The sequence below is a fragment of the Macrosteles quadrilineatus genome, unplaced genomic scaffold (genome assembly GCF_028750875.1).
Source record: "Macrosteles quadrilineatus isolate MER2022 unplaced genomic scaffold, UCM_ALF_1.0 Scaffold_1__1_contigs__length_201487025, whole genome shotgun sequence".
Classification (NCBI taxonomy): domain Eukaryota; kingdom Metazoa; phylum Arthropoda; class Insecta; order Hemiptera; family Cicadellidae; genus Macrosteles; species Macrosteles quadrilineatus.
The window spans coordinates 20,748,124-21,036,481 of NW_026542594.1; the positions used below are offsets into that span (position 1 = coordinate 20,748,124).

General features: G+C 36.2%; 3 protein-coding genes across 6 annotated transcripts; 2 read left to right on the forward strand and 1 right to left on the reverse strand.

Moving 5' to 3' along the window:
- The first annotated feature begins 20,708 nt into the window (after positions 1 to 20,708).
- LOC129004872 (GATOR complex protein NPRL2) lies at positions 20,709 to 95,259 on the forward strand. Its single transcript, XM_054433561.1, has 10 exons — positions 20,709 to 21,224; positions 38,711 to 38,802; positions 40,709 to 40,865; positions 52,885 to 53,014; positions 54,558 to 54,694; positions 55,970 to 56,067; positions 58,987 to 59,117; positions 64,066 to 64,235; positions 75,892 to 76,058; positions 95,124 to 95,259. Exons 1-9 carry the CDS (start codon positions 21,111 to 21,113, stop codon positions 76,048 to 76,050), a joined length of 1,188 nt encoding a protein of 395 aa, XP_054289536.1. The 5' UTR covers positions 20,709 to 21,110; the 3' UTR covers positions 76,051 to 76,058; positions 95,124 to 95,259.
- LOC129004850 (uncharacterized) lies at positions 77,079 to 171,928 on the reverse strand. 4 transcript variants are annotated; one of them, XM_054433533.1, is made up of 11 exons: positions 171,847 to 171,928; positions 160,265 to 160,432; positions 155,670 to 155,836; positions 139,540 to 139,642; positions 135,147 to 135,296; positions 108,616 to 108,774; positions 95,127 to 95,333; positions 94,439 to 94,634; positions 84,790 to 84,938; positions 84,485 to 84,635; positions 77,079 to 78,102 (listed from the first exon to the last, which is right to left on the reverse strand). In XM_054433533.1, exons 3-11 carry the CDS (start codon positions 155,693 to 155,695, stop codon positions 77,951 to 77,953), a joined length of 1,293 nt encoding a protein of 430 aa, XP_054289508.1. In that variant the 5' UTR covers positions 155,696 to 155,836; positions 160,265 to 160,432; positions 171,847 to 171,928; the 3' UTR covers positions 77,079 to 77,950. The 4 variants fall into 4 exon arrangements, with proteins under 4 accessions (XP_054289508.1, XP_054289525.1, XP_054289499.1 ...); XM_054433550.1 differs by having other exon boundaries at positions 84,481 to 84,635; positions 171,430 to 171,910; XM_054433524.1 differs by having other exon boundaries at positions 171,430 to 171,909.
- Positions 171,929 to 185,493: 13,565 nt separating this feature from the next.
- LOC129004877 (elongation factor Tu, mitochondrial-like) lies at positions 185,494 to 275,499 on the forward strand. Its single transcript, XM_054433574.1, has 12 exons — positions 185,494 to 185,844; positions 200,632 to 200,687; positions 211,648 to 211,825; positions 214,969 to 215,135; positions 215,671 to 215,811; positions 216,618 to 216,667; positions 226,397 to 226,491; positions 238,952 to 239,065; positions 244,503 to 244,607; positions 244,843 to 244,994; positions 268,908 to 269,053; positions 275,161 to 275,499. Exons 1-12 carry the CDS (start codon positions 185,805 to 185,807, stop codon positions 275,357 to 275,359), a joined length of 1,443 nt encoding a protein of 480 aa, XP_054289549.1. The 5' UTR covers positions 185,494 to 185,804; the 3' UTR covers positions 275,360 to 275,499.
- Positions 275,500 to 288,358: the final 12,859 nt, after the last annotated feature.

Here is a 288,358-nt window from a genome sequence, read left to right on the forward strand (position 1 = left end):
AAAAAAAACAATGTGATGTGAAAGTTATGTTAAGTTAATCTTACACATGTTAAGCAGTGCGAATTTACTTAAATTAGACTCCAAATTCATATAAAACATCTATACATTGTTATTTTCTTATTGTTTCCATGAAAAAATATCAATAACATTATTTTCATAACACTTAAGACACCTTAAAATCAAAAGTAGAGCCTGAGGTGATGCAGCAATGCGTTTAGAATATTTTGTTATTTCTATAATCATTGACATAGTTTTTGAATAAATGATATTTGATAAATTTTTAGATTAAATAAACCAACCACATAATTGTATGAAATATTATATTAAATTTCATTGGATCAGCTGTCTTAAAATGTGAAATATGCAATTTGGCAGTTCTTCTTGTTTACATTGAAATGTCAAAGCAAATGTAAACATTGTGAGTATTCTCATTGCAGCCATGGAGACCAATCAATATTTACTTTTAAAATCCTCACCTCAGAAACTTTAAAGCCAAAGGGGCAAAGCCCAGGGTCAGTATGGAAGTGTGAATAGTCCTATAATGGTCCTTGGTATGGTAACTATATTTTTGTAAAATTTAAGCCCAGTTGGTTCAGTAGTTTTTGCACCTATTAGTAATACACATACAGAAACCATTAGATTTTTATATAATAGTATAGATATAGATAACTGGAGGTAGCCTACCTCCAGTTATAATTTTAGCTCAGTGGTTTGTGGCAGGTAGCACTGCCATGGCAGAAGTCTGTCGCTGAAGAAAGCGTGTCGCTGATTTTGTTAGGTTGGTATAGCAGCAGGCTTTTTCATCCAATAACATGGCTTCTATAACTAGGTTTGCATAGCAGTGAGTTTTTTCATCCAATAACATGGCTTCTTTATAACTCACACCTCACGCAAACATGGCGGCTGGCGACACGCATCGTTGACATTCAGTGCTACCCCCAGTTAGAATTATAGCTCAGTGCCACAAACGTGTTTTGTCGGAAAAACAATACAATGACAGTACAGCGCGATGTCAATAATACAATACCTTGATAAAACATGTATACACGTTAAAACTAATTGATTCATGTATTTTAATAGGCATTTGAGGCTGTATTGTACATTATACGTAGCTATGGCTTCACAAAACGCGTTCAGTTAAAACTCCTAACATAAAAAGTGCATGATCTTTGATCTTTTTCCTAAGCCCATCAAATCAACTTTGAGCTATTATAATGGTAATATACAGCGTGTAGAATATTCAGTATTATTAAATTATATACATGTAAAAACATCATTTTGCGCCGTATTGTCATTGAATTGTATTTCTGACATCCCCGCAAAACACTTTTGTGGCGTCCGCAGGCGTACCAACACATATCTATTACAATTCGAAAAAGCGCCGATGAAAAGACTAAAGAGCCGCTAACTTCACGACGGTGTTTAACATCTTCTGCTATTCAGCTGTTCTGATTTTCTGTCTGATGTTTGGTTTGTGTTGTTTATTTTGTTTGTCGGTCGGTCCGGTCGACTCGACTTGTTCCTTGCATCGATGTATAATTATAACGAGAGGTCGTCCAGTGGTCGAAACTCGACCAAAAATATGTAATGTAAACTTACTCACTTCTCTATTTTCACCCCACACTGTAAATAAAACATGTGATTGGAGTTTCTTCCATTTGTTTTGATTTTATGTTTATATTTCGTTGTTATTTCGTCACCAGCATGGCAACGCATAAGATCCATGTTAATTTTTTCAAATTTTTTAACTCATTTTTTGTGCTTATCTTTGAGCCTATTTAAATTTATAAAGGGATTCTGCACACCTACAGGAAAATAGCTTTCTAACGGTATGCGTAGATTTACCCCACGATAAACACGAGCTGAGAAAAAAGGTTTTAAAGAAACATGCTTGCCTATTAATATATACGAAAGGTCGTCCAGTGGTCGAAACTCGACCAAAAATATGTAATGTACTCACTTATCTATTTTCACCCCACACTGTAAATAAAACATGTGATTGGAGTTTCCTCCATTTGTTTTGATTTTCTGTTTATATTTCGTTGTTATTTCGTAACCAGCATAGCAACGCATAAGATCCATGTTAATTTTTTCAAATTTTTAAACTCATTTTTTGTGCTTATCTTTGAGCCTATTTAAATTTATAAAGGGATTCTGCACACCTACAGGAAAATAGCTTTCCAACGGTATGCGTAGATTTTCCCTACGATTCACACGAGCTGAGAAAAAAGGTTTTAAAGAAACATGCTTGCCTATTAATATATAGATAGATAGATAGGATAGATAACTCCCTGGATTGCGCGCTCAGGTTGAAGTAGGTATCGAAAAACGGTCCGCCACTGCCTCGTTCTGTTTCTGTCCGCGAGGAGTGGGGATAAAGGCATGGTATTTACTCAGGGGAGGTATAGAAGAGGCTACGATGACAGCTGTGGGCTTCTTATTAGCTGAGGGAACGCCATTACCGTAACAATACGAGCAGAAGCCATCGGCCTCGGTGGTCTAGTGGTTAGCGTGCCAGACTGATATGCTGGAGATCCATGCAGTGGTCCGAAAGGCAGTGCTCCGAAAGGCACTGGTTCGAAAATCATTTTCGGACTACTGCCTTTCTGAGTACTGCCTTTCGGAGCAGTGCCTGACCATGCTAAATCTGTCGGACCAGTGCCTCATCTTTGTATTATTTTCGAACCACTGCCTCTCGGACCACTGTCTTTCGGAGCAGTGCCTGAGCGTGCAGATTGTTTCGAACCAGTGCCTTAGCAATGCATTCTTTTCTGACCACTGCCTTTCGGAGTAACGCCTGGGCTCCAACATTGGTTGAGGGAGGAGCAAGAACCGAAGGCGGAGACCCGTTGTAGGGGAAGGAGGGGTGTGTCAGTGGTGGGCGGAGTCAGAATGCCACGGTCATTGACGAGACCTTCTCTGGAGGAAATAACCCAGCACCACCACGCCATCCCGAGCGCTTCCGAACCATAACGAATATAGCCGAGGTCCGAATATAACGCATTGTGTCGTCTGCCTGGAACACAGAGCAAAGAATCTGGAATCGGGACAGCGGAATTGAAATCGGAACGAAACATCGGAGCGATTTCTTCCAATCCAGAGCCTCCTTTGAACACTGATAGAACTAGATTAGTCGTTTAATGATGTTATGTAATTAATTATAAACTATTTGCAGACCAATTATTAAAAGTTAAAGAATCCTATGTAAGCCAAACTAATCCTTTAATCTTCTTCAGTATATATTTATCCTTTTAAAAAATCTCCTGGTAGGCCTAGTGTTTTCTGGAAAAATAAATAGTGAATTTCAATCTACCTATATTTAGGCAACAGTTTTACAGTAATTTTGAAAAAAAACGTTATAGTTAAATGCAGAAGGCTATGTGGAAATAAATTATATTTTACATGTTCAGACACAATAATAACAAGTAAGTCGATTTTTCGTAAACATACCCCTTATTTTAATTAGGTACTGTTAGTTTTCCTATCCATATAGTATTATCTAAATTTAATTATGCCAGTTGTATAGCTCATTCCGTCTGATGTTAACATTGCTATTATTTTTTTAGCATCTTCTTAATTGAAATCAATGTGGCCTATCCAAAAACACCAACTTACCTAAGATTAGCAATATCCTATTATTAGAATGCTACGGTAATAACTTATTCTCTTTTGGGAAACTTGCTAAAATTATATCCAAGTGTTGGTATTGATTACTATTTATTAGATCTCGTTCGTTTGTTTTTTAAGATAACAATACATTATAATTTAATGCTCCTGCTTGAAAAGAAAACTTACAGTTACGTTACCTATAGGAAGGAACTTAGCATTTCATTTATTCCCGTAGGAATTAGATTATACAACACAGTATGAATAATATTGATGATGAATACTGTAAGTCTTTTTATTTCGGTTGGTCGCCTACGTTTAATTCCTTTAAAGACTAATAAGTAATAACTGGAAACATAAGATAGCAAATGAGAGACACCATAGCATAATACCTAACCAAATGCCAAAATAAATATTTAAGTTAATTAAGTTTAATTCATTATAGGCTACTTTGAATCCTCAAATGAAACTTAATTGGATGCTAGTTTCAATGAGTAAAGCGATTGCTACTGCTACAAGAAAATGAAGTAAACACATCTAAATACATTTTAACACGTTCACTGCTAATGACGCACATGTGCGTCATAAGTATATTAGCAGATATATAATACATGATGTATATAATTACATAATATATTTTAATCCACAATTTATAGTATAAAATTTATTTAATTAAAGATATATTGTCACTCAATTAACATGATCATGTTAATGTTTATGTTTTTTAGCCATTTATAAAAGTATTACATATCATTAGCAGTGAATGTGTTAAAATGTAGGTAGGCCTATTCAATCAAAATTCAACTCCCTTAACATATGTAAAACATAAATAGTTGTTAGGACAAAAAAAGTCCTCAAACAATAACAAAATTCGAATGTTAAAGTAAACGCGTAAAGTAAATTAATAAAGTGAATTATAATTAGAAAACTGAGAAGATAGAACAAAATTTGACACTCTCTCTCTTCTAATAGTAAGGGGCTGTCGTCAAGATGCTACCCCGGCAACACGCCACCATCTAGAAAGTCGAAGTGTTGGGTTGACTTGTCCGGCCATTTAAGTGTCATAGCAACAGTATAGTAATTAATTATAATATATAGTACATTGTCGTTCTGTCCGCCAGTAATTTTAATACGGGAATATGTTTGATTTCTTCATAAACCCCTTTGTACTGCCGTTGATTATGGACGCTAACTGACAACAAGTGCATGTAATACACCATATATAAAAAGGGAACGTGATCCACATGATATTATTTCTTTGTACAGAACAGTTACTAAGTTGTTTTTTTTTTACTACTACCCTCTGTAGTGTTTCCAACTTAGGTTGGGCGTTTGTGTATTGTTAGTTGTAATGTGTTTTTTTTTTCACCTGAAGACGGGATCAGATTCCAGATCCCGAAACGTTGTGTATTGTTTTTTACATTCGTAATGGAAAATGTCCGCAATAAACCTTTGAACAACATTAACTCACCATCACCAACAATGAACTTCAAACAAAGAAAATTGATTTTATTCACGTAGTAATGCCACGACCCTCTTGGAAGTGTTGGGTGGACTTGTAGGTAAGCATTTAAGTGCCATACCGACAGTATTGTCATTAATCATAATCTATTGTACATTTTCGTACTGTCCACCAGTATTTTTAATACGGGATACGCGGTAATGGGAACACCATTACCGGAAAGATACGGAATCCATCCATCGGCCTCGGTGGTGTATTGGATAGCATGTCGGGCTGTAAAATCTGCAGGTACCGGGTTCGAATACCGCTGGCAGCACCAACTTTTTTATCAAAAGTAGTTTTCATATCAGCAAGTTTGGTTGGTTTGGTTAAGTTATGACGGTTTAATTTCATAATTAAAAAATTGTAAGATTAATTTTATAATTTTTCTTAATTTTATAATTAACTAATAGTAAAGTAAAAATTACGCGCTGTGTTCTCTACTACAACACTGTTCACGGAGGAATTTTGAACTAAACTATGACGCCATCGTTGCCTCACTTATACTTCCCGTAAGTCAGACCCCTACATTTAACACTTGACTTATGATCCTGCACAGATGTAGCATAGCATTGACTTTGGAATGGATTAAAATGCTTGCCCACTCAATATTGCAAGCAGATAATTGCATTTGCATTTACGATACCCAACCGGGGACAGTTCTCTTAATCATTTCTTTTAATAATTATCTACAGCCGAATCAAAAGCATAAATCTACTAAGGGACATGCAGGTGAAATGTGTGCCGGTGCGGCACCGTAGCGAACGCAATTGGCATTCAAATATGGTATCATTGTTATCTGATGAATAATAAAAGAGCAGCGGTGATTGTACTACGTTACCCCGAGATTGGACGTAGTTCCCTGAAACACCCAAAGGTAGCAGCACTGCCTGGATCAGTAGTAAGTGGCTTGAAGAGAGCCACTTACTACTATGCCACTTTGCCACTTAACCAGAGAGCACAGTGTGCTCTCTGCACTTAACTACTAAGTTGGTTCTATGACATGCAATAGCATTAAAAAGTTATAAGGTTTACCAACAGGGTGCAGCACTATAATCTTTTGGGAGTATCGATCGAGCATCCCCGGGCGGGGACATTACGCATTCCTGCGGATATCCTGGGATATCCCAGGTTGACCATAGGACTACTATGGGATATCTTGCATATCCTGTCACAATATCCGTGGGATGTCCTGAGGAGAAAGTGTGCTGTATGGGTGTGACATCAGTCTCTTTCTTGGGGGAACACCGTTACCGCAACGATATGGAGCTTGGCTATGAGCTTCGGTGGCGTAGTGGGTACCGTACCTGGCTGATAATATTATAGTTGCCGGTTCGAATCACACTATAGTCTATAAACTTTGTATCGAAGATTTAGCTTAGAATCTTAACTGTACATCTTTTGTTGGAATTTAAGGTATTTATAATTTTATTCTATGAACAGAATGATTTTTCTATTAGTAAACCTTCATTAGATTTTTCCTTTATCAGCAAGTTTGGTTAGGTTATAAGACAGTTTAATTTATAATAATTTATAATGATTTTATTTTAGAACAGAACTGTTTTTTTCGATTAGTAAACCTTCTACCGATTTTATGTTGTGGGATTTTTATTCGGAGATTAAACATGTTGTTATGTGTTAACATATTATTTTTGTGATGGTTCTACAGGGCAAACCCTTAGAACTAAAGATACAGACGTCAATAAAAAGATCAAGAAAACAAAATTCAGGAAACTTTCAGAAACATCCAGTTGTGTCACCTTTTTCTGTTTAGATTGTAATAATAAATCATAGGTCGTGTATTCAGCAAAATTAACATAAAATGCATTAGTATGCTACTAATTGCAAATATATTATATACTTGCAGAGTACCCGTCCTTCGTACGGGGTCGGCATATAAATATAAAATGCTTATTGCATTTATACTCAAGCTTTTCGTTCACGGTTTTTTGTTGCTACTTGGTAAAAATTTGCTGTTTTCATAAAAAAATTAAAAATAATAATAGTGCTGCACCCTGTTGGTAAATCTTATACATTTTAATGCTTTTGCATATCATAGAACCAACTTTTTTAGTTGAAACAGATGAATAAAATCTGTAATTCCCTTTAAATATGAATACTCATAAGGTTAACATGGGGAACTACAGAGCCAATATGGGGCGGAGCCCGAAAGGATTTTTGAGATAAGAATATGCCTATATGTTAATCGGGAATGTGAGCTATTATCATGCCATATTTCAGCCCAATCAATCCAGTGGTTAATGCTTGATTGAACTTCAAACAAACAAACAAACAAATAAACAAACAAACACACAAACTTTCACATTTTTATAATATTAGTAAGATTTTTTACAACAATATAAATTTAAGAGATATATAATCACTTACTATAGCAAATTTATGATTGGATATTTATGCATGGGCATTTCATGATATTTATTTGGCAACATATCTTAAGTTCTATAGAGGTTGCATAACAAATTTGCATTACTCTGCAAATTAATTTGCATTAGAATAATTCCTTCACTAAAAACATTTGCGATTGAAAATATATCCTGGGGAGTATCCCCGATGTCAACTGCCCCTGGTCCTGGTCCTGGTGGTAGCGTAGAATGATTGAGTGAAGTGAGAATGAGAAGTGACTAACCGACACTGTCGTCGCCGCGCCAAAAAGTAGGGGCATGTCAAGAGGTAGGGGGGACGGGAGGCTGCTCCCACTCCACACCTGTATAGCTCCGCCCATTCGCTGCGAGGGGGAACCACGTTTCGAAGCAGTGCCTGACCACGCACATTCTTTCGGACCAGTGCCTGACCCTTGCATTCTTTTCTGACTAGTGACTTTCGGTGTTATAACTTTCGGAGCAGTGCCTGGATGCACATATTGTTTCGGACCAGTGCCTGGATGCACAAAATGTTTCTGACTAGTGACTTTCGGAGTTGTGACTTTCGAACCAGTGCCTTTCGAACTTATGCCGTTCGAAGCAGTGCCTGACCATGTAATTTCTTTCGGACCAGTGCCTTTCGGAGCACTGATTTTCGGACCACTGCCGCGCTCCCATATGCTGAAGGTCCTGGGTTTGAATCCCGCTAGTAGCATTAACTTTTTGTCCAAGAGTTTTTCATTATCAGCAAGTTTGGTTGGTTTGGTTCGGTTATGACAATTTAATTTGATTATTAAGTCATTATAAAATTTTAATTGAGCAATTTCTAGTTTTATTTAATAAACAGAATTATTTTTTCTATAACTAAACTTTTGTTATATTATGTCATTATCAGCAAGTTTGGTTAGTTCGGTTAGGTTATGATAGTTTAATTTTATAATTAAAAAATGATAAAATTAAATTTGAGGCATTTATAATTTTATTTTATGAACAGAACTATTTTTGCGATTAGTAACTTAAACCATAGACTAAGCAAACCTTCATTGCCAAAGTGCTCTCTACTACAGCGCTGTTCACGGAGGAATTTTGAACTAATGCCTCAATCGTACCTCCCCTAAGTCAGACCATAGATACAACTTACTACAGACCCTAAAGGCATGAGCACAGCGCGAGCCTTTCAAGACCGGAAAATGCCGCGTATCTGCGCATGCGCAAGTAAGCGTTATTCGTAGCACTTGTAACAGCTGCAGCTGTTTCAGAAAATCACACTAGTATCTTCACTGCAACTCTTGCAACAATCTACTTGAAACTGGAACGGTTCTCCCGCACTTAACTCCAAACCATTTAATTACTGTAACTGAATGAAGAATTTTACAGATTATGTTTATGTATGTGTTACTTTACTTACTGTAACCTCTGGCACCTCCTTTATTTTATAAAACAAATTTTAAGTAACTTGGGTGAGCTACGTTACCGTTATCATCTATTCATCTATCTTCATTGTACCCAAACATGTTTTCCAAAAGAGAAGATCCCAATTCTCATTTCATTTTTAATGGTCTAAGCTTTTTGAGAATTATTGGCATCTTGCTTACAATGAAATTTATAACAAAATGTAAATGTTCAACAACGCTAATACATAATAATTTATTTTATTCACTAGCGCTTTCAGAAACTAGGTTTCAATTCAAAAGCGCTAGTGAATAAAACAAATTATTTTATTGGCCTTGCCTTGTTGAACATAGCTGGCTTATTAATTGGAATACTTCTGTACTTCTCGTCCATAAACTAAAAATATACTTTTCCACATAAACTACAAAGTACTCCAGTGTTATTGATGTCTTCCAATCGTATTTCTCAGAATCTTCGCATTGAAGAAGGAGCACATCATCGATAATAAATGACCTCCGCAACACAGCAGCAATCAAAATCTATCAATAACATTAACCCCAACTTCAACTCAGACATAACTCGATCATAACATAAAGAATAACAAACGATATGAATAATAATTATGAGGAACTATAGTTGCAGTTGCAGTGCAGTCAAGATAAATACTACGACAACGACGCTAGTTAGTGGTTAGTGACCGTGACTTTCTGAAATAGCTGCTGCTACGCCACCAGTTACTAGCGCATGCGCAGAAGCGCGGCATTTTCCGGTCTTGAAAGGCTCGCAGCACAGCACAGATAAGGGAAAGGGAAACAAAACAAAGTGTCAGAGTCAGACCCTCCTTGTTGTCGTCTGTCGATTTTTTCGCGAGCGTTTCAGGGCAGGAATTGGACTAGCCTACTGCGCATGCGCCAGAAAGAACCAATTCAGTTGTATTTGGTCTTCAACGAGTCGACTCAGGAGTCATAACTTACTAGTTCAGTTCAGTTTCAGTTCTGTTCTGCTGTTGCTGTTAGCTACCTCCGTGACGATTGACGACTTGAGTCAGTCATCTCTGTCACCCCCATCATCCGTTGCATTTTAAGTACCTATTCGGTACTTAAATACTAACTATGGGAATGGACTAAAAATTGAGTTTTCCCATTTTTTACCCTAAAAACATTGTTTTTTGTATTTTTCAAGATATTTTGTGATACTTGACAAAATTAATAATTTAAACTTAATATGTTCCGAATACCATGAATAGATGAATATTCCAGAGTACTTTTCCAGAATATTCTGAGAATGTTCTCCAGATTTCTAGGCTATATAAAAATTTTCTTTTGGCTAATTGGCTTCCCCTTAAACAATTCTGTTCATAAAAATTTAAATTAATATTTACTCCAATTTTTTATATAATCTTTAAACTTATCTTTACCTTTACACGTTCCCATAGCACATAGTACATTTTTATTTAATCTTAAATTATTTCTTCAATTTCAAATTAGCTCAAAAAATATATATAATTTTTAACAACTCGAGTCTACGCACAGACCACTGAGGTCCATGTAGACTCATTTCCATTATCTATTACTGTACATTAGTTATTATTCAAGCCGGAGCAAACATTCAACTAGTATTTTAGTTTTTATTATTATAACTTTATAAATTTAATATTACTAGAATTAATTACGTAATCATTTTACTCTATAACGCTTCAAGACTACATATATTTGTATTTTATTTTTAGAAAAATTGTAAATGTTTTATATATTGTGGAAATAAAACTGATTTGATTTGATTTGATTTTTCTTAGAATATTTTTTATGAATGATCTGAGTATATTCAAGGAAATTGCCTGGGATGTTGAGAATGATCTCAAACATTTTAGAAAAATTCCAGGAAATCCTATTATTTTTCATGTTGTATTTAAATGTTATACGGTATATACAAGTGAGTTAACAAATTTTTAGATTTTCTCGAATTTGATGTTGGCAGATATTGATTGCAGTCCATGCCCTGGAATTTGAGTGGAGCAGAATCATTGCAACTATAAAATAAATTGAAATACCATCCAGAGAAAATATAGGAAATAAGGTCAACGATATTTGGTATCAAATTAAACTTACCAAATTCAAAATAAGAGTTTTTGGAATTTTTAACATACTTCAACCTCCTTTGTTTGAATAATCTTTATGTTAGTCTGGAATTTTCAGATTTTATTTTAGTTCCTTTATACATTTAAACAGACCAATGCATCTGCAACTATATGCATGCAACTTAACGATTGCAATACAAAAACACCAATAAATAATAACAATGGTATATAAAAAACTGTTGTGTTTACTATTTTATATTTTTGAAAGTGCATAATATGCAAATATTGACTAGGCCTACATCAGAACTTATGTTTAGAAACAAAGCAAAAATAATTAAAAGAAGTATAAAAATAGTTATTTGTGCAACTAGTGAGAAAAGTGAGCAATTGACTCACTCGAGAGAAATCCTTACTCACGAGCCGTAGGCGAGTGAGGAATGGTTTCTCGAGTGAGGCAATTGTACTTTGAACTCGAGTTGCACATTATACTTTTCCTACAGTTACCATAAAACAAATAAATTGGTCTTAAGTTTCTTCAAACATAACCTATTTTTACACAGAAGTGAACTTTTAATATAACATTTAATGTGAAGTGACAAATACAACAGTACAACAGCTGACCAGCTGATTTACAGCCAGTGCTGCCAACGTACTTCGCGCGCATACGACGTTGCCTGCATGTTACACGCTCACTATTTCGTGCCTTCACGTTGCAAATCTGGAGTGAGACAAAGTAATTAGAGTGAGACAATGTCAACATTGTCTCACTGATGAGCGAATTGGCCACTTTGCTTTCTCAAATCAGTGAGAGAACATGTACATTGTTAGGTAACTGTAGGAAAAAAATATTACAGCTGGAAATAGTGGCATTGTAAATGATCAATATTCAATTTTAATAGTTTATGTAGAACGTTTATTTTAAAACATATAAAGTAAATCATAAACAGTGGTAATTTATCACAACAGTCCGTACTATCACACCTCACACTAATAACAAAACATTTTTAAGTCTTCAATCAGTTCACCAGCACCTCAATCAATGACTCTGTAACAAAAAAACTCTGTTTTAGGTTAATTTAATAAACATGGGCAACACATTCAATGTGAAGCCTACAGCGTAGTTCACACTAGTAAACATATTGTATGTGGTACTATGGGGTTATTGCATGAAGTTTTGGCTGTTATTTTTTTATTCGTGTCACTATAACATAGTAAAATGTACAGTACAATAGACTCCCTCTTATCCAGACTCTCGGGACCGAGGTCAGTCCAGATAATGGGTTTTCTCGTTAAACTGACGTCCCACAAACTCATTAAAACTGACCGTTTAAATGCATGCTGTATATACAGTATTTGACTAAAATGTAGTAGAGCATAATCACTGTTCTCATATCCTTAACACAAGAACAGTCGTTTCAGTTACGCTTACCTCCCACTTCCTGCCGACCTAGTCCGGTTAAACCGATGTGCTGATAAAAATTGCCCGGTTAAAGGCCTATTTTGCTTGGAGCGATTGCAGCGATAGTCGCGTGGCGATAATCGCTCCGCGATAGTAGCCGGGCACTGCTCTGACGGAGTTTGCGTTATCCTGTTTTGCTTGGAGCGACTATCGCAAGAGTCGCTAGCTACAGTCGCGGACCACTGCCCCGGGGACCAGTCTGAGCGATAATCGCACCGCAACTGATGTGCAGAACCTCAAAACAGTGCAGTTCACTCAGTAGGCACATAATAGGGGTTAAATTAACCATAATTTACTTTTTGTTCAAATTAATTGTTCTATTCATGTGCTGTTACGATTCTACTGTTTTGGTTATATTTCGTTACACATTAATTTCATTTTCTAAATTAAATTTTAGTAGAAACAGGCGACTTGTTTAAATTTGTTAAGGTAATTTACGTCTATTCAAATTTGTTAAATATAAAATGCTTGACTGTTCCAAGTTGTTATGTGTTATTTACGTAGTGTGGGCGTTAATACTGTGTCAGTTTTTGTATGAATATTTTTTTGTTTATTTAGACTCCAGGTTTTATTTTCCGACATTCATGTACTCTTATTGATATCACTATTTTTTTATTTATATGAATATATTTTTTCATTGATATCACTACAGTTTTCTATTTATGTCCTATCTAGTGACCTCTAGTGATACGTATTCCTCCCTAATCCTACGATCGTCCATTGATACTTCCACTAGGGTCGAGTGGAGCCTCGTCTCCTAAATCCTCACCGAGGAGACGCTTTAATGATTTACAATTCGCACTCATGACTTCACCATTGTGAGTGTTGATATTTACGAAAATCAATCGCTCTAAGCAAAACGGCCGCCTTGTCAGCTATAGTAGCTGAGCGATAATCGCTGTGCGACTATCGCTACAGTCGCTCCAAGCAAAATAGGCCTTAAGAGATGTAATTTCCACCGAGTGTTGTCTGGTTTAACCGATGTCAGGTTAAAAGGTGTCCGAATAAGAGGGAGTCTACTGAACCTTATCATGGCTATTAAACATAGTAATAATGTTCCCTAAATATGCAGCAAGGAAAATCAATTTTACTTAGCCTAAATACAAAGTGAAGAAGACTGATTCTGAAAATTACATTGCACTGCAACATAAATGTTATGGGGTAAAGTTCTGCAGAGAAACTTTAATGTATTATACTATCCTATCAAATTTTCAGTTTCTATAAATTAATAGGCCTACTGACAATAGCTTCAAATTTATATAAAATATATTGATTAAGAAATAGGCCTGCTTATTAATCTGTTAGCCTATGGGTCTTTTTAAAAAGAGGACCACCCGCCAATCTTTTACAGACCATTGCGGCGTTTAGGTTATGTTAGCTTATAGGCCTACCACATAGAAAAAAACCACGCACCTGTATGAGTCGTGCATGCAGGACAGCAAGAGAGTCAGAGTGGTGGGGAAAGACACCTCGCCCCAACGACTTATCCCCACCACTGCTCCAGGCCCTTCCCCACCATCACCCTTCACCCCTACATGCGCGAGACAGCCATGGTTCTGCGCCGGTTCTTTTGAAAGTGGTAGGCCTATAGTTTATAAACAAACAAGGTATCATTAACAAAACGTTTAGCTTTTTACTATAAGCTAAGTTACTCATGAAAAGACACGACTAGGTATAATTTGGCGCTTTTGACAATCAGTTTTGATAGAAAACTGTACAACACTAACCCAACCCAATGATGATGCTATTGGAACAATTTGTATTTATTTAGGTGTTACCTGGTTTTTATTAACATAAACTAAACCAAACTGAACTAACCTTGTTTAACCACCACAGCACAGTGTGAAAGTCTATTTGAAAAGAATCTATGGCTTTAAATATTCATATCACGATACAGAACCTTTAATACTCAAAACAAAAATCGGAATTTATATCGCAGGGAATAATTTAAAGTACTATTTGTATAACGAACTGATATTTCACCCAATATATATTGAAGGTATTGAAGGTACTGATATTGCAGGTTCTCTAAAGGACTTTATTGCAGTTCTTAATAGCCTACATTGTTTATAGTAAAACATTCTAGCATAAAATGAAGACTGTAAATGTATTGTTATTTGTTTCATCAAAATTACCCCAACTAAAGAATAAATTGTAGGCCTAGTTATTTTGATCTTTATAATAATAATATGACCATAACAACCTGTATAATGATTTTTACATCACTAAGTAGAGGACAGATTGTTTATTCCTAAGAGTAGGTAACGGGACAACAGTTTTTGGCCGCTACAAATAACTAGCCTACAATTTAATCGTTAAAGAATTATATATAGACTACCAGCCGTGCTGCGGTTGCCATGGTTACGGCGCACACCGCTGTAGTTTACGTAGCGCGTACGCCGTAACTACCATGGTGCTCCAAGCGGTGTGCGCCAGAACCTATGGTAACCGCAGCACAGCTCACGGTCTATATTTAATTCTTTTTGTCTATGGTATAATGTAAAGAATGGGTACTTTCCTGTTAAAGGGAACATTTATTATAGATAATTTCTTTTCGAATATCAAAATTTTATTTTTCTGTCCGTTAAACAGCCATTCCCCATTCCTTTTCTGTTATTACACGGAATTTTGAAACTGTAACATAGCCTATACAGCAAGTTTGGTTACTTAGTTATGTTATAACTTAGGTTAGATTAGCTTAAGTTAGTTTGATTTTATAATCCAATAAAATAGGCTATTACATGTTTGCCTAAACAAGGTTCGGCCTACTTCTAAATTAGTAGATAATTTAGGCCTAAATGTGTTTGAAGATAACAGAAGGAATAAGTTATGAATCGTGAAGTAAAACAAAAATATTGATAAGCTTATATCGAAAAGAAATCATCGATAATAATGAATGTTCCCTTTAACAGGAAACTGCCAAAGAGTGAGAGACCCAATATAATATAGTAACCTAAGGGCAGACTTCCATATCTGTTGGCACTAATATCGAATGAGTACTTTTTATCGATATATCGAACAATCGATAGGGTACTATAGTGTAGGCCTGTCTATCGATAGCGGAACCTAGCCTTGCCCTACGCCAGGGTAATGCAAAGCCTAGCCAAGGCCTAAGTTATTTAAATGTTAGTTAGTTAGCCTACACATTTAATTGGCTTAAGGACCATATTTAGTCTACGGCCAAACAGTTAATGGTTACCTTTACCTTTACCTTTACCGGTTCTTCATCGTTGCCCAGCCATAGCTGGATAGATTGCGTCAAATGAAAAAATTAAAACTTTAAAACTTTGTCTATATACACTATATACAAGGCGGTGGATCATGATGTCCAAACTGAGTCAGGGGTTTCAAAAAATTCCCTGATGGAGTAGAGGGGCCTAGTCTTCAACTCCGAGACATGTGCGCAACAAACGCTTTCACTGGCAGGCCTCTGATCTCAGCACTGAGACTATTGTACAGCTTTATGGCCATAGTGGGGAAACTGTTTGCTGTCTTACTGAGCCGATGGGATGGAAGGTCAAGTTGGCTACGGTTACGGGTATTGCAACTATGGAGGTCACCCCTTGAGCTAAAATCATTTAAGTTTTTCTTTATGTGTACAACACTGTTTAAGACGTACTGGCTGAACAATGTCATAACTCCCAGACGCATGAAAAGAGGTCTACAGTGGGCGTCAGCTTTGCTAGAAGTTACAATTCTGAGTGCCTTCTTCTGGAGTCTGAAGGATCTCCTAGAACCAGGTGCATGACCCCACAACTGCAAACCGTAGTTCAGATGACTATGGAATAGACCATAATAGACTGTCAGTAAATACTGCTCGGATATCTCCAGCTTGATTTTGTGAAGCAGAAAGATTGTTTTGGATAGCTTGTCGTTAAGGTGGGATATATGGTCTTCCCATGAGAGCTGGCTGTCCATCCAGAAACCTAACAATTTGACACACTGTGAGTCTTCGATGGGAACTATGTTTCTTTTTAGGGTGCAGATTAGGTTTTGGGTCTTAGAACCATTCAGCTTAAGCTTATTCTGCACAAACCAATCCTTGGCAGTTGCCATGAGAGTCTCAGAGTCACTTTGGAGCAGGTCCAGTCGAGAATTTCTGGATATCAGGGTCGTGTCATCTGCGTAGAGGAGGGACTTCCCATCGCATCTCAGGTCATTGATGTAGATGACAAAGAGCAGAGGGCCTAGGACAGAGCCTTGTGGGACGCCATGCTCAATATGCAGTTCTCTTGAGAAGGCACCTTTAACAGAGACCGTTTGACGTCGATTCCTGAGATAGCTCTCAAGCGATTGATAGGCCATACCTCCCACGCCATATGCTTTTAGCTTGTCCAGCAAGATTTTGTGGCTTATGACGTCAAACGCCTTACTAAGGTCACAAAGCGTTAGCTGCACGTAATCCCTTTCCTCAAAAGCTGCAGTAATCTTGGAGACAAGTTCAGTCACTGCTGTCACAGTTGATTTAGAAGGGCGAAAACCATGTTGGGAATGAGAAAAAAGGGAATTTGATTCAAAAAAGTCCATCAATTGGTTTTTCATTACTGTTTCAAATATTTTCCCTAGTATAGGGATAACTGATATAGGCCTGTAACTGGAAGGACTTGAGTGTTCACCTTTTTTGAAGACAGGCACAGTTTTAGCCCTCTTTAGCGCATCAGGAAAAATCCCATTCTGTAGGCAGTAGTTGATTAGAAATGTCAATGGTTCAACTAGGGTAGTAATCACAGATTTTAGTATTATGGTAGAAACTCCATAGATGTCCTGGCTGACCGAGTTGGAAAAGCTGCTAACTATCTTGAGAATGCTATGGGTGGTAGTTGGTTGCCAGTTATTAAAATGTGAATTTCTGGCATTTGTTACCATGTCAGCTGGATTGACATTCATATCGGGTATTTCCTTAATTATGTGATCGACTGACTCTTTGAAAAATGAGTTAAAGTCGTCTGGAGATATACTGGAAAAAGGGGAATCCTTCCTACCCTTCCTAGAGGAGTTGACCAGATCCCAAGCAGCCTTGCAAGGGTTATGAGATTCAGATATTAGTTTTTCATTACCTATTTTCTTAGCGACAGTAACCTCTTTCCTATACAACCTCTTAGCAGCTAGATACTTGTCATAAAACTTAACCTTTAGCTCAACATTTGGAGCTGTCTTATAAAGATCAAAAAGAAAGCAGATACGATTTTTTAATTCAGCTAGTTCATGTGTATACCAGTCTGTGGGTTTTGAAAGTTTTTTAGGCTTAGAGATGGTTGTGACCTTTTGGCCTCTTTTCACCACAACTGGAAAGGCTATGTCAAACTTATTTATAAATGTCTGGAAAAATAATGTAAAAGCCTCCTCAGGGTACAAAGTAGGGAAGTCAAAGTTCCTCCAGTTTACATGATTTAACATTGCTGAGAACAGTGCCAGGCTAGCATCATTTATGTTACGCTTTTTAAAACTATAGTCCTTATACCAAGAAGGAGTCTGAGGTTGATGACTTACCATTTCAGTGGACACATTCATTAGGACAGCACAGTGGTCGGCAACAAGGGGGTCCACAACACTTACTGTGTACGACTCGGATGGTAGATCAGTCACAACGGTATCGACACAGTTGTTTCCACGTGTTGGTTCTCGGTTTCCTAGGAATAAACCATAACTGTGGATTAGATTTAGAAATTCAAGCTCATGGGCATTTCTGTAATTTAGGTGAATATTAATGTCACCTAAAAGGAGGATTCTAGCTTTTAGCCTGCTAAGATACCTTAGGCAGTCGTCCAAACGTGTAAAGAAGCCATCGAGATTCCCAGAGGGAGAACGATAGATTGAAACAATGATCCAGTCCAAATCAACAAGGTGCACCGCAGCCAATTCCAGGTCCATCTCTACACAAAACTCAGATAGATCCACATTTCTACATTTAAAATCTTTATTTACACTATTTACATAAATAAGCGTGCCTCCATGAATGTGCAGCTGTCGACACCATACGCTTTGAAGACTCAAGAATTCAAGTTTCTTATACCAATCATGCTCTGAAGAGTTTAGCCAGTGCTCACAGATACAAAGAATGTCAGGTTTATGCTGAAGTACAAATAAGGATAGTAGGTCAAATTTAGTCCTTAGGCATTGAACGTTTACGCTAGCAATTTTAATGTTAACAGAAAGTGTGCCAGGCTTAGTCTTATTTAGAATATTTACATTAGGCCTACTTGAAATTCTTACCTCAGTAGAACTAGGGTTAGGGGTTAGTTCTTCTGTTAACCTGTTTGAGGGGCTTTCCTCCTGTAAAATAAAAAACGTTTTACAGCAACATTCTTAGGCCAAAAGGCTGTTTCAAGCAGATTGTCCCTAAGTTCAAAGTCTGCACCAATTTTGAAACTGCTGTTTATGCCTTTTGAGTCCAGCTTCTCTACAACAAAATCCCTTTGAGGAAACTTTTTCTTAAGAAAGTCTTCAACATTAGAGGAGGATGTGTCTTTATTTACTTTACTAAGGTGAAACCATGCTCTTTTAACACCACAAAGCTCATCACCTCCTGTACCAACAACAACTTGAATATCCCTGGCTCTAGACCCACCTTTTGCCCTAGTTTCTTTCCTATTTTTATCATAGACGTTATGCTTAGGTTCAGATAGAGTAGGCCTACCTGCAGGTTGTTTTTGCACTTGGCTGAGAGAGGCTAGGTTCTCATTGTCAGATGAGGTTAGGTTGGGTTCTTGTCCAGGTTTCTTCTTTTCATAAAGGCCTACAACAGATTGCGCCGGCTTACTAGCCTTATGTTTTTTCGATTTTTTCACAACTTCATTCCAGGGTGTTTTTTGTTGTTCAATAAGTGAATCCACAATCACGATGTCACAATCCTTTTTAACCACAAGAGGTGACAGTTGGGTCATAGATTGTTTTGGACCAGATGACAGATCGAGATCCGAGCTCGAGCTGTTATGTAGGTTGTCAGATGTTTCCGCCTTTCCAAGGTTGTCAGCTGTAGGCTGATGATTTTTTGTTGTTGTGTCGTCCGCAGCTTCCGGTTGATTGACAGACAATTTTTGCATGCTTTGATCTAACCTCAAAGTTGACTCAAAAACTTTATCGAGTTTTAAATTTATGGCTACATTGTCATTTGAGAGTCCTTTGACGATGGAAAATAATTTTCCTACCATATCATGCATGTTGAAATAGTCTTCAACAGAGAACTCGTAGTCCCGGGCTTTTTCAATGCGGCCGGTACAGTCCTTACACAACCACTTGATAGCTTCATGAAATTTGTTTATAGCGTTATAATTTTCTTTGCTGATGTTCACACAGTTTATATGGAACCATCCACTACAGAAACCGTCACAACATACTGCATCTTCATCCTCCAAAGTCACTTTTCCACACACCTTACATTCGGAATCATTATCCACCGCCATCTTGCAGACCCCAATCAAACAGGTTTACAGGCTAAAGGTTTAAATGTGTCAACCTAAAGATTAGGCCTTTATACAACTCACCCAAGGGTTTCTAATATGAAAGTTACACCGCTTGGTAGCTTATTTTGTAAGTGCCTTTTACCACACAGCCTAGACAGTTCTTATATAATTGTAAGATTCGTCCTTTTGCAATGTTTATGGGAAATGTCGGTAGTCCTAACCATGTGACCCTACAGGGGTACAACAGTTTCTTAACTGGGCTACGCTAATATCGATTGGAACTATCGAATTGAAATATTGATTAATAATCGATATTTTAAAATATAATGTCTATTATAAAATTAATCTATCATAACCTAACCTAGGCTAACTAACCCAACTTGTTGATGGTGAAAAAATCACAGTTTACTAATCGAATCGATAGTTTCAATCGATATTAGTGTAGCCCAGTTAAGAAACTGTATCCTTGTTGTATTTGGACAACACTTGGAACAAAACACAACAAACACTTTTAAAGACTAGGCCTACAGTATAAAAACTAACTTTAACTTACAAGGGTGCACGGGGATGGCACGGTAGAACGCATAACAATAAACACTCTTTTATACACTTAAATCCGACTTCAAAACGATACTTCGATAAAACCTCAAATTATTAAAAAAAAACACAGCTTAAAGACTTTGAAAACTACAATCGCTGGGGCACGGCAGGAGCAGACAGATGAGATGACATGAAAGAACCACAGAACGAACGACAGAAAACAGAACAGTAAACAACTCTTTTGCTTCAATTGTGTGAGAGTCGTTCATTTGAGATCAGCTCAATTTTACGGTTTGCGCATGCGCAGTAAGCTAGTCCAATTCCTGCCCTGAAACGCTCGCATTTTTTCCAAGGGTTAGGGTTTGGTTTTGGTTACGGTTACGTTTAATGTAAGGTTAAACCATTCTGGCTGGGTTATCAAATATCAAAAATCAATGTTTATCGTCTTTGTTAACAAATTGAGCAATAGGGTTATTCTGGTTTATTAATTCGTGTGAAAAGTATTGATGATTCCAACGATTAACTTAAGTATCAAAACAATATACAAACAACCTAACAAATAAAATAAATAAGAAGCTTAGGTCTAAGTTAAATGCATTAATCATGATTTAGTATTTAATTTCCCGTCTTCAATCAAGTAACTTAATTGTTATTAACAAAGTCTGCTCTATAGAAAATATTTTTTTTTTATAAGCCTTTGGGTAACTTAACTGGTATTAGGACTAGGCCTAAGTTAAGGCAAAGTAATAGAATGGAGAAGAATCGCAATACTTCTTATTTTGAAGGATGTGGAAGAGAAGGCCCAATTAACTGCATATTTCTGACGGAGTTTCATCACACGGCTGGCCCAAAAATTACATGTCAGGTATGTTATTAAATTATTAGGCTTTAGGCCTATACAAGAAATATACGGTACATTCTAGTTTTAATACACCTCAGTTATAAGCTTGTGGGAAGTTGCAATAGCCTACGTTGGAAACAGCTTATCCGTTGGATACTAAGCTAAGCCAATCCACACTGAGTCAGATCACTTTAACCTGGCAGAGGTCGCTCTTGATTGAAAACGTGAGGAGACGCACACAGTCTTTTCAACCGGATACACAATCAAAAAACCATATTTCAGTAAGTTTAGGCCTACATTAAATTTTAATTGCTCAAAATCGTAAAAATTATGTAAAACATTGATAACTTATAATTTAGGCTACAACCTTCTGAGATTTATGCATTTTAGGGTTTGCACCCAACTTTCGGTCATAGAATTTTTTTTGTTTGAGAAAAAAAATTGAAAAGTGCTACGGTAAGGAATGATATAGGCCTAAGTTATTGGCCCTCGATCGTAAGAGGAATTGAAAGAAACCATCGCTGTTCCGAAACAACAACTGAGTCAACTGATATGCCCATTCAAATTCACATGATCCAAAGTCGCGCCGGCACAATATATCATTGCAGAGTAAGAGACTCACAAGGATATAAGTTATCATCGCATAGCATTAAAAGGTTGATTTCTGTTTTTATCTACTTTAAATTCAACGCTGATTCCAAAAATGAGGTTCTTTTTCCACGGTAAACAACCATCAAAATAGGCTACTACCAAAATGACCAAAAAACATTTTTTCCACATGTGGGTAAGTTAGGCCTATGCAAACTAACCGGAATAACAAGCAGATCACTAATATATGCAAGCTCTTACTTGAACATTGGTCTTACTTAGGCATGAGGTGAAGGCAGGTCGAGGTTTATTTATTTATTTATTTATTTATTCATTCCGACGGCAATCGCCATTTTACAAAATAATACATTGACAAGATTTACATGCAACAAGATAATAGGCCTACAATAGAAAACATCAATAAATGAGTTAGAAGTTTGGTGGTGGTGGTGAACAGTTTGAGTAAAATTGCAACTGCTATGTACTATGAAAAGAAAGTTAATTTATGTTTTAATGCAAATTTTTATTCTGTAGCAAATTATTGTGAGTTAGTTTTTTTTCAGTGAAACAAAACAAAAACAAATTAATGTAAACAAAGTCATATGATAAATAAAAGAAATTAGGAAACAGTTGGTTGAACACAGCACCTCTCTCCTAAGTTTTAGAATCACATATTCATTCTTGTAACCGGTTGTTTTTTCCTTGAGCTTCTTCTTAAGACAGGGTTTGAGGCTTCACCGTTTGGTAGAGGAGCTAGAGGTTTTTTAAAGCGAGCTTCATCTTCAGTATGGTTGTTAAACACATGATCATTTGCTCCCTGAAGTTCTTCGAATTGTAGACCCTAGAGGAAGTTTGATATTGATAAAGTAGTCCCTGTCGTCCTTCTCACCGCTTAAATTTGAACCAACCGATCTTATTTGATCAATGTGTCTCCTGTAGGTGGAATTTACAGATTCAATATTATAGTGGCACGTGCCCAGTTTTTGTAGAATCCTTCCAAATCTCCACTTTTGTGGCGTTCCGTAGATTCTAAAAGAAACAAGAGTCTCCTTCTTTAAAGTTCCTCCCATAAGATTGTTGGATAGTCTGGTCATTTGTGCAAGTATTTGAAGAGTTAAGAAGTGTCAAATCAAGCCTTGACCTCAATGGTCTGCCGATGAAAAGATGAGCAGGTGTTAACCCTGTAGTTGCATGAGGTGTTCTCCTATATGCCATGAGAAATCTGGCAACCTTTTGGTTAAGGGTACCAGGTTCATCTTTCATAGACCTAAGGGATTGTTTTAAGGTCTGAACATATCTTTCGACCTGCCCATTGGTAGCTGGATGATATGGAGCAGAACGTTTATGGGATATGCCATTCAGTTCTAAGAAGTTTTTAAATTCTTGAGAAGTATATTGTGGACCGTTGTCTGAAACCAAGATATGTGGAATGCCAAAATTGCTGAAGAATGTTCGCAGGCAGTCTATGGTTTTGTTTGTAGTTGTAGAATTCATTGGAATAACTTCTGGCCATTTACTGTACGCATCCACAATAATTAAAAAGTAGCTGTTCATAAATGGTCCGCGAAGTCAACGTGAATTCTCTCCATAGGTTTTTCAGGAGCAGACCATGGATGTACAGCTACTTTGGTTGGATCATTACGATGCTCTTGACAATTTTTGCAATTTCGAACCAATGTTTCAATATCATGGTCAATATTTTTCCACCAGACATAGGAGCGAGCTAAAGCTTTCATCCGAACCATACCTATATGTGCTTCATGAAGTTCTTGAAGAATTTTGTTTCTTAATGATTTTGGTATTACAAATCTATGTCCTTTAAATAAGCACCCCATTTGATAGCTCCATTTTGATTCAGTGTCTCTGAACTCACTTGAATGGTTTATGAGCTTTCCTTCATTAAGAGCTTCATAGATGTCTGACAGTTCCTGATCTTTTTGAGTTTCTTCTGCTATTAGTTTGCTTGAAACGGGAATGGTTTGGAGTTGTTGTATTTCAAAAACATCAACGTTGTCTATTTGGTTAACATCTAGGCAAATATTTGAAGGTAAACGGGATAAGGCATCTGCGTTGGCATTTTCATCAGTAGATTTGTATTTGATGTTGAAATTAAAGGCTTGGAGGAAAACAGCATAATTTTGTAATCTAGTAGCTGCTAGAATTGGTATACCTTTTTTGTCACCAAATATATATGTCAATGGTTTGTGGTCGGTGAAAAGAGTAAAGTGATGGCCATACAGGAAGTAATAAAAAAGTTTTACAGCAAAGTAGATGGCTAATGCTTCTTTCATTATGACACTGTACTTCATTTCCGAGGAGTTTAATGTTCGTGATGCCATTGCAATAGGTCTTTCAGACTCATCCGGATAAACATGTGAAAGAACGGCTGAGATGCCATGCTGGCTTGCATCTGTAGCTAAGATGAGTGGTAAGTTAGGATCAAAATGAGTAAGAAATATGTCTGATTTCATTTCCTCTTTAATGTTTTGGAATGTTCTTTCACAGTCCTCAGACCAAAAGAATTTCGTAGATGACTTGGTGAGATTTATAAGAGGATATAATTTCTCACTTATGTTTGGAATGAACCTTCTGTAGTAATTAATCAGACCAAGGACGTGTCTGACTTCATGTATGTTTGAAGGGCGAGGCAAATGGTCAATAGCTTCAGTTAGTTTTTGAGTTTTGTATATTCCTTTGTTGCTAATTTTATACCCCAAATACTCAATCTCATTTACCATAAAGCTTGATTTTTGTCTATTAATTCTAAGATTGTACTGCTTGAACCTCTCAAATACCTGTTTTAAACGGCTAAGATGTTGTTCGTTAGTGGTGCCTGAAACAACTATATCATCATAAAAGACTTGTACCCCTTCTATCCCTTCAACAACTTTCTCCATTGCTTTTTGCCAAATAGCAGGAGCTGCAGGTATTCCGAATGGTAATCTATTATATTGGTACAAACCTCTGTGTGTATTTATTGTTAACAAATAACGATCCGACTCTCTTAAGCCGGGTTTACACGCTCCGATAAAACATAACGACTTGTCTGCAACGACTAATCGTTACGTTTTGTCGTAAGTTGAGCGGACCATTTACACGTTCCGTCTTTTTCTCTAACTTTGGCTCTCAAACCTCTACCAGATGTATCTTGTTGTGGAGTTAGGTTCCCTGTATATTTGACGATGGATGAGTTGTTTTGTTCTGTTTATGTTATTTCTTTTGCAACAAGTTTCAAGAGGAAAAGAAAACCTAGAAGTAAGTGGTGTTGGCATTGGCTACTGAAAAAAACCTGTTATCTCATGTGGAGTTCTAAAGGAGTTGAGGAACGAATTCTCTGACTGGAGGAACTCGAGGAACTACAGTAATAATTTAGGTTTGTATATACTTCATCCGCACCTGCTCCAGATTTGAGGGATCTGTTAATGTTCCCCAGTTCATTTTTGTACACTGTTCTAAACGAATTAATTTTTTTACGACAATTGCCATGTCTACAGACGGGTCAAGTTCTTTATATTTAATGATTAATTCTACATATGCCAGGTCTTTCTTGTTCCTGTCAGAATAGTCGTTTTGTTTGATTTGCCATAAACAAGGTAAACTCAACTCAAACAAATTGATCTTGTATAGATCAATGAACTCTATTAAAAAGTAACGAGAAGCTTGACGTATGTCTGACATAGTGCAAAATATGACACAAAACGGTAAAAAAAACACTACACAGTCAAATTATACCACAGCGGTTAAAACAACAGTACTACACAGTACAATTAATTACACACAGTTAACTGGACCAACGCGACATCGGAGGGTCTACAGGTTGCAACGATGACTGAGTCACCGTTTACACGCAACGACTTGTCGCTACGATCAACAGAAAATCGCTACGATCTACAGAAATTGGTGGAAATTTCCACCAACCTTCCAACCTCACTCCAACTCAGACAAAACGTAACGACTTCCAGTTTACACGTTCCGTCTTGCATGAACGTTTTGTCGTTGCAGACAAATCGTTACGTTTTATCGTAGCGTGTAAACCCGGCTTTATGGGCATATGAAGAAAAGCCTCCGATACGTCAATTTTACTGTAGGTGATACTGTTACCAATTTTAGATAAGATTTGTTCAATTGCTGGAACTGGGTACTCAGGGACAAGAAGAGATGGGTTGAGTGTGACTTTGAAATCACCGCACAGTCGTATGTTACCATTGGCCTTTACTATTGGAACTACTGGTGTTGCCCAGCTGCTGTAATCTACTTTAGAAATAATACCTTCTCTTTCGAGTCTATCAAGTTCGTCATTCACTCTAGGAATGAGTGCAAAAGGAACTGATCAAGCTTTCTTAAAAACTGGTTTAGCATCAGGTTTTAAATAAAGTTGTGCTTCCAATCCCTGAAGTTTGCCTATGTTTTTAACAAATAGGTAATTTTCATATTGTTTTAAAAGATTTTCCAAGCCCAAGTTATTTTTGGAACTCAGTTGGTTGATTTCTTGCCAGTCAATTTTTATTTGTTTCAACCAATCCCTACCAAATAGAGTATCACGGTCTCCTTCCACAATGTATAGAGGTAAAACTTTGGTCTGTCCATGATAGTTAACTTTTACCATAGTTTTACCTATTGGAGAAAAACAGTGTTTATTGTAATCTCTGAAAATAACATTGCTTGGTTGCAACGGTCTGTGCCTTGGAAACATTCTTTTAAAGTTATAGTGCGACATGATTGACGCTCCAGACCCAGTGTCAGTGTTAGTGTGTGTGTGTGTGTGTGTTATAGTCATTGTAGTTGGTCGGTCATTAAGATTAACTTTTAGCAAGATCTTATCATTTGAACCTTTGGAATTATACAAAATATCAACAACATTATGTGTGGGATCATGGACACATACTGTGTTGGATGTTAGATTTAACTCTTTGTGTACAGCTTTAACATTTTTAGCTGTAGAAATAGTTCCAAACTTTTTAGTTGGTAATTTTATCACTGCATTTGGATTTGACAAACATACTTTAGCAATATGACCAATTGTTTTGCAATAATTACAAAAAGTGTTGATATGTGGACAAGGTGTTGTATGTGATTTTCCACATCTGTAGCAAACTTTATTAGGATGGATGTTGTTACTTTGTCAACTCCAATTGATATGTTATCACCACGGTGTAGTGTTGCTGCATCCTGGTAGGCTTTCTCGAGTGTAGTTGCCAGCTCCAGAGCTTTGTCCATAGTTGAGACCGATTCGCTTATCAATTTGGCTTGAATCGCTTCATTTCTCAATCCTTGTATGAACTGATTTCGTAATGCTGTGTTAAGAAAATTGCCAAAGTTGCAGTATCTTGACAATCCTTTCAATTCTGTTGCAAAGTGCTGTATGTCTTCACCTTCCTGTTGACGTCTATTGTGGAATTTGAAAGCTTCTGCTACTTCGTTTGGTGGTGGTGAAAAGTGTTTGGTGAGTTGTTTAATTAATTCTTTCCAATAACATGTAGCAGTGTTATTTTCTTGTTTTCCTCAGAAATATTGTTGAATACAAAAGCTATTTCTAGTCTTTCTAGGTAGCTGTTCCATGTTTCTTCATTATCATTGAAGGGTTCAAAAATAAAGTTCCTCGTCGCCATCTGCTATGTACTATGAAAAGAAAGTTGATTTATGTTTTAAAGCAAATTTTTATTCTGTAGCAAATTATTGTGAGTTAGCTTTTTTTCAGTGAAACCAAACAAAAACAAATTAATGTAAACAAAGTCATATGATAAATAAAAGAAATTAGGAAACAGTTGGTTGAACACAGCAGCAACAGTTACAACATTGTGAAAAAAAGTAACAATAACAAGAAACAGTGTAAATAATTAACATCAATAACAATAACAAGAAACAGTGTGAATAATAAACATCAATAACAATAACAAGAAACAGTGTAAATAATTAACTACAATAACAATAAGTGTGAATAATTAACATCAATAACAATCAGTAATCATCAAAATGACAACATTGTAAATAATTAACATTAATAAATTTACTATACATAACAATAATAGACTATGGCAATAGATAACAACATAATAAACTGTGAAAAAGCTAACGTAACATAAAAACAAAACTATATAACAAAAGGATGGATCTGGAGGGAGAAAAACTATGATAGAATGCTGACAACAAGACATTTCATCACTTAACACTGTTGAGCGTGTGGCCCTCTAAAGGCACCACCAAGGAACTCCAAGAGCACAAATCCCATCACTTGACACGAATCAGCACTTCACGGCACCCAGCATGTGGCCCTTTAGATGCACCACCAAATAACCAACACTGATAGAGAGCGGAGAGGTGTCAGTAGAGCAGCCTGTGGACATCACGTCTGAACGATGCTGGTGATGGCCCAAAGAAATCCAAGTGTGGGCAGACGTCTTCGCTAAATCTCAGCAGTCTGGAGATTCCGTGTTGAAGGGTATAGTTCGTGGGCTGATACCTCCTTCTGAAGACAGCTCTGGATCGGGTTCCAAACTTATGCGGATTGGTGGGAGTGCATTAAATGTTTTGAAGTTAGGTTAGATTAGGAAGTTTAAGGGTACTTTCCTGTTATCTGGTACCTGCGAAAAAATTCTTTAACCACAAGTACAACTTTGTCGATCCAGAGTCTGGAGCACATACCTTACTACCGTTTAGGTTAGGTTTGGTTAGGTTAGGTTAGGTTCGTTTACTTACAATACTCATGTTATTGATAAACTAACCTAACCTAACCTAACCAAAGTACAACCAGGTACCAGATAACAGGAAAGAATTTTTTCGCAGGTACCAGATAACAGGAAAGAATTTTTTCGCAGGTACCAGATAACAGGAAAGTACCAGTTTAAGTGTAGGGTGGGCCTAGAGGTTATAGTCTAATTTTGTTAATTTAATTTTGAGGGTTGTTAATTTTGTGTTACATCAATGTTATTTTTAGCTATTGGAGTCATAGTCGGTTAAACAACGAGGATACGATTTCAAAAATGCTAGCAATGTTTTTAAAAAGTGCTCGCACACTCCTCTTGCTGAAACGTCCATCCAAGCGTTACTCAACTAAACAAGTAAGATATATAAAGTTATATATATATAGCCTACCTAACTTAATTTTCCTGTGTCTATCTATGCCAGTGGCATTTTTAAGGAAGTTCACTGACAACTTTTAAGGGAAGGCGGTCCCAACCTATAAAACTTTTGTGGATGTGCCAGTGCCGGGAATCAAACACATCCCTCTCTCACCAAAGTCAAGCATTTTCAAAATCGTATCCTCGTTTAACCAACTACTCCTAGCTTTTAAAAACAATATCGATGTAACACAATTAACAACCCGGTTGATTATAATCTACACTCTAACTTACCTAATCTAACCTACCTTCAAAGGACATGCAGTCATTAATCCATATAAAGCATGGCCTGCCCTCCCCTCATGCATTTTCACTTATAAAAGCGATTTATAGAATTATACAGCAAATTTGGTTAGGTTTGGTTGGTTTAGAACAGTTGGATTTTATAATCAATGCTTATTTTTTCGCTTAATATTTTACAGTTCAAAAGAGCTACATAGTGGAATCTAAAGCGCAATAATTTGCTATTAAAATTCGGGTAATGATGTAATTGACTGGGGAGATTTTGACGTTTTCGGGTTATTTGAAGAGTTACCTGTGTTGAAAAATTATCGACTTGTGTCCTTGTTGACTTTTATAGTCCATCTAAAATATATGGAATGAGTAATGTACAACCGTGTTGTGGATCATTTGGAAAATAACGATTTTTTTGATGACGGGCAACATTGTTTTCAAAAAGGCAAGTCTATAACTATTGCTTTAATGGATTTTCAGATACTATAATTGACGCAGTTGATAAAGGAAATAATAAAGTAGACCTAGTTGGTATTTTTATGGACATAAAATACTTATTAAATATATTGCAAAATCTGGGTATTACAGAATGATAGGTATATAGCTACATACATTGGAAACAGAACAGAGGAGATATTAGATGAGTGGCAAATGCGTTGGGAGCAGAGTGTTTTAAAATGTTCAATGTTAACGTTTTAAAGGTAAACGTTCGGATACATACCTAACATCAAAAAAAGACTGGAACAAGATTGGGAGATGGGCCATTATGAAACAGGCGTTTGTAACAGGACATGGACAATTTCAAGGCGAATTTGTGAAGATTTCACATGGTGGAAGAGGAGGTATGTAGATGTGGAGAAGTAAAAACCACAATTCACGTATTTATAAATTGTTCACTTTAGGAAACAAATAGGAGAGAACAGGAAAAAGTCTTCGATAAGATCTTATCTAGTGATGAGAAAATAAAACATGATGAGTGACAAGGAAACGATTGAGACGTTTAGAAAAGTAGCTCGGGAAGTAGGAAAACCAGAAATACATACAGGTGTTAAAATAAATACTTCCGCTGCAGCAAACCTGCCGACTAAGCGAATTTCCATTTGTCTGAATTGATTTTCAGTTAAATATATTTTAATAACATTAGGTTTAGCGAGTACCTAGGTTTGCTGCTACAAGGAAACTAATAAAGTGTGTTTTTGAGTAAAATATTGATAGCTTAGTACAAAATAAATAAATTTGCCAAGTTTGATCAAAATATATTCATAAACAAGCAAACTACAACATTTGACAATATTCTCCATAAGAATAACATGGGAATTTTAAATTTACAATTTTTTTAATGTTCTCCGTTACTAATAATCGAACAAAAATACTTTTATATACTAAATTATTTGTTTTTTTAAGCTCTTTAAAAAGGTCTAAAGAGAAATCGGGAAATTTTGTGTTTTGAGGGTCAAAAGTGAGAAAAACCAATTTTTACCCCATAAAACCCCCTGTAAAGCCCCGTTCCCATGGTCCGATCGTGCTGGTTCGCGAACTCATTCAAGTTTATCCCGCTTTACACCTTTAAACCAAATTTCATCAAAATCGGACAAAAATTACTCAAGTTATCGCGTTCACGGACGTATATATATATATATATATATATATATATATACAAGTCTATATATATACATATATAAAAATTTGAACGAATAGTGTTTTTGGCCTCTGGGGACATCAAAATGAAAAAGTAAATCGGTCCCGGGTCTAGGTCTTACCGTGCCACCTACGGTAATAGCTACTTCCCTATAGGGAAATTCGCTAATAAAAAAAAGAAAGAAACAAAAACTAAGAAAGAATAGGAATGAAAACTTGCATATGAAGGGGAGAGGAAAGGTTAGAGCGCATCTCAAGGATCTCTATCGCTCAGGGCGGTATGGGAAAGGGAGTCGTGCTGTTAGGCATTTGGACACATAAAGTGTCTGGAAACCTAATGGGGCTATGAGTAAGGCTATTTGTAGAAAACACTATACACAATAAATGTTGATTATATCGATCTGTTATGTACATCTTGAGTATTTCAATAATCTTTGAGTCAAATATTTTTAAGTCATCAGAAATTATGACTGTTATTCGTTTTAAAATAACGCCTGCAATACTTAGCAATTGCTCGAATTTGAGCAACAGGTACACTAGTCAAAATTAATTCATTTGACAGTCTGCTTGTTTACATTTAAACATTGTGAGATTGTACTTTGTTACCATGGAGACCAATCAATATTTACTTTAAATCTCTCACCTCAGAATTTTGAAAGCCTGTGGGGCCGAGTCCTAGTTTAATATCAAAGGGGAATAGTTCTATATGTATCATCGGTAGCTTCATTTTTGTCCAATTTGAGTCCAATCGGTTAAGTAATTTTTGAGTTTATCTCATACAAACACACAGACTCACAGACACCACCTCTTATTTATAATAGTAAGATAGATAGATTAATAATTTATTAGTGTTAAATGAGTCATCAACAACATTACACATTTTTTTATCAATCAATTGTATAACTTATATTGGAGTGATTAACACAATTTATTATATATTCAGCCTTTTTGAACTTTTAGTTTTAGTAATACATTTCATTTAATCAACAATATATTGTAAAATGAATCTTTTCAAATGAAGCAACCTTTTTTAATTAAATCAAACTCAACAAAATAGGCGCGCACACACAAGGCCATGACAAACATCAAGACAAAATGTTTTTATATATATCAGAGAATATTATGTCACAAAATGAAGGTTTTTTTCTGTTTCTTAATCCTACTTTAATATAGCATATCTAACAATGTTCAATAAAGTAAAAAAAAAAAAAAAAAAACTAAAATGTACTATCAGCAAATTTGGTTTACCAGAGGCTAACTAAAAGTGAAAGGAGATAGATCGGGAATAGTATTTTGGTAAAAAAAATTTTGATTTTGTTCCAGAGAGAGTACTTCGAAGCTCTTGGTAGAAAGGCAGTTAATTTTTTTAATAAAGAAGTTCTCCCTTAGTTTGACTTCAGTAGTCTCATATGTTTAATTAGCTTAAGTGAATAGGCTATGTAAGAATGTATTTAATTCTTAATAACTGTTACCATACGGAAAATTAATGCGAAAGGTTATGCTAGCCCGTAGTGAAGTCACAACTTTAGCCGGTTCGTAATAAAACTTAAAAGTATGTCGGGTGAAGCCGACGGGCAACAGCTAGTGAATAATATAAAGTTAAAACTATTTTTCTTTTATCTTATCAATCTATGACTTCTCTACTTTCAAGAATCTGTAGCGAATCGCTACAATAGCGCAAGTCACGTGACGCCGGTGCACGCGCAGTCGGTCCGGCAAGCACGCGCGACAAGCCGTCACAGTAGTACAGTAGTGTGACCGATCAACTAGTCCGGATAAGTAGTAGCATAAGAATGTCTAGCTAATAGATATAGGGGTTGGGGAAGGGTGTAGGCCAGGGCAAACTTAATTTAATTATGTAATTTATTAGGTTCTTGAATGGTCGTGGTCTGGCAATCAATATCACAAATTTAGAACTCACATTTGCTAAATATAGTTAATTTTCACGAATTAGAATAAGTCCAGATATATATATATATATATATATATATATATATATATTTCTTTATTTATTATATTATAATTAGATATATTAAAGAACATAAAAGCTGGCTGTGATAGGCAGCTAAGGTAATATTGTGCACTTTGACGAGGTAGCTAGTTTCCTTGTAGTAGAGTTGAGCAACGACAGGAAATGTGCGTGATTTGGTAGTGGTTAGAGGAAGATTTATAGGGCCCAGCTATCTTCATTTAGACTCATACTACTCCACATCATCACATATTGGTAGCAGAGCGTTAAGATCCGGCCAAAAATGCAATTTTAACAGAAATAGAATAGATTAAAACGTGTCTCAGACCAGCCAAGCGCTTTGATCAGACAGGAAATGGACAGGCTACAGGTCGGCACCACGTGGTGACCTGGGACGCATGAGCATGCATAACTGGACACGTTGTGAAATGTGAATCAGTATCATTCAGTTTATTTTATTTTCAAAGGAAATTTAAAATCGTTTTTGATGAGAATGTTTCAATTTCAAAGTAGAATAAAGAGAACCTTGATGATTTTTTATTAATATTTTACAAAACCAAGTTGATGAATATATTTAAATGTATTTATGTAGTCACTCACGAGTTCAACATCAAGTCTGAAAGGCAATAATTAAACTAAATATACCTCGACGACAAGCCGAATGAGTGTTTGATGAATATTTCTATTACCGAAAGCAAATATTAGGAGTCAAAGTGCACTTCAGTATAGTTTACAGGCCACGACCAACAAATCATAATTTCAAAATTGGGGGGAATTTTAATTAATTTGTATGTCACCTCCCCAACCCCAAAAAGTCATAACCCTCCCCAAAATTTTTATTTCATAATTTTACAGCCAAAAAGGGTACAGCAGTGAATGAATTTGTAATTTTAAAACGTAGTCTGACATATTTTAGCTGTAACTCATCACCTTAATTTAAGTTGTGTTTAGAATTTAAGTTGTCCAGCAGAGTTTTGATATTTGAGGTGGGCTAGGGAAAGTTGAGAGTCCATGTCATTAATGGGCCAGACAGACTTAGAAGATAACTGGAATGTTAGATAGCAGAAGTTCAAAGATAAAGCGACGATTTAAAGCCAGATTTGTTATTTCCAAGCAAACATACACGATTTAAATATACATTACACACAGTTATTACAGGCTCATCTTAAGCAAAAATACAAATAAATATATGAAATAAATATAAAAACAGAAAAACATTTAAAACGTAAAAAAATATTAATATACTACGTAAAACAACTTACAACTTAAAACAACTTTTTACTACGTAAAAAAAATATTTTATATTAGATGTCAGACATAAAATGCAATACAGTTTTTAAATTTTACAGTTCACAAAATTTTATTCACTCGCAGCAACCTTAAACATGCAGGCCCGCCACTACAAACAATAAAATTCCGCATACCGACACACCATTATCCTACTACACGCAGCAAGCCAATTTTTCTAACACATGTTTTAAAATGTAGGGATGACATACATTTGAACAATTTAGGGAATCAGATCTTAGTCAAACATCATTAGGCAAAATTCACACCCTTTTTTTAATAATTTCTCCCTCTCTTATTAAATTACAATTTGCCCAGCCAAAACTCTTCCCACCTGTTTGGTAAAATAGTTGATACAAAAAGATTTGTTTAGTATTGAATTTTTGTTTGGATAAAAAAAAATAGTAGATCAAGGCAAGATATCCAATATTTACGATTGGGAAACAAAACCCACAGGGGTATCATGGATACGAGAATTTGATGCGCAAAGCGCTATTCTACAGTGCAAGAAGTGGGGCTTAACCCCAGCCAAGACACTGGAGGAGAATAGGGTCATCCTAAAAAACGCGGTGACAGCACAGGTGCCAAGTGTACCAGACACACCAAAACCCACGGAACAAAACACACCCATCTTAGCGGAACAAACGGCCGAAATTATTAAAATCACAGCCCAAGCCATAGGTTACGCTCCTTTCACACTATACGATTTCGCTCGTGCGGTTATTAATCATATTTGTTGTAACGCATTGGAGCTTATGGCCCCTTTCACATTATACGATTACCAACCGTGTACGATTTTCACCCGCGTAGCGACCGTAGGTGCACACGGTTGGTATCCGACTCCCGCACAAGTAAAAATCGTGTCTACTGCTAGTGGCCATGTGACCATATGGCCCCTTTCACACTACACGATTGTAGTCGTGCGGGAGCCCTCCCCAAGTGCAGTTTGTTGCGTATAGTTTTCAGATATTTTGCGTTTACAGTTGTTTAATTGTTTAATTATTGAGTTGAACTACCTGTGCAAACCGTATTTTATTATTTAGTTTTTGTTATTTATTACAGTTTTGTCTATATAGTTAAAATTATGAATGTGATTGATCTTGAAGCTTTAAACGATTCTCTTAAAATCCGAAAATAGTTGAAAAACGTTTCTTCATCATTTCTCAGGTCTTGAAATAATGTTTTAAACATCCCCACTTCCTCACGTCTCAAATTTAAATAAGACTATTATTAAATTTATTTTTCTCCTATAAATTATCAAAGTAGCAATAATTTCCTCGCGATCCATACTACTTAAAACTTTCCACTGAAATGTCAATGAACTCTGTTCTAGTGGAGTGGGGGTTAAGATTTTTTTAATCGTACGATTACAAATCGTATAGTGTGAAAGCAACAGACCCACGATCATCTGCCCGTACGATTAACACTCGTACGAGCGAAATCGTATAGTGTGAAAGGAGCGTAATTCGATCGCACAAGCCTTATCACAAAACAAACCTGTAATACAATCAATTCACACCCACACAAACCCGAGATTAGTTGACGATCTGGCGTCGAAAGCACCCAATTGCGACGGCACTGACACAAAAAAACCCAAAACCACCCAAAAAAAAAAAGAAAAAAAGAAAATAAAACAACCCCACCGGGGGATGTTGTAGCGAATCGCTACAATAGCGCAAGTCACGTGACGCCGGTCGTGGTCTGGCAATCAATATCACAAATTTAGAACTCACATTTGCTAAATCTAGTTACTTTTTTCACGAATTAGAATAAGTCCAGATATATACAGGGTGAGTTTCTACTGACGCCCATAACTTCGCCAGTGGATTCCATTGATCAAAATGAACAAAAAAGTTGCTGTAAACCCTAGTTCGATTCCGAACCGTTTAGTCGTAATTGAAAATTTTGCGTTTTCTAAAAATATTGGACTTTCTGTCACTATTTACTTTATAAAAATAAAACCAATTACTCTAGCGATTTATATAAAAAATAATTCAAACGGGCATTAAATTTGCTACAAAACCAAGGTTACATGAAAAAATATTTCATTACATACATCGGTTCCTAGCCGAATTAAAGTAAAAAATATTGTATAATAGTTATTTTGTTTAAGTTTTAAGACCCCTTTTTCTTACTTTATTCTGGTGCCACACATTGTCCAACTAGATTAAAAACTTCCTCATTTAATAAGCTTTAAATTGATATGCAGTTTTAAATTGTTGTTGGTAGAAATTACAAAAAAACTACTATGAAACTAAATAAAAACTAGGTTTACAAGTAAGGGTATTCTTATTTTAATAATGCGAGGCAAATGAACACAACATTTTCATACAGTTACTCAATGGTTACTTTGCATTAACAAATTAATTACAAGCATTCAGAATAGACAATGTTTATTGCTACTTAAGCAAGTTTTCGAAATGACCACCATTTTGTCTGATGCAGATGCGGACACGTTTTCTCAACTCTCTAACAGTCGCATTCAAGGATTCAAGTTTACCGTATTGCGTAGTCGTGCAGTAGCTGTGACAATTCGGTTTCTCACTTCTACGGCTGATTCCACTGGCGTCCGATAAACCTCTTGTTTAAGATACCCCCAAAAGTAATAATCCAATGGATTGAGGTATGGTGACTGAGGAGGCCAGGCAACGGTTCCACCTCTTCCTATCCACAAGCGGAAGTTGTTGCTTAAATAGTCATGTACATTGAGATTGAAGTGCGGGGGTGCGCCATCAGCTTGGTACACAATGCGATCACGCAAATTCAATGGAATGTCCTCCATGAGTTCTGGTAGGATTTCAGTTAGGAACTGTAACTAGTCATCTCCACTAAATAACTAACTAGTCTTGGAGGAAGGTCAAGATATGGTCCAATCACTCGATTTCCTATCAGTCCAGCCCACACATTTACCTTGAATCGTGACTGACTCCTAGATTCGCGACGAGGTACGGATTATCGTCAGCATAGTGATGCTCATTGTGGAAATTAAAGACTCCATCTCTCGTAAACGAACATTCATCAGTCCATAAAATTGTTTTCAGGAAATCCCTGCGGTCATGTTGCCGGATCCACTGACAAAACTGGAGCCTCTGAGGTGGATCTCTCGGCTCGAGTTTCTGGACGCGTGTGAAATGAAATGGGTGCAACCCCGCTTTTCGTAATAGTTATGACACAAATGTTTGAGATACCCCAAACTCACGGGCTAATGTCCTCGTACTTATCATTGGATCTGCATTTACCCGTTCCAAGACAGCCTCTTCCAATCCGACATCTTGTATAAAGTTTCCAACTAAGCGGTCGTTGGTGGGAAACTTTCCATTTTCACGCAAACACCGGTGGACGCGAATAAATGTTTTTCGATCAGGAATCCTCCTGTCTGGAAAGCGTCGAATGTACTGGCGAACACTCTCAGACGCATTTCCGGAACAAAAACCATAAACATAATGCATATCATCATATTCTGAACTTGTGAAGGGATCCATAACGTGAAAAATAACAAACAAGCGTTTTAATCTGACTAGGAAACCAAATAACGTTATTTACTATAGCTGATTTAGACTTGCTAACAAATCATAACAATTGAATCAGCTGATTTGAACCAGTACGATTTGAACCAAGACATGTTTTTAATATTAGAGTTTAATATTAGTAGTTTTGTTACCTTGCTAAAACCAAATCGGTAAACCGGGTTTTACTTTAGTTTGATGGTAGTTTTTCTGTCAATTCTACCAACAACAATTAATTGCATATCAATTTAAAGCTTATTAAATGAGGAAGTTTTTTGTCTAGTTGGACATTGAGTGGCACCAGAATAAAATAAGAAAAAGGGGTCTTAAAACTTAAACAAAATAACTATTATACGATATTTTTTACTTTAATTCGGCTAGGAACCGATGTATGTAATGAAATATTTTATCATGTAACCTTGGTTTTGTAGCAAATTTAATGCCCTTTCGAATTATTTTTGATATAAATCGCTAGAGTAATTGGTTTTATTTTTATAAAGTAAATAGTGACAGAAAGTCCAATATTTTTAGAAAACACAACATTCTCAATTACGACCAAACGGTTCGGAATCGGACTAGGGTTTATATGAACTTTTTTGTTCATTTTGATCAGTAGAATCCACTGGCGAAGTTATGGGCGTCAGTAGAAACTCACCCTGTATATATTTATTTCTCTTTTCACTATATTATAATTAGATATATTAAAGAACATAAAAGCTGGCTGTGATAGGCAGCTAAGGTAATATTGTGCACTTTGACGAGGTAGCTAGTTTCCTTGTAGTAGAGTTGAGCAACGACAGGAAATGTGCGTGATTTGGTAGTGGTTAGAGGAAGATATATAGGGCCCAGGTATCTTCATTTACACTCATACTACTCCACATCATCACAAATCGTATCATATTATAAATGTGTTCATCCTTAGAATAGCTTAATTGAGTTGATTAGTGTATACAAAAAGTAAAAACACAACTAATTTGACCCAATCCAATCCACATTATCAAATAGTTATAAGCCCTAATATTTTTTATTACATTGTCAAATCCTATTAAAGATAACACAGTCTTGATTGGAAATATCACTAATATTAATTAATATATACAAATTTACTTTAGAGTAATAGAATAGTAGGCCCTACATCTTAACTTAACTCTAAAAAGTTTATATTTTTAGGTTCCTGAAGATTATATTCCTAAGGACACGTTTGAGGCTGTTAGTGTTTATATAATTCCCAAAGCTCAACTACAGCGAAGTACTCTGACCATGTAAGTTTTCTGTATAATTTAAGTATTATTATTTATTATTATTATTATTATTATTTCTTTGTCATGAGAGCCGAAGCCCCCTGACTACGTACCCGGTACCTATCGTGAGACATACCCGGGCCCCATGATGTAGGCCGAAGCTTACGCATCAACCTTTAGCACATCATGGGCGGATGACTTAAGGTCATCAGGCTCGCCGGCTGCCGAAGCAGACCCTTCGGAAAGAGGGTTGCCCCTCAATCCTAACCAGGGATTCCGGCTGCTTGTTTAAGCGTCACTCCATCTGGGTTCCACCAGGTACAAGCCCTAGAGGACCATAATGGAGCGCCCCGACGCATTTAATGCAAGCAACACTAGGGACCAATCTATTCCCTGACAGGCAGAACCCGCCATCATAGCCAGAAGGAAGGGGACCGTCAGCACGCTGACGGGGGAACCCCAACCTCCCATTTACACCACTACCCGATCGAGGCCTTACCCAGTTGCTGGGAAACCAGAGATAACCAGAGCGATAGATCCCCAGATACCCCTGGCGGGCTCGGACCCAGCACCCGATCTACTTCGTTTGCCCGTCAGACCCAACATCACTGCCAGGCCATCAGGGTTTCCCAAAAGGAGGCAGGTATAGAAGTGGGACCCACCCGGATGAACCTATCCACCAGAGGTGGCGACACCCTTGACTCAATTGAGGTTCCGGGAAGAACCCCCCACACTCAAGATAACCATACCGTCCGTGCTCAGAGACAGGGATTGGTTTGCATAAGTGCCTACAAACCGTTACCCTCACACTGCGGAAAGTTACGTTGCCCTTGAGTGTCCCCGTGAGCTACAGGTACTTGCCCGTTTTCACCTCCAGGAAAGGCTACTTCCAAAGTCGAGGATTTGCCACACTGAATGCTGGTCGCACACAACAAGCAGGCCGAAACCCAAAGAACCACAGACACAGGTAGGTTAGAGAATATGATGCACTTCCATCTCTCCTAGAGCTAAACACCCCTCCATCCTGGATAAAGGAATGTCACTGGGACCCAATGCCCAGTCGTCCATGTCTGTGGCCTACTTGAAAATGCCGATACCAACACCGAGCAGTTACCTCCCCTTTGGGGGCTAGGTTTTTCACCTCCCAGGACGAGGCTACTTCCAAAGTCGAGGATATGCCTCACAAAATGTCAGTCGAACACAACAGGTAGGACGAGCCCGAAGAACTCAAGTCACAACCACAGTTACAGGTAGGTGAGGAGAGGCGGAATTAACGGCGTCACTGAGAGCTAAACACCCCCCCCCCCACCCTGAATGGAGGGAGTGTCACTGGAGGCTCCCCCTAAGGGGCTGGCGCTTACCAGTCGTCCATAACTGTGGCCTACCTGAAGTGCCGGGTCTGACACCGGGCAGTTACCTCCCCTCTGGGAGAGCTAGGGTCCGCGTGGTCGCCAGGCCACGTACCCACGCAAGCATGGGCCCCCTGCGGGATATAATTTAAGTATGCCGTGATTAGTTCAAGCATCATTATATAGCTAACCAAAGGAAGATGTAAATAGGAATATTTTTGTGCGAAAAGAATGAATCGGCCAGGAGACTGTCGTTACACAGTTGGTCATTCTTTTCTTATTAAAAAGTATTATACCAAGTGATTTACACCAGAATTAATTATGTGTGTGCTACATCGGAAATAGTAGCTTGTAGAAATTAAATATTACAAAACAATAATATTTCAAAATTAATTAAAAGTTACCTATTTAATAACATTTTTAAATTAAATTTTATATTGCAGCTTCAGTTGAGTAACACACTCATTAATTTATTAAGTTACTTTTATTGCTAACATTAATGTTTTTAAAGCTTTTGACTAATTACATAATCTTACCAAATAGAAATAGACATATGATTTTTATCATGATTGTTGCAGAACTGTTTGGAGTCTTAAAATCTTAGGATTTCCTGTTCGCATTGACAACAAGAAGTATGCAAGAAATGCGTTTTACTTCAATTTGTGTTTTGTTTTTGACTCTTGGGCACGAACGGTCCAGTATGAACCATTGGTGAAGAAGCTCTCTGAGTATCTAGTAAGTCTGTTAAGTTTTATTTGTTTGATGCTATGACCTAATTTATTGTCCCTTGCTATGAGAGCTTCCAAGTCCTAGCCCAAAATAATCTCTTACTGAAATTTTAGAAATTTTAATGAAGCAAATTCTTTGTCACATGTAAATTTAATCTGTTGGCACTCAATACACACCCAAGAGTTGATGTTACGGTCGGTTCACTTAATGAAGCCATATTAAAATTTTATGACACACTCCAATTATCAACCAAAGAGTTAGTAAAACTCTCCCCGTTCCTGGGATTACTGAGGAGATCATTGGTTTAATGGCTCGGTGGGATTCAGTCCATCCCAGAGCTAAAAGAACTAGGGACCAGGTGCTTATGGCCCAATATCGCCAGCTTAGAAATCAAGTAAAATAACGTTTACACAATTCTCAACTCCACTTAGATAGACTTAGGCCCGATTTCACCAAACACTTAAACCGCCGTTAAACCAAGCTCTAACTGCAGTTAACTCTTAACTGACGAAATACTTTAATACTTTCCTTTGAAATGGCGACCATACAAAGTAGGTACTTTAAGCCAAGTATGAATGGAGATGAGTGTATGATGAGTGGCGCGATCTTGTAGTCTTGTTAGTGACTAAGGCCGACATATTCCTTAGACACAGCTGTTAATTAATAGCCCATACAGCTAACGGCAACTAAGGGATCTACAGTTTATAGTGGAATCCGAACCACTTTTTTCCGTATGAATTGGTGTAATTATCAGGATAGTACTGCGGATAGTCGTAGAACTCACCCGTGCGGACGTTAATCCACACCAGGGAGTATCGCATCCACAGTGGATGCCTATAAATATCCACAATTCGTGACCTCCTAGTAGCTGGATTACAGGACGACGCCACCCGTCCCAGTCTAGGATTTCACCACTCACCGTTAGAGGTAGTTTAAACTTACTCGCCGTAAGTTTTAAGTTTATATGGAAATGCCAAATGCAAGTAGAGCATACGATACGAATTAGCTTTTGAAAGTGATAATGATGAAGATTAGCCTATGTTGTTCGCCGAACTTGGTGGATAAGAGAAAGGGTTAATGATTTTAATAATTAAGGCAAAATTAATTTTATTACTAGATATGAATTATCAAAAAGTTTTGCCTTTTTCTTTAGGTTATCCCACAAGGTTTTTAGTGAAGGCGTATGTGACGTGCAATAGCATTGAACTGTTAGTGTTCGTTTTTGTTATTTGTTTGTCTCGTTTTGTGTTTTTTAAGACTTTATGACAACCTCCTAGGAGCAAAAAACCACGTCTAGGCTTGACAATGACACCATAAGTGTGTCGAAAGCGGTAGCCATTAAATCTACCAAGGATTACGTTGGCAACAAGGTATTTAACCTCTAGATTATTGACAAGGAACAACCAGGGCCGGATCTAGACAATTTTTGAGTGGGGGCAAACTAAAATTTGCCGCCCCTCCCCCCCCTGCAGTCTGCTGGGTGGGAAAATAATATACCCCATCTGAAAGCATTCGGAAATAAAGTTTTATTTATCGGTTAAGAAATAGATCAGTTATAGTTTTTCAGGTAGCAAGGCTAATAAACGTTTTTAATGTTCATAAATTGGAAAAACCAATTTTTACTTTCTCCCCTTATACATAGTACAGTACCTATTTCGATTCCTCTTCCTATTCATAGGAAGTTTTTTGGGGGCGCCTGTCGTGACGTCGCGACCTGTGGACCCGGGGTAGCGAGTCCACAGCCGCATAGTGCTCGCCACAGCGACCCGCTTATCTCTCCCCCCTCCCCCATCCTACACCCTACATTGTCCACCGCTGATTGTCTCTCTCGCTCCTTATCTCCATATCCTAAACACCTGAAAGCGGCGCACATCAATGCCCAGTCTTTGCGTGCTCACATTGATGAGGTTAGAGAAATCTTTTATCCTGGAAACTTTGACTTGATTAGCATTTCTGAATCCTGGCTTAAGCCGAGTAATCATTCAAATGAGGTGTCTCTCCCTGGATATGTGCTGCAGCGAAATGATAGGATTGGTAAACAGGGCGGTGGCGTTGCGGTGTATATCAGGGAGGATTTAAAGTTCAAAACTATTTTTTCTTCACCATCGGAGTACTCGGCTGGGCCAGAATTCCTATTAATTGAGATTAGTTTATCTGGAGCAGATGCGCTGTTACTAGGAGTGTGCTACCGCCCACCAAGATCAGGGCATCTGCTCAATTTTGAAAATGCCTTGCTTAATGAAATGTTCAGATACAGTCATGTTTTGATCATGGGTGATTTCAACACTGACTTACTATCATCGACTCATAACTTTGAACACAGACAGCTGACTACTTTGTTTGAATCATGTAACCTAACTGTACTTCCACTCGATCCCACACATCATGTTGCCAATTCTGATACCCTCTTGGATCTAATCGTAGTGTCCAATCATCAAGATATCATTCACCATGGGCAGCTTCCAGTCCCTTCAATATCCAAACATGACCTTATTTTCTGTGTGTACTCAATCAAATCTCCTAAGCCCAAAGCAAAGCTTATTAAATATCGGGATTTTAAAAATATGAATGTTGCACAATTCATGTTAAACGTTCAACAAACTCCGTGGCACTTCATTCAAAATTTAAATTCCGTCGATGAAATGGTTCATGAGTTAAATTCTTCCATATTAAATCTCTTTGACAAACATGCTCCCATCTTAACAAAGCGCGTGACAAAAAGAAGGCCTGTTCCATGGATGACCCCTGAAATCAAAGGTTTGATGGCTAAACGTGATAGCTTAGGTATAAGAGCTAGGCACTCCAACAATATCGAACTAAAACAACAATATTGTAATCTTCGTAATCGAGTTAAACAGCTTTTGCGAAATTCCAAACTCAGATACATTCATGCACTTTTTGAAAATCAAAAACAGCCATCGAGAGTTTTATGGCGCAAAGTTAAAAGTCTTGGGCTTGGGAAACAATTTGATTCTCAACCAGTACACATCCCTCTAAATGAGTTAAACGTTTACTTTTCTTCTAGCAGTCAAAATACCAATCAGCACAAAGTCAATAGTTACTTGAATGAATTAGTCAACTCTCCAACCCCGCACCTGGGATATCCTGAGTTTAATTTCAAACCAGTTATTCAGTCTGATGTTTTGATGGCTATTCGCAGAATCCGAAGCAATGCTGTCGGTTCTGATGGGATACCTATCCGCTTTATCAAAGACATCCTCTACGCAATCCTTCCTACTATCACGTTCATTTTTAATGCATCTTTGCGGCACTGTTCATTCCCTTCATTTTGGAAGTCTGCCATTGTCCGTCCCCTAAAAAAGATCTCAGCACCAACTCTGGTTGGGGATTTCAGGCCGATAAGTATTTTGCCCGCTCTATCTAAAGGCCTAGAAAGGATCGTTCACTGTCAAATCACTGAATTCATCACTGAAAATAACATTCTATCTGACTATCAATCTGGTTTCAGATCAGCGCACAGTACAGAAACAGCACTCCTTCGAGTGACTGAAGACATTAGACTTGCTATGGAGCGTCGACAGGGAACGATTCTAACTCTGTTTGATTTTTCCAAAGCATTTGACTGTGTTAATCATGACTTGCTGGTGCAGAAATTAAGGGCAATAGGGTTTTCCCAGAATTCTCTTAAATGGCTGAGATCTTATCTGTCAGATAGGCAGCAATGTGTGGAGGTTGGTGACACAAGATCAGACTGGATGACTGTTACATGCGGTGTGCCCCAAGGATCAATCCTTGGACCACTGCTCTTTGTACTGTACGTCAACGACATAAACTCGACCTTGACCAACTGTAAACACCACATGTACGCTGACGACTTACAAATCTATGACTATTTTACTGCAAACAACGAAAATGACTGTGTCAGAAGGATCAATGAAGACGTTAACCGAATAGTTACTTGGACTGAGAATCATGGACTGAGACTAAATCACGAAAAGACAAAACCGATTGTAATCTGCCACCCTCGACTTCGCCCTTCAATTGACTTAGACTCAATAAACCCAATCACAGTCGGTGGCAAAGCACTGCCCTACTTTGACAATGTAAAGAATCTTGGCATATCTTTCAACTCTTCACTTACTTGGGACACAGCAGTTACGGACACACGAAAAAAGGTTTTTGCCTCCATACATTCACTGAAAAGATTGCAGAACTTTTTGCCACAACACACAAAACTTCATTTGATCAAATCACTTGTACTGCCCCACTTCAGTTACTGCAACTCATTGCTCAATGACATGACTGTGATTCAGGCGGATATGCTCCAGCGGTCTCAGAATTACGCTTTGAGATTTGTCTATGGTCTGCGACGTATGGAGCATATGACGCCATACTACCTTGAGGCAAACATCTTGAAACTAAATTATCAAAGATCCATCAAAATTTTGTCATTAGTCTTTTTAATTTTGAAATCAGGCTCCCCGAAATATTTTACATCAGATTTTAAATTTGTGTCTCAGGGTAGTACACGAATTTCTCGTTCTTCTTCGATCACATTGCGTATACCTCATCATGTGACCACCGCTTATGACAGGGCTTTTGTTGTTACCGCTTGCCGTCTTTGGAACAACCTACCCCTACACATTAAATCCCTTGATAAACGTTCCCAGTTTGTGGCGGCACTAAAAAATCTCTACTTTGAGCAAATGGTCTCGGCTGGCGTGTCCTAGGGCTTCTGCGTCTTTGCGTGATTACTGGTGCGTATGCGTGTGAGAGTGTGAAAGTTTTTTCTGTTGTATATTCTATTAATTTATAATAATTACTATTTTTTTAATTAGTTAATTAGTTAAATAGATTGAATTTTTGTTAACTTGTACTTGATGTGTTAAATATGTGTTTTTATATTAGATTAAGAAATGTCATTGTATTTTTATTTATTTATATTTAAGTTTGTCAGGTTAAGTGTAAGAGAGGGCCATGTGGCCCTAACTTTGCCTGGTAAAATAAAGAATTTTTCATTTCATTTTCATTACCTATAGCGTATGGAGTAAGTATCCGTTTTGGGTCTCCCTGAACCAAAAAAAGTGGTTTTTGAAGTGATGTGTGTCTGTATGTGTGGATGTGTACAGAGCTACAGACTACGCCTGTAGTCTGGTTTTGTTGAAATTTGGAATGCAGGTTTAGTAGGTACCGGCAAATACCTACCGGCGACTAATTCATGGTATCTCCAGGCGTTTTTCATGTTTTTGAAATTTAGATTTTTAATGGTGATTTTCCCATCAAACAACAAAAAAATCAGATTTTCTTGAAAATGGCCTGAACCATTTTTATAAAACTTTAGTATGTTATAACTTTAGTCCTTTATATTTTGAACAAAATGGTTCAAATCCCATTTCCATAAAAATTACGGTTCAAAAGTTATTGTAACTTATGTTATTTTCTCATAAAACCCCCATAAAAAATCTGATTTTAGGAAAAAGTCGATTTTGTTTAAAATTAATGTGTGATGGTCCTTATAATAAAAAAAGGTGCAATCCCCCATTGCTGTAACAAGTAGGCCTACGGCAAGGCCACACTAAAAAAACAGGCCGTAATGCTAGTTAAGCATGACATCACGATAGAAGACGGCTATGACGTAATGTTTGCCGTTTGGGATCAGCTGCTTGTTTTAACCTTTCCTTGGAAAATAAATAAATAAATCCCCCCCGTCACAAAAATATCAAAAGCAGGAAACGTCGTAAAATGTAGTTTGTTGTGTTCGGAGCAGCAATTTGTTTGTTCAAAAAGTTTATTATTCTTGATTTGAAAATGCATAATATAGTTTTTTTTTTATTTGCTCTTAGTTGATCTAGAACAGTTTCAAAGAACGATAAATTTACCTCACCACTGTACCTACCAACCTAACAAAATCGCCAGTACGCTTTTTCGACAAAAAATGTTTAAGCAGTGTTGTCTCCAGTATTACCAATAAACCTCCTTCGTTTTAAAAACTAAATGCTATTTATTACCTGTGTATAAAAATCTACTAATGTTTATACACATAATTTTAATAAACATCTTAAATAGTAGGCTATATTTAAAGAAATTAACAACCTAAAAATGTTAAAATATATGATTTATTGATGACAATAGAATTAATTAAATGTTGACGATCACTGCTTATGAGCTAAGTTTTTCAATTTTCCTTCTTTTGTTTGACTTAGTTTTATAATTTCTTATCATGACAGATCGTTTATCTGTGTTCTTAGAGTTTTCCTCTGTAACCTTTTTACGATAATTATTGAGTAAGATATTACTGAAATGAAAAACACATTTATTTATAAGTAGACCGAAAACTGTATCACATTCAGTGCATTTTTCATTTTGAAAAATGTCTAGTGCATTTACCATAACATTTATTATTAAACCCCTGTGGAAATTACAATTTAAAAAATCTTGTTCGTATCTCTCTCTAATAAGAGTGCAAAACACCTTGAATGTTTTTACTAATATGTTAATGATAGTATCTGACGGGTACTTCAGTCCTCCCCTGTCTATTATATTGAAATAGTGATTTCGCTCTTGGGGAATTACATGAGATGAAATGCTGTTACTTGAAACAAGCTTATTCCTACACGTTACACAGGTAACATATTTACCAACAGTTTTACATATATAACCACCAATGTATGCTAATCCTAACAAAGTTTGATCACAAACACTAATGTCATTAGCCTCTATTAACACATTTTCAAACAGCTTAATGTCTTCAACTCTGCTTAGAGAGATGTAATCAATGTCTGTGTCTGGCAACTCAAAGTTAAACATTTCACTAAGAGGTACACAATTGTACAGAGAGGAATAAGCCTTAATCATGCTAATAGCTTTTAGCTTCTTTTCAGATTCAAGAATTTGTTGAACACTTATATTATAGCAAGCTCCACTCATTAATCTATATTGTCCAAACCGTTCTTCCAAATCATCGGTTTGAAATTTCCCTAATAATATATAGTGATATTGTAATTCATTTTTTAAGTATATTACAATATCAATCAAAGCTTGTAATGTATGACTTAGAGCAAGTTGTGTCTGATCGGTTAGTTTGCCATAGTTCTTAGAGTTTGCCTTTGACAAATATTGAATCCCCTGAAAAGACATGTCTTTCCATTTGTTCACCCAATTGAGAAAAACTTTTAAGTATGAAATGGTGTCATCATTTATATTGAAAATAGCGTCTTGATTTGGGTCCCTAAACCTATTCCCTTTGAAAACGTGTTTAACGTTTACTATTTTCCACCATTTTAAAATAGTCTGTAAAAACATTATTGTCCCGTTGTATTCATCTGTTTGTTTTTCCCTACTTTTTTCCTGAAGAGCAGCAATATTTTTTTCGTCAAAAAGCCTACAACAAAGGTTAACATTCTGACGTTCTAAAGAAGTAGGAAACAACACCTTTTTGCTCAACGCAGGAGCAAGTTTAATAACATTACTTTCCTCTTCTCTGTATAACAGTTTTAGATGGGATACACACGCAAACAGTTTATTGTCTGATGATAAATCATCCAATTCAGGAACGATAAAGGTCTGATTAGAGTCAGTTTGGTTAATCGAATTATTTCTTATACATTTAATTTAAATATGTGTACAGTATCGAAGAGAACAAATATTGTTCGTCATATGGGTTCTTAAAACATGTCTTCAAACTACCACCACACAACAACTGAAACATTGATCTATTTACACTGTTATTGTCAGAAATAATGCTAAATACTTTATATCCTATTTCAGTTAACATTTTTAAAATTTCCAACACTGTCTTATGTAAATAGGGAGTTGATAAGTTTTTGCAGGGAAATAAGCCTACGATTTCCTTACTTTTCTTAACAATACTGAAGATCATAAATGTTTGAACAGTAGTAGCAAGAGTCACATTACTTTCCTCTGGGTTGGAATTTAAAGCGAGGCCTTCCAGTTTACCTCCTCGGTAACTCAACTCCGGTTTGACATAAACTTCGTCTAATAAAAGATTACACAGCCGTTCATCATCACTTAACAATTCAACTTTTTTTTCTCAGATACTTCCAATGGGAACTGTCTATCCCAGATGTCCCCATGCCAAGCTTAGAAGTGAATGTTTTTAGGTAGACAGGATGAGGCATCGTTAAAAAATTTGATTGCCTAATTTTCTTGTAAGCACCAGGAAATGAGAAAAATATAGATGCAAACCACGCGAGTAACGTTGAGCCGTAGGATATTTTCCTGCTCACAGCTAATTTTAGTTGTTGTTTGCAAAACATTAATTTGTCCGTGATTTTATTGTCCTCAAATCTGTCTGCAATGTCGTCAATTAAGCGATTGATCTCATTTAAGTTGCTTTCAATGCTTACTTTAAAATCAGGCGCCAATCCAAAAATAAATGTAACCACACTAAGTAGTTGGGACCATTTGTTGATATTCCCATTCCACACTATATTTTTTAGCGATTGGTTGTCATTAATAATAATCCCATTTTTGAAAGATCTTATTTTCAATTTGTTATCTATTACCACACAAGATTCAATTTTGGGTGTGTCATCTTCAGTTGATGTCACTTGAAAAATATGTACGCTTTCTTCATTAAAAGTCGTAAACACATTTTCGTTAGTAATTTTAAATTTATAATTCCAATTAGCTTTGAGTTCGTTGAAGTTATTAATAGTATCTTCCGCTTCTTTGGTGATTATCTCTTTCTCATTTTGGATTGCAATCGCTTGTGGGTCATTTCGTGGAATTGGTAGTTCTGTGGCTGAACTAGAAGTCACATTCTGGAAACGACTAGGATAGGCATCTTGTGTCAATTTTACCCGATCGCGTTTGACATTACAAATGGAACCGTCGGGTCGAGTAAAGGTAACTTCTCGCTCAATAAACTTGTCGTCGAAATGTAATATACACACTGAGGAGCTCTTAGATGGAGTGAAGTCTGTTCGGGGAATTGCGTCCAACCACTTCTGTTTAAGATTCTTGTCTTTTGGAAATTTAAATGTTGATACATGTAAAGATGTTCGGTTGGAATAATTACTAAAACACCCAGGAACACAACATGTAGAAGGCATAACTACTCAAATAAAAATGAAATAAAATAAAAATAATAAAAATAAGCATATACATTACTAGCTTATTGACATTTTTGGCCTGTTGTCTCGTCTGATTAAGGTTATATTTTTGTTTTCCATGAAAATATTAAAACAAGCAGCTGACCACAAACGGAAAACATTACGTCATAGCCGTCTTCTATCGTAACGTCATGCTTAACTAGCATTACGGCCTGTTTTTTTAGTGTGGCCTTGCCTATGGTTCAAAGGTTTTTGCAAGTTTTGTGATTTTTCCCTATAAAATAGCATAGTTGCTCCCTCCTCTTACCAATGATAGAGGTTGTTGACAAGCTTATGGGAGAAAGTATTTGTCAGATTGCTGATATAGGTACCGTTTATCATCTCATAAATCCCTGTTCCCATAACCCATCAAATTGGGCCAGTGCCTAACAATTATTTTTTATTACGGTACTGTATGGCTGGACTTGTTACTACAATTAATTTGGGTAGGTACTTAAAAGAACTAAGTTACAAGGAAGCTTTTGGCTTAAATAGGCCTAACAAAAACAAATATAAATCCCTAGGCCTACAGTACTTTTTTCCTACCACTGCATGAAATTGTTCACATTGCTACGTACCTGTAAAGGTCGATTCACACACATCAGTTACGACACGTTGCAGTCCAGTCACTTCAGGCACGTCACAGTTAACAAAAATATTCTTTAATGGATTTTCTATTGCGCTATCTACACTCGTCCGTCGCTCTGCCAGCGTCCGTCAGTCAATTTCAGATTTCTTTTCGCCGATATTTTTGGATTATTCGGACACCTGACGGACGTGTTTTAGGTTAGAAAATAGTGTTTAGTTATTTAAATGATTGTGTTGATATTTTGAGTACTGTTTGTAACAATCAACAAGATGGACGATGAAAATTTAATGGAATATAGGTCTACAATTTAAATTTTTTTCTGTAAATTACTGTAAATATTAGAGACGGAAGACAGACTGTAACCAACTGACGCACAGTTCACTGAGAAATTGCGGATGCAACTGAGACTGAACTGTAACTGGACTGTAACGGAACTGTTACTGAACTGATATGTGTGAATACAGTAGGCCTCACTAGGCGGCGGCACGGCAGTGAGGCAGGGCGGCATGGCGCCTTGACTGGGTGGGATGGCGATCAGCTGAAATTGCAAGCAAACTTTGCTGTGCTGCTAACTATGCTATTACGGCTCTCAGTGTTTTCTACTCCGTTGCAATTTATATTGATTGCTATTGTAAAATTATTGTTTGTTTATTACGTTATGCAGTTTTGAAATTACTTAATTGACGTTCCTTATGACGTTTGACTCATTAAAAACTTTTACAAACTGTATTAAACAAATTTTCTGCAACCAGAAATTTGCCGCCCCTCAACCCTGCCGCCCGGGGCAACCACCCCCTCTGCCCTCCCTTGTTCCGGCCCTGGGAACAACCTTGGACACATCAAAATTACCATACATACAAACTTACCTTTACTGAGGTCCAAGTAATCTACCAACAGCTGAAAACAACGGCACAAAATCACAGACGAGTGTACAGTTTAGACTACAATAACTAACTGTCGTAAACGCCGCCTGGAGCGCGCCTGTCGTGGGCCGAAGTTCAAAATTTAGCCTTGACGGTCAAGGACATAGACTTTGGTGACGGGTTTATTTTACAGCAGTATTTCGTTCATAAGGTATAAACAATTCTTACATGTTTTTATTCTGATAGGTTTTAAACAACGGCATAAAATCACAGACACAATATAATCAACATGTTATGTTGTATGGAATATTCACACCAACACATAGAATTAACCAAAAGTAATTTAAAACGTGATAAATTGGTCTCAAAGTAGTGTGAAAGGTGAAGTATGGGTCTTCATGACAAGGGATGGTCGTGACATTAGGGACTTTAAAAATACCGGAAAAATGTATAAAACATAATTACAACTATATTATTGCTTGTAATATGTTTCCCCCACTCCATAAAACATTTTAAATATAAAATGATCTTATCCAAAACGACATAAAAAAGAACGCTAAAAAATATTCATTTACTGCGTTAGTGTCCTTTTATGTAGGATGGCAAATTTTGTACTAGTAGTTGTAATTGTTCAGGCAGAAATCCTTTCATTTGGTGATCCAATACTTGAAACAATTGGTCTTCCTGGTGGGGGTCTAGATGGTTTTTGCACTTTAGGGAGAGTGTAAAATATGTTGTAAGGAGTTAATAGTTCAATAGTTTTCAAAGATAAATTTTCATTTGGATCTCATTTTTCTATAAATTCTTTTACGTTTTCGTTGAATTTATTGGATCATCTTCAAGCTCTTTATAGCAAATTTCAGGAAGGATGTAGGCAGTTTACTGACTAATAACAGTAGGCTAATAAAATTTTGTTCAAAATAATATTTTTGTTGTACTTTTTGAGCAAATTCTAAGGAGTTGGAGCCTAAATTAAATTTATGTGATTGAATCTAGGTGTCGGTGAAAAGGTTATACCCTTGGATAACACTAGGCATTCTTCTTTTGTAGGTTTTTAGTTAGAAAAATTTTCAATAGGCCTATGTGCTCAGTTGAAGAGGAAACACTAGATGTATGGTTTACTAACTTTGGGGATGCCTGATTTTGTTAGTTGACATTAGGTTTTGGAGGATTAAATACAAGCCAAACAAGGTTTCTGTTCAAATAGTGGTGGCTTACTTTTATTATTAAACATCTCTCTAAAAGGTTTAGGCTGTTTACGGAGGCTCAGCCTATATATCAATTTGAACTGTTGGTGTTTTTGGTCTCTGGGTATCTCACAACAAAAAAAGTAGATCGGTCTCAGATCCATGTCAGTAATAGCTTATTCCCTATTTCAGAAATTCGCTAAATAAAAACCAACAAACATATTTTACATCGCCATAATCAGTAACCAAGTTTGCATGCAGTACTTTTTTGTTACCACGAGTAGTTGTATTTTATTTAAATAATTTTTTTAGACAGCAATGGAAGTGGAGAGTAATTTCCTTTCGCAACAAGAACAAAATTCAAGTTACCGAACTCGGCTGGTCAGCATGTTGAAACAAGTTCTACACGACCTTAACAACCATAAAATGTGTACATTGTCTGGTGAGTATATCATCACTTAATTAAGATAGCACATTTGGTTGATGCATATTGAGTGTTGCATGGATGAGTGTTGTATGGATCGAGATGACCAATGTAGCTTTTATTGACAGATACCAGTTGTTTCTTTTGTCAAAATCATTCAAAGGCTATTGATCAAGTAAGGCTGCGTCCAGTTTCAAAATGTCTAAAACATAATGTAATGGCTTATCTTGTGATTGAACTTACAAGATTTTGATTTTCAGATGATCATTGTACCCACTCAGCTCATAACATACCAAAATGATTGTGTGTTTTAAGAAATTGGTTTACAGAAACAGTTAATAAAGCTATGTTAGAAAGAAGAAAGCATTTAAGTGACTAATAATTATGGTACAATACCTCGTCAAGTAATCCAAATGTTCATTGTCAGGTTAACAACCTACATGTTTCGCCTTAAATGTGGCATCGTCAGGGTTACAAAACATAAGACATGGATGTCAAACGCACACAATAAAAACACAAACACAAACATTTAATTGACATTGATAGGCATATCATAACTGCAAGCCTTTAAGTGATTGCTTATAATAATTTTATGTTACTTCGTGTCACGCAGCATTCATTGTTCATCCCCCTACATTATTGTTTTATTTATCTGTTTAGACCATATTTTGCAATGTTATAATTTTAAGTTTAAATCCTGTAAAAACAATTAAAATGAATAAGGTAGTCTCTAAAATTAAAATTCCTGCCCCTTATAAAAGGTATAAAATTACCTGAGTACTGCCAGAGTGATCCTGTTACTGTAGTCCTTACGGATAACGCGTTTTGAAGACCAAGTCCTCATCATCAGAACTTTTACAAGAACATTAAAACACAGTCACTTCGAAAAGGTCGTCAAGAGTTTAAATAAAAAACACGGACACATATTATATACAAACGTGGACGTTTTACGAATAAGACCGAGTAAGCCTACTGACAAAAACTTACAATGTCCGACTGCACAGTTACAGGTGAAGGTCATGACTGCGATGCGGGAGACGGTCGGACATTGTAAGTTTTTGTCGGTAGGCTTACTCGGTTTTATTCGTAAAACGTCCACGTATGTATATAATATATGTCCGTGTTTTGTATTTAAACTCTTGACGACCTTTTTGAAGTGACAGTGTTGTTCTTGTACAAGATCTGATGATGAGGACTTAGTCTTCGAAACGTGTTATCCGTAAGGACTACAGTAACAGGATCACTCTGGCAGTTCTCAGGTAATTTTATACCTTTTATAGTTTGTTCTGTGATCCAGAGACAAACAAACTCAAAATATCCTGTCCCTTATTCTATTGGACTGTACAATTTCAAATATTACCGCCCCCCCCCCCCCATTACCTTCCCAAAGTTTCCAGGAATTGCTTAAGGTCTCTTAAAGTCACCAAAATTTAGTTTGATTAACTGGTAGACATCCTGTTACAATTACTTCCAGTAAATGAGTTACATTGAACATTAACATTGTGGAACTGACCGATAAGTGGTAATGAATATTCAAGCTCAACAAGCTCTTCCGTTGCAGAAGGCACAATGACAACACATTTGAAGGTAGTCAGAGTTTGTTCTGATCCTTCGCCAGTGTTGGACCACCAAGTTCCAGTGTTCCTGGAGACTCATGACATGTTCCGCTCTGAACAATGGGACCTCACTACACAACAGGTCAGTAGCAACAACATGTAGCTAATAGTAGAGATGGGATCCTTCTAACTTTGCAATAATAGTCAGGAAAGTTCCTTAGCTTATCTGTAATTGTTGGTGAAATAGTACTATTACGTTTGAAACCCTATTACTTTCTCATCCAGTACAAAAAAAATAAAAAATAAAAAATAAAAATTCAAAGTAAAATTTCAGCCGGCCATTATGTTACACACTTGTTTACTTCCTATTATTCTGGTGATAATTAGTTCCTCAGAGAAACCGACTGTTGATAGGTAGATATCAGTAGGTAGGTAGGTATCAGTGTTACATTACTCACTTGTTCTAACAGGTCAGAGGGCATTGCTAAAATAATATGGTTTTTCTCAGTAATCTATAACCAAGTAACCAAGTTAATACTATAACGTCCTCCTCTAGAGTCAAGACCATAGCTTGGCTTATATGCAGTTATAATTATTGTTTAGCTGAAAGTTAAATGTTAAGACCATATTTATTAAAAGCAAGGTTATTACAGAGCATGAATTCATGAAGTCATCTGTAATGTGATGAATGTATTCTGAATTTGAAAATTTTCTATAAATTTCAGTTATTTTGTGGTGCTCTAGACCAAGTATTTGAAAATACAATAAATAACAATAAATAATTTGTTGTTGCCTTGTGGACAAGGACGACTTGGACCACAAGGCGTCAACCAGGTATTTTAACCTTTTATTGTATTCTTCTATAAATATCAAAACAAAGTAAATTAAGGATCTGTAGAATCCCTAGTCGTAAAAATGAAGAAATACACACACAAAGGACATAGCCTAGATAAAATTGTAGGGGTAAGTGGTCGCAATGATAGCTTTCACATTTGGAAGTTTCAGGTTCAATTCCTAAGAAAGATCAATTCTGGACCGAGGTGTAATTCGTCATTGGGCTATTAATGATTTTTTTCTAACAATAGGTTGAAGTTAGATGGTGACAAATCCAGTATTTGAACCGATCACCTTCTAATAAAAGTCAAAAAAGTGACCCAGGCTTAGAAAAAAGAGACACAGAAGTTCATATAACAATTTTATCAGAAATATTTAGAGAAAGGCTTGTTCATATTTCAGTTGTTTTTTTCTCCACATAAACTATATTTTTTATGACCATGGAAATATTTTTAAAATTTCTAATCTAGATTTAGCACTCTTGTATTACTAGTGGCAAGTGGCTAAGGTTTGGTTCTTTGTTTGTTACAAAAGAATCATTTGGTGATTGAAATTGAAATATGCCTATATTTCTTATTTGCAGGTGTTGCCTTATATAGATGGTATGAACCATGTTGCAAAAATTGCCTCTGAAGCGGATGTTGAAAATAACTTGGTTAAATCCTGTTTACAAAATTTAGTGTAAGTTTGTCTCATTATCTTGATAGGATTTATACTTTTAGACTCACTATGTAAGCTGTAAGCTGTAAGATTTTAATTTAAGGCATATTAAATTTAGCTTTAGATATATTATATACCAATTAATTGCTTGAATTGAATTGAAAATATATTTATTCATATAATATAACCTTCATAAGTACACATTGAATGGTGCTATTACAACTAAACTAAACTAATCTACAAATCATCCAAATTAGATAATAATATATTAACCTTTAAATTTTAGCTTTATTTTTTTAAGTTAGCAATGATATACTCACATTAGTAGTTTATCCAAGATACATCTCATGGGCGTCCATCTAACTTTTCTAAAGGAGTGGCAGAGGGAGGGGGGGTGTGGTTAAGCCACGAGACTGTATATCAAATGTTTTTATTTACATCTGATTAAGACAGATGTTTTGTTGTGATTGTAAATAAATTATTAACTTTTTGAATGAAACTAATACTGGATGAAATAAGTGTTCCTTATTCTTTTAACTTAAACTAAATTTTATCCATCAAACTAATCCAATTCTTAACTTATATAAACTAACTAACAAGAAACTTTAAAATAAACTTCTAAACTTTGAACTAAATTTATGTACACGCTTCCACACTTACAACTTTTAACTGGTCCAGAAAAATACTCAATCCAAATTTCGCGTCAGGGGGGGTAGGGAATAAATCCCATAAAAAATTGTGGTGTGAGAGGTACCTACTTTATAAATAGGATTTAAATTTAGATTTAAATGTTTGGTTTTACACTTTTTTAAACATAAATTTGCTTTGTCAATTTTTGTTGCATTGTTTTTAAATTTTGATACTTACTACTGTGGCCAATGGTATAGTGTAATATTGATTAACTTTGGTGTTTTACTCCACAATCTGAAAAAAAATTAGGACAGAACGCCTAGCAAAAATCACTAATTTTTCCAGATTTGCTGTGACCACAGATGTTCTCGATCTTGCCGTGACCGCAGGAGATGTTCTTGATTTTGTCTCGACCTCGGAAGGTGTTTACAATTTCAACGTGTCCAGTGATGACGATTGCAATTTCTTCATGACCGCAGACTAAAACAGATTTTCCCAGTGGGTGTTCAAAAAAATCCCCGCATATTTCCTGATTCAATAAATTTACGCAAACTTCCCAGAACGTTGTCTGTATGGTCACCCTGGTATGCTCTCAAAGGAGGGACTCAAGCCCCCTCTTTCCCATATGGATAGACTGGACGCCTATGATACTTCTCCCTGCACAAGCTGGTTTTTATTGGTTGTTGACAAGATATAATGGTCCACTTTTGATATAACATTGTTGTGCTTAAAAATTAGTATGAGCCTGAGTTATTTGCCAAAGTTATCAAATTCCTATTATAATATCTACTATTATTAAAAAAAAAGCTTGGTATATAGTTAATCTGGTTGTCCAGATATACAAGGAGTGTTATAAAAAAGTAACAAAAATTTTCATTTTTTGTAGAAAATATTTATTTATTTGTCTACATTGATGTTGTCACCTTCAAAATGGTCTTCATCCGACAGCGCTTCATCCAATCCCCGAAACACTTCTTTAAAGGCCAAGTCACACCGAGCTCTCTCCTGCGGCGGGAGCGAATTTTTAAACCATGTTATCAAATGTGCCAAGTCACACCGCGCCCGCGGGCGTGCATTCAAAAAATGGCTGCATACAATAGCTTTGTTCATTGACTTATTTCTCTACCTCTTAATGAAGACAGTTATAACGAGGAACTTAACATCAGAAAACACATAGCTGTATCTAATGGATATATAAGCTCCATGATAGACAAGACAGTAATCAAACATAAAAATGAAAGTAGGCCAAAGGTGTCAAAAGAGAAGCAGAAATACGTTTCCACTGAGTATGGTACAGTATTGAACAATAGCCTTAAATCCGAAATGACTAAAAACAACTTTAAAATGTCATTCAAAACGTCAATTAAATTGTCTTATCTCCTAAAACGACAAATTGTACAAAACACTGCTAATTTTGATAAGACAGGAATTTATGAAATTAAATTCAATGACTGTCCCAGCTACTACATTGGACAAACAGCTCACTCGTTTGCCTAAAAAATCAACTAAATCTGCCGTCGCAAACCATCTGATAGACACAAACCATAATTACACCGACATTAATACCAATCTGGAAATATTGCATTACTGCAGAGAAGGCAAGCATATGAACACCATCGAAGAGTTTTAAATATACCGATCGTCTAAAAACAGTCCTACCCATTTGCTCAACAAAAAATTATCCTTTGAATCAAATTTAATTTATAATACTGCAATAGATATGATAGATTGCAATGTCAATGTAAGGCGAGGAACTGACAAAGACGACGGGAGTGAGAGGGGGCAGATACGTCATGCTCCGACATCGACACACACGCCTGCCCAGTCATGACTCATCTTTTGCCGGCTGCACCACGTACCGTATCAGTATTATAATTGGCCAATTTTGTTTAATGTTTAGTGTTTTCGTGTTCGTATTTCGTGTGTTTAACGACTCTTTCCAGTTATGAAGAGGATTTGTTTGGAATGTGTTTTAACTGATGGTAATAGCTTGAAAATGAACCTTTAGGTTCAAAACCTGGGTCGCTGACCTAAATCCAGGATCACTGACAGTACTACAGGTATTTAACCTTTTTATTAGTAAAATACGTGATCCAAGAGGCTAAAAATGTTAAAGATTTTTATTTGTATAGTTATCTTATTTAAGATTCTGATAGGGAGACTGTTAGAATTCATTCTCATGTGTTTTGGACCTTTCTAAGAATAAGAACAGGAATATGAATAAGAACCTGTTCTAATTCCCTGGATAAGAAAGACTTATCAATCTATTAGAAAGCCAATAGAAAGGTTTCGTTTATGATTTTTTTCCAGATATTACGGGCTGGTAAGCATGGTACCAATATTCCAGTACTCCAACATGTACACAGTGACCCCCAAACTGCGTAGGCTTGCTATAGATAAGAGACTGCAAGATGAGTGCCTTCGTACCGTCGCAAAAACTGGTAGGCCTATATATATTTTTAGAAAATTAATTTCTTCCCTATCATTTTCTAGTTGTATAAGTTAAGTGGTAACCTGTTCAGTTAAAATTAGGGATGAACGAGATTGGATTTTTAGTTCGAGACGAGACGGGATTTTTATTTTTAATAAAATTTTGAAACAAGATCGAGACAGGATTTTTCTTGTCATACATAACGGGAAATGCATTTTAACCTTATTTTGTAACATTGTTGAATAGCTACTGATCTATGACAGATGACTGGTTAAATACAAAAATAATAATAATAAGCAAGAATTAGGGGTCTGCGGGTAGTGAAATTTTAGGTTCGGAGGGCGGGTTCGGGTCGGGTACTGAAAATGAAAAGATCACTTCGAGTCCGGGTAACTTTCGGGTCGGGGTTTTTACCTGTTTTAGAGAATTTCCCATATAGGGAATAAGCTATTACCATAGTACTCATGGTAAGACCTGGACCCGAGACCGATTTACTTTTTTGTTTTGAGGTCCCTAGAGGCCAAAAACACCATCCGTTCAAATTCATATATATATATTTTTGGTTAGTACTAAATTTTAAATAGGGATGGACGGGTCCCGAAATTTTCGGGAAAAAAATATTTCCGATTTTCCGGACGGGATTATATTCGATTCGGGAATTTTTCGGGAAATAATTTGTACGATCCTCGGCGATTTTGCCGCTTGGCGAGGGACGATGACGCCGCTGTCGCGTGAGATGTTCATGATAGTTCCGCGAACGCAGGAGGTGAAGTCATTTCAATAATCACACCATGACGGCGGAGTCATACCGACGATCCGCTGAGACCGCGAGTCATAACGACGATCGCGCCGTGACCACGAGTCATAGCAACGACCGCGCCGTGACCGCGAGTCGTACTGACGATCGTGCCGTGACCGCGAGTCATAGCGACGATTGCGCTGTGACCACGAGTCATACCGACGATCGCGTAGTGACCCCGAGTCATGCCGACAATCCCGCCGAGACCGAGAGTCATAACAACGATCGTGCCACTATGAGAAGCTATTTTCTTCAATAATACTTGAGTCTACTTTAATTAATTAACGTTCAATGTACGCAGAACATATATTAGAAAACATCTTAATTATGGTAAATTAGAAGAATGTGTCAAAATTCTAAATTATGAGAAAAAAGGGGGGAAATGGATATAAAAGAAGAACTGTGAATCTATCTACACTCAAAAGAACACGGCGACCAAATTCTCAATGTAGGCTAATGCTAAAACTGAAACAAAATCCAATTTATAAACAAATCATTGAAGAATCTTATTCATTCTCATGTTTAAAAAAAATACACCAAACCATTTAATCAAAACTAGCTGAACCTGGCAGACGTTGTCTTGCCTTTGACTATTTATAATCCCGCGGGCTTTGCCCCGTTTAACTTCTTAATTTTCAAGATGATCTCGTTCGCATGGCTCATTCACGTCCTGGTTGAAGTTCGTTCGCTACTCTCACTCCCCTTTAGGTTGGAGCTCGTTCGCTACGCTCACTCATCTTTAGGTTGGAGCACGTTCGCTGCGCTCACTTGCCTTCAGGTTAGCTCGTTCGCTACGCTAACTCGCCTCCAGGTTGAAGTTCGTTCGCTACGCTCACTCACCTTTTGGTTGCAAATTAGCTGTTGTCATAAATGTAAAAGAAATAATAGTGCTGCACCCTGTTGGTAATCCTTGTAACTTTAATGCTATTGAACATCATAGAACAGAACCAACTTGTTTAATTGAAACAGCTGTTGAGATTCATTAATTCCATTTCTCATAAGGTTAACATGGGAAACTGCAGAGCCACTGGGGCGGAGCCGATTGGACGGATCACGAAATTGATGGTGTATAAACCTATTCCATGACATTCTACACGTATGTACCAAGTTTCGTGGCAATCGGTTCAGCGGTGTCTGAGTTTATCACTGCCAAACAAACAAACAAACAAATATATATACAAACATCCTCTTTTATACTTATAGATTAACTATGAATCCAAAACACATGTTATTAACTATTTATTTATTTGTTTGTTTGCATCGTTTTTTTTACCAAAGTCAAAGTTTTATTTACAATCTGTTTTACATTAAACAATAAGTAAATATGAACACATTTATAAAAGATAAAATAAAATTTGGAAAACATGAGTTAGCAGCTAAACAGCTTTAGCACTAAAAAAACAAAGAAAATAAATTTCAGAGCTGCTGTACAAATCAAGTCAGAAGATCTAAAACATTTTCTCTTTTTAGTCTGTAGACATGTTGACTGTTGTCTAGGAGGTTGACGGCGAAATGGTTCGGATGATACTCAAGCTTGGAGATGTATTTTTTACTGCAGCTCGTAACTTCTTCAGTAACAAATGGAATTTTGCAATCATTGTAAATGGTGACGTTGGATACAAACCAAGGGGCTTTCAGCATGGTTCTTAGTAATTTTGACTGAAATCTTTGTAATATATCCAAGTTTGATTTTGAAGCTGTTCCCCACAAAGAAATGAAATATGTCCAAATTGGTTTGACGACAACCTTGTAAAGCAATAATTTATTTTCAATTGACAGTTTTGAATTTTCATTCATGAGCCAGGCCATTTATCGAAACTTTGAATTTAGGTGTAGCCGTTTGTTCCAAATATGGCTTTGCCAGTAAGTTTTCTGTCGAGGTGTATGCCCAAATATTTTACTTCGTCGCGGTAAGGCAGAAGTATGTTATTTAAGTGGACTGGGGGACAGTTAGCTGTTCTGGTGGTGAAAGTTATGTGTGCAGACTTGCTTTCCAACAGTGGGCCTAGTCTTTTTAAAGTAGTTTTTCGAATACCTTAGACGTTACTGGAAGGAGACTGATGGGCCTGTACGAGGTTACTTCATTTAGGGGTTTTCCAGGTTTTGGTAGAACGATAATTTCTGAAATCTTCCATTGAGTCTGAAAGTACTCGAGGCGGAGAATGGCACAGTTTATATAGTTTTATAACTAATACTGTGATCATGGCCTTAGTGCAAAAATATTTTTAAGTTAAATAAAAATGAATTTCAGGGTACTCTGATCTTTATTATTTCACTTATTTATTGAAAAAATAACCCTAAAAAGGGAACAAAACTATAAATATATATATATAGTTGTTATGAAACAAGAAGATTATAACAAAAAAGGAACGGATTTCATAAAATCAAATACATTTCAAGAAATTGCTAAAGATCCTACTCCAGAATACAATAGAAGTATGAACAACATAATAACAAAATGCAAAACACTAACTACAAATGAAAAACAAAACTTGAAAACCATAAATCCCATAGCACCAGTTTTAAGAGGACAACCAAAATTACACAAACCAAATATTCCAATCAGAACAATTGTAAATTATCAGAATGCTCCAGCGTACAAAACGTGCCAGTACTTAAACAAGACAATTAACGAAACCATATCAAACAGTACAGATTTCTGAAAAATTCATTAGATTTAGTAACAAAAATTTTAGATATTGAAATTCCAGAGGAGGCGATTTTCATCTCATTTGACGTAACAAACATGTATACAAACATCCCAATAAAAGAAACTTTAAATATCCTTGAAAATAATTTATCACAAAATGATTTGCTAACAAAATTTAAAATTGACGACATAATCAAACTAACAAAAACCGTCACAGACCAAAACTACTTTAAATATGAATCCAAATATTACCGACAAGTTGATGGACTAGCCATGGAATCGCCACTATCTGGTCTACTAGCTAATATATATTTAAACAACATGGAAGATACAACAATCTTAAACGACTGCAATCCACACAAAAATGAGATTATATATTGGTATAGGTACGTAGATGACGTAATTTGTCTTTTCAAAGGGAATAAAACTACATGTAATCAGTTCTTAAATTACCTAAACACAAACGGTGGGTGACGTCATACGCGTGACTGGGGCAACCTCTTTTTCAGTAGCCTTGTACATAGCCTACAATTGTATGTAAAAATGGATCTAGTTATGTAGAAAATAATTACTAAAATTCTTTAAGTACACAACCATCTAACAATATTCTAAAATGTTTTAGTAGTTTTCAATGAAAGAACAGAAGAATATTTACATTTGCAAATTCCCCTATGCGTGTGCATTTTAATAGGTCGATAGCACACAAGGGTTTCACACTGGGATGGGTGGCGTCGTCCTGTAATCCAGCTACTAGGAGGTCACGAATTGTGGATATTTATAGGGATGCACTGTGGATGCGATGCTCCCTGGTGTGGATTAACGTCCGCACTAGTGAGTACTACGACTATCCGCAGTACTATCCTGATAATTAGACCAATTCATAAATTACAAGGAAAAAATGTGGTTCGGATTCCACTATAAACTGTAGGTCCCTTAGTTACCATTAGCTGTATGGGCTATTAATTAACAAGCTGTTTCTGAGGAACATGTCGGCCTTAGTCACTAACAAGACTACAAGATCGCGCCACTCATCCTACATTCATCCTTCACTCATATTTGGGTTAAAATACTCACATAGTGGCGTCCCCATCTTAATTAATTGATTAATTGATTATTGATAACTTCTGATGTTAGTAACAAAACGTAACTGTACCACTTAGTTTAATGAAACTCTATTTGGTTTATTTCCATAAGCCGTCTGGTAGAATCATATAAGTAAACTTATTAATATGTAAATAAACTAAATAAAATTATTGCAGTTTCATTTTTTTGTGAGAAATATTTATCAACAGTTACTGCCAAAAGTTCCATCTTTAATGGTTGAATTTGCCCAAAGGCATAAATAGAACTGTGTCGGCCAACTTTATGTAAAATTTCACATCAGTCATTTAGATACTTTTTGCATTCATCCATTACTAACACACAGAAATCACCTCCTGTTTATAATATTATGGATATAACTAAAATGCCATGTTATTCATTTTGTGTAAATATTCACATTGTCCGTAGGTCGTCAGATGCCTAGTGTACGTGATGTTTTCCGTATGTATACCGGGATGACTCACGGCACAACAGTACGAGACTTGTGTCTCAGGTTTGACCCGTCTGCGCTGCACATAGACGAGCGCAGGCTTGTGCAGTTTGGTGTCCTAGAAGGTCTCATACGGAGGATTCAGAGGGTAAATAAGTCTTTGGTTTATCTTATTTACAGAGGAGTTGTCGTTGAGAAGATAAAAAAATAGGTTATACTTTACACCCAGAAAGTTTTTTATTTGAAACTCGTAGTAAGTTTACTTTATCGTTATATTCATTTCCAACTCCAATTTTAAATTTTACTTAAACATGCAAACAGTATTTTTTTATAGTTCATTTTGATAGCCCCAGGATTGCGTTTTATAACTAACTAATAATGGATAGGCCTAAACTTATCTGTGTATTCAGATAGCCAAGGAAGAAATATTGGTCCTAAGATTGAACAAAGTAACGCTGAAAAATTTCGGGTGGTAGGATCAGTAATGCCAAATGCTGGGCTTATACAAGTCGCTGAAACTGCATTGCGTTGTAAAGAAGAAATCATTACCATCATTGGAGGAACAAATGACACACTACGGCATGATCTATCCGGGATATTTTCCTCCTTAGAAGAAAAATTAAAAAAATTAAGTCTAACTAAACCAGTTATAATAACCTTTATACCCCGCAGACATGACCTATCAAACACACATCCGATGCATAATGATATAGTTTTGGCTAACCACTATAAACCTAACAACTGGGACTATGACACGGCCTTTCACCAACTGAAAAACTACTTCAAAAGAAGAGGGTTTCACAATCTAATATGCTCACCAATCGGATGTGTGCGAGATAAAATTAAACTGGAAAATTTTACTTCAAACATTGTCAACTTTCAACGTGAAACAGAGGTAGATGTTACTATTCTATCATCAAGACTCCCACAGAGAATTGAGAAACGGCTTGTCTCATACAGAATTTCTCCACAAAATGAAAAATTTATTGCACATGAAGACACAACTAGTGAGCATAGCGGCACTAGAAAATATTGGTGATGAGTCCCTGACAATACCAACTTGTCATAATCTACCTGCTTCAAAAACACAGCCACCTGACTCAACCACAGTGGTTAGAGCCCAACCTGCTGCATCCCCGGTCTCGACAACTGAGAAATTGTCCAGCCCCCAGGCAACTCCAACCCAGTCAACTGTAGTCACCATTGAGGGAGGGAGCAGTCCTACATCAGCTTCACCAACATCAGCTTCTGTAGTGTCCAGTGAAAGTGCTAATGGTCATTCTAGTGAGTCCCACAGTAGTAATGATGGCATCAGTCTACCCGTGTCCTCTTTAAACTGCTCTCCAAAGATAACTCAGGTCACATAGCTAAAACTTTAAAATTCAAAGGTACAACAATTTTCCATCAAAATATCCAAGGCTTAGCCTCAAAATTAGAGTCCTTACAAATTGTTCTTGATGAAATAAACACCGATATAATAGTTTTAACAGAACACAAAATAAAATTGCAGGAAATGATCTTTGCCGTACAAATTCTAATTGGGGAGGAGTTTTAATTTTAAGTAAAGAGCACTTAATTTGGTCACGGGTGGCTATTCCCAATCAGGAATGTATTCTGGAAGAGAAGCAGTTTGAGTGTTGTGCTACAATGTTTGTAATTGATAAGGTTAAATTTGTCTTGTTAGGTGTATACAGATCCCCAAAGAGCAATGTCAATGTGTTTTTGGATAGGCTTGAGAGTATTATCAACTCTTTTGTTTCCAAAAATTTGAAAAATACACATTTAATAGTTGCAGGGGATATTAATATCGATGTACTGGAAACCGACAAAAATCGAGCAAAAAACACACTTTGCAGGTTGAAAAACATTTTAAGGAGTTTTGATATGAGTTGTGCCGTAAATTTTCCAGCCCGAGTTTTTAATGGATCAACTTCAGCTGATAACTTTCTTACTAACTTTAAAAAAGATTAAATTAAGGCAAGCGGTGTAATTACATTACTGTCAGATCATGACGGTCAAATTCTCCAAATTTTAAATTCACAAACTAAACAATGTAATACTGATTATATAATTGACAACAGGAGACAATTTAGTAAAGAAAATAAAGAATTGTTTTAAAAATACCTAGAAGCTGATAATTGGCAGACAGTTATTTTTTCTCCAGTTGATAAAAAATTTGATGTTTTTTTCAAACTGCTCTTATACTACTTTGACTTATCATTCCCAAAAAGAACAATGAAATTAAGAACTACAAGAAAATCTTGGATAAATGATAGTTTAAGGGAAGAGAAAAAACAGATTATTCAAATAAATAAACACGTCCGTTTCAATAATGACTTAAATTTGGCAAAATAAGGTGGATTAAGAAATAAAATCTATAGAAAAAAAACTGATTGAAGGAAAAAAACAGTTTTATGATAGCAAGATTAAGAAATCCAAAAATGTAATTAAAACTACTTGGGATATTATAAAAACAGAAACCAGGAAAAGTTCAGTTAATTGCACAAATAATATATCTTTAGTAAATGGAAACAAAAGAGTTACAGATCCTCTTGAAATTAGTAATTTATTCAATTCTTATTTTATCAATGTTGTGAAGGACAGGCCTATTAATGTGTCCCCTTCTTATAGCCAACAGAATTCCAGAGATATCCGTGAACAACTATCTCCGACCGGCTCAACCTGTGTCAATATTCAAAATCAATTCTATTTTTGTGACACTAATAAAGATGAAATTGAAAAAAATTTAAATCCTTTTAAAAACAAACTATCCTCCAGCCATGACAGGAGTCCAATATCAGTCATAAAATTTGTAAGAAAGCAGCTAAGTAAAATTCTCTCTCATTTAATCAACTCCTCTTTTGTTAGTGGCATCTTTCCAGACGATTTAAAAATTGCTAAAGTAATACCAATTCCTAAATCTAATGAGGCTACAGATATTGGTAATTACCAACCAATATCTTTGCTATCACCAATATCTAAAATTTACGAGAAAATTGTTTCTAATCAATTAACTGCGTTCTTAGAAGAAAATTCAATCCTAGAAGACATCAAACACGGATTTAGGAAAGATAAGTCCACTATTACAGCGATTGTTGGCTTTGTCGAATCAGTCATTGAGTCAATTGACAAGGGTGAGCACGTGTTGGGAGTGTTCATGGATTTATCGAAGGCGTTTGATTGCGTTAATCATGAACTATTACTTTTTAAATTACAAAAAATTGGAATCAGGTATAACTCTCTTAATTGGTTTAAATCATACTTACCAAATAGACAACAGTTTGTTGAAATAACTCACATCACTAAAGACAATTATAAATCAAACTACAGTTCAAATATGGGCACAATAAGATCTGGTGTACCTCAAGGATCGGTCCTGGGACCTTTACTTTTTCATTTGTTAATTGTTACTTAACAAATTTTAATAAGTGTCTAAATTTTGCCCCATGTACAGGTTTGTATCTTTATGCAGATGACTCTAATCTTAAAGTATCTGGGAAAACTGCAGAAGATGTTGAGTTGCTATCCACAATAGGAATAGCTTGTATTGAGGAATTTTTTAATAATCACAATTTAAAATTAAATGAAAGTAAAACCAAATGTGTCACATTCAAAACTAAACAAAAACAATTCCAATCCTAATATTGAAGTAAATAACCAACCAATTGAAATAACAGAAGCCGTAAGGTTCCTTGGCCTGACATTGGACAGCAACTTGTCTTGGGACAAACATTGTAAACTTGTTATCAATAAAATAAATTCCGGTCTTTGTGTGATTAGAAAAATGTCAAAACTATGCAGTATTGAAGTTTTAAAAATGATTTATTTTTCCCATATTCAATCCCATATATCTTATGGCATATGTGTATATGGAGCCACCTCAAATTCGAATCTAGACCAAATTTTGACAATACAGAAGCAATCAATCATAGCTATGTTAAAAATGAACAAAGATGATTCTGCAAAAGAACACTTTAAACGTTTAAGGATCCTCACTGTTTATGGTTTGTATGTTCTTGGATGTATTATGTTTGTCAAAAACATAAATTTTAATCCACCAATTAAAGAAAATAATCATAACTACAATACACGTAACAAAAATAAATTTGTAATTGGAAAACACAAATTAGAGCTCTTCAAAAAAAAAGACTGTCAATGCAGGACATGAATTTTTTAAATTTATTCCTTTGAAAATTAAAACAGAACAAAAACCCAACATTTTTAAAAAACTTCTCAAGGAATATTTAATGGACCTGTCCTTGTACTCTTTAGACAAATTGAAAATGGCGTTATCATAGTTTTAAGCATTAGTTTTAACTTATTTGACACTATTCATGTACAACTATGTATACTATGAATAAAGATTCTTGACTATGACTATGACTAAACGGAACTTGTCGTCAGACAAACCTTAACGTGTACTGTAGTGACGTTTAAAACTTGTTACATATGTTTCGGTGGTTCCTTGTTGAGCGGAGCGAAGCGAGGCTCTTTGGGATCAGCTTCAATGCAAACTTTCTAGTACTATCACTCAATAACGGCTGAACATATTTTAGCCAATCTTACCAACGTTGTTTTGACAAATGTTTGTAAGGTTTAAGACAAAACAATTTCAATTTTTGATAATGCCTATATAATTTAAAAGTATATCAAAGTTTTTAAATTTAAACATTGGCCTTATAGGTTGTCATGATGGTCACAAAATAACAACGCAAATGTAAACAACAAAAAACCATAGCATATGTTTACAATCAAGACAATATAGGTACGTCCTAAACACAGTACAAAGGATAAACATTCGGATGATGACCACTGATCAAATTATACAGAGAAAGTATTACACCTGATTGATTTTGAAACTTGCAGTAGGTATTTCGAATAGGTACAGTATTTTACAAATTTTATGTGATATAAATTAGGTTATAACAAACACTATTTATCTTGAGACAGGGAAATTGATACAATCACATGAATCAGCAGTTTTAAATAACTAGGTATTATCAAATTGATATTTTTATCTATATAGGCTACTAGCTGTACCCGCGGGCTTTGCCCCGCTTAACTTCATAAGTATTTGCATGGCTCAATCACGTCCTGGTTGAAGTTCGTTCGCTACGCTCACTCACCTTCAGGTTGGAAATCGTTCGCTGCGCTCACTTGTTTTCAGGTTAGCTCGTTCGCTACGCTTACTCGCCTCCAGGTTGATGTTCGTTCGCTACGCTCACTCACCTTTTGGTTGCAAATTAGCTGTTGTCATACGTTTAAAAAAGTCATCCCTTTTATTGTTTATAATACAGTACTTTTATAAAGGTTTTTATGTTTTAATATTTAACATTGGAGAATTTAAACGTTGTTAAGTGCACAGGTGTGCTGCGATTGGGGTTTAATACATTTGGACTTATTCAAAAGTAAAATAGTTTTCTGTGCTGCAATCTGTAGAAACACTGTGGTACTATTTCAAATCATGACTAATGCTAATACAGAATGTTGTAGTTATTCAAACGTACAAAACAGTTGGTGAAAGTAAACATCTGCTTTTAAATTATATTTATTTGTAAACATTCTAGATCAAAAAGTCTGACATTGGCCCACTTAAAACCCTCTGGGGCAGAGCCCTTTTGACGGATCAGCACCAAACTTCACTCGAACCATCCTTGAAAGATGCTTAATAATGCCTGAAAGTTTCATTACAATCTGTCGAGCGGTTTCGGAGTCCATAACGTATATACACATATATATACATACATAGTTCCTCTTTTATAGATATAGATTGAAGATACAGTCTTATTATTTACTTTAAACAGTGCAAGTAAACTTCTTATCCTGTTGTGAAATTTAATGTGGAAAACGTTTGAGTGTGTTAGTGTTGACTAAATATAACCACGTGTGTTAGATAGCAAAGATAATATATTATACTAGGCTCATTGAGCCGCATAGTAAGAAACACAACGTTGAGGTAGACGTGCTGCTCTTCTGTGTTAATTGCAGTAAGAGTATTAGAGTTGTCTAAAAACTTGATTTAAATTGAGTTTAAGTGTCTCAAATTGTGTCATAAAGGTCCACGTACATTTCTGTTCTCAGTTTTGACTGATTACTTCTAATGAGTGCCTAAACATTCTTAAATTCAAATGAACATGTCTGTAATATTTTGCCACAAAGTATAAAGTATATTGTACAATATGAAAATCTAAAGACAATTTGTTGCATTACCGATAATATGTCAATGTGTGAAGCAAATTGAAGTTGGGTCACTTTATTTCTTTGAGCAGTAGATCTTTCTTCTATTTGAGGCATCCCCCTAAACAAACTCTTCTCACCACACGAGAAAAGTAAATGATAGACCATCGGATCCAATCGTGAACAGTGTGATGTCATCAACAATTTCAGGAGCTCCATTTTTTAGGTATACCACAAACTCTGAGTAAAGCACGGGTCACACTAGGCTGCTCGCCAGCCGCTAGTGATCAGCGGCTGGCACCATCACCACCAAGCAGCGGCTTTTCCACGGGTCACGCTAGGCTGCTTGTCAGCCGCTGGTGATCGCGATATTAACGATGTGTGAGAAGAAAAAGAACAGCTTTGAGGTTTTGTAACAAATCACTGTAAGCTGCTTATTTGATGTTCTTACTTCTATAAAGAAACGTCCCACAAGCACGTTTAGTTTTGGAATAAATTTAAGAAATCAATAACCTGCTTCCCCGAGTAATAAATCAAGTAAGCTCAGTAATTTCTATGCTACAATACTACTTTAAAGTTGAAAGCTAAGTTCTTGTTAATATTGAGGATGTGTGTGAAAGAGAAATCATTTTATTAAAAGATGCTTAACCGGAAGAAGAGACATTAGTGGATCAGGTCTTGGTTACAAATAATTTACAAATAAAAATACTTTTTAAAAATACCACGTTTTTAAACGCACTAAAAAAAGAATCAGAAACATACCAAAATGTTTTACGAATGTCACCAGTCAATACATTCCAGGTATTACTAGAATTAATTAAGTTAAGCCTCTAATTAAAAAATTGAGACAGTTGCTTTTGTGTTTTTTTGTTAAACCAAGCGCTGGATATTACCATTGACTTTATATCTACACATATTACCTTTGGTCACCGCTGGCACGCTTGGCAGAGGTGGTCAGACTATGCTGCTCGCTGGTGTCAGCAAGTGCGAGTGGTCACGTGACTTCTAGTCGCCGCTGCCTCGCTACCAAAAGTTGAACATGTCCAACTTCGCCAGCCGCTGACAAATACTCGCCGGCTAGCGATGCCAGCTGCGAATTTTGTGGTCACATCAAGCTGACAGTAGCGGCTTCTTTCAATTCGCCGCTGATGCCGAAGCCTAGTGTGACCCGTGCTTTACCAACTGGGCAGCCAGCATCTGCTTTGAATATAGCAGCAACATCATTGGAAGTTGGTCAATTTAAACGTCTTTATTAGGGATGGTCAAGTCTCGAAATTTCGGGAAATTTTCAATCTCGTTACACGAGACGAGATTACTTTTTGGCCGAGATTTTTATCGAGACGAGAATAAAAAAAAAAAAAAAAAAATTTAAAACGCCTGCAGAAAGTCAATGCAATACCCGCAATACAGGAGCGTGTTGTAGTTGCGTTTCCTTTTCGAAGGCGTTCTTCTTAAATTAATTCTTTTAATGTAAATATTACTTTAATTCTTTTAATGTAAATATTACTTTCATTATTTTAATAATATTACTTTAATAACATTTGAGAAGTTTTGTTAAGTGTAAGCAGTGTGAGGAATGTTTTATTACTATAAAAAAAGTCAAAACAAGTAACTATTTTATAAAAATTAATATTGCTTTTATTTTATGATTTATTTTATTTTAGGATAAGTTGAACTCTATCCTAACTGATATCACCATGTTTCCTAATCGTAGGCATTTTTAATAAGTTAGGCGTGATTAATAAAAAAATGTTATGCTGATGTTATTTAATGAAAGATTGTAAATATTCTTGCCTATTATCATTATTTTAGTATTTAAACAGTCATCTAACAATGTTACAAAATCAGGTAAAAATTTCGAACGTGCATTTCCCGTTGTGTATGAGAAGAGAAATCTCGTCTCGATCTCGTCTCAAAATTTTATGAGAAATAAAAAATCTCGTCTCGTCTCGTCTCGTCTCGAACTAAAATTCCAATCTCGTCCATCCCTAGTCTTTATCTTGATGTCTGTCAGAGTATATGCCCAGCATTCGCACATTCTCACATTATTCCAGTGGAATTTTTCCACATTACATTAATACCTGTCCTGTATCCTGTGTGCTGTCTTATCCTGTATTGAAAGCTTGAAAGTATGGATCTATTTGTTAAATAGTTTAGATAACTCTTGCATTAAATTTAGATGACAATTTTAATTTTCTCTTATTGAACAGCGCATATTACCTACCTAGCTTCTGAATAAAAAAATAAACTTATGACCATACGTAGCGACTGTTAAGTCTTTTTTCAATTCTGTGATAAACTTGACCTTTGAATACATACATAATGTCCTTCTCTTGTGTTAGGTGAAATACAGCCCCACTACCACTATAAATCATTTTACCATAGCAAGAGTTGTTGCAGCTTCTTGTTAGCGAATTTCCCTAAAGGGAAGTAGCTATTACCGTAGGTGGCATGGTAAGACCTAGGCCAGGGACCGATTTTTATTTTTTATTTTGATGTCCCCAGAGGCCAAAATGTAATGATTGGAAATGAACCTTTAGGTTCGAAACCTGGGTCGCTGACCTAAATTCCAGGATCACTGACAGTACTACAGGTATTTAACCTTTTTATTAGTAATGATTGGCACCATTCGTTCAAATTTGTATATCCTACTAATATTTAAATGAGAAAGTTTGGATGTATGTATGGATGTTTGTGACAAGTAAACGCAAAAAATACTGGTTGGATTGGGCTGAAATTTGGGGTGATATACGTTAAACTCCTGTTGGGTGTTGATAGCTCAGTTTCCCGATTAACATATAGGCATATTGTTATCTCAAATCTCCTTTCAGGCTCCGCCCCAGTGTCTCTGGTGTTTCCCATGTTAACCTTATGGGTATTCACATTTAAAAGGAATTAAATTATTTTGTCAGCTGATTCGACCAAATAAGTTGGTTCTATGATATTCAATAGCATTACAAATTTATAAGGTTTACTCACAGGGTGCAGCACGTTTATATTTTTTGCAATCCATATATAACCCTCCGAGTGTCCATAGTTTAGGCCTTAATGTCCACCTATTTTTGGCCCCTTTGCAAGGTTTTATTAAAACGGATCTGAGAAGCTTAAAACAATGTTAATTCTAATGTTCTATATACCATTTTGTTTGGAAAATCATGGGCTTCAATATTATATATAAAACATAAGGAACATTTTTTCAAAAAAAAAATTTTTAGGTAAAAAAAAATATAATTTCGAAAATTTAAAAAAAAAAAATAAGTTCGCGCTCAATGAAATTGTATAAATTATAGGCCTATAAATATTTGAAAATAGCCACTTTGTTCTAAATTTAATGAGGATTACAAATATATAATCATATAGCGAGGTAAGTTATCAAATAAATAAGTTATGAGCGAAAAACGGATTTCAGTACATAGCGTTTAGCTAAGAATGCATAGCCTAACCATAGCTAGGAATCTGGCTGATAATTTACATCAATATCACTACCTACTTCTTCAGGATCATCAACCAGCACTTCAAAACCACTTAAATCTTCTTATAATGCACCACGTATATCACTACTTTTGATTTTTAACACTAAAACAATGATAAACGTAATAAAACACATCAGTCATCGGTCCGGGGGAACCTAGCTGTTTACAAATACACGCACGTCAGCTGTCTGCTACAATATTTTCGGAACTAAAATGAATAGCGCTTAGAGACAGACCTCTGGAGAAAGCTTAGAATATTACGGAAAGAACGATACCTAACTCGATCCAGTTCAATCCGATTCAGTAAGTCATAGAGCCTTCGCCGTAAACGATGTTTGTGCGTCTTAAAAGCGACGCGTGACCCTACACAAAGTGTGTTGTGCGTCGTTTTTATGACGCGTGACACTCGGAGGGTTAAATCCCAAAGTACCCATGAACTTTTCAGAAAACTACAAGTCACACCCCCATAAACCATATACTTAAAATGTTCGTCATGACGAGAAACCTCGCGCAAAACTATCCATTATTATTTTAGTGAAAAGAACCTCATTTAAGTAGGAGAAATACCATAAATACAAGTTTAGAGGTTTCCACTAAATATTATTGTTTAATTTATCATACTTTTAAAAGTAATTAACAATTAATTTTTTAGAGCAAATAAAAATGAACCACTTTTGTTGGAAAAGCCTAAAAGAATGTCTCTTTGTTTATTTTTCTCTTCTTAGCAACCAAAATTCAATAAAACTATTTAAAACATCTGTCAGCTGATAGGTCTGTCAGCTCACTACAGGGTAGACCTGGGCCTATCTTTGCTAGTATAATTTGCAATATTACAGTGATAAGATACTGTCTATAGGGCCTATGTTATAAGGCTGGCTGGGGCTCTCCTGAATTAACAAACATTTTAGTATAGCATTTTTTGGCCAGGAGGCACTTTGGAACAGTTTATCCTTTCGATCAAAAGCTACACCTATCTTAAAGCTAGCGTTAGGTCCTTTTGACTCTAGTTTTTCTACAACAGGAGAGATGCCTGTAAATTTTGTAGTCACGAATTGTTTCACTGTCTCTGTAGAAGTATTATTGTTTAGCCTACCCAAGTGAAACCAAGCTTTTTTTTTATTACCTGATAGAGTTTTATCCTCACAAGTTCCAACTATTACAGGGGCAGAGTTTAGGTTAGGTCTGGATCTAGAGTTAAGTTTCCCTTTCACTGTACCACTCTTCTTGAGGTTTAGACTTCTTCTGGTGTGAAGACAAAGAATTTGACACCTGGTCTGAATCACGATCTTGCTTGGAGCCACAGCCTTTGCGATCAGAGACTCTAGCAGTATTGGAGTTAGTGCTATGTGAAAGGCCTAGTCCTTTTCGGCGGTACTTATTTCGCTGAACTTTCCATCCATTGTCCTAGGTTTGGGAAATTTTCCTCATTTAGCAAAAGTATCTCTTCAGCCTGGGTAGGGTGTGAATCTATGACAGTTGAATTATTTTCAGAGGTTCCAGGACTAGAGAATAGGCCTAGGTCAGGGGTTTCCTTGTGTTTATCATTTTCAATCATCTTCGCTACATTAAATGACTCCTGAGACTTCTGAGTAGAATTTATTGATGGTTTTACTGGAGATTTAGCCTTATTTTGCTGTCCTAAATGGACTATGTCACCGACAATATCAGTATGTGTATGTAGCATTGATTTGATTGTGGTTTGCTTAGAACCCAAAGCATTCACATTTTCAGACATGGTTTTATAGTTAGCAGATAGATTAGAAATTTCATCAGTTAGTATTTTTATATAAATAAAACATTCACAGCAGAGGTTTCTCGTTGTCTTCAATTTTATTGTCATGAAGTACTGAAGAAATTGTTTTCTCAGAGTCAAACCATGAGATACAGTCCGGGCAAAGCCACACGAAACTGTCATTAATTGACTTGGAATTGTTATAATCCATTTCAGAGATTTGAGAGCAACTAATATGAAAAGACTTTTGACACTTTCCAAAACACTTTTAAATGTTTATTATCGCTTTACTACGTGTATTTAACTTTATACTACAAGAGCCACAATTATTAGGTGTTGCGTCACTAGCCGCCATCTTGCCGTTTTCAGCTATCACTATTAACATATTTCTCATAATTTGATATAACCTGATTGTTTTACAGTTTCCTGTGGTTGTTACTGAATGTCCAACTGGTCCTCTACAAACACACTTCACTGGTCTACATTCAGTGGATGAGCTGTGTTGTCTGATAGGACTAAAAACTAGGCATCTGCTTGACCAAGTAGAGCGGGACTCAAATACTGTCTTCATCTGGAAGTGATTCATCAGGTTTGTGACCAAACTGACTTGACTACAGAAACTTGAGTTATGTTCCTCTCCAACGATTAGTTGTAAAATGTTTGAAAGTTCATCTAACATCTCCAATTAGCACACATTGGTTCGCCTTTATTACTAACCAATGTGTGGCTTGTGTGTTTTTGTAAAACTAGATAATTATGTGTCAAAACAAAAATTTGTTGATTCTCGATTCCGATACCTGAAAAATCAATTCTCAATATCGATACCTACAAATTTTGTTTATTTTACCGAATTTTCTAAATGGGTTTGTCATACAACACCAGCCTCTGTATTGTGTAAAGTAATTTTGGGGTAATTAGGTGTTTTTTGAAGAGAGTAAAAAATTAAAGCAGCAATGACAAATTCTAACTAATCAATATAAAACCAAGCCGTCTTCCATTATGGCGACACAATATTGAACATATCCAGCGGTCATGGGATCATCATTGGCTCTAGCGATCCCTGCAATATCCTGAATATCTCTTGAGATAACAGAAACATCAGCATTGTCTCCCGCGACACTGGCAAAACCTGAATATCTATATCTGTCACGGAAATACCGTTTTCCATGATCGAGGTAAAATTCTGAACTCCTCTCATGGTCGTGAAGATACGAATCATCTTCCACAGTGGAAAAATTGTTATCTCCCGCACCCATATAAACATCATCATTGTCTCCTATGGTCACGGAAATATTATGGTCCTAATCGCAGTCATGGGAAAAAATTTGTTCATCTTTCGTGACCATGTAGACATCATCTTTGTCTGCTGCGGTCAAGGAAATCTTTTTGTCATCATCTGCGATTGTACCAAAACCAAGAATTTTCAATCGCATGAACTTCACATATGTGTTGAGTATTGGTATAGACCCTTGACGAATGATTACCAATACCCAATGTCGATAACGATGCCAATGTCCAAGAATCTGTGTTATCGAGAATCGAGAATCTGTATCCAATTCAAAACAACTTTATTCATATCTTGTACATAGAAATACATTGAATAGTGTCAACAGTTGCAAGTAAAAGTTATTAAATACATTTATTACACAACAAAATAAAAACAAAATTTCACAAACTTAAATTTTTTATAATAAGACAAAGGCAGAGCCAAATAAAGTTAATACAATTGTAAATAAAAAATACATATGTTAAATTTATTTTTAACCTCAAAGACTATTTAACTCTTCAAAAGAAAAATCCAGAATCAACACATCCCTTTGTTAAGACTTATAAGTGGTAGTAGACAGGGATAGGACTGACATCTGTATCAATTGTTTAACCTGGAATGTAAATTATTCTCTTGTATAGTGAAGATTTTTTGTGTACATAGCCAAGATCCACTGTTTATGTTTTACTAATGTGACCCACCCTCTAAATCAAGTTATTTTTTTTACCCTTTAAATATTATACAGGTTTTTTTTACACAACCCAAACTAAAAGTCCTGTGAGACACATTATACATTTATATTAACCTGAATTGCGTTTTAAAATAAAAATCACCCTGTGCCTCCATTATCTGAATGTTAAGATTGTTGCAGTCTCTTATTGAATGTTCAACAGAACTGTTATTATTTTTTAGATGTAAAATGTTTGTTCACTTGAACACTTTAAACTGTAAGTAGCCTATATCTTAAAATGTTCCATATATCGACCAGCTAAACAGCAACATAAAAAGGGATCACGAGATTGTGGCACAGTAACATTGAAAGGGGCTTTAGTAGCAATAGGAGACGCTCGTTGGAAAAACCGCTACAAAGATCAAAATGCAAACTAAATATGCTTCTTAACATTTTAAGCATTATTATTGAGTAAACTCTAGTTTGGAATGATAATTTTACTTGTACAAAATTAATAATTACATGGGAATTCAAGTAAGATGGTTCAAAGTGTTTTTATGGAAATAAGGATAGTTTTGAGTCTATGATCAGGATTAAGAGTCTCAAGTCGTCTACTGAGAGAGTCAAAGTCTGCCTGTTCTACTCCTGTTGGAGGATCTGCTTCTCTGGATGGGAGTTGAGAGCAAAACTTGGGACCTGGAAATTATAAAAATAACCATTAATACCACAGCCTAACCCGATTTAAGTCTGATATTGTCTTAAAATTTTAGTGTGACAAAATGTCAAAAGAATCTTGAGGCTTAGTCTGTAAACGGTTATAAACGGCAATTTACTGTTTCATTTTGATGTCCTTAGGCCAAAAACACCATCCGTTCAATTTCATATATATATATTTGTAATTATTGTTCACTGTTTAGGGCTACTGTTTCATAATGGGATGTGGGGGATGTTGTTGGGGTGAGTGTGATTGTGTAATATGGAAATGTAAGACTAATTTAAGCGTGCTGAATCTGCTACCAAATGATTTACATGAAAGACGTGTTGGGGACCAGAGGACGGAGATCTTTTACCCAGACCGGAAGCTTGCATAGCCAGCTTTGATTTATCCTAATACAACTAATTTAACTTAAACCATACTTCCAAAACTTGTGAGCTAGAAAATGACTACGGTATGTGTGAGATAATTTTGTTATGATTGTACTACCTAAATCTGAAATAACTATGACCTTATTGAGATAAACTGTGGAAGCCTAATGGGAAAATCATGTTACCGGCAATTAAATAATTCCTACATAACCAATGTCGGGGCGACCCTTGCAGGTCTCCACCTTTGGTTTGCTAACTAGCCTGTCATTTCAATTTGATTTATAACGCTTACTTAAAAACTACACTCATCCATTTTATGAAGGTTTTTAGACGATCCAATTTTCAGTGGTAGTCCTTTCAGGTTGACGGGAGAAGTGGGAAGAGAATTGGAAAAGTAGGCGGGGGAAAGCGTTCGCTCGCTCGCGGTGGGCTGACGAGTTCGACATGCAGCCCTGCCACGCGAAGCGCTGACACAATAAGAAATATAGTGTGCCGCTATGTGTCACAACCACCCCCCTTTCGAGGAAAGAAAAGCCAAAAAAACAGTTTTGCTAAAGGCTGTTGAAGGGTATCATTTGGTGTGGTTTTTTTTTTGGGGGGGGAATCTTTTGGACAATTTGCCAATCAAGGCTGAAGGTTCTGATAATGGCCCATTTGTCTGTTAGCACGATCATAGAAACTTTTTAAAGTCCTTTTTAAAAACCTTTATATTTATTTTTTATAATAATAATTATTGTCAGTTTGGCATCCGGCCCTAAGGAGAAAAGCAGCCCCGGGACAGGGGAGATTTTGAAATAGGGGGTTAGTAGAACCTAAATCCAAATGTTCATACAAATCTGCTGTATGAGATGAATACTTTTATTACACCATTTACTGGACCTGGACTAGTAGTATGAAATTATCGACAAAACAAATAACATGGCTAATTTCATTTCATTGTGCCTAAGCCTAGAAAACAATACAAAAGGTAAGAATCATAGGTCATAAAGTTAAGTTTAAAGTTATTACTAAAAATATATCTTTTAGATTTATGCTGTTCAAAAAGTCTGTGGTACAGTAGACCCCTCTTAACTGACCTTATGGGACCGGACCTAGGTCAGATAACTCAAAAGCTCGGTTAAAACGGGCAATCCCTAAAATCATAACATGATGAAGTGCTACTCATTTGGAATTATATAATCATTATTTTGAAGTCATACTTGATGAAATAAGCTTCGGTACTCTTATCTCCTTTTTCGTATTGATAGAAAAGTCACAAATAAACACAAAACACAGTTAAGTCAAATAGGCCTACTTTCAGTGGAATATATTATAGTACTAGGCAAGAGTCAATACAAATTCCTATTAACTTTAGTACTGTAATGTATTAATTGATGTTTTCCAAATCCATCAATACACCCTACTTTACATTTTGCATTTTCAAGTAGTTTATATGTGCCTGATATAGTCAAAGAAGTTTCTTTTAGATTGTTAACAAAAGAAAGAATATGTTTTTGTATAGTTTAAGTGTCATCAATTGGGAGCCGGTTTTTCAGATTGCTGATGTTAATGTTGCTTTTAAATGTTTCATTGACTGTATTCAGAATTGTTACAACTATCACTGTCATAGACTATCTAAGAGAGTAAGAAAGGACTACAAAGTTAGTTCAAAAAATAACCTGTGGTTTGATGAGTCACTTAAGAAAATGAAGGATACTCTGTTACTCCTCAAGGATTTGACTAAAATACCAGCTTATCAAAACAATGACATCCTAAAAAAATGTCTATCAACTTACAAAAACAAATATAAAACTAGAATTAAAACTGCTAAGATTGAATATAATGAGGAATTTATTGATAGTTCACAAAACAAATGTAAGGCTGCATGGAAAGTTGTTAAGTCAGAAAGTGGTTTATTTTTTAAAAGTGAAAAGTCAGATCCTCAAATTACAGCTGACGAATTTAATGACTATTACATTGGGGTGAGGTTCATTTGTCCGAGTTTTCAACTGTCCGAGTTTGTTAAAAATTACAAAATATTTGAAAAATCATTTGTCCGAGTTTTCAACTGTCCGAGTTTTGATAAATAACTAATAATAATTAGATAAATCAACTGTCCGAGTTTTCATTTGTCCGAGTTTATTAAATTATTTTAAAAAATATCGAAATATCAAGTGTCCGAGTTTTCAACTGTCCGAGTATGGTTTAAATAATAATAATATTTCGTTAAATCAACTGTCCAAGTTTTCATTTGTCCGAGTTTTTAAGTTATTAAAAAAAATATCAAAATATCATTTGTCCGAGTTTTCAACTGTCCGAGTAGGAGCAACATCAAAATGTGACACTGTGCGCCGAGACTAGCGTGTCTAAAGCGCCTGTTCAGAAGTCGATGTGAACCCCTTCTGTGAAGGAGTCAGGCATTGAGCGAGCCGCGAGAGGCCATCACATCGACAAGAAAAATTATATTATTTTTATTATAAGACTAATTTTACAATTTTTAATTATAAAATCAAACTGTCATCACCAAACACAATCAACCAAACTTGCTGATAATATAATAATGGCGGGGGTATTTTATATTATCAGCAAGTTTGGTTGGTTGTGTTAGGTGATGAGAGTTTAATTTTATAATTAATAATTGTAAAATTAGTCTTATATAAAAATAAAAAAAATTTCTTAATTCGGCGTGAGGGGCTCTCCATACATTCTATAACCTTTTTAACTTACTTAGTAAATATTGCCTTATTAAATTCCACATTTCCAAGTTGTCTGAAAATATGCAAAACGGTGCCAATTTTCAAGAAAGGAAATATATCTTCTGTTTCCAATTATCGTCCCATTTCAATGGTTCCAGTTTTTTCAAAAATAATTGAAAATTGTGTTAAAATACAGCTTTTTGATTTTTTATCAAATAATAAAATTCTGAATAGCAATCAATTTGGCTTTCGACCCGGATACTCCACAACTTAAGCTGTTGAATCCATAGTGTCAGATATTCTGGATACATTTGAATCTGGCAACTATCTGAGTCTGGCCCTTGTGGATCTCAGCAGGGCCTTTGACTAAGTGCTGCACACCATACTTTTGCGGAAATTGGATTTTTATGGTATAAAACTCCAGGAACTAAATTTTTTTAAACCTACCTTTGTGGCAGACAACAATATGTAGCTTCCGGAAAACAAACATCAGCTTTTAAAGAGGTTCTTGCTGGGATGCCACAGGGGTCAGTACTTGGGCCAGTATTGTTTATATTATATATTAATGATTTGCCAAATGCTATGCCTTGTAAAACAGTTCTATATGCAGACGACACATAGTTTATTTGGCCTTCTGACAATCTTAACACAGCAATCCATGGAATTGATAACATGATCGATATTGGTAATAATTGGTTTAAGAGTAATTTTCTTGAAATTAATGGTGATAAGACAGAGAAAATATGTTTTACACTACGTAGAAACCAAATTGAAAATCCAGATTTTGTTAAATTGCTAGGTATTTTCTTAGATAAAAAATTAACTTGGGAAGAACATACCAACAATGTAATATCTAAGTTGTCACGAGTTTGTTTTTTATTGCGAAAACTAAAAAAAACTGTGTATCAAATCACACACTTCTTTCTGTTTACCATAGTTTATTTCATACGCACTTATTATATGGAAATATTCTCTGGGGAAATAGCTGTGGGGCCAGCAGGGTGTTCACTTGGCAAAGAAAAGCCCTACGGATCATGTTTGATATACCAAATAAAGTCAACTACAAACTTTTCTTTATAAATAATAATATAATGACACTTTCAAGTATTTATATTTTTAATAATTTAGTCTATGTTAAACAAAACATTAAAAATTTTACTAAATGTCACTCAATACATAACCACTCAACTAGACAATCAAACAACCTGTACATCCCACCAGTTAGACTTTCAAAATTCACAAAAAACCATAAATATTTACAATTACAACTTTTCAATAAACTTCCCATTCCATTTAGAGAAATTGATAACATAAACCTTTTCAAATCAACACTATCAAGATGGCTAATTAGCAAAGCCTTTTTTTCTATAGAAAATTTTTTAAACACAAATGATTACTCTGAACTCTTAACACTATTGGCCACTACGAGGCAGCCTGCATAACCAAAAATCTTTTACAAATTTCCTGAATATTTACAAATTGTTTAGTTTTGAAGTATTATTTACTTAAGTTTTTTATAAATTTGTGTAAAAGCATTCAATCTTAGAATTTTAAATTTAAATATTAGGCCTGTATGTACAGTTTATGTAACAAAATGTTCAATGCTTCATAAGATGATATAGATTTAAGCATGATGTCATATTTGTGTCCTGACTTCTGACGTTGTCTATTGTAATTTTATGTTGCTGAATGACAATAAAGATTATTATTATTATTATTATCGTAATACAGTACAGAGCCTTTTGTCGAAATTAGAGATATAAGCAACCATTTTGTTACAAGACAGGATGTTTATTTATAGCCTCTCACTGGAGGCTCGAGGCACAAAACTATCTTGACCTTGGAGTTGTTAACCTCCCTTCCCTGCCCTCCCTACAAGTTGCGTTCTTTGTTTACTCCAGCAATAAGATAATCAGTTCTCAAAATCATAATGCACTTTACGATGTTATAAATTTGCCGCACGGATAACAAATCTGATCAGATGTGCTCGCGCTACAAACGATGGTGACAAACTGACAATATGCTATATTTTTTGTGATTAATACAAAATAACTTATTCTTAGTCAATCCTGTGGAGACAAGCGTATGGTTCAGTTCTCATCGCCCAGCGCGGGAGCAGAAATGCCGAGATTCCTAGAAAGCGGCGGTTAAACCGAACTATATTATTTTACGATCAAAGGCGGATAATCCGGTTATCGGTTAATACGAGGTCGGTTAAGAGGGGGTCTACTGTAACAACACCTCCAATCATTACATACTATAACTATAGGCTGACTTAAAGAGTCAGCAGGACCGCCGGTCATCATGGATTTTCTGCCCATAACGGCAATGTTAATGGTTGTAGCATATTACGGCATTGTTTATTAAGGTAAAAAGTTGCAAAATATCTCATTTTACTTTTTATTCTAATTTTTATTATTTTGTATAAGTACATAAATATATTGACTTAAACTATGATTTTTTTCAACCTTTAAAACGTAAGTTTAAAAATTTGAAAGACAATTCACACGGAAAATATATTTAAGAATCACTTAAAAATTTCTGCTCGGTAATTAAGTTTACGGTGCATGATTAATATGCTTCAACATGAACGCATGTTTTTTCTGGTCGGCGCTCGAACAACCACTGTTTTGCCTGGCATTTGTGAAATTCAACAGCAGAATTCTGTCCCTGCGTATGAATACATCACTATCCCTCATTTAGCAGTTTGTTTGAATCGTAAATTGATTAATTCTTGTTTGTATTGATTTTTGAGGCTAATGACCGTGCATCCCTAGCGGACCTTCGGCCCCTCAAGTGGCTTCAGTTGTTCGAGACTGTTTGAATGATGGCGGGAGAGGACTATTTTGCACTACGGCCGCACGTAGTACTGCAGCTGTTTCTTGGGTTACTACAGGCTTTGGAGCGCTGTAGTCAAGAGAGATAAAATTATTTACTCCTGCCGACTCTTTTAGAGTCCTTGGAGGCTGGTGGCCATTTTGGATTAATTTCTAAGAGCCGCTGAAGAGCTATTTACCATCTAAAAATATGTTTTCAAATACCAACCTTATTGTAATTTAGATATCTAGTGCACTGTGGAATTAGAAATGTTTGTTTTGGTTTTATAATTGTTTTCCAAAAGAGTCCTTGAAAGCTGACGGCCATCTTGGATTTGTTGAAACAGCTAGGTTCCAAGGACTCTTTAAAGAGGGTGCTTGGAGTTTGTAATTTCCAATTAATTGAACATATTTTTATCTGTGTCTTTTTTTATGGCATGGTAAAAGAAGTGTTGTTGCTGTGGGATGTTCATGATTATCAACGATATTTTACTCACATACCCAATATTCTTTCACACAAAGCACATATGCCGCACCAAGTTCGGAAATCTATCCAGTCCTCATCTTTCCAGCCAACTATTTCTTGAAACCAAACAGCCTCTTCTTCTGTGAATGGTCGACCCATCATCTCACCCAAGGCTACTGTCATATTCTGCAAAAAATAAAGCTTTTTTCAAAGAGGTTTGCTTCAAAGATCACGTAGATGCTGTTAACTTGCATTTTGCCCATCCACATGGGCCACAGAGGCCTGTGCATGGAATGAATCCGGCAAAGCAAGGGGTAAATTAAATTAATTTGATATTTACCTTGCCAGAGAGTGTCCTGTGAGTGTTTTCCTGCTCTGTATCTTCTAGATCTATCTGCTTCTTGTGTCTGTTGAACACTCTGCTGTAGAGCAGACGTCTGTGGCTTGTGATACTTATGTGTCTTTGGACATACTCCAGTGGTGTCATGGCTATTTAAAAAAACATTCCAATTACTGATTGCAAAAAGAATCTTTCACTCCAAACAGCTGATCGCTATTTGATAAATGAAACTCTAAACAAATAAATTAATGTTTTTAGCAGGCCAGGAACCAATTTACTTTTTCATTTTGATGTCCCCAGAGGCCAAAATCATCATTCGTTCAGATTTTTATTTATGTATATACATCGGATTTTGATGAAATTTAGTTTAAAGGTGTAGGGTGGGATAAACTTGCATGAGTTCCCGAAACAGCATTCTCACCAATCTAGTAAACACAGGAAAATGAATTTTTTCTAGTTCGATGCTCTAGGTTTCCTGGAGTAGGTAACATAAATTGACATCTTGTCATTACTGACTCAATGACAGTTAGACGGAAATTGACATAAAGCTCTTGTATATTTCTTAGACTACTATGTAAAAATAACAATACCCACGCCGCAGCAAACCTGCAGACTAAGTGAATTTCCATTTGCCTGATTTGATTTTTAATTAAATGAATTTCAATAACATTAGGGTGTACCTACCTATGTTTGCTGCTATAGGGAGGGTAAAGAAGAGTGTGTTTTTTAAATACAACTTCTTGATCAGCATTGTAAGTGTTATTAAATTTACGGAAAGTAAATTAACACTTAAAACATATATTTACTCTTATACTGTTACTCACAAGACGGTAAATATACATAAAAGATGGTAAGTGGTGATCGATTTCGATTGGGGACTCCAATCATCATCAGACACTGTAGGTGAATGACATTCAAGTGTTATAAAAAGTTTCTTTGATTTACTTTCAGGTGTGTTTTTTAGTAAAACTTTTAAAAAATATAGCTTAGTAATAAATAAATAGATTTGCCAAGTTTGATTAAAATATGTACATAAACAAGCAAACCACAACAGTTTACCTATCTATCTATCTTATAAAAGTCAAATACCACTCACTCACTGATATTTAGTAACACAAAAACTACAAGCCATAACAACTCAGGAGGAGTGTACCGAATTTAAGGTAAGAAACCTCAAATTCAAATCGCCGCGCGAAATCAAAGATCAGCTGACCACAGATGTACGACGTATTCGTATTACAGTACCCACAATCCTTCGCATCGTCCAAGCTCTTAACGAGTGAATCACCCCAGTCTTCCCGTGTAGCTCCTTGAGTGTCGTTGTTTTAGGGTAAGCCTTTTAATCGGAGCAGTGCAAATTCTTCGATGTCGCGGTACTAGTTGGTATCAATTTGATTTTCAGTAATCGCAAAAGCCTATATCCCGCAGAGATATAATTGCGACGCGTTGAAAAAAAAAAAAAAAAACAGTTTGGAAAAAGTCTTTTTCATCGTCGCCAACTAGTACAGAACCGCTCTTTTAATTTCACTTCATCTGTTGCTATCATCGATCAAATGATTTTTGCGGGAAATGAAAGGCCTACCATAATTTGTGTCCCACCTGTTATTGTGTTGTGTGTCTGGACGTTCATGTAAGTAAATGTTATATTATTTGTTAAATTATTAATTGTTATATGTTTCGTACATGAAAATTATTGTGTTTTCTTGTCTATAGCATATGTGGTTTAGAATCACCGATTGGTAGTTTTCAATTGTATCCATTTCAATGTCGTCAATTGGTAACAATATTAAGTGTGTAAATAATTATAGTATTAGCAAACAATTCAACGCATTTATTATTTTGTATAAACTTGAGATATTTTTTGTAATCCCGTGGTGATTAGGTAAAACCAAATACACTGTTTTAATTTTGGTAATCATTCACAACATTTGATAAATATGAATTCTAATTGTCGCTAACTCTGTTTTGGGGTGAACTTAACATAAAAAGGGGAAAAATCAGGCTGGTGCTTGTTAGGTGGTTGCAGCAGTTGGTAGAGGTGTGTAGTTGACCATGCAGTTGTCATCAACATATGATTTCTTAACACCACATGATTTATGTTATTGTTTTTGAATGTTTATGTTTGTGTTTACATATTTTTCATTCAGTTAAAATGATTGAATAAAAATGGGTTGTACATTCTCTTGTATCTTGTTTTATTTAAGGAGCAGGATTGAGTTCTACACCTAAGTAGCCAAGTGAAGACCAAATTCTTATTCAGTCTAGTGACAGAGAAAATAAATTGGGGTAGTATTGTAGCTGGATTGGACTTTTCACAGGCATTCGATTCAGTTAGTTTCTATCTTCTGTTAGCCAAACTGAGTTTTTACCATTTTGATAGTTGATCTGTGCAGTGGTTTTCTTCCTATATCCGTAATAGGTCACAATAAACTCGAGTTAACGATCAGGTTTCAAGTGTTTTACCAAAAGTGTCCAGGGTTCCCCAGGGCAGTTGCTAAGGTCCTTTCCTCTTCCTGGTGTACACTGCCGACCTTGAGTCACAGCTTTGTCACTGCTCTGTCCATTCTTACGCCGACGACTCGCACCTTGAATAGCGACTTGATAAGTGTTGATAAATGGTCTAATGATCATGGTCTTCAGCTGAATCGTGACAAGTGTTCTGTTTTAAGAATCGTAAACTACTCTGTGCAAAGCCAACACAACAAGGATACTTATTGTGAAGTTCTTCTAGATGATAAGCCCTTGCCTTTAAGCGATTCATTAAAATTCCTTGGTGTCAAATTGAACTCTAGGCTCAATTTCTCTGAACATGCGAGACACATCTGTAAAACTGTTGTTGCTAAATTACGATTATTTAATAGGTTTAGGTTTGTTCAACCAAACTTGAAATAGTTCGTGCTATAGTTCTTCCATCTATTTATAATGCTCTTCCCTCTTTTGCTAACAGCCTTATTCAAGAAAATGTACTGCAAGCCTTGAACCAAGTGATTGCATTTGATGGTAAAATGATTAATTGCATAGTTTGCACTTTTTGTTCAAACACTTGATGATATAGGGTAATTTATAAGTGTTTAAGATAGCAGTAGTGTTGGTTCCCCTTGTATTGTATCACTTTGCCCAATTATATGCCAATTTTGGGACAAACAGTACTTTACTATTTAATTTTGCCTTGTCTAGCCTTATTAAATATTAAATATTATTTTCTTCTTCAGATATTCATAGGCATATAAAAAATGTATTAATTTTTAAGTATTTATAATTATAAAAAAAATTTAAATAATAATTTAATATTACAATTGGTTAAATTGTGAGCAATCAATGATCTTCATAGTAATATACATGACATTTAATTAAATCAAATTCTTCCCTTCTAGGTACATTACTTCTTGTAACTAATTACTTTTAAAATAAATAAGAACAGTCTTACTTTAGTCAGTAGACTTGCAAATATAGCACCGGACTGGTACCCCAGGGCTCGGATTTGAGTTGCCAAATTGGTAGCCACAGCACACTTGAAACTCGTTCTGGAAATATGTCCAGAAAATACTAGTAAATAGTAATCATTATTTTAATATTAGAGCATTTTATAATGTATTCATACCTTTCACAGCATGTGATTTCCTGACCAAAACAATCATGAATAGTACTGTGACAATTGTTACTTTACATTTTAATTTAACAGTTTCTCAAGGTGAAGTTATATAAAATTATCACACAATTATTAATTAAAACATATTAACATTAATTAGCATAGCTTGAATCATCTATACTTATTTAATACGCAAGCAGATTTTTTGTGACAATTACTCCTCCGAAACTACTGAACCGATTGTCATGTTTTTGATGTCATTGGAAAGAGTGTAACGTGAAGTTGTGCAGGAAACTTTCTTTTTAGGGAAATAATGAGAGAGTGAGGCCCTGGAGCCCTTTAAAGTATTGTATTTCTCCATAAGATTAACATTGGAAACAAAAATTGTTATGAAACTCCAGCTGTTATCACAAATCACAAGTAAGAAGAAGAGCATATGTTATGTGTAAACACTAAACAGTCAATAAGTTTACTAATTTAACAGTTTGCTACAAACTTGCTGACTTGGTTGAAATTCGTTTTAAAATAACGCCTGTAATACTTAGCAATTGCTCGAATTCGAGCCACAGGCACACTAGTATTTAATTAATTTTCAATATTTGTGAAACATGTGCTTTTTATACAATCTATAACAGGAAATTGACTTTGTATTTACACAATAATATTTCACTTTGTGATAACTTACAAAAATATGAATTATATATTTTTGACCATATAAGAGTCTTGATTCCTGAAATACAATACAGTACATATTTCTTCAACTTAATATTAAAATTAAATAATTTTTAACTTACATGACAACGAGTGTGTGATTGCTTTGGGGCCCAGACATGAACTAGAACTGAACTATTTACTTTACCATGAATCTCATCTTTGACCAAGGATGATAACAGCTGATTTGCAGGATTGCCAACAGGTTGAACTGAACTATTTACTTTACCATGAATCTCATCTTTGACCAAGGATGATAACAGCTGATTTGCAGGATTGCCAACAGGTTGGAGTGATTAGTTTTTCTTAACCAAACAACAAATTATTTCACATACGGTACTGTATTTTATCCTAAGTGGTCATTTAATTTATTTTGTTTTAAAATAATGAAAATTAAAAATATTACATATTAGTACAAAAATATAAATATTCTCACAAGACTTCAGAACAGAGCTTTGAGATTTGTCTGATCATATTTTGTTTGTTGATCATATCAGCGAGTATAGGTCAAGGGCAGCAAACATCTTGACAGCTAAACAATGCTGTGACCTTCAAACCGTTCTCATTGTTCATAAAACTTTGTTAACGGAGTTCCCCCAATATATCAGAAGGAAACTGGTTTTCAGGTCTGAGGTGAGCGTTCGCCTCACTCGGCAGGAAGTTTTGCTACACTTGCCACGGGTCAGACCAGAATTCGGGAAGAAAGCCTTTTCTTACTTTGGGCCCCAAGCCTACAATTCCCTTCCAATTGACCTTATATCAGTAAACCTCTCTAGGTTTGAAAGATGTATTTTATGCCAGTAATAATTAGCCAGTTGATCTAAAATGTATTTTCAATATGTCTAGTATAAGCTGATCAATTAAGTTTAGTGTTTTGACAACAGTTGTATTGAAAACCAAAGAACTGTACTTTTATAACGCTGGCTCAGTAAAGATGTTTTCATTCATTCATTCATGTGTACAGAGCTTCACACCACAGCTAAAATTCGTTAACCTGCACTTTCACTCACTAAAACTCAATTCCTTTCTCCTACCTGCTTCATTAAGTGAAATTTTGTATGCTCGGTACAACATGGAACTGAAGGCTGCAGTCATGTGTATCGTTGGATAAATAGATTTGCTGCTAATCCATGTGTCCGTTTGCTTTGTTTTCCTGTAGATTTCAAAGTCTAATTTGTCGTCTTTCCTCTCTAGTGTGAGGTCCAGGATGTTGATCTTTTTTTTTATTTTAATTCATTGGTGAAAACTAGGTTTTGATGTTGGTGGTTGAATATCAGCATCTTTTGTGCGTGCTCTCTTCCTTGGGTTTGCCTGAATAAAACAAGAATGTCGTCTACATATCTGACATATAGCTTTGCATCATTACTGTTTGCTACGTTTTCTGTTACTTCTTTTTTGTGATGTTGTAAAAATATTTCCGATAAAATTGCCGAAAGTGGGCTTCCAAAAGCCTTGTTTATCTGTAAAATTTTGTAATCCTTTTACTATTTGACTCGATATCTATGTTCTTTACACGTTCAACAAATTCATAATCTTTACATTATATATATATATATTCTAATTCTAAATCTTTACTGAGCTTACTTCATAACATTTTCGAAACATTGTAGGTAGGAGCACATTTAAAGTTAACTAAGGGTCTGATAGGTACATTCTTCTTGTATATTTTCGGGATCCCTTTCCTCACCGGCGCTTTGGAATTTGGGATGTTTATCTTCTGTCGACATTCTTCGGGAATCACTCTGGTGCATCTCTTCTCCGGTCCGCTCTTTTTGGTATTTCTATGTTGGATCCTTGATTAGCTCTTTGAAATTATTTTCTTTGATAAAACCTTCAGTATTTTTTATATATTCTTCTTTTCCAAGGATTACGATGGTGTTACTTTTTTCTGCTTTCACAGCAATTGACATATTCTCTTCCAGTTTCTTATTTATTTTGTTGCATGTCCTCAGTTCTTCATTTTTACTGGGATCTATGGGTCCTTTGCTGGTGAAAGCGTTGGATGTTACTTTCTTTCGAACAGTATAATGGTCTACTACATCTTTGATTGATTTTATATTTGCCTCATCTTCAGAAGCTAGTAATGCGTTTCCTTCCTTCTTCGTTGTGAAATTGTGCTTCATTTCATAGTTTAATACTTTGGTCTCTTCTGGAAATTGTGTCCTGTACTCGTCCTATCCAAGTCTTCATTGTGTCTATTCTTCTCTACAAGTTTTTCTAATTTATTGTTTATCTGGGTGTACTTTCAGTCCATGGCATCTTCGATTTCTTCAAAGACAACTTCACATAGTAAATTCTATGCGGTCAGTTCATATGATCTAAAGAATCGTAGTTGGATGTCGTACGCGATCATGTTCAATTAATCTTTTTCACAGTAAAATGGCAACTCATTGAGGAAAATGGAAGAAAATCTATTTCTTTTAAAGAATTTTAAGAAAGTAAATGTGATGATGCTATGAAGAACTGTATATTTATAAGGAAACATTTAAAAATAGAAACAAGCTAATTAATGAACAAGTAAATTTGGACTGCAGTTGTACTTATTGTACTTATAGAAAGTTCTTGGCTAGTACTTCCGGTAGCCAATAGTATATATTATAGTAGGGACGCCATTGAGGTTCTTGTCATTCACCTATTGGGTCTGATGATGATTGGAGTGTCCAATCGAAATCAGATCACTTATAAATCAGAAAGAAGAATATATAAATAATAGGTACTGAAGGTTTTATCAAAGAAAATAATTTCAAAGAGCTAATCAAGGATCCGCATCTATACCTGTAAAATGCAAAGCCCTCACTGACTGACTCACTCACTCACTTACTCACTCATCACTCATCACTAATTCTCCTACTTCCCATTTACCTAGAAGACTGAAATTTGGTACACTGATTCTTTAGGTAGAACATTATGGCTATGGGAGATGTGCTATACTATAGCATACCATAAATTAAACGAACCAAATTCTCTTAAACCGTGTCCTTTCCCTTTGAAAATGCAAAGCCAAGTATAACTGCAATAAGCATTTTATACTTATACGCCAACCCTGTACGAAGGACGGGTACTCTGCTAGTAGCATTATAATGTTACAAGGTTTACCAACAGAGTGCAGCACTATTAACTGTTTGAATTTATTATAACAGCTAATTTAAACAAAGCATCAACAAAAAGCTATGATACACATTGAGAACTGTCAAATCTTTAATTTAATTAATACGCTACATGAAACTTTGTCGGTTGAACTCCTTTGCCATTTCTTAACAGATTTTATCCATTGACGTCTCATTGGAAAGAGTGTGTCGCGTAGATTTGCAAACTGGCCTTAAATTTTTTTAAAAGTCCCTTGGGCTCTGCCCCTGTGGCTTTGAAAGTTCCCATGTTACCCTTATGAAGAACATAATTGTTTACATTTTGATCAGCTGTATAATTTAATTGCTGATATTTTTTTCAATTCAAAGAAACGCATTGGTACATTTACTGATTTTGTTAAAATTAAATATTTACTACTTTAATTTACATTTGTACATATTACAATGTAAAAAATCGAGAAGGCCTGGGTAATGTGATATATTTTACCAAATAAGAAAAATTAATTGACAGGGTACTGTATTTCTTGAGCAATCATTGAAAGAACCAATTTTTTTACCATGGAAACATAGGAAAGTCATAGAACGCCACCAAGTAGAAGAAATAGAGATTTTAAAAGACCATTTACTATCGTTTTCATCCTATATAATGAAGAACACCTACAATATGAAGATTCCAACAAACAATGAACAAGGATGTTAGCCGAAGTGTTACTATTTTGTAGGAAACACGGACTTAAGTTTATGATTATTGGCAAAGGAAACACTCTAAGGCTGAATTAGGCTAAACTCGTACGGCAAGGTCATTAAATATATGTTTTCATAAAAGTCAAGTGATTTTAAAATAATATGACTACATTCCAGAAACCTTAATAAAACTTTCACTGAATGATTTGCATTATTCACATTTAAGGGAAACAAAAAACCATCTGAACAACATTTAGGCCTTTCAATTCTGCATTTTTTCAGGTAAATATAACTTATTACAAAATTAATGCCAATTGAAGCAAATAAAATTGTGACAGAGAGGTTATGCAGAAAATCAGGCAGTTCTTAAGTAATGTAAACAAAATGTTATCGCTATAAAAAATGACTGAAATTTGTAAACATACTGGTGACAATGGGTAGTACTGCAGACAGGGTAGCGGATTTTTTTTGCGGAATATTTACCGTCTTATGAGCTAACAATATATGTGTAAATATATGTAAGTGTTATAACCAATGTAAGTGTTTGTATCTTTTATTTACCATCCACATTTATACTTTTAACTACATTTTCAGTAGATTTAGATGGCATATTGAGAAGAGAAGGGCAGGTTTACAACAGCACTGCATGGTTTACAAGAAAACAGAAGCATGATTCATCTGAGTGGTGAGCGGCGTTCTGGTGAAAATCGTTATGGACTTAAAAACCATGAGCGGAGCTTGGCGACGCCGCTTACCGTCCAGATATATTTTGTACCTACCATTAACAACTTTACATGCAACTAAATAAGATCCAATTTCAGAGCCTCATGCTGCTTGCCTTTTGTATCTTACCCGAAGTGTAATATTTGTATAAAAACCTAGCAGAATTTTTATTCTTTAAAATTTCCAAAATAGTGTAAAAACTCATTTTCCAAGGACCAAATTTTAAAACAATAATCCCCTGGTAGCCCTTTTACTGGATTTAGCTGAGGGCCTTAGAATGTCCCAGTCCAGGTTTGTTTGTGGAAGATACCAATATCAGAAAATTTTTGTTCTAACAAAGACAAAAAAGATTCTTCAAAATCATTATTGTGGTTTTTAGTTGACTGAAGAAAAGCTCTTCCTGATCTTGTAATCTCTGTACTGTTATGGAAAGTGTAACATAACATACTTTAGTAACCTTGAATTAACTGCTACAGGAATAACTACAGGCTATTGATAACATTTCAGATAATTTTTAGAACTTGATGATTTGTTTGTGTTTGACGAATAGAGATATAAATAGTTGCTTCAAAATGACTGCTGCAGTTTTTGGAAATCCTGAAGAAATAACTCTTCCTTATTTTGAATTCCTGTTATGAGTTTAACCAACTAACTGTAGCAACTGTGAATAAACTGTTACAGCGATAACTTACATTGATAAAACTTCATGGCAATCTGTGAATCAAAATCCAAACTACAGTAGTTCATTTCTCTGGTCCTAATATCAATTATTGAATCATGTTCAACCCAAACAACTTGTATTCTTTGCAACTCTCCAGAACACTTTAAAACGTAAACATAGCCCTGAGCGACTCACTGTTGAGTTGCCGACGGTCTAGCGGAAGCTCAAACCTAGCAGACTGACGGGAGAATGTCCGAGGCAGAGAGAGCCACAACTCTGTGTTCTCGGGAGGTAGTCTCAGCTCTTTCTGCAGTTTGATCATCTCCTCATTGTGTTGTAGTTTGTTGTCTGCTGGGAACGTTCTGAGAGCCTCCTGTAAGGCAATCCGCCTCTGCAACATTGTGAGATAGTCTGATAGGATAATGAACTTTACAGTACTGCAGAGATGTTTGTGTTACAAAGTTCACTGTCTGATTGGTGTAACATACATTTCATTAAAACATCCCAAAATATAAGAAGGTTTTTCTTTCACTAAGTGTATATGTTTTGTCCAGCCCAAACAAATAATTACCTTTTTATAATGCAAAAACCTATATCATAATTTAGTGCATGACATTAATCAAGGTAGAAAATTGAATAGAAAAATAATTATAGTTTGGAATAAGAATTAAAAAAAAAAAATTATCAATATTATTTAATCATTTCCCTTACAATTTCATAGTTTGTTTGAGCTCCTACAAATTAATCAAATATTAAATACTTTTTCTTAAAAACACCTTAACTTATATTCCTTTTGTTTTAACTTGAATTTGAACATATAGGTTAGACTACTGTACTTTGATTTATATAAATCACAAAACCACATCTCCCTTTGTTTCAGTACCTTGACATCAAATTCACTGTCGATGACTTCCTGGTCCAACTCTCTGCGAAGCTGCTTGAGGATGTCATAGTCCAAGTAGGATGGCTCAGGAGTGTGCAAGGGACCGCAGTCCCCCTCCAGGGGAGTCACACTGCCCCCCTCGCCCCCCTGCATTGTTAGTGAGGCTCGGGCACTAGCCAGCCGCGAGTCTATCCCAAAAGCTGACACCTGGGTACATTTTTATTTGTATTTAATATCTGTCAAACTTATTAATCTTATGGGCTAAATATTTTAATTGTTTTTTTAACTTGTAAATAACCATAAATTATATGTTTATTTTTTAATATAACTCTACGCTGTATGAAATCTAGATAAGGGTATGCTTTTAGCGTGGTATGTCACTGAAATATATAATGTAAAATAACTTGAGTCAGTGAAAATAGTTTATTTTTATTTTTTATTATTATGTAAATAGTAGTTGCCTTAATCTAACTTTTTCAAGTGTTACTTGTATTTGTAAAATTGTTTATAAATTGTTACCTTTATGTGGTTGTTAAAATTTGTAATAAATGTTTTGTTTCACCTTCTTGTTTTCATTTAAATCCTTTTAAACTCAATAATAGTTCAATCTTAGAATTGAATCGGCCAAGAGGTAAATGGAAACCAAGGAGTTAGGTGATACAAAAATCACTGTTGTTGTTTCTTACAGACATTTTTGGTATCTAAAATTTGTAGATGTCGCCTGTAATATTTTTGCCCGCTTTTAGCTCAGGTAAACCTTTATTTTGTAAAATAAATTTATCAAATCTGAAATACAGCTGTAAATATTAGGAATCATCATTGGATGATGGATATAAACTGCCAATTTGATGGATTACTTTTTTTTTATATTGTAATGTAAGAAAGGGGATTAACATTAAATAACATCACAACACATACATTAAGGAATAATTGGAACAACATTTTAGATTATAGAAAAGTGATTATGTACGTCTTATTAGTCTGGATAATAATATTAACAATTTTACTCATTATTTCAGCATATTTCATCCACATACTTAATATTAAAATAAATCTCATCACAAAACTTCAAACCCCTCAATATATAATAATAATAAAAACAAAAGCAAACAAAAAATCTTTACTAACAGATAATATTTAATGGTTCAAAACTAATGAAACAATTAATTAACTTAAGGAGACTCGAAGGGGCTAAAGACGTGAGTGACTATGAGCTATACACCACCAGCTCATTCTGCCGCGTCACTGGAAGGGGCGCGAAACAAGCAACTGCGCTGATCCTCAAGATTGCGTCGTGTCGGAGGAAGGGGGGAAGAAGAGTCGGAACGTACATCAAGATATCCGTTTGATTCCAACCATCGAGATTGATGTTTTTCGAGTATCTCCTTATTTTCTCATTTTTATTGTCAACCGGTGGTAGGTTGACGTTTTAACCAGGGGGGTGTAAGAGAGGGGATTAACCCTGTACCCACGGTGCTCATCTACGCAGACACTCTGTTCACAATACACAAGTCGACCAGTTGGTGTGAACAGAGTTGAACAGTAGCATGAGCATCGATTGTCAAATTCCTTTCCCAACTGACGTGAGCTAGGCGATAACCGGTAGGGCTGGCTTCCGAGAAACAACTTTAACCTATAAGCCACACACCCTATCGGTAATCAGCCAATGAGAAGGGCTATTGAAGAAGAAGGAGGGGTGAGGAGTCTCGGAGCTGGAGGACCTCAAAGAAAAAATCAAGGAGATTACGGCGGGCTACAGGACAACGAAGATCGGAGTATTGGAGTGTGTGTGTGCTTCTGGGACAATATTAGCAGTATGTAAAAAAATATTACTGAATTTTTTAAAGATGTAAAACAAACAAGTCATATAATTTTAATTTGTTAGTAACTCAATCTTTTAAATTTTTCTATTAATTTTCTTTTCTTGTAAATTTACGTTGTATTTTTTTTCTTACTATTGTTCCTCTTTGTTTTTTCAAAGTCCTTATTTGGTGTTGTCACCCTTTGTAACTTTTTATTTTTTCTAAATTGATTTGTTTTATTACTACAAGTTTAGTCACACCTTAGCAGTCCTATGTCTCTTTCAACCTTTCACCTCTCGACTACAGCTAAGCGAGTGTAACTTTTAAGAGACCTTAAATAAGAGAGGCATGGGACTCGCAATATATAAAAAGATTTCACTCTCAGGGTGATCACCAACAATTTAGTTTGTTGTAGCCCTCTAAATTCTGAACAAAATTGTAGAAAACTCCCATTTCCGTAAAAATTACTGTTCAAAAGTTACTGTAAATTATGTTATTTTCCCATAAATAATCACACATAAAATAAGAGAAAATTGTATTTTTGAAAGAAATCGGTTTTGATTGAAATTTGTATATGATAATCCTTATAATTCCAAAAAACATAATGCAACCATTGCTGAAAAAATTATGGTTCTAAAGTTATTGTAACTTATGTTATTTTCCCATAAAAATCCATTTAAAAAACAGAAAATGGATTTTTTGAAAAAAAAAACCGATTCTGATTGTAATTCTGTTATGGTCCTTTTAATTTTAAACAAAATAGTGCATCCCTTCATTCCTGTTAAAATTACTGTTCAAAAGTTAACAGTAGTAAGTAAAAGTAAGTTAGTTACTTTTGTGATTTTACCTATTAAATATCAGTTACTCTCATCGCTATGAGAGTGTTCTAAAAATCAACGAAGACATAGAGAAAATCATTACTTGGACTGATAAACATGGACTTAGACTAAATCATACAAAAACAAGACCAATAATAATTTGTCATTCACGTTTACGAAACTCAATTGACTTTGACACAGTGAACTCAGTAACTATAAATGGGACAGCTTTTCTTTACTATGACATATAAGTGAAAAATCTAGGACTTACTATAAACTCAACGCTTACTTGGGGAGATGCAGTAGTAAACTTACGTAAAAAGGTGTTTGCATCAATTCACTCACTGAAAAAGTTACAGAATTTTTTACCTTTACACATAAAGTTACACCTAGTAAAATAATTTGTCTTCCCTCATTTCACTTACTGTAACTCTGTGATCAATGACATGACTGTAAATCTCGCTGATGCTCTCCAACGCACTCAGAACTACTGTTTAAGATTTGTTTATGATCTGAGACGTAATGAGCGTATCACTCCTTTTTATGTTGATCCTAAATTACTAAAACTATGTGACCTAAGATCAATAAAAATTCTTTTGATAATCTATTCAATATTAAAAAAAAAATTCCAAAACATTTTTTAAACTACTTAAAATTTGTAGCTGAAGAAAGTGTAAGGAACTCACGTTCTGCTTCAGTAACTTTGCGTATGCCTCATCATAGAACGGCAGTTTATGACAGAGCGTTTGTTGTTCCTGCTTGTCGCCTTTGGAATGATCTCCCTCTAGCCATTAAAACCCTTGATAGCCGTTCCCGGTTTGTGGCAGCACTAAAAATTCTGTTTTCTGGACGTATGGCCATGGTTGGTATGTCCTAGGCGTGCGCTTGGTTGTTCACTGACATTTGTGCGTATTGGTGTGCGTGCATGTGTGCTAGCTTTTGCGAGTGTGTTTTGTGTGTGTGCATACGTGTGTGTGGGTGTTTATTTATAGTGGTATGTTTTAAAAGTTTATTGTTTCTTTTTACATTAAATATTGTAAATGGATTGTAGTATTGGTATTGTACAGTATAATGTTTGGATTTTTATAAACAGATTAAGTGTAAGAGAGGGCCATGTGGCCCTAACTTTGCCTGATTAAATAACTCGTTTTCATTTCATCGCTTACCCATGACAAAGGTTGTTGACAAGCTGGTTTAATGGTGGTGGTTTAATGGTAGAAAGTTTGTGTCAGATTGCTGATACCGTTTTATTTTTTATTGCCATCACATTTGAACAGTGGCTTTATCTACCTCCGGTTTATACAGTATATGCCTGACAAAGCCAGCTCTATCCCCTTCAGGATTATTTTGGATGTATTTGAAAACAGAAACTCTGTCAACTTTAGGATTTTTACTCTGTTTATTAGCAACATCTTGTAATTGATTTTTATGGTTCCTTTGAGAATCACCTCTCTTGCTTTACCCGTTTTGCCTTAGATCTTGTTTAGAAGCTTCAATATTTTTATGACAATATCATGAATATCGCCATCAGTGGCGGCGATAGCAGGCCCGCGGTGCGGGGGGGCCCGCGAGCTAGGGGGGCCCACGCATGAGCCTTGACCGGGATTTTTCGGTAAATTTTACCGGGACACGGGCCCGCGATTGTGCGACAGGCTCAGCCACATGGGTCCCCTATTGTAACAATATTTAAGTATATGAGAATTACCATACGTTTTTTATGACGAAATTTTGTTCAAACCACCAAGGGCACTAGGACAAGAAGCTTACAACTGCTAAACTGTCACTATTACTTGACCGATCGATATAAACTCTCTACCAACCTAAGTAAAAGAATTGTCAACAGTCATGCAGGTTGCATCAAATGTCGTCCTTGTGTTGCTTAGTCTATGTCTATGTCCTAGCCCCCGGCGGGTCACACCAGAGAGGGCCCTCTATGCTGAATCAACCAAATGAACTTGAAAATTTTTTTAACGATCAAATCGGCAAATTAACCTAGGTGGCTAGGCACTAGCTAATAAATAATTATATTCTTCCATTGATGCTAAAGAAGGATTTTCATTTAATTTAATTTCTTACTATTAGGAGGCTGCCCTTTAGATTTGTTTACTTCGAGTCAGGTAAAAAAATGTTACTTACCTATAAGCCTTAGGCCAAATCAGATCGGTTCAAAATCAGTTTGCTTTGAAATGGTTGATTTGTTATAATATAATGTTGATTTTCCAGCCGAGCAGAACCTGACCTACAAGCTTGGGAGATCAAGCACTAAGTCAGAAAATCAAGCTCGAACCGATTTTCTCAGTAGGCCTACTCAATACAATAATGCTCAATTAAAAGTAAAAGCTTTTATGTCCGCAAGGATCACTCACGCTCACGAAATTGAAAGATTAGGCCAACGCTTTTGCCGCGATCGCGGATATCGACGAGAACATTTCCCCGCGGGTGGCGATGACGATGTCTCCGCGACCGCAGGAGATGTTCAATATTTTACCGCGATTGCGGATGACGATAATGACGTTTCATTTTCAGCGAGAAAATATCTAGGATTCTGCCGCGATTGCGGAAAAAATAATTTCCCCGTCATCACCGACGGGTCGCGGGAGATATTAGGCCGTGATATTAGATTGGGCCGTGAACGCGGGAGACGATGATATTGCTATCTGGTGATGTCATAGGTTTGGTTACATTTGCAATCACGGTAGACTATGATAATGTTTCTCCCATGACTACGGGAAGTATTCACGATTTTGACGTGATCAAGGAAGACGAAGATGACGCCTCGGGACATGCCTTGTCAAGTTTATTGCAAAAATGCAAGTATAGGCGGTAATACATGTAAACATGTTTTTAAAGATTATTGGGAGAGGGGGGCCCGGTAAACAAACTTGCGGGGGGGCCCGTGGGCTCATATCGCCGCCACTGATCGCCATTTAGCAAATGCTCTTATTCATTTGTTTTATAATTTGCTGACACTTTCAACATACTGGTACTAAGCACACTAAAGCTCTGTTGACAGGCTCATGTACATCAAATTGGCGACTGCTGATATTGCCGCTGAACTTTATGTACATACTGGTGCCTTCTATTCACCAAATTAACAAAATATGTTCTATCCTAAAACACTTTGGACCACAAGCCAAACAATTCAGCGTGCCGCAGTCAATTGGTAGGTTGAACCCATGCTGTCGGCTTGCACTGTTAAGGTCGATTCACACATATCAGTCCAGTAACAGTCTGTTACAGTCTAGTTACTGTACAGTCACAGATGCATCCGCAATTTCTTAGTCAAACTGTAAGTCATTTGTTTTCAGTCACTTTATTTACAGTGTTGTTTCAGTCAAAAATGTTTAATTAAAACACAACATTCTATCAAATTTCCATTGTCCGTCTTTTTAATTATAACAAACATTAGTTAAAATATAAACTTGATCATTTAAACAAAAAAGTACTATTTTCTAATCTCAAACACGTGCGTCAGGCGTCCGAACAATCCAAAATATCGGTGAAAAGAAATCTGAAATTGACTGACGGACGCCGACAGAGCGACTGACGGAACTGCAGCGGATGAGTGTGGATAGCGCAATAGAAAATCCATTCAAGAATTTTTTTGTTAACTCTGTGACGTGACTGAAGTGACTAGACTGCGACGTGCTGTAACTGATGTGTGTGAATCGACATTTAGTCCATGTTCTCAGTCTTTCAAAGCTTTCCAAAACCCGGTCAAACACTCTTTATCTGACTTCCTTAGTAATTAGTGCAATCGTTGAGTTAACTTCCATGGATCAAATCCTATGAAAAAGCCGTGGTACATCAGAAGGTGTCCAAACACCACCAAAGAAGTGGAAGAACTTTGTTCATGAAGTAAAAATTCTAGATCTACCTATATTTTTGAAAGAAATAAAATTAAATCCACAAACTAAGAATACAAAATATTTTTATGGTTGGCCTGAAAATAAATAATTGCATCACAAATATAATTTACAGACCTAAGCTTTAGTAAAACCCAAATAAAAGAAATAAAAATTACAGTACTGTACCCAAACACAAATTTAACACTTGAGAGGATATTTAACTGTTTTACAACCTAGTTTACAAAACAATAAGCATTTTAACCTAGAATGTAGGCCTATAAAACTTGATTAAAATAAACATTTAAAAACATATGCTATAGGTAAACATTTTCAAAAAGATAGTATCATTGACTGTAGTCAAAGATAGTATACTCTTGATAATTCGAAATTGGTGGGCCAAGCAAATAAATTTGAACTATCAAGAGGTTCCATTTATTGGGTTGTTAAAGTCTATAAATAAACTATTACGAGCTGATGGCCCGTCCTACATACGGGAATTGAGTAGTCAACTAAAACTGAAGTCATCTCAATATTTCCATTTCTAATCCAAGCAAAGTTTAAGCGGTTAAACATTTATTGTAAAAAAAGCTGCCAAGATGAATTAAAACATGTAATCATTGTTTCTTTCCTCAAAAAGTCGAGCAGAAAATTAATTTGCATAACCTTTCCTTTGAAGACTCGGGGGCAGAGCCTCAATTTGTATACATCAATGGTTATAGGATCTTTCTCATTTCCTATAATTAATGGCAAAATCACAGAATAATAAAATAACCTGATAGTTCTATAGAATATTTTTATATTCAACCAGCTGTTAGTTAAAACAAATTATATTGCACTAAAAAAACTTAAAATTTTAAAGACTGCTCTAAAAAATAAATTAGAACATTTAGCATTTTACCTTCTGTCATACTCTTACCAAACAAATGAAAATGTATCAATGAGTATAGTATTACACATAGTATAAATAAGTCAACCCTATGCATGTCAATATTATCCAAATGCTGAATTTGTGCTATTATAGATAATAATCTACTTACGTATCACGTATGCCAGTAGGTGTCAATTATTATAGTTGATTATGCTGTACATGTTTCAAGCCTAAATACGGCTCATCTTCAGCAGCATTTTTCTATGTACAATTTTCACATGGAGAGATGATTGTCGACTATATACAGACCACATATACACACAAACACAGAACGTTTTAGCATGCTATTTTTATTTACATGTGTTTTCGTAGCGTACGCTCAAATAGACAATACCCGACCGGACGACATTTGTAGGCCTACTGAATGCTGAATTTGTGTCACACACATTTAATGTTTCCAGCTGTTACGTTAAACTAATGGTATTATACCAAAAGCTAGCGTAAAAATGTTAGCGTCGGCTGCTAGACTTTAAAAAAAAATTTAAACTTAATTTCTAAAAAACTGAAACCCTAAACTAAAATTATGGCTTCGACATTCCCTAGTTCTCAAAGTTGTCTTTCTTTAAAAAAAAAATCATGAAAATCCGTAAAGTAGTTGATTCAGAATCGTAAAATAAAAAAAACCCTGTCACGTTTTAATATATATGATAATACTAGCAGAGTACCCGTCCTTCGTATGGGGTTGGAATATAAGTTTAAAATGCGTAGTGCACTTATACTCAAGCTTTGCGTTTGCAATGGGGGAGGGGACACAGTTTGATAAAATTTGCTTCTTTAAATTGACGGTACTATAGTATTACACATCTACCAACCATTAGGTAATGTTCTACCACTTCACCTAAACAATAAAGAAAAATTAATTATTAAATATTCGCAAAAATCACAAATTATTCATGACATAAAAAAATAACTGTAAACAATCCTACTTTGACAGTTCTCATTGCGTATCACAGTTTGTTGTTGCCATCGATCTCTAGAGATCGATGGTTGTTGCTGCTTAGTTCAAATTAGCTGTACATCAAAGCAAAAATAATTATAGTGCTGCACCCTGTAGGTAAATCTTATAACTTTTTAATGCTTTTGTATTTCATAGAACCAACTTTTTTAGTTGAAACAGCTGACTAAATGCTTTAATTCCCTTTACATATGAATACTCATAAGGTTAACATGGGGAACTGCAGAGCCACTGGGGCGGAGCCCGAAAGGATTTTTGAGATAATAATATATCTATATGTTAATCGGGAATATAAGCTATCATCATGCCAAATTTCAGCCCAATCCGTCCAGTAGTTTATGCGTGATTGAACTTCAAACAAACAAACAAACAAATAAACAAACAAACACACAAACTTTCACATTTATAATATTATATATAGTAAGTAGTAAGATAAGATAAGATAAGATTGATAGTGAGTTCTTTTTTTAAATACTGTATTATGTAACGCACAGAACGTTACAATCCAATACCATAATTTACAACAGCTTATTTGTTGGCTATTTACACATAATTTCTTATTTTTGTTTTCTTTTTTTCTGTTGATTCTTGTGTCAATGACATTATTTAAGACAAACTACCGTGCTAGGTGTAACAGGATGTATAGTTTCCTGTTAAGTCAGGAAGGAATCCCTGAATCCCTCCCTTTGAATTATAGTGTTTTGCCGACAGAACTTTGAATTACTGCGTGTTCCAAATCGGCCTTCCCTCTGCTTGGCTTGGACTTTGATATACCAAGTGTATCAAAATGATTTGTAAAACTTTGAAATATTAAAAAATTCTCTACAGACTGAGCTTATATTTTTAATTATGAAAAGATTTGATTTATCGAATGTTTGAATTACCAAGAGTGGACTATATATGATAAACAAATAGCAAAGAATTTAATGTCCATGAGAATAACATTGGAATTTTAAGGCTTTTAGGGTGTAACTCATTTGGTAAAATCATTATGAAAACTATATAACTATCCTATTTTTGATATGAATATTGAGTATACCAAATTTCAGCCTTCGAGTTAGCGGAGAATTAGTCGAGTGGTTATTTGACTGAGTGGAATTGTCCATGGTTCAGTTATAAGGATTCAATATTTTAAAGTATCTAGTGCATTACAAAGTTAAATTTTACATGCATGCAGTAAAAACATTGGGGAAGTACTATTCTAGTTACTGAATAATCAATCTTTGATTTTATTTTTGTAAATAGTTTGATATTTAAAAATTAAAGTACTCACTTTTCAGTATGTAGAAAAGCACATGTTTTGAAGCTCATATTTAACTGTATAGAACATCATTATGGGCACTGCACCAGTAAAGTTAGTGTAAAAATCAATTTTTACTTGTAAATAAATAAGTTGAAAACTCAAAGAGATATTATTTTACTCAGAAAGACTCTATGAAAACAATAAATATTAGTCAGTTTGGTTAGAGTAGTAATTTCCTGGAGAAACATTAAAAACAAACTGATCTTTTTCACTGGCAACTACAGACTACAAAGTTCAGGTCTGTTATCTGAGCTGGACTACATAAACTGACAACAATAGATTCGTTACTGACTACCTGTAAAGTCGAGTTATTTATGATTATAGTAATTAATTTTTGAGCTGGAGCTCAACATTGTTGCCGATTTCAAAACAAGGATATTTAGTTTTACTGAGAGTAAATCAATCAATACAAATCAAAGAAGATTAATTAAAATACATGAAAAAAAAATTAAAATAAGCTTATTCAACAGATAAACAGGCTCCGTTTTTTGCAAAGGTTTCTGTGGTTATTGGTACCATAAAAGATGAATGAAGGATATGACGGATATGCAATTCCGTGAAATCTGCAAAGAGGGTACGCAACACAAATGGAAATGTTATAACTGTAAGAAATCTGAAACTAATCAAGAAAACAAGTCAATAGATGTTGTAAAAGAAACAATCAAAAATCTTGACATTAACATCAACTCAAATGAGGACCTGGAACGCTCACTTAAAATTGCAGCAGAGGCTGGCAATTTGTTGTTAACGGAGAATGAAAAGTTAAAACAAGAACTACACAGCATGAAGTTATCCAAAACTGAGTATCAGAATAGATTAGAAGATAGACTAAAAAAGCTATGGAGGATCAAATAAATAAATCTAAGTTAGAAAAAATAAAGGCAGTTAATATAACAGATGAGATAAAATTTTTGAAAGATAAATGATCAAAGAGTGATGAATTTAGAAATAACTTGGCTTCACAGTTGGATAGTGAAAGAACAGAGTGCAAAAACAAAACAGAGGATTTATTACTACAAAAGGCCCATCTGAAAACAAAACTTATGGAACTGGAGAAAACTGCAACACTAACTGAGAGACAAACTGACAAACTGCTATGGGTCCTTGATATACAATATTAAGCATGATCTTTCGGACCATAATGTTCTAATTATGTCTCTTCCTAAATTCCCTAATAAAAAGTAAAGTAAAAGCTCCCAGAATTTATAGAAGATTTTTTTCAACAGACAACTCAGAGAAATTTTTGATCGTACTACATCAAAAGCTATCTAGTTTTACTCTTTTAGAATCGTGCAATAGTAGTTATGATAGTTTTCTAAATTTATTTCTGACATCCATGCATGAGTGTTTTCCATTAAAACTATTCATAGAAAGGAAAGAATCCAAGGCTTTATGGGTCAACGATGAAATAATGAGGTTAGCTCATAAGAAGAGGTTATTACATGTTAAATTTAAGGAATTTAATGATGAAAATTCAAAGTTAAAATACAAAAAATGTAGGAAAGAATTTAAAACTTTAGTAAATAAGAGTAAAAGAACAGAAAACAATAATTTCACTGTCAATGCAAGAAATAGAATGAGGGCCACCTGGTCTGTAGTCAAGAAAGAAATAGGAATTGAAAAAGACGACAAATTTGTGGATGTGCAATTAGAAGTTGAGGGTAGTTTAATACTTTAATACTTTGTTAGATGATCCAAGGGTCATAGCATCTTGCTTCAACAATCACTTTATAAACACAGTAGATTTTTTAATTTTCCCGGCCCCGTCTTTCACAGACATCAATTCCCCATCAGCTTTGTCATTTCCAGTGTTGATGGACCTTTGCCCAACACAGGGCTCAGAAATAGGCAAAATTATACAGAGCCTAAGCAATTCTGGCTCTGTTGGTTGGGATGAGGCTCCAACAAGGTTAATTAAACTGTCCCAGCACTTAATAGCCCCGGTTGTTGGATTAATAGTTAACCAATGTTTTTTGTCAGCTCAATTTCCAGATAAACTTAAACTATCAGAAGTAAAACCAATATTTAGGAAAGGAAAAAGAACAGATATTAATAATTACAGACCAATTTCTATTTTAAGCAACTTTGCAAAAATCTTTGAAAAAGCAATTAATTTCCGCTTTACAAATGACTTAGAACAGAACAATCTATATTCACAATCACAATTTGGATTCAGGAAAAATAAATCAACCACAAAGGCATTAACTAAGTTTGTCAACATGGTCTCTGAGGCGCTGGATGAGGGGCAGAGTACTGCTGGGGTGTTCTGTGACTTATCCAGGGCATTCGACTGTGTTGACCACAAACTAATTATTTGCAAACTGAAGAAAGTAGGGATTGTTGGTCAGGTATTGCAACTTCTCTCAAACTGCCTATCAAATAGAAAGCACAGTAGTTTATAAAGATGGCCACAGGTTCTTGTCCGGATGGAATAATATCAGGTACGGTGTTCCTCAAGGTTCCATCCTGGGGCCAACACTATTCTTAATATTTATTAATGATATAGACTGTAATATATCAGACAAACTCTTCTTATATGCAGATGACGCAAATGTTATATTAACAGGTTCAGTCCCAGCCGGCACACTCCTCTGTATATTGCGTCTCTCATCACGTGGGAGTGAGTGTGTTAACAGGTTCAGTCCCAGCCGGCACACTCCTCTGTATATAACGTCTCTCATCACGTGGGAGTGAATGTGTTAAAAGCCCCAAAAAATACATCAATTGGAAATCATTGTTCTGAAATCAATAAAAGAACTAAAGGAATGGTTCTCTCAAAATGGACTACCGGTACTGTTAAATAATTCAAAAACAAAAATTATGCAATTTAAGGGGAAAAACTCTTCAAATTCATTAAATAGCAGCCTATTAATCCCGACAGATTCACACAAAGTATTAGGAATACATATTGATTCAAAATTAAATTGGGGAGATCATTCAATATCTAACAAAAAAATTACTTTCTTTTCACTATGCAATAAGTGTTACAATTGATGCAACATCTCTGGAAGTATGTAAATTAGTATATTGTGCCTATATTGATTCTATAATAAGGTATGGTATAGTACTCTGGGGATCCAGTCCCAAAACAAAAAACTTAACGCACAAAAATCAATTGTACGTACCGTGTTTAAAGTGTCAAAGAAAAAAAAGTTCTAGACTCATTTTAAAAGATAAGGGATTTTAACCATCACAAGTATGTACATTTTTGAAATGATTAAACTATTAATTAACAATATAGATAATTTCGAAGAGTTTAAATTTACACATAATTATTCCACACGTCAGAAACATTTATATCAATTCCCAATACATAGACTAACTCTTTTTGAACGTACACCAAAATACATGGCTATAAAAATGTTTAATAAACTACCAAAAAGAATCACCAACAATCCCAAAAAACATACTCCTAGAAAAATCACGAGTTATTAATTGAAAAGGCATATTATAAAATAGAAGATTTCTATTCTGATGTTTTCTAAACGGACAAGAATTAATTTAATTTTTAAACTAAATTCACGTTGAATGCATACCTCATGGCTTTCATTAATTTTAGCAGGATTTTATCTTATTTGTTGTTTTTTGTAATGGTAACTTTTACTTGATGTCAGTATTAATAATTTTTGAGTTGTGTGAATTTATTAGTTATAGTATTTTTTTTTAAATTTTATTATGACGACACTCCTATCCTTGTACGTTGTAATTTGTAAGATGTTATGAGTGAATAAAGAATTTGAAATTTGAATTTGAATTAGTGATAAATCAGAGTGAGTCAGTCAGTGAGTGAGTTATTTCAGTTATTTGACATTTGTATGTTTATATTTCTTCTCACCTGTGTTTCCCCAGGTTCTGGAAAGCCCTTGACTTCTTTCTCGATCCCTGCAGAGAGGTCTCGACCTGACTTCTTTCCCTTCTTCTTCAATCGTCCTCTCCTGCGAGGTAGACTCTCGTCTTCTCCTACTGTAGGCGGAGGCAGACTCATCATTGCAGGCTGAACATCGTTAGAAAGATCATCATCAGGCCCGTTTTTGACAATGTCAGCGCCCTAGGCACAACTAATAGTAGCGCCCCTTTGAAATATACAGGGTGTCCCGTAAGTAAACAGCCAAACTCCAGGAAATGGTTCTATGGGTAAAAAAACAAAAATCAAGAATAACATTTTTTTTTTAAATGGCTTCGTGAACCAGATTTTCGTCATTTTGTTTTTTTTTTCACATGAAATTTTTATCTTTAAAGATTTTCAAGTGATCATTATGAAACTTGGTATGTATGTTAAGGTAACAGACACCCATGTTAGAAAAAATCATTTTGATTCATCATAAACCTTCAAAATGGAGGCCATTTTAATTTTTTTTAGCTTAAATAAAAAAAAACGGCAGATTTTATGAGAAAACGATAAGAACATTTTTATTTGGAATTTTAAATTCCCTATCAAACGATACCAAGCTCAATAAAATTGAATAAGAGATAGCTGAAGTATCACGATTTTTAGTTGTAAAATGGGACAAACCTGACTAGCTTAGCATTTTTCAACTCCATTTTTTAAATTACAAAAAAAATGGCAGATTTTATGAGAAAACGACAAGAACATTTTTATTTTGAATTTTAAATTCCCTATCAAACGATACCAAGCTCAAAAAGATTAAATAAGACATAGCTGAAGTATCACGATTTTTAGTTGTAAAATGGGACAAACCTCACTAGATTAGCCTTTTACTACCCCATTTTACAACTAAAAATCTTAATATTTCAGCTATTTCTGATTCGATCTTTTTGAACTTGCCATCGTTTGATAGGGAATTAAAAATTCCAAATAAAAGTGATTTAGTCATTTTTTAATAAAATCTGACATTTTTTAGGAATTCGAGTTTAAAAAATTAAAATAAATGGCCGCCATTTTAAAATTGTATGATAAGTCAAAATTATTTTTTTACATGGGTCTCTCTCTATATCATCTATACCAAGTTTCACAAAGATCGATTGAAAACTTTAAAGATAAAAATTAATAGATAAAGATAAAGATAAAGTTAATGTGGAAAAAATTAAATGGCAAATATCTGGTTGATGATGCGATTTTAGAAAAAAATTTTATTCTCGATTTTATTTTTATATTGACCCCTAGAACCATTTTGAAATACCCTTAGAGTTTGGCTGTTTACTTACGGGAAACCCATATAAAAGGGTGACCACCACCGGGTAATCCGGGAATTATGCATGAATGTTGTATTTCTACCTGGAATTGTCAATTTACCACGATCGCGCATGACAACAGTGACCTTTACATGACCGCGGGAGACGATAATATGTCTACACACGGCCGAGAGGGATGATCAGAATATTACCGTGATCGCAGAAGACGATGATGATCTTCACACGACTGCGGGATATGGTCAACATTTTGCCGCAATCGCGGGAGGCAATTACGACGTCTTCACGACCGCAAGAGGCGATTACGATCTCTACATTACCGAAGGAGATACCCGCGATCGCGCAAGACAATAATAATGTCCACACGACTGAGGGAAAAGATCAGAATTTTGACTCATTAGTGGTAGACGACGATAATCTCTTCACGACCGCGTTATATGTTCATATATTGCCACGATCATGGAAGACAATAATTTATGTCTACACGACCGTGGGAAATATTTAGAATGTGCCGCGATCGCGGAAGACGATAATGATGTCTATACGGCCACGAGGGATTATCAGAGGTTTACCGCGATCGCATGTAAATACAATTACAAAATATTTTTTATTTTCCAATTTTTGGCGCCCCTAAAAAAATCAATTGCTTAGCGCCCTAGGCACGTGCCTACCGTGCCTATTCGGTAAATCGGCCCTGATCATCATGTCACCTCTTGACTATGGAATGTTTTTTACTCAAATGAGCCACTTATCTCTGAAGTGTTCGTGCTTTTGGTCTGTATAGAGTTCACATTATTTATTACCATATGTTACAAATAACAAGATTGTTTACTTTTTTTTGTGAGTTAGTTTTTACATGATTAAAGTCAAGTTTTGTTTTACTAAGTTGTACTTTTTAATTGTATAAGTGAATACACGTCATTGGCGACGAGGAATTAGAACTCACACAATGCCGACATCAGGTAGACATAGACGACATCAAGACGATCCAGGTACCGATCAAGTTCGTAATGAAAAAAGTATTTGTAATTTTAAATGTGACTTGTTCGACCCAGACACAGTAGAGATTGATGTGTGGCACATTAAGTTTACTACAGGTCTTAAACTCAATGGAATTAACGATGATGAAACCAAACGCTTGCTATTCATAAAAGCTTTGGGTAGAAATGTGTTAAGCACACTGGTTAACGTTTGTAGACCTAATGATTTAAATGACTTTAAGTATGAAGAACTTTTTAAACTATTGTTGGACAATTTTAAAACTAAAAAAATCGCTATTGCAGAAAGAGTCAAGTTTTTTTCACTGCGTCAGGGCTGCGAGAGTCTGACGGAGTTTGCCAATGTTTTGAGGAATAAAGTAAATGATTGACAATTTCCCATTCAATTTTTCCAACAAGCACTTGTTACCGCTTTTGTAATGGGGATATGTGATAACAATATAAGATCCAAACTCATGGAGAAGGATTATGAAACGTTTTTAGAAGTCATTAACGTAGCTAATACTCTTTTCTCAGTAAAAGATGCTTCATTAAATAGTTAAATACTATTATTATTAAACTATTATACTATTATAAAATAATAGTAGTCATTAAATAGAGGGAAGATTGTAATGTTTTATCTCTAGGACCATGCTTTATATGTGGTGGTAAACATCTGAAAAGGAATTGTAACATTAAAAATCCGTTACAAATGCGGGAGTAGGAATCACATAACTAGAATATGTAAAATGGGACAGGTGGAGAAACGACACCTTAAAAGCAACATTGTTGAGAATGGTGCAAAATCAAAGGAATCCGGTAGTAACGTTGTTGATAATGATGTAACTAGCTATAATGACACGAACTCTTTGGGAGGAATACAGGACGTTCTTTCAATCGGAAAGCAGGCAACGTTTTACCCGCTACTTATTCTTAATATCTTACTCAATAACTAGATCGTAAGGATGCAGTTTGATACAGGTAGCTGCGCTTCAATTATCTCAGATCATACTTGGAAACAGATAGGTAAACCCGACCTTTTGTTAAGTAAACAGAATTTTACTTCATTTACAGGTCATTGTGTTAAACTTCTTGGTTAGGTGGATGTAGAAGTTGTTTTCGCAAACGTTAAAACCAAACTCAGAGCTTTTGTCGCTTCGGGTGTCAAACAAAATATTTTGGGAAGAGATTGGATTTTACCTTTATTTCTCCACAAAATATCACTTTCCGATTTGCAAAGGATATGTTCAGAACCGTATAAACAAACCTTACAAGTAGAAAATACGAATCAACAACTTGCCAAACTTGTGGATGAGTTTTCTGACGTTTTTCAACCCAATGAAAATAAATGTTCAAAGACAACTGCTCATTTGAGCCTAAAAGAGGGTGCTACACCAGTGTTTAAAAAGGCGAGGCCTGTTCCTTTAGCTTTAAGGGACAAGGTTAAAGAAGAACTTGACCGGTTAAAAAGAAATGGTATCCTTGAAGAAATAGACCATTCAGAATGGGCTGCGCCATGCGTGATTGTAAGAAAACCGAATGGAGCTATTAGAATATGCGCAGATTTTTCAACGGGACTCAACCAAGCATTGTGCAGCAGTTTCCATTACCAACTCAAGACGATTTATTGACCAAGATAGGTTCTGGACAGAAATTTACTACCCTTGACCTCTCTGATGCTTACCTTTCTATTCCCATGGACACAGAATCTAAAAAACTCCTTGTCATTAATACTATTTTTGGTCTTATGCAATACAATCGACTGTGTTTTGGCGTAGCTCCTGCTACGGCAATTTTTCAAAAAAAGTTGCATTCTATGCTTTCTGGATTAGATGGAGTCGCTTTCCTACTGGATGGAGTGAAAATTTAAAAACGAACGTTTTCAGGAAAAGCACTTTGCAAATTTTGTTCCCCCTTTTTTCAAAACTTTTATTATTTTTTTTATTTCATTAACATTTGAAGTTTCATAAAATGTCCATGGTAACGCAATATCTTTGGTAGTTTTTTTTTTTAAAGAGCATCTTTAGTGGAAAAACACAAAATCCTGTCACGACCATAACAGACGTTTAAATGAATATTAAAAATAGTTAATATTATTTTTTAACTATGTTTTGCCATAAACTAATTTACTTTTATGACCATTATACAATAAAAAGATCACTGAGCTTTTGGCATATTTGGTCTCTCTAGAAAAAAATAAAAAAACTCAAAAAATTGAAAAAAAGCCAATAAAATCTTTTTAAGTTTGTATAACTCCGAAAAAACTTACCTGATACCCGAAAAATGGTTATGTTTGTATAGAGGTTGTTGTAGATTGAATGAATAAAACCATTATAAACGAAATTACCTTTAGTTAGGCTTTATTAAACATAGAATCTACCATGATATAGAACTAACAATATGAAACAAACTAACATCATAGTAAACAAAAACAACTTCTAAACATTTGAACAGATGTTACAATGTACAGATAGAAAGGAATTATATGACATTCTTCCCCTCCTAGCTGACATAGTCTTTTAGATACAAAGGCGGGTGTTTACTTCTGGAGCTTCTCCTTAGAGCAATCTGGTCCTGATTCAGTCTTTCCTCGTCTTGGAAGATAGGCTCAGGTCCAGCATCAACTTGAGAACTTCTTTCATTTATTTGTAGATTGGTGTTTGAGTCTTCTTCATGTCGTAAATTGGTGTTTGAGTCTTCTTCATGTCGTAGATTGGGATTTGAGTCTTCTTCATGTCGTAGATTGGAGTTTGAGTCTTCTTCATGATGTGACACTTCTCCTACAGGTGCTAATTGCCTGGAACTCACTGTAGTTTCACGGCCATCTGCATATCTTATGTGAGAATACTCAGGATTCCCCTCAAGGAGCAGTACTTCTTCAACGAGTGGTTCGTATTTCGAGCTCCTGACAGGCCGTTTCATGAGCACTGGACCTGGATTCATGAGCCAAGATGGAGTTGTCTTACCATTACTAGATCTTCTAGAAAAGAGAAATAGTCTTTCATGCGGTGTTGTATTTGTTGAAGTACACAATAACGACCGGATAGAGTGCAAAGCTTCTAAATGTACTTTTTCCCAATCAGATATGTCCAGATTTTTACTTTTAAGTGATAGTTCGATTGTCTTCCATATAATACCAACATACCTCTCAGCTTGTCCGTTGCCCTGAGGATTGTAAGCTGTTGTACGACTGGTAGCAACTCCTAGTGAACATAAAAATGATTTTAGTTCTTGAGACATAAAACATGAACCTCTGTCAGAATGAATATAAGCCGGTACTCCAAACATTGAGAAAAGTTCCTTAAGTCTCAAAATAACAGTCCTAGCAGCTGTGTCTTGAGTAGGGAACGCGAATGGAAATCGAGAGTATTCATCTACGACTATTAAAAGATAACGATTTCTACTCTTGGAAGGAAGTGGCCCTTTAAAATCTATATTCAGTCTTTCGAATGGTTGAGTAGCTTTAATAAGTTGTCCTTCATGTTTGTGGAATCGAGGTTTTACCTCTAAGCAGGTTCGACAGGAGGAAGTTACTTTTCTGATCTCATCCAGTGAATAAGGCAAGTTTTTACTCCGAGTCCAATGATACATTCGAGACACTCCTGGATGACATAAAGCGTCATGTAGTGATACAAGGTTTGATAAACTTCCTTCCATCGATGAACACACCCTGGATAAAGCATCTACTGTTTTGTTCTCTTTTCCAGCTCTGTAAATGATCTCATACTTATAACAGGATAACTCAATTCTTCATCTCATTATTTTATCATTCTTGATTTTGCTTGCATTCCGATCACTGAACATGAATGCTACAGATCGTTGGTCTGTTATAAGGCGAAAGTGTCTGCCTATGAGATAGTGCCTCCATTTTCTTAACGCTTCAACTATTGCATATGCTTCTTTCTCAATAGATGAATGTTTCTGTTCCAAGTTAGTAAGTGTTCTAGAGAAAAACGCTACGGGTCTACCATCAATAGTCAAAGCTGCTCCTATTGCATGATTTGATGCATCAGTTTCAACTGTTAACAACCCATCACAGTCAATCGAAGAAGTTACTGCATTAACAATGTCTTGTTTAAGTCTTTGGAATACACATTTAGCTTCTTCATTCAGTGGAAATGAACTTCTGTTTAAACAGCTCACCTTCTCAGAAAATTTAGGAATGAATTGTGAATAGTGGGAGAACATACCAAGAGCTCTGTGAAGAGAGTTTGAGTTGGTTGGAATGGGAAGATCTCGAAGTGGTTGCAGACGATCTGGATCTGGTCTTATTGATTTATGACTGATTACATAACCTAATAGATGGATCATGGCTGTAGAAAACTTGCATTTATGTTTGTTCAAGGTAAGATTATATTTGGAAACAGCTTTCATAAAATTGCTCAAGTTCCTGTCATGTTCAGCCTGATCATTGCCACAGATTGTTATATCATCCAGATAGACCTGAACACCTTCAAGTTTTTCATAAGTGATTATGTTGGTAAACGTACGTTGAAAAGCAGGGACACCATTACGAACTCCAAAAGGCACTCGTGTGAATTGGTACAAATTCCCGCAAGCTTCAAATGCCGTGTAAGGTTTGTCATTTTCTGTTATTGGGATTTGATGATAGGCACTCTTAAGATCAATAGAACTATAAACTTTGTATGAAGCTACTTTGTTGACTACTTTGTTGAGGGAGTGGAAATGCATCAAGTTCTGTAAAACGATTAATTGTCTGTGAATAATCGACAACCATTCTCCGTTTGTGGTTATCTGATGAAACAACAAGGACTTGTGCTCTCCATGGAGACCTGCTTTCTTCAATAATACCCTCTTTTAACAGTAATTGAATTTCACTTTCAATAAACTGTTCGTCAATTGCTGAGTGCCTTCGAGATTTTGTTGCAATAGGCTTACAATCTGGAGATAGATTACGAAATAGTTCTACTGGCTCAACATTAGCTAAAGCCACACTACATATGTTGAGAGGCGACTCTTTTCCTCCAAATTGTTGTAAACTTGAGTGTCTTTTTAGAATGTCATGTCCTATAATAATGTCAGAACATAAGTTTGTAAGTACGCTGAAGACCACATTCTTGTAAGTATGATCTTGTAATTTAAGATTGATTTTACAGTACCCTTTTATTGAAGAACGCAGAGTTGTGGAAGCCATTGATACCTCTCCCCCATTACATGGAATGACAGGGATGTTGAATCTAAGTGCTGAGCTTTGATTGATAAAACTACCAGAACTACCAGTATCTATAAGAGCGTATGCATCGACTCCATTTAATTGTACTGGGACTACAGCTTTACTCAAACACGATGGTACTGAGGCAATACAATTTGACTGATGGACTGATGCCTTTACTGTAGAAGTTGGTGTTTTGGATTTTCTACATACCTTTTGGTAATGACCTTTAATGCCGCATCCTCTGCATATAGCTTCTTTAGCTGGACAAACAGCTCTATTGTGTTTCTTAAAGCCGCAGAAGTAACATGTCTGATTGAGTGAACACGCTATATTTTCTTGAGATGGATACGATTCTGGCTTGGCAGCAGAAGGTGTTGGATCAGGACTGGACAAGTATGGATTCTTTTCAGTGATAGGTTTTGAGGCTGCAGCGTTGATTGTTGGTAAGCACTTGTCTAAGTTGTACTGTTCAGAGTGATATTTAGCAAGTTCGAGTGATCTGGCTTGAGAAACTGCTTCATCTAAAGACAAAGTAGAGCTTTCCAACAACTGTTGACGAATGTGAGGTACTAGCAAGCCATCAATGAATGTGTCTCTGATATATTCATCTCTACTTGATACAGCATTGACAGCTTTAAAGTTACAATCTTTAGAAAGTCGCTTCAGAGATTCTACGTATGTATCAATGCACTCACCAGACTCTTGTCTTCTGATTCTTAGTTTATGACGTGCATAAATTTCATTGACAGGTTTCAAGTACAACCTTTTTAACACATCAATTGCTTGTTTGTATGTTTCACAGTCATTTACATATTCATAAACGGATGGTGAAATGAAATTGGTTAATACTTTAAGCCTCAATTCTTCACTGATTTTACTAGTTTCAATAAAGTTTTCAAAAGTGTGAAACCAGTGTTTCCAATCTTGACTTGCATTGACTTCATTAGGATTGGCATTAAATCTTTCAGGTCTGAGTATCCGTTCCATGAAAAAAGATTGATGTATATTTTAATAAAATCTTCTATGTTCAATAAATTGTTGTAGATTGAATGAATAAAACCATTATAAACGAAATTATCTTTAGTTAGGCTTTATTGAACATAGAATCTACCATGATATAGAACTAACAATATGAAACAAACTAACATCATAGTAAACAAAAACAACTTCTAAACATTTGAACAGATGTTACAATGTACAGATAGAAAGGAATTATATGACAGAGGTGTGCTTCTTTTGTGTATAAAACATTGAAATATGACGATATTTTAATTTTTGAAATTTTTATGATAGAAATCGTAAACGTGATGGTCAGGGACAAGCGGTATGGTCGTGAATTTTCTGAAATAATCTAAATCTTTCTAAACAATCCTTCAATTATACTGTTAGTTATAATAAAAATATGTGTTTCAATTCAACTAAACTGTTCAATTTACAATTATATTAAAGTTATTGTCACGACCAAACACACTACAATCCATAAGGCTGGATTGGTCGTGAAAAAACCCGCGATGGTCGTGAAACTTTGGTCGTGAAATTACGTGTTATTTGGCTCTGTTCTGGCGGTAGCCCTGCACCTCATGTTCGAGGATACAAAGTGGACTTCTAGGTTAATCTAGCAATTGAAATATCTTATAAACAAAAATTAACACCATGTCTACTTCATCGAATGACTACGTACGGTCATGGACACACCAAAATTACAAAAAACACAATCTTTCCTTTATTAATCTTGTAATTCCTCCTTTCAACTCGAAACGACCGGCACTACAATCCTGACGTACACCCCGAACTAGTCTCTAAAACCAACTGACTCCATCGACGCCAGGCTTGCCACTGTCTTGATCCAAAGTTGAAATTTTTTCTCAAATGGTTGTGACGCCAAATCGAGGGACAGACTTATTTTGTCATGGTAGTCAGTTTGAAATGACAATACAATTATAATATGCTCCTTTTTTGTAAGTTTAATAACCATTGATGACATAAAAATATGGCTTTATATATTTCGGCATGAATAATTAGTCTAAAAACAGCGTGAAAGTTGGATAATGTACCCTAGGGACACGTCATGGTCGTGAATTTCGAGACTTTAAAAATACGAAAAAAATACCTAGAACCTATTTAAAACCAAATAAATGTGTGTAACATGTTGCCCCCGTCCCAAAAAATATTAAAACACATAATAATAAACTACAAATCCAGTATCTACGAAGTAAAAGGCCAGGGACATGAAAACGTACGTTTTTAAATTTTCACTCGATGATGTCATTATAACAGGAATAAATGACACTGAACATCTAAACACGTTAAAAGAGGTTTTGAAACGCATTGAGGACAATGGTTTTTGTTTAAACAGAGCTAAGTGTCACTTCATGAAGGAAAAAGTCAACTATTTGGGTCTATGTATTTCCAAAAATGGAATTTCGACGAATCAAGACAAGATAAAGCCCATAGTAGATATGCCTGAACCCCAAAACATTAAACAGTTGGAATCATTTATAGGAATGGCAAACTTTTACTCAAAGTTCATCCCAAACTTTTCTGAGATCTGTGCACCATTAAACAAACTAAGGCAGAAAAATGTTCAATGGACATGGACAGAACAATGCTCTCAGTCAATTAACTGTATTAAAGATGCTTTAGTTTCCACTCCTATTCTAGTGCCATTTAATAGTGAATTACCTATAGTGGTTGCAGCCGATGCTTCATCAGTGGGGATTGGTTGCGCAATTTTTCATCGATATCCTAACGGAGAAGAGAAGCCGATCGCATATGCTTCTAAAACACTGAACAAGGCAGAGCAAAATTATTCGCAAATTGAACGAGAAGCTTTAGCTTTGATTTATGCTATTAAAAAGTTCCGCATCTACCTTTGGGGCACACATTTTCTGATCCAAACAGACCACAGACCTCTATTGTCTATATTCGGATCCAGCAAAGGAATGCCAGTAACCACGTCTTGCAGAATACAAAGGTGGGCTTTGTTTTTAAGAAATTTTCGTTTTGACATAGAATACGTTTCTACTAAACTATTTGGGAAAGTTGACTGTTTAAGTCGTTTGTCTTTCGAGGAAGATGTCGAGTTTGAACAAGCCGATGAGAGTTATAGCACCGTAGTTGGATTAATATTCTCAGGTAACATAGATTGTCTACCAGTTACGGCTAAAGAAATCAGTGAAGAAACGTCGAATGATGTCACTGTTGAGGATTTTATATAGTACTGCTTTGCTTAGTGCTATACAGTATAATCAAATATCTTTTTAATGTGTCTTTTAATATCAGCTGCTTGATTAGATTATTATGTTGTTCTAATATGTTCACAGTTTGAAGTGTTAATGTTTTAATATCTTTCCTTTTTACATCAATTATTAATAAAGTATTTTATGTATTTTATTCCCTCATTTCATCAGGTTATGGGCCCAGAAGACGTTTTTGATATAATTCATTTTGAATATGTATAAAACTACATTAAAATGAAGAATTCAGGGCTGATTGTGTTTGGTAAGATTTCTAGGCTTATGAACAATATTTTGTTACCTAATTTCTTGAACTGAATTTTTATGTTGTTTGACCTAAAATGGAAACTACACAAGAAAACACTAATACAACTCATACTATTACACCTACCTCAAGTAATACAGAATTGTCTAGTATGACAAATATTATAATGGGAGGAAATAGTAATGTTGAACGTCTAGAGGGTGTTTCAAATTATAACAATTGGAAGTTTTCTATGAAAATGGCATTAATAATTGATGGACTTTGGGATTGTGTATCTGTTGATACTGAAATCAAAGATAAAAACAGGGATCAAAAGGCTCTTGCAAAAATTTGTTTAAATGTTTTGCCTACTTGTTATCCTTATGTTAGGAATGCTAACACTGCTAAAGAAGCTTGGGATAATCTCCAGAATGCTTTTGAAAACAAAAGTTTGGTTAGAAGACTTAGTCTTTTAAGACGTTTACTTAGAACTAAATTGGAAGATTTTAGCACAATGGCAGACTATGTAAATGGAACTTTGTCCTTAGTTCAACAGTTAGCTGACATAAATCACATTGTTGGTGATGAAGAAGTTGCAATGCTACTTCTGGGTGGTTTACCTTCAGAATATGAACCGCTTATTATGGGTATTGAAGTTACTCAAACAACTGTCTCAAGTGAGTTTGTTAAAACTCGTCTCTTACAAGAAGATTTTAGGAGGTCTGAAAATACTTCAACTGGAAGTGAATCAGCTTTGGTAACTAAACATTCTTATGCCAAGAAAATTGAGAAGTTGAAAGATTCAAAAGATAAGTTTAGACCACAGAAGAAAATTATTTGTCATCTTTGTAACCAACCTGGTCATATTAAGCATAACTGTCCTAATCTAGGCAATAATTCTCAGCACAGATCTAAGGCAAATTATGTTGGGAAACACAAAGAAAATGACAATCTGTTGCTTACGACTGTTTTCCATACTGAAAATATAAAATCTTATGCATCCAAAGTTGATCATAATGATTGGGTAATTGATTCAGGTTGTACAACTCATATGAGTAATCAAATGGTGAAAAATTGTAAGTTTGAAAAGAAGGAAGTTTTGGTCGCCAATAATGCAAAACTTACAAGTAATTGTGTTGGTGATATTGAACTTTTTGTAGAAAATTCTAATAAAGTTACTGTTAAGGATGTTTTATACATACCAGAACTTGCTACTAATTTGTTGTCTGTAAATAAAATTACAGAAAAAGGTAAAATAGTAGTTTTTGACAAAGATTCGTGCAGAATTTATTCAGAAAATGACTGTCGAATAGAGGGAAATAGTGACATTTCTGCTGTGAATGACGGTGGTGTATATAAACTAAACTTAATTGAGCCAACAGAGTTGAATGGTCACTCTGAATTCAAAGAAGATAATTCATCAGCTGCTCTTACAGTTGCTACCAAAGGTACGTGGCACCGTAGATTAGGCCATCTAAGTCATAAAGGAATGGATTTACTAAGAAATGGTTTAGTTAATGGAGTAAATTATTCAAAATCAGAAAAGGAGAATACTTGTACCACATGTATTGAAGGTAAGATAACAAGAAAATCTTTTCCTAAAGGTCAAAGTATCAGAGCTACTTCATTACTTGAGCTAATTCATTCAGACTTATGTGGACCAATGTCAGTTAAAAGTTGGGGTGGATCTCTTTATCTTTTAACATTCACCGATGATCTCTCAAGAAAAACTTTTGGTTATTTACTTAAACACAAAAATGAGGTTTTAAGTAAGTTCAAAGACTTCAAAATGGAAGTAGAAAATCAAACTGGCTTTAAAATTAAGCGCTTGAGAACTGATAATGGCAAGGGTGAGTATGTTAACAAACAATTTGCAGATTTTCTACGTTTAAATGGCATTGTTCATGAGACCACTATACCCCACACTCCAGAGCAAAATGGTGTAAGTGAACGTGTTAACCGAACACTAGTTGAAAAGACAAGATGTTTACTTCAAGATTCAGGTTTAGGAAAACGATATTGGGGAGAAGCTATAAACACAGCTATCTATTTGAAGAATCGTAGTCCTACAGCAGCTTTAAAGAATGCAACACCAGAGGAAGTTTGGACTGGTTCAAAGGTTGATCTAAGTCACTTACGGGTTTTTGGCTGTAAAGCTTATGTTCATATTCCCAAATGTTACAGAAAGAAACTTGACACAAAAGCAAAGCCTTGTATTATGGTTGGATATTGTGAACATTCCAAAGGCTACAGACTAATTGATCCTAAGAAACCTTATTCTATTATAAAAGCACGTGATGTTGTTTTTGTAGAAGACCAATGTCATACCTCTGATGTGAAAGATGACCTGAAAAATGAAAGTCAACAAGTTGAATACACTGTTATAAACAGTAGCACAACTGAACTTGTGGAAGAACCAAACAATGATATAACATGTGTTGACAACGAAGAAAATCTTGTTCATTCTAACAGTGAAAGTGAACAGGGAGTTTCAGTAAATGAAAATACTTATCTAGAACAGCAAGTTTTGGAAGAAGGAAATTCTTTGATTGGAGATAAAAGACCTGAACGTGATCGCAGAAAACCATTATGGATGAACGACTTTGTTTCATATCAAGCTGTTGATGTTTTCGCAGAACCACAAACTTTCAATAAGGCAATTGAAAACAATTTCAAAGAAGAATGGATGAATAACATGGACAAAGAGTATAATTCTCTAATTAAGAACAATGTTTGGGAGTTAGTTGATCGTCCGAAGAATGAAAATGTGGTTAAACGCAAGTGGGTTTATAAAACTAAGAAAAATTTAGATGGTGATCGTGAGAAGTTCAAAGCACGTCTAATATAGTTTATTTAGGTTATTTAGAAGCTAAAGGTCAAGAATATGGTTAAGAAGTGCATTTAAATTAAGTATTTGCCAACTGAAAATATGACGGCTGATATTTTAACCAAATCATTGTCACGTGAAAAATTTAATAACTTTGTGACAGACTTGGGACTTAAAGACTCAGATTAAATAAAAAAAAGATGTTTGATTAAGGGGGAATGTTGAGGATTTTATATAGTACTGCTTTGCTTAGTGCTATACAGTATAATCAAATATCTTTTTAATGTGTCTTTTAATATCAGCTGCTTGATTAGATTATTATGTTGTTCTAATATGTTCACAGTTTGAAGTGTTAATGTTTTAATATCTTTCCTTTTTACATCAATTATTAATAAAGTATTTTATGTATTTTATTCCCTCATTTCATCAGTCACTCTTAATCGGGTCAAAGAGTTTGTATTCAGTGGATGGCCAAACAAGATGACAAACAATCTGGAGTTAAAACCCTATGAGTCAAGGAAGAACGAGATATCCATACATGAGGGCTGCCTAATGTGGGGGGTTAGAGCAATTGTCCCAGAAAAGTTCAAGCAGAAATTACTTATGAACCTGCACGACACTCATTTAGGAATGGTAAAGATGAAGGCTTTGGCCCGAGATCATTTTTGGTGGCCATCAATGGGCAATGATATCGAAAACGTGGCAAGAACTTGTGCACTATGCAACTTGTATGCTGCAAGAGAACCACAGAGAAATTTCCTTAGTAATTGGCCGAGATGCACTGACCCTTGGACCCGTATACACTTGGACTTTGCTGGACCTTTCCTTAATAGTGGTTTTCTTTTGGTCGTAGATGCATACTCCGGTTGGCCAGAAATTATCAAGTTGAACTCTATGACGACTTCAGTAACAATCAAACAAATTAAGCTGTTAATATGCCGATATGGAATCCCTAAAACCATAGTGACAGACAACGGACCCTGTTTTACGTCCGTAGAATTTGCAAAGTTTTGTAAAGCATTTGGAATCGACCACGTAACCACTCCACCTCACCATCCGTGTTCCAACGGACAAGTTGAAAAATACGTCGGTACCATGAAACAGGCGTTGAGAAAACTTTGCCAAGAACAATCCCCCTAAAGGTTTGGAAGCTGACTTAAACAACTTTTTATTTAAGTACAGGTTAACACCACACATAACTTCTGGAATGTCACCTTCTGAGTTGTTTTTAGGACGTCAGCTAAGATGTATCTTAGATTTAGTTCAACCCCAAAAAGGAAGTCAGATTAAAACAGAAGAGGAAGAAAATAAAGAAGATAAAACAAAAGAGAAAGAGAATAAAGAAGGAGCCACTACTAGCCTAAAAAACTTCAAAATAAATGAACCTGTGTTTTGGGCAGAAACCAGAAACGGATATGTTGTGTGGAAACCCGGCGTAATCTAGAAGAGACTAGGGCGAAACGTGTGGAAAGTTGAAGGTAACAATAGAAGAATCTTTAAAAAACACGCTGACCAACTAAAGCATAAAAACCTTCTTGAAGACAAGGACAGTAGTTCAATCTCATCGAGAAGGTGAAGTGTTCGTGCAACTCCGACGTGGTCTCTGGCCGGATTGTCGTCTGCGTTTTCAACAGCTGATATTGGACTATTGTAGTGACTGAGAAGAGTATTGAAAATATAATGGGATTCATAATTAATTGAGTGTTTTCACTAAAAAAATTTGTGCTGTCAATAGTTTTATGTATATTTCAAACTCAATAAATTTCCTTTTCTGCAGTAATGTAGAATGTCAAGACCATCCAGCATATAAATTGGTTATTATTGTCAATAATTTTGAATGGAAAATCAATTATGAATCCCATTATATTTTTAACACTCTCCTCCGTCACTAGAATTAGTCCAATTTCAGCTTTTGATAACACAAACACCAATCCAGAGACCACGTCTTTCCGTAATTACCTGATTCAGTTTACTTCCAGTCCTGCCCGCGGCAATATATACACGCGTGAATTGATAGGCCTATCTGTTATCGTTTCGTGTTTTGTGTACAAACGGATTGTCTGACAAGATGCGTTTCTACCATTATTAGTCATAAAAGGCAATCCTGGGGCTATCAAAATGAATTATAAGATTACTTCGTCACAAAAACCTTTTGTACTGGTGGCACTTATTAAGAGATACTTTGGGTATTTTGCCCGGCGATTTTTGTACAGTAGAAGGCAGCCTGGGAGTGGCGAGCAACAAGTCTGTCTTATTTCGTGACTCTGCCTATAATTTTGAAACAATATACTTTTTGCCAAAGTATTATTAATGCATTTAAAGCTGTTTGAATTCTTAAGCCCTGTAAAAATTAACGCCACCTAATATATTGTACAGTTACAGTACTGTGTTGGAGTAGAGTAATTCACCGAGTAGGCCTATATTGTTGTACGTTTTGAAGACGTTGTCTATTGCAATACTGAGCACACATATTGGCTGACAGTACAGATTCTGAATTGTAAATTGAAAAACTTCTAATTCGTCCATTAGTTAGATTTATATTGATGTATTGTTAAATGACGTTTCATATTAAACATTTAATTTTGATTATCAGCAAGTTTGTTTTTCGTACCTCAAGTTTACTAAATACTTTAAATGCTTGTTTTATGAGGTAAAGGGAAAATTGTCAGATAAATTGGTGAGGGTAGGGTAGGTTTAAATAGACGGCAGCATAAATTGGGGGGGGGGGGGTTGCGCCTCTGGGTTTGGGGGGGATGGGCACCTCTGCAGACACCAACTCACCCTTGCCCACCAAAATATAGACTGGCTGTCTAATAAAACAGAAAGACTATCACACTTCCTTAATAATGAACAACCAGACTTCATAGTTATTACAGAGCATGGTCTCTCCCGAGAAAACTTAGAAAACACACAGCTAGCTGGCTACACCCTAATTGGAGGCTACACAAGAAGAAATCATACGAAAGGAGGAGTTGCAGGATATGCCAAACATGGCCTGGAAAATTTTATGAAAGTACGGTACATAAGATAAGTGATGATGACTCAGAACTAGTATGTGAAACTGCTCTTTTCGAAATAAAACTGAAAAAGGAAATAGTCCAGGTCATGGGAGTCTACAGGCCTCCAAGGGACAATTTGGAACAAGCGCTAGATATCCTAGCAAGCCAGCTGGAATATGCTCTCCGCACAAAGAAGAAAACTGTCATCATGGGCGACATAAATGTAAACAACCTTGGTGAACATGCAAACGACACAGATAACATCCAAGTTGAAGATCTTCTATCCTCTTTTGACATTGTTAGACTAAATCTGCCGCCTACTAGAATTACACATGAAACTAAAACCTCAATAGACTGGATCTGTACAAACATAGACCCAAAACATATCCAGACATCCATTATCCTGTCTGGACTCTCAGACCACACTGCCCAAATTGCCACTCTCCAACTACCATCAGAAAAAATCACAAAGTCAATTAAGGAGAAAAGAAGAACTCTCAACAAAAACACCATAAATCTATTTAAAACCAGGCTCCATGAACAACCCTGGGATTGTGTCTACCACATAGAAGATGTCGATGAATCTTATAACAACTTTCACAGGGCTATCCAAAGAATACTAAATGAGACCTGCCCAGTAAAAATGACAAGGAGAAAACAACACAATCAAAAAAACTGCTGGGATGCTGAATGCTCTAGACTAAAAAATCTATATATAAATGCCCTGGAAAAAGAAAACCGCACAGGTCTACCTGAAGACAAAGCAGAAACCGCAACAAGAAAAAGGGACTATGACCTAAGACTAAAGACTTTGAGGAAAACTCATCATCAACATCCGACTATATAAGCAATGCCGACAAAAAGTCCAAGGCACTCTGGCAGGTTATAAATAATGAGAGAAAATCAAGTACCAGTATAGCAAATGAGTGGGAACTCCTAGTAGATGGGGAGACATTACAGGACCCAATCAAAATAGCAAACCACCTCAACAGTTTTTTTGCTACAACCGCGGAAAGGACACTTCAGGCAAACAACACCAACACACACACCAGAACCCCTGAAATTCCTCCTTTAACAGCTAACAAACTAAAATTTCAGCTTGCAACACATAACGAAGTACTAAAAGCAATAGACTAACTTAAACCAAAAACTTCATCTGGCACTGATGAAATATCAGCCAAACTGGTCAAAACATGCAAAAATGAACTGATTAACCCACTAACAGCACTCATAAATAAGTCTCTCAAACAAGGGGTCTTCTCAACCTGCAGCTGAAAACTGCCAAGGTATACCCTAAATATAAAAGTGGACCAAACACAGATGCTAAAAGTTACAGACCAATTTCACTTATACCGACCTTCTCTAAAATCTTTGAAAAAATCGTCCTTAACAGACTAATAAATGAATAAATGAATTTATTTCCCATAATACAAAACACTTTACAAACATAATAATTGTTGAGAAATGTAAACTGGTCACTTTTTCAAGTAGTGTGGCCAGTTAAAAGGTTAATCATACATAATAAATAATAAATTGTTGAGCCTAGCATCAGATGACAAATATTTTATCCGCCTGCTGTAACATCTGGGCAAAACTTAGACTAAGAAAGTGTTAACAAAATACACATAAAATAAGGTAACAGTAACACAATCTTATACCAAAGAGTTGGCAAGATAACCTACATCCTGTTGAGAACTAAGCCAAGTGATTGTTCTTTTACAAAAGTGTTTGAAATTTGTTGTATTTTTAATATGAAGCGGAAGCTGATTGTAAAATTTTGGACCCAAGTATTGAAATGAATGTCTGAAAAAAGTTTTGTTTACTTTGGGTAATTTGATAGATTTATTTGCAAAACTTCTTGTACTGTAAGGATGATTTGGAATTATATTTTCTCTGTTTCCGCTCCGGATGAAGAACAATCTCAGGACTTTAAAAATAAAAAGATGTTGAACTGGTAGAATGCATAACTGTTGGTATAATGGAAAAGAGCTAGTTCGTTTAGGTTTTTTGAGAATTATTCGCAAGAAAAAATTTTGAGTTGTTCTAATCTTCTCTAATAATGTTTTGTAAGTACCTCCCCAGCAAGGCAAGGCATATTGTAATCTTGAATTTATCAATGCAAAATAAAGTGTTCGTAAAAGTGAAGTGTTACAAAAATTTCGTAGAAAATAGAATTTTCTAATTTGTGATCTTAATTTTGAGTGTAGTTCTAAAATATGGTGTTCAAAAGTTAGTTTTTCATCAAGCAAAACTCCCAAGTATTTAATCGATTTAACTTTTTCTAATGGTTGGCAGGTACATAAGTGGATATTGCAGGTAGGGGAATGAAAAATTAAAGGAGAAGGGGTGTCAAAACCAAAGAAGTCAAAATTAACATATTTTGTCTTACTAACATTTACTTGCATTTTGTTTATGGAGCACCATTTTCTGAGTAATAAAAGATCGTAGTTGATTGAATCTGAAAGGAGAACAGTATCATTTTGAGTGTAAAAAAGAGCAATGTCGTCTGCAAAAGCATTTATATTTCCTTTAAAATCAAGTTCAAGAAGATCGTTAATGAATATTAGGAACAGGGTTGCAGAGGTCGTTGACCCTTGGGGAACACCCGTCTGAACAATGAGTGAATCACTAATGTTGTTGTTGATTTTAACTTGCTGCTTTCTTCCTGTAATAAAACTACGAAACCAATTTAAAGCTATGCCTCTAATTCCTGCAGCCTCTAGCTTATTGATAAGAATCTCATGGTTGACCATGTCAAACGCTTTTTTGAAATCTATGAAGAGACCTTTGGTTTTTTTATTTGAATTAAAGCCATTAAATATTAACTCTGTCACAGTTAATAATGCACTTTCCGTTGATCTGCCTTTTATAAATCCAAACTGCTTATGGCTAAAAAAATGTAATTTGTTCAGAAAATTTGTCAATCTTAATAACATTAATTTTTCAATCAATTTAGAAAAAACAGAAAGAAGGCTAATTGGTCTGAGGTTATCTAATCGTAATGAATTTGGTTTTTTCAATATAGGAACAACTGAACTTAGCTTTAAACTTTCTGGGAAAACACCTTTAACAAAACTATTATTTATTATGTGGACCAAAACGGGCGCAATGTCATCAATTATATGTTTCAATAAACTCACATTAATCTGGTCAAAACCTGTGGATTTTTTGTTTTTCAAACTATAGACAACTGTCTTTACTTCATCAACTGTGGTAGGAACTATGAAGAAGGGATCATTGTAGACATGAGTGGATTGAGGTTCCGTTATCGTTTTCCCATCATCAAGTTCAATCCGGTCAATGCATTTTACTTTGCTGCCCCCAGTTAAATTATTTATTATTTTCCATTGTTGGGAAACATCACCTTTACAGTTTTCTAATTTTTTTTGCATAGTATTCATTTTTTACAAAATCGATTTCAAATTTTAAATTTGCAGAGAACCTGTTAAAATAATTTATAAATCCCATGTCGTAAGGCCTTTTTTTAGAAATTTTGTAAAGTTTTTTCCGTTTATTTATTTTTCTTAGAAGCTTTAATGTAATCCAAGGACTCAATAACTTGGCTTTCCTTAGTTTACAATCTACATTAACTATTCTATTACTATCATTTATGACACTAGTTAAGATTTCATGGAACTTATCGTAACATTTATTTACATCATTTTCGGCATAAACCTCTTTCCAATCCATGCTTTGTATTTTATTTTTAACCACATCATAGTCTATTGTGATCCTACTTGGTATTTTATCATGACAATTAGGCCTATCATTAATTCTGTCTGAACATCTATTAAACTTTAATCCTAAAACACAGTGATCAGTTATACCTAGATCAAAAACATCACAGATAAAATCATTTATAAATCTATTTCTAACAAATATATGGTCAATGAGCGTCTTCGAATTCAATGTTATCCTGGTTGGCTTCCTTATTAAAGATATAAAACCATTATTATTTAACGTACTATTGTAAGCATGAGTTACTGCATTTTCCTCCAGTAGGTTAATATTTTTTAATATCCCATCTAGACCAAAACCTGCTGCTCACCAGCCAGCAACATGGCTTCCTTAAAGGAAGATCCACTTCCACTGCCTTAATACAGCTCACCGAGCACATAATAGAACAACTAGAAGACGGTTCCTCAGTCACAAGTCTGTTTCTGGACTTTAGCAAGGCATTTGACTGCCTTAACCACAAGACACTTCTTAGAAAATTGGGAGCTCTGGGTATTGAGGGAAAGTCTAAACAATGGTTCCACAGCTATCTTAATGGCAGACAGCAACTAGTTGAGATTCAGCATGTAGAAAAAAACACTCGCCATAAAATACATTCCGAAACTGTCCCTATACAGAGAGGAGTACCACAGGGATCAGTTCTCGCACCAGTCCTGTTCCTCCTCCTCACAAATGACCTACCAGACCAGCTACAAGAATACTGCCAAACCACAATGTATGCAGATGACACTGTCATCACACTAACAACTGGCAGACACATGTATCCCGAAAGAACAGACACAAGTCCCATAGGCTTGGACCAATTATAGGCACCAAGTCTGTGGATGTAGGTTCTGTCGCTAAAACTAAGGTTAAAGCCGTTGAAAAAAAGACGTGGATCTTCCTATCTCGTATAGCCAATGATGTAACCAAGGAAGATATTGATAATTACATCTCTGATGATGGAATTTCAGGTGAGTCTATTCTTCTAAAGTCGAAGTTTGATAGGCCTTATCGGTCTTTTAAAATAGGTGTCCAACCTGCGGATGCAAATAGACTTTTACAGGCTGACTACTGGCCTAAGGGTTCATTGGTCAAGGAGTTTTAACAAAAATTTGCCCCGAGACTCAAGCCTCAATTCGTACAATCACGCACTTTTTTAGGGAAAATGCAGCCCCGTCAAACTCAATCATAGGTTATGGGCCTGAAATCTTGCCTAGTACGGGAAAATCTGCTAGTAGCCTGCTTGTGTGTGCTATAAATGTGCAATCTATACGTAATAAAATTGCTGAACTTGAAATACTTTGCTGTCAACTGGACATTGATGTGCTTTGTGTGTCTGAACATTGGTTGTTAGAGGCAGAAACTGCATACTACTCTAGAATCAAAAGCCTTGACCTTGTATCTTGTTTTTGTCGAAAAACCCCTTGGGGAGTGTGTCAATTTATATTAATACTAAATGGAACTACTCTTTATTAGACTTAAGTGAGTACTGTGAAGAACTGCATGCAGAATTTACAGGTATAATCATCTCTAACTTGAATCTCATTGTTGTCACCATGTATCACTCGCCTAGTGGTAGTTTTGAACGCTTTTTTTATCTACTTGACATGTGTCTAGTTTATTTAACTTCCCTGGGGTTAGATATTATAATCGGCACTGACCACAATGTGAATATACTCAACCATCCAAGTGAGGCCAGTGATTTCAGGAACATTCTCCGCAGCCATGATATATTCTTCAGTGTCAATGAACCAACCCGTGGTCTATCTCCTTTAGACACTGTTCTTACCAATCTTGATAGCTGGAGATACATGGCCCATGTAAGTGTAGATCAGATATCTGACCACAAACATGTTTTTTTTAAACTAGATCTACCTGAAGGTGTATCCAAACATGGTCTGCAGGAACCTGACTACTTAAATAATCCTGTCAAAACTGTAACTTACAGACAATTTAATGAAAGTAACTACTGTTACTTTCAATGTGTATTGACTGATCTGGCAGTAAAGTGGCTCTCTGAAATAGAATCATTTAATGCTGAACAATCCTTTGACTATTTCTTTGATAAGTTCAGAAAAGTTTTTGACTATTGTTTTCCCTTAAGAAATAAAACCTGCAGGACTGTGCCTCCAGCCAAGGCAAATGCTGGGTGCAGTGTAAACAACTGGTACACACCTGAACTCTCTGCCTTTAAGAACTTTATCCTAGGTATCAGTGACTTATGCAAGAGTAACCCACAATTGCTGCCCTACCTCCATGATCTCAGGAAGCATTATCGTTTGAAGGTAAGGGAGGCGAAGCAATTTGCTACTGCTACTGCCATTGCTACATCTCCAAATGCATGCAAGGCTGCCTGGAACTACATCAATAGGCATAAAACCCCCACTACTGTTCCTGCTAAAGACTTTTGCACTGCTGATGAGTTTAATTCATATTTTCTTGATTCTGTTGATGAATTAATCCTCTCCTGTAAACCTGATCCATCTGTTCCTTATGATTGCCTTAATTCTGTTCCATTTGTTCCCACTAATTTTTCATGGACACCTGTTACTGTTGATAAGCTGCTTAGAGTAGTCAGTAGCTTTAAATCCTCTAAGAGTCAAGATTTTTATAACATGTCTGTTGAGCTTTTAAAAAGATGTATCTATGTAGTTGCGCCAATCATTGTAGATATTGTAAATAAATCTCTGAGAGAAGGAGTCTTTCCTGAGGCTCTGAAGATTAGTAGGACTGTACCTGTGTACAAAAAGGGACCAAAGGACAGTACTGTAAGTTACAGACCAATATCTATCATCCCCATCTTTGGTAAGGTGCTTGAAGCAGTCATTTTAGAGCAGCTGTACAGCTACTTTGAGAGGCATCGCCTTATTGTGCCCGCTCAATTTGGCTTCCAAAAAGGAAAGTCCACCGTTCAGGCTGTGGACTGTCTTGTTCAAGAAATCTTAAATGGTCTAGAGATTAGAAATTCTACTTCTGTTATAATGTGTGACCTATCCCGCGCTTTTGACTGTGTGTCACATAGTCTCCTGTTGTTAAAGCTCGAAAGGTACGGGGTACGAGGCGATGCTCTCTCATTGATTAAATCTTATCTTGAAGGGAGGTCTCAAGTTGTGACTTGGAATGGTAACTCTTCCAGTCCTCTGATGGTGAACAATGGAGTCCCGCAAGGGTCTATTATGGGTCCCTTCTTTTTTGTAATCTCAATCAATGACTTGTATCACAGTGTTGCAGGCAATGTCCTGCTATATGCAGATGATACAACTCTCTTTTCTAGTCACTCAGACTTTTCTGTATCTAATGTTGCTGTGCAGGAATTATTAGATGTAGCTTCTACCTGGTTTCGCAACAATAAATTATGCCTGAACCAAGCCAAAACTCAAAACATCACTTTCAGTCTTTCTAGGGAACTGAGGGAAGAAAACACTGTAAAGCTGCTGGGCTTCACCCTTGACCCTCAGCTTGATTGGAACGATCATATTGAAATCCTGTGTGGTAAGCTAAGTCGTGTAATCCATTTGCTCAGACGGTTGAAGGCTGACATGCCATTTGAATTTGTTCGACTTGCGTACTTTGCTTTTTTTCCATGCTCACATTCTGTATGGCACTAGGCTCTAGGGTCACTCCCCTGGAGTGCAAAAAGTCCTCAAACTACAGAAGAAAGCTGTCAGGGTCTTGTGTGGAGTCCATCAGCTTGAGCATTGTAAACCTCTGTTTGTTCAGCATGGTATAATGCCTGTACACAATGTATTTATTTACCAATGCCTGTTAGAGATTAAGAACAATGAATCAGCTTTTCCATTGGTTAATAATGTTCATCATTATAGCACTAGGAACAATGAAAATATTTTTATAGATAGAGTTAGACTAGATTTAATTCTCAACTGCTTTCCTGTTGTAGGAATAAGGTTCTACAATGCCTTACCCATAACTGTCAGACAACTCTTGCCGAACAAGTTTGCGACCACACTAAACGCTTGGATGCTTGCCAATCCATTTTATTCAATAAAAGAGTTTTGGAATGCACAGCTTGTAACTATTGGGTTGAACCCACAGTAGTCCAGTAGAGGTATTACAAAATTGTAAATTTATTTATTTTTCTCTGCCTTGCATGGCTTGCAGCATGTACTTTTCATTTTTTTTTTTATTTTTAGTTGCATGCATTGCTTTGCATGTTTTATATTGATTGAGATCCTGCATGTGTTTATTTCCGCTTTTAATTTAATTTTGTGAGTCAAGAATGCTAGAAGAAGCTTGGCATGTTATTTATTATTTATTGTATTGTTTGACGTAGCCTATTGTCTTGTATGAACTGAATGGCCAAATAAATCATTTGAATCATTTGAATCATTTGATTTGAATCTAACCGACAAATCAACGGAAACTTTAAACCGAAACATCAATATAACCTTCAACATGACTAAACTATATTGTACAGTAAACGAATTGGCTCTAAATGAAAAGAAAACTGTTCAGCTGAACTACTCTACTAAAAATAAAGACACAAACGTATTAATCCTTGGGATAGAAGCACAAAATAGTACCAAATATCTTGGCATTATCATGGATTCAAAACTGACATGGAAACAGCACATTGACCAACTCTGCAAGAAGCTACGCTCTGGCATTCATGTCATCAGGCGAATGAAGCAGGTTGGTGGTCTGGACACCGCAAAAACAGCCTACCATGCCCTGGTCGAGTCACACCTCAGGTATGGTCTGGTGGTCTGGGGAAGTACATCCAACAACTACCTAAAAAGAGTCCTTATCCAACAAAAAAGAGCTATAAGATGTCTAGCAGGCCTTCAATATCAAGAAAGCAGTCATGATGCATTTAAGGAACTAAAAATCCTCACACTGACATCACTTTACATCCGTGAGGCAATTCTCCATGCCATCTCCACAAATCAAACAAGAAACAGAGACATTCACCATCACAATACACGGAACGCCTCAAGCTTTGCAATACCACCTCACCATCTAAGTCTCTTTGAAAAGAAGCCATCCTACAAAGGGGCCCTGTATTTCAACAACCTACCAGAACAACTTAGAAATGAACCAACTCACCGTTTCAAGAACCAATTAACAACATGGCTGCAAGAAAGGCCATTCTACTCAGAAAAAGAATTCCTTGACAACCAGATTTAACAACATATTAAATCAACAAATTTTAATTATTATTCTGACGCATGTACTGTTCTCAACGAATATGTAAATAAAGATCATTGTCTATTGTCTATTGTTTCCGTTGACAAAGGGGATATTCAGATTAGTCACTATCGCAGATAGACCCCTTACAAGGATAAAGTTTCCGTAACTGCTGGAGACACAGATGATGTCCCCACAAGTTTTTTGTGATCCCAGAAGATGATGATGTCAACACAACCACTGGGGTGTTTAGAATTTTGATACAATCGCCGAAGGGCAAAGACGATGAATTTTCTTTAACCCTGGGATTATTTTTGAATTTTCCCACAACCAAGAAAGACTATTATAATGTTCCCTTGACTGCTGGAAATGTTCACTATTTTGCCAGGACCACGAAGGATTGCGATAAATTTTTCTGTGAGTCCGGAAAACAATCGTGATGTTTCCATGATCGTAGGGAATAAACATTTTTTGAGACAGAGGTGATCTCTACACGACCATGGCAAATAGTCACGATATTACTGCGATAACATTGCTACCCAAAGGCGATGACGCGGTCAGATTAAGTGAGGAGTTGAAGTAGCCGAGGTCGTATTAACAGGATTTTGTCCTAGAACAATCTTAAATTCTCTTTATGTCTAAAATTCTAATGTAATGTAATGTAATATCAAAATGTAATATACAATATAAATTATCCCTGTTCATATATTTCCTTCATTTAGTACTAAGATTAGCCTACATATATAAACGAGGAAGAGTACAAACTTTCAAGTGGTACTGAGATTCTTAATAAACAAAACAACAAAACCATATAATTTTCTTTATATGTATCGTCAATATCTAATAAAAATTGGATGAATAGATCCCTAAATAATTTGATAATAACCACATCACCTTAGCAAGGGCATCCTCAGGTCTGGTGAGATGGTCTGGTGACAGTCTGTTGCGAGGTTTGTTCTGTTTGCGAGTTGTTGTCATACCTGTACCTGAGCTGGGTGTGGGCGAACGTGTCGGTGGCTGCAGAATTGTAGTCGGCAGTCCTGACTATAACAAACATTATATTCATCGTCTGGAGCACTGTGGTCGGTAGTTCTGACTGCAACAGAAACTGCAGGAAGAGTTTAATACTTTAGGATGATTATTTTCCCTTAGATTAGGACCATTCATTATTGCATGTTCCTACAAGATGGTTTTAGCTTTTTGTCACTGTTTGGTAATTATTTTAAGTCCCTAGACTGGTGCTACCATACCCAACGTTATCTACTGCAAGTCGTCCCCACTCCGACCACTGGAGACGCTCCTCACTGGCAGACGTGTCTACCTATACCTTCGTCATTTTATTTAAACTTTCAATATCTAATATTTTTACAATTTTAACTTCATTTGTATCAATCTTAGGTTTCCAATTAATATAATAGTAATTTTAACCTCACCAGTGCTAATAATTTCCCCTGTTGTTGCCCCCCACCTCTACACTGCTGCTACCTACACTGCTTCCATCCCCTGGACTACCTTGGCCGAGATGGGCATCATACATCTTTGAGACCTCCAAAAAGGTAATGGTAGCACCGGAATTAAGCTTTTGTAATGTTCAAACTGCCGTTCGGCTTTCCGTTAAAGAACGTACATTCACATTACTGAATTATTTTAATGTAATGACAATGCTCAAGTGTGTGAAGTTTAAGGAACAAATCCAAGCTTAATGTGGAATGTATTAATTTAAAAAAAACCTCATTGGCCACAATAACGTCTTAATAGCCTAATGATAAAAGACAGCTGGAATCAGTTTCAACAAGCTGAACTGAAAAACTGAATGTCAACTTTTTGGCATTCCTAGGGGCGGAACGGAGATGGCAGAGTGCTCAAAAATAATTTTGATGGTGGTCCACTCTGCTTCTAGGAAAACACTTCTACTTAACTACTTTTAAAATCAAGACGAGAATGGGCTCTGTGCCTAGGAAAATAACCCAGATTAACAGGTGCTTCAAACTTCTCAGTAACTACCTAACCTTTAAATAGCTACGCGTTTTTCTCTCCCCCCCTCACTCTCTCTCCCTGATGATCCTAGTAGAGAGGGTACTAGGTGAGGGGGAGAGGTGTTGGTTAGGCACAGAATGTGCCTGGAAGGACAGATTGAAGCTGACAGCAGGAAGAGGAATCCGAAAATTTTTCAGGAAAGTGGCCTGGTGAATAAGTTTCTGACTTAAACCAGGGGTGGTGGTGGGACTGCTGGGCTTTGGCCAAACACCTCTCTATCTCTCTCTCTCTCTCTTCAACCTTTCAACTACCTAGATAAACTAGAACACACAGTGCGGAACACAGAGAAAATCAATGAATTATGACAACATTTCAGGTGGAGGGACAAAATTAGGTTTTTAAAGTAAGTATAATTGTCTTCTCACCTGAAATTAGTCACACCTTAAAATTTTGTCCAGATAGCCTAGCCTACAATTAAATGAGATAGTCCAGGACTCTAACGTGTTCATTAAGTAATTATTGTTTCCAGTTTATTGGCTCAGAATATTAGCTACAACAATGCTAACAATGTTTAGCTTTTTTCACTTGTGGGGTTGGGGTAATAGCCTACCCCTGGCTACTTCGGCCTGGAGACCTATTGTATCACCCCTTGAATCATTCTCACAGCCCTAGGCTTCTCAAGTAGCCCAGGAGCTGAAAGACGCCCAGCCTGTTCCTTATCTCTGTTGGTTCCAAAAATGACCTCCCCAGGGACGTAAGCCTTCTTTGGGCCAACGCTGGACAGTCCAGCCATAAGTGTTCTGAGGTTTCTGCCTCGTTCTCGCAGAACCTGCATTGGTCTGTCTGTGACCTACCTATAGTCCTGAGGTGTTTCCTGATAGGACCGTGTCCTGTTAACACTCCTACTAGTAGGCTAATGTCCCCCTTCTTAAGGCTCAGCAAGCCTTTCCAACCCTTCACAGTGGGGTCAATTAGTGTTTTCGACGTCCTCATTCCTGGGTAGTTCCTCCAGGCCAAAGCCTTTTGAGCCTTGACCCAGTCTCGGACTTTGGCTACTCCTGAGCTTATGTGGGTACCACAGTAGGGTTCTGGTCCTGACAGTTGGTCTTCCGTACCCTTCCTGGCCAATGTATCAGCTCTTTCGTTCCCCTCATGCCCCAAATGTCCAGGGACCCAAGACAGTTTGACTTGGTTCCACTCTGCTAGCATTTTAAGGGTGTTTTTGCACCCTTTTACTGTTCGTGACTCTGTCACACATGACCCCAGCGCCTTCAATGCTGCCTGGCTGTCAGAGAGAATAAGGATTTTCCCCTTGCTCAGATTCTTGCCAAGAATGTTATTAGCACAGCACTCAATCGCCAGGACCTCTGATTAAAAAACTGTTGTTGTTCTGCCCAAGGCCAGGGATATGTTGCCAACCCTGATCTCTCATCCTTCCAACTTCCATCGGTGTAATAAACCAAGCATGCTCTGTAAAAGTTGAAGTTACACTGTTGCCAGTTTTATCTTCCTCCTATAGCCACTTGGTAAGGAATCTCGAAGTCGTATTCCTTTGTCATGAGGTCTGGTATACTTAGTTCCATGTCCATACTTTGGTAGTCCCTTACGATGGACAGGTGACCAGACTGCCTCTGTAGATTCAGCTCGCCTCTGCTTCCCATTTTTAGGGCAGATATGGCTGCACATTTCTTGAGCTCCAGCCCTAGTGGGAGCATGTCGAGTATTTCCTCCATTGCAGCTGTGGGGCCGGGCAGGATTTCATGGTCCCGATGATCCCTGAGCACGCTAACCTTTGCAGCTGCTGCAGTTTCCTGCCAGCTACTATCTGCTCTGCCTTAGGCCACCACACTAAGGCTGTGTATGTAACCATTGGTTTGACTATGGCTTCATAAGTCCAATGTATAAGTTTGGGACTTAGTCCCCATTTCTTCTCTCTCTACCTTTTTCTGTGGAAACGCCACCCTTGAATTCCTCCAACAGGTTGGGATGTATTCTAGGGCAAAGCTGCCCCTGAACAAAGCTATAATATGATTTATAAGGACCTCTAGTCCTTCTTGGATGAGAGCTGGGAATATTCCGTCCCCGCCTGGGGACTTGAAAGGGTCAAAAGATTTGACAGCCCACTTCACGACCTCCGGCTTGAACAGCTTACTTGAAAATCTTCTCGCCATTGCAATTTCCCTAGGCGATTTCCTATTCCAGGGTATCAGGTGTTGTCCTGTTGAATTGCCTAATGGGGTGTTCCCTGGGAAGTGTGTGTTCATGAGGACTTCAAGAGTCTCCTCCATTCCTGTTGTGTGACTCCCATCCTCCCCTTTTAATGTGCCAAGAGGATTATGCACATCTCTCTGAAGGGCTTTTTGCAGTCTGGCTGATTCTGGTAGGTGTTTAGCTTAACCTTTAACAAGTGCTCATCATAGCCACAAAAAATATGTGAAGTTAAATTTAGAATTTTGAATAATTAACATGAACGCGGATAAAACTAATCAATTAGAAACTTAACTACCTACACGTGATTCGTTCGTTATACTTGGTTAACAAAGTAAACGTGTCGAGAAAAATAGACTCTGTTGAACACCAGAGTTGATACGGGGTTTCTTAGATCAAATTAACGTAAGCCTGTCTGAGGGGTTAATAAATAAATTCTACGTATATCGTTCTGGCAACTTAAATGATTTTTCCGAAGTTGGTTAAAGACAAAAGGCGGTGTGCTTGTAGGTGAAAAAGTGTGCGGGGTGCGCGCCACTACGGCACAATAAAATAAAAATGATAAAACTTCTCCAAATATGAGAATAAACAAAATAAACTCGGTAGCACACTAACCTGACTCTAACTTAGGACTCTACCAGGGACGGGGAAAATCTTTGACTGACCAGAATTTAGGAATATACTGTTGGTTTGTTCTCCAAACAGCAAACGTATCGTCAAGTCGATAGCGGGTAGGCAACTGAGGTCTGCTCTTCTGGCCCTTCTTCGCCATTGCCCCTGGCGGTGGGGTAGCTAACTAGCGTCCTTCTCACTACGATGACGAAGAACCTCTCTCAGCCTGCCCCTTCGATGCCGTTGTCAATGCGAGCGCGGTTTACCCCGAACGTAAAAAATTAAAATAACTTTAAACGCAACTTTTAAAATCTGATTTTAACCCCTTGACGGGTTTTGGGTCGTTACAAAATTAATTTTGGATGTATTAGATTTACATCTAAACCTCTAAAACCTATATCCTGTAATCTAACAACAGTCTGTGACAACTTTATATGAAGTTGGTACTATGCAAAGTACATTACTCATAATTACAGAGGAAGACATTTACCGCATGACAAGACAAGGTCTCCTGACTGTGACTCCTGCGTAGATCCAGCACAAGTAGAGTACGCTCCTGCGATGGTCTGGGTACTGGGTCAGGAGTAACACATCTATGGAACAGTTTCAAGCATAAGTTACAGAAAACCAATTGTAAGGTAAGAATAAAATTTAAAATAGGTTCTTTTGTTTTGCTTATAGAAGCTTTGAATTGTCACTTTAATATATTATGAGCCTTAGTTATTAGGTACTATTAGACACAAATGGTACTAACTGTTGTGCCACCAGCTAAGATATAGCAGCATTTAGTCAAAATGTACCTTGTCTGTATTGTTTTGATAATATTTTATGTTTGATTTAATAATATTAGGCCTCTCACATACATTAGATAGGCCTAAATGAAGAGTCGGTAGCGTCGCGGACTTCGGGCCCAAGGCAGTGATGTTGAGGGTTCGGATACTGGGCACTGCCATGCACTGCCACTACTTTTTATCAATAGAGTTCACCCTTGTACTGTACCCACTCACCCCTTGCTTTGCTGGATATGTTCCATGCTCAGATCTGTAGTCTATGTGTACAGGCAAATGCAAGGTTAAAGAGGCTGCCAACCTCTTAAAAAAAAACTGGGACTATACAGTGTGGCTGAAAAGTAACTTGCACCCCCCACTTAACATTTTTAACCGACTTCCCCACTACCAACAAAAGGAGGAGGTTCTCAATTTGTTTGTGGCGATGTTTTTTTTTTTCTATGTATGTTCACCAATTGCTCTGTGATTCTTTTACCGATCAGTGTGGTTCCACCACCAAAATAACCAGGAGAGTTTCTATTTGGTACCTTATATATTATGTTTAAGTATAATATTTGTTTCGGTGAAAAATTCTGAAAACCTTAAATATTCAACATTTATTTTGTTTACATTTGTGCAGAGAAGGCAATAAATAATAATAACATTCCTACAGCTGTTAGTTGAAACCATTTAAATGAAGCTACAGACAATTCTTCATGAAACAGTTGCTTCATATTGAGCAATAAACTATTTCTTGCCATGGAGCCTAAATTAATTACATTGAGAAAAATGCATTTTGTTTTGGTTACTATAAAAAATGTATTTTAACGTTTGACCTGATTTGTGTATACAGTAATTCTGTTTTTAGTATTGAATATTCTGACTTACAAAAACATATATGTTTCTGTGAATAGCTGTATGATATTGACAAATAAAGGTGTATTATGAAAACCAAAGCATTCGTAAAACAGGTCTAAATATAAATTAAATGCAATTATTCCTTACACGACCTAAGAAGTGTGACAGTGCATAATCGTCAATTGTCTTAAAAGTGTTAAATATTTTAATTACTAAACACGCATTTGCAGATGTGGAATGTTTATTAATATTCTCTACCCAGTTACTATAACATATCAATACTATTATGCCTGCTTCGGAAAGTCCTAGAGGAAGATGATTTGCAATTTCGACTAGGCTATATCTTGAGCAAACAAAACCCCCTACATGACTTACACCAATAATGGACAACTCTTTCTTTCTTAAGGAATATCTAAAAATGTTTATTTTCATACCCATTGATTATGTAACCTGAACAGGTGACTCAAGCAGTTTTAAAATAATTATTGTTCTGTGGAACTTTTGATTGTTTCAAACAGTTTTGCTTATCAAAAAACCTCAAGTAATTAATATATAAAAAATTATACAGTCACTAAAAATCATGAAATAATTTATTTTTTTAAAAAAATACAACCGACTTCAAACGCTCTAAAAAGAATGAAATAATTTCAATCAAGTAAACTTTTGTATTAGGCAAGCTCACGTATTTCAAGTCGGCGCGGCTCAAACTGCAAATATGATTGAAATTAAATATTGTGTGTGTATTTTGAAAATCAATAAATTGTAGCTGGATAACATAAATATATAAAAAAAATATACTGAACTGTTTTGTTTATATATTAAAGGAAATATTTTCTTGTATTTTATGTTTACTTCAGAATAAATGCATTATGAAAATAACACACACAAATGTTCTATATGAATAGGAAAATAATTTAGTTTGATATTATGATAGGGAAAAGAAGCTAGTTTAGTATTAAAACGTTACTTTTCCAAGTTAGAAACATTTAAATGCTTTATAATCTTTTTAAAGATACTCGTTAATACCACTATAATGCCGATCTCTGATTACGGTAATAAAATAACACTTAACGCATAACTATGAAAAAGACATGCAGATTAACACCTTTAGTTATAGATAGTCACCTGCAATATGGACACCCTCTTTCAATTTTGTATCAAAAATCATCATAGAGCCGCGCTGACTTAAAATACGTGAGCTTGCCTAATACAAAAGATTACTTGATTGAAAGTATTTCATTCTTTTTAGAGCGTTTGAAGTCGGTTGTATTTTTTTACAAAAATAAATTATAACTATTTGAGATATTTGAAATCGGTTTGCGGCAAACTTCTTAGATATAGGAGGGGGGCTACAATAATGATGGTTAATTATTTTTATGTTACCCTTAGGGGTAGGGGGTAGCTCCAAATTTTCAAATGGGAAGTTTAGCCATGTTTCATATCATTTGACTTGTCTTGATGAAACTAAACAACTGACTCAAAGAAAATTAAAATCGAACCACTAATAACAAAATGGCAACTAAATTTACTTTAAACAAACCGCCTTTAGCAGCATTGTATTGTGAAAATAAAAAAAAAATAATAATTATAATTATTTTAACAACTTTAAATTTATATCAAGGCAACATTTTTTCTAGTTCAGATCATTGTTAATAAGTCCTGCTTGGATAGTAAACAGTCCCTGGAAAATCCCCAACTCCACATAACTGCTCAACTGCTGTTACAGTATTTGCAATCTCTGTCTGTTTTAGGGTGAATCAATTAAGTGTGCCATTTTGTTAGTATTCCGATTTTGATTTACTTTATGCCAACTGTTTGGTTTCATCAAGACCTATAAAATTATATGAAAGTTGACTATGTAGCCTTTCATATCTGAGAAGGTTATCGCAAACTGATTTCAAATATCTCAAAAAGTTAAAAAGTACCCAAGGAGGGTACTTTTCAGCCACCCTGTATATGAAACAATGGAACGAAACATTCCTTTCCCTTAATAAAGTTGTTGTCAGTTTTACAATAAAACCGAAAGTAGTTGAGTTGAGACTTAGGCAATTTGTGCTGCAGCCAATCACTGATTTCTGTTGTATACTCCAACTTTTTAAACAAGCAAAACTGAATGTTAAATTTATTGTAAACTATACCACTTTTTAAGGCACACAAACTATCGGAGGATTAAAATCAAAGAGGGGAAATTATATAATTTGTTGTGGAGTCAATCTCCGTAGCACAGCAAGGATTTAAATGTCCCGCCTAGTCTCGACCCCAGAGCTGCTCGCGCATGCGCAGGGAGCAGGTGAGCAAAAGGAATGACCAAACGCTCTGTCGTGTGTCTGGTGCCGCCAAGAATGGATCTGTAAATTAGTGGGAAACGGGGGGACGCCCCCTTGAGGTATTGTGTCGTAGTGTTAGTACTTTATAATATGTAATTTCAGGTCATGGTATCAATTCACTATATCATTCATTCCATTATTTATTATTCGTCATTAAATCAAATATTAGTTCACGTTGTGTCCAGTCAACTCATACAGTAATTATTTCATAAGTTGAACAATGTACATATTTCTGTGATATAAATGCATTAATTAATCAAACAATCATCAAAGCTGGCTATTAGAGCCTGTGAATTGCGGTAAATTGTCTCCTCTGCATTAATAAATGTGTTCAGTTAACGTTTCCAGCAAGAACGATTTGGTGTGGATCTCGAATCACATGACCAGGTCACCAAAATGTGGCACCATTACGCCACATTGTACTGAAGCACACTATGAGTGGCTCATTCAACTCTCCAAATCTTATGCAAGAGCTGTCTAACAAACAAATCCATCCTCTCTCGCATTAAAACTTTTGCACGGTTTTTAAAGAAATTCCATTTGAGCAAGGTTTTTTTTTATAAGGACGCTAGACACGAGCCCGGCTTGTTTTTCACATTACTTCAGGCTAGACTTGGTGTTTGCAGCAATATCACTTATACAATCACTCAAACTGGCACACTCAACTGGCTGGGTAGCTGAGTGGTTATAGTGCTCACCTACTAATCAAAAGGTCGCCGGTTCGATCCTGAGAAAAGTCAGTAGCTTTTTGATGGTTCGAAACTGGACCCAGCTGTTCCTGATCATTGGGCTTTAAATAAATGATCCTGGCTAATGAAAAAGCTGATCTTAGTCAGTAACAAAGCTACACAGATCATCTCACACCATTCTACTACGACAGCCTTCTGAGATCTGAGATACCAGAGGAGACCGTTTTAGTTGGGTACGCCGATGACGTCGCAGCCCCCATTGCTGCACGCAACGTTGAGCTAGCCCAACTGAAACTGAACCAAGTCATGCGCGTTGTAAACGCCTGGATGACTGATCATGGTCTGACACTCGCTCTGAGCAAGACAGAGATCGTCATCCTCACGAAAAAACGGATTGAAACCATCGTTCTGCTACGATTTGGAAACGTAGTTGTCCAAACCACGCGAACCGCCAAGTACCTTGTTGTCATGGTGGACAACAAGTTGAGCTGGGGGGACCAGATCTTCCGTACGGCGGACAAGGCTGCTAGGAGTGTCGCTGCTCTTAGTAGGCTTATGGCCAATGTCGGTGGTCCCCGGTCCAGCCGTAGAAGACTACTGATGTCTGCAGTCCAGTCCGTGCTTCTCTACGGTTCTGAGGTGTGGGCAAACGCGCTTAACAAGGAGGCGTATAGGTTGAGGCTCGCACGAGTGCAGCGTCAGGCGGCACTCAGGGTCGCTTCCGCGTACCGTACGGTGTCCGAACCGGCCGTTTTGGTGATCGCTGGAGTTATCCCAGTCAAACTCTTGGCAGCGGAGAGGAAGGCAATCTACCAGAGACAAGGCTACATCGGAAAGGACGCTGCAAGAACAGAAGAGCGCTTCCGCACTTTTCAGATGTGTTAAGAAAGCTGGGAAAGGGAGACTCGAGGACGTTGGACTGCCAGACTCATCAGGCAGGTCCAACCGTGGGTGGAACGGCGGCACGGTGAGGTTGACTATTACCTCACGCAGTTCTTGTCAGGTCACGGCTATTTTCAGTCGTACCTGCACTTGATGGCCAAAACGAATTCACCTGACTGCATTTACTGCCCATGCATTCCCGACGACGCGGAACACACTTTTTTCCGCTGTCCACAATGGGATATGCTTCGCCAGGAGGCCATTCAACATCTTGGGGTGCTGTCGATTGAATCGATCTGTGAGACCTTGCTGAAGGGTGAGGACAACTGGGACTGCTGGTCGCACTTTGTCCGGAATGTCCTTCAAGCTAAAAAGAACGATCTAGATCGGAACATAGTCTAGATTTGATAAGAAATAAACGGCTAGACACGGCGTAAGCCCCTCGGGCGTAGGCAAACTCGGCCTAGTTCTGATGAAATGCGACAAGTGTTCCCAGGCTAGTGTCCGAAGAGTAGAGGAGGTTTTTAGTGGGTAGTCTCTGGGCCTTAAGCCCGTTGGAGTCCCACACTACAGGTTAGCAACCTGTGTGCATAAATGAATTTTTCCACCTCTCCCTAAAAAAAAAAATTATTATGGAAATTAAGTAACTGTTGTAGTTGACTTTTTATGGATATAAGCCTGTTTGGCCAGAAAAGCGGACACTGGGTCTGACACTCAGCGATGATTGTTCCACCTCAACCGCTGCCCACTGCTTTGCATTGTTTCAGGTTAGCTTATTTTGCCGGACGCGTCTATCGCTACAGCCGCCAACATCTGGAGTCGCTAGTGTCTATCGCGGACTACTGCCCCTGGAGCAGACCAAGACACAGTCGCTAGCGTTTATTAGAAGAAAACAAGTGGTTTGTTGTTGGCTGTTCTTTCTTTTTTTTTTCGTGTTTCTAACCCAGTTTGTAAGTTTAGTGACATGTTACTCACTATCAAAGTGGGGATTAAATATCAAAGAAGATAATAAATTGATTGAAGCCATTTCAGCACACCCCGCTTTGTATGACTTAAAGAAAGCATGAGTTGTAAAGCAAGACTAATGTGCAAAAGAAAAAATATGGATTATTATATTTGCAGTAGAAGTGGGCAGATCAAGTATCCAATTTCTAATAAGTCATCCAATTCCTCAGCTAAAAAATACTTCACTATTTACTTTTTTTACAGCTCATTTCACATACAGCACTCTTTTCGCAATCAAAGAAAACCACTCACTGATTAAATACCTGACAACAATACCTGCCTGAACAAATACCTGAAAGGAAATACCTGTTCCTTGTCTGCTGTCTGGCAAGGAACAGACGCTTCTGGCAAAATAGCCCCGAACGGTAGACGTTGAGCGATTAGCGCTTTAGTCATCATCACTAAGCATCGGACGCACCAGCCGCTTATAGTTGTGAGGCATATGTAATTTTGTGGGATTTTGAATAAAGCAGTTGTATGATTGGTGGTGATAGATAGGTTATGACATGTAGAATCGTGAACTACCGGGTTTTTTGTCTGTCCTAGCTGGCCTAGCTGGTGTTTTCGGCCGCCATCTTGGATCTGCCATATTGGATATTAATAATTCAATGCCGAAATCAGTTTTTGAATATTGTTTTACGTTTGGAAGATATATCCAAATGGAAGCTCTTCCCTATACAATTTTTATGGACCTTTCGTACTTTGAACATTTTTAAGATTATTTTTCTTATATCTCCAGTTCTTATTAACCCTTAAACACGCTCGCGGGGGTATGACATATCCCCGTGTACGTTAATTTTGAAATAATTTTACATGTACCTATGGTGGCTACCCCGATGAGCATAACAGTATAGCTTCTAAAATAGCACATGCTATCATCTGGCCGCAGGGTTGTTAGTCTTGACCAAGTCATTGACCTGTAATCACCCCCCTGGGTCTGGCATACCCCCACGCGCGTGCTTGTGTTACCAGGGTTCTCCTAAGGTGGCCACCCCATTCTCTGGACCTTACTGATTGCGATTTATTATTTATTTCTCTGGGGCTGTGTGAAGGACATGGTATACATCCCGCTATTAGCTCAAACCCTGCCAGAGCTAAAAGAAAGTATTCACATTGCAGTGACAACAGTAAGCCAGGATATGCTTACCAACGTTTGGGCAAGTTGCAACATAGACTGGAAACATGTTTCTCTGCAAACGAGCAGCATATTGAGCAAGTTTAGTGATATAAAACAAAACGTGAGAGCTTTCTCTTTCAACCCATGCAATTTGTGCATTCGTATCTGTAAGTTCAATATAGCACATTATTTCATCACTAGGGCGTTAAGTGACTCTTTGTGGCTCGAGCTCAAGTTTTACTCAAAGGAAAATGAGCGCCTTTTACGATTGTGTTAGTGTACATCCAACTATTTACAATAAAGCAAAAATAAGCTACAATTGATTAAATACATACTTTTGATGCGATTGTTTACAATCAAAATTTACAGCTTAGTTGACAACGGATGATTTTTACTCCCTAGGGGCTAAAAACAATTTTTACTCTCTAGAGAGTAAAAATGCTACTTTAGACGGCTGATTTGCTGAAGTATGATGAAAAGGTATTTTAAAACCTGATGAATATTTTATGAACACCTAGTATATTAGGTATTCCTACTAGCTGTGTACCCGTGTTCTACGGACGGCGAACTTGTAGTAAATTGAAACCATGAAACCTTCTCAGAACAGCAGTTGCAGGGGTGCCCAGAGGGGGGGTACTGTGGCGCGTTTGCGCCACAGGACTTTTTGGGGGGGGGCTTATTTTGAGATTTTTGGGGGGGATATTTTTTTGCTAGCTGTCATAATGAATGTATAATTTTGTATAAGCAGCCCAAAAAAGTGTTTCTAAGTAGCTCACTATCACCACCAACAACATTTTGCCGTGAGTAATTAAGATAGCTTCTAATGGTAAAAACGGACCTTGCCAGACAATCCTTAATGTGCCAGTGTCGAATTTTACTTGCTACATATGTTTTGGTGGTTCTTTAACTCCACCATCGTCAGGATTTTAAAAAGATCCACTTCTGGAGGTTTCGTCAGAATACGACAAACATTTAATACAAAACACGAAACTATTACAGATAGGCCTGTCAATTCGTGCATTGCCGTCGACAGGACTGGAAGTAAGTAAAGTAAACTGAAACAGGTTCAGGTTATGACGGTCCGACGTGGTCTGTAGATTGTCGTCTGCGTTTTCAACAGCTGATATTGGACTATTGTAGTGACTGAGAAGAGTATTAAAAATACAATGGGATTCAGTGTTTTCACTAAAAATTTTTTTGTTCTGTCAATAGTTTTATGTATATTTCAAACTTCTCAAAGTATTTAATAAATTTCCTTTTCTGCAGTAATGTAGAATGTCGAGACCATATAAATTGGTTATTATTGTCAATAATTTTGAATGGAAAAATCAATTATGAATCCCATTATATTTTCAACACTCTCCTCCGTCACTAGAATTAGTCCAATTTCAGCTTTTGATGACACAAACACCAATCCAGAGACCACGTCTTTCGCTTTCCGTCATTACCTCATCATTCAGTTTACTTCCAGTTCTGCCCGCGGCAATATATATACACGTGAATTGATAGGCCTATCTTTTATCGTTTCGTGTTTTGAGTACAAACGGATTGTCTGACAAGATGCGTTTCTACCATTATTAGTCATAAAAGGCAATCCTGGGGCTATCAAAATGAATTATAAGATTATTTCGTCACAAAAACCTTTTGTACTGGTGGCAATTATTAAGAGATACTGTGGGTATTTTGCCCGGCGATTTTTGTAGAAGGCAGCCTGGGAGTGGCGAGCAACAAGTCTGTCTTATTTCGTGACTCTGCCTATAATTTTGATATAATATCCTTTTTGCCCAAGTATTTAATGCACTTAAAGCTGTTTGAATTCTTAAGCCCTGTAGAAATTAACGCCACCTAATATATTGTACAGTTACAGTACTGTGTTGGAGTAGAGTAATTCACCGAGTAGGCCTATATTGTTGTACGTTTTTTGAAGACGTTGTCTATTGCAATACTGAGCACACATATTGGCTGACAATACAGATTCTGAATTGTAAATGAAAAAACTTCTAATTCGTCCATTAGTTAGATTTATATTGATGTATATGACGTTTCATATTAAACATTTAATTTTGATTATCAGCAAGTTTGTTTTTCGTACCTCAAGTTTACTAAATACTTTAAATGCTTGTTTTATGAGGTAAAGGGAAAATTGTCAGATAAATTGGTGGGGGGAGGGTAGGTTTGAAAAGACGGCAGTATAAATTGGGGGGGGCTACTCCTTTGGCTTGGGGGGGGGGAGATTGCGCCTCTGGGTTTGGGGGGGATGGGCACCTCTGAGCAGTTGGTTTGCATATTTAGTGTGCTCAAGTAAAAGGGCCGCTCAAGTAATTTGGCCTAGGGCCGTAAGTACCCTAAATCCGGCACTGGTTTTTTTTATTTTTAATCCAATGATTAAACTAAAAAAAAAAAAAACAGCTTCATAGATCTATGATGCATAGCCCTAAAGTAAGATTGAAAGCTACTCCCCACAATGGATAAAGTAGTTAAAATACTACCTCAGGATTGCACACTTTATTTCGGTTGACATTTTAGTTAACAAAGGTGATTTTGTCTTTTCTGTTTTACACTGAGAAATGAATAATGAATTTCCTCAAAAGCAAACAATTATCAAAACATAAAGCAATTCGGAAATAACTGACCACTTTGTCCAGTATTTGTGGTCAGTGTACGGTACACAAAAACTTATCTTATCCATACATTAAATGAAGAGTTCAGTCTTATCAGGCCATTACTAAAATTGTCACTTCTGCTGCTACCTGTAGCGTTACATAATTAATTTAGGTCTACTTCTAAAACTTAAAATATAAATATTTGACTGCCTGAAATGTAAGTAATGAACACTAAATATATAAAAAACAAAAAAACAAACTACAATTTAAAAAGATGAAAACATAATATTTTATTCTAAAACATTCCTAAGTAACGATGTATCATTCATGTTACATAACCACCCTAGTGGAAGAGATCAATATATATCAATACAAAAATTGTATAATGATACGTATTGATATCTATAGGTATTTAGGCCAATACACATCAATACATATCAATACAAGTAAATAGGATCCGAGTCATTAGCTTAATTGAAAATAATTTGTAGCTTGTAAAAACAATTTTTAATTTGTTTCAACTTCAACACATTGAATCACATCTACTATGCACTAAAAATAAAATAAAAATGAATAATTTATAAATAAAAAAACTTTTTAAAAATAAAACGTTTTTAAATGCACTAAAAAGTATAAAATAATTTATAAAATTAGAGAGAATAAATACTTGTAAGATTTAAAACGAAAAACGTGGGGCGCATGTTGATTTACAATTAACTTCACCTATTGAACTATTATGATCTATTGCATGCGCCCCACGTTTTTCGTTTGAAATCTTACAAGTATTTATTCTCTCAACATTTTATAAATTATTTTATACTTTTTAGTGCATTTAAAAACGTTTTATTTTTAAAAAGTATTTTTATTTATAAATTATTACTAGTTTTTACTCTTAATGTCAAAATATGTTAAATCTCTAAGTATAAAAGAGGATGTTTGTATATTTGTTTGTTTGGCAGTGATAAACTCAGACACCGCTGAACCGATTGCCACGAAACTTGGTACATACGTGTAGAATGTCATGGAATAGGTTTATACACCATCAATTTCGTGATCCGTCCAATCGGCTCCGCCCCAGTGGCTCTGGAGTTTCCCATGTTAACCTTATGAGAAATGGAATTACTGAATCTTAACAGCTGTTTCAATTAAACAAGTTGGTTCTGTTCTATGATGTTCAATAGCATTAAAGTTACAAGGATTACCAATAGGGTACAGCACTATTATTTCTTTTACATTTATGACAACAGCTAATTTGCAACCAAAAGGTGAGTAAGCGTAGCGAACAAACTTCAACCTGGAGGCGAGTTAGCGTAGCGAACGAGCTAACGTGAAGGCAAGTGAGCGTAGCGAACGAGCTAACCTGAAGGCAAGTGAGCGCAGCGAACGAGCTCCAACCTAAAGGTGAGTGAGCGTAGCGAACGAACTTCAACCAGGACGTGATTGAGCCATGCGAACGAGATCATCTTGAAAATTAAAAAGTTAAACGGGGCAAAGCCCGCGGGATTATAAATAGTCAAAGGCAAGACAACGTCTGCCGGGTTCAGCTAGTCTATTATATATAGCCTCTTAATGCATAACCAAAACCCAAAACCTTATTATCTGTAATCAGATGTTTTATCTTTACTTTGAAATGATTGTTTTATATTTTTAGAATATCTCGGGAGCAGAACCTGTACCTCTTAACCTCTGCTCTTCTAATTGTCAAATTTAAGTATTTACAGCTGACTTAAATTAATTGATATGTTTACATTCTTTTAAAATGTAAACATGGAAAATTTGGAAGCCAAAGGTTCGTAGCCCAAGGGAAATATCAAAATTAAATTATATAATATTGCATTGTCATCCAATTGTGAGCTATGTTTCAAGTTTCAAGTCTCTAGCTCATCGGAAACTTCGTTTAAAATTTATATCAAAATTTGTAGGAAAACGAGCTAATAAAAACAAGCCCTTGGGGCGTAGTCCAAGGGAAATATGAAAATTAAATTATATAATATTGCTATGTCATCCATTTATGAATTATGTTTCAAATTTCAAGTCTCTAGCTCATCGGGAAGTATCAAAATTTGCAAGAAAGCGATTTAATAAAAACAAGCCCATGGGGCTTAGCCCTAGGGACATATGAAAATTAAATGATATAATATTGCATTGTCTTCCATTTGTGAGCCATATTTCAAGTTTCAAGTCTCTAGCTCGTCGGGAAGTTAGTATAAAATTGATTTCAAAATTTGTACCGGACAAGAAAGCAAGCTAATAAAAATGTTTTAAAAAGTAATAAAATTTTTGGCAAAAAGCTCTTGGTGTTCCCGTGATTTGAACCTGGGACTCCAGTATGGTAGCCAGTTGTCTAAGCCATTACGCCACGGACGCTTCATGTCTGACTAAGTAATGATAGCCATTTTGAATGCGAGAAGCTGTGTTAGGCCTCATAATTTAACTTGAAAAAGATTTTTCAATGGCATTTGTGTCATTTCAAGCATGTACCTTTATGCTTTAACATGTTTCAAAACTGTTTTATTACCAGTTCAAACTGTTTTCTTGCTACTTGGGTGATGTGAATAGTGTCAATACAATTTATTTTTATTGATTTCTAGAAATAAGGAATTCAATAATGAATTTGTGAGTGATTTTTATCCCTAACAATAACCCAATAAGAAAAAAAAATTTTAAAAGTTGTCGAAAGCTGTATTACAATTGTTGTATAACAATTTTAAAACATTTTGATTTAAACTTCATTACAACAATGTTGATATAAGATTGAAACAATTTTAAAAATGTTTAACAATAAGTTTTTTGCAGTTGAAAAAAATAAGTTTCAATACTAGCTGTAACTGTTTTACAACAATTTTAAAAATTGTGTTACAATCAGTTTTTTGAAGTTTAAGAAAATTAGTTTTAATACAAGTTGTAAACTGTTTTACAACAATTTTAAAATTGTTTAGCAATCAGTTTTTGGCAGTTTAAAAAATAAGATTTAATACAGTACAAGTTGTAACTGTTTTACAACAATTTTAAAATGATATATTTTTAAATTATATTGAGTTTTAGGTACCTCAGCTAACGTATATGACCTAAAACTAGAGTTTTTCCTTTTTTCAAAAAATAACATTTTTATTACTGTTTATTTAACCACTTTACATTGATATTTTGTATAATCCATAATGCTCATATGTGATACATTTTAGAGATATTTTGAATTTTTTTACCCGTATTGATGTCTATTGATTTATATTTACATCTAACATATTTAAAAAATATTCTCTATTGATATCAATGAACGATTTGTTTGCTCTAATGATCTATATTGATATATTTTATGTTTATAGATGTCTAGTGATATGTATTGACTAAGTTTTCAGTGATGTCTATTTGTTTGTATTTACTTGTAATGATATCCATGAACATCTATTGATATCACTAAGCATCTAGTGATATCAATAGATTTTTTCTATTGATTTCTATTGATGTCTTCCACTAGGGCATTCTTTCAACCTATTACAAAAACTGATAACAGTATTACTTCTTTTTATGTCATTTGGCAACCTATTAAATACAAAAGGTCCCAAAAATAAATAAGAATGTTTGAACAGTTCTTTGTTGACTTTTGGGGTCCTGTAAAACAACTTATCTACGCTTCTGGTATTGTAATATAGGTTATCAGTCCCATTATTTCCATATTACAGATCATTGTTTATTGGGTTTTAAATTTGATGAAATTTCTTTAGACCAAGACAAAATAAATGTATTTTGTAATAAGCAGACTATAGATTTTGATAAGGTGTTTGGTTGTTTGAAATCTACTAGTTGGGACAAAGTTTTTCATGAAATCAATGTTGATATATGTTATGAGAAGTTTAATTTAATTTTAACTGACATAGCAAATAAGTGTTCTAAAACCATTCCCATGGATAAGAGTCTTGCCAAGGCCAAACTACTTAGTCCTTGGATAATACACTGGTCCTGGATGACGTCCTCTCTGACTGGGATGCCGCTGATCTCAATGTTGCTGCGTCGGGTATATTGTTCCAGTGATCGAGTCCGGTCTGGTAGGTTGGTGAGTGTTTCTTGCAAAACCTCATTTTCCTTTTTCAAAACTTGCAGTTCAGATCTTAAATTTTCCATCAATTTGGTGGATTCGTCAACTTTTTCCGAAAGAAAACTTAGAGATTGCAACATTTCAGAAACTTCTTTCTTGACGTTCTTTAGCTTAGTAAAAAATTCTTTTTGAAACTTTCCAAAACTTATAGCATAAATTCCTTTGTTATTGGCGTACTTGATCCGGAACTTAAACTACCTTCTCGGCACTCCCTACACCTCCATTGCTTTGCTGTACAAACCTTCTTCTCTTCTATATCTTCTTTCACACAGTTTACATGAAACGTCTTTTTGCAATTACCGGCCCAACTTATCACATCAGTAGACTTGCAGCTGCTAATGTCCACGTTGCGAACGCCACAGGTAGCTGGCATTTTAACTTATGTACGTAAAAAACACTTAACTTAACTACACAAGCCCGTCGCGCACGTGGAGTAGCGGTGCGACGTGACCTTGGCGAGACGGTAGCGGAGCACGGTAGCCGTCTTATCGGATCGGCTGACCTGACTGAACTGAGCATAAGCACTCTAATGCATTAACAACAGACATACACACAAAAGACAGAGTTAAATTTACACTATGCTTAACCCAAAGTAAAAAAAGTATTTGCAATCTTAGTTATAGTGTCATAAAATGTAATCATATCGTATTTACTTATCATGCAGTGATAATGTCGTCTGAAATAACAATTTATATTTCCATAATCTGAAGATGACTCGAAATAATGTCGAAATGACTGCATACTATATGAAATGAAGTACTGAAAACAATTTAAATTGGTAATTTACAATAAACAGGTCACAAACTATTGATAGGCTACGTAAAAAATTCATGATGGTTTGCTCAAAAATGTTTTACCCAAATGTGTCATAGCATTAAATAAAATTTTGGAATCGATACAGAAAACGCAAAACTTATACATCAAGACATCAATTTTGCCTGAGATGAGCCAGACATATTGACAGTGGTACGGTGGCAGTGATGGCAGTGCAATAGCGGTGAGTAGAAACTGAAAGTGACACATAGGAGTTAACCTCTGTCGCGATCACAACGAAATCGGCGGAAATCGTAATTATCTTCCGAGATCGCAGCAACATCTGCGATCAAACTGCTAATGTGATATTTTTACTTCACACAACAGTCATTGAAGCATTGTCAATGAGTGGAAACATAGACAAAAAGAATTGTGGAAACCTTGTTTGTAAGCTATTCAAAAATGTTCGAGCCAGTACATGTAGGGCTAGAGCCCTGCATAGGCCTGTTGGCAGTATGATGGCAGAGCAATAGCGGTGAGTCGAAACCAAAAGTGACATATGGGAAAAGCGAGTTTAGCAGAAAAATGCCGTAACAATCAGAACAAAATCGTAAAGGTCTTCCGGGATCCCAGCAGCACCCAAGATCACCCACTGCAGTTGTAATTATTTACTTGATACAACAGCCATCGAAACGCCTGTTAATGAGTGGAAACCTCGATTGTAGGCTATTGGTAATAAAAATGTAAGTTTCCCAGTCTTATACAACACTGATTTACAGTATTTTTCCCGGGTATCAAAACTCAAGTATAATTGATAGACATAGAATCTCCAGGTTCCAGACCTGGATGATGATTATTTAATTTAGAGTAACACATTACTGTAGTTGTGATCAATTAAAGCCGTTATGCAAGTCAAAAGGTCACTTGAGGTATCTCACTTGATTCAATGAATGGTTTTCGATTTGCTTACAAAATGTGATCGGAAATGTTGTAGTATTTGTAAACAACGTTAAATGTAAACATATCAGTGACCGCTAGAAGTGAGAATCTTAATCCAAACAGCTGTTCGTTATATCATAAATTACGTATGTAGTAAACATCGGGAGAAAACTTGATAAAAATCACACAAAATTGCTTAATAGCTCATTCCCTGTATGGAAAATTTGCTATAATAAATATACATATCCATATACATACTTGTACATAAGCCTATATATTTAAAATCTATTTCTAACAAGTTTTCAAAAAATTCAAAGAATATTACTATAATTGCTTGAATTCAAGCCCCAAGTTATCATCAACGTCATGTTTATCATAGCTGTCAGTAAATTGAGAACTCCATTGAACCACCCTTACACTAAAATTGTATTCTTTACTGTACTTCATCCACAACTATTTTAGCAGGTTTTCACCCCACTGTTAGTTATGTCATAGTAGTTAAAAATAATGTGAAGAAAAATCTACGTTCCCTCCACCGATATAAATTGTTTAGCCTAAATTAAAAGCATTTTTATTTGTACACTTACCTACGACCACGGGGCACTCTAGTCATTACACTGGCCAAGGTAGGGGTGGGGGTGATGGGGCGGGAGTCTGTCTCTGTATATCTACGGAACAACTCTTCCGGCACAAGATCATCCGTGTCCTCTGTAGTTCTCGCACCCTCGTTTGTGATGGCTTTACCATCCACTGCCTGTAACAAAAAGTTAGTGTAGTTCCCTACAAATTGTTATTATTATAACGACCAAAAGGTAGAATTGATTAAGGCCAACCTGCTTTTTCTTTATGCATGATCCGTCATTTTGGACAGAACATTCACTTTGAAATTCCATTGATAATAATTCAAACTTAAATATTTAGACTTAATCTTTTTGTACAGTACATTTCTCTTAAGTTTTTCTATGATATAAGTATATTTCTTGCAGCTAGACATGTTATACTGCAAACAACTTTTGATCAGACCACACATTTGAACAATATCATATATTTATTTATACATCCTACAACTTACACACACAAAAGCTAATCTGAATGAGTTTTTCACAAGGCAGGATGCACGATTACCACAAAGAAAAGAACAACTCAACATCCCTCATCCCAGCCGGTCATCACAGGTAGTTCTTTAAAATAAAATTGTGAGAAATCTTTGACTATTGATAAACTTATTATCCAATAGTCAATGGTGACATTTTATAATAAGTTGCCTGAGCCAACATGCAGCCAGCCTTTCTCTTTCTGCTTTTGAATCTAAAATTTATAATTGGCTCGAGGCAAATTTGTTTTATAACAATAAAGAATTAATGGAACACGAAATTAAAATTTATAGCACTAATAACTTACTATAGTTTGTGGTGAGTGCACCAAAAGCCTGTTTAACTTTAACACTAGCTGGACAATGGTTTATTTTGATTAGTATAAATATTTTTTTTCCATTTTGGGCGCCGCAGTCAGGGGGGCGCCGCGGCAAAAGTAATGCAACAAAATTTAAAGAAGTTAGATGTACATAACGTATTTTGGAAAGTTATGTATAACCACAAATACTAGTTCTATTATTCGTGTGTGTAACTGAATGTTAAATATTACGTTGTATTCCTTTATTGAACAAATACATATTATTTGACACCAATCACTTTATAATTTGCAATGTTTTCCCAAATTAAATATCAATATAGTTTTGAATTAAATTTAGTAATAATAGCGTAATAACCAACTCCACTTTGGAGTTGAAGGCTCTGTCCCAACTTAATTATCTTAATATAAATCATTATTGCAATGTCACAGTGTTGCTCTGTACACGTAGCTGCCATATTCTATTTTTATTTCGCCCGACCGGCCGACGGCTGACCTTGGGAACCACCCCTACCCCAATCACTCCTTTCTCCTACGGCAGTCTCAGCTCAGCTGTCAGCTTAGTTTGATGAGTGTATACATTTAATGTTTAGGATCTCATATCTAAATATGATATCGTGCTTTTCTTTTATTCTGTATAACTATTCAGAGTAGGTTTGGTTTGAGGTTTTGCATACCATTGCATTAATTTCAATTTGCTCTGTATTAACTAATAACATATACAGTATAGTACGTTTTATACGTTTTAATATTTGCTTACATTAATTGGGATTTGGTTATCATCAATTAAAAAAGATTTTCATACCAAATTTAAGTAATTTATCCCTAATAATTAATCCCTGATTCCTGACTCTAGTATTTTTGTAAGGTGATTCAATCCCTTTAGGTGTCTGTTTTTGGGCATTAAAACAAAGATAGCGACATCATCACTCATTGTGTGTTGGGGGGGGGGGGCCTGGCAACATCCCGCCCCGGGCGTCAAAAAACAACGCGACGGCCCTGCTGATTTGTTTACTTTATACACTTATGTTTTTGTCATACCTATTAAATTCTATTTTCTGTCAGTTTTTTGAATCATTTTATCATAAAAGTACGGATGCTTCACTTGCAATCTTCTGCGATTCATTAGACTATGCCGTAGGAAGTGTATTGCAACAAAAGGTAAAAGGTAGGACACAGCTGGTAACCATTATCTTTCTTTTCTAAAAAGGTAAGTCCAACCATAGTTAAAACATAGTCCCTTAGTAGATTTCCCATCCTTATAGAACAGCTGAAGCCAATTCTATTGTTAGTTCTGTCCGGTTTTCTGTAGATGTCGTGTTTTGTTTACAATTTGTTTCTTGTTATTTCAGTAAGTTAAAACCTCGTTTAACCAAATAAAACTATCTAATCATAAACAATAACTCGTTCACTAGCTATATAACCAAACAGTGAGACACAAATAATGAGAAACTAACCCTAAAATAATAGAAACAAATTGTAAACAAAACACGACACCTAGAGAAAACCGGACAGAACTAATAATAAAATTGGCTTCAGTTGTTCCATAAGGATGGGAAATCTACTAAGGGACCATGTTTTATCTATGGTCCAACTCAACAAAAATACAGTACGTATGACAGAGAGCTAACAGCAATTTATCTTGCCATTAGGTATTTCAAACATATGCTAGAAGGAAGACGATTCATAATTTTTACAGATCACAAGCCTCTGACCTTAGCTTTCTGTCAAAAACCTGATAAGTATTCTCCAAGACAGTTTCGTCACTTGGAATATATTGGAGAGTTCTCAACTGACATTCGCCACGTTTCTGGACAAAAAAAGCAGTTGCAGATACTTTCTCTAGGATAGAAGAAGCCACACTGCCTCCTTAAACTTCCATGCTTTGGCAGAGTCTCAACCTCAGGATGAAGAACCACAACACTATCTACAAACGGAATCCAACCTAAAGCTCAAGCAAGTGCTGCTACCAGGAACGGAAGTACTGCTTTATTGTGATGTATCCACTTCAAACCCCCGTCCCAAAACAAATTCAACAAAACAATCACAAAACAATTTTGAAAAAATGCTTTTTACAGCTTGCACAACCTGTCTCATCCTATCCACAAAACTTGTTAGCCAACGTTTTGTTTGGCCTTCAATAAAATCAGACTGTCGTTCTATGGCTCGCTGCTGCCTTTCCTGTCAGAAGTCAAAGATAACACGACATCTTCTAAATTCGAACACATCCATATATTGATCTAGTTGACCCATTACGTTTTTCAGAAGGTTACAGGTATTGTTTGACTTGTGTTGACGCAGATTTACACGTTGGCCTGAAGCAGTTCCACTTGAAAATATAGAAGCTGAAACTGTAGCTCGTGCATTGTTCACCAACTGGATTTCAAGGTTTGGAACGCCACTGCGAATAACCATAGATCAGAGTCGACAATTTGAATTCCTCTCTCATTTCCAGCAGCTTACACAGTTAACTGGATCAACACGTCTGCGAACGACTGCCAATGGACCCTGCTGCCAATGGACTCATTGAACACTTTCGACAACTCATGGCAGCCATAAGGTATCACACAACAGATCGTTCGACCGAAGTATTGCCAGTGATCCTGATGGGGATCAGAGCTGTGTGGCGTGAAGGTATGCAAGCTTCCTTTGCAGAACTCGTGTATGGTCAACCTCTACGACTTCCTGGAGAATTTATGACACCCAGCCAAGATGGACATCAACTGGATCCACCAAGCTTTGTAAAGAGCCTACGTCAGCACTTCAACAACCTGCGTCCAGTCAGTGGAACTAGACATATGGTGAGAAGACGTCATTCATTTTTAAGGACCTCGCTACATGCACACCTGTCTTTGTGCGAACTGACATCCACAAGAGAGCTCTCGAACCCCCATACTCTGGCCCTTACCCTATTATCAGCAAAACTACCAAGACTGGCGTTGTGGTGATTAAAGGCTGTAATGTCACAGTATCGATGGACCGACTCAAACCGGCATACCTTTGAGCCGAATACAAGGGCGACGGATGTGTATGAAATAAGACAGGATGCAACAAATCAAGCAAGGATGATCCAAAAGATACCGAGCAACCACCCAAGACTAGTTCAAGCGAATTAAAACCTGTGATTAAAACAAAATCTGGAAGACATGTACGCTTTCCTGTACGATTTAAAGTATCATGATTTACTTAATTTAAATCATTAGCAGGGGGGTACTTTGGTGAGTGTACCAAAAGCCTGTTTAACTTTAACACCAGCTGGACAATGGTTTACTTTGATTAGTATGAACAATTTGTTTTTGTTTCCATAGTAACCAAAAGAGTTCATTCCTGATTTTTGCACTTTATACACTTAGTTTGTAACGAAATAGCTATTTGTGTATTAAGAGCGCAAAGTACTTCATTGCCGCTCGAGAACTGTAGATGGCCGCAAGAAGATTTAGCTGAATGGGGCCATACATTTCGAGAGGGGCAATGACTGTTTGGGCTCGTAATACACACAAGATTTTTCCTGCCACCATCATTAACTTATCATAACACATAGATAAACTTTTGAGTTGTACTTAAATTTTATTACGGTTATGTTATTTGCTTAAATCGTTTGTTAACATACTGGCTCCGCGGCTGTGGTTGGTGTAGAAACACAAACTGTAAAATCAGCTGGTTTTTGCTGATCCATTCCCGCTCTAGAGCGGAGATAAGCTATTTTGCATACTGTTTACAGTCGTGGCAATGTGATCATTTCCGTGCAGTGGTAAGAAAAGTAAAAACTCACCCAGGACTCCTTAGCCCTTTTGACCACATCTTTAGCTTCACAATCAGCTGGATGGTTACACAGAATGGAGCAGCCGTAAGGGAATGGATTGTAGATACCAGCAAAAGGCCTGAGTACAAATGGGGCTGGCACTGCTATGTTCTTGAAATCTAATGCCTTATTCGGTTCCTAAAAAATTGGCATATTTAATTTATCAACAGCATTTATGAATTATGATTAGAATCTACCCAGATAGGCCTAGCATGTCAGCTGTAATCTGAGTGTAAGTTTATTTGTCTGTTATTCCCAGTTTCATAGTCCAGGAGCAAACTGCACATATCCAGCTTCCGTGGGATTTTTTGTGAAGGGAATGTGTGACTATGTGGAATCCCTTTATTATATGTCACATAATGGTGTAGTACCGGGTGTTTACCCTCAAATTGCAGTGTTTGGTTTTTATGACGTCGTAAATCCAAGATGGCCGCCATGTGTGACATCTATTAATTTTATTAATAATAACTCTTTCCAGAGTAACATAATCGGATTTTAGTTTACACCAATGAATTCAGCTCAAAAAATCAAATAATTTGGTATCTTGAATCATTGCTCTATGTCCATTGGTTACCGAGATATTGCACGCGGTAAACACAGAACATTGTCCCCACGTTATCCTTAAGGGAAAAAAATAAAATTGTATATCTCGCTTATTTCTTAACATATCTTAATAAAAATTTGTATGTGGCTTCATATAGTAGAGATCACCTTGAATATGGCCTAAAATCCCCCATTTTGACATTTCCGTGGCAGCAAGCCTGCATACCCACTTCCCATGTTATTCTTATGGTCAATATTTTTGCATGCTTGTTCATTTACATACTTTGAGAAATGATGATGTGTGGCTCCATTTTAATTATTTATTGAAGCGTTTGCAATTCGTTGAGTATACAGGTCTGCTGCTACGGGGGTATTGTAGCTATAAACAAATCTCACAAATTATAGGCCTAGGTATAAAATAAAATAAAATAGACTATAGTTCTGGGTCATATGTAATTTTGTGTGATTTTGAATTAAGCAATTGTATGATTGGTGGTGATAGATAGGTAATGACATAATAGAATCGTGTACTACAGGGTGTTTTGTCTGAAAGTGCTTGGATCCACCATATTGGATATTTATGTAATGCTGGTGTTGTGACTTATCATTATAAACTAGATGTTTACACAACGTGTTTTTTTTCAATTCCGAAAACCGTTTGTAAATATCGTTTTTCGTTTGGAAGATATATTGAAATTAAACTCCCCCCCATACATATCTTACGGACGTTTGATTATTTTTCTCATATATCCAGTTCTTATTATCGCTTGCAATTAGTTCTAGTCTTAAAGTATTCAGTGATGTAAGGGCTTTTATTTAAGCTATCGATCATTAAAATCGGACGAGTTGAGCTATGAACTGCAACATTATAAAAAATTTAACTTTTTCCAAATCAGGTTTTATTATATCTCGGGTTGTTAATACGTCAAAAGGTTCATTCTGGTCTTAAATTACTCAATAAATGTTTGGTTTAAAATTGTATTAATCACTAAATGAAATCTGACTAATTGAAAATGAGTCATGGACCTTTACTTAAAATTAACAATTATTTTTATTTTGAAATTTGTCTTTGAATAAAACAATTAAAGACATACAGGGCTGGTCATCAGGGCTACATTTGTTTGGTGTAAGTACAAAGTAAATAGTGTGTGATGAGGCATATAAGACTAAGACGTTCCACGTCTCAAAATTGTAACACTGATGACCAGCCGTGTATGTCTTTAACCAAAGAAAGTTTTGGACAAAAAATAATTCAATGTTAAATTATGGTTCATGACTCATTTTTTAATAACTTAGATTTCATTTAGTGATTTAAAAAAATGTAAAACCAAACATTAACCAAGTAATTTGAGACCAGGAAGAACTTAGTGGCATATTAACATCCCGAGATAAACATCTTTTAATAACAACAGATTTGTAATAAGTTAAATTTAATATTATGTTAGGGTTCGTAGCTCGACTCTAACTCGACCGAAGCTCATACATCACTGAGTATTTTAAGTCTAGAACGAACTGCAAGCGTTAATAGGAACTGGAGAAATAAGAAAAATAATCTTTAAAATGTTCAAACTACGAAACGTCCGTAAGAAATGTATGGGGGAGAGTTTTTATTTGAATATATCTTCCAAGCAAAAAAGGATATCTAAAAACATATTTTATCATTGAAATCAGCGTGAAAGTCTAGTTCATAATGATGTGTCACAACACTAGCACTGCATAAAAAAAGTTATTTATATCCAATATGGTGGATCCAAGATGGCGGCCGAAAACACCAGCTTGGCCACACTTTCAGACAAAATCCTCGGTAGTACACGATTCTACATGTCATTACCTATTTATCGCCAACAATCATACAATTGCTTAATTCAAATTCCTACAAAATTATATATATGCCTCACAATTATAGTCTAATTTATTTTATTTTCTAATACCTATAATTTGTTTATAGCTACAATACCCCCGTAGCAGCAGACCTGTATACTCAACTAATTGCAAATGCTTCCATAAATATTAAAATGAGGCCACACATTAACATGTCTCAACACGTCTGTTCGTAAACAATCATGCAAAAAATTGTCCATAAGAATAACATTGGAAGTTAGTATGCAGGTTGCTGCCACAGAAATGTAAAAATGGGGGATTTTAGGCCATAATCAAGGAGATCTCTACTAAATGAAGCCACATACCAATTACTATTAAGATATGCTGAGTAATAAGCTAGATATACAATTTTATTTTTTCCCCATAAGGATAACATAAGGACAATTTTCTGTGTTTTCCGTCTTTAATATCTCGGTAACCAATGGACATAGAGCAATGATTCAAGACACCAATTTGTTTTATTTTTTTAGCTGAATTTAATGGTGTAAATTAAAATTCAATTATTTTACTCTGGAAAGAGTTATCATTAATTTAATGAATAGATGTCACACATGGCGGCCATCTTGGATTTACGACGTCATAAAAACCAAATACAGCAATTTGAGGGTAAACACCCGGTACTACACCATCATTTGACATATAATAAAGAGATTTCACATAGTCACACATTCCCTTCACAAAAAATCCCACGGAATACAGTTTGCCCCCCGACTATCAAGAACGAATGATTAATTAAATTTATTTACCTTTAATACCTTATGGTTGCCAGGCTTCTTGAGGATTGTAGATTTTATGCTATGTGTACATTTCACCAAGTGTGGTATCTTCAGGAGCAAAATTTATCACATCACTTAAAACACAACCAATATTTTACTATTTACATTTATTTACAGTATCGGTCGGCAGACGATTTGCGAGCGCATGCGCGGACTGGAGGCACTACATGTGTCACTATCTGACTAACTTGTACAAAATATACAAATACCCCCGTCGCAGCAAACCTGCATACTAAGCGAATTTCCATTTACCCGGCTTGATTTCTACTAAAATATTCCCTATAAATTTTCAGATTTATTTCCTATTTAAATAACATTAATTTTAGTGAGTAGTTAGATTTGCTGCTACAGGGAAGATGTTGAGATGTGTTTTTTTCAATTGAAATATTGATAGCTTAGTATGAAATAAACCAAATTGCCAAATTTGATTAAAATATATCCATAAACAAGCAAACTAGAACAGTTTATTTATTCTCCATAAGAATAACATGGGAATTTTAAATTTTCTCCGTAGTCAATGAACATTCAAAAACACTTCAATATACCAAATTATTTGTTTTTTTAAGCTCTTCAAATTGGTCTAGAGAGAAATTTAGAAATTTGAAGTTTTTAGGGTCAAAAATGAGAAAAACCCATTTTTACCCCATAAAACCCCCCATAAACCCCTGATCCCATGGTCCGATTATGCTGGTTCGCGAACTCGTTCGAATAAATGTAGGTTTACACGTTTGTACCAAATTTCATCAAAATCGGATCAATTTTGCTCGAGTTATCGCGCTAACGGACACATATATAAATATATACAGGGTGATTACCGAGAAACGCATGTTTTTCAAATAACGAGTACTCAGGTAATTCAGAGTAAAAAATGTATTTATGAGTGGAAAAACAGTGTACACAATATGCAATTTCAGAATAAAATTACTTGCAATTTAGCATTTAAAAATTACATTTCTAACGTGGTGGTTAGAGACATTGATAATTTTACGGGTCGCCTTCTGCTTTGATACAGCGTTGAAGGCGTTCCTTAAAACTTTCTACGGAATTTGCTAACATATCTCTATGAATGGCGTTGATTTCCTGGCGAATAGCTTCTTTAAGTTCCTGTATTGTTTTTGGTTTGTTTATGTAAACTCTAGATTTAAAAATCCCCATAGAAAGAAATCTGGAATTTTAAGACCTGGTGAGCGCTCGGCCAAGTGACACCACCAAAACGTGGGCTAACTCTTTTAGGTAATGTTCGCCGAAGGAATTCCATTCTAATGCGAGCTGTATGGACTGTTGCCCCATCTTGTTGGAACCATACGTCATTACGTATCTCGACACGTTGATGCAGTTCCGGCAAGAAATATTCTTCCAAAAAGTCTAGGTACCAAGGTACCGTTGTGGATTCACTGTCACAGCTCTGCCGTCGCGGCTAGGACTCTGAGCTGTTGCAAGGCGCACTCTTTCAACTGTCTCAGGGGTACTAACTGTCCTTGCCAGTCCAGGAGGTTTTCTCTTAAGCAGAGATCTAATTGAGTTTTACATTATGTATCCATCGCAATTTGGTGCTACGATCAGGGGTAGCACCATGCCGTGCAATGTTAAAATGTGTATGAAAGTCTCGCTGAGTCTGAGTGACTGATTCACCATTTGCGTAATATCGTCGCATGACAGACATACGATGCTCAAGGTCCCACATCTTGGCAAAAATTGAAACTGCACACTTCCCCCTACACATCGCAACCACTTCCGGCCGTCGCCGAACGATATTCCTTATGTACTACGAATGTCAAAAACATGCGTTTCCCAGTAATCACCCTGTATATATATATATAAATATATATATATATATATATGAATTTGAACGGATGGTGTTTTTGGCCTCTGGGGACCTCAAAACGAAAAAGAAAATCGGTCCCGGGTCTAGGTCTTACCATGAGACCTACGGTAATAGCTTATTCCCTATATGGGAAATTCGCTAAAATGTACAAAAAAACCATAAAAATATACAATCTTCAAGAACCTGGCAACCGTAAGGTAAATTTAATTAATCTGAGTGTGTATATTGAATTGGGGATTTCAATTTGATCAATTAACCAGTATAACAGACTCACCTTAGGCTCGCTGGGTGCTCTACCCCAGGTCCCCTTTTTATTTGAGCCGTGATTGGAAAGTGCCACAGGGGACAGGAAATTTTTTTGGACTTAAGTCAATGATAACTTTGGCAGTTGGTTATCTACTTTCCACCTTTGGCCACAGATGCAACGCTGTCTGGTGCGTATATCCTAAATGGCTATACATCATAGGATTTAGACACTACTTTGTCTTTTGTCGACGCTATATTTTGTTTGTGTCATTAGTTATTTCATTTGGATATTTCCGATTTTTTTTGCAGAGTTTAAGTTAACTTTTGTTAGTCTAATTTCTGTAATTACTCTCCCAAGTGTAGATATTTTGGGATAATCTAAGTATAACTACAACAAAAAACAAATTTAAACTATAAAAATAAGCAAAGTATTTCTCATCTATACTTATTTAATACGCAAGCAGGTTTTTTGTGACAATTACTCCTCCGAAACTACTGAACCGATTGACATGTTTTTGGTGTCATTGGAAAGAGCTTAACGTGAAGTTGTGCAGGAAACTTTCTTTTTAGGGAAATAATTAGAGAGTGAGGCTCTGGGGCTCTTTAAAGTTTCATATTTCTCCATAAGGATAACATGGGAGATGATTTTTATTTACAGAAATATATTATGTTTGTTACTTGAAAATAGTCAAAGTCTACTACATAATAATTTCTGTGTATTATGACTGTTAATGTATATTACATTTCAATCAAGGATTGTGTACCTTAAAGTTTACCCATAATGGATCTTACTACCTACTTTATTTTAATGCTGGGAATAGTAGAATTTAGTTGAGAATATGTTACCATGATTTTAGACAACTTTACTATTATATAATAATTTATGTATTTAAAATCACAAATCTTTGACATCTTACTAATATTATAAATGTGAAAGTTTGTGTGTTTGTTTGTTTGTTTGTTTGTTTGAAGTTCAATCACACATTAACTACTGGACGGATTGGGCTGAAATTTGGCATGACGATAGCTTACATTCCCGATTAACATATAGGCATATTCTTATCTCAAAAATCCTTTCGGCCTCCGCCCCAGTGGCTCTGCAGTTCCCCATGTTAACCTGCCATTGCCATTGCCATTGCTGTTGTGTAGCATTCATATTTAAAGGGAATTAAAAAATTTTGTCAGCTGTTTCAACCAAAAAAGTTGGTTCTATGATATGAAAGCATTAAAAAGTTATAACACTTACCAACAGGGTGCAGCACTATTATTTATTTGCATTTATGAAAACAGCTAATTTGAACTAAGCAGCAACACAAAACTGTGATACACAATGAGAACTGTCAAAGTAGGATTATTTACAGTTGTGTTTATGTTTTTAATTTTATGAATAATTTGTGATTTTTTGCGAATTTTTGATAATTTCTTCCCCTATTGTTTAGGTAAATTGGTAGAACATTATGGCTATGGTGTGTAATACTATAGTAAACTGTAAATTTAAAGAAGCAAATTTTATCTAACTGTGTTCTCCCCCATTGCAAACTCAAAGCTTGAGTATAACTGCAATAAGCATTTTATACTTATATACCAACCCCGTACAAAGGGGACGGGACCATTGGAGACGGCGATGTGTTTTATGATGATTACAACGAGGAGATAAACATCATAAAACACATCGCCGTCTCCAATGGATACACGACCCCGTTAATAGATAAATTAATTTTGAAACACCAAAACAAAACAGAAAGAGTGAACCAAAATAAAAAGTTCTTATCAGCTGACTATAATTCATGTCTTAGTAATAAATTCAAAACATTAATGGGGAAAAATAACATAACAGTATCCTTTAGAACAAAAAACAATCTGGGACCACTTCTGAAAGAAAGACCAAGTACAACTAAACTTAAATATGAAAAAAGTGGTGTTTACAAAATCAACTGTTCAGATTGTAATAAATATTACATAGGCCAAACTTCCCGCTCTTTCTCCAAACGCTTTAAGGAGCACATACCAAAGAAAACTACCTCAAAACAAACTTCAACCTTTGCCGAACATTTAGTTTCTCATCAGCATAATTACAGCAGCATTAATGAAAACATGGAAATTTTACATACGTCACAGGACAAGTTTAAAATTAACACCCTGGAAGAATTCGAGATTTATAGAGCCGTCAAATCAGACATGGATAACGTTTTAAACGACCAACTTTATTTTAATTCAAACATCATATACAACACTGCAATAGAAATACTGGAGAGGGAAGGGGAGGACAGAGACAATGGGAATGGAACCGACGAGTGATAAGAAAATGCGCGTGATGCTTGACCAGCTGTTTACCCTACAGTCTAGACGCAACTTCCGCATTCTCAACACGGGTCCGCTTGTCGAGTTCAATGTTTTTATCGGCCGTGTATGTGTGCGCACTATGTGTTTATTATTCGTCGTGTGTTTGTGTAAATGTAAAAAAACTGTTACTGACGACCTTCATATGAAGTAATTCATCCTTGTACTCACCTGATGATGACCTCCTAGCAGGTTGAAACTAGTTGTGGAGACAACAATTGGATTGCATGAATAAGGTATTTAAACCACTATCATAGTTATTACCGTAGGTCTCATGGTAAGACCTGGACCCGGGACCGATTTACTTTTTCGTTGTGAGGTCCCCAGAGGTCAAAAACACCATCCGTTCAAATTCATATATATATATATATATATATTTATTAAAATATATAAATATATATATCATTAAAAATAATAAAAAAAATATTTGTTTTGTTTTCGAATTTGTTTTCTAAATTCATATGTTATTTTGCGGGGCATTGAGCCGCACAGGTTCACTAGTCAATCTATAATGAACAAATTTTTACAAACAAAAACAGACAGCTGATAGTAAAAACAACATTCACATCATCTGTATGACTATTACAAATAAATAAAAAAGGCAGGCATTTTCAACACTTTCCCTTATTTGCAAAGTCATGCCGAGAGTCCAAGATTTTCTCGCAGAACTTGAAGTCTTGGTCGAGGTATAGGCTTCATTAGTATCTATATCTGCTAGTTGATATTCCGAACCGATGTGCTTTACAGTCAGCATACCTATATTTATCCTGTCTCGAATGAATATGTGCTTCCGCTGAATATGTTTCGTACGAAAGTGAAACTCGGGGTTTTCACAGAGTTTTCTTGCTGATTCGTTGTCAACTTTCAGTATAGGAACAGCAGACAAACCTATAAGTTCTTTGAACAAACAAGAAATCCAGATTGTTTCTTTTGAACCAAGATTAGCTGCAATGATTTCAGCTTCACAAGTTGAGTCTGCAACTAACTCCTGACGACGACTAAGCCAACTTAACTCACACCCTTAACACCCTTAACTCAATTGAGGTTCCAGGGAGAACCCCCCACACTCTAGATAACCATACCTTCCGGGCTCAGAGACAGGGATTGGCTGATGGAGTGCGCCCAACCGTTGCCCTCACACTGCGGAAAGTTACGTTCCCCTAGAGTGTCCCCGTGAGCTTACGGGTACTTGCCCGATTTCACCTCCAGGAAAGGCTACTTCCAAAGTCGAGGATTAGCCACACAGAATGTAGATCGCACACAGCAAGCGGGCCAAAACCCATAGAACCATAGCCACAGGCAGGTGAGAGATTGATGGCGCACTTCCACCTCTCACAGAGCTGAACATTCCACCAACCTGGATGGAGGAATGTCACTGGGTACTCTCCCCTAAGGGGCTGGCTTGTCCAGTCGTCCATAGCTATGGCCTACTTGCAGTGCCGATTCCAACACCGTGCAGTTACCTCCCCTTCGGGGGCTATACTTGCCCGTTTTTCACCTCCCAGGAAGAGGCTACTTCCAGAGCCGAGGATATGCCTCACATAATGTCAGTCGTACACTACAGGCAGGGCAAACCCCAAAGACCATCAAGAGATCAAGAGACCCCAAAAGATTTTAGTTGGACAACCAGCAAAGTCTGCATCACTATAACACTCCAGTAGGCGTGTTTTAGGTTTAGATTGGTACACTAGCTTCTGGTCCACAGTGCCGGCCAAATAGCGTATTCTTGTGTGACATCATCTTGTGTAGGATTTTCTAAGTGACGTGATAGAACACTTACACTAAATGCAATGTGAAAACGAGTACAACGAGCAACATGAAGCAGGGCTCCAACGATCGGTATGGAAAATCAGATGCTTTCCCTGGTGTTTGAGCAGTGAGCTTCTTTCTCTGTGGGAGTAAGTACTGGCTTGCATCCTTCCATGTTGAATCGAGAAATGATCTTCTTGATATACGCTGATTGGCAGACCAATATATCACCGTCACTTTGAGATATTTCGAGTCCGAGAAAGTATGACACTTCTTTAAATAACTTCTTGATCAGCATTGTACGTGTTATTAAATTTACGGAAAGTAAATAAAAGAAACGTCTTATAACACTTAAAACATATATTTACGCTTATACTGTTACTCACAAGACGGTAAATATACAAAAAAGATCTTTTTTGTATATTTACCGTCTTGTGAATAACAGTATAAGCGTAAATATATGTTTTAAGTGTTATAAGACGTTTCTTTTATTTACTTTCCGGACACTTCTTTAGCAACAATTTCAAATTGTGAACGAAGTTGCCCAATAAATAAGTCCACTTCAGTCTGACTAGTCGCTGCGACTAATCCGTCAACAACATAGAGTGCAACAATGATTTTCCAGGAGGGGTAGGACAAATGTAGACACAGGGATCTTCACGGCTCTGTCGAAATCCTAAGCCTTTCATGAAGTTGTCAAACCGTTTATTCCAGCATCGAGGTGCCTGTTTCAGGCCGTATAAGCTGCGTTTGAGACAACAAACACAATTTGTCCCATCTTAATATCTTCAGGCTGCTTCATAAAAATCTCTTCTTCAACGTCTCCGTACAAGAACGCAGTTGAGACGTCAAACTGCCGTAGAACCATCTTCTCAACAGCTGCAATGGACAATATTGATCGAACAACCTCCAGACGAGCAACCGGGCTGAAGGTTTCAGCATATAATCAATACCAGGACTTTGCGCAGATCCTTTGATGACCAATCTCACTCGATATTTGTCAACACTTCCATCAGGATTGCGCATTGATCGAACGACCTCCAGACGAGCAACCGGGCTGAAGGTTTCAGCGTAATCAATACCAGGTCTTTGCGCACAGCCTTTGATGACTAATCTCGCTCGATATTTGTCAACACTTCCATTAGGATTGCGCTTTATTCAGTAGACCCACTTCTTGTTGATAGTCTTCTTTCCCGGAGGGAGTTCGGTCAATTCCCATGCACCATGTTTATGCATGGATTCCATTTCTTTGTCCATTGCTGTTTTCCATTCAGCACTATCTTCTGAACTGATGGCTTCAGTGTAAGACTTAGGTTCATCGTCAACAAGAAGAACTTCGGCAAAGTTAGACGAGACGTAATCATTTACTATCACTGCTACTTGACGTGTCCTCAGTTGGTATAGGCTCATCATCACCCTTCACTGGAGAACTAGGCTCGTCAATAGTATCTTCAACTTCTTGTCAATCTTCTTCGACGTCATTGGTTTTCTCAATCTTGATGGGCCATTCAACTTTCTTGTCACAGTCTCCAACAATTTCTTGAAAAACGACGTCACGAGAAACTACGATATCTCTTCTCTATGGAACATAGATTCGATATTGTTATTCGCCATCGTATCCAACCAGTTAACCAACCACAGCTTTCCTGTCCATTTTCCGCCTCCTCTGAACAGGGAAGTGGACGTAGCACTTTGAGCTGACCACTCGCAGATTTCATATTTTGAGTTTTTTTGTCTCTGGATCACAGAATAAACTATAAAAGGTATAAAATTACCTGAGTTGCCAGAGTGATCCTGTTAGTCCTTACGGAATACGCGTTTCGGGGAGCTTAGGTCCTCATCATCAGATCTTGTACAAGAAACACATCTATCACTTCGAAAAGGTTGCAAAGAGTTTAAATACATAACACGGACACATAATAAATAAACACGTTTTACAAACAATTACGGATAGGCCTACCGACAAAAACTTGCAATGTCCGACCGCACAGTTGTAGGTTAAAGTCATGACTGTGATACGGGAGATGGTCGGGCGGTGGACTTTTGTCCAGGGCAAACAGGCAGGACATTTCAAACGAGATTTAAAGAACATTTGCTTAAAGCTAGTAATCATCTCAAGTCCAATTTTGCAGCTCATCTTCATCTTGTAAATGAAAACCATAACTACACTGATTTTAACACAAATTTAATACCTCTACATTTTGCAACAAAGGCAAAGTTATGGACGCTTTAGAAGAGTTCGAAATGTATAAAACTACCAAAACTCAACCTAACACATTTAAACGTGTGATGAACGATATCTTTTGTCATATTGCATGATTAATTAACAAACTAAACTAGAAAACAAAATAATATGTATGTAAAGACAACCTCTCAAAAAGACTTCCAGCCTGCTTTAAATTCTGCTAATGCAAATAAGCAGCTGTTTAGTAAGTTATTCAATACATTATAACATCAATATGTGTAGAGCGATTGACAACCATAGGCTAAAACCTAACCTAATAAAGCAATCGATAAATAATTTCAATTGATCCAATTTCCACAATAAAAGTGACAAAACAAACAAAAGTGACGAGATAGTTTTCCCATGCGAGTCAAAGACGAGCATGTAAAACATTATCTCGCCCCAAAACGGGACTTTCGTGACGAGTATTGAACGATACTTTTTTCAGGATGGAAAGAAAACTTCATCAAACTTACAAAAATTATCTGATATTTCGTAATATATTCATTTTTCTAATCTAAACACAATACGGCTGTACAATTATTAATTTTAGTGTAAAATTCAGCTGATTGTAACTTTGTTGATGTCAGGCAAAGTATTGTTTGTGTAGCCAAAGTAATGTTTATGTCAGGAAAAGTCGGCTGATCACTATTTGCTGGAAATGGGCTATTTTTGAATACAGAGTGATGAAATAGTTATTTGTGTAACTAGTGGGCAAAGTGGCACTTTGCGCACACGAGAGCGGCTCGTGCGGATTGATCTCGAGTGCAGCAAAGGCCTTTTGCACTCGTGTTACACATTATATTTTTCCTTCAGTCACTATAAAGCATATAAATAATTAGTCTTTCAAATACTATACAACACGTTTTTAGGTTCAGCTGGCAACACAAATGGTGCCCTAGAGAAAGTAGTACCCACGGTCCGTATCACTCCGCTATTTTTCCTCGGCAAGAAATGTGCTCCGCGTTTTGAGAATATAGTTCCGTATGTTTTTGTAATTTGAAGTGGTTTCCCCGCCTAAAAAAATGCTTTAAAGGTATTTTCTTGTTTATTAGGAGCGTAGGAATGTTTTAAAAACGTTTAATAGAAAAGTCCAGAAAGTTCAGAAATACCGAAACTATAAACACGAAATGACAGGTTAAATCGTAGTTAAAATAGTCAATCAGCTGCTCATAGTATTATTATCTCTAAGTGTTGCCAACCTATTTCCAAGCGTACACGGATTACGTGCATAATAGAACCACGCTGTTTTGTGTTGTTTCGTTGGAATCCTGATGTGCGGCAAAGTATAAACCGTACGACAAAGTATAAACCGTACGGCAAAGTATAAATATGCAGCAATTAGAAGCTTTCTGTACTATAAACAGTTCAAGGAAGCCAACTTTGTCGGGTGACTGTAGGAAAAATACATTTACTTTCATAAACTGTCTAGCCTCTTGTTTAAAATCTGACTGTGGTTAAACATTCAACTGAAAGGAACAGCTGTTAAAATACAATTCACATTTAAATTGGGCCAAGTTCGATATTTGCAATCGATAGTAGCGTATTGCTGTACTTAAATGATATGGAATTTTGTAAATTAAATTTATCAACAAAATGACTAGAGTGTTTACCTCAAAGATATTAAAAGTCTATTTATATCAATGCCTAAGTTACTTACTGGTGGTTTCCTGGGTACTGTCTTCTGGACACTAGACAGGAGCCCAGTTTTGCTTATTAACACCATTCTCTGTGAAAAAAGATTTATTACAACTAGATACTTAAGTCTTAAAAGGTAAAAATTAACTATGTACCTACCTACATTATAAAACATACTAGGTTAAATATAGGAATATTTTACACAGATGATAGTGTAAAAATTATATTTGACTTTGAAAAATGATTTTATAGCAAATCATTTTAGCGAATTTCCCTATAGGGAAGTAGCTATAACCGTAGGTGGCATGGTAAGACCTAGGCCCGGGACTGATTTACTTTTTCATTTTGATGTCCCCATAGGCCAAAAACACCATTCATTAAAATTTGTATGTATATATGTGTCAGTGAATGCGATAGGGTGACATGAGTAATTTTTGTCAGATTTTGATGAAATTTGTTTTAAAGGTGTAAGGCGGGATAAAATTGAATGAGCTCACGAACCAGTATGATCGGACCATGGGAACGGGTTTAACTGGGGGTTTTATGGCTTAAATATTGGGTTTTCTCATTTTTGACCCTCAAAACACAAAATTTCCCAATTTCTCTCTAGACCTATTTAAAGAGCTTAAAAACCGAATAATTTAGTATCTAAAAGGATTTTTGTACAATTATTGGTAACGGAGAAAATTCAAAAAATTTTAAATTTTAAATTCTATGTTATTCTTAAGGAGAATATTGTCTGGGTCTGGGCAGTGCAGTGCATTTAAAGGCGCACTACAACAAGCGAAAGCCTAACCTTGAAAATAAGGATCCTCCAGTGCAATGTAGATCGATCCAGGACGGCTGACGCGCTTCTCAGTCAGCTTGCCCTTGAACATGGTGTTGACGCGCTCTTGGTCAGCGAACAGTACCAGTACCGGGACAGGGACCCATCTCTTTGGTTTCCCGATACACTTGGTACTGCTGCGTTCTGGGTTCGTAATACAGCTAAAGTGCAGGTGAGGAGTCACGCGAGAGGCCGAGGATTCGTTTGGGTCCGGTGCGGGGATGTCACTTACTTTAGTGTATAACTCACCCCCAACGAGGCTATCCGTGACTTTCGTGGAAAGATAGACCGCCTGGAAGAGAGCGTGCGCGATACCGCCAGGCACGTTGTCGTGGCGGGGGATTTCAATGCTAGGGCTGTCGAGTGGGGAATGACTCTCACTAATTCCCGGGGGAAGTACATCCTGGACTTTGCTGCCAGGGCTGGACTTGTTGTCATAAACGAGGGCAACACGCCAACTTTCCAGCGTCCCGGAATGAGGGGAACGATCCCAGACATCACGCTTGCATCTGAGTCCCTCTTGCCGAGGATACGACCCTGAAGAGTCCTAGAGGATTATACGGCCAGTGACCACCAGTACATCATTTTTGATGTCCTGGATAGTCATCAGAGACAAGCTACCGTGTCTCGGCAGGTGCCCGTTCGGTGGAACACCAAAAAGCTGGACGTGGCCAAATTCTCCGAAGTCATACTACGGGGAGAGCCAGTGGTACCTGCTGCATCTGGCGTGGCTCACGCAGAGACATCAGTTACATCATTGATGAGGCTGATAGTCTCGGCCTGCGAAGAGTCAATGCCTTGCAGGAGATCCCGGTGCGATAAGCGACCTGTGTACTGGTGGACAACCGAGATCGCAGAACTGCGACGGGCAGCATTGAGAGCCAGACGTCTTGCTACCAGGGCCAGAGAACCTGAAGATAGACGTCTTAAGTCTGACGCTTACAAGGTGGCTAGGAAGTCTCTTCACCGGGCCATTAACCGGAGCAAACCCAGTTGCTGGGAGAAATTAAGGGACGATGTCGATTCCGATCCGTGGGGCCTGGGTTACAAGATAGTAACCAAGAAGCTTGGCACCCACTCTCCACCTTCCGTTATGGACGGGGCCTCTATGGAGAGGATAGTAAAGTCCCTTTTCCCGACTCACACACTGCGCCCATTGCGGGAGTTCGGAAGGGTGGACGACGTACCGCTGTTCAGTCTCGAGGAGTTGGAGGCGGCCGTTCTATCCCTGAAGAACAACAAGGCTCCTGGACCGGATGGGGTACCTGGTGAGGCCCTGAAGAAAGTCTTTTTAATAAATCCACAAATCCTTTTGAGCACGTACAATGCCTGTCTGGCCGAGGGGAAGTTTCCCTTCTGCTGGAAAGCAGCTAGGCTTGTGCTCGTGGGGAAGGGAAAAGGAAACCCAGACCTACCCTCCTCTTACAGACTTCTCTGTATGTTGGACACTGCTGGGAAAGTCTTGTAAAAGTTGATCCGTTCCCGACCGAATTCAGCCTTGGTTGCTGCAGGAAATCTATCCCCTCGTCAGTACGGTTTCAGGAAGGGACGGTCAACGGTTGACGCTATTGAGGAGGTAAAGCGAGCCGTAATGAGAGCTGAGGAGTTTAACAACTATTCTCGTCGGGTTGTGCTGCTTGTAACACTTGATGTGCGAAACGCATTTAATTCCGCGAGGTGGTGCGATATGCTGGATGCACTGGAGAACACTTTCCACGTCCCGGCATACCTCATGCGCATGATAGAGGACTACCTCCGGTACCGCCTCATCATTTACGACACTACAGAAGGCTCCAGGACGATGGATGTAACTTCTGGTGCTGCTCAAGGATCCATACTGGGCCCGTACCTCTGGAACGTCGCCTACGACAGCCTCTTGAGATCCGAGATGCCTGAGGAAACTGTCATAGTTGGGTATGCAGATGACGTTGCGGCTTTAATAGCTGCACGTAGCATTGAGCTTGCCCAGCTATGACAGTGCGCACTGAGAGCTTTCCCCCACTACGCCTCGCGGTACGGTACAGTCACGTTCAAATGCTGAAGTTGTGAACTAGCATCAGCTGTCAAATAGTTTGCTTTATGTTTACGTTTTTGTATTTTTCGGGTTGTCATGGAGACAAAGTTTTGGTAGAGTTTGTATTCGTATTGGAGTGGAGGCGAGCAGGCGACTGTACTTGACGGCTGGAGGGGAAGCGTGGTGGGGGAGATTTCCTGTCTCTCTCGCACTGCCTTCCCTACACGCCAAGCACGGTGAAACGGTCTGTACTCGTTAAACCTAATGTTATTTAAATAGATTTAATTGAAAATCAATTCAGGCATGAATGGAAATTCGATTAGGAGGCAGGTATGCTGCGGCGGGGTATTTTTTTCTTTCAAAACAAATTGTGATGGTATCGAGTGTGTGACTAATTTGATTTTTTAATACTTTTTATATTTTTAATGTAATAGTTTTGACTGATGAACATTAAAGTACTGTATTAGTTTGGTCAATAATCTATATACTAGTGTACCTGTTACTCGAATTAGAGCAACTGTTAAGTATTACAGGCGTTGTTTTAAAACAAATTTAACAGTCATAATTTCTTGGGGAGCGAGCTGGTCTAGTGGTTGGAGTGTGGGACTTAAGTCCCTGAGGTCCCGGGTTCAAATCCTGCCAAATCACCAATGGATTTTATCTACGTGATAATGCCGCACCCCTAGGTCCTGGAGTAATATGAAAAACAATCCCAGGCTCGTGCCTAAAAAAAATGTCTCAGGAAAAAAACAGTCATAATTTCTGATGACTTTAAAAGAGTCGACTCTTAGATTATGGAAATACTCACGATGTACATAACAGTTCGATATAATCAACATTTCTTGTAAATATAATTTTTCAAAAGCTGATGATCTTGTTTTTAATGTTTTCTACAAATGTTTTCCACTCATATAGCCGCATTAGGATTAGGTTGTCCATAATAACGATTATAAATTCTAAAAAAACACATTATTTCTATTTCTTCTACTTGGTGGTGTTTTATGACTTTCCTATGTTTCCATAGTTAGCAAATCGGCTCTTTCAATGATTGCTCAAGAAATGCAGCACAGCGTTAATTCAGTTTTCTTTTTAGCGAATTTCCCATATTGGGAATAAGCTATTACCGTAGTACTCATGGTAAGACCTGGACCCAGGACCGATTTACTTTTTCGTTTTAGGTCCCTAGAGGCCAAAAACACCATCCATTCAAATTCATATATATATAATATATGAGTCCGTTAGCACGATGACACGAGCAAAAATGATCCGATTTTGATGAAATTTGGTACAAACGTGTAAACCTACATTTATTCGAACGAGATCGCGAGCCAGCATGATCGGACTATGGGAACGGGGGTTTATGGGGGGTTTCATGAGGTAAAAATAGGTTTTTTTTCCATTTTTAACCCTAAAAACACAAAATTTCACAATTTCTTTCCAAACCATTTTGTAGAGCTTAAAAAAAACAAATAATTTAGTATATTGAAGTGTTATTATGCGGCTAATTGTTACGGAGAAAATTCAAAAAAATTGTAAATTTAAAATTCCCATGTTATTCTTATGGGAATAACATCAACTGTTGTTATTGTATAACTGTTGTATAACTGTTGTAACTGTATAACGAGTTGTATAACTGTTGTTGTCTGTCTGTGAGAATACATCAACTGTTGTAGTTTGCTTGTTTATGAACATATTTTGATCAAATTTGGAAAATAAATTCATTTCTTACTAAGCTACAGTATTAACATTTTACAGCAAAAACACTTTTTATCCTCCCTGTTGCAGCAAACCTAAGTACTCGTTAAACTTATTATATTTAAATAGGGAATAAACCTGATAATTTTAAGGAGACATTTGAGTGTAAATCCAATCTGGTAAATGAAAATTCGCTAAGTCTGCAGGTTTGCTGCGGCGGGGGTATTATAATGTCAAATTGCCCAGGCTTTCTCGCTTTTTTCCATTGTAATATTTACGCCAACCCAAATTTAAATAGTAAATATCTTATTTTCATTTCAACCAAGTCAGTATAAATGTTTGATACACACTTTCCTTATATGGCAACTAAATATTAACAGCAATTAAATATACAGCTGATCATTATGTAAACAAATATGTTCTTCATAAGAATAACATGGGAATTTTAAAAGCCACTGGGGCAGAGCCCAAGGGACTTTTTCAAAAATGTAAGGACAGTTTGAGAATTTACACACCTAGACGAAGATTTTGGTTATATAATATGTAGGGTTGAATCTTAAAATAAAAAAAGCCTTATTGTTTACAAAAATGCATGTAGTGTTTTAATAATAGATAGATTTTTATCAACCACTTCATCTAAAAACGGTAACTCTTACCTTTTCAGTGCACCCTCCGAAATTTGTTTTTCAAAATGTAGGAAATAACTTAATGCCCTGATTCTGAAAATAGGTTTTTTTTGTGCAAAACAAAACTTTTTTATAAAAGAAGATTATCCAAGTTTATTTGGATTCATATAGGACATTTATTATTAAAACTAGTTGCTGTGTATGATAAAATACTGTAAACAAATGTTCAAATAACCTAACCTCTCATCTCTCAAGTGTTTTTAACTGTTTTACAACATCTAACTGTTTGTTTTGTTGTCACAACGTTGTCATAGATATATAGAGGAAACGGAAACAGTAGGCCTACTGCTTCCTGTTGTATTTCTATGTTAGCGAATTTCCCTAAAGGGAAGTAGCTATCACCGTAGGTCTCATGGTAAGACCTAGGCCCGGGACCGATTTACTTTTTAATTTTTATGTCCCCAGAGGCCAAAAACAACATCGTTCAAATTTTTGTATATGTATATATATATATATATATATATATATATATATATATCCGATATATATATATCGGAGAAAACTAAAACAATTTAAAATTCCCGTGTTATTCTTTATGGAGAATATTGTAAAATGTTGTAGTTTGCTATTTTATGGATATATTTTGATCAAACTTGGCAAATTTATTGATTTTATATTTTATACTAAGCTATAATCTATATAAATAAAATTAGAGTTTTGTCTGTACATTGCTCAGGACTATACATTTTTAGGTTATTTTTACGTTTTATACATTAAAGAAGCAGAAACGAGTCTTATCCCTATTTATTTTCTGTCTGTCTGTAACACTCAAGATGGCATTTTACGCTATCTTCTCCAGGAAAACGAGAGTACCTATCAAGATCCAAGTCATTTTAATGCATTCACTGGATTGGCGAGAGTGTCTTTAGCCAATTAAATATGGCCTCACTACTTTGGAAATAAAACTACGGACGTTCAAAAATGTAGTTTTGTGCGATTTTTTTCAAGTTTTCGTCCAATTTTTATCACATAATCATCTATGAAATAACAAACAGCTGTTCGGATCAAGATTATTTTCTAGCTGTTACTGATATGTTTACAAATGTTGTTAACAAATACCACAACCATTTTCGATCACGTTTAGAAAGCAAATCCCAACCAAGTGAGATTAAAAACGTTTTTCTTACTTAACGGATTTAATTAATCGCTGGTGCAATAATATAGTGTAACCGTAAATGAAATTAAATAATTATTCATCATCCAGGTCAGGAACCAGAGATTCTTTGTGTATAAAATTGTTCTTGAGTTTTGATAACCAGAAAGAAGACCTTGAATCGGTGTTGTATACGGCTGGTAATCTTAAATGTATTAAAGATCGTCACCAATAACTTAGAAACAAAGTTTCCACTCATTGACGGCGCTTCAATGGCGGTTGTGTAAAGTGTAAAGTAAAAAATCACAACTGCAGTGGGTGATTGTAACGGAGGTTTACGGATGATGCTAAACTCGTTTTTCCAATATGTCACTTTCTGTTCCTACCATTGGCTATATATACAGTAGAGTCAATAGTTCCTACTCACTGTGTGATGCAATCGCTGGACCATACAGCCAATAGGCCCATAGCCCATCTCTTGGGTACTTACGCCTACCCAATTATTCGTCACAACCTTTAACGACGATCCTTGATACCACTTTTTCCTAGAATACACGGCCTCCCTACTTAATAAATAAAATTACAAACGTCCAAAAACCCAGCATCGTGCGATTTTTGTCATATTTAAATAACAAAAAGTTGTTTGTATAAGGTTGTTTTTTTTTTTCAAACTGACACCAATAAGTTTAAGCAATTAATGGGAAATAACTTTGATTGCCTATAACTTTTTACTTTACTTTTTTTTGTAATTCCAAAACCAAGAGATCAATAACCTTGGGACTTGATTAACGCACATAATTGGTCGGAAGTACTATAGTTCTTAACTGTAAACGTTGGTTTTTGGTACTGATTCTTTTCCTTAGAACCGTTGGTAGCAGCAAGAATCATTTTTACGTACCAACAAATCACTGTAATTTACAAATTAGTTATCGTTGGTGTTGCACCTTATTTATTACAGGCGTATTCAATTTAATTGATGTCTTAACTGTATAAGTTTTACATTTTCTGTCTGGATTAAAAAAAGGTTAGTTTATTGCTAAGAAAACAATAACGCATTTTAGTAAAACATTTATTCAGCAAACAATCATGAATTGTTTAAACGCTTTACGTTTTTTATGTATAAATAGTTCTTGGCCTATTTTGGTAATTTTTATTATAAATTACCAATCTAAATCGTCTAGATAGTACTTCATTTCATATAGTAATCCGTCATTTCGACAGCATTTCGGGCCATCTTCGGTCCAAGCAAATATAAATTGTTATGATAAAATTTGACGACATTAACAAAGATTACAAATACTAATTTAATATGTGTACTTTGTTATGCTTAAAGTGTAGCAAATTCCCTAATTAAGTTCTGTATTTTTGTGTGTATGTCTGTTGGTAACGCATTAATGTCCTTATTTCTCAGTGTTTCACGGAAAGGGCAAGAGCACCTTGATAATGAAAATGTCAGTCCGAATAAAGTGTTAAATTGTGAGGTTGAGGTAGTACCTTAAATACTTTTAACCATTGTGGAAAGTAACATTCAATTATAGGCCAACCTTAGGGCTATGCCTCATACATATATAAATCATTTTTAGTTTAATCATTGGATTTAACATATGGACCAACACGACCCGGGTGACATTTAATTGCGAAGCATTTGTTTTGGCTTGAAACTGTCAGATAGGTACTGTATTTGCAAATGTTTATATGTAATAGTTCCGCCAGCATTTTTTTAAATCTAAATTTATTTTACAATCAGTTCAAATATGAGAACAACTAGCTGTACCCGCGGGCTTTGCCCCGTTTAACTTCTTAATTTTCAAGATGAGCTCGTTCGCATGGCTCAATCACGTCCTGGTTGAAGTTCGTTCGCTACGCTCACTCACTTTTAGGTTGAAGCTCGTTCGCTACGCTAACTCGCCTCCAGGTAGGAGTTCGTTCGCTACGCTCACTCACCTTTTGGTTGCAAATTAGCTGTTGTCATAAATTTAAAAAAAATAATAGTGCTGCACCCTGTTGGTAATCCTTGTAACTTTAATGCTATTGCACATCATAGAACAGAACCAACTTGTTTAATTGAAACAGCTGTTAAGATTCATTAATTCCATTTAAATATGAGTACTCATAAGGTTAACATGGGAAACTCCAGAGCCACTGGGGCGGAGCCCGAGAGTCCGATCATAATAAAAACAACTTAGTTTTCCTATTTAATGCCTAAAGAATCAGTGTACCAAATTTCAGCCTCCTAGGTAAATGGGAAGTGGGAGAATTAGTGATGAGTGAGTGAGTGAGTCAGTCAGTCAGTCAGTCAGTGAGGGTTTTGCCTTTTATATATTTAGATAAGTAAAACATATATCAAAACAATGTCAGGAAGCAAGCATCTGTTCATCAATAAGTCTTGCCAAAAATTGGATCAATCATTTAAATATTTACAGAAATCTGTAGCTTAGGTCCAGCACATGCACAACACTTTTTAACCTGGTAATGCACTGACAATTGTCCAGCAGATTAACAGCAAGACTGTTCGGATGATATTCTAATTTTTCTTGATAATTTTTGCTAAGGTCTGTAATTTCTTCTTTCACTGATTTAATTTTGAAGTCATTCCTAATTGTAGTGTTGGATACGAACCAGGGTGCGTCAATAATAAAAAAAAATCGGTCGGTAAATCGACTGCTGCCGTTGGAAATAAAATAAAATAAAATAATTCTTTTCAGTGCCTTAGTCTGAAATCGTTCAAGAATTTCGATGTTGGCTTTGCTCGAGGTCCCCCAAAGTTGAATTCCGTATGTCCAAATTGGTTTGATCATAACTTTATACAGTAAAATTTTGTTAGCCAATGATAATTTTGAATTCGTACCTAGTAGCCAATTGAATTTACGAAGTTTTAATTCCATTTGCTGTCTCTTGCACCAGATATGAGATTTCCAATTTAATTTTTTGTCAAGAGTTAGACCTAAATATTTTACACTGTCTGCCTCCGTTAAGGCTACATTATTAATGGTTACTGGAGGATTGTACCCTGTTCTCAGAGTAAAAACAATGTTTGGACTTGTTTTCGTTGACTTTTATCCTCCACTTTTTAAGCCAATATTGGAGCTCAGTCAAGGCAGCTTGTAGATTTATGTAAGCGACTTGAGGGTCCACACGACTCGGCAAGAGTGTGGTGTTATCAGCAAACGTAGCAACTGTGACGTTGGGGACCATAGGGATGTCTGCTGTATATATCAAATATAGCGAGGGACCAAGAACACTCCCCTGAGGTACTCCAGACTGTATCGGCTTCATATCAGAAAACGAATTATCGAATTTTATTTGAAAATATCGATTGGTCAGATATGATTTCAGAAGGTTATACAAAGAGTGAGGGTGAGAGGTTTTGAGTTTAAACAGAAGTCCGACATGCCACACCTTGTCAAACGCCTGTTGGACATCCAAAAATGCAGCAGAACAGTACTGTTTTTCTCAAATGTGTTTTTTATAATATCCACTAATCGGTGAGTTTGTTGAATGGTGGGATGTTGTTTGCGGAAGCCGAACTGATGATCTGGTATTAAGTTTAATTCATCAACAGTGGGGGTTAACCTTTTAAGTATTACCTTTTCAAACAACTTTGATACTATAGGAAGCAAGCTTATGGGTCTGCAAGAAGATGCGTCATTAGTGGTTTGCCTGGTTTTGGGATAACAACTATTTGTGCAATTTTCAGTTGAACAGAAAAATATTCCAATCGTAACATAGCATTAAATATAAATGTCAACAACATAATGCCTTTACGGGGTAGTTCTCTTAAAATTTTTCCAGTGATGAGATCGTACCCAGGACTTTTCACGGGGTTGATTTCCTTTAAAATTATTCTTGAAACCTCTGAAGGAGTGCAAGATTTTATAGGCAGTGACAACTGATTTGGTGCATCCAAAAATTCGTAAACTTCACTTTCGTCATTGGGGGGGATTCGGAGTAATAGGCTTAAAATAGGTACATCAGAAAAGTAATCTTCAAAAACCTTCGCTTTTTCTTCAGGGGTTTTAGCCCAGGACCCGTCAGGTTTCCGAATTGGAGGTACATGTTGAACTGGACGTTAAATATATTTAGTAGACTTCCAAAGAGAATACTCGGTTGCTTCAGTTGGGGTTAGATATTTCGTAAAATCGTCAAACCATGTATTTTTCAGTTCCACTAAACATCGTTTTAATTTCTGAGCTGCACGATTTAGACGAGTTTTATCAAGAGGGTCGCGTGAATTTTGCCAAATTCTCCGTAGTCTACGTTTTTCTGCTACTTTCTTCTTAATATAAATTGGGTAGTTATTTGATTTTGAGACACAGATTTTAGATTTTGGAGTTGCTTCCCAGGCTGATTTCTGTATGGTAGTGTTGAATTCGCCAGCATATCTGAAAATATGCAAACCAACTGCTGTTCTTAATATAAGAAGGTTTCAACTGACTACGATAAGATCCCCGTGCGTAGAACGGGCACACAGCTAGTTATTTTACTTTAAAACACACTCTTTTAATTTCCTTGTAGCAGCAAACCTAGATACTCGTTAAACCTACTGTTATAATAATAGATGTATTGAAAATCAATTCAGGCAAATGTAAATTCGCTTAGACGGCAGGTTTGCTGCGGCGGGGGGCCTATTTTGTTTTAATTTTATTTTTTCAAAAGTTATTTTCCTAAATAGTTATTTCAATAATTTAGTTCAATAGTTTAAAGTTATTATTCAATAGTTATATTTCCAATGGAAATAGTTATTTTCCTATAGTTACCTTGATAAAGTGCACTTCTTTACACTAATTTTTGCACGCAAAGTACGACCTCAGATACTAAACCCATAGATAAAACACTCCTCAAGTATGTTTTATCTATGCTAAACCAAACGGCAGTTCAAGTTCAATCGAGTTCCGAGTTATTCCATTCCCGTGGTTCGCATTATAATTGAGCGTCAATGTATGTAAAGTATTAAAATGCTTTGGGGAGGGAGGGAAACAGGTCCAAGACGTAGGAAGTGGTGAAGGAAGTAGTAAAGGCGAACAGTCCGGAGTGTGGGAACCGTCTGTGGCAGTTTTATTAATGTACAGTATCTTCAATCCTAAAATGCCATGGGAATGTAGGGAATCAGGTTCAAGACGTAGGAAGTGGCGAAGGAAGCAGCGAGTAAAGGTGAACAGTCTGGAAGTGTGAGAACCGTCTGTGGCAGTTAGATTAATGTATCTGCAATCCTAAAATGCGATGGGAAGGGAGGGAAACAACAGGTCTACAACGTTGGAAGTGGTGAAGGAAGTAGTTTAAAGGCTAGCAGTGCAGTGTGTGGGAACATTTGTATTTTGTATTATATCTATTAACATTTTTTATTTATTTCTTTATTAAAAATCATGAAACATGATTGCTCCACTCGACTGGCTTTCATTGCTACGAAAGCAATCCTAGTTTATTATACATCTAGGAAGATTGATAATCAATGTATTCATCATTTTCGTATTTGTTTTCCCAGACTGGCTTACTGGGCGAAGATCACCCGTTTTTTTTACTGGATCAGCTGGTTGGGATGGGTTTGATTGGAGTAGTAGAAAAGAAAAGAAAGTCGAATCGAATCGAAGTGTCGGCTGCTTCTTTGCTATAGCTAGCTAGCTACTTACTAACTACACTACAACCATAGATTAGATAAAACCTAAGGGAGTCGGGAGTATGATTTATCTATGATAAAACATAACTAACCTGCTAATTTGTTTTTTTGCATACCTTCCTCCCTTTTTTCTAGTGGGGCCTTGCTTGTACCATTCTTGTACCTAAGCTTAAGAAAAAAGTAAGAAGTTTGTGTGGTAGTGGTTGTTGTTGGTTCGGTCATACATAAAACATTGTTCGGTCGGTACGGTACTCACTCACTCACTCGGTAGAATTCGTTTGGTTGGTGTCGTGTGTGGTGTGGTGGCCTGACCTGGTGCTGTGCTGGTCGCTGGATGCTGCTGGTGTCTGTGAACTGAACATGGCGTCGTGGTTTTCTGCTCGCGTTATTTTCTGTCCAGGTAATGTTGATGCTTTACGTAACATTTTGATAATGATACGATAAGAGCAAATAAATGACTTAGACTATTGGTTTCACAAAGATAAAGTAATTTCTTGAAGTAAGTCTGTAATTAATTCCATCCATTCATCGTAACACTACTTTGGGGGTATCTCATGCAATGTAGCCTAGTTTACCCTACCAAAAGTTATAGGCCTAGTTATCATTCTGATAAATAAAAATTATGTTACTTTAAAAGTACAATCTACAGTCTAATTAACTGTATACAACACTGTTTCCAATAGCCAATGTGGCTCGCATCTAATTTTCTGATTTGCTAAGCCTATGCTTATTAGCCGGTCTAATTCGAACTTCATGTGTCAGCTTCAGCCATCAGCCAATCATTGATCCTTTCTGTTGTTGTTGCCACCGGAACTTTTTGTTATAATAAACATAAGTATGGCTGCACTTTACTTGACGTCCTACACTCATTCGATTGTTTTTTCGATTCGATATTTTCATTCGATTGTTTCATTCGATATATCGTTTGGTTAGTTAGGTTAGGTTAACCTTACCTAACTAACCAAACAATATATCGAATGAAGCAATAGATTAATCGATATATCGATCGATATTTTCATTCAAATGAGTGTAGGACGTCAAGTAAAGTGCAGCCATAAGTATAATACTTACTGGTACATTCATTTGAGGTAAATTACTGGGTATAGCCTATCGCCCTGTTTATTTGAATTATTCACTCGATTTGAAATAACAGGTTATTCACACATAAATTAGGCTAACTGCGTACTTATTATTCTGTATTACCAAAGTTATGTCTAGATTTGTATCAAAACTTATACAGTATTAGGCCTACTTTCCTGGTTAAAGGGAATATTTATTATTATCAATGATTTCTTCTCAATATAGCCTACTGGTATCAATATTTTTTATTTACCTCACGATCAGTTTCCTTCTACTTTAATATCTTCAAACGCATTTAAATTACAAATTAATAACGGGTAGGTAAACGGTTTCTTAACTGGGCTATGCTAATATCGATTAAAAGTAACTTATCAATTTGATTAGTAAACCTTCATCATGCGATTTTTTCACTACGCCTAGGCCTATCTGCAAGTTCGGTTGGTTAGGTTAGGTTATGATAGTTTAATTTTATTAGCGAATTTCCCATTATGAATTTAGCTATTACCGTAGCCTAGTACTCACAGTAAAACCTGGACCCGGGACCGATTAACTTTTTTGTTTTGAGGTCCCTAGAGGCCAAAAACACCATCCGTTCAAATTCATATAACTTATATACCTATAGCCCCTGTGTGTGTCAGTTAGCACGATAACTCAAGCAAAAATGATCCGATTTTGATGAAATTTAGTACAAACGTGTAGGTAAACCTACATTTATTCAAACGAGTTCGCGAACCAGCACGATCGGACTATGGGAACAAGGTTTAATGGGTAAAAATAGGTTTTACCCATTTTGACCCTAAAAATACAAAATCTCACAATTTCTTTCCAAACCATTTTGTAGAGCTTAAAAAAATAAATAATTTAGTATATTGAAGCGTTGTTATGCGCCTAAGTTAATGGTTACGGAGAAAATTCAATTCCTAAAAATTGTAAATTAAAAATTCCCATGTTATTCTTATGCAGAATAAGTAATCTGTTGTAGTTTGCTTGTTTATGGACATATTTGGGTCTATCCATATCAAGTGATCCAGAAATAAAATAATTGGTTGCTTGACCATTTTTTTAATGAATAATATTTTTATCCTAGATACCTATGTCAATTCTGGGTTCAAAAATGATTTTTAATTTTTTTTATCTCTTTTGTTACTTCTACGGCGGCCATTTTTGTTCAGCGGAACACACAAATTTTTGCTCATGTAAGGGTTTGCGTTAACTTGCATAACTCGGTAACCATGAACACTAGAGGGATGAAACAAAAAGCATTTTAATCTGGAAGAAACAGCCTAAATATTATGTTCAGTAGCCTACATATTTATTGAAATGTGTATCAAAAACAGTTTTTAACCCATGTCAACATTTCATAAGAAAACGGAAAAATTTCAACTTTTGAAGGCGTAACCGTTGGAACGAATAAAATCTCAGACTTGATTTTTTGTGTGTGTATAGCAACTCAGTAGAACTGTTTGTATTTCAAATATCAACCCTGAGACTTAATTCCTTTAAAAGTTGGTTATCTTTTTTCAAAAACTGAAATTTTTTGAAAAATTCTAATTTTGAGTCTCAATATGTTTGTTGGGACAAAGTTTAAAAATCTGAAATTTTTACCAAAAACCCCTCTTATGGTTGTTATACTGCTGTATGAATTTCATCTTTGAGATTCACTTTTAAGCTAAGTTACATTATCATGAAAATCGCAAAAAACCCATAAGCTCGGCCAACGCGGCTAGTACTGTAGGTAGCTTAAAGATTAATTTATAAGTGTAGGTAATTATTTGATTTTATGTTAACTTATCTTTTAATGTAGGCCTACATTTAAAAAATCAAAAACAGATTTTTAACTTAAACTTTGTATAGGCCTACCCAAAGTACAAATTATTTGTACAGTACCTACTAAAAATAAATAAAATCCTGCGGAATTTAAGTTTTATTTGTCATTCAATTTAAATAAAACTTAGTCAATTATATTTATTTTGAGGTCTCAAAATTGATTTTCCATTCAGATTTAATGTACCGTAACTCGTAACATAAATCAATAAAAAGTGTTTATTAGGCTATGGTATTTTGAAAAGGAATAACTCATATTCTGTGGGAACCGATACTGTTTCCAGTCCCCACAGGAAGTCGTAAATGAGTCACAAAACACAGAATTTCATAACAAGATACCCTAACTCATTTTCATACCAGATGAAAAAAATCACTCAACACTAAACAACAAACTCCTGGATCGATTTGAGAACTGTTTAAAGATTACTGGAACATGTAGCTTACATTGTTTTATTCCTGTACCGGACAGTAGTAATGCTAGATGCTTCATAACCTTACTAGCAACTGAATATGAAGTTCATCTTACTAATATTATAAATGTGAAAGTTTGTGTGTTTGTTTGTTTATTTGTTTGATTGTTTGAAGTTCAATCACGCATAAACTACTGGACGGGTTGGGCTGAAATTTGGCATGATAATAGCTTACATTCCCGATTAACATATAGGTAGGCCTATAGCCTATTATTATCTCAAAAATCCTTTCGGGCTCCGCCCCAGTGGCTCTGCAGTTCCCCATGTTAACCTAAAGTGTATTCATATTTAAAGAGAATTAAAGCATTTAGTCAGCTGTTTCAACTAAAAAAGTTGGTTCTATGAAATACAAAAGCATTAAAAAGTTATTAGATTTACCTACAGGGTGCAGCACTATAATTATTTTTGCATTGATGTACAGCTAATTTGAACTAAGCAGCAACAACACAATGAGAACTGTCAAAGTAGGATTGTTTACAGTTATTTTTTTATGTCATGAATAATTTGTGATTTTTGCGAATGTTTAATAATTTATTTTTCTTTATTGTTTAGGTGAAGTGGTAGAACATTAATGGTTGGTAGATGTGTAATACTATAGTATACCATCAATTTAAAGAAGTAAATTTTATCAAACTGTGTCCCCTCCCCCATTGCAAACGCAAAGCTTGAGTATAAGTGCACTACGCATTTTAAACTTATATGCCAACCCCGTACGAAGAACGGGTACTCTGCTAGTTCAACATAAAAAGCTGTAAAAATTAACACTTCATACAAAAGACTCTATTGCATGTGTGTATGACAATCGGTGGTGGGTGGCAGAGGTGATTGACATCAGTGACCAAAATAAAGATCCAGCAAGAGCAACAACCGCCTCTAAAAAAAACATGAGAAAGATCAAGCTTGGGTGCCTATAAACAAAGTTGTGAGAAAATTAAATCTCTTGGAACTGACAACAACCACGGGAAGGACATGCAACATCACCCCTGAACTGAATAAAGAAATATCCAAACTTCTTAATGAAGTAGAACAAAAAACACTAACAAGTAAAAAAAGTTGTATATATATCTTTAAGAACTTTTCTTTCAAACAGCTTTTGTATATGAAATTTTTAATATTCTTTATTAAAATAAAAGTGGTTCAGTAAATTTTTAAATAAGCTTAAGGTAAAAATAATTTATTGAAAAAAATTGTGTAAACCTGAATAAAAATAAGCTTAATCTGATATTTTTTTTTAATTTCACAAAGACAAGAAATTTGTTAGAAAAAGCTATACATTACTTTAGAGTAGGTAAGTTTACATTAAATAAAATACTTACCTACACTATAAATTAATCTTTAAGCTACCTACAGTACTAGCCGCGTTGGCCGAGCTTATGGGTTTTTTGTGATTTTCATGATACTGTAACTTAGCATAAAAGTAAATCTCAAAGATGAAATTCATACAGAAGTATAACAACCATAAGAGGGGTTTTTGGTAAAAATTTCAGATTTTTAAACTTTGTCCCAACAAACATATTGAGACTCAAAATTTGAATTTTCAAAAAAATTCAGTTTTTGAAAAATGATAACTTTTAAAGGAATTAAGTTTTAGGGTTGATATTTAAAATACAAACAGTTCTACTGAGTTGCTATACACACACAAAAAATCAAGTCTGAGATTTTATTCAATCCAACGGTAATACGTCTTCAAAAGTTGAAATTTTTCCGTTTCCTTATGAAATGTTGAGATGGGTTGAAAACTGTTTGATACACATTTCAATAAATATGTAGGTGCTGAACATAATATTATATTTAAGCTGTTTCTTCCAAATTAAATTAACTTTTTTTCATCCCTCTAGTGTTCATGGTTACTGAGTTATGCAAGTTAACGCAAACCCTTACATGAGCAAAAATTTGTGTGTTCCGCAAAACAAAAATGGCCGCCGTAGAAGTAACAAAAGAGATTAAAAAATGTAAAATCACTTTTGAACCCAGAATTGATAAAGGTGTGGCTATATAGTTTTGCCATTAATTATGAATCTGCTATTTACTGTCTCAACTGTACTTTGAATGTACAAATTATCATATGATGAGCTGACTGTTTGTAAACGATATTATATTTCATTTTTTATTGTAGTTCTTTCTTAATACAAAAGTGTTTCATGATTTAATCTCTTCTTTTAATTACCTTATTTTGTGTTAGTATATTTATATAAGGCACAAGCCTTAAAGGTATCTAGGATAAAAATATTATTTATTTTAAAAATGGTCAAGCAACCCCTGCTGGATCACTTGATATGGATTGACCCATTTTGAAAAAATTTGGAAAATATAGGCCTACATTCATTTCTTACTAAACTACAGTAGCCTATTAACACTTTAGAACAAAAACACTTTCATCCTCCCTGTTGCAGCAAACCTAAAGACTTGTTAAAGTAACTTAATTCTATTTAAATGGGGAATAAATGTGATATTTTTAACCCTCCGAGCGTCACTTGTCGAAAAATCGACTCACGACACACTTTGTGTAGTGTCACTTGTCGATTTTTCGACACACGAACATCGTTTGTACGGCGAAGGCTCTATGACTGACTGAATCGGATTGAACTGGATCGAGTTAGGTATCGTTCTTTTTGTTAGATTCAGAGCTTTCTCCGGAGGTCTGTCTCTAAGCGCTATTCATTTTAGTTCCGAAAATATTGTAGCAGACAGCTGACGTGCATATTTGTAAACAGCTTGGTTAACCTCGGACCGATGACTGATGTGTTTTATTACATTTATCATTGTTTTAGTGTTAAAAATCAAAAGTAGTGATATACGTGGTGCATTATAAGAAGATTTAAGTGATTTTGAAGGGCTGGTTGATGATCCTGAAGAAGTAGGTAGTGATATTGATGTAAATTATCAGCCAGATTCCTAGCTATGTTTAGGCTGTGCATTCTTAGCAAACGCTATGTACTGAAATCTGTTTTTTGCCCATAGCTTATTTATTTGCAAATCTACTTCCTTATATTATTATATATTTGTAATCCTCATAAAATTTAGAACAAAGTGGCTATTTTCAAATATTTATAGGCCTATAATTTATACAATTTCATTAAGCACGAACTTATTTTTTTTTTTTAATTTTCGAAAATATTTTGTTTTTACCAAAAAAATTTTTTTGAAACAAATGTTCCTTATGTTTTATGTATAATATTGAAGCCCATGATTTTCCAAAGCAAATGGTATATAGAACAGTAGAATTAACATTGTTTTAAGCTTCTCAGATCCGTTTTAATAAAACCTTGCAAATGCGCCAAAAATAGGCAGACATTAAGGCCTAAACTATGGACACTCGGAGGGTTAAGGAGACATTTTAGTGTGAATCTAATCAGACAAATGGAAATTCACTAAGTCTGCAGGTTTGCTGCGACGGGGGTATAATAGATATAAGTTTTTTTTTTTATATTGATTATTAATCAATATTTTCAATTTGATGATTTCGATCGATATTAGCATAGCCGAGTTAAGAAACTGTACCCTTAAGAACTAACCTTGTTTGAGTAAAATAATAGCCTTTATATTGTATTAGGAAATGAAACTACCTATTCTAAACTAACCAAACTTGCTGTAGGCTAAGTTACCGTTTCAAAATTCTGTTTGATAACAGAAAAGGCATATGGGGAATAGGCTATCAAACGGAATTTTGAAATGTTACAGCAAGCTTGGTTAATTAGGTTAGTTTAGAACAGTTTCATTTCAATATTACTGTACCGGTACAACTAAACCTGTTTGACAAACAAAAGTTTATAAGGGTCATTATTGAATTGAGAACAAATTGCAAAAAGTTGGAAAAAATAAATAATGTTTTAATTTTTTAATAATTTATTAAGTAAACATAAATAAAATATTGAAAAGAACAAGACTTTAATGTCAGCAGAGCTTAATTTCTATTTTTCTATTTTTTACAGATTTTTTTATCTTGCAGGGTCCTGAAAAGCTGTCCCCTCGCTAACACAAGTTTAAAATTGTTTAATTACTCTAATAATCAATATGAAACTGTAAATGACGTGTTGTGTGAAAAAGAAATGTTGGATAGCAATAAAAAATCAATTTAAATTAAAATCTGTTTGTTTTTGTTTTATTTACACCTATTTTTGTATGTGTTTTTAGTTTTAGGAGCTAAAATAAAAAGAAACATTAGCAATAAGATGCATGAGAAATTTTTTACCTCGTTAAATACTACTTATACATGAATAATAAAGTCATTACATTTATTCCAAACAAAATTTACAAATTTTAATTCATTATAAAGTCTTTCAAAAGTCGAAAAATCGGCCGTGAGCGAAAGGACAATCGTTAGCGAGAGGACTCTACCGTTAGAGAAAAGACACAATGTCGTTGCCGAAAAGACACTATCAATTACTGAATGTGGGAAGAAAGGCTATTTTATAGTCTAAAACTATCATAGGTTTGTTTTTTCAAAATGAAAATTAATATAACACATCGATCTTTTCAAAATATATTTATTTTTCATTGTACAAGACTAATAGAAAATAAACTCCTCAATCTCACACTAATGTTCTTAAAAACAAAAGTAAAAGGAACCCCAGACAGCACACTTTATCCCAGGGACATCCCATAGTAGTCCCATATGTCCTGAGAATGTCTCGGGATATGTGCGCTATCCTCAGGATATCCCGCAAAATCCCGGGACGAGTACGAAATCCACAGGATATCCTACAATATACCGTAATGTCCCGGGATTTGTAAGTTAACCTCAGGATATCCTGTAAAGTCCCGGGATATGTACGAATGCCATAGGATATCCCAGAATGTCCCATGACATCCCGGGACATGTACAAAATCCACTGGATATCCTGTAATGTCCCGTAATGTCCCGGTAACAAACTGAAGAAAAAAAATACTACCACTGATGAAATGTACAGTATATCTAAATTTAAATGTTCAACAAGGCCAATATATAATAATTTGTTTTTTTCACTAGTGCTTTCAGAAACTTGGTTTCCATCTCCAGGCTGTGTTTACACTAGTACAAAAAGTAAATATTTACTTAATAAATTAATTTTAAACAAAGTTAAAACAGATGATTTAAAGGATATTGGAAAAATAAAAAATAATATTAGAAAAATTAATCTTTTGAATTTTGGATATGTTACAGTGTTGTTCTTGATGTTTAATTATTTTCAGTAATTCCGAATTTATAATTGGGCCGTCTTCATTATTTAACAAATAATTTTGGTCTGTTTTTTTTTCTAAAAATAAGATTCCCACGCATTAAGATGTTGAGGTTTTATAATTTATTTTAAAAGTTTAAGGTTTCCCAGATTGAAAATATGTCTTATTAATACTATGGCTAGCAAGGGATGACTTTACTTTACTGACATATTACTACCACTGAGTTCAGGAAAACTAGAGTTCTATCATAGTTGTGTGGAATGTGAATTTAATTCTAACTTTAAATTAATAAAACAACAAAAAACTAATTTTAATCAAATAACAATCAATTATTACAGTGCTAATCTAATGGTGATTAAATAATCTATATTCAAATACCAGTATCCTCTCCAACTACCAGAAAAACAATTCAACTACTTGAGGCCTAAACAGATTAACAGAATCCCTATACTGTAGTATCAAAAATATTCTAAGTATTGCGACCATTGCAACTGTCGGCTACTCTTTAACCACTTGAAAACACCCATAATCAACAAGCGCAGATAGCTCAGGAGGTAAGGTAAGAGGCTCACAAGGCGAAGGTACCAGGTTCGAAACCCGTCTGGGCCAAAAACTTTTTTCTGGTTTTTTCTTCAAAATTTGTGTTTATTAACTATTTAATCAATTTACTAAACTTATAATTAAGCTTTTCATACTAAATCTATATTATTTTGTGTTTTTTATGTTCAGGCCCAGACCACACTTTATCCCAGGGACATCCCATAGTAGTCCCATATGTCCTGAGAATGTCCTGAGGACTACCCTGGGATGACCTCGGATGTCCCACGGATATGCGTGTGAGCTTATCCGTAGGACATCCCCGGGCGGGGACATTAGGCATTCCTGTGGATATCCTGTGATATCCCAAGTTGACCATAGGACCACTATGGGATATCTTGCATATCCTGTCGCAATATCCGTGGGATGTCCTGAGGAGAAAGTGTGCTGTCTGGGACATATATCCTTAGGAAAATCAAGTTCTAAGGCAAACAATGGACAACTAAACAATAATTGGACTTGCCTACAATGAGGTAACAACAATATTCAAAAATATAAAAACCATAGGCCTATCTCACGGAAAAGTATTTAGGCATAGGCCTAAGTAAGAACTCAAAGTGGGTTTTGATGATTTACAAATCTATTAGCCCAGGAAACTTATAAAATATTCTATAGCCCTTAACTTTCAAACTTTACAAAAATACAAGGAATCTCACACTTAAATGTTCTTAAAACAAAAGTAAAAGGAACATATATCCTTAGGAAAATCAAGTCATAAGGCAAACAATGGGCAACAAAACAATAATTGGACTTGCCTACAATGAGGTAACAACAATATTCAAAAATATAAAAACCATAGGCCTATCTCACGAAAAAGTATTTAGGCATAAGTAAGAACTCAAAGTGGGTTTTGATGATTTACAAATCTAGCCCAGGAAACTTATAAAATATTCTATAGCCCTTAACTTTCAAACTTTACAAAAATACAAGGAATCTCACACTAATGTTCTTAAAAACAAAAGTAAAAGGAACATATATCCTTAGGTAAATCAAGTTATAAGGCAAACAATGGGCAACAAAACAATAATTGGACTTGCATACATTGAGTTAACAATATTCAAAAATATAAAAACTATAGGCCTATCTCACGAAAAAGTATTAGTCATTTAAGTAAAAACTCAAAGTGGGTTTTGATGATTTACAAATCTATTGGCCCAGGAAACTTATAAAATATTCTATAGCCCTTAACTTTCAAACTTTACAAAAATACAAGGAATCTCACACTAATGTTCTTAAAAACAAAAGTAAAAGGAACATATATCCTTAGGTAAATCAAGTTATAAGGCAAACAATGGGCAACAAAACAATAATTGGACTTGCATACAATGAGTTAACAATATTCAAAAATATAAAAACTATAGGCCTATCTCACGAAAAAGTATTAGTCATTTAAGTAAGAACTCAAAGTGGGTTTTGATGATTTACAAATCTATTGGCCCAGGAAACTTATAAAAGATTCTCTCGCCCATAACAACCATTTCTGGGTTGGGCAGTATTCCACTAATCTGATCGCAAGTTATATAAGAAATGTCAGTTTCATCTGCATAAAAAAGTGTCTTATCTTTGGGCGATGGCCGCTTCATAAACATGACGTTGACTTCTCTTTCACTGTCAATTCCTTTTTGAACCACTGCAACATACTTTTTCATTTTCAACGGTTTTCTTTCCAGTGTAAATGTTACCAAAAGGTGAGTACCTTCACTCACTGCATCATAATCAAATGGTTGAATAACAACTGAAGTTTCAACTCCAACTGGTTCTTCATCTTCCGAACCACTCCCACTTGTATACACTTCAGACACTCTAATTTTTCCTTTCTTTTGTTTTGTTGGTTTAGACTTTATCTTGGTGTTTTGGATTGCATTAATATTTCCATTGATTAAGTTATCGATTGTTTTCAAATGATAATGCTTGCATTTTATACCTGGTTTGCAAGTCATGCAAGACAGCTTTCTTAGGTTTAAATCGCCATCAACTCCCCAAGTTATCTGTTTCACCGACATGACCCCTTTAACTGTGTTAATATTGTTAGGGATAGATGATTTCATGTGTTTCACTTGGTCGTCAGTTACTTCAATTACTGTCGTTTTGCTGTTTTGAAAAAGGGAAACGAAATCCGATGCACTCGTAATATCTTTTCCATGGAGAACAAAGCTATCAGCATTACGTTTTAACGAGCCGCCGACACCATCCATTGAACCTTTCCCGTGGCCAGGTTCAGAAAAATTCCACGAGAAAGTTTCAAGCTTTTTAAACATAGACGGTAAAAAGTTGGCCATGCAATACAAGTTGGTCTTATTTCTGTATTGGGACGACGGGGAATCTGAAAATATCACTATGTTCTTTGTTTCGGGGAAGGTTTCAGCAGTCTGTTCTAAAATAGGTGTGAAGTGAGCCCACACACCGTGGGCATGGTGATCTAAATTTTCGGAAACGGTGCAGAACGACTTTGCTACGACATTGTCTTCTAAATGGTAGCGTACGACTGTGTGAAGAGAAAGTTGCTTTTTGGAAGCACCAAAGTGCATAGACTGAATTTCTGTGCTGCATTTGGCCACGTAGTTTTGTGAAAAATCAAGTTGGTATAGAATTGTGTGCTCGTCAAGGTTTTCTGTCGTAGCCTTCAGAGTTTTTGTTTGGTGCTTCATAAAATATATATGCTCTTTCAACATATTGACTTGTGACTTGAGAAGAAGTTTTACTTCAGCTAAATTTGCTGACATTGTAGACTTAACTGTTCGCTTGACATTTTTTTCTTCGTCCTTTATTACTCTCTTTTCAGTGATTGAAGTCCATTTAAAGAAGTTAACATGAACATTTTCATCTTCCATTGTATATAAAATGTCTAATGATTTGCATTTGGTGCACTTGCTCGTCATGCATTCTTCACTTTCAGTAGAACATACTACAGATTTAATAAGTTCTGAAGTATCCTTGTATTCTATAGCATTCATTTTCTTCAAAGCAGAAACCAACAAATTGACGTTTTCGTGCTTAATACACGCACAGGTGTCACGATCTCTTGATGTTGGAGGGGTAACCCAATACGGCCTACACCTTGTAAAAGTTGTATACGAAATGCTGCAGTTGGTTTCATTCCTGAATTTTTGGTATAGATTTTTTAAGTTGTCTAGCAAAAGTCTCCTTTGTTTTTTTACGCCACCTCGTTTTACATAGTCTTTTTTTCCAGGTAACATTTTAGAAACGTCGTCTCCTTCAAAGAATTTTTTTATCTGTCTAGCTTCAAGAACTTTTACTGTGTTGTATGTTTTCTTCTTATAGGTTAAGCTGTCATCATCACTTTTGTTATTTTTGCGGGTATAACTGTAAGGAATAATAGATTTCAGTTCATTTTGAATTTTATATTTCCTTACAATGCTACTTCCAATAATTCTGTTTATTATGTGCGTATCTCTTCCTTTTGCTTTCACCCGCTTAATATTTTCGGTTAATTGCTTTTCTAAAGCATACCCAACGAAAAGTCTTCTTCTTATGTTAGGTGAAATTTTTTCTCCAGCAACTAATTCCTGAACCTTTTTGTTTGGAGACGGTGATATACCATTTCCAGTTTTCTTCTTTTCTTTTAGCGAATTTCCCATATGGGGAATAAGCCCCCGCCACAGCAAACCTGCAGACTAAGCAAATTTCAACTTGTCTGATTACATTTTTACTCAGATATTTCCATAAATAAGACATATTATTTATTCCCTATTTAAATAACATTAAATTTAACAAGTGCTTAGGTTTGCTGCTACGGGGAAGGTAAAAAGTGTTTTTTGACCATACGTGAATAGTATGGGATGAAATAAATAAATTTGCCAAATTTTATCAATATATATCCATAAACAAGTAAACTACAACAATTTTTATTTTCTCCATAAGAATAACATGGGAATTTAAAATTAAACTATTTTTGAATTTTCTCCGTGACCGTTAGGCATACAACAGCGCTTCAATATACTAAATTATTTCTTTTTTTAAGCTCTACAAAACGGTTTAGAAATAAATTGCAAAATTTTTTGTTTTTAGGGTAAAAAATGGGAAAAACACATTTTTACCCCATAAAACCCCCCATAAACCCCTGTTCCCATGGTCCGATTATGCTGGATCGCGAACTCGATCGAATAAACGTAGGTTTACACGTTTGTACCAAATTTCATCAAAATCGTATCATATATATGAATTTGAACGGATGGTGTTTTTTTCTTTTATTCGGCTTAGCCTTTTTCTTAATTTAGCAACTTCTTTTTGAAGTTTATCTTTTTCTTGATTAGCTTTTTTCAATTCTCTGTATACTTTGCTTTTATCCCGATGAACCTTTCGCCTTCCAACTTGTTGTTGTCTGGAAATGTTACTTTCTTGTGTTATGTTTTCGGCCAGGCCTGCATCTTCATTGTCACTGTTCGGGGGAGTATTTTGTATGAGTTCTTTCTCATCCTTCTTTTTCTTCCTATACGCAGCCTTCTTTTTTTTCCACAATTTTCTCGCCCGTTGTTTTTCTTTTTCGTCCATGTCTGAGACATGTTTAATTTTTTTTTCTTCCTTCAGTCTATAGTACCGTTCTCTGTCTCTTTTTCTTTTAGCTTCAAGTCGCTCTTGGCTCATGTTGGCTTTGCATTTGCGTTGCCTTGCCGCACTTAGCTCCAAATGCCTTTGATATTTAGCCGCTTCACTTTTAGTTTTTTTCCGACTTTCAGTACTAGTTTTATTTTTTTCCTTCTTTTTCGCCATTTTAATCTTTAGTCTGAAATAAATCGTAGATATGTAATTGAAATCAAAAACAGGTTTGAAAAAAGTGTGCAATTAATATAGTCACATTTTTATTCCCGACCATATTTGAAAATAATAATTATGAGTTTTTCTGTACGAGATTCAGTTGTCATCAACTAACTGTTTTCATAGATTAAACCATGATGCTTGAAAATACCTAATTGTATGTAATGTGTCAATGATGAAAATTGCATATTTTATATACCATATTATACAATGTGTGCATATGTAAAAGAGAAGTGTCGACCTCGCTAACGTAAGCGTAGCTATATACAGTCAACCTCGCTTATGTTAGCGGGTGAGACAGTCTCCATCACTTACGTTAGCGGTTGAGACAGTCTTCCTCGCTTACGTTAGCGGACAAGACAGTCTTCCTCGCTGACGTTAGCGTGTGAGACAGTCTTCCTCGCTTACGTTAGTGGGTGAGACTGTCTTTCCGCTAACGTAAGCGGAGGGACCATAAGCGAAGAGACATTTTACTGGTATATTGCTCTCTATTCCCTCCGCATACACGTGAAAGTAATCGGACCTTTGAGGTTAGGTTCTATGTACAATTTGCTTTTCCATCACAAACACACACATTTTTAAAAAGACAACAATTAATAATAACAGCAGTTAGCGAAAAGACACTAAATTAACATACGCACTCAATACTTACCCTAATTGTCACTAAATTTGTTTTATTAACAAGAACAATTCGTTATTAACACGTTTTCTGACAAAGATAACTCTTCCTGCACTCACTACTGCTCTTGGCGGCGATCGTGCGAAACTTACAATGGAAATAGCGGCAAATTCAAAATCGCTTGTAACCTAGATGGTTTTCATAGGACTAAGTAAAAATGTTATATGTCTCGGAAATATCAAAATTTAAAAATAGTTTGCAATGGGTAATGGAAATGAAACAGTATTTATATAACACCACAGAAGATTATTATTTAATTATATTTTTTTCAAACCACAATAACTACATATAAACTTTAGGCTAGCCAGTGTAGGACAGTTAGCGAGGGGGACATTTAAGGTACTAAAGGTTATTTTTTTTCAAAAATAATTTGTTTAAACATTTTATTTTTATACTACGTATGTAGATATAATCTTTGTCTTTAGTTTTAAATATTTTTTTTTTATTTTTACTACTTTATATGTCCACAAGACATTTATTTGTTCTCAATTTGATAATGACCTATAAAACAAGTTGTATAGTGTGAACATGGCTTTACATCAAGAATCCTTATTTCTTTAAAATAATAACGTTAATTAAATGTTATTTCCTATGATTTTAGTTGCACAACGTGCTCTGAAACAAATACTGTTCAGCAAGGAAGCATATTCAATACATGTAAGTAGCTTACCTATTAATTGTCTAAAATAGAGGCTGTGGCCACTTCTTAAGATATTAAATTGTGAATGAATTACGGTATATATAGTAGTTGGGAGTCGATAGAAATAATGAAATAAAAAATAAACTAGGGTGGTCCTTCGTTATACTTTAGACAAATAAATGAGCGAAGCATTATTTAAAGATTGTCAATTGCTAAAGCAGCTAACAACCTACAATATGTTCCCTTTCAACAGTGTTCCGGTCGGCCACATTAGTCTCTGAACGTGATCCCTTTGACGAGACTGCGCAAGCATAGGCACCGATGTTTCTTCAACTTGGTCTTCTTCGATTTCATCAGGACTTTCTTGGTTTTCACGTACACACGGTACTCTCATGTGAACAAAATCATTGACTGGTAGTTGGTGTAGCGCTTCATCACTAATGGTTATGTCAAAATAGAATGGGTTATTTGCCTTCAGCCAAATAAGTGCTTGCTGTAGTTTTTCACGTCGAACTTTGAAATCGATATGGCCAAAGACGCCTTGACGTTGGACAATGATGACTTTTAAGCTTTCGGGCAGTGTAGGTAAGACAGATGCTATTTCATTAATATCTTGCTCAACATTAATGATGTTACCTTTGTAGTGAAACTGGCCATCCTGACCATTTGCTTGTACTTTGTAAATGCGCATAGCGGGATGTACTCGTGCAATCAACATTTGTTCTACAATCGTCAGGCCAGTTAATTCGTTCGGGACACTTGACACATCCATATTATTTAACGCCGTGAATTTAGTTGCATTTGAACGACAACGCGAACAAATCGGTGATTGGTTTGAAGCTGTTAGTTGTTGGCGATGACAGTTAGTGCAAGTGTATAATGTTAGTGCATCTAATTCATGCTGGAATTGATTAGCTCACTGCCTATCATTATCAGCTTCTTCCGCCACTGCTTCATCTGGTTCTTCTTGTTCACGACGCCACTCTCTTACAATATTTGCATTATTGGTGCGACGACAATATTACGACGTGGCCTTTGAGGCATGCTCAAAACAAATATAGCAAAACTGTTACTTCCATTGATAAACTGTTACATTCCAACTAGAATGAAAGTAAACATTGAAATGTAAACAAAACAGTTACTGTTACGTATGAGTGTATTTATTTAAAAATTGAATATTAAAAGTGATTATTCATAGGTAAATTACGAAGGACCACCGCAAATTACATTGAGGAAAATAATAAGAAACTTGAAAACATGTACCTTTACAAACTCCAGTGCAGACGTAGGGGGAAGTGGGAAAGATGGCGTATTTGAACTTCAAATTAGTGTCGGCGCTGTGACGAACCCTTGGTAGTTGGATGTTGGATGAGACGATTTTCGCTCTTCTTTCTGCTTGAAGGCTTGATGTTCGCACGTAACGCTAAGTCTTTTATTGTTCGTGGCCACTTTAATTACACGGAAGTCGCGACACCGCACAGGACACTTTGATTACTTGATGGTGCATGATTCGTGGGTTAATAAAACGCAAATAAAAATACTACTTGTCACTAAAACAACAAAAATAACTTCAGAATAAGATTGGGCAATATTAATTGCAATAAAAATGAAAACTGAAACAACTTGATGAAATAATGTAAATGGAAATGAGATTAAAAGAGGTGGCCGGTACTAGACCATATTAATAGGGCCGTGGACAGAGAGAGAATGACCAGGATACCTGTCTGAAGCGACCGACAAGCGATAAGGACAATGACATGAATAGAGCGATAAGATTGTTGTCTGAAGATAAAACGGACTTGGGTTCTGTGGCTTTGGCGTTTGGCATTACCATTTGTATTTAAAATAAAATAAATATTCTTCTTTTGAATTAATATAAAGTTAATAGTTCCTTTTTCCTTCTAAATACTAAACATACAGGGGGCCTTGAATCCTCCAGGATTCAACAAATCAACACAAAAATAATATTCCAATAAAATAAATCTTCTTTCCAAAGTGGTTGAGAAAAAATACTATTTACAAATTAAAGTTCTTGAAGTTACTCTTGATAAGCAGGCAAAGGAAAAACCTTGTGAGCTGGTCGAGTCAAGAGTCCTTGTTGAGTTTTCAAGTGGACGACCCGTACAACCTCATCCTTTCCAGGGGAGACACCCACAATCCGAGCTAACGGCCAAGAAAGAGGAGGAGTAGGCTGATGTACTAAGGCGAGGTCACCAATGCGAAGATTGGAATCTTGTTCAGTCCATTTAACCCGCTGATGGAGGGTGTGAATGTACTCCAGTTGCCATCTCTTCCAGATGCGTTGATTTAGGGCCTTGACCAAATGCCAGTGTTTCAGGCGATTATCAGGAACATCTTCCAGATTTTCATCAGGAACAGAGACAAGTGGAGCTCCGACCAAGAAATGTCCTGGAGTGAGCGCAGTGACATCTGAAGGGTCGTTTGACATTGGTGTGAGAGGTCTCGAATTAAGTATCGCCTCCACTTGAGTAGTCAGGGTCATGAACTCTGAGAGGGTTAGGACATGTTCGCCGATGACACGGCGGAGGTGATGCTTGGCACTCTTAACGGCTCCTTCCCAGAGACCACCTTGGTGAGGAGCAGCTGGGGGGTTGAAATGGAAGGTAATGTCTTGGTTTGAGGAAAATTCAAGAAAAGATGTTCGTTCAGCTGACTTGAAGAGAGCTTGAAAGGCGTTATTAGCACCAACGAAGTTTGTCCCGCAGTCCGAATATATGTTCTTGCAGAGGCCACGTCTTGACACAAAACGAGTTAGTGCAGCAATGAAGGCATCAGTTGATAGGTCAGTAGCTACTTCAATGTGAACAGCCTTTGTTACAAGGCAGACGAAGATACAAATGTACGCTTTTGTCAAACGTATTGAACGGAGGTTATGAACCTTGATGTTGAAAGGACCACCGTAGTCCAGCCCCGTGTTGAGAAATGGACGAGAAGGTGTCACTCGGGATTTTGGGAGATCACCCATCAGTGGAATTTTATTATGTGGTTTGTGTCGAAAGCAGATGACACACTTAAAAATTCGAGAGCGTATTGCGCTGCGGGCAGAAAGAATCCAAACGCTCTAAACGAGAAGGGATTGAGTTAATGGAGGCCCTGAATGCAAATATTTCTGGTGATAGAAATCAATAAGAATGTCAATCACATGATGTTTCTTAGGTAGAATTACAGGATGCTTAACGTCTTCTGAAAGTTGAGATGCATTCAATCGTCCACCAACACGAAGTAAACCTGATTTATCAATGAAAGGATGGAGACGTCGAAGTGATGAATTGGTTTTAGATGAGTTGTTCTTCAACGCTGCGATGTCATCTCCAAAAACCGTTTCTTGAACCTTCTTGAAGATTGTCAGTCGACTTTGAGTTAACTCAGATGAGGTGAGAGGGCCTGAGCACCTTTTTGAGTGCCGGAGGTTATAGATGAATCGTAAAATGTAACCCATCACTCGTGTAAGTTTGCTGAAGTGAGAGAATCTAGTGAGGAGTTCCCATTCTTGAGTGGGTTTTATTGTAGATATAAGAGTGGTAGGTGACTGAGGTTTATTTTCTCCTGTTTTTGTAATATCTAGAGGAGTAAAGTTTGAGGATGGCCAAGATTCACTCGAATATTGAAGCCATGGGGGACCAGACCACCAAAGTTCGTGGTTAGACAATTCTGATGGGAGGATACCTCGTGACGCGCAGTCAGCGGGGTTATATTCACTGGATATGTGTCGCCAGCAATGATTAGGTACTAATTCTTGCACCTGCGCAACCCTGTTCCCAACAAAGGTCTTCAATCGATGAGGTGGTGTCTGCAGCCAAGTTAGGGTGATAGTAGAGTCACACCAGAGAATGATGGATGAAATCTTTAATTTTATCTTGTAAATAGAAACCACATAGGCTACTATCTGGGCAAGAAGATGGGCGGCGCATAGTTCCAAGCGTGGAATAGTAAGTTTTTTCAAGGGAGCAACCCGAGTTTTTGACATAATCTGCCTGATTGTGACAGTCCCATCACTGAGTTCACAGCGCAAGTAAACAACTGCAGCATAACCATTCTCGGAGGCATCTGAGAAGCCATGTAAGGCAGTAGTGCATGCTCGTGACACTTGAAAAGCTCGAGGAATTGAAATCTCTCGCAGGCTGTCTGTAGATGAAGTGAAACTTTGCCACATTTCGAGTAGGGCAGCGGGAAGTGTTTGATCCCAATCCAATCCTTTGGTCCACAAGAGCTGCATAAAACGTTTTGCCCACATCACAATTGGGGAGAGGAAACCACAGGGGTCATATATTTGTGCAATCACACTGAGCACCTGACGCTTTGTAGTTGCGCTTGCGGAAAAATTAAAATTGTATGTAAAACAGTCAGTAACTGGAGACCAGTGAATGCCTAAAATGGTGTGATGAGGCTGTGAACTATCTTGAAGGAACACCGGAGTCTCTCGATGACCATCTGGAAGATCTAGAAGAAGTCGACTGGAGTTGGAAGTCCATTTCCTTAGCTCAAAGCCTCCACGTGCTAATAGGGCGATGAGTTGTCTCTGGAGTCTTAAAGCTTCTTCTTCGGAATCTCCACCAGAAATCACATCGTCAACGAAGGTTTGTGTTCGAAGAATCTCTGCCGCTTCAGGGAACGAGTCGCCTTCATCATTGGCAAGTTGGTGCAAAGTCCTGATTGCGAGGTACGGTGAGCAATTGACTCCATAGGTTACTGTGGTAAGTCTGAAGGTAGAGGGTGGTTGATCTGGACGAGTATGCCATAGGATATAGTGAAACTTCTGGTCCTCAGAATGGACTTTAATCTGTCTGTACATCTGCCTTATATCACATAAAAAAACTACACTATGAGTTCTAAACATGAGCAACAAGTCACAAATGTTGGTTTGCATTTTTCTTCCTGTAAGCAAAATATCATTGAGAGATGTACCATTGGAGGTTTTTGCACTAGCATCGAACACAGTACGTAGTTTAGTGGTACTGGATGATTCCTTCAACACCCCATGATGAGGTAAATAGTAATGCGGGGCGGATAAGTCAACATTATGAGCAAGTTCCATATGTCCCGAAGACGAATAATCAGACATGAAGTCGAAATATAGAGATTTGAATTGAGGTTGAGCCTTAAACTTTTTCTGAAGTGAGTGTAGTCTTTTCTCGGCAGCAAAGACAGAATTTCCTAGAGCAGGGTGTTCAGTCTTGAACGGTAGTCGGACGCAATATCTGCCAGATTGGTCCCGAGAGTGAGTGGAGAGGAAGTGTTCTTCACACATTTTATCTTCATCTGATTGCTTCGATGCGACTGGTGGCTCTTCCTGGTGCCAAAACCGCTGGATAGAATTGTGCAGTTCAATGTCATTGACTGCCAAAAGCATGGTTGACATGTGAGAGCTAGTGTCATCATCAAGCTTGATTGCACAGGGTGCGTCACCCATTACCAAAAATCCAAAGTGTGAGCCTATTAAACTTGGTAGGTTAGACCCGAGGTTGTGAACTGCTTGAGTGAGCATGAGAGGGAAAAGTGATCCACCTAAAAGAACATCAATCCCACCAGGTAAATGGAACATGGGATCAGCCAAAACGTAAGAATTTACCATCTCAATGACACCAGAGGATATTGGCATGCGGGGTAAATCAACACATATTTTATCAAGAATTAAAAAGTTTGATTCAGTAGAGATAGTTTTTCCATTCAATGTCTCTACCTTGAGAGAAGTGGCACCTTTACATCGAGTAGGTATTTGAGAGAGGCCTACTACACTAGGCGCACTTTTTGTGCGTGAGACACATAAAAGTTGAGCAGCATGTTCTGTGAGAAAACATGATTGACTACCAGAGTCAGCGAGAGCTCGAAATACATGGCTAACTCCGGTGGGCGATACCAGCTTCACAAGTAAAGTGCCCAACAACACTGTTGAGGGATGATGTGTTGTGGAACATCTTTCTTGACTAGTCAGGGCTGATGAGAGTTGAGATGATGAATTTTCTTGATGAGCTGAGGAAGAATCACGAGTTGAAGTCTGAGGCGTAGCCTGGTTAGATGATTGACGAGGTTTACCATAAAAATGTAATAAAGTATGATGATTCTGATGGCATGTGTAACAGCTCGACTTAGATTTACAGTCACTCAGTAGATGATTCCCTAAACACGATGTGCACCGCTTATTCTCCTTTACAATCTGGTAACGGGCCTTAGGATCCTTATCTTTAAAGACCGAGCATGTATAAACCTTATGATCAATTTTGTTGCATACAAAACATTTAGTGTACTTAGGGTAGGATTTGCTTTGATCACCAGAATGATAAGTCAGCATAGACACCTTATTACCTACCGATGATTTGTTGAATCTTGAGTTAATATATGAATTATCAGATGTTGTTTTCACATTATGACTGCTGTGGAGGTTTGCTTCTTCAATTTGATTACATTCTTTAGTGAGAAACTGAATTAACTCAGTCACATTAGGTAAGGCAGGGTTATCACCATCACTGTCAGTGGGGTTATTAATTGCACGAAAAATCTCAAATCGTTTCCTTAAATCACTATCCAGTTTTCTCAAAAGCATGGCAGACAAAAGGTGATAATTTTTTGTAGCAATTTCACTATTTAAGCCTTTGAGTGCTTGAATATTTTCATTATATAAATTTACAAATTTTCTCATTTGTTTTGAGGTGTGATTTACTGAGGGTAAGTCAAGAATCTGATTTAAGTGCAGAGTAACTAATCGTCTAGGCGAATGATACCGCTCTTTCAACAAATCATAGGCTACTGTGTAGTTTGCATCAGAAATAGGCAGGGATTTAATTAAATTCAAGGGTTCCCCAGAAACAATGCCTAATAAATACTGAAATTTCACCACATCAGACAAAGATGAGTTTTTATGAATGCTAGAATCAAACAAATTTATAAAGGACACCCACTCCAGAGGTTCACCACTGAAATGTTTAAGTTCAAGCTTGGGTAAGCGTACAACCGAAGGTTGTGGAGTCGGAGTCTTATCACTCTTATTTTTTGAGGATTGAAGTTTACTTTCAAGGTTGGCAACATTGGCATTAATGTAGTCAATTAATTCATCAACACTATTTAGAGGAGCATAGTTGGGTTGGAAGTTAGGATCTTTTGCTAATTCAAGTTCATGGCAGGCATCTAAAGCCTCAGAGAAATCATCTCGGAGTTTATTTACAGACCTAGCCCGAATCAAAAACCTTTGCTGAATATCCTTATCAGACACTTTCTTGGACAAATCATATATCATCTGAATTTGAGTGAAGGCATTATCCTTTCTTGCATTTACAACAGCAAGGGAGGTAGCCATGGTTGCCTAGCAATCTTCTGTTTTAACCTTAATTTAGGCCTATTTCCAAAAATTGAGAGTAAATATTAATAAATTGCTATATCTTAGTGAGCACTGAAGGTTAGGTTCATGAACCAGTAAATAACCAGCTTGGTTTGTCTTTATAAAATAATAAAGCATAGGCTATGATGATAAAAATATAATAAAGTTGTCCAAGTGTAGTACTGTAGGCCTAACTATTTAAACTTGGAATAATTAGTTATATTTCAGTAAATAGGCCTACTTACAGCCACAGTACAAAACATGACAGTATTTCATTATTCAAATCAATCAGCAGAAAGTCCATTTTCTTCTTGTATAGATTATTCAATTTTATTTTGTAACACTTTAAGTTGAAAATATTCTCAACCCATTAACTAAAATACATTTCACTTTATTAGTCCACTACATAAAGTAAAAATAATGCCAAACTAACCACTGCCACTTTAAAGTTGAAGTTTGGTCGGCAAAATGAAAATGTAAACAAACAAGATAATGACAGTTAACGATCAGCTGATCGTTGCAGAAAATATTGGAGTTTGCCGAAACAGCTGCAAAGCAGCGCCTATGCAAGACGCGGAGAGTTAGAGAACTAATATTGCATGTAATGCACACTGGGAATATTGTTGTGACAATATGATTGGCTGAGCTGGAACAGGTTATGTGCGCGCATGCGCCGAGTGGTATACATGATTTAAAACAGTGGTATCGCCGACAGTGGTAACAGTGGTAAAGAGTGCAAACAGTGGTAAAGAGTGGTATCGCCGATTTAAAACATGACATGGACATGAACTAACTGAACACTGACGGACTGACGTCACTGACTGGACAGAATGACAGAATGTCAGTCAGAAAGAGAAAGAGAGATTCAAAATGGCGGAAATGAGCAATGGATATATTTCCATAAAACTGGAAAATGATATGGCTCGAAATGACCAAATGTTACGTATGAGTGTATTTATTTAAAAATTGAATATTAAAAGTGATTATTCATAGGTAAATTACGAAGGACCACCGCAAATTACATTGCGGAAAATAATAAGAAACTTGAAAACATGTACCTTTACAAACTCCAGTGCAGACGTAGGGGGAAGTGGGAAAGATGGCGTATTTGAACTTCAAATTAGTGTCGGCGCTGTGACGAACCCTTGGTAGTTGGATGTTGGATGAGACGATTTTCGCTCTTCTTTCTGCTTGAAGGTTTGATGTTCGCACGTAACGCTAAGTCTTTTATTGTTCGTGGCCACTTTAATTACACGGAAGTCGCGACACCGCACAGGACACTTTGATTACTTGATGGTGCATGATTCGTGGGTTAATAAAACGCAAATAAAAATACTACTTGTCACTAAAACAACAAAAATAACTTCAGAATAAGATTGGGCAATATTAATTGCAATAAAAATGAAAACTGAAACAACTTGATGAAATAATGTAAATGGAAATGAGATTAAAAGAGGTGGCCGGTACTAGACCATATTAATAGGGCCGTGGACAGAGAGAGAATGACCAGGATACCTGTCTGAAGCGACCGACAAGCGATAAGGACAATGACATGAATAGAGCGATAAGATTGTTGTCTGAAGATAAAACGGACTTGGGTTCTGTGGCTTTGGCGTTTGGCATTACCATTTGTATTTAAAATAAAATAAATATTCTTCTTTTGAATTAATATAAAGTTAATAGTTCCTTTTTCCTTCTAAATACTAAACAGTTACAAACAATTAACATATGTTTATCTTATTTAAATGAAACGAGATAAACCCATATGTCATAAACCCAATATAATTTTTCTTACAACTTACATTAAAATAACAAGCGAAATTGGGTGACCCGTAAAATAAAATCCAGAAGGAAATTTGCAAATATTTTTTTACCAAAACATTGTGCTCAGTATTCTTTAGCTGTTGGCCAAATTTTATATCAATTGGTCAAGCGGGTACTTTCCTGTTAAAGGGAACATTCATTATTATCGATGATTTCTTTTCGATATATCGATATTTTATCGTTTATTCGATGTATTGATATAACAAAATTGAAACTTATCAGCTGACAACTACGATGAATAAATTGTTCAGTTATCAGTATCAACAAACAATACAAAATTATATTGAAATGAAACTGTTCTAAACTAACCTAACTAACCAAACTTGCTGTAACATTTCAAAATGCCGTTTGGTAGCCTATTTCCCATATGCCTTTTCTGTTATTAAACGGGATTTTGAAACGGTAACTTAGCCTACAGCAAGTTTGGTTAGTTATGTTAGGTTAGTTTAGAATAGTTTCATTTCTTAATCCAACATTACAAAACATCGATTGTAAACGAAAACAAAAAGATCGATATATCGAAAAGAAATCATCGATAATAATGAATGTTCCCCTTAACAGGAAAGTACCGTCAAGCGATTACATTCTGATGCCCTTACAAAGAAGTTACAAAGTGAGGGAAAGTGAGCTTCACTCAACAAATAATTAAATGTGAAGATTTAAAAAAATCAGATTAGGCTATTGCATGAAGTAAACTCTAAATCTACTCAAAATATAGCTACCGGTAAGTGTAAAGTCAAAAGTGTAAATCTGAAATAATGTTATATCCCTGTTATAAGTACAGTAGGCCTATTCCCTAATTTTAAATTTACGGTATTTATAATTTTAATTATGTTACTAGTATTTTAACCTGAAAGTTTGTGTGTTGCTCAATCACGCATAAACTACTGGACGGATTGGGCTGAAATTTGGCATGATGATAGCTCACATTCCCGATTAACATTTAGGCATATTCTTATCTCAAAAATCCTTTCGGGCTCCCCCCCAGTGGCTCTGTAGTTCCCCATGTTAACCTTATGAGTATATTTAAATGGAATTAAAGAATCTTAACAGCTGGTTCAACTAAACAATTTGATTCTGTTATGTTCAATAATATTAAAAAGTTAGGCCTAATAGGTTTACCAACAGGGTGCAGCACTATCATTTTCTTTTTATTTATGAAACCAGCTAATTTGCAACCAAAAGGTGAGTGAGTGTAGCGAACAAACTTCAACCTGGAGGCAAGTTAGCGTAGCGAACGAGCTAAACCTGAAGGCAAGTGAGCACAGCGAACGAGCTCCAACCTAAAGGTGAGTAAGCGTAGCAAACGAACTTCAACCAGGACGTGATTGATCGATGCGAAAGAGCTCATCTTGAAAATGAACGAGCATTTGACTTACAACCACATTAGGACGACGTCTGTCAGGCTAAAAAGTTGTGGTCCACAATGAGAACTTTACTTTTTTCTATGGTTTAGATGCAGTGGTAGAACATTAGGGCTATGGTAGATGTGTGCTACACTAAAGGTTACCTTATAAATTAAAATACCAAATTTTCTTAAACCGTGTCCTCTCCCATAACTGTAATAAGCATTTTATACTTATATGCTAACCCCGTACGAAGGACGGGTACTCTGCTAGTCATCTATATTTTTTGTTTAAAAATCCAGGTTACTTAATGTAAAAGCATACAGGTAAAGTTAAATAAACTAAATAATCATGTGGTTTTAGATAAGAAATAAAATCTTGATCAATAAATTACATACATATAGGATGCTAAGTTAACTTTCTGCTAGAAGTGAAAACACTTCTCATAGGCTACAGATATGTTTTTTTTTACAGAAATGTAGTGTCAGATTGAACAGCAGGTACATTTGCAAACCTAACTCTGTGACAATATCAGCTGTTCGACGATATGCAGAGAAGAAAGTGTTTGACCGATCCAAGCCTCATTGTAATGTTGGAACCATAGGCCATGTTGACCACGGGAAGACTACGCTCACAGCTGCTATTACTAAAGGTGAGACTATTTAAAGCTACTAGTAAGTAAATGTACAAGCTTGAGTTGGACTGTAATTGGAAATGCTCTTCAATTTGGCTTAAATTGGGTGTATACTTACCTAGAAACTCCCATGTTTCGGACCAGAGCAATATACTCTCGAGTCAACAGTGATTTTCATCCATTTATTCAGGCGAGAAGCTCTCTCGCTTCGAGCCGCATCAACCTAGAAGCTCTCTTCTCTGCTTTTGGCATGATCATTAGTATGTCTAGTAATGTTAATCCAAACAGATTGGACGAAACAAAGGTAGAAGTAATTTATAGGAAACTTTTTTCTTTTACTAAAACTGTATTGCTGAACTCGGCTCAGTTTCAAATTTAGTGGTTCTTCTACACATGTCAGGAAGGTCCTTTGGTCTATCCCTCACACTAAACTTGTTTTCAACATTTTCAATGTGATTTCTGGTGGTAGACTCATACCCAGTCCATTTAGATTCAAGGTTAGGTGAAGGTAAAGGTATGCTTCTAGGCCTACCTGTCTCATCATTGTCGGTTCTTATTTAGGTACTGTATTACCACATCAGGAGTCTCTGGCTCTTCTAAATCTCAAACATACAGCTCCCCTTTTCCAGTAGAAAAGTCAGTGAGTGAAACATCTGCAGGCGTGTCTTCTGCATAAATTTCACTGTCACTTTCACTAATTTCATCATCCAATAAGTCTCTAATTATTTATACCATTATTAAAGATGTTTGAGGAGTAATTTTTAGAATCCACGTTGTTCAGTACAGTAGAGAGTCGAAAATCCGAACGTCAAAAATCCGAAACGTCAAAAATCCGAACCGCTCCTGAGAGTTTTAAAATATTGAATTGGCACAGAGACAACAGTTTAAGCTCTACATGTTTTTTTCAAGAGACAAATTACAGTTATATAAGGAAAATACCTAGGTACAAAAATCATTATTTTCATTTCATTAACTGTAACCTAGAACTGTATTTTTAATACTGTAGGCCTAATTATGTGTCTATTAGGCATTTCTAGGCTATGTTTGAAAATCCGAACAAATCGGTAATCTGAACTACCTACGGTCCCAATTGGTTCGGATTTTTGACTCTCTCCTGTAGTTTAACAAATTTCTTATCATCAATTAAATGTAGGCAGGTGGAGGTAGGCGCTAACAACACGACACTCTTGGTATGTAGAAGAATATAGTTCCTCCAGATGATCATTAAAAAATGAAGTAGGCCTAATCACTATAGGACTAGGAAAATATCATTCATTTATTTATTTATCATCATCACGTTACATCAATGATTGACAGGTGATTTGTCATCAAACTAAAAACTATTGTAAAAACAATCATAATATTGAATACTTAAAAATAATTATGCATTTGTTAGGAAATCTTCCAGTGAAAAAATGCCTTCTCTAGAAGCCATATCTTAAGTGTTTTTTAAAATTTCAATATGCAATCAATTTCTTTTATCGTTGAAGGCAGCATATTATAAATTTTGGGTCCCATATATTGTGGGATTAAATTAAATAATTTTAGTCTATGTTGCACTGGGTTTTATTAATTTTTTGTATCTTTTATCATGGTTGTGAGAGGGCTGACTCTCCATAAGTGTATCCAAGTTACTCTTGACTGTCAAAGAAATATAATAAATACAAGAGCTGTATAAAGTGAGAATTTTGAATTGACTGAAATATTCTTGGCAATGTGTATCTGGAGGAACCTTGGCTATACCCTATGTCTAATCGCCCTTTTTTGAAGAATAAACACTTTTTTGCTTTCACTATACGATCCCCATAAAATAAGTCCGTAATTCATAATTGAAGCGAAATAAGCAAAATATACTGCAATTTGTGTGTCAAAATGTGTTGTATCTCTAATTACTTGCAACGCAAATACAGCTGAATTAAGTCTTTTTGATAAATTTTTAATGTAAGTTTGCCAATTTAAATGTGAGTCTGAGTTTGAATTTTTTATGATTTTGAGTTTGTGATTCAAACATTGTGAAAATGTAATCTTTGTAAACTTAAACAGCATATTAGGATCTGTAGATAATAGTTTTATTTTTGGCATGACAAATATGTTCCCTTTGCCTACTCCAGTAATTACTACTATAGTAATACCAGAAACAAAAGAACCCTGGGCCGTTTCGAGCCGCGCAGGTTTGAATGGTACGCCACACCTACCGGCGCGAACCACGTGATCTTTTCGTTTCTGCGCAGGTTGTTTTGTTCTATGTTATTTAAATGTGTATATTATTCTGTAACAACCTTTTTGTGCATAATTAAGAGAAATGAATAATTTTCCCCAAAATGTCATGCCCAGACCATTAAAATGAGACCTCTCCCAGCTTACTACGGCCTCCCGTTCGCTCACAATTTCATTGTATACCTTATGTTTTTTATTGTGTATTATTTTATTTTTATATTTTTTTATTATAATTTAATTTTTTATATTATTGTCTTTACGCTCCAAAGTCCGAATCCAAACTGACCATTTCAGGCCTTCTGGCCGCGTATAAATACAAGCCCCACACTAGAGCACAGTTCAGTTCATCGCCGGTTCTCCTACGAGACAAAGCTTTTGGCTGGTTAGTATTCTACCCGATCCTGCTAGAGAAATCTTACCACTCAACCCGTTCCTGCTAGAGAAATCTTAGCACACGACCCGTTCCTGATAGAGAAGCCTTAGCACTCGACCCGTTCCTGCTACAGAAATCTTAGTACTTGACCCGTTCCTGCTAGAGAAATCTTAGCACTCAACCCAAACCTGCTAGAGTTATTTTAACATAATCATAGATCCTGTTAGTTTCTAAGTTTAGCACTAATTGAGACATCCTTCTAGTTCTATTCCAACAACCTCTCCTTCATGGCTGTGATGACAGAGGCTGTTTGAAAATCAATAAATTTGTGTGCCACGAATCTGAGCCATTCCTTTGCTTTCTGTTATTTTGACCCCTGGAACAGGTACCCAGCAAGCACTGCGCTATCCCGGACCTCACTTGAGAGAGAGAATGTCACATTTATTTTACAGGTCTATATTGTAGCTATGTTTCCATCAAGCATGGAAGTACAACATTTTTCTATTTTGGTTTTCCCACTTTCTATGCTATCTTATTTATAATGTTCAGTTTTTTCACTGTTTTTCAACAGTATTGGCTGACAAGAAGCTAGCAAAGGCCAAGTCCTACTCTCAGATAGACAATGCCCCTGAAGAACAGAAGAGAGGAATCACAATAAACGCAGCCCACATTGAGTACCAGACAGAAAACAGACATTATGGCCATACCGACTGTCCCGGACATGCTGACTATATCAAGGTAGATAACTTTTATAACACCTTATAACAATAGGCCTATTCGCTTAATTATTTAGGAATGTGTGAAAGTCAGTAGTTAAACCTTTAACTATCGACAGAACTACACATTTAATTCTTATGTCAAAGTTGCGCCATTTTTTGAATCAAAAAGGGCCTAGTTAAATATAACTAGTGAAAAAGAGTGCTGATTTGAAATGCTGATTTAGCCTATATCTAATACGATAACTTTTAAACCAAGTCAAACTGATAAGACGACTTATTGTAAACCATAGCATAATTCTTTTATGTCGCCTCAACTACCTCAGTAGCAAAAACCAAGAAAGATAATGGAGTTATAGACTGTAGCGCAACTATGTTATTTTTTTTAACGAAAAATTGGCTACATCTGGTCCATATAGATGGGATGTCTATTCCAGTATCAAAAACTCAATAGCTTTATACTCAAATTGATTCCTATAAGTAGAAAAAGGTAAAATTATTCATTGGGCTCCTAAGAACAGCAGATCATAATCAGTAAGAAAGCTGGATGTTTCCAGAACATGATCACAGGCACCAACCAAATGGACGGCGCAATCCTGGTTGTAGCGGCCACAGATGGCGCCATGCCTCAGACCAGGGAGCATCTACTGTTGGCTAAACAGATCGGCATTGACCACATCGTTGTTTTCATCAACAAGGTAGACCTACACAAATCAACCACTACCATCTAGAAATCTGGGGACTTGAACTTGGATACAAATTATTGAGTAGATAACTATTTATTCCCTAAGCGAATAACATAAAAAATTCTAGAAGCCTACTAAGGCTTGCTGCAACAAGAAATTCACTTTTGTATATTTAGTAAAATATTACCACTAATGAAGAAAACAATAAAAAATTGTTTTGTCATACTGTGTCAGTATGAAAGTTGTACATTTAAATGATCACCTTTTTTGGGGGTTTGATTAATAAAAAAAAAAATACTGTACTATAACAAATGTCTTTGTTCAAATTAAGAAAAAAAATATGGCCAATTGATAATTCTATTGAGAAGGAATATAATATGTTCAGCTAGAGCTAGCTTACCTGAGAAAAGTAGATTCAATAGACTTGGGCAGTTATAAATACCCAAAGAAGGTTACACAACATGACCTTGATATTTTGTATTAGTTCAACTAGACTAAGAGAGAACAGGCTGAGTTGTGCATATTTTAAAATAAATTATTTGACATTATAAGATTTGATTTGATTAGCACAAAATACCAGTCCTGCGTTGCTGAATTATATCCCTTTACAAAAAATACTCCTTTATGTTTTGTCTTAAAAGGCATATTGGAATATATTTCTTCATTTAAAGACTATTTATTAATTATTATTGCCTATGTTCATTTGATCTATGTGAGCTAAAGTCAGTTGTAGAGTATATTTATTTACATCACACCAGTGAATGCATTTTTAAACTATTCTTGCTACATATTTAGAATTTATATCATATTGTTTCTAGGTTGATGCAGCAGACGCAGAAATGGTTGAACTAGTAGAAATGGAAATCAGGTACATAGTAACTCAAGCTAAAATTACTGTGTAGTGTGTAGGCTTAAATCAGGTTAATTGTCGTTACTCTCATAGTTTGTTCTCGTAATCTTAGCACAACATCTTTTCCTATTATTGTAGTATCAAGTGACCCAACATAATTAACAAAATAACTAGATGACCCATGCTGCTCAGCAGTGTTAAAATAAATATAATGTCTGAGAAATAATCAAATTTATGATTTTTGATTGAGTATTACAGTGTCTTGAGCTTGACTGATTCAATCGATCAATAGCTCAAATTAAAGCCTATAATTTATTGATTATTTTGAGTCTAAAAAATATAAAAAACATGAACAATACTGGAGCTATTGATTTTTAATCGTAGAAAACCCTTATGAAAAATAATTATTATGTTGGTTGTTCACCTTGCGTTTACTTGAAACTCATCCGATTTGAATAACTAATAGCTTAAATGAAAGCCGGTATTTCACTAAAGGTTCTTGGATCAAAATATATAGGATTATTTATAACTGGTGAATACATCTTATATTGAAGTAAGAATTTGAAAATGAATCAAATTATGTTTTTTGGTCGAGTAATCCAGTAGGTAAATATATGCTGATGATTGATGTGAAATCTTTGAGCCAAACGAACTCGGCAAAGAAGAACCAAATTTAACTCCTATTAGAAAGACATGGGGAGCAAATTTCGTTCAAACGTATAAGCCGAGTAAGATTATAGATACATATATGCCAATGGTTAATGGCAAATCTGTGCGTGCATACCTTCAATTTGAGACCTCAGTAATGAAAATCAGCTGGGTAGAAGATCCAAATGAACTCGGAAAATAGAAACTAAATTTAACTCCCATAAGAACTACATGGGGAGCAAATTTTGTTTGCGTATAACCCGAGTGGGATTATAGATAAATATAGGCTGTATATTATTTAGATGCCGATGCTTGATGGCAAATCTGTGCTTGCATATGCATACCTTCAATTTGAGACCTCAATCATGAAAATCGGTCGGGTAGAAGAGCCAAACAAACTCGGAAAAGAAAAACCAAAATTTTTTAAATATATAAGATATCCTCAAAGTTGTAATCCAATCAATCAATCAATTATTGAGATGGGGACGCCACCTAGGTGCGTATTTTAACCCAAATATGAGTGAAGGATGAGTGTAGAATGGTGTGTGATGACCTGTGTAGCTTTGTTACTGACTAAGATCAGTGGTTTCATTAGTCAGGATCATTTATTTAAAGCCCAATGATCAGGAACAGCTGGGTCCAGTTTCGAACCATCAAAAAGCTACTAACTTTTCTCAGGATCGAACCGGCGACCTTTTGATTACTAGGCGAGCACTATAACCACTCAGCTACCCAATTGAAACTTAAGACATTTTACTAGGGATGGTCAAGTCTCGAAATTTCGGGAAATTTTCGGGAAATTTTAAATCTCGTTACACGAGACGAGATTTCTTTTTGGCCGAGATTTTTATCAAGACGAGAATTAAAAAAAAAAAATTAAAAACGCCTGCAGAAAGTCAATGCAATACCCGCAATACAGGAGCGTGTTGTAGTTGCGTTTCCTTTGCGAAGGCGTTCTTATTTAATTAATTCTTTAAATGTAAATATTACTTTAATTATTTTAATAATATTACTTTAATAACATTTGAGAAGTTTTGTTAAGTGTAAGTAGTGTGAGGAATGTTTTATTACTATAAAAAGTCAAAACAAGTAACTATTTTATAAAAATTAATATTGCTTTTATTTTATGATTTATTTTATTTTAGGATAAGTTGAACTCTATCCTAACTGATATCACTATGTTTCCTAATTGTAGGCATTTTTAATAAGTTAGGCGTGATTAATAAAAAAATGTTATGCTGATGTTTTTTAATAAAAGATTGTAAATATTCTTGCCTATAATCATTATTTTTGTATTTAAACAGTCATCTAACAATGTTACAAAATCAGGTAAAAATTTTGAACGTGCATTTCCCGTTGTGTTTGAGAAGGGAAATCCCGTCTCGATCTCGTCTCGAAATTTCATGAAAAATAAAAAATCTTGTCTCGTCTCGTCTCGAACTAAAAATCCAATCTCGTCCTTCCCTACATTTTACACAATAAAATACTATGATTGATGCACAACTATAATTTAAACTGAGTAATCTATATATTAAAAAATATAGGTTTTTCTTTTCCGAGTCCGTCCGCCTCTTCTACCCACCGAGTTTCATGATTTTGGTCTTAAATTAAAGGTATGCACGCGTAGATTTGCCATCAAGCATCGGCATTCATTTATCTGACGTATTACTCGAGTTATGCACAAACGTAATTTGCTTCCTGTACATTTCTTATGGGAGATAAATTTGGTTTTTCTTTTCCGAGTCTGTTCGGCTCTTCTACCCGACCGATTTTCATAATTTTGGTCTTAAATTAAAGGTATGCACGCGTAAATTTGCCATCAAGCATCAGCATTCATTTATCTACAGTATTACTTGACCAAAAAACATAAATTGTTACTTCAATTGAAGATATATTTCCTCAGTTATAATTATGTAATCCTATATGTTTTGGTCTAAGAACCTTCAGTGAAATACCAGCTTTCATTTGAGCCCTTGATTATTAAGATCGGACGTACCTGAAGCGCGCTGCTGAATTCCAAACAATAAAAAATGTAATTATTTTGGGATTTACCGAAGACCAGTGTGATCAATAACCCCATTTTATTTTAGTTTGTTTATATGTTTTTTTTGTTCTTAAAATACTCCTAGAAATAAAAGCTTTCATTTGAGATATAGATCGTTCGTATCAGTTATGTTCAAAATACTGTAGGCCTATTTTACCCGGCTTGATTTCTACTAAAATATTCCCTATAAATTTTCAGATTTATTTCCTATTTAAATAACATTAATTTTAGTGAGTAGTTAGATTTGCTGCTACAGGGAAGATGTTGAGATGTGTTTTTTTCAATTGAAATATTGATAGCTTAGTATGAAATAAACCAAATTGCCAAATTTGATTAAAATATATCCATAAACAAGCAAACTAGAACAGTTTATTTATTCTCCATAAGAATAACATGGGAATTTTAAATTTTCTCCGTAGTCAACGAACATTCAAAAACACTTCAATATACCAAATTATTTGTTTTTTTAAGCTCTTCAAATTGGTCTAGAGAGAAATTTAGAAATTTGAAGTTTTTAGGGTCAAAAATGAGAAAAACCCATTTTTACCCCATAAAACCCCCCATAAACCCCTGATCCCATGGTCCGATTATGCTGGTTCGCGAACTCGTTCGAATAAATGTAGGTTTACACGTTTGTACCAAATTTCATCAAAATCGGATCAATTTTGCTCGAGTTATCGCGCTAACGGACACATATATAAATATATATATATATATATAAATATATATATATATATATATATGAATTTGAACGGATGGTGTTTTTGGCCTCTGGGGACCTCAAAACGAAAAAGAAAATCGGTCCCGGGTCTAGGTCTTACCATGAGACCTACGGTAATAGCTTATTCCCTATATGGGAAATTCGCTAAAACATAAATTTGATATGTTAAGGAAAAGTTACTCTTTGTAAAGGAATAAACAATAATTTTATATTCCTCTAGATGTCAGCTGTTTACAAATGTTTAACAACATTTGTTTACATCAATCATATGTACTTTAGTATTTTTCATTACAACAATTCAATTCTTTCTAATAAGTCTTACTCATTTTTCTCTTTACGTTTTTTATCAAATTAAGTTTTTTTTTACCCTAAATTCACTCGGTCCTTCAGTATTATTCCCCATAAGTTTAATTGTTTGTTTTAGCGAATTTCCCATATAGGGAATAAGCTATTACCGTAGTACTCATGGTAAGACCTGGACGCGGGACTGATTTTTTTTTTCTTTTCGTTTTGAGGTCCCTAGAGGCCAAAAACACCATCCGTTCAAATTCATATCTTTTATATATATATGTGTCCGTCAGCACGATAACTCGAGCAAAAATGATCCGATTTTGATGAAATTTGGTACAAACGTGTAAACGTACGTTTATTCGACCGAGTTCGCGATCCAGCATGATCGGACCATGGGAATGGGGGTTTACGGGGGGTTTTATGGGGTAAAAATAGGTTTTTCCCATTTTTGACCAAAAAAAACTTAAAATTTAGCAATTTCTTTCCAAACTATTTTGTAGAGCTTAAAAAAAACAAATAATTTAGTATATTGAAGCGTTATTATGCGCCTAATGGTTACGGAGAAAATTCCAAAAAATTGTAAATTTAAAATTCCTATGTTATTCTTATGGAGAATAAGTAAACTGTTGTAGTCGTTTGTGAACATATTTTGATCAAATTTGGAAAATGTTTTTATTTCTTACTAACTATTCACATTTTACAAAAAAAAAAACAGTTTTACCCTCCCTGATGCAGCAAACCTAAGTACTGTACTTGTTAAACTAATTCTATTTAAATCAAGAATAAATGTTATATATTTAACTAGACATTTCAGTGTAAATCAGATCATTCGTTCTGCGAGATAAATAATTTGGGATGAGGCACCAATGGCCAATAAGTACGCACTTATGTGTGTCAACCATTTATTACAAGATATAATGGACAATGATGTGCCATTTGGTGGAAAGATTGTAATATTAGGTGGAGATTTCCGACAAGTGTTGCCAGTTGTGCCACATACTTCCAGAGCTGCTACTGTACAAAACTCAGTTACATTTTCAAATCTTTGGCCTCTATTCAAAGTTTTCAAATCGACCAAAAATATGAGAGCAAACACTGACCAATGTGTTTTTGCAAATTTTTTGCTTAAAATTGGTAACGGAGAATTCCCAACCAATGATGATGGTACTGTTAACTTGCCTTCCTTAATAATCTCTGAATTAGACATTGTTACTCAAATATATGGCAAAACACTTCCAGTCGATAGTGTTTCATCTTATTATTCAAAATTAGCACCGAAAAATGAGCACTGTGATGAAGTAAACAGAAGAGTTCTAGATCTCATTCGAGGCAAAATAAAAACATATACCAGTGTGAATACACTTATAACAGAGGATGAAAGTGAGGTTTTACAGTTCCCAATCGATTTCCTGAACAGCCTTGAAATGACTGGTTTGCCATGTCATGAATTAGTCTTGAAAGAAGGCACAGTTGTCATGCTGTTAAGAAATTTAAATTATACAACAGGTCTTTTAAATGGCACAAGGCTTATTGTAAAGAAAATGCATAGGTACAAATATTTTAGATTTGGAAATAATAATGGGGAAGAACATCGGGCAACGTGTACTCCCATTGATCTTTGGCGCATTGATCTTTCGCCTTCAGATACAACTGTGCCATTTTCTTTCAAGCGAAGACAATTTCCAATTAAGGTAGCATTTTGCATTACTATTAATAAAGCGCAGGGGCAAACAATTGATCGGGTTGGAGTCTACTTGCCTGAACCAGTTTTTAGCCATGGTCAGCTGTATGTCGCCTTATCGAGAGGAAAATCATTCGAAAAAGTTAAAGTGGAAATAAAACCAAAAGGACGACGCACATTGAATATTGTATGGAGAGAAGTGTTGTAAAGGCAGATGATTTAATATTTGTATTTTATTTGTTATTTAATGTAATGGTGTAAATAAACAAATTTTATTTATAACATAAATTATTAATTTGAGTAAAATGTTAACACTAATATTCAGTTTAATAAATTATCTTAAGATTTTCTGAAATAAATTTCAATGCTGCGGAGCAGCACGGGTCCTCTAGTCATAGTTATTGTAAAATTTCAATAAGGAACTTTAAGATGTAAATGTAACTAGCCAATATTAGTATCCTTCAGGCACAAAATTGGCATTAAAACCTAGCTTGTTTGCATGAAAATTTGTCCTCGATTCTAAATAAACTTGTCATATGTTCTAACACAATATTTTAAAATAATATCTGTTAAGAATTTTATCACCTTTATTAAGGTTTAAAAGTTTTTTTAGATTTCATAAAAATAATAATAGGCCTACTCTTTAATTTCTGGGCTCTAGGAGAATTAGTTTTTAATTCTGGAACATAAAAACTTATAAGATAAAGGCTAAACCAGTGTTTGTTATCAAAATAAGACGGCTATAAAAATGTACACGAGTTAGTGATATTGTTGCCTTTGGATATTGCTAGTAGATTTCTCAACCTATTGTAAAATCTGAAACATATCTATATATAAAGCCAAAAGTACCCTTGAACTTTTGAGAAAACTACAAGTCACACCCCCATAAACCATATACTTAAAATTAGGGATGGACGAGATTGGATTTTTAGTTCGAGACGAGACGAGACGAGATTTTTTATTTCTCATAAAATTTCGAGACGAGATTGAGACGGGATTTCCCTTCTCATACACAACGGGAAATGCACGTTCAAAATTTTTACCTGATTTTGTAACATTGTAATGGGTCAAAATTATAGAGGGGTTAAGTTTTATATTTATTATTTAATTGTCAGTAGGCCTATTCCTTACCTGGTTGGTGATAGTGGTAAACCTATCATGGTAAGGTAAATAGGCTGTTTTAGGCCTATCCTAGGGTTGAAGTAGGGATAACCTCACTTTTGGCAAAATCACTAAAGACACTATTGTGGAGATTCACAAGTCACAGTATAACATTGTTGTGTACAAAACGAGTGATAAACCGTTTCCGTGTAACCCCCATACCTAATATACACCTTTGGGAAGTACGGTCAAAGTTGTTGTTTAGGCTAGGGTGGTGAACCGCGATCACAAATACAATATCGCGTACATAACATGCATACACTTTGTCGGACACTAAGCTACACATCACGGGTGGAAATTGTACGCTTTGGTTGAATCAGCGATGATCTTAAAGTTCTGCCGTATAATTTCACAGTCGGCGCAGGTGAATAACAACATTAACAACATAACCTGTACCACTAGTCGGCTGTCTTGGCGTTGTGTTGTGACAGCGCCAAGTTTGAACTCGTGACGTCACCGATCAGCTGGGAAGTGAATCAGCTGATTCCCCATCCCTAAGGGGTTAGGGAGGGGGAAAGAGAGGAGATCCCTTGTGGGCTAGGGATGCGACGACATTCTAATCCTGCGATTGCGAGTGTTAGGACGTTAGAGTGATTACTTTAGTGATTTTGCTAAGCGTGTGCTTTAGTGTGTCAGTGAAGATCCCTGGAGTATACAGGTAATTCGCCGGCTTTATCTTAATAGTGTGTACTATTATTTTTTATTATTTAGCGATAAACCCTCATTTTATTCTTTTAGATGTAAAACTCACGGTAGGATCTTTGTCGGGTGTTAGAACTTGTATAAGTCCTCTTTAGCGTATGCTAGGGCTCCCGTGGGTGGCAATAAAGAGTTTTAGGGATACAAATTTCGTTTAATATTGTGTTTACAATATATATTGAGGGTGACGGGGTTATAGCGGATATTTTGCCGGGATATTCAGTAGGTGTTGAACTGCTGCGGCAAAGCGGGCAAAGTTGAACCCGTCTCTGCAGGTCGTGCAAACACGAGGTCTGGTGGAGCACGCTAAGTACATTCACTATTTAGCTAGTAATAATATTCTAAGTGTTGAGGTTGACGAAACTGCAACATTAAGTTGTTTCAAAATTTCATTGAACGGGTTTTCATTATTTTTAAATTTAATTTAATTAGCTGTTCCCAGGTGTGAACGATGATGATGGTACAGTAGCGTTGTTGGTTACCGATACTGAGTTCACGCCTGATTCACACTACATTTTTGCGTATATACAAATCTGTACCTGTGCTAGGTTGTTAAGTTAATCAAATAAATTATTTTTATCTGAACCCTGGAAACTTCCCAGCACGCCGACTTGAGCGATCCGCTGGCGAGAGTTGGTGACGTCTTTCCCGCTTTAACTACGGAATAGCGCATATATTCCGAGGGGGAAAACGGCACGTTACAACATTGTTAGATGACTGTTTAAATACAAAAATAATGATAATAGGCAAGAATATTTACAATCTTTTATTAAAAATTTCATTTTTTTTCATTTCAAAAAACATCAGCATAACATTTTTTTATTAATCACGCCTAACTTATTAAAAATGCCTAAGATTAGAAAACATAGTGATATCAGTTAGGATAGAGTTCAACTTATCCTAAAATAAAATAAATAATAAAATAAAAGCAATATTAATTTTTATAAAATAGTTACTTGTTTTGACTTTTTATAGTAATAAAACATTCCTCACACTGCTTACACTTAACAAAACTTCTCAAATGTTATTAAAGTAATATTATTAAAATAATTAAAGTAATATTTACATTTAAAGAATTAATTAAATAAGAACGCCTTCGCAAAGGAAACGCAACTACAACACGCTACTGTATTGCGGGTATTGCATTGACTTTCTGCAGGCGTTTTTAATTTTTTTAATTTTTTTATTCTCGTCTTGATAAAAATCTCGGCCAAAAAGAAATCTCGTCTCGTGTAACGAGATTTAAAATTTCCCGAAAATTTCCTGAAATTTCGAGACTTGACCATCCCTACTTAAAATGTTCGTCATGACGCATTTTTTTTTTACCTTGCGCAAAATTATCCATTATTTCATAAATTGCCCTATAAGGTCGTAATTGCTTTCCAAAGGAAACTTTCCATTTACCTAATGTTAAAAATACCTCAGCTGTTATTATTTGTTTGTATTACCATTACTGTATTCTGTTTTGTTTATTTCAGCTTAACTTAACGAATCAATAGTTTTATTAATACTTATGTAGTAAAACGGGGTGGAGCCCGTGGGTAACAGCTAGTTTTATTAATGTTTGTTTAACACGTTCGCTACTGAGCGTCGCATATATGCGACGCCGCGGTCATTGCCACAGACCGAGGTATACGTTTGAATCTTACACATAGACCGGCTGTCACTTGGATAACAGTACACACAGACCACGGGCGAAAACCTGCAAAACAGTGATCATTTACATTGTAATACGCTACAATCGTGTTTGTAAATAATTTATTCTTGTTTTTTTGTATTTTTTATAACCTTTTGTAATGTCGCATACTTGTGACGCCCGGTCTACAGCAAAGACAATAGTGAAAATTATCATAGTAGACTAAACGTTGCATATATGCGACAGTTCATTTTTTTGTGTTTTGAGGTGAAAGTAAGTTAAAAAAAAAAAACTGATTATTTAAGAACAGTTTATAACTGAACAAATATAAAAGCTACATAGAATAATGCAGCATACATGCTGCATACATAGTGATGCAGAAAAGTAAAGACCAGTTTTTTGAACTATTATATGACGTCACCAATCATCATATCCTCAGACCAAGCGACGCAGTTGTGCGTCAGACATCTCTGTAGACTACTGCAGGGAATTCAGTGCCTTCAAATAGACCACTACAAAGATATAAGCATTTTAATAACATTAGAACCCCGACGCAAATATGCGACGGCAGTCTATTTTAATGTGACTAGCCAACGCATATATGCGATGGCAGTCTATGGGTGGAAACCGGCCGTCGCATATGTGCGTCGCTGGTCCATGTGAATGAAAAACTTCGTACTATTGCAGTAGCGAACGTGTTAATTAAACGTATCCATTTTATTTTAGGGTAAATTTTACAACAATAGCTACTCTTTTATTTTAAAAATATTGTTTTATCTTAGTTATATGGTAATCTATACATTAGTACTGTTGGGATAAACCAAGAAATACTTAGCGAGTTTCACAGGTTTCATTGTACATTCCAGAGAGCTGCTGACAGAGATGGGCTATGATGGTGACAATGTCCCGATTGTCAAGGGTTCAGCTCTTTGTGCTCTTGAAGGCAAGAACCCAGAGATTGGTGAGTTATTGTCAGGAATAATAATACAACATAGCTCAGGCACACAATTGGTTGAACTTCACTATATTCTACTGCCAAAGGACAGAACTTGTTTGGGCCTTCATGGCCACCTAATGGGGTTACCAGCACCAGGATAAAACACAGCTGACACGACTGACTGTCTTGGCCGAATTGTCTTTTCGGCGACGGTCGAATGTCCAATATGATAACCCGACAGCAACAACGACATGCATAAGTCTTCTGCAGTAAACTTTGCATTAGTAAACATATTTATAGAAGATTGCTGTGTTCAACTAACTGTTTCCTAATTTATTTTATTTATCATATGACTTTGTTTACATTAATTTTTTTTTGTTTTGTTTCACTGAAAAAAGCTAACTCACAATAATTTGCTACAGAATAAAAATTTGTATTAAAACATAAATCAACTTTAGGGGTGGGCGAGTAGTGATTTTTCAATTCGAGTCGAGTCGAGTATTTGAGTTAAAACTCGAGTATCGAGTCGAGTCGAGTATTTGAGTAAAAACTCGAGTATCGAGTCGAGTCGAGTAGTTGCGCGTTAAGTAGGCCTAGGCCCAGGGTTTATGCTGCGGTAGTATTTTTAGCATCTTACTATTCACAACTTAAAAATACTAAGTTTACATTGTTTTGCAGGCTAGGCCTTTGGCAAATTTTCTACAAATAAAATTGAAAGATGTAATGTTCAAACAAATGTAATATTAGCCTACTGGAATTTTTTGTTTTAAATGCTTAAGTTATTGAATAATATTTTTTCTACAGTTAGGCCTAACTTAGTTTTTGTCTTTGCAGAGAGTTTGCAGCATTTTGCTGAAAAAATTTTATCCTAGCCTAAACCCTGCCTAGGCCTAAATAGGTAGTTTAAGTAGGCCTACTTATACCAAATTTTCTAAGTTATATGGTTACTAATTATTAGTACCTCCTACCTTAGGCCTAATACAAAAATTGGCCTAGACTACTTGTTGGCTGCAGCATTAAATTATTTAGGCCTACACATCACTTGTTATTGTGTGTTTTATTTTTTCTTGCCTTTAATTCCTCCTCACTAACATGATAATCAACCTAACTAACTAACTTAATAAGGTACCTAACTTTAAGAATAATTTCAATTCAAATAAGAAACAGAATTTATAAAAATAAATTTATTTATTTAACAGAAAACTTATATCAAACTACATATTGTATCAGAAGTTAAAAACATCAATGAGGTATTTTAAAATAGGTAATCACTTGGATAAGCACTTAATCTGTCTGAAGTTTGAAGGTTATGGGTAGGCCTACTAGGGCTATCAGAAATCAGAACATTTATTATCCTCTTCACTCAGTACATTTATAAAAATGACCAAGTCACTCGTCTCTGACAGACTGAAAATATCAAATAAAAACATAGTAGGCCTATTATCTCGAAATAAAATCCCACATTAAACACTTAATTTAAAATTAAAACACATTTCACTGTAGCCTGGTATAGCCTATTTGGCCTTTCTTTATAAACTCACATTTTCTAGGTTAAGTTACAATTCAAACTGTAGTTGTCATGTTTCTGCCACCAGATTGAAAATTGCACAATCAAAATCACAAACAGAATATGTTTATTTTACTTTCTATCAAACTTCCACTAACAAAATCAATTTTATTTTAAGTTACAAATTCACTTCAAAGTAAAAACATTCAAAACTGACGTTGACATAACTTTACTCCAATCCATTGTTTTTTTTTTGTTCTTGCTGTTGCTATGCGTCACCATCTTTATCTCTCTCTCTCTCTCTCTCTCTCTCTCTCTCTCTCTCTCTCTCTCTCTCTCTCTCTCTCTCTCTCTCTCTCAGTCAGTCCGGTCTGCTCCTGCTCTCTGCTTCTGCTTTGTTTTCCCATTAAACAGCTGTTTTGCAGGGCTGACGTTGCCATATTTAACATTACACCATTATGGTGAATGTCGGCAAAATTATCATAAAATTGTTATAGCTTTTATTTTGTAAAAAAAGTTAATAGTTTGACTAATTTAAAATAATGTTTATGTAAACTCATTAGAAAATTATACTTATAGTTTGTTTACGCCAATACCACAGTTGTAAAGTACAAAAATTATTGTCCATCTGGCAACACTGAGTTTAAATTGGAACTGATCTTTTCTTTCTGCCATTTGCCTAGACCCAATGAGATTGCGTCATTCAGATGCATCGATGTTCCTTGCAGTAACTGAGTAACTTATCGGTTTGTAAAACTAAACACCAATACCGATTAATTTGAAAAAATATTATGCTACAATAGGTTATTTTTCTTTGTTGTATTTCTATATTTTGGTATAAAATATTTTGTTATTTCTATACTGTATTTTGGTATAAAATATTTTTATGACAGTTCAAACTAAATCTGATACTGTACTTTTATAATATCTTCGAGAATCGTCTGCCATTGTTAGGCCTACTAGTCACGAGACTCTCTTGTTGGCTATCGACTATTGCAATTCGATAGATTCATTCAATGCTTTATTTCAACTTACTGTATCGTTATCGAGACGTATTGTTGACTGTTGTAGGAAAGTGAAAGTCTGTTGTTAGTAGTAGAGTAGTAGTCCTCTTGCTAGCTCTGCCGAATGACGATGGGTGTTTGTTGAACATTTGGTTTACGCTGGTCTAACCTAATGAGGTTAGATAGTTGTTTTTTGTAGGAATGGGGATTAAATAAGGCATCAACACAAAACAAAATATAATTTATTAAATATGGATGTAGAAAATCGTGAATTGGCACTATTTATAACTACTCGACTCGAAATTTTCGAGTAGTAATTACTACTCGACTCGAGGTCGAGTATTTGAAAAAACTCGAGTAATTACTCGAAGGTCGAGTACTCGCCCACCCCTAATCAACTTTCTTTTCATAGTACATAGCAGATGGCGACGAGGAACTTTATTTTTGAACCCTTTGATGATAATGAAGAAACATGGAACAGCTACCTAGAAAGACTAGAAATAGCTTTTGTATTCAACAATATTTCTGAGGAAAACAAGAAAATAACACTGCTACATGTTATTGGAAAGAATTAATTAAACAACTCACCAAACACTTTTCACCACCACCAAACGAAGTAGCAGAAGCTTTCAAATTCCACAATAGACGTCAACAGGAAGGTGAAGACATAGGCTGCACTTTACTTGACGTCCTGCACTCATTCGATTGGTTTTTTCGATTCAATATTTTCATTCGATTCTTTCATTCGATATATTGAATGAAGCAATCGATTAATCGATATATCGAACGATATTTTCATTCGAATGAGTGTAGGACGTCAAGTAAAGTGCAGCCAAGACATACAGCACTTTGCAACAGAATTGAAAGGATTGTCAAGATACTGCAACTTTGGCAATTTTCTTAACACAGCATTACGAAATCAGTTCATACAAGGATTGAGAAATGAAGCGATTCAAGCCAAATTGATAAGCGAATCGGTCTCAACTATGGACAAAACTCTGGAGCTCGCAACTACACTCGAGAAAGCCTACCAGGATGCAGCAACACTACACCGTGGTGATAACATATCAATTAGAGTTGACAATGTAAGTAACAACATCCATCCTAATAAAGTTTGCTACAGATGTGGAAAATCACATACAACACCTTGTCCACATATCAACACTTTTTGTAATTATTGCAAAACAATTGGTCATATTTGCTAAAGTATGTTTGTCAAATCCAAATGCAGTGATAAAATTACCAACTAAAAAGTTTGGAACTATTTCTACAGCTAAAAATGTTAAAGCTGTACACAAAGAGTTAAATCTAACATCCGAAACAGTATGTGTCCATGATCCCACACATAATGTTGTTGATATTTTGTATAATTCCAAAGGTTCAAATGATAAGATCTTGCTAAAAGTTAATCTTAATGACCGACCAACTACAATGGAATTAGACACTGGGTCTGGAGCGTCAATCATGTCGCACTATAACTTTAAAAGAATGTTTCCAAGCCACAGACCGTTGCAACCAAGCAATGTTATTTTCAGAGATTACAATAAACACTGTTTTTCTCCAATAGGTAAAACTATGGTAAAAGTTAACTATCATGGACAGACCAAAGTTTTACCTCTATACATTGTGGAAGGAGACCGTGATACTCTATTTGGTAGGGATTGGTTGAAACAAATAAAAATTGACTGGCAAGAAATCAACCAACTGAGTTCCAAAAATAACTTGGGCTTGGAAAATCTTTTAAAACAATATGAAAATTACCTATTTGTTAAAAACATAGGCAAACTTCAGGGATTGGAAGCACAACTTTATTTAAAACCCGATGCTAAACCAGTTTTTAAGAAAGCTCGATCAGTTCCTTTTGCACTCATTCCTAGAGTGAATGAGGAACTTGATAGACTCGAAAGAGAAGGTATTATTTCTAAAGTAGATTACAGCAGCTGGGCAACACCAGTAGTTCCAATAGTAAAGGCCAATGGTAACATACGACTGTGCGGTGATTTCAAAGTCACACTCAACCCATCTCTTCTTGTCCCTGAGTACCCAGTTCCAGCAATTGAACAAATCTTATCTAAAATTGGTAACAGTATCACCTACAGTAAAATTGACGTATCGGAGGCTTTTCTTCATATGCCCATAAGAGAGTCGGATCGTTATTTGTTAACAATAAATACACACAGAGGTTTGTACCAATATAATAGATTACCATTCGGAATATCTGCAGCTCCTGCTATTTGGCAAAAAGCAATGGAGAAAGTTGTTGAAGGGATAGAAGGGGTACAAGTCTTTTATGATGATATAGTTGTTTCAGGCACCACTAACGAACAACATCTTAGCCGTTTAAAACAGGTATTTGAGAGGTTCAAGCAGTACAATCTTAGAATTAATAGACAAAAATCAAGCTTTATGGTAAATGAGATTGAGTATTTGGGGTATAAAATTAGCAACAAAGGAATATACAAAACTCAAAAACTAACTGAAGCTATTGACCATTTGCCTCGCCCTTCAAACATACATGAAGTCAGACACGTCCTTGGTCTGATTAATTACTACAGAAGGTTCATTCCAAACATAAGTGAGAAATTATATCCTCTTATAAATCTCACCAAGTCATCTACGAAATTCTTTTGGTCTGAGGACTGTGAAAGAACATTCCAAAACATTAAAGAGGAAATGAAATCAGACATATTTCTTACTCATTTTGATCCTAACTTACCACTCATCTTAGCTACAGATGCAAGCCAGCATGGCATCTCAGCCGTTCTTTCACATGTTTATCCGGATGGGTCTGAAAGACCTATTGCAATGGCATCACGAACATTAAACTCCTCGGAAATGAAGTACAGTGTCATAATGAAAGAAGCATTAGCCATCTACTTTGCTGTAAAATTTTTTTATTACTTCCTGTATGGCCATCACTTTACTCTTTTCACCGACCACAAACCATTGACATATATATTTGGTGACAAAAAAGGTATACCAATTCTAGCAGCTACTAGATTACAAAATTATGCTGTTTTCCTCCAAGCCTTTAATTTCAACATCAAATACAAATCTACTGATGAAAATGCCAACGCAGATGCCTTATCCCGTTTACCTTCAAATATTTGCCAAGATGTTAACCAAATAGACAACGTTGATGTTTTTGAAATACAACAACTCCAAACCATTCCCGTTTCAAGCAAACTAATAGCAGAAGAAACTCAAAAAGATCAGGAACTGTCAGACATCTATGAAGCTCTTAACACGTTGACTGCGCGCGCCGACTTTACAGGCGCTCTCCAGTGGCGGGCGAAGCCCCGGCGCGCAACCGAATCAGCGAACGCAATTGGCATTCAAATATTTCAGTCTGACGAATCACAAAAGAGCAGTGGTGACTGTGCTGCGTTACCCCGAGAGTGGATGTAGTTCACTGAAACACCCAAAGGTAGCAGCACTGCATGGATCCGTATCCAGTGTCTTTGTAATGTGGGTTGAAGAGAAAAAATCCCCGAAACCGGGACAAAAGCATTGCCAGACAGGATTTTACGGGAAATTTTAGTACCAACCTACACCAAAGTAAAGCTCGCATTCTAAGCTGGCAGGCTGGCAACGATTATAACGTCTCCGTCTGAGGCTAAGCTCACACTAACTCAATATATTTCTGTTGGTCTGGTGCCGACTTTAGTCGGCGCGCGCCACCTGGGAGCGCTGGCGACGCCGACTAAAGTCGGCACGCGCAGTCAACGTGTTAATGAAGGAAGCTCATAAACCATTCAAGTGAGTTCAGAGACACTGAATCTGAATGGAGCTATCAAATGGGGTGCTTATTTAAAGGACATAGAGTTGTAATACCAAAATCATTAAGAAACAAAATTCTTCAAGAACTTCATGAAGCACATATAGTTATGGTTTGGATGAAAGCTTTAGCTCGCTCCTATGTCTGGTGGAAAAATATTGACCATGATATTGAAACATTGGTTTGAAATTGCAAAAATTGTCAAGAGCATCGTAATGATCCAACCAAAGTACCTGTACATCCATGGTCTGCTCCTGAAAAACCTATGGAGAGAATTCACGTTGACTTCGCTGGACCATTTATGAACAGCTACTTTTTAATTATTGTGGATGCGTACAGTAAATGGCCAGAAGTTATTCCAATGAATTCTACAACTACAAACAAAACCATAGACTGCCTGCGAACATTCTTCAGCAATTTTGGCATTCCACATATCTTGGTTTCAGACAGTGGTCCACAATATACTTCTCAAGAATTTAAAAACTTCTTAGAACTGAATGGCATATGCCATAAACGTTCTGCTCCATATCATCCAGCTACCAATGGGCAGGTCGAAAGATATGTTTAGACCTTAAAACAATCCCTTAGGTCTATGAAAGATGAACCTGGTACCCTTAACCAAAAGGTCGCCAGATTTCTCATGGCATATAGGAGAACACCTCATGCAACTACAGGGTTAACACCTGCTCATCTTTTCATCGGCAGACCGTTGAGGTCAAGGCTTGATTTTACACTTCTTAACTCTTCAAATTTCAAATATTTGCACAAATGACCAGACTTATCAGACCAATCTTATGGGAGGAACTTTAAAGAAGGAGACTCTGTTTCTTTTAGAATCTACGTAACGCCACAAAAGTGGAAATTTGGAAGGATTCTACAAAAACTGGGCACGTGCCACTATAATATTGAATCTGGAAATTCCACCTACAGGAGACACATTGATCAAAAAAGATCGGTTGGTTCAAATTTAAGCGGTGAGAAGGACAACAGGGACCACTTTATCAATATCAAACTTCCTCTAGGGTCTACAATTCAAGATGAAGAACTTCAGGGAGCAAATGATCATGTGTTCAACAACCATACTGAAGATGTAGCTTGCTTTAACCAACCTCTAGCTCCTCTACCAAACGGTGAAGCCTCAAACCCTGTCTTAAGAAGAAGCTCAAGGAAAAAACAACCATTTACAAGAATGAATATGTGACTCTAAAACATAGGTTAGAGGTGCTGTGTTCAACCAACTGTTTGATAATTTCTTTTATTTATCATATGACTTTGTTTACATTAGTTTGTTTTTGTTTTGTTTCACTGAAAAAAGCTAACTCACAATAATTTGCTACAGAATAAAAATTTGTATTAAAACATACATCAACTTTCTTTTCATAGTACATAGCAGAGATAATAGCGCAAGTTGTTGCTGATGGACAGCTCTACGGTCACTTGCGCGTATTTGTAATGAATGAAACTCTATTCATGCGGAAACCAGAGCTGCAAACGAATAAGATCCTTAATGAACAGTTTGAGTTTGCCGTCTTTCACCTTCTATATGGGACGTTACGAAACTACCATGAACTGTTGTACAATCAAAAATGTACTCGAATGTCAATTGTAGGGGTGTGCGATGCAGCATATTTTTTTCGATTCGATTCATCGATGCGATTCAAAGAATTTTGATTCGAATCGATGTGATTCGATTCGATGCAGCACGGCATGATTTTCTTTAAAAATTAAATAACAACATGTGTTTCTGTAATGGATCCTTTACCTTAAAAAGTTAAAGTAAAAAATGTACTAAATAAAATTATGAACAAGAGGATATTTGCTGACCTAACCTCATTAATGAACACTGCTAATTTTATGGTTGGCCTAAGGAAATTCACCCTTCACTAACAATTAGAATAAGCCTATATATCAATAAAGCAATCGTTAAGTTTATTATTATTGACCTGTATTAAATAAAATAGAGTTTATTTTATGATGTAGTATTGTTACTTAATTTTCACATTTATATTTGTTGGCTTTCAATACTTCTGGTTCATTCTTAAATCAGCACGAACCAAAAAAGTTTATAATCAGTGTTTACTGTCTATTTGATACATTATTGCATGCTCTGAATAAATAGATCTGAAATTAAAAATAAAGATTGAAATTAATAAAAGTGTGAGTAAACTAAAAAGTTCAAAGAGATCAGTGAGGCCTACCAAAAAGAATTATAGTTATTAATTAGAACTTAAATAATATATAATGTCACTTTCTCACTATTTATATCTTCAACATTTGTTAATCTATGAAAAAGTCACTAAGTCTAGCTTAAAACACATTAATAAATTACGATATCTTTTCAATACAGAATAATAAAACAAACCACATTTTACAAACATTTTATTTCTTAACTTTTTCCCTTGAACAGGGTGAGGAGGCCAACATTTTTTAATGACTATCAACAAAAATGAGGTATCAATTATAATTTCACGTAAGCCGCTGATGAGTAAGCTGTGAAGAGCAGACGACAGAATTACGTCACTACCACAACAACTCCAACTCTACTACAATTGCGAACTGCGGGTGTTTAGTGTGAAGTGAAGCAAGCACCCCCTCCCCTCCCCCTGTCTAACGGGACAAGGGGTATGAAAAGAGAAAGTTTGTCAGAATGGCAGACTTGCCCTTTGTAAAGTCTGGTTCACATTCCCTCCCTCGCCCTCAGTCGCTTGCATAATTCTACTAAACAAAAGTTTATGAGTGTTAATTTTAAAATAAATGTTTGAATTCAATGACTAAAGCATAGATCTGATAAAATTTACTCTAATTTATAAATGGGCTTATCAGAATTTTATCAGCCATTTGTCAGTTTTTTATTTCTTTACTTTTATATGTAAAGATATCTTTTAATTTAGCCTTCAAGAAAAGAAAGATTATGTTTTGTTTAATCTCCTTGATAAAAGAGAAAAAGACTGCACGTTTGATACAATTAATTTCAATAAGTTTAACCCTCTGAGTGTTATGTGTCGTAAAAGCGACTCATAACACATCCGCTGTAGTGTTATGTGTCGCTTTTGCGACTCACAAACACTGTTTACGGCGATGGCTCTGGGACTTACTGAATCGGATTGAACTGGATCGAGTTAGGTATAGTTTTTTTCAGCAGATTCAGAGCTTTCTCCTGATGTCTGTTTCTATACGCTTTTCATTTTAGTTCCGAAAATATTGTAGCAGACAGCTGACGTGCGTATTTGTAAACAGCTTGGTTAACCTCGCACCGATGACTGGATGTGTTTTATTACGTTTATCATTGTTTTAGTGCTAAAAATCAAAAGTAGTGATATACGTGGTGCATTATAAGAAGATTTAAGTGATTTTGAAGGGCTGGTTGATGATCCTGAAGAAGTAGGTAGTGTGATATTGATGTAAATTATCAGCCAGATTCCTAGCTATGGTTAGGCTATGCATTCTTAGCTAAACGCTATGTACCGAAGTCTGTTTTTCGCCCATAACTTATTTATTTGCAAACCTACTTCCTTATATTATTATATTTTTGGAATCCTCATAAAATTCTGAACAAAGTGGCTATTTTAAAATATTTGTAGACCTATAAATTATAACAATTTATTGAGCGCAAACATAATTTTTTTCATTTATTTTTTAATTTTTGAGAAATATTAATGTGCAACGATGCGACAATTTTTTCTAAAAAAAATAGCCTACAGTGTAAAAGAATCTTGTGTGCATTGTGCAGCAAAATATGTTTCTTCGGGTGTTTTAAACAAACATTCCATAGTTTTAATTAGTAACAAATGTGTTTGTGTTCCTGATGATACCAAGAACAAGGCTGGGCAGGGCAGAGTGGATTCACTGTGAACCAGCCAGGTACGACACGTAACTACAACCATAGATAAAACATAGCCTACTCCCTTGTGTTGGTTAGTCTATGCTAACGATCAATTGGAACAATTGATGTTTTGAGCCAAAATATTCATATTGATGTATAATCGGAATAATTGATGTTTTATTAAAATATTATATAAAGCCATAATGTCAAGATTTAGTTAACTGACATAATTGAACGTCAAATCTAGGTCTTTGTATGACAAAAGAAAATCACACCGTTTTAAACTTTAACCTAATTTTATCTTTATTAACAAACACGTCATACATAATGGTTCTTGATATTTATCAATGTATCTTATCTAAACCCTTCCCACAATAATAGACTCACACACAAATAACGACATCAAAGCAATCGTCACTCGCTCCATTGAAACACGAACGTCGATTGGCTGACATGACAGTGCAGCGTGGCCTCTCGACCAATGAGAACTCTTGTTACATACTTTGATTTATCTTAGATAAATTCATCTTCATTTGATTTATCTTTGATTCATGACTTAGATAGTCAACATTTATCATTCATTATAATATTACAAAATCGACATGGACTATGCGTATGGTGTTTTTCAATCAATACTTATGTTATAGTAGCACTTAAAACTTCACTTAAACTCTTAAACTAGGTAGATAGTGCAGATATATTATGGATCTACTTTTTGGTGCAATAGGCAAGTGCAAGCCTAACCCTCTGACTTCGACGATGTTGTAATTGAATCAAATTTTTCTAATGATGCGTAATGCAGGGATGAAACTGAACATTTAGACAAGTTTAGGTTATTTATTTTAATCTAAAAATAAAAATAATACATTTAAAGGTCTGACTTATTGATACAGACATTTTTTAGTTTAATTTCGTGTTGAGGACACTCGCGCGCAGGTTGTCTGAGACTGAATTCTGCTGACTGTCTCTGTCACTCTGTCTGACATCTTGAAATGTAGATTGTATTGTGTTGTGCAATATCATCTGCCTGCAGAGAGAACAGCTGAAGCTAAACTTTAGCTGTTTTGAACTAAATAGTGTGCTAAGTTGGTTACTAAAGTTGTTAGCGTGATTGCAAAACTAATCGATATCAAATAAATAAATTTTAAAATAAAATATCTATCCATCCCTGTCGGGTGTCGGTATCGGCGGAATCGGGCAAAATCGACGTTTGGCAATCGATTCTTGATACCGATATTCCTAGTATCGGCAATGTCCGAGTATCGATGGTAGCAATAATTGACACTTCCCTATCTAAATCTCATTTTGGAGTCCTAAATTAGTTTTAAATATGCATCGGGACGTAATCGTTGCGTCGGGACTTAATCGATGCATCGGTCTTTTTCGATGCATCGAGGCCAAATCGATGCATCGTGATTTCAATGCATGCTGAATCGAATCGCGATTTGATGCATCGAATCGAATCAAATTGAAATTTCAATGCATTTTCAATGCATTGCACACCCCTATTGATATGTTTGATTACATCGTAGAGGAGTACTAAAAAGTGACTTTTTGAAAAAGGATCCTGCGTCATGTACCTGTCGCACGACCAAAGATCGCGTGACACTGCGACGCCTTGTTGTGTTAGTCACCCAGTGAGAACAGGTTCATGCCAATATGTATTTGGGATTTTCTCTTGTCGCTGGTGTCTCGTCAGTCGTGCTTGTTTTGTCGGTCAGCTAGGGCTAAGCCCAATAAACTTTGGACAGAACTCGTTATTTTTGTTTTAATTGTCCTTAAACAATTTAATGCGTTAGGCCTATCAATAACCCTGTTTGATTTCACTCATAACCCCCTCTATTCAGTCGATTTATATTAGACTATTGTAGTGGTATCTGGTCTGGCAGTGCCGAAGTTCTGAACGTTCTAGATTACCGGTAGTGAGTGTCCGTCCACCTTGATCTAAAACAAAATGGTTTTACATCACTAATCAACCAGTTAAAACTTGTGCGTGATATGATTAAATAAAAAAATGATATCAATTGATGGTACGGTTGTCTCTCGATCACCCAAAATTGAAGACACCAGGAGGGTGTGGGTTGACTAAAAATGCCCGACTTTAGCAAATAACTTATGAACTAAGAAATATACTTATGTCAACTTATTATGTACTTGACCATTAGACACTCAAATTAATCAATTTAGGGATAATAATAAAAAAATAAGTAGTGTGATTTGAATAAAAAACTAACGACTAGTACTCCAGAATTGTGCAGACAGTGTGTGATGTCAACTCAACTACTGCACGTCAGATTATCAAATGTGTAAGACTGTCAAGCGTCTTATTGTGGTATGCCAGCTATGTTAAATTCAACCTTTTTCCTTCCCAGGGAGAGACGCAGTTGCCAAATTGTTGGAAGAGGTGGACAAACACATTCCCACTCCAGTCAGGGATCTAGACAAATCATTCTTGTTGCCTGTTGAAAACACCTACTCCATCCCAGGTAATGCACTCCCTCAGAACTAATGTCTGGACCCTTTCACACGAGGCCACTGGTGGCTGTGAAATACACCAATATCTGCTGTATTTCCAATACTAGGAAGGCCAATGGACTTTACATTGTTTGACCAGGGCCGAACTTACCTAGGGGCGGACGGGGCGAGCGCCCGGGGCCCCCGGGCCTAGGGGGGCCCCGAAAGGGCCCCTTGCACAGTAGTTTTTATTAATATCTTCGAAAATTAGTCAGACACTTACCGAATGGCCTTCTGTTTTAACAGCTTTATTGTCGTTATCCTATATTTAAGGTTATTGTTAGGTGAATTTTAAGGTATTACTAGAACCAAAATTCTTGACTCTAAGGGACTTTTCCTCAGGGTTGCACTAGTTTACACGAGCATAGCTGCTAGGCTGTGACGGACCAGTTTGAGTTTCAATGAAGCCGTTCACACAAACGTACGGCCGCGGCGATCGAGTTGAAGGGGGCCCCTTCGCTTGGGGCTAAAAATACAATAAATAATATGAAAACTCTTGTCCTAACGTAGAACGTAACTTGTACAATTGTGTTGGGTTAAATGGAGATTCAATGGATTTCTAATACTTTTGAAAAATAAAACATTGCTCTGTTTATGTTTTATTAGATGTTATTCTTTTACCTCTAAGTATATGCCAATCACGATTTTAAGGGGCAGAAGTATTATATTAACCATTCAATTAAAAGGTTTTGTAAAATAGTAATTAAGTTATACGTCAAAATTTGGATCTTCAATTTAGTCGTTAGTCAAAATCATACAGCGCCAGTAGGCTAAAAAAATCTATATAGACATTTTATGACAACTAGGGTCGTCTGATGTTGACAAAAAATACATTATTTGGGAGCGGGCGAGCGTTGTAGACTGAAATCGTAAAAAAGCAACAAGCAACTGCAACAATAAATGATAATGAGCTGATAAGGGATCCTGTCTAGTCCTGTCTGTCTCACACGCATACACATACATACAATGTCTTATCGCCTATCCAAAACAATTTAAATCACTTTACTCCCAGTGTGTTTTTGGTTGACATTGTCGTACTTTTGTGTTGTATTTTATTAATAATTCTGCAAACACTACAAAGAACAAATTAATGTTATATTGAATGTTATGTTTGTGTTGTATTAATCTGAGATATTGAATACATTTAAACATCTTTCAGTTACTCATATAAATGGTTAGCTTGTGATTGGTTATTAGACTTGTATTGTAACATTTTACTCGTCAAGAAAAAACTCAAACTCGTTAAAGTTCTTAATGGTACTTTTCATGCTAGGACTTTAACATATTATACAAACGAGAATTCCATGCCAAAACCACTATGAAAATAAACATAAGTCATAGTTTATGGTTTTATAGTTTTAGTGCAGCCAAGAAATGTAGGAAAAGGGGGTTTTAATTGCCATGCCAACGTGACCAATGTATCAGAGTAGGAAGTGACATTTATTTATAGGGGAAATAACTATGTTCTAAACCTTATAATGATTAATCTATAAAAAGTAAACTTTAAAATTGTTTTGACTTGTATCTTATAAACTTAGTAAAAGCATGTAAAAGGTTTGTTAGTAAAATTATAGTAAGTTATAAAATATATTAAAGCTTTAAAAGTTTATGCATTATCTCTGACTTACATCACATGTTTAAATATAACTTATTACATTAATTAATGTTAGTTATTTTTTATTTGTGTTTTCATTCAAGCAAGAATGTGTATTACAGTAAAAAATTAAACTAAACCTTGTTATTTTATTTTTATTTTATCTATAGTTTTCATTATTTGTTGCAAAGGATAATAAATTTTAATGTATTGCAAAAAAATGTGTAAGGCGTTGGTATTAGGTATACTAAAATTTTATAAATACAATTACAACAAGAACAAATCATAACATAACACCGTACATTGTAGCTATTTTCAGACTTAAAATATTACATAAAATTAAATTATGCAAAATACAGCATACTATTCTAACAGGTTTACATATTAATTCACCTTGAAATTGCCTATTTAAAATTAGTGTGCATGTAATATGCGTTACATTGTGTACCGTATTTGTTCTCGTATAATCATACTGGGGGCCCCATCGGCAAATTCGCCCGGGGCCTCTGAAGTCCTAAGTCCGGCCCTGTGTTTGACAAACTGTGTGTCGACCCAATTTGTTTGAAATATTTGAAAAGTCATTTGATAAACTTTTAAGTTATTATCAAAGCGTCCCTAACCTAAACTAACACAATGATGAAAACAAGCATTCAACCTCAGGATTATATTGCATTCAAATGACTTTACAAGTGCAAGCAAAAACATCTGCCACCGTGATATTATTGTTACAGACAATAAAAACTCAGTAATAAAAGTAAAAATTAGGCACAATTGTAAAGCATCTGTAATAAATTTACTGTATATATTTTGTCACCAGTGCAACAACAAATAAGTTTATACAATTAAAAACCGATAAATATGACAATTCTATGAAGTGTAAATAAAAACTAGAAACCAGTAAATGTAAATGAAACTACCTCTAAGGACCATTTAAGCGTGGACTGATGACTGTTTATCCCAAAACAGTTGATGCATATACTTCCACAGAGGCGGCCACTAGTGGCTTCGTCTTAAAGCTCTCATTTAATGTAAAAGTTCCACGAAGGGTTGCCTCCACTGCGGTTGCGCCAGGAGACACTGCTCAGCCACTATGTCCTGACGGGCAACTGCAGTGTCCGCATCTTAAGGCTCCCATTTAATGTAAAAGTCCCACAAAGGATTGCTGCCACTGCGGTTGCTGGCTTGCAGTTGTGCCAGGAGACACTGCTCAGCCACTATGTCCTGACGGGCAACTGCAGTGTCCGCATCTTAAGTCCCCCATTTAAAACAAAGTTCAACCAGTGGCCTCGTGTGAATGGGCTCTCAGGGACAATCAATAATGTTTTTTACTAACAAGTAGTCCCAATGTTTAAATTTATTAAAATATACTTAACCTTTTATAATTGAGTTTATACCACCAGGGTTGTGTAATATGATTACAAATCAGGGTGTCTAGTAGTCAGGAAAGTCGGGAATTAGTATTGAATTTCAAAATGGTCTTGAAAAGTCGGGATTTAGTCTTAAATTTGATTTCAAAGTCAAATTTTCATGATTTTGGCGCGATCGTCGTCTTGCGTTTACGTAACTGCGAAAGCCAATGATGATGATGTCTACACGGCCTCGGGAAATGTTCACGATTTTGCCGCGATAGTGGACGACGACGATGACGTTTCCGAAACCACGAGAGACGACGAAGACGTTTCTGTGACAGCGGGAGACGACGATGACGTTACCGTGACCGCGGGAGACGACGGTGATATCTGCTCGGCCCCGGGAAATGTTCATGATTTTGTCGCGATCGTGGGCGACGACGATGACGTTTCCGTGACCGCGGGAGATGACGATGACGTTTCCGTGACCGCGGGAGACGACGATGATGTCTACACGACCGCGGGAAATGTTCATGATTTTGCCGTGATCGTGGACGACGACGATAACGTTTCCGAAACCAAGAGAGACGACGATGACGTTTCTTTGACAGCGGGAGACGACGATGACGTTTCCGTGACCGCGGGAGACGACGATATCTGCTCGGCCGCAGGAAATGTTCATGATTTTGTCGCGATCGTGGACGACGACGATGACGTTTCCGTGACCGTGGGAGACGACGATGATGTCCACACGGCCGCGGGAAATGTTCATGATTTTGCCGTGATCGCGGACGACGACGATAACGTTTCTGTGACCGCGGGAGATGACGGTGATGTCTAAACAGCTGCGGGAAATGTTCATGATTTTGCCGCGATCGCGGACGACGACGGCGACGTTTCCGTGACTGCGGGAGATGACGATGACGATGACGTTTCCGTGACCGTGGGAGACGACGATGGTATCTGCTCGGCCGGGGGAAATGTTCATTATTTTGTCGCGATCGCGGACGACGACGATGTCGTTTCCGTGACCGCGGGAGACGACGATGATGTCTACACGACCGCGGGAAATGTTCATGATTTTGCCGTGATCGTGGACGACGACGATAACGTTTCCGAAACCAAGAAAGACGACGATGACGTTTCTTTGACAGCGGGAGACGACGATGACGTTTCCGTGACCGCGGGAGACGACGATGACGTTTCCGTGACCGCGGGAGACGACGATGATATCTGCTCGGCCGCAGGAAATGTTCATGATTTTGTCGCGATCGTGGACGACGACGATGACGTTTCCGTGACCGTGGGAGACGACGATGATGTCTAAACAGCCGCGGGAAATGTTCATGATTTTGCCGCGATCGCGGACGACGACGGCGACGTTTCCGTGACTGCAGGAGATGACGATGACGTTTCCGTGACCGCGGGAGATGACCATGACGTTTCCGTGACCTCGGGAGATGACAATGACGTTTCCATGACCGCGGGAGACGACGATGACGTTTCCGTGACCGCGTGAGACGACGATGGTATCTGCTCGGCAGGGGGAAATGTTCATGATTTTGTTGCGATCGCGGACGACGACGATGTCGTTTCCGTGACCGCGGGAGATGACGATGACGTTTCCGTGACCGCGGGAGACGACGATGATGTCTACACGGCCGCGGGAAATGTTCATGATTTTGCCGTGATCGCGGACGACGACGATCACGTTTCTGTAACCGCTGCAGTCAATGATGATGTCTAAACGTACGGTACGCGGAAGATTTCATGATAAAAAAACCAAATTTTATAGTTAGAATTTGTTATTGCTGCATTATTCTTTACTTGAAAACACCACATTATCATAATACTACTTTATGACATAGACAGGGGTTGGTGTAGTATTAGTGTCGGTATCAAGAATTGCGAATCGATACATTTTGGTATCAACACCCACTAATTGTTGAAAAAACTAGTCTTGAAAATCTAGAATTAGTCTTGAAAAGTCTGGAATTAGTCTTAAATTTTATAATGGAAATAAACTAGACACCCTGATTACATTCAAGGATTAGTTGGATTGTTGGATTCTTAAATTCTACAAAATTAGTTATAATTATTCAAAGAAATATTTTAATTGGCTAAAACTAATTTCTTCTAGGTTTGTGTTAGATTTTTTATGGCATTTTAAACTCATATTCAGGTGAGTTTTTATAAATGATTATTCTGTGAATAGTAATTTATGGTAGGTATTGTACTAAATTATTTGTAACAGTACAACCAACAAACATGGATTACAACAATTTATTTAAATAATCTAAACTGTCATGAAATAAGACACCCCTGCCACAGCAAACCTGCAGAATATGCTAGGAGCAGTGAGGGGTTCTCAAGAAGGGTCAAGATGTAAAGTTTATGGATGTAGGTTGTTAATGTAACTGTCGTTCTGTAAGTGAAGTAACTCATTAGTGTGATGTTTGATGGCAGGTAGAGGCACTGTGGTGACAGGTCGGTTGGAGCGAGGAGTTCTCAAGAAGGGTCAAGATGTGGAGTTTGTAGGCTTTGGCAAAACACTCAAGTCAACTGTTACTGGTATGTTTACCCTGTATTTAATATCCTGACAAAAGGCATGCCTTTTATTTAAATAACTACTTTAAAATGACCAAACTGTCTATTGAATCTTCTCTAAAATGCTGTTGGTCAATTGAAAGGCATTTTTGTGCAACCTCACAGTTTATCCAGAGGTATACTAACTTTTTCTTACACAGTATTCTACCCTGTTTTCCACTCTGAGATGATTGGCTAATGAACTGCTATGTCGCCGCAGGTATTGAGATGTTCCACCAGATCCTAGAGGAGGCCCAGGCTGGAGACCAGCTGGGGGCACTGGTGAGAGGAGTCAAGAGAGAAGACATCAAGAGAGGCATGATGATGGCCAAGCCTGGCACACTCAAGGCTCAAGACCACGTGGAATCACAGGTCAGTCAAATCTTTACCAATAATATTGTTAGAGGTGTGTGGATAGTGTAATATAAATTGAGATCGGATTCGGGTTGGATATTTTTTAAGGCTCTGTTTGCTTGCAGTAGTGCTGTTTCAGAAGAGGTTAATAATACAAAATTTCATTATAATTAAATTTAAGGCTTACCTTACGATCCAATTTATTATTATAGTGGAGACCTAGGTTTCTACCTCGAAACGTTATCCAAGCACCCAAAAACAACAAGCTAAATACAATAGAACATTTTCATATATATAACGCCACCAAAACCGACCCATCCCTCATTCTAAATGACCAAAGAAACTTTGCCGCTAACATCATGTTTGATTCATTACATACAATACAATATTACCAAACACCTGTTTGCAAAAAAATAGATAACTCTATGGAGTGAGTAATCCTCACTTGAGGATCATTAATGTTGGTTTTACATTATTAGGCTTATATATTATCACCACCCCAAGTTACATGCTCCCCGCCAGAACTGAAATATTTTCCTGCTACCCATCGCTACTACTGAATTATCCTCCTTAACTGTAAGAAAATGCTGATTAAGAAACATTTCACATTTAACACCTCATTCCGTACTTCATACTTGTCAATAAGCGGGCGAAAGACTGAGACACGACGGTCGACGACACAAAACGGGCGCTGCAGCTCAGATGAGTCGAATCCGAATCTCCAATCTACCGAATCCTCAGAAAAGATTTGAGATTCGAGAATCACTGACAGAATACGCCGACTTGCCGCCACCCGCCAGCTCTATCTAACTATAATAATAACCTGTAGCAGCATAGCGACAGCGACAGCAGTACCAGTGTCAATCTACGCATAGCTGGAACAAAGTCAAACTCGGTCTCTAAACTTAAGGCCATGGCTTGAATTACGCGTCTTAGTTGAATAATTGTATTTTAATAGGGATAGGCCGATAACAGAATTTCTCGATTCGATACCAGTTCTGAAATATTACTTATGATCTCGATACCAATTCCATATAAATACTCACATGTCTACGGAAGTTGCATTGGGCAATGTTTTGTTGTTCGTTTAAATTCTGAATCAGACAACCGGCGTAGTTCATGCCGGCCCAAAATTATCGTGCGCTCTCAGTTATTTATCGTATCTAAGTGTGATAAGTAAACGGAATCAGGGAACCACTCTTGATTTTTAAACGAAATAGTCGTAGACTGAAATCATCCAAATGGATGTATCATTGTCACGCTTCTGCTATAAAATCGAGACACTGTAAAACGTTGTTATATTGGTACCACTAGACGAATCAATCTGCTCATTGGGTGTTGGCAATTGCAATGCCCTAGTTCCAAACTACTATTCCCCTAGTAAATATGGCGGCCAACGTCTCTCATTTCTCACAACACATTCAGTGCTACCTTCGGTTGTAGCTCTAGTTCAGTGCGAGCAACTATTGCCGGTATCGACTTAACCTTGATCGCAATAACTAATTCGGCACGACGATTTAGACAGTGCGATTCCCAATCGACGCACGGCTGTGGATTGAATTGATGTTTAGTATTTAATTTGTTATTTAAAATTGTATTAACAGAATATACTAGGGTTGCTTTCAGAGAAGTGAAAGCCAGTTAAGCGGAACAAACGTGATTTGATATTTGTATAATTAACTAAATGTAAAAAAGTCAATAGATGTACTAATGCTTGTTTTATTGATTTAAATTATAATAATTCCAATTTGTTTTTACTACATCTTGTTATTCAGCTCCTTGTTGATGCTCCGCGCATTGAGAAAGTAGTTCCGTATATTTTCTCAATTTTCAGTGAATTCCGCACCTTAAAAAAATGTTTTAACGGCATTTTCTTGTTTATTAAAATCATAGGAATGGTTTAAAAACGTTTAAAAGAAAAGTCTAGAAAGTTCAGAAATACCTTATGGTTCTCTTGTTTAAATTTTTCTAGTTAATTCATAAAACTGTCATGGCTACTTTAGTCCCATAAGCCTAATGTTGTTAAAAATTGTAAATTTTAAGTTTGTTTTAAATTGCATTAGCATTATCTAATTGAAATTTGTTTCTTTAAAAACCATCTCACTATTAGTCTAAGTAATTTTGTTAAGTTTGGCTAAAATGCGTTCAGCCGTTATCGAGTGATGGTGCTTTATTTGTTGCATTGAAGTTGGTCCCAAAGAGCTTCGCTCGCTTTGCTCAACTACTGTATCGATCAACGAATTTTAAATTAACAAGTTTACCTACAACCATGAACTAGACACGAAAAACGAGTTTCATAATTTACAATGGTGTGACGCAAAATTCTAGGGGGGAATAAACTAGTATTCACCTAAGTCAGGCTAGGCCTACCCTAGAACCGGCCACACTCAAATTTCTTCCCCGGAGTGCTCAGAAGGAGCTGAGAAAAATCCAGGGGTCGATACGAAGCTGTCACGGCTTTGACTGATCAATTTATTAAAATTTAATCGAAGGCTCAGAGCTCAGGAAACGTTCAGGAAATCCTGCAGACGCTCAGTTGGAGCTATATATCATCCTTACCTTCGTTAAAGTGTTTTGTTAAATTTTGCCTAACCTTTGGAATGACTCTGTAGGGCCGACGAGTATTCAATCTTAGCCAATGTGATGTAAATACTCGTATTAAACTGCAACTAATTAGTTAAAGACCTTGATAATTGATATAATATCGAATAAAAGGTAAAAACAATTCCTACTGAGTCGTCGGGGGCCTAATTAATATGACTGAACGGATAATTTATCGTGATATGATTTAATATTAATATTCGTAGCTGATTATTCAACTCAGCCTGCTCCCAAGACTTGATTGTTTCACCCGCCAAAGACGGGGTTTAGAACTCAAATGACAAGTCTCGGGGTATTAAAACGTTGAATTCTAAAAATAATCTAAATAATAATTAATCGTTAAAACGAACAGAATAAACGTAATTTCGTAGCCAATTGATTCAAAACCAAACTTAAGATAATCCTCCGCTAGTCACTGGCAGGCAGGGACTGGCGGGTTTTATGCAGGTCGGCGAAAACGAAGTTATTAGAATTTAGAGGTTTAAGATCGAGTTCTGAAACGAGAATAGTCGTAAAACGAGAATGCGTGCGTTAAACGAAAATAAAGTAAAATGTAGAAATGGTCTAACTATTAGAATAGCTAACCTTCGTAATATCGGCGATCGGCGGGAATGCGTAAGTAGTCTTGTAACGACGATGTTACTTCGTAGACGGCGTGTGAACGAATAATCCTGTCTTGGAGCAAAATCCTTCGTTCCTGCCCGCTCGAGGCTTACGCGCTCAAGCGGCGAACTCAAGTACTACTAGACAACAGCTGATCGAATTCACTTGTTGAGCTGGTCTAGTTTCGTCTGTCGTCTGTCAACAAATAAACACTAGTTTGGGGTTATGTCGTCGGCGGCGTTAAATACCTGTAAAATCGGCCAGTTTAGCTTTATTTGATAAAGTGGAGTGCTAATATGGATAAATATGTAGTTGTGGATGTGTTTGTGTACTTCACTGTAAATAAAAATAGGCCTACGTTCTTTGGCCCATAGCCCAAGCTATGGCCAACACATAGGCCTAGGAGTAGGCTATTGTGGTTGAAAATCGGGTAAGTTCTGGTGTTCATTTATTCGTAGTACGTTTTTACCCCCCTTAAAATTTGGTACCTTACAATGGGATGAGGAGACTACTCGTGTTGTTTAGTCTATGGTTCAACCAGCTTACCTGTAAAATAAAACAACCTTGTAAAACCCTATTTCGTTTGCTTTAAATAAAATTATACTTTAAAAAAGGTGAAGCATATATTTTTGTCCTTGTAAATAGTAGGCCTACCGACACCATTTTTTTGTCACACCATCGGTACTTTCGTCTTGAGCTTACTTCAAACTTAGCTATATTTCAACATCTGTGATATTTTTTTTAAACGTTTTTATTAGCTCGCTTTCTTGTCCGGTACAAATTTTGCAATCAATTTTATACTAACTTCCCAATGAGCTAGAGACTTGAAACTTGAAACATAGCTCACAAATGGATGACAATGCAATATTATATAATTTAATTTTTATATTTCCCTTGGGCTACGCCCCATGGGCTTGTTTTTATTAGCTCGCTTTCTTACAAATTTTGATATAAATTTTAAACCAAGTTTTCGATGAGCTACAGACTTGAAACATAGCTCACAAATGGATGACAATGCAATATTATATCATTTAATTTTCATATTTCCCTTGGGCTACGCCCCATGTACTACCAAATTTTCCATGTTTACATTTTGAAAGAATATATATATAATATCAATTAATTTAAGTCAGCTATAAATACTTAAATTTGACAGTTAGAAGAGCAGAAGTTAAGAGGTACAGGTTCTGTTCCCGAGATATTCCAAAAATATAAAACAAGCATTTCAAAGTAAAGATCAAATATCTGATTACAGATAATAAGGTTTTGGTTATGTATTAACAGGCCATATAAAATAGATTTAACATATTTACACATTAAAGACTAAAAAGTATAAAATAATTTATAAATATGTTGAGAAAATAAATACTTGTAAGATTTAAAACAAAAAACGTAAGGCGTATGCAATAGGGCCTGCACGATGTATTGCGCAGGCCGTCCGCGGTTTGCAGCACTGTCGTGGGTTAAACACAGTACGTTGTCTCACACCGTACTGCGTTACCGACACTCTATAACTTATAATCACATAGCTAAAGAATATTAAAAATGTATACTTTACTATGATGTACGGTAATATATTATTACAGTAAAGGGTCCGATAAGTGCTCGGTTATGGTTAATTATTGAGCTTAAGGGCGCGCTTTACCCGCAGTAGAAATCCTGCGATCGTTGTTGCTAACGCCAGTTACGCCGTTATGAGTTGGGAGCGCTAGGAGCGATGCGGCGAGAGGGGAAATGGCAAGATGGCCGCAACTGGCAAGCAACGAACTCCGGGCTGCACAGCGCTTGAGACTGAGATGGCTCTCGCACGCGCAGTCGCGCCCGCCCGCGCACCACTCACTGCCAGCCACGGCCACAGTAGACCAGCGCTTTTCGGTAGCCTTGCCTCGTCGCATCAACACAACCACACAACTCAAACTAGGCTACTACTGGGTGTAAGCGCTCCAATGTCGCGTACAGTATAATCATAGACTAAGCAACAAGTTTGTTTCATCTATGGTAGAATGTAGCGAAGTAAGCTATGTTTGTTATTCAAAATTATTACTTTTTTTCTACACCATTAGACATCTTAAAATTATGGACATTGGCAGTAAAAAAAGGAAATTTGTGTACATGACGTACAAATACACATTATAATTTGTCCTTCACTATATGCAAAGTATACACAACAAATACATAAAGGGTACCTAATATTATTTTATTTTCCAACAGGACCCTAGTCCACATCCTGGATTACATGGCAACTATTTAAAAACTCGGTAGGATTATAAAATTATTTGAAAATATATTTATTAATAAGGATTTGATGATTGAGTTGATTATGGATTATAGATTTTGATGATTTGATGAATTAAATCTCGGATATAGACCCTAATAGAATTTATATCCTATCTCTGATGGGTAGCCCTCTTGGGTATCTGGGATCAATAAGTTCTGGCAGAATGCATTTGAAATAGAAGTCAGTTAGTGGATTTTCCATATTCTTCCTCCAGAACTCATCGTCTCTCATGATCTTCTCCACTGACAAACCATGAGGTGTCCAAACTACAAACAAACAGTATTTCAATTTTGTTAATTTATATTATTACAGTATCTTGATTACTATTTTATTTTTTATATACAATAATAATGATTGTGCAACATTGAATTTCGTTTATAAAAATGCAAATCGTGACGTTAATGGCTGTTTACAGCGTTTTAATGAGTTTGTCATCTGTTTTTATACTATATTGGATTAACCGTATTTTTCATTACCCCCCCCCCCTCTCCCTATTAACTCAGGTAATCGAGTATCTACAGATAAGTTCAAAGTATTGTAACCTATGCTACTTGCTACTTGATTGTATTTTAACGAGCTTTATGTCAACAAAGCGGTTTGTGCTAACTCGCGGTGTAGCTGGACGTGTCTGTACCACGTGTTATCTATTATCTATCGCAGCAGTTGAGCCATTCCGTGCCCTTTCTCTTAGATCTCACGACTTGCTAATCTTAAATAATAACTTTCTACACGAATCCTAAACTATCCTAAAATCCTATTTTAACTAATTTAATTAAATAATATAACTATTACGGCGACTTCGTAATATATTTTGGATTGTTGTCACGTTGAACACTGTTGCAATTAGCTTTAGCCCCCCCCCCCAAGAATTTCAATGACGCAGTCTGCGTCACAGCCCCCCCTTGTGGGCACCCCTGCGCTTGCAGATACTAGGCTGAAAAAAAATTGGTAGTTTAAATAATGATTAGGTTACCTTTTTTAAACCTTTTAATGATTATATCCCGCTTATGGTAATCTAAAACACATTTAAAAAATTGCCCGCGCGTTTATTGTATTGAGTATAAACAACTGGTACTAATAATTTGATTTTTAACAATGGCCCCCTGTTATTTACTTATCCGGTACACACAGATCTAAGATTTATTTGTACATTGTTTATTACTATATTTCACTGCACAAAGTACTAGCTGATATAGATTGTATAGATTTTTGCTATGGATTATAAACAAAACAATGACAGTCTGTTGGTAGGTATAACCCTTATAACAGTTGTTGCCTTATTTGTCATAAGTTCGCCTTATTTTGACAATGACCTTCAAACCTATAAAGACAGTTACGGTACTTATTTTATCTGCTTATTAATTGGCTTATATTGATTCCTAAACATAATTAACAATAATAATAACAATAATATAACAAACCACTCACCAAATATTTCTCTTTCTTTCCCACCACTTATCAAGATTCTTCGCTGTAGACCTTTTCCTTTTAGTGGAAAGTGTCAAATGTCGTTTGACACGAGTTTTCCTTGAAGTTCCAGGCATTTAAAAACTCACTTTTAACTATCTCTAAACTTCACAAACACAGTTATGCTACCAGTACACTATCGCCAAACATTCGCCCGAATGTTTCGCCGAATGTTCGCGTTAGTTTGCGACCGCGAATGTTGACGAATGCCGAAACGATCCCGAACTAACCAAGTACACTATCGGCTAACTTCGGCCGAACTGTGTTGAGTCCAATATTGCGTATTCGTGGCAAAACATTCGCACCAAACCCCAAACCGCTAACGTCAAAGACTATTCTAGAAAATTATAGAGGAAATTCTATGATTTCCGTTACAGTAGTTTGAGTTAGACACCACTTGAATGTATCCTATGTTTCTTACTTCTCTGTGGCTTCGTAATGTAAAATTAATGCCAATTTTTTTTATTAAAATGTTTGTTTTCTTAAGCGATACTTTATTTATGTATATAGGCTATGCAATTAAATCATCCCACGGCCACAGAACAGGCTCACTACGGTATAGTTCCAAAAATAACAGTGATTCCTCATTAGAACACTCCATACTTTGTACAATTTATCTGTATAAGATCTAGTAGTAAATAATTGATTAACAAAAACTAAAAGTATACACCACCGCTGCAGTAAATACTGTAGAAAGAGTGTCCATGACTACGAATGACAGCGAGTGTGTACTGGCTGTGTTCGTGCCCGTCTGCGATCGGCATTCGTCCTAGTTCGTCTCCTTTGATTCGTGACGGGAGACTGCCAAAAAAGCGAGCGCACCCGAACACGAATGTTGGCGATGCGAACTACCCCAAATGTACACGAGCACACCGAGTACACTATCGCGCTCGTCTTAGGCCCCTATTACACGAGGTAGCCTGGCGACCAAACCTATAACCAGTTGAGTAGCCAGTTGAGTAGCCAGAATTTTACCGCCGTGGCGCCGTTGTTGTGAGTGCTTGTCTTGCACTTGTACTTGTTATGAGCGGTGTTTACAGTGAATAATGAGTGATTATAAGTATCTTCTCCTTCTGTTACTTCTGAAGAAAAGGAGGCAAAGGAAGAGAAAAATGTACGTTCATCCAATGCTTAGTGCAAGAGAATCAAAAGGGTTATATTACGCCCTTTTTGATGAGCTCTGTGCGGACAATACAAAATTTTTCAATTATTTTCGTATGTCACAATCTAGTTTCTTTGAGTTGTTAGGTCTCACAACACACAGCACAACAGTGTGCAAGTACCCCCGTGATATGAACTGACCGAGTGGCGACGTGATACTGGCGACCTAGTGTAATAAGCTCCATATGCTACAACGCAGCGTCGCCAATATGGGTAGCCAGTGGCTACCACAGTGGCGACGGGGCTCGGTAGCCAGTCGGTCGCCAAAGTGTGGCTGCGTCGCTGGCTATCCTCGTGTAATAACATCCATAAGAATCAATGCCCCATGACAAGCTGAGTAGCCAGTTTGGTCGCTGGCGACGTCGCCAGGCTACCTCGTGTAATAGGGGCCTTAAGTTCGCCTACATTCGGCGATAGTGTACTGCAGGCATTAAACACAGAGGTAGAGTAGCGCCGGGTTTGACAGATGGAAACACGTGGATCAAGCATTGGAGGGGTGAGAAGCGGTGCTGAGAGGGGGATTTCCGGCGAGCTTCCCCGAGCTGCCGCTAGACGCCGGCACCGCACAGTGGTAATTTTTAATTTGCAGAGGTTTCCAAGATTACTCTTTTCGAATTAACCAATAATGATAGCTACTCTAAACGGATTATAGTAGTAAAAAGACCAATCTATAGTTCTGCGTTTTTAAAATTTTCAAATAACGTTTTTTAAATAAGTTACGGCTAGTCGAAAAGGCCCTTTTTTCTTGTAATAAAACTCAAGTTTATAAGGTGTGTAATAAAGATAATTGAAATATAGAAACGCAGAACTATAGAAAATTTCATCCTCTTTAATATGAGACCTTAAATTTGATTCTATCTTCAATGTAGCAGGTGAAAAGAGAAATCTTGCAAACCCTTGCATTCGGTTGCGCGTCAGGGGTAAAGCGCGCCCTTAATAGTTAAAATAATATTACAAAGAGACACATTTTATAAATTACGAAAACTGTTTTATTACATACCATAAACAATTAATCGCTGAAATAATTACAACCATATAATTTTAAAGTGTGCAATAAAATATAATTGTGAAAAATGGCCTTACCTTAACATAGTTATTCACATTTACATAGATACTTACATCATAGTTATTTACACAAATAAATCCTAAAACCGTCATTTAATTTCGTTCAACAATAAATTGTCTAGGCTATATCTTAACCAATAAATAAAGGTAAAATTTAAAAGCATTAAACATACAGGAACAACATCAAGTTTACAAGTGAAAATTGCAATATTATAAAGTTACGATATGATATAAAATACAATTTTACGCATCCTGATCGCGAAAATACTAACTACTCCATCATGTTATTACGCCAATCTCAAGTCCGAATACACTAAAATTTAGTCATTGATATTAATTTTAGAGACAATTTAAGAAAAAAATAAATAAAATTTATATGCATTCAATCAAGACTAAACTATGTAGGCCTAACAAGTTGGACATTTTGTGATATAATACGTTATTAGCGAATTTCCCTATAGGGAAGTAGCTATTACCGTAGGTGGCACGGTAAGACCTAGACCCGGGACCGATTTACTTTTTCATTTTGATGTCCCCAGAGGCCAAAAACACCATTCGTTCAAATTTTTATATATGTATATATATATATATATATATTGACTTATATATATATATATATAGACTTATATATATATATATATAGACTTATATATATATATATAGACTTATATATATATATATATATATATATATATACGTCCGTGAACGCGATAACTTTTAGCGAATTTCCCTATAGGGAAGTAGCTATTACCGTAGGTGGCACGGTAAGACCTAGACCCGGGACCGATTTACTTTTTCATTTTGATGTCCCCAGAGGCCAAAAACACCATTCGTTCAAATTTTTATATATGTATATAGACTTATATATATATATATATATATACGTCCGTGAACGCGATAACTTGAGTAATTTTTGTCCGATTTTGATGAAATTTGGTTTAAAGGTGTAAAGTGGGATAAACTTGAATGAGTTCGCGAACCAGCACGATCGGACCATGGAAACGGGGCTTTACGGGGGGTTTTATGGGGTAAAAATTGGTTTTTCTCACTTTTGACCCTCAAAACAAAAAATTTCCCGATTTCTCTTTAGACCTTTTTAAAGAGCTTAAAAAAACAAATAATTTAGTATATAAAAGTATTTTTGTTCCATTATTAGTAACGGAGAAAATTAAAAAATTTGTAAATTAAAAATTCCCATGTTATTCTTATGGAGAATATTGTCAAATGTTGTAGTTTGCATGTTTATGGATATATTTTGATCAAACTTGGCAAATTTATTTATTTTGTACTAAGCTATCAATATTTTATTCAAAAACACACTTTATTAGTTTCCTTGAGGCAGCAAACCTAGGTACTCGTTAAACCTAATTTGTTATTAAAATATATTTAACTGAAAATCAATTCAGACAAATGGAAATTCGCTTAGTCGGCAGGTTTGCTGCGGCGGGGGTATTATTTATTTACCTATTTTAATTTGACTATTTTGTTAGCGAATTTCCCTATAGAGAAGTAGCTATTACCATAGGTCTCATGGTAAGGTCTCATGGGGTACCTAGGCCCGGGACCGATTTACTTATTCATTTTGATGTCCTCAGAGGCCAAAAACACCATTCGTTCAAATTTGTATATATATATATATATATTAATGTTTGTAAATGTAAATCTTGTTATCTTTTTAATATTTATTCATGTTCATTGTTAACCCTTAGCGGTCGGAGGGCCACTACGTGTGGCCACAAGATCCGTGACCTGACAAGTTGTAATATATATACGAAGCGACGCGCCAATAGCTCGGCAGGGCCACTTGTAGTGGCCCCGCCTCCTTCCATGGTTTGGCCGCCATTATTACTTCTCTTGTTTACGTCTTGCGCTTGGATTTAAATACCGTGTGGCGAGCATTTCAACTCCAAAACACTGAAGTTTAACTAACATATGACTGTAAAGTCAGTCATCATTAGGATTCAATTATGTACACTCGTATTTAATAACAACTTAATTACTCAAATATTAAAACGTTTATAACAATTAAATTATTAATAATCTATACTACTATAAAAAAGAGGTGGTTGCTGTATGTGTGTATGTGTGTATGGGAAAAGTAAACTCGAAAAATACTGGTCGGATTGGGCTGAAATTTGGCATGATGATAGCTCACATTCCCGATTAACATATAGGCATATTCTTATTTCAAAAATCCTTTCGGGCTCCGCCCCAGTGGCTCTGGAGTTTCCCATGTTAACCTTATGAGAAATGGAATTATTGAATCTTAACAGCTGTTTCAATTAAACAAGTTGGTTCTGTTCTATGATGTTCAATAGCATTAAAGTTACAAGGATTACCAACAGGGTGCAGCACTATTATTTCTTTTACATTTATGACAACAGCTAATTTGCAACCAAAAGGTGAGTGAGCGTAGCGAACGAACTTCAACCTGGAGGCGAGTTAGCGTAGCGAACGAGCTCCATTCTAAAGGTGAGTGAGCGTAGCGAACGAGCTCCAACCTAAAGGTGAGTGAGCGTAGCGAACGAGCTCCAACCTAAAGGTGAGTGAGCGTAGCGAACAAACTTCAACCAGGACGTGATTGAGCCATGCGAACGAGATAATCTTGAAAATTAAGAAGTTAAACGGGGCAAAGCCCGCGGGTTACAGCTAGTCTCCAATAAAATAAAAAAGCAAAGTATCTTTTATGGTTGAAACTGATTAAAAAACAATGAAAATGGTTCATTTGCAATGAAATATTAAAAAAAAAATACAAATCAAAATATTTTTGACAAGTTATACGATTATCATACAGTATTATGCAAATTACCAGCTTTATTATAACTTTAGTGGAAAGTAGAAAGAACATAGACAGTATATAATATTACTTTTAAATCTTGGTACCTAAACAAAATAATATTAAGAAGTATATTGGATAAAAACCGTTAAAATAACTGCAAAAAACTATACAAAACTAAAATTAAATCATTATTGCCTAAAATTTACAAATGAAGGATAAAAAAATTAAGGATACAAAATTAGTAGTTGAAGGATAAAATTTACACATGTATTAAATAAAGACTTACAATGCATATACAAATAATTAGACATCACATTACTTGAGTTGATTTAGACCAGTTTGTATTTCTTCAGTGTGTGATATCGGTGAAAACAGTCTCCTGGGTGTAAGCCAGGTTTATTCTCACAGGTCTTGCAGTAAAATCTGGTTCGTTTACATTGTCCAGCTGCTCTATTTGTACAAACAGCACAGTCCTTCTTCGAAGTTCCCTCCAGCTCATAAATGAAGTGTGTTTTTCCATCCAGGCGGTCTCCTTCAGTGACATATGATGGGCGTCCACGTTTTCTGCTTGTGTTTCTTACATCACCCACTAGCTGATTCACAAGTTGTTTACGGAACATCTTTTGACGCACAGCTGGTCTGCCAGGGTCTCGGTTGTTGTTGTAAATTATGAATCCATTCACAACAGCAACTTCAATTAGCCAAAAAAATATTTTACGCCACCATTTTATTGATTTTCTGGCGAATGAATAAGTAGCTATGTAATGGTCTGCTACGTCTACGCCACCCATGTTTTCGTTATATCTGCAAACAGCTGTAGGTTTCTGAACAACTTCTTGATTTCCACCCTTAACGAATCTCTTTACTTCTTCCACCGAGTTGTCATACAAAGAAGTTATCATTAATAAGTTATTATTAATACTTCCCTTTTATCTTTCCATTGTATTACAGATAGATGGTCACCTTTTCTAAATGCGTTGATATCGCCTTTTTTCAATTTTTTCTTTTTCTTAACTGCTAGAGGTAGCCCTTTTCGTTTCCTATCTAACGTTCCAGTAAAGTGAACTTTTTTTTCGTACAGAACCTCGGCTAATTCTGGGCTAGAGTAAAACCGGTCGGTAAATACGTGCAACCCTTCAACACTTCCTATAGACTGTCCAACTCTGTCAACAAGAGTCAACACAACTCGAGTTGTTGTCAGTAAATCTGGCCTAACAAGTAGGTTGTTTGTTGTTTGCCCCAGATATGGTTCTATTGCACACACATAACCATTACTCGAGTCAGACAGAACATAGACCTTAATGTGCCACTTTTGAGGCTTATCCTTATTATAACATTTAAATAATACTTTTCCTTTAAACCCTACAGTACTCTCATCTACGCTAACTTTGCTGCCTGGACAGTAATATTCTCTAAACTTCATGTCAAGATAATTAACAACATGTTTCACTTTAGCAGAGCGAGAGATTGCACCTAATATTGGTCTGGTTGGAGGTGTAGAAAGGTGTAAATTCCAAAAAAATTTGTAAAAATCTCTCTTTGGAAAATATGTCTTTAAAAAAAGGTTGGTTTTCCAACCAATCGGTCGAAAAATAGTCGTCGATATCAGGCTTTGGGTGCATGCCCATATTAATTATGATCCCCAGAAATGCCTTGAACTCTACTACAGTAATATCCTTCCATGTCCACCACATGGATTTTTTTGGTAAGGGTCTCATTTTATTTATTTTATCTTGAGCATATCTGTTACTTTCATTAACAATCTCTTCTAACAATTCATCAGTGAAAAATAGTTTGAAATACTCAATTTCTGAGTTTCGATCAAAATTTGGTGGTTGTTTGAATCCACTCAAAGCTTTATATTGAAATTCACGGAAACTTACATCATCATCCTGCCACTCTCGCCATACGTCAGCTGCAGCAGCTTCTTCAACATCAGCTACATGTTGATCGTGTTCACCCTCGTTAACTTCGCTAATATTGTCTTCTAGTTCACTATCAATGTTCGCATTTCCTTCTATATCATTATCGCTTAATTCAAAATCCACATCACTGTCATGTTGACTGTCAATATCACTAAAAGTACATTCAATATTTTCGTCACCACCCTCAACCCCTACTTGCTGATCTTCCTCTACACCTTCGATCTCAAACAACATGGAAAGATCGTCATCTTCGTCGACTTGTAATAAATCCCGTATAGTATCGGATGTTAAGTCTCTATTAGAGGCCATTTATAAATCATAAATATCAATTTATTAAAAATTTAAAGCCATTAAAACGACTGTTGCACAGTACAAGCTGATTACTCACTAAGGAAACACGTGCCAATATGGTTATAACCTACGAAACCAAAGGCTTTTTGTTGTCTCCAGATAGTTCCGATGATTGTCCAGAGAGCGCAGCACCTCCCAAGCAGAGAGAATCGCTAACAAAATTACAATCCTAAATATTATGAAGAGAAACAGGAGGCCACTAAGCGTGGCCGGTCCGAGCTGAACAGGACACGCGTAGAGGGCCACTACGCGTGGCCGGCCCGAGCTGCGGGGCTACGTTCAGCGATGACAATGTCGCGTCATTAGACAAAATGAGAGGGCCACTAAGTGTGGCCTTGCCGATCTGTAGGGACGGAAAATAGAACGATAAATACGACCGCAAAGGGTTAATATTAATAAAACCATATTGTCTCAACATATATATAATTCTTAATCAAAATTTATTCATTGGCTTAACAAATTATTATTCAAAACAATTTGTACAATTTAAATACCATGCATCTGAGTTCAAGATTACAAGTAAAATTCAACCATGTTTTTATTTATGTGAACCCCATATTTTAAGAAAGGACAAGAGGTTCTACCTGCAAATTCACGGGTGTACAGAAGCCACCATTAAATTAATTCAATCAACTTTGACTTTTTATTTCAATTAAAGGGCCCAAGTTCAAGAAATTGTCATCTGAAAGGATGTTAAAAGCAGTGGCACCTTCATACCTTACGTCCTAAGGTGGCCGAGTTGGGTACGGTTGTGCTGTACCTGAACTCGCCGCTCTCTTTCACTGTTAAAGATCGGCGACAACCTCTTGGAATGAACAACACACATGGCTTGTTAATCTCATATTCATCGTGTTTCGAACACCTTCAATCACTCACTTGTATCAAACAACTAGAAATAGCTTCACTGTCCATTCACCGCACCTCTTTTAAGAACTTAAAAATTAATAATAAAATAAGTAAACAAAAATGTAAACAAACAAACAATATTGTCAATTGTATTGGCCAGCTGTGTTGTTCACTTAATTAATATAATAACGTTAACTTCCAAAACATGCAAGGCGTAGCCCTTTGGAAATCAGCCTGTGGGGCAGAGCCCTTAGGGAGTTCGTCCATATCAATACTTTTCGGCAAATCTACATACTCTAAGCTTCATTTTGATATACCATATACCTATATTTTTATTTGGTAAATGACCTTAACCGTCTACATAAAATTTGATTGTATCACTTTAATAGTATAATAGACTAGCAGTAACCCGCGGGCTTTGCCCCGTTTAACTTCTTAATTTTCAAGATGATCTCGTTCGCATGGCTCAATCACGTCCTGACGTACTGGTTGAAGTTTGTTCGCTACGCTCACTCACTTTTTGGTTGAAGTTCGTTTGCTACGCTCACTCACTTTTTGGTTGAAGTTCGTTCGCTACGCTAACTCGCCTCAAGGTTGAAGTTCGTTCGCTACGCTCACTCACCTTTTGGTTGCAAATTAGCTGTTGTCATAAATGTAAAAGAAATAATAGTGCTGCACCCTGTTGTTAATCCTTGTAACTTTAATGCTATTGAACATCATAGAACAGAACCAACTTGTTTAATTGAAACAGCTGTTAAGATTCATTAATTCAATTTAAATATCTTAAAATCAAAATGTTAATTTTTTTGGGGAAAAATATGTTTTTTGTACTTTTTATTAGAGTGCCTGTGCCTAATTTCATCATGGTACTCCTATGGTATCATATTAAAAAAAATACTACCGTGTAGTTGTAGTTAAACAGGTAAATTGAACACAAGTTTTTATTGACTATAGATGCATGACGTAACATAGTACTGTAATCTTAATAGGTTTGAGCAAGGAAAAATGTATTGTGAAAATACATAATTATAAAGAAAGATGTGTATTATAGTGCAGTAAAATAAACTATATTAATAATACTAATAAAATAATAACTACATTGCATACATTTTACCAATCAGTAGGCTACATAGGCCTATGCCATTGTATTTTGCAGCAAATGATTCATAAAAAAGTCATTGATATTCTTACCACAGTACCACTTTATAATCAGTAAATTAATTGTTATGTTCTTTGAATACAATAATGTATTTTTCATTTTAGGCTATCACTTTAAAATAACTGTTTGGTATAATAAGAAAAATATATGTACTTAGAATGAAATTAATCAGTCTTAATTAGGCTAATTTTAAAGTGTTAAACAATGTTGAATTACTGTCACAGACCTTAGTGAAGCTGACGAGATGTTTGGTCTGGGGTACCCCACCTGACTTGAAGCACTGGGCAATGGCGGCGTCGACGAGGACTGTCCATGTACACGTTGAACTACTTGCACTATTACAATTGTCCGTTAAATGAACAAAAAATAATTTCTTCTTGGGATAAAAACAAAACTATTGTCACTTCTATTAGCACTGTAGAAATTCAGACTGATTAATTTAAAGTAAAAAAGGTAAAAATTGTGGGATGTTTAAAAGATGATGCGGATATACGATAGAAAATATGGTGATAATTCAACGGCGGACGACAGTGGCCTGCCTTGTTTGGAAGGATATCAGCGTTGAGGGCAAAGGCCGCATACCTTTCGTTATCGCAAAGAGCGGCTGAATAGCGGAAAAATACTTGGCCTAGGTTTTGTTTAAAAACGGAAAAATATAAATAAGGAATTGTTTGATTTTAAAATCATGAAACTTAAAATATCCAACATATCGCCCCCCTTGAACCAACCTGGTTCAATGAAAAAACTGAAAAATGGGAAATGACAAATGAAAATAAATTGAAAGGGGGTGAAAGGGAATGCTTAGGATTGGTAGGAAGAAGGGAAACTTTGACGGCTGGCCGGCTGAAGTTCCCCGTAGCGGTGCGTAGATGGACCACTGTACAATACCGTCTGCTCCTGGAGATACTGCGGTGATTCTTGCAAGTTTCCATTGTAGGGGAGGAGTGTTAGGCTCATGCATAACAACAAGGTCACCAATCTTGAGGTTCTCTGTTTTACTCGTCCACTTAGAGCGATGCTGTAGAGTATGCAGATACTCTTGTGACCATCGAGTCCAGATGTGTTGAGAGAATGCCTGAACTAATTGCCATCTCCTCAAGCGGTTACAAGAAGTTTCATCATATTGAGGTTCAACCATGGATTTCAGAGGTCCACCAGTTAAGAAGTGTCCTGGGGTTAGAGGCTCTAAATCATTCGGATCTCCAGAGAGAGGGGTAAGCGGTCTTGAATTTAATATTGCTTCGACACGTGACACGAGAGTTATGAATTCCTCATAAGTCAGGATTTGGCCACCGATTACTCGATGAAGGTGATGCTTAGCACTTCTAACAGCTCGTTCCCACAGGCCACCTTGATGAGGCACGTGTGGAGGCAGAAATTTGAAAGAAATGTTGTTTTCTTCGGCAAAACGGTGAGTACCGTTGTATCTTGTAACTGGATTGCAAAGGAGGTTGTTAAAACATTTGTGAAGTGCAGCAGCTGCTCCGACAAAATTGGTTCCACAATCACTATGAATTTCCTTCACTGAACCACGTCTGGAAATAAAACGTGTAAGAGCTGCTATGTAAGCTTCTGAGGACAAATCCGACACAACTTCTAAGTGTACGGCTTTCGTTGCAAAGCAGACAAATAGACAAAGATAAACTTTAATAGGCTGAAGCCTTTTTAGGACATAAAATTTCACTGTAAATGGTCCAGCATAGTCGACTCCAGTAACATTAAAAGGTCGGGTTGCTACCACTCTTGGGGAAGGTAAGTCTCCCATCAATGGTGTGTTTGGCTTAGGGTTCATTCTGAAACATCTTAAGCATTTTAAAATCCTGGAGCGTATGATACTACGAGCAGAAAGTATCCAATATTTCTCACGAAGAACAGCTTGGAGTTGTGTTGGTCTACAGTGAAGAAAGATGCGATGATGATAATCAATTATCAAATTTACAACAAAATGATCCTTTGGTAAGATAATTTGATGCTTGGCACTGTACGGCAACTCAGAATGTTTCAGTCGTCCTCCAACTCTTAACAAACCTTCATCATCCAGAAACGGTGAAAGGCGTTGAATGCGAGAAGAACACACATTCTTCTTTGACAGGGAATTAATATCCTCAGAGAAACTCACTCTTTGAACAAGCCAACAAATCCGTTTGTTCGATACTTCTAACTCTTCAAGTGTGAGAGAATGAGTAATCCTTTGCTTAGTTTTCAAGCAGGAAATAAAACGTAAAACGTAGCCCATGACATGAAGTAGTTTAGTCCATGAAGAGAATTTATTGATAAACTTCAGATCTTGATCTTAAGCTGTCGTAAGAAGATTGAGTGTTGTGGTTTTGATCTCTGGGAGTTCCTCTTCGGGAAGATAACTCGATGGTTTTGGCCATGAATCAAAGGAACTCTTAAGCCATGTGGGTCCAGACCACCAGAGCTTGTTATGAATAAGAAGAGATGGGGTTAATCCCCTAGAGGCAACATCAGCGGGGTTTTCAAGAGTAGAAATGTGTTTCCATATGCAGGAAGGGGTCAATTCTTGAATCTGTGCAACACGATTTGCAACATATAACTTCAAACGATGAGAAGGGGTGTGAATCCATGAAAGAGCCATAGTGGAGTCGCTCCAAGCGGTAACAGAATCTATCTTGTAGCGGTCTGAGAGTTGATCAACACAGTAGTGTAACAGTTTGGCTAAAATATGTGCTCCGCACAGTTCAAGGCGAGGAATCGTGATACGTTTCAGGGGTGCCACACGTGACTTGGCTATTAATAAGTTGACAGATATACTGCATTGCGTGTTCTCAGTTCGTAGATAAACACATCCAGCAAAACCGAGTTCACTTGCATCTGAAAATCCATGCAACTGAATATTAACCGCATCACTCAGAGACATGTACCTGCCAATCTCCAAATTTTCAATCTCATGAAGTTCGTTGACAAAAGTTGACCATCTGTCGATAATATCACTAGGAAGAGTGGTATCGCAATCTAGGTCTAGTGACCATATATGCTGCATGAGAGCCTTAGCCCAAAAAATAACAGGGGTAAGCATGCCTGTTGAATTGGCCTGAGTCTTATTCGAGGGCTTAACAGATTTTTTCATTATAGGCTGGTCCGTTTTGTAAAAATGCAGTAGCGTAAGGTGTTGCTTAAAACAAACTCGACACGAACTGGATGACTTACATGAGCCTCTGGATGACTTACATGAGCCTAAGAAATGTCGTCTTAAACAATTAACACATAGGCTATTGTTCTTAATGAAGTTGAACCTATCATGTGGTGATTAGGCACCAAAAATATCACAGCGAAAAATGTTATGCGATGCTCCATTGCAGTAAGCACAAGTATGAGCTTGTTCATTGTCATTAGAAGAAAGCATTACAACTTTGCTTGGCTTGGGACTAGTGGTTTGCCTACCTAGATAAGGCATGTTCTTACAACTTCCATAGTTTTTTAACTGAAGGGAAGAATTAGCATGTGAGGTCGAGCCTAAGTTAGCCACCTCTCTGTTGTAACACTCATTTTCCAGAAAGTTTATTATTTTTGTGACAGAAGGAACCTGTTTTGAGTCATCTCGTTTTTGTTCAAAATCTGAACGCATAGCGGAATCAAGCTTTCTCAAAATATGTGTACTTAAGATCAGGTTTTCATCAGTTATGTTATGGCCAAGTGCTTTAAGAGCTTGCTGATTTCCATTAAAAATTGAAATAAAATTCTTAAGTTGTTTAACATTAGGCTTAGTAAGCTGCGGTAGGTCCAAGATGTTAGTAGAATGTAATGAAATCAAGAGCCTTGTATTGTGGTACCTCTTAAGCAGGGTTTGCCAAGCAATTAATTACATAATTAGCACTATTTAGTGGCATAGACTTAAATAAGTTCAAAGGTTCATCTGAAAGACAGCTTATGAGATATGAGAATTTCTCGACATTAGAAATTGTTTTATTATTATGTACAGTACTTTCAAACAGGCCATGAAATGAGACCCATTGCTCAGGATTGCCAGAGAATGTTGGCAGTTTGATTTGCGGCAATTTCACAGTCAGATTAACTGCAGGAGTAGTAGGGCCGACCTCGGAAGTAGAGTCATTTAGGCCTGACTCTTCAAGCTTAACTGGTGGAAGTAACAAACTACAGTTTGACTGAATCCCAACAAAATAATCCAAAAATTTTTCTTGCAGTGAAGTAATTTTATCATCTTGAATATCTTCAGGAGTGGGAGTAGTTTGAAAAAGTTTATTTACTATTCTCTCAAATTCTGAGTGTTTGTTTATTGCACTTTGAGACAAGAGTTTAAGTTTAGCAATCTGCTGCTCGTTTAAAGCAGTCACAACCTGAATTTCTTTCAATGCATTGATTTGTTTATTTATTGATTCAAGCCTAGCTTGAATAAGCTCACTCTGTTTGGTGAAGGAAGAAAACCTCATGTTGAAAGAAAATTACCTCATGTTGAAAGAAAATTAAGCATAGGAAATATTCAGCACAAAACAAATCTGCAGTAATGATAAGACAATAAAATATTATTTGACTTTCCTCAATTTAATCAAATTCTCAAATGCACAAGTTAGGCCTATAGTCTGCTTAGGCTATGGGCAGCACAGACAAAAGCAACACTGCATAGTACAACTTAATGGTCTGCTATCAAATGCATTATTAATAAGAGATGCTTTCTTAACAAAATAGGTTAACTATTTATACCAATAATCCAAACTATTTTGTGGCTTAAATAGTTTAAGAAATATTTCCAAATATATGTGCAGTATAACTTACGGTCCACGAGGATGGAGAAATTGTATAGTAAGTTCTTTTTCAGAGTGGTTTTTAGACAAAACACAAGCTATCATACTACAAAATACAATGGCAGGCATAGGCCTATATAGCATACTGATTGGTAAAATGTATTCAATGTAGTTATTATTTTATATAAAAATATATATATTGGCCTTGTTGAAATTGTAAATTTAATTATACATCTCATTATTAATTGCCAATATCTCCAATATATGTTATTATTATTAGGTATAGTTTATTTTACTGCACTATAATACAGATCATTCTTTATAATTATGTATTTTCGCAATAAATTTTTCTTTGCTCAAACCTAATTAAGATTACAGTACTATGTTACGTCATGCATCTATAGTCAATAAAAACTTCATTTTACCTGTTTAACTACACAGTAGTATTTTTTTTTAAATATGATCCCATAGGAGTACCATAATGAAATTTGGCACATGCACTCTTATTTTCCCCCCAAAAATTTAACATTTCGATTTTAAGATTTTTCAAAAAAACTTCTTTTGTTTTTTTAAGACATTTTTTATTACTAAGCTAATATAGTCAAGTGACATATCAAATTGTAGCTCTTGAAATTCTAAAGATAATGGTGAAAGTTTGAACTCTCTAAGTTAAATGGTTTTGTAGTTAGATGTATTTAAAGATTTCCAAACGCGTAAAAAATCAGCCGATTTTTAGATTTTCAAAAATTTATAACTCAGAAACACTTTATAACAACTTTATAAAGAGCTTAAAAAAACTAATAATTTAGTATACCAAAGTGTTTTTGTACGGTGATTGGTTACGGAGAAAATTAAAAAAAAATGTTAATTTTAAATTCCCATGTTCTTTTAATGGAGAATATTGTAAAATGTTGTATAAATTGTGGAGAAATTTTGATCAAACTTGCCGAATTTATTTATTTCATTCTAAGGTATTGATATTTAAAAAAAAAAACATACTTTATTAGTTTCCCTGTAGCAGCTAACCTAGGTACTCGTTAAACATGAATGTTAATTTAATAGATTAATTGAAAATCAAACCAGGCAAATGGAAATTCGCAGGTTTGCTGCAGCGGGGGCATTTTACTTTGAAATGGCCCTAATGTGGAAACCCGGACAGTATTCACATTGTTGTTTTCCTGGTCACAAACAAGTGCACGAATATTTAACACTGTTCTGCCCACCTCTTGAACCACGTCAACAATAATATTTGACAGCAAACTACCTTCAGTGGGTCTACCACTCAAGTAGTATGCAATGGGCATTTTCCATTTGTGGAATATAACATGTGGCCAAACTCGTGCATAAGTGTGAATTGACTTGGTTGATTTACAACGTGCCATATAGTTGTATCAGTGTGTCATCCCCATGGCCGATGGCGAGTCACGTACTCCGAACCACTCCAGGACTGATGCCGACCAAGGCAGGTGGAGATAAATAAGTTACAGTACATAACAAGTTCAGGCATTAACAAAAAATACCCCAGCCCCGCAGCAAACCTGCAGACTAAGCAAATTTCCATTTGCCTGAATTGATTTTATAAATTAAATCTATTTAAATAACATCAGGTTTAATGAGTACCTAGGTTTGCTGTTATAGGGAGGCTAATAAAGTATGTCTTTTTAGTAAAATATTAGTAGCTTAGTATAAAAAAAATAAATTTGCCAAGTTTGATCAAAATATTTTCATAAACAAGCAAACTACAACATTTTACAATATTCTCTAGTATAAAAATAACATTGAAATTTTAAATTTACAATTTTTGGAATTTTCTCTGTAACCAATAACTGTACAAAAACCCTTTGGTATGTTAAATTATTTGTTGTTTTTTTACTCTTTAAAATGGTCTAGAGAGAAATTGGGAAATTTTGTGTCAAAAATGAGAAAACCCTGTTTTTACCCCATAAAACCCCCTGTAAAACTCTGTTCCTGTGGTCTGATCATGCTGGTTCGCAAACTCATTCAAGTTTATCCCGCCTTACACCTTCAATCCAAATGTCATAAAAATATTCTCTAGTATAAAAATAACATGGACAATTTTAATTTAGCCTACAATTTTTGGAATTTTCTCTGTAACCAATAATTGTACAAAAACACTTTGGTATGTAATTTTTTTTTTAACTCTTTAAAATGGTCCAGAGAGAAATTGGGAAATTTTGTGTTTTGAGGGTCAAAAATGAGAAAAACCTATTGTTACCCCATAAAACCCCCTGTAAAACTCTGTTCCCATGGTCCAATCATGCTGGTTCACAAACTCATTCAAGGTTATCCCAACTTACACCTTCAATCCAAATTTCATCAAAATCAGACAAAAATTACTCAAGTTATCGCGTTCACAGACGTATAGATATACACGTATAAAAATTTGAAGGAATAGTGTTTTTTGCCTCTGGGGACTGGAAAATAAAAAGGATACCGGTCCCGGCTCCAGGTCTTACCTTGCCACCTACGGGAATAGCTATTTCGCTATAGGGAAATTTGCTAAAAAGCAAACAAGTAGCAAAGCTCATTTAGATGGCACAGCGAGGACAACGGTATAACTATCCTACAGAAAATAAACACAAAATGTAATCATCATTAGATGTGATCACCGATGTGCCTGTGATTGCAGGAAAGTAAGTATCATGGATTTCGCTGATAAGGTTTTCAAAGCAGGTATACACAAGCAAGTTTTGCTATTTTTGAGCGGTAATCTTTATCCTAGAAAGTTAAAATTTTTGAGCCTGGAAAACCTTGAATTGTCCTTAAATTTTATCTTGATGGGGCACTGGACACCCAGATTTTCAATTCTTTTATTGTGTTTCTTATTAGATTCCACTGTATTTTCAGTTTTTAACTCTCATCAGCGTACGCTTAAATATTTAATTTTTCTTCAATAATTATTCCACTATGTTCTGCACTACATCTATTGAGACTATTTATTACTTGTGCAGGTGTACATGTTGACCAAAGAAGAAGGAGGCCGTACCAAACCCATCACACAGGCCATCACATTGTTGATGTTCTCCAAGACATGGGACTCTCCTGCAAAGATCAAACTGTCCAACAAGGAAATGTTGATGCCAGGAGAGGACGCCAAGTATGTAATTAAGTTTTTCATTTTTCTTTTTATATTATCAAGTTCAATGTTTCCCAACTAGTTCCATTTGCGTGCCACTTAATAAGACAAATAATTATCTTAATTAGTGATGTAATGATATCAAAAATTATCAATTCTCAATACTAATACCTTTTTTTTATTGTTTCGCCAAATTTTCTGAATGGATTTGTTATACTACACCAACCCATGTCTTTATATACTTCCATTAAGTATTTTTGAGATAGAATGTTTTTCAAGTAAAGAAAAAAATGTACTGTAAAAACTAAAAAGTTACAGCAATGATACATTCCAACTAGCCAATTTAAGTTTAAACCCTTCCAAGCACATTTAAAAAACTGCCATATAACATTATGAAGATCTAACAACAATAAAAATCAAAATGAAAATAATATTATAGGCTAGAGGTGTGCTAGCCAGTCAAGCCAAACTCAAGGTAATATTGTGATGATCGCCAGCAGGCGGGTGGATTTTATCTTCTGGGATCACTGCGAAATCCAAAATATATTCCTGAACTACGGTAACTTCATCACTGTTTTTCGCGGTCGTGGAAAAATCATGAATATCTCCTGGGGCATTAACATTAACTCCCGCGGTCACAGAAATGTTATTGTCGTCTTACGTTCGCGGCAAAATCATTTAACATCACCTAGCCTTGTAGACATCTAGGGGTGTGCGAAGCAGCAAAAAATTTTCGATTCGAAGCAACGATTCGATTCAAAAGATTTTCGATTCGATTCGATGCAACTCGATTCGAAGCAATACGGTATTTTTCTATTCATAATTGTCAATTGAGTGGATTAACAATAATTAAAATGTATCACATTTGTGTAATACAAATTTTTGTTGATGTGGTATTAGGCCTATTTCATACTTAACATATGAATTTTAGGTGAAAAAATATTTATTTTCAATCATATGTATTAGAATAACTGCTGGAAATACCAGTGAGCTGCTTTACTTGCCTATTTCATAATTTTTACTTGAATTGGCTCAACTGCAAGAAAGAAGAAAATATTTTTTTTATCAAGACATTCATTCTCATTTTAATAACTGTTTAAATAACTAAATAGGTGCCGGTAGCTAAATTACAACAAATTTGAATGGAACTTAATATAAAAAGACCATTAAGAAATAAATTTACATATCACAAGTTTAGGGCCTGTGGACCGGCTTCAGGACTGCAAGCAAGAAGAAAATAAAAATAATATGTTTCCACCATGCAATATGTATCATTCATTCCCTGCCTCCTAACCTCCTTAGTATAATAACCTCACACTTACATTATTTGTTACATCATCATAAATAAATAATTATTATTGGCATCAGTAGGCCTACAGCTTTACCTAGGCATTATTTTTATAGGGCCTAAAATGGTAATAGGCTAGAAGCAACATGTCAAGTGGAGAACTCATTGAAGAAAAGATATTGTGTAAACTAATCTATATATATAAAAGGCAAAGCCCTCACTGACTGACTGACTGACTGACTGACTGACTGACTCACTCACTCACTCATCACTAATTCTCCCACTTCCCACTTACCTAGAAGGCTGAAATTTGGCACACTGATTCTTTAGGCATCAAATAGGAAAACTGAGTGGTTTTTATTCTGATCGGACTCTCGGGCTCCGCCCCAGTGGCTCTGGAGTTTCCCATGTTAACCTAATGAGTACTCATATTTAAATGGAATTAATGAATCATAACAGCTGTTTCAATTAAACAAGTTGGTTCTGTTCTGTGATGTTCAATAACATTAAAGTTACTAGGATTACCAACAGAGTGCAGCACTATTATTTTTTTTTATTTATGACAACAGCTAATTTGCAACCAAAAGGTGAGTGAGCGCAGCGAACGAACTTCAACCCGGAGGCGAGTTAGCGTAGCGAACGAGCTAACCTGAACCTGAAGGCAAGTGAGCGCAGCGAACGAGCTCCAACCGTAAAGGTGAGTGAGCGTAGCGAATGAACTTCAACCAGGACGTGTGAGCGCAGCGAACGAGCTCCAACCTAAAGGTGAGTGAGCGTAGCGAACGAACTTCAACCAGGACGTGATTGAGCCATGCGAACGAGCTCACATATGAAGTTAAACGGGGCAAAGCCCGCGGGTACAGCTAGTTTCCTATAAAACTCAAAAACAGTAAATAACATACAAACATTGTTTATGGTATAATTAATAAGGACTAAAAAATGCATATCATGTCATACAGTAGTATAGACCTACTGCAAGAGATTAAAATCCTTAAACAACTGATTTTGATAGCTAATGAATGAAAAGAATTAAAAATCCATCAAATAAAGCCAAACAATATCACAACTAATTAGGTACCCGAAAAGTAACTCTTAAATAATATATAGAAGATTAAAATAATATTAAATCAAGAGACAAGAAAGTTAAATGCTATCTTCTAGCCTAGTGCCCTTGGCAACACAGGTCAATGTTTTTAAACTACCCTCAATGTTTTTGGAACAGCAGGGCCTTTTTCTCTTAAGGAAGGGTAGTAGTATGTCAACAAAAACAATGAATCAGTCTCACCAGCCAGGCCCGGGCAACGATGTGTGAATTCAAGGTCATAGACCCTCCCCCTCCCCTCTTACACCACCCGGTTGCTACCCAGTTGTCCCAGTTGCTTCAATTGCTGACAAAATGCAAGTGATGAAACAAGGAAGTAGAGACAAAGAAATATATTTCTTTATTCAAAAACACAAAACTGTTAGAGATATTTTCAAAGAAATTAATTCAATGTAATTTGTGAGTTGTAAATATTGTATTGGATCTTAGAAATATATTTTTTTAACCCCATCTAACCAAGATACAGATCTGTTCACTATATCAGATATTTCTTTTGTTTATAATTTATTATGTAAAATAATAAAATATATTTTTAATTAGGTATTGAATAAACAATAAATGATTATACTAGTATGTCTGGATAAATAGTCTTTCTATTCTTTTGACTTTGTTTTCTTTGCACTGTTAGTGTTGCGTCACGGCTTTTGTTACTCTTATCAGTAGACGACTAGACCTGGCTCTGGCTAGTGGCAGTGCGGCAATTGCTCTGTTGTGTCTTTATTCTTAAAGGTCGTGAGCCAACTTAATTTTTAATTCTCATTTGAACATTTTAATTCCTCTGTAATAATAGATATAATAATATAAGAGTGTTTCTTTGGAAATAAATTATTCTTTTTTTTTTCTTTTGCCCCAACAAAAATTCGGGGACGGGGACCGGCAGACACCTAACAAAAATACCAAATGAATCAGTCTATAACATTAATCTTACTAGTTAAGTATTAAGTAACAATTTTTCAGACTTATTTTTAAAATGATTTTGGAGTAACCTACCTTGTTTTGGCTAGGTTCACAGTAGTAAAATATTTCACACTCTGCTTACATCAAGACAAAAAACAAACCTCTAATCATTTGCAATGTCAAAACAAAAAAATATAAAACAATTAAAGCTATATTTAATGCAAAGAATGTATTAAATAAGAACGCCTTCGTAAAGGAAACGCAACAGCAACGCGCTCCTGTATTGCGGGTATTGCATTGACTTTCTGCAGGCGTTTTTCGTATATGGATACTGACTCCCTCGTGAATCGAATCGTTTTTTGACCACCACTGAATCGAATCGCGATTCGATGCATCGAATCGAATCGAATCGAAATTTCGATGCATTTTCGATGCATCGCACACCCCTATAGACATCATTGACTCCAGCGGTCACAGAAACGTCATTGTCGTTGTCCGTGATCGTGGCAAAATCATGAACATTTCCCGCGGCCCTGCAGATGTCATCAAAGTCTCCTGTGGTCAGGAAAATGTCATCGTCGTCGTCCGACATCGCAGTAAAATCATGATCATCTTCTGCGGCAGTGCAGACATCACAATTATTTGACTCAGATTGCTCATATAATATTTCCAGGACTATTGATTGATCAACATTTATCTTGGTTCTTCCATGTAGACAAATTAAAAAATAAAATCTCCCCTGGTCTATTTATGTTGCGCAACTTGTTCAAATTTTGCTCCTTGGATGTTTTATTGAAGGTTTACTATGCTCATATAAACTCGCGTGTATCGGTATTGAACTATATGGTGCGACGACCGTTCAAAATTTAGATGGCATATTAGTTTTATAAAAAAGAGCATACATATTATGTTTAACTCAGATACCAACCAATCGATAAAACAGCAGTTTGCTGAGTTGAATATCTGTATGGTGTATGGATTGTATATTTTTAAAACTATAATGACTCTAAAGACTGAAATGAATACGAATACAATTCCAATATTGGGAGCCTCACATAACTAGTAACTACAATACTCCACATCGTAACAACCCTGCCATCCTGAGACATAATTTAGAGTTTACAATAAAAAACCTACAGCTGCAGGTTTTAGGTTCTTTTACTCTCTGCCAAAAGACTCTGTAAATAAATAATGTCAAGATCTTCAAAAATAAATTGAAGGTACTCGATTAATGAACATTTTTTATAACTATTTCTATATATTAAGTTGTTGATGCCATTTTGTATTTAATTACTACGAAATGTTAGCCCGTCCTACGTACGAGAGTAGTCAGTTAAAACTGTATATAATTCAGAACAGCTAGATTACTTGCATAAAAACAAATTTTATTGCAGCCTACAGTATAAAGAGTAATTATCAATTGAGAAGTGTATAGGCCTAGTCAACGATATCCCCTTCCAATTTCATCGCATACCTGCCTCTTCCTTAATCAATATCACCACAATACAATTACTCATACTATACACAATTTCCAGTGGGTCTGAATAGAAACTTCCTAAAATAAAACGAAAACATCCAATAAAATTCACAGTACACATAATTATAACGTTAGTGTCCCGACATCATTAAACTAACTGTCCACACATATCCTTTATATCAATTTCACTGCATCAATTGCTAAATAAATAAGTGTAAACAAAGAAAAGTAAAAACAACAACATATAGTTTGTTTTGTAAACAGCTGAGTCAAAAATAAAATAATATTCATAAAAAAAAGAACTGGTCACATGTTGAAGGAATTTAAAACGTAAACACGCTAGTAAAGCTAGTGACGTAATTAATTGTCTATGTTTATTATCCATACCGTTATCAGTTCTAATATCCTTGATAATTAAACCACCCTCATTGAATCGATGTACATCGTAACCCCCCATATTCATTTATTTAAACTATAAAATATTCAGCGCCTCCAGACGTAACCACAACTAAACACACGCCAAACAACTTTTTTAAACGTGTAAAAAATGGATTTTCCTACTCTTTCCTAAAAAAGTTGACCAGTATAATAATTTGCATATCCTTTGTTTAAGACTCATGTACAGAGCCTCAACTTGTATACATCGATGGTGTTACTTTTCTCAGTGGTCTACTAATCTTACTTATTTCCTAAAAATCAATGACAAATCAGAGTAAATAAAATAACCTCATAATTCTACTGGTTCTACAGAACATTTTTATATCCAACCAGCTGTTCGTTAAAAGAAAATTATATTGCACTAAAACAAACCGAAGAGTACAAAGATTTATTTAAAAAATCCTTTGAACATCCTAGTATTTTACCTATGTATATTTAAATAATCTGTCATCCTCTTATCGAAGGATTGAATGTATCAATGATTAGCATTACGCATGGTATAAATAAGTCAACCCTTAGTATGTCTTTTAATTTTTATCCAAATGCTGGATTTGTGTTACAAACGCTGAATGTTTACAGCTGTTATGTTAAACAAATTATATTACACCAAAAGCTAGTTTAGAATCTTAGCGTCGGCTGCTAGACTTTTCAAAAATTAAAACTTAATTTCTAAATAACTGGGACTCTAAACTAAAATTATGGCTTCGAAATTCCCTAGTTCTCAAAATTATCTTTCTTTCAACACAAAAATCATGAAAATCCGTCGAGTGGTTGATTCAGAATCGTGAAATAAACAAACCCTGTTTTGTTTTAATATTATAGATCTGTTATAAATCATTAATAAAGCATTTCCAATTCTGATTCAAACCAAGTACCTTTTACTGAAAAAAACTACAAAAATTAATATAAGTTGTGTTTTTATTTAGATTGGAACTGAGGTTGTGGAAGCAGGTTGTGATGGAGCAAGGTCAGAGGTTTACCTTGAGAGACGGAAACACTACCTGCGGCACTGGCGTGGTCACCAAGGTCCTTCCCCCTCTGACTGAAGAAGAGAGGAGTCAGTTCAAAGAGACCAAGAAACAGAGAGAGAAGAGGATTGCAGCTGAGGCAAGCGGAGGGGCTTAGTGGTCAAGAGCAAAACTTAGCTTTTAAACCCAGTGACGCAAAAGACTGGTCTACCGCGTCAAAGCAATCCCATGGTCATTGCTTGCTACCAAATGTAATTTAGTAATTTGTTTTTTTGTAAAAATACTTAAATGTGTTAATGGTTTGGTTTTATTCTCCCTTAACTTGTAAGATTTTGAATCTGAATACATTGAGGAAAAAGGATTGCATACATAAAAAACTTTTCTTAGAAAAGAGGTATACGACACTTAATATTACGCCTCTTCAAGGGAGTTCTTAACAAGGAAATATGGAATGTTGATCACCATACCATTATATAAAACAAATCATAGATATAATCCAAGTAATTATTATAAACCAGTAGCTCTTTTACTAATTTACTCAAACATACTTTAAATACCCCCGCCGCAGCAAACCTGCAGACTAAGCGAATTTCAACTTGTCTGATTATATTTCTACTAAAATATTTCCATAAATAAGACATAGGTTATTTATTCCCTATTTAAATAACATTAGATTTAACGAGTGCTTAGGTTTGCTGCTACGGGGAAGGTAAAAAGTGTTTTTTGACCATACGTCAATAGTATAGGATGAAATAAATAAATTTGCATAATGTTATCAATATATATCCATAAACAAGTAAAGTACAACAATTTTCATTTTCTCCATAAGAATAACATGGGAATTTTAAATTACACTATTTTTGAATTTTCTCCGTGACAGTTAGGCATACAACAGTGCTCCGATATACTAAATTATTTCTTTTTTTAAGCTCTACAAAACGGTTTAGAAAGAAATTGCAAATTTTTTTGTTTTTAGAGTCAATCTCATAATCAATATTTCAATCATATTTCAATCTCTAAAAACCCATTTTTACCCCATAAAACCCCCCATAAACCCCTGTTCCCATGGTCCGATTATGCTGGATCGCGAACTCGTTCGAATAAATGTAGGTTTACACGTTTGTACCAAATTTCATCAAAATCGGATTATTTTTGCTCGAGTTATCACGCTAACGGACACACACATATATATATATATATATGAATTTGAACGGATGGTGTTTTTGGCCTCTAGGGACCTCAAAAAAAAAAAAAAAATCGGTCCCGCGTCCAGGTCTTACCATGAGTACTACGGTAATAGCTTATTCCCTATATGGGAAATTCACTAAAAAGAGTAAAAGTTAGGTTGATAAACCTTTTGAATAAGCAAAATTTCTTTGTAAAAAAAAGCAATATGGATTCCAAAGAAAATAAACGCTAGTTCCGCCCTTTTGAGTATATGTCAGACATTTACACTAATATGTACAGGGTGTCCCTTAAGTAAACTGCCAATCTCTGGGAAATGGTTCTATGTGTCAAAGTAAAGAGAAAATCAAGAATAACAATTTTGCCAAAATCACTTCGTTAACCAGATATCCGCCATTTTATTTTTTTTACATAACCATTCTTATCTTTGTATTTTTCAGCCAATCATTATGAAACTTTGGTATGTATGTTAAAGTAAAACAGACCCACATCAGAAAATTTTTTATCTTAATCCAATTTAAAATAAAAAAAAAAATGCTTATTATTTTTAAAAATATCAAGGACACTTTCGTTTAGCATTTAAAGTTTCCTATCTTAAATACTGGGCTTTTTGATTAAACGTGGTTTGGTCAAGCAAAATTCAGTGTTTACCCAGCCTTTAATCAACCTAAACCATAACATGAGTGAGATAGCTATGACAGTCTAGAGGTGCTACATATATGCAGAAAAGGTAGTAAACTATACATGCTAGAGGAATTTGAAATTTACGAATTATACCTTGACAACACCGCCAGTGGACATATCCTCAACAAAAAACTGCAGTTCCAGTCACACTCTATTTTCAATGTCCTAATAAACAAAAAACCGGCCACCTAAACTTTTGCCTACTGATAACATGGACAACAGCGAGGAAGAAGTCTGACACTGCAGTCTACTACCTGCGCCGGGACTGTCTGTGTCGTGTGTGTGTCAATCAATGTCAATTAAATGTTTGTTTTCGTGTATTTATTGTGAGCGTGTGGCATCGATGTCTTATGTTTTGTAACCCCGACGATGCCGCATTTACGGCGAAACGTAGGTTGTTAACCTGACATCAACTTTTGGATTACTTGACTAGGTATTGTACCATAATTATTACATATTCAATCTAACAATATTACCCTACAAGTATTAATATCTGTAACTGTCAAGACATTGAGTAAGGAGGAACTCAAAAGTATTTAAATTTGTACTTGGACAACCAAATTGTAAATAACATATTGCAGCATATTTAAAACTAAAATTAGTCAAATACATCCATATATTCTACATGTTTAGAAGCATGATGTTATAAACATCTTCTGAGATCAATATACTTATTTTTCATTCATAAATTCAAAATTTGAATATGGCATAGAAATCTGGGGTGGTGCATATTTCATCACATTGAAACCAATTAAATTACAAAAAGCCTTTGTCATAATTATATTAAATGAAACAAAAACTAAACCTTCTCTCCCTATTTTCCAAAGTTTACAGTAGTTTACGCAACAATTGCGTAAAGATAGTGTTAACGACACGAGTAGAAAATTTGCCTTAAAAACATCTACTTATCAATTATCAATTAGATCAGAACTCCACTATGTGCGTAATTTAACCTAGTTGGAATAGGTTACTTTTTCTCTCTCAATCCTTGAACCACATTGGTCCGTTACCAGCTAGTGTTGTTATGAGTAAAACTATGCTGTTTTCAAAGTAAACAATGCTGTTATGGGAAATTCAATTCTAAAAACTAAACTGAAACAGCTACTTTATAAAATGGTAGGTAAAATATTTTGCCCTTTAGAAACTTTAACATTTTTAATTTTAAGGTTTTATACAAACAGGATGAATCAGAGCTTATATTACATTGAAGGAATGGGGGTAAAATGTTCTGCTGTGACAGCCAGGCAGTTATTAAGCATACATATAAAGGGTGATTTTTTTATTGGTGCGGTTTTTAAAACTAAATAAACAAATGAAAAACAACCTGCATTGACATAAAAATGCATTTATTTGAGCTACAGTGTCATGACATTAACGTTTAAAAATGATTTCTGGCATATGGGCTCCATTCCGTTCGCGTAGAAAGCCCAATCGAGAAGTCCAATTTTCGAATACTCTTTCCAGCAGCTGTGGTTGAATTCCGCCAATAACTCGACGTATGTTAGCTTCCAAGTCATTTAAAGTTTCAACACTATCGGGCAATGTTACGGGACTTTTTCGTTCCTCAGCTAAACGAACTTGAAGTGGATTTAGAAAATGTCTGGTTCCAACAAGACGGTGCGACGTGCCACACGGCAAACGACACAATTGGCCTCTTGGCAGAAACATTTGGTGAACGTATCATCTCATTTAGAGGTAGTGTCAACTGGCCCCCACGGTCGTGTGATATCACGCCAACAGACTTCTTTCTGTGGGGATATGTTAAGTCTGAAGTATACGCCGACAATCCACAAACTTTAAATGTCTTGGAAGCTAACATACGTCAAATTATTGGCGGAATTCAACCACAGCTGCTGGAAAGAGTATTTGAAAATTGGACTTCTCGATTGGGCTTTCTACGCGAACGGAATGGAGCCCATATGACAGAAATCATTTTTAAACGTTAATGTCATGACACTGTAGTTCAAATAAATGCATTTTTATGTCAATGCAGGTTGTTTTTCATTTTTTTATTTAGTTTTAAAAACCGCACCAATAAAAAAATCACCCTATATATATACCTATATTTTTTTTTTTGTATCATGGGTACCAGCCCAAAGCCCAGTTTTGGTTATAGTATTGGTAATAATAGGTCAGTGGAAGGTGTCGCGCTAGCCAGCATAGTCTTGCAATTTATTTGGGTTTTGTTGAGTCGTTGAGTGTCACAAAGTATTGGGTACATCGATTTCTACATCACGTTCGGTTGTTTTGATCGTGGCATGGAATGTGTGGCCTGATTGTTCTGCTGACATGATGTGTCATCATTCTGTGTGACGTGTAGGACCCCCTGAACCTGGGGGTGGTTGGTTAGTCGGGTTTGAAGAGTCCATGAGCCGCAGTTACGCGCTATCTTTCCCTCCCCTGTGGGGGTGGGCATGTCCGCTTCCCAAATATGTTCACTTTTGAATAGGTTAGGCCTATTTCAAATAGTATATATTTTCAATTGATAGAAAATGCTTTTACGCACACAGGTAGTCAGCCTGTAGTGTGAGACTCCTGAAACTATCACAGACTACTCACTAAAAAACCCCCTCTACTTTGTTGGACATAGACCTGGAATTGTTTGTCACATTACTTCAAGTCAGGCCAACATGTGACCTAAGCACTCAGGGCTCTCACCGTTTTTGGCATTTAGATACTTTATGACCTACACCGCATCCCGGTCAAGGTCGAGCTTCTTGGCGCGGAGAAGACCCTGGATGTAATGTGACACACAGGTCCAATTGTCCTCACCCTCTGTCATCATCGGTATGACCGTGTCCACTGACAGCAGTCCTACTAACTGTTGAGCCTCCAGGCGGGGCCTTTCCCAAAGCTGGCAGTGGAAAAAGGTATGTTCCATGTGATTCATCGCGAATGCCTGGGCAGTATATGCAATCGGGTGACACGGCTTTGCCCGTCAGAAATTGGGTGAGTAGAAGTCCACCTCTCCGCACCGCCGATTAACCCAAGGTTGGACTTGCTGTATCAATCGCCTGGTCCAGCGTCTCCGAGTCTCCTGTTCCCAGCTCTCCTGCCACAGCTGGTAGGTGCGGGTGCGTTCCTCTGTTCGTGCCTGGTCCTCCCCATGGCGCTGATAAATTGCCTTTCTCTCCGCCACCAAAAGTTTGACGGGGATGACTTTTTTTTTTTTTTTTTTTTATTATTCTTTGTCATGAGAGCCGAAGCCCCCTGACTACGTACCCGGTACCTGTCGTGAGACTTAACCCGGGCCCCATGATGTAGGCCGAAGCTTACGCATCAACCTTAGCACATCATGGGCGGATGACTTAAGGTCATCAGGCTCGCCGGCTGCCGAAGCAGACCCTTCGGAAAGAGGGTTGCCCCTCAATCCTAACCAGGGATTCCGGCTGCTTGTTTAAGCGTCACTCCACCTGGGTTCCACTAGGTCGGAACCTAGAGGTCCATAATGGAGCGCCCCGACGCATTTAGTGCAAGCAACACTCGGGACCTATCTAATCCCTGACAGGCAAGCCCGCCATCAATAGCCAGAAGGAAGGGGACCGTCAGCGAACCTCCCATTTACACCACTACCCGATCGAGGCCTTACCCAGTTGCTGGGAAACCAGAGATAACCAGAGCGATAGATCCCCAGATACCCCTGGCGGGCTCGGACCCAGCACCCGATCTACTTCGTTTGCCCGTCAGACCCAACATCACTGCCAGGCCATCAGGGTTTCCCAAAAGGAGGCAGGTATAGAAGTGGGACCCACCCGGATGAACCTATCCACCAGAGGTGGCGACACCCTTGACTCAATTGAGGTTCCGGGAAGAACCCCCCACACTCAAGATAACCATACCGTCCGTGCTCAGAGACAGGGATTGGTTTGCATAAGTGCCTACAAACCGTTGCCCTCACACTGCGGAAAGTTACGTTGCCCTTGAGTGTCCCCGTGAGCTACGGGTACTTGCCCGTTTTCACCTCCAGGAAAGGTTACTTCCAAAGTCGAGGATTTGCCCACTGAATGCTGGTCGCACACAACAAGCAGGCCGAAGCCCAAAGAACCACAGACACAGGTAGGTTAGAGAATATGATGCACTTCCATCTCTCCTAGAGCTAAACACCCCTCCATCCTGGATAAAGGAATGTCACTGGGACCCAATGCCCAGTCGTCCATGTCTGTGGCCTACTTGAAAATGACGATACCAACACCGAGCATTTACCTCCCCTCTGGGGGCTGACGGGGATGACTCCAGCAACCATCAGGACAGCGGGTTCGGACACTGTTCGGTAGGCGGATGCAACTCTTAGTGCTGCCTGACACTGCACTCGGGTGAGCCGCATCCTATATACCTCCTTATTGAGAGCGTCTGCCCACACCTCAGCTCCGTACAAGAGTACGGACTGGACAGAAGACATTAACAGCCTTCTACGGCTGGACCTAGGACCTCCGATATTGGCCATCAACCGGCTAAGAGAGGAGACCACCCTAGCGGCCTTGTCCGCCGTACGGAAAATCTGATCCCGCCAGCTAAGCTTGCTGTCCACCATAACCCCAAGGTACTTGGCAGAACGAACGGTCTGAACTTCGACGGCCCCTATCCTCAAGGCACGATGGTGTCAATCCGTTTTTTTGTTAATATCACAATCTCTTTTTGCTCAAAGCAAGTGAGAGACCGTGGTCTGTCATCCATGCGTTTATGGTACGCATAACTCGGTTCAGCTTTAGCTGAGCCAGCTCAACGCTACGTGCAGCTATCAAAACTGCAACGTCGTCTGCGTACCAAAAAAAAAAAACAAAAAAAAAACAGTTTCCTCAGGCATTTCAGACCTCAGGAGGCTGTCATACATGACATTCCAGAGGTCTGGGCCGAGTATGGAACCTTGGGCAACACCGAAAGTGACACTCATCGTCCGTGGGCCCTCTGTAGTTTCATAAATGAGGAGGCGGAACCGGAGATAATCCTCTATGATACGCATGAGGTATGCCGGAACGTGGAAGGTGTTCTCCAGAGCATCCAGCATCCACCATCGCACCACCTTGCGGAATTAAATGCGTTTCGCACAACGAGTTACGAGTAGCACAACCCTACGAGAGTAGTGGTTAAAATCCTCAGCTCTCATCACGGCTTGCTTCACCTCCTCAACAGCGTCAACCGTAGATCGCCCCATCCTGAATCCATACTGGCGAGGGGACAGGTCCCCCACAGCGACCACGGCTGAATTCAGTCGGGAACGGATCAACTTCTCGAGGACTTTGCCAGCCATATCCAACATACACAGAGGTCTGTAAGATGATGGCAGGTCTGGGTCTCCCTTCCCCTTCCCTACAAGCACAAGCCTAGCTGTTTTCCAGCACGAGGGGAAAACTCCTTCGACTAGGCAGGCGTTGTACTTGCGCAAAAGGATCAAGGAATTAATAGTCAAAACCTTCTTGAGGACTTCGCCAGGTACCCCATCGGGTCCAGGAGCCTTATTGTACTTCAGGGATAGGACGGCCGCCTCCATCTCTCCAAAACTGAAAAGTGGTACGTCATCCACCCTTTTGAAATCCCTCAGTGGGCGCAACGTGTGAGCCGGGAAAAGGGACTCGCTATCCTCTCCAGAGTGAAACACTCCATGATCCATGACGGAAGGTGGAGAGCGGGTGCCAAGTTTCTTGGTTACAAGTTTGTAACCCAGGCCCCACGGATTGGAATCGACATCGTCATCGTCCCTTAATGTATCCCAGCAACTGCGTTTACTCCGGTTGATGGCTCGACGAAGAGACCTCCTAGCCACTCTGTAAGCATCCGACTTACGACGTCTGTCTACAGGTTCTCTGGCCCTGGTAGCAAGTCTTCTGGCTCTCAATGCTAACCGACGCAATTCCGCAATCTCGGCAGTCCACCAGTACACAGGTCGCTTATTGCACCGGGATCTCCTGCGAGGCATAGACTCATCGGAAGCCGAGACGATCAGTCCCATCATGGATGTAACTACCGCCTCTACGTGAGCCATGTCAGATGCGGGAGGAACCACCGGCGTTCCTCGTAAGATGGCTTCATTGAATATTGCCATGTCCAATTTATTTAAATTCCATCAAACGGGCACTTGACGAAACGCGGCTACTCGTCCCTGATGACCATCCAGGACATCAAAAATTATGTACTGGTGGTCACTGGCCGTGTAATCCTCCAGGACTCTCCAGGCTCTGATCCTTGGCAAAAGAGACTCAGATGCAAGGGTAATGTCTGGGATCATTCCCCGCATCCCAGGGTGCCGGAATGTTGGCGTGTTGCCCTCGTTGACGACAATTGATAGTAATCTCATAACAAATAAATCTATTCTTTCAACATAATAAACCAAGTGTTTGGATCTCAACTCAGCATTCAATCATTGAGTTCCTGCCTTTCCCTTGAGTGGTGGCCTACCTAGCTTCTATATTGTCTAAAGAGAAACAGTTTTTGTCTTAAATTGATTAAACGAATACAATTATTCTCTTATTAACAAATTAATATATTAGTTTTCACTTGGTCAACTAACAGCTTTTCTATTAAACATTTCCTTTCTCCTATTTCGATAATAGTTATTTGTGCAACTAGTGAGCAAACGGAGCAATTGACTCACTCGAGAGAAATACTTCCTACTAAGTATTTCTCTCGAGTGAGTCAATTGCACTTTGCACTCGAGTTGCACATTATATTTTTCCTACAGTTACCATAAAACAAATAAATTGGTAAAGAAACGTAGCATATTTTTACACAGAAGTGAACTTTTAATATGACATTTAATATGTGAAGTAAGAAATACAACAGTAACAGTACAACAGCTGACCAGCTGATTTACAGCCAGTGCTGCCAACGTACTCCTTTTATCTATGGTATTACGCGCGCATACGACCTTGTCTGCATGGCGCTCACTATTTCCTGCCTTCACGTTGCAAATCTGGAGTGAGACAAAGTAATTAGAGTGAGACAATGTTAACATTGTCTCACTGATGAGCGAATTGACCACTTTGCTTTTGCTTTCTCAAATCAGTGAGAGAACATGTACATTGTTAGGTAACTGTAGGAATAGTTATTTGTGCAACTAGGAAGCAAAGGGAGCAATTGACTCACTCGAGAGAAATACTTACTCACGAGCCGTAGGCGAGTGAGGAATGGCTTCTCGAGTGAGGCAATTGCACTCTGCACTCGAGTTGCACATTATATTTTTCCTACAGTTACCATAAAAAATAAATTGGTTAAGAAACGTGACATATTTTTACACAGAAGTGAACTTTTAATAGGACATTTAATGATACAACAGTAAAACAGCTGACCAGCTGATTTACAGCCAGTGCTGCCAACGTATTTTGCGCGCCTACGACCTTGTCTGTATGTTACGTGCTTATTATTTCGTGCCTTCACGTTGCAAATCTGGAGTGTGAGACAAAGTAAAGTAATTAGAGTGAGACAATTAATGTTAACGTTGTCTCACTGATGAGCGAATTGGCCACTTTGCTTTCTCAAATCAGTGAGAGAACATGTACATTGTTAGGTAACTGTAGGAAATAGTTATTTGTGTAACTATATAGTGGTGAAAGTGGCACTTTGCTGCACACGAGAGCAATGTTTACGCACGAGCCGCAGGCGAGTGCGGAATGATCTCGAGTGCAGCAAAGGCCTTTTACACTCGTTTTGTTCACTGAAACGTAATTAGTTGTTATAACATAAGTTGCCTGTTGCCATGAAGCCTGGAAAGATGTGGCATTGTGCTAATCTCAGTTTGCAATAGGTTTTAGAAAAATGCAATCCCTCCAAAGCACAATTAATGATGTAATTTTCTCCTCAGACCTAAAGGATGGGTATCGTTGGCCGGAATATTGCTCTGTTTTGCTTTGGAAATATAACCTAGATACAGTACCACCATAGATTAAATATAACTCAGTCAACTTCTTATCACATTGTTAATTCAATTTTTAGCGAATTTCCCATATAGGGAATAAGCTATTACCGTAGGTCTCATGGTAAGACCTAGACCCGGGACCGATTTACTTTTTCGTTTTGAGGTCCCCAGAGGCCAAAAACACCATCCGTTCAAATTCATACATATATATATATATATATATATATTTATATATGTGTCCGTTAGCGCGATAACTCGAGCAAAATTGATCCGATTTTGATGAAATTTGGTACAAACGTGTAAACCTACATTTATTCGAACGAGTTCGCGAACCAGCATAATCGGACCATGGGATCAGGGGTTTATGGGAGGTTTTATGGGGTAAAAATAGGTTTTTCTCATTTTTGACCATAAAAACTTAAAATTTCTAAATTTCTCTCTAGACCTTTTTGAAGAGCTTAAAAAAACAAATAATTTAGTATATTGAAGTGTTTTTGAATGTTCATTGACTACAGAGAAAATTAAAAAAATTGTAAATTTAAAATTCCCATGTTATTCTTATGGAGAATAAATAAACTGTTCTAGTTTGCTTGTTTATGGATATATTTTAATCAAATTTGGCAATTTGGTTTATTTCATACTAAGCTATCAATATTTCAATTGAAAAAACACATCTCAACATCTTCCCCGTAGCAGCAAACCTAACTACTCACTAAAATTAATGTTATTTAAATAGGAAATAAATCTGAAAATTTATAGGGAATATTTTAGTAGAAATCAAGCCGGGTAAATGGAAATTCGCTTAGTATGCAGGTTTGCTGCGACGGGGGTATTTTTTCATGTCTAGTTCATGTTGGTTACTATGGACGTTAGTTTTCACGTACTTTTGTTTTAGTGTTAACTCTATGATGTATGTTTAATTTCTTGTAATATAACCAGGAGACGACCTATTGTTTACGATTAGATGGTTTTATTTTGGATAAAATATGTTTAAATAGCAAGAATTGCGTTTAGCTAATCTATAATGATGACAAATCTACTAATGGAGTTTCGTATGTTTAATCTATGGTACACGTACCGTATGGAGTTCATGTTTTTGGGCCTGACATTGGAATCAATGGCCATTGTTTTTGCAGGAATGCTTGTAGTGTTGAGTTGTTTTGTTTCAGTCCCACAAACGTGAGCATTTACTCAGGGGTGCCCACAAGGGGGGCTGTGACGCAGACTACGTCATTGAAATTCCTGGTGCAGGGGGGGGGTGCAAAAAAATTCGGCTCCGTGTTTAGCCCGGACGTGTTTGACGCGGACACCCTCAAAACGGTGGTTGACTTAAAACCACTTAGGACAGGACGACGGCTGTCGGGCCAGCTAGTCATAGATAAAACGGGGTGGGTTCCATAATATCGACAACCGTAGAAATTGATCGAAACTGAATTATTCCCAGTTTGTCGACACTGGAATATTCCCACTTAACTGACATCCCAAATAACCGACGTCGCAAATGATCGACGCCACAAATTGTCGACATCCCATATTGTCGACAATGAAATAGTTTCACTTTGTCGACACTGAAATAGTCCCAGTATATCGACAAGCTCCCGTTCTTCGGAGCTACTCTTGAAAAGGAGTTGTTCTATTTCATCGTTCAGTTCCTCAACTCACGAGTCGCAAATATTTGATTCCGATCCGAATCCGAATTCCGACGGGCATCTATCTACAAGCTGGCCATTTATTGACAAAAAACTTTTATATTGTAAATATTTATCTTTTTTATTTCTTTCCTTGGTTACAAGAAAATAGATGACTCGAGTGTTACAAACAATAGTTTTTAAGGAATAATGAGAAATAAGTTAATTTTTATAGGATAAAAAACTTAATCAACATGATAACATTAGTCCTACCAGACACTAACTTAGGTAAGTCACCAACAAGAACCTAAGATACAGCTTATTCGTAGGCTAATTCTGGATCATCAAGCAATATTGTAGCAAATGTTTGAATAGGCATTATCTCAGAAACGTAACTACGTTGTTTTGTAACTACCATCTAGGCCTACTTCTGAAGAAGCCTCTGAAAGAGGCGAAATATTAAGTAAATTATGTGTGTGATTTTATGTGTTCTTTGACTCATCTGCAACCTTTCATCAGGTGAGTTAGCTGTGTCCTCTCCATCCTATATTTATTTATTTAAAGATTATTTATGAATTTTTTGTCAAAAGATTATACGAAATTCAATGATATTCATACGTATGGGATTTGAGTTTGAACTGATTACACATAACCAAATTATGTCAAACATGTTATTTGTTATATATTTTATTTTAATTTAAATACATCTTGTTGACAAATTGGCTAACTATTCTTCGTTTAAACCAATAGAGTAAATGATCAAACACAAAAGCGGTTGAAAAACTACCCAACTTCAAAAGCTACTAGGGCTATCGCTACGCGTTCCAGGTAATATCTTGGGTTTCAAGGGTCGTTTCAAATATGGGTTCGCAAAACGGACAGTTGACGTATGACATCTTAAAGTTGTTCGCAAAACGGACAGATTTTACCCTGTTCGCAAATGCACACAGTGTCCGCCGTTAGGGTAATACGGCCCTGATTTGGAGGCCTATGTTGGTGTGGGACCTGGTGCGAATTGCGTCCCCCCCCCCTAGGTACGCCACTGAGCACATTAAATAATAATAGAAGTTTGCATAAAAAGACTTCTTGTTCAGAATACAGTTTTCAATATTAATTTTTGTTCTATTGAGTGAAAATTTAAAAACGTACGTTTTCATGTCCCTGGCCTTTTACTTCGTAGATACTGGATTTGTAGTTTATTATTATGTGTTTTAATATTTTTTGGGACGGGGGCAACATGTTACACACATTTATTTGGTTTTAAATAGGTTCTAGGTATTTTTTTCGTATTTTTAAAGTCTCGAAATTCACGACCATGACGTGTCCCTAGGGTGAATTTTCCAACTTTCACACTGTTTTTAGACTAATTATTCATGCCGAAATATATAAAGCCATATTTTTATGTCATCAATGGTTATTAAACTTACAAAAAAGGAGCATATTATAATTTTATTGTCATTACAAACTGACTACCATGACAAAATAAGTCTGTCCCTCGATTTGGCGTCACGACCATTTGGGAAGAATTTTCAACTTTGGAGCACGACAGTGGCAAGCCTGGCGTCGATGGAGTCAGTTGGTTTTAGAGACTAGTTCGGGGTGTACGCCAGGATTGTAGTGCCGGTCGTTTCGAGTTGAAAGGAGGAATTACAAGATTAATAAAGGAAAGATTGTGTTTTTTGTAATTTTGGTGTGTCCATGACCGTACGTAGTCATTCGATGAAGTAGACATGGTGTTAATTTTTGTTTATAAGATATTTCAATTGCTAGATTAACCTAGAAGTCCACTTTGTATCCTCGAACATGAGGT

Excerpts from the sequence above, each read along its gene's own strand:
- LOC129004872 (XM_054433561.1), top strand. The coding sequence starts at position 21,111 with ATGGAGAAGAATCGCAATACTTCTTATTTTGAAGGATGTGGAAGAGAA. Across the intron at positions 54,695-55,969 it reads GGGACCTCACTACACAACAG|GTGTTGCCTTATATAGATGG; the intron begins GTCAGTAGCAAC and ends TCTTATTTGCAG. Across the intron at positions 59,118-64,065 it reads TCGTACCGTCGCAAAAACTG|GTCGTCAGATGCCTAGTGTA; the intron begins GTAGGCCTATAT and ends CATTGTCCGTAG.
- LOC129004850 (XM_054433533.1), bottom strand. The coding sequence starts at position 155,695 with ATGACTAGAGTGCCCCGTGGTCGTAG. Across the intron at positions 94,635-95,126 it reads ACAGTGAATTTGATGTCAAG|AGGCGGATTGCCTTACAGGA; the intron begins GTACTGAAACAA and ends ACAATGTTGCAG. Across the intron at positions 84,939-94,438 it reads AGACCGTCGGCAACTCAACA|CCATGACACCACTGGAGTAT; the intron begins GTGAGTCGCTCA and ends TTTTTTAAATAG.
- LOC129004877 (XM_054433574.1), top strand. The coding sequence starts at position 185,805 with ATGGCGTCGTGGTTTTCTGCTCGCGTTATTTTCTGTCCAG. Across the intron at positions 226,492-238,951 it reads AGGCAAGAACCCAGAGATTG|GGAGAGACGCAGTTGCCAAA; the intron begins GTGAGTTATTGT and ends TTTCCTTCCCAG. Across the intron at positions 244,608-244,842 it reads ACTCAAGTCAACTGTTACTG|GTATTGAGATGTTCCACCAG; the intron begins GTATGTTTACCC and ends ATGTCGCCGCAG.